At 40.9% G+C, this 242,093-nt stretch overlaps 5 protein-coding genes across 9 annotated transcripts; 2 read left to right on the top strand and 3 right to left on the bottom strand.

Annotated features, from left to right (window-relative positions):
• Window positions 1-26,210: 26,210 nt before the first annotated feature.
• On the bottom strand, window positions 26,211-147,969 carry hivep2a (HIVEP zinc finger 2a). Of its 4 annotated transcripts, XM_085381190.1 has the most exons (19): window positions 147,489-147,969; window positions 136,223-136,273; window positions 116,841-116,960; window positions 115,477-115,631; window positions 87,845-87,914; window positions 49,320-49,392; window positions 47,903-49,209; window positions 45,718-47,597; window positions 45,341-45,601; window positions 44,748-44,913; window positions 44,451-44,544; window positions 42,289-43,999; window positions 41,993-42,150; window positions 36,071-36,246; window positions 35,087-35,188; window positions 32,043-32,928; window positions 31,688-31,796; window positions 30,155-30,262; window positions 26,211-29,313 (listed from the first exon to the last, which is right to left on the bottom strand). In XM_085381190.1, exons 7-19 carry the CDS (start codon window positions 48,858-48,860, stop codon window positions 28,603-28,605), a joined length of 7,320 nt encoding a protein of 2,439 aa, XP_085237316.1. In that variant the 5' UTR covers window positions 48,861-49,209; window positions 49,320-49,392; window positions 87,845-87,914; window positions 115,477-115,631; window positions 116,841-116,960; window positions 136,223-136,273; window positions 147,489-147,969; the 3' UTR covers window positions 26,211-28,602. The 4 variants fall into 4 exon arrangements, with proteins under 4 accessions (XP_085237316.1, XP_085237315.1, XP_085237317.1 ...); XM_085381189.1 differs by lacking the exon at window positions 115,477-115,631; XM_085381191.1 differs by lacking the exons at window positions 115,477-115,631; window positions 116,841-116,960.
• Window positions 147,970-152,906: 4,937 nt separating this feature from the next.
• LOC146652736 (sterile alpha motif domain-containing protein 3-like) lies at window positions 152,907-156,945 on the bottom strand. The gene is made up of 5 exons (XM_085383029.1): window positions 156,870-156,945; window positions 155,859-156,065; window positions 155,423-155,594; window positions 155,210-155,289; window positions 152,907-155,105 (listed from the first exon to the last, which is right to left on the bottom strand). The coding sequence occupies exons 1-5, from the start codon at window positions 156,909-156,911 to the stop codon at window positions 154,809-154,811; spliced, it is 798 nt and encodes a 265-aa protein (XP_085239155.1). The 5' UTR covers window positions 156,912-156,945; the 3' UTR covers window positions 152,907-154,808.
• A 23,331-nt stretch (window positions 156,946-180,276) lies between these two features.
• Window positions 180,277-209,068, top strand: aig1 (androgen-induced 1 (H. sapiens)). Its single transcript, XM_085382283.1, has 6 exons — window positions 180,277-180,587; window positions 189,229-189,384; window positions 193,182-193,283; window positions 205,232-205,347; window positions 205,649-205,815; window positions 208,466-209,068. The coding sequence occupies exons 1-6, from the start codon at window positions 180,447-180,449 to the stop codon at window positions 208,483-208,485; spliced, it is 702 nt and encodes a 233-aa protein (XP_085238409.1). The 5' UTR covers window positions 180,277-180,446; the 3' UTR covers window positions 208,486-209,068.
• A 5,568-nt stretch (window positions 209,069-214,636) lies between these two features.
• adat2 (adenosine deaminase tRNA specific 2) lies at window positions 214,637-218,157 on the bottom strand. Of its 2 annotated transcripts, none has more exons than XM_085381967.1 (6): window positions 217,898-218,157; window positions 216,535-216,639; window positions 215,340-215,490; window positions 215,153-215,259; window positions 214,888-214,960; window positions 214,637-214,733 (listed from the first exon to the last, which is right to left on the bottom strand). In XM_085381967.1, exons 1-6 carry the CDS (start codon window positions 217,991-217,993, stop codon window positions 214,705-214,707), a joined length of 561 nt encoding a protein of 186 aa, XP_085238093.1. In that variant the 5' UTR covers window positions 217,994-218,157; the 3' UTR covers window positions 214,637-214,704. The 2 variants fall into 2 exon arrangements, with proteins under 2 accessions (XP_085238093.1, XP_085238094.1); XM_085381968.1 differs by having other exon boundaries at window positions 214,888-214,950.
• A 494-nt stretch (window positions 218,158-218,651) lies between these two features.
• On the top strand, window positions 218,652-227,337 carry pex3 (peroxisomal biogenesis factor 3). The gene is made up of 12 exons (XM_085382566.1): window positions 218,652-218,865; window positions 220,248-220,379; window positions 220,472-220,553; window positions 220,776-220,819; window positions 220,978-221,099; window positions 222,013-222,079; window positions 222,181-222,235; window positions 222,428-222,566; window positions 222,654-222,724; window positions 222,818-222,940; window positions 223,898-223,994; window positions 224,625-227,337. The coding sequence occupies exons 1-12, from the start codon at window positions 218,793-218,795 to the stop codon at window positions 224,706-224,708; spliced, it is 1,089 nt and encodes a 362-aa protein (XP_085238692.1). The 5' UTR covers window positions 218,652-218,792; the 3' UTR covers window positions 224,709-227,337.
• The last annotated feature ends 14,756 nt before the right edge of the window (window positions 227,338-242,093 follow it).

Genomic DNA, 242,093 nt, shown 5'->3' with positions numbered 1-242,093 from the left:
GTTATGATTTTGAATACCCTGAAAACTCGGCTTCAAATATGGACAGTTGCTCTGGAGTTAATGATACCAGCTCGTTTCTTTTTTTACAACCATCTGATCCCTTTACAACACCACCACCCAGTGGACAGACGTCATCACTGCATCATGATCAACAAAACCGTTCCGAGGTCAAATGTAAGCATGTAATAGCTTTTTATTTCATTTATTTTACCTGTATAAGATAAGATCCAGCATAAACTATTCGTTACGTAGGTATCATGTACATTGTATTATTTGCTTGTAATTATTAATAAACATGTAAATATTAATTAATGAAGACCAGAGTTCAGCAAAACTGTTGCAGCTGGAGATGGTTTGAATCACTTATAGACTGTCGGGTAGCTTCATCTATACAAATATAGAAGAAACACGTCTATTTTCTCAGTTTAGAATCACGAATTAACCCCACACGTCTTTGGACTGGACTGTGGGAGGAATGTGGAGGACAGGGAGAACATACAGGCACAGAACACAGGACCTTTTTACTGTAAGGCTGTGTGCTAACCACTGCACCACCATGCCACTGTGCTAACAAAGCCTAGCCTCTGTGACCCTGAATTGTTATGATCAGTGGTCCCCAAAAAAAAGTTAAGTTAAATTAGGATACAGCATTTTAGGAGCTTAGTGTAGACTAAAGATCCTACAGTTTTACAAGTTGCTGAAAGACCTTATTATATGACTAATGGGCTGAAGCCCTAAAACATCAGAGTATCAAGACTATTTTGTTTTTGGACTTTCAGCACTGACAGACTTTGTTCTGGGATCTTTCCAGTAAATCTTCTTTACTAACCAAACAGAAAGCACTCAGTGAATGGGTTAAAATAACACTATCAAGCATTGGACAATAACCAACAAAAATATTTTTCTCCCAATTATTATTATTTTTAGTCATTAAATATCCCCAGACTATATAAAAATGTACTTGTAGCAGTTACAGTGTCTTCTTTCTGTATTTGTGTTGGTGACACTGGGAGTTCCTGCAGCCATGCTTCCAAGCATCAGAGGACGCACTGAAAACATGTTGAGACACACTTGGCTCTGGGATTTCTGGCACTCAGTTCAGGGAAAATAGCCAATCTGCATGTAACATGGAGAGAGGTGGTTTCCTATTGGTTTTGGCATGACCAGTTTAACCTTTATGAGAGTTTGTTCTAGGACAAGGGAGGAGAGATGATATAACCAATGTTTTTTTTACACTAGTAACTTTTAAATGACTTTTTTCCTACTGTGCTGTTTTCCCCCTTTTTGAATGTAGTGTTATTATGTTATGTTGTGAATGTGTGAATAAGACTTTAGACTTGGCACAGAAGTTTGCTTGTTTAGTGCAAAAAAACCCAACAACAGCAAAATTATGACAAGCAAATGATAATAATGATGAGGAATAATGATAAATGAAAAGGGAATTAATTGGTTTCTATTCATTTGAAGTATTCAAATTCTCGTAAAAGATGCAAACAAATAGGAGTTTACATGAATACTGAAAATAATTTTGTGCCACTAAAAACTCTGAAAAGAGGTTATGACAGAAAACAATAAAAGGAATGCCAATCAAACTTAAATTGGTTAAAATATAATGTCTATGTATAAGATAGTGCAGCAGTCTCTGAGTATTGGATTCTATATAAAAATAAAAAAATTCTCTTTGGATTATCGTGTGTTAAATTGTAAAATAACTGGGTTTGTAGATAAAATAGGACCTGATGCTGCTGTTATCCCCCGTCAACCAAAACACTTCACTTGTACTTAACCCTTTAAGTATTTTTATTCATCTTTAGGCATTAAAATAATAAAAATACTAAATAAAAATTCTGATTGAGGTTGTCATAATTCATGCATGACAGGGTTAAATAACAATGATTACAATGAAGCACGTCATACAACTATAATAACATTAAATGACCAGTGGGTGGCAGGGTATGGAGTGACACATTAGTGTCCAATGTAGTGGTTTATGTGCAAGTATAGCATCAACACTGACACGTATACAAGAAAACAGCCTTTGAATAGCTGCCCATTGTAGTGACCACTATGTCTGAAAGGGTTAAACAAACAAAAACCATTAAACTCAATTTAACAGTTCAACATCTTAACATATGGTTTGAACAATCCTGGACGAGCCCCCAAACATAGCAAACAGGCTCAAGGTAAATAATATGTTGATATGCAAGAGTCCACACATGAGATCTACTAAGTAAACACAAAAGCAACAATGTTGTGTGCAAGTCAGTATAGAAATCATAAAGAAGGGGAGGTAAAACAGTTAACTGGGCTATATTTGTGTCACTGTATAGGTCTTTGACTATGCAGAGTGAAACATTAAGTGTATGCAACCAGTGTACATGTGCTTACATGCAAAAAACAATGGTGTTTAACAGGAATGCTTGGAAGCCATGCATGAATAGAAATTAATGGAAGTGACACTACAAAAGACAAATGAGACAAAAACATCATAACAATTGTATGAAAATGATAAAATTGCACGATTGTCCAAGTACTCACTGCAACTCTGTGGTGAGTTAGATCTCAGAGGATAGATGGGACAAGGGACTACAGCAAGCAAAACCCATTTGAGTGTTTCCCTGGGCACCTAGCTAAGGTTTCAAAGTCAGAGATTTGAAAGTCGGTAAGTTTGATGTTAAACAGAATAAAGCTAAGAGTGTCACGGCTGTGGCAGCAGCTGTGTGGTGTAGAGAAGAAGGACCCAAAATGCAGGCACCTGCTGTGATGCAAGGGAGCTTTATTGTAGAAGGTGAAAATAACAAAAGCAAGGACAGAACGAAACATATAACCCAAACTGGGGAAACTAATAACAAACAAAACCCGAAACCATAACTCACGGAATAACACTCAGGGAAAAACATATGGAGGTGACACAGGGGATGAAGAGCGGAGAATGGAGAGCAGAGAGACGCGGATATTCACCAAGTTACATAGCAGAGGCAGACACACAATATAAATACACACCAGGTAATCAGGAAATGATACACAGGGAAGGACACAGCTGAAACTAATGGGCATGACGAGACACAGACCTTCAAAGTAAAACAGGAAATTCACAGACTGTTTAACAACACAAACTCAGGGACATGAACAGAGCACAAGGGGAGAGCACAGGGAGGAATAGTAAAACACTAAACACAAGAACCAAAACCCTAGGAACTAAGAAAACAAAAATTAACCCGAAACATAAGATGCCACCAATATTAAACACAAAACGCTGCGTGTAACAACCCAGAACCATGACAAAGAGGTGATGGGAATATGAGAAACATATTTAAATATCTCAGGAGACTGCATGTTAAAAAAGTCATATCTAACCATATGGTTTTAGATTGTTATCTTAATTACCCCAACAGATTTGTATTGGTGGAAATATCAGGTTTGCAGAACAACACTTTTATTCACAAATTCAATTAGTTGTCTTCCACACACATATGGACAAACAAACAGTTTTCTATCTTTATAAGGAACCTCAGTGACACACGGACCTCACAAAGATAGGCTGACACATACACACTGGCTCAGCTCGGTGTGTATTTGGGTGAGAGCCATGACGCTTGCTGCTGGTTGACATGTTGCATCGCAGCGTGACTTTCTGAAGCAGCAGTGGGTTGTTCAGAGCTGATGACGCCAATCAGGACTATGAATAACACACACATGCACACACAGACACACACAAAGACAGAGGGAAAGGAGTACACCTTGTGCGTCACTCGGATTATAAATGCCACCAGCTTTCCTCCCAAACATTTGTCTTTCCTTTTTTCCAGTTCGGTTAGTGCTGCAAAATCATCATATTTTCCCATTTTGTAAAAAGATAATTATAAAAAAAACACACAAAATAAAACTACCAACCGGTTTCATTTTTAACTTTTGAAATGCCATCATCTTTAAGCTTAGATAACGTCCCAATCATCCCTCAAATTACTGTATGTGGAATAAAACATTTTATATTCATGTTTTTTTATGCTCAAGCCACAGTTTATTAAGTTCATGGTTTATTTTTTGTTCTCGAAACCCAACTCTGTGCGTGTGTTTGCTATGTTTTCCATTTTCCAAACACTACAAGCAGACAGCAAATAATTTGCCTGCTTCAAACGTCACTCTGTTTTCTCAATCCTTTTATTGGCGTAAGCTCTGAAACCAATTTCAGTAAAATGACAAATATATACCAGAGTGAAGAAGATCATGTAAAAACAACAGCATAAAATTCCCCAAAACAAACCCAAAAAATGTCACATATTATTAAATAACAGCGATGAACATTATTTTGCATAAAGATCTCATGGTGCAAACGATTGTTGGAATTTTAGAGAAGTTTATTTTCAATAAAACCATTTCTTAGCTACAATAACGCCTTCAGATTTTCTCAGTTACGGAACCGGCAAATATGTGAGCCAAATGTGGTCTTACAGTAAGAATGGTCTCTGCACACCTGACATCTGGGCCGTCTAAGTCATCAATGTAGTCAAGGCCAAATATGGCTCACAGAAAACTGCAGGGGTGGGCCACATATGGCCCAAATATTCATTCCAGTGTCAGTGCAATCATTAAAGCAAAACAATTCATTCTTTGATATCCGTGGGCTTCATCTCAAACGGACATATTTTCATTCAACATTGTTGTATTTTGTAGTAATAAACTTTTTGACTTCGCTGTCTGTTGACAATAAATCCAAAATGTAAATCACATGATCCAATTTTTCTGTCCTCACTAAGGAAACACACCGGAAAAACTCACGGGACTCGTAGGAGACTCAAATGTACAACAAGAGGAAGAAAAAAATGACTGAAAAACAATTCACACACAAACAAGGAGCCAGGAAGAAAATGAAGGAAAAACAGGGCTGCACAACAAAGGAGCACAATTAAAGACCAAGGGGAACACAGGAGTACAAACACTGTGGACTGATTGGGGATAAGACACCAGTGCACACAGGAGAAGATAATCAGACAGGGAGGAAGCAAAAAGTAAAAGAAGAAGCATGAGAGAACCAACAATCAGAAAAGACACCAGAAAACTGAACATGATGCAGAGAAAAGGGAAAACTTAGAAATGAAAAAAAAAACATCCCAAAAATCCAACACACACACACACACACACACACACACACACACACACACACACACACACACACACACACACACACACACACACACACACACACACACACACACACACACACACAGAATCGGGTCTTGGCAGAGTTATCACTCCTGTCACAGTCTCTCTGGGAGCCTTGGCTCTCGGTATAACAGCGGACAGTTTCAAGGTAAAAACGTGCAGGTAAGTGTGTAGATGCAGGATGTTCCCGTACGTGTGTTGTTTTGTGCTCCATACTTGTGTGCGTGTGAATTTATTGGCTTTGTTCCTTCGTAATATTGATGAGTGCAATAACTCTTCTGCAGGGCACGCACACACAAACACACAAACACACAGAGGAGAACTATCAATTCAGCTGATGTCTCTAAGAAGGAAAAGGGTTTGTTGAATCATAAACAGGCTATTTTTATCACTTATGCGTACATGTGTAATTGAAATTGATGCCATCTTTCCCCTGAATCTCCGATAATAAATTTTTCAGATCTACCGCCCCACACACACAGACACACATACATGCACACACACAAACAGCTGTATTACAGCAGTTGAGGCTCTACCCACAAGTCAGCTGGAGCTGACACAGCCTGCAGTGTGGGTAATGTCACCTGAAGGTGCAGTCTGCACATGCTCTGCCTGTCTGGAACAGAGGAGGATCAGAGGGCTGTAGTTATAGTCGGGATAATAAATCACAGACATACATCCACTCTGGAAAACACATTCGGCTGAATTAAATATTCAGTTTTTGCTTTAAATTCCCTTTTCCTTATTGCACAATGCGTGACAGCAACTTATTTAAAGCCTAAAATGTAATCACAATTGATGATGCTGTTCTTACAGTAGCCATGACTGTAAGTTGTAAATAACTCTAACTTTATCAAGAATTGATAGATTAGTCCTACCTAAGGTTGATCAGCGGCGAACACATTTGTGCTACAGATGCAATTAGACATTTAATAAAGTTTGTCTATTAGGGCCAGGGGCTCTGTTAAAACGAAAAAGAAGAGCTGGGAGACAGTTGGGAGACCAAAACAATCCAACTTTGCAGGGGCTAATTTTACATCAGAAAGAGGAAGTTGACTGACAAGCAGAATGTTTCACTTGTAATTTGTTTGAGGAACTTGTTTGATCACGATATGCTCGGTAAACGTCTGAAAATCCCTTTGCCTGAAAGTCTGAATCAGAGTGGTGCTCCTGGTGTTTTCTTAATCTCTCAAGCTGAAAACAGGACAGCGTGCAAGATCTAAGACCCCCTTTCAAGAATCTGTTCTTATTTTTTTCACTCAACTTTTCCATCATCTTTTCTGTCCAAATATGTGGTGGACCTGAGAGGTCAAACTCAATGCAACTTAAGCAAACAAAAAAATGATGCAAAAGTAGAACCCGCCCTCAAATCTGTCCTGAGATGTCTCAGGGTCAACGCACAATAAAGTGGAGTGAAGCCTGTGTGAAAGTAAGCCCAGCCTCTCCTCATTCCCAGAGTGCTAATCACTGCCACTTTATGAAAGCCGGGGTGTTTGTGAGATCCTGCACATGCAAGGTGTACTAACTGTTGGTGTCTTATTTAAACTGGCTAACCATGAATGTAGTTTTTTACATGCAGAGTTATGAAAAAGTGCATCTTTAAACCCCAAATCATTTTTTTTACTAAGTATATCCAAGTAGTTTTCATATGTAAATGTAACAAATCAGCAAGTGACACAATAACACTGTAACCTTATATGTTATGTATACATAAATACAAGCTATTTTATGAAAAGAGACATTTATAAGACTATGCAGTAACAAAATGGAGTGATATGTCTGTATTTTCACTGCCGATGAAGAAAGAAAAAGCACAGGCAAAAATAGGAATGTCTGTTATATGATGATTAGATCAGAAGCCATATGCTACTTACAGCTTTAAATAAAGTAGGACCTTTGAGAGGATGAAGGGTGCATTTGGAAGAGACTTGGGACTGGAACCATCTACATCGGCTGTGAAGAACAGCCTGGATGTCTGAAAGCTGCCAACATGGGCACTTGGAGGACACCCAGATGGAGAGGATCCCAAGAGACTCACTGGATCAGAAAACAGACTTCGTCATTTGTCCCGTAAACAAAAAACTCAGATCCAGGTAATGTGTGTGACTGCTGTGCAGAGATATTTTGGTTCAATCACTTCAATGACTTCGAAGAGGTTTAAACCATTTCACGTGAAATCAACAAAACAATTTAAACTCACAAAGAATAAAAAAAAACAAGGTTAAAAAAAATCTGAACATAAAGGGTGGAAAAACTCTAGAAAAGGAAGTCAATAGAAAATCATAATCACAATGAAACTGTTAATATATTTGTGAAAGTTCAAAATTCAGTGGCTGTAAAGAAAGCCGTTTATTTTAAATCCTATAAATAAACTGTTATCCTTATATTTTATTCCTGAGTGCTGAAACCTTTTTAGTGGCACCAAAAAAAGCTGAATTTCAACATCTGACATTTACAGTTTGGCTGCAAAGTAGTGCTAAATTTACAAGCTGCACTTTCAGCCAGTTTTACTCTGACTTTCTTTCTTCTTTCTTTTTCTTTTTCTATTTTAAAATGTTCATTTCTACAGGTCGTCACATTCAGTGCACCGGTGAGCCAAGTTGTCAAAATGATTTCACAGTATTAATTAACTTGATTATTTTATTCATTTTTTCACTTTGCCTGCTAAATATGAATTGAGGAGCTGAAGACATACTACTTTTTACCTAATCATGTTGTAGTATCGTTTCAACAATCAAATTATTACATTGCTTAAGTTTTTAGATTCCACTTACTGAAACTCACAACACAGACAGCTGGACCTTTATCTGGAATTTCACTTTGACTTTTTTGTGGTAACTACAAAAATCCCTAAAAGCAAACATTCAAGCGTTCCTGCACCATCTGCACAAACCTACACAAACCCCCGAGGTCTACATGATGAAGACTAATGAGACGTGCAGGTCTGCTGGTACCGTCTGTCAACCCTCCATCTTCAGGTCTCCTTCTCTGCCTTGGTTGACTTCAGCTCCTGATCCGTCCTGTTGCTGATGGAGATAAGATTTGTTTTTAAAATCTGTTTTGTGTATTTTCATTAATGTTGCAGATTAGACTAGAACACCTCACAGGTGAGATATTTCAGGTACATCTTACTGGGAGGAGGCCCAGGAGCAGACTCAGGGCATGCTGAGAGATTATGCCTCTCAGCTGGCCTGAGAAAACCTCGGTGTCCCTCCCTCGGGTTGAGCTGCAGGAGTTGATCTAGGTGCAGGAGGTCCGGGCATCTCTCCTTAGACTGTGATCTAAACCCAGATAAGCAACAATAAATGGATGGATGCTACTCAAGCTTAATGCTCTAAATTCTGGTATATATTTGTGGTTTTATGGTGGTCAAAATTGAAATAAAATTAAAAAAAAAACAACAACAAAAAAAACAACCCAGACAAACAAGAAAAGTAAAGTTAAGGTAGTTTTTGTTTGACTAGATTTCCACTTTGATTAGCGATCTCGTCTTCCACGAAGATCACCAAATGTAGAGTGTAGGTTAACTGTTAAGACTATGTAAGCTGGACCCTGAGGTTTATTATAAACTGAGTTGCAGAGTTGCTTTCTACAAGGGGAATTTGTACAGTAGCTGGTGAGGAATGGAGGCTGGAGCTGGCACATGGCTCTGATGGTTGGGCTTTGGAGGGTTTAACAAGGTTGTGGGCACACTGATGAGGAGATGACTGCATGGTGGAGAACGGAGAGAAGAGTTGTGGTTTAAACGCTCCAAGCTTAGTGTGAAGATGAGCTTCAAGTGTGCCAGGTGATTTAGCATGATCTGCTATGCCCAGTGTAAACACCTACACCAGAGAGAGGGCTAAACAAACAGGAGACACGAGGAAGGAGAAAACCGAGGGAAACGAAGAGAAGAGGAAAAAAGGAAAGCGTTTTATTTCAAAGGCAATAATATGTCCGCATTTTTGTTCTTATTTATTTTCCTGGCAAAATTCTGAATTTCCTTTGCATTTATTTCGATTTTTTTTTACACCGTTTTACTTTCCAAGTGCAGCACTGAGCGTCAGTTTGTCATCGACTGCAACCTTATTTTGAGAATGGCCTGCAGTAATGTGGTATTGCCCTTCACGCTCCAGTGTGCAGTAACTATATCTTGCAGAATAGTTCAAAGCTGACAAGGTCCTTCGGTCAGAAAATTAAACCACATGCATAACTGCTGTTTAACCAAAGCGCTTTGGTCTCGTAAAAAGCAGTTTTTAATCAAAGAGACGCAGATAAGTAACAGGCATAATGTCCACAGAGGGGGTCGCTCTGCGGCTCTGCTCCGGCCTCTAACTTGCACCACAAACGAGAAGATGGTTCCAGTAAACAGCCAACAAACAACTTATCTGCATCCATATCTGGCACTGGTTAGATACTCACCCACAAATGGAACAGATTCACCGATTACAGATACGCTGATTCACTAACGGCACCTGTTTTTTATGTAATTCAACTCAGAGCTGGGAGGGAAAAACAAGACAGTCAGCAGTTTTTCAGGCAGGCAGATGCCAGCTGCTACCTGGAAGTCCTTGGCTCGGTTTGAAAGTGAGCAAGATTTGGTCCTTTTGATGGAATAATGTTACTCTCTCTCTCCCCCTTTTTTTTCATTAAATAAATCCCAGTATCCCTGTGACTCAGGGTGTTTTATGAGGTCTAGGTTTCTTGATTGACTTCCAGGAAACAGAAGAAAAACAACATTTGTCATTTCTTCCAAATGGCTAAATCTGTGCATGCAGTACCTCAGTGAGCCAAAAGGGGTCAGTGTGTAACTGTGGTTCTGCAAGCAACTCTTAATTTCCCTCCTTTCTTTCTCTTCTTGTCGCTTGTTTTTCTGTCCTGTTTTTGTTTTGTTTTATCTTTTTTTCTTTTCTCTGCTTGCCTTCTCAGATATGAAGATGTTCCATCCTTCCTATCTCATATCGTCTTTCCTCTTTTCCGCCTCTTCTCCTCTTTATAGGAAATTTACTCCTCTGTCCCCTCATCTAAATCTTCCTTTGGCCCCCTCATGCATTTCTCTCTCTTCTTCTTTTGTTTTTTTTTTTCATCCATCTCAAACTCTCCCATCTGTTTAAATGTCTAGTTTTTCCCATCATCTTCTGGCATAGTTATCATTTCCTTCCCTCCCTTTTACTGCTTGTTCAGAATAACACTCTCCTCTCCCCTCTCGATCATCCTTTTGCAAATTTCCCAACTCCATTAGTGTCGACTCTCCTCCCTTTTATAACTTCAGTTATTAAAGTTTCAGTTGTATCATTTCTGCACATTTTATCTCTCACGTTTGTTTTCTTGTTGAAAGAGGGAGGATTTTCCACACCTTTCCTATCCTTCTTCTTCTCTCTGTGCCATTCTCCTCTTTCGTGTCTCCTTATGTATGTCTCCTCTACATTTTTGTCCTCTCTCCCGTCTCTGTTTCTCTCACCACATTAAAATCTTCCATTAACCTTTGTCTCGCTTCCCTTCTTCTTGCTATTTCTCCTTCTACTTCAGCTCGTCTAATCTTCTCATCTCTATATATTTTATCTTTTTTTAATTGCTTTTGGAGATCATGGGAGAAAGCTTTTTGTTGGGTTGCCCATTTTATCTCATCATTTTTCTCCTCTCATCTGACCATGTTTGCTATTTTCTTCTTCTTCTATTTTTTTTAAACAAATGTTTGTTTATAAGAGCAGTTGCCCTAATAAGTAAATTTGCATCTGTTTTTGTCCTCCTATCCACTCTCTCGTCTCCTTTGTCCAGTTTATTCAGGAAGCACAGCGAGGCTCCTCTCCCGTATTTCTCTGGGTTAATTTCACCTCCTCTTCTCTCCACTTAAAAGACAAAGGAATTAATTTTAGAATTCTTCATGCTGGCATCTCCCTTAGAGAAAAAAAGAGCTATCACTTCTTTCCATTTGGACACACACACACACACACACACACACACACACACACACACACACACACACACACACACACACACACACACACACACACACACACACACACATAGTTGGGAAGGATTTTTTGCTAATTCCCTCTCTTTTTCCTGGCAGCTAAATATGGAAAGTTGTTTATTCCAATGAACAGATGCCTCTATGACACACAAACACACACACAGACCATCAAAGACACACATACACATATGCACACAGACCTGTAAAGTAGACATATCACATTCAAACACAGAGACCACCCGTGGCTCCGGGTGTGTGTGTGTGTGTGCGCGCGCGTGTGAGACACACACTGAGTTGTGTGTTTCCCACTAAACGAGGCAGTGATCAGCTGAAACATCACACTTTGCCGTTTGATGTGATGCTTCCTCCTCCCGCAGGGAATAAAACTCCAAATATTCTCATTCCTTCTTCTCCTGCGCAGAAGGAAAAATGTGATCTGAGCAGATTTTTTAGGCGGGTATGTTGGATCGCTCAGGCGAGGACAGGCTAAAACCACACTCGGGCCAGATTTACCCTTTGTCAAGTCTCGCCTCTCCTCCGCGCTCCTTGGTTACGGTTGCTCGGTAGAACAAACAATAACCAAAGAGAGTCTGTTTCCATTGAAAACACCTGTTGATTTAATTGACCCGTATTTCTATTCAGCCTCATTCAGCCAGTGTGGTTTCTATCAGAGTAGCAGACGATGAAATGACTGTTCATTATGAATAGCTATAAAACCCAATAAAATTCATTATCAGCGCCATCTAGGGTGCTGATAATGTTCAGAATTAGTTCACAAACATACAACCATAAGTAACCAAATTTCACTGTCATAGGTGGAGTTGTCCTGCAGGACATGATATTTTAGAGCAGTTTAGAACAGCAGGGTCAGCACTGCAAGTCTCCAAGTCTTTGCATAGTCCAAAAACATGCGCATTGGATGAACTGGTGATTGTAAATTGGGTGAGGTGTCAATGTATGTTCGTCTCCATGTGTTTGACCTGCAGCTTGGTGACCTTTTGCCCTATGACAGTTGATGGAGGAAGATGAATGGATAACATATGTCTATATTAAAATATCCAATTTAATGACATTAAAAAGCATGTCTGCAGTTTGTGACTCTATGGATAATTTCCATCAATTTGACTCCGATGCTTGATGGCAGCTGTTGTCAATCACTGTCCACCAATTAGAGTCACTGAACTTTACTTTTTTCAACTGTGTTTGTGTGGTTGGTGCCTCTCAGAGGATTTTTAATGAATTACCTGACCAGTAATACCTACTAGTATGTCTTGATGTGTGTTACAGACAATCCAAGAAGTTTGTGCTTTTGTTTAGGTGAGCGAAATTATTTTATTAATCTTTTACTCAGCAGTAATTTGCAGGTACATTACAGCCACATCTGTATCTGAAGCCACAAAACATCGTAATATAAACTTGTTTAGAAATTATTACCTCAGGATGGACTTGGTTGCAAAATAACCACTTTTTACACATATTTATATTGTATTTATAATTATGATAATAACTCTTTGGGTCAAACATAACACATGTTCATCCAAATGCCACACAGCAATCACAACAGTTGTCGGCACCTTCACACTCTTTATTCACTGTCAGCTTGGCCTTGTGTGGCTGCAGCTTCAGTGCCACTTCTCAGTCACTTGTCAATAAAGACAAATTAAACTTCCAATTCCATTTCCTCTCAGCACAAACACATTACAAAAAGAAAATGCCCGTCCCTCAGAGACTCTTGTCATATTACATCAGCGATGGCGAAGGCCAACCCGAGGATAAAGTCTGCTTAAAAGCTCAAACACCCAGAAGTACGACCTGTTAAAACTCAGAGATGAATTCATAAATCATTCACGTTGTGATTGGTATTATGCAGGAATAAACAGTGTAAATGTGAGTAATAGCAGATGTACGAGTCAGTAATCTGCTGACTTTATACTCAACAAAATCAAAATCGACCCTCACATGATGAAGTGTCAGTGTGATTTATTTAAATTGGAATTACTTGATAATCTCTCAGAGTCTGACGGTGAAAAAGCCAGGGGATTAAAAGGGGTATTATCACTCTTTAAAACTTTATAAGGGCAGGTTTTCACATGTGAAGTTGACCTGTAAGATCATATCAAGGTCTAAAACTATTTCCACCACCTTGGGAGCTGGATCATGTGGAGTTGTTTGTACTTAACAGGGACCATGAATGGTCCATAGTGATTTTTTTTAATGGTGATAAATAAGAGGGAGGATATGCGACGGTCAAAGCTAAGTTTTAACTCTGGGAAAAAATCTGTGTCCACTTCTTTGTGCATATACAAATAGGAATGTATTTACAATGCAGGAGCAGACACTAAAGGTTCATTCCAGGACACGTCACTCTGTTAACCTGAATTATTGTTACTAGTGTGACCTTATGGGTCATGCTAACTTTGTACATCTTGATGCATTCTCAATCATTCAGGAAAGTTAGTCTCCAAAAGTTGATTCTGTTCATCTGGACGTAGCATTTTTGTGGGAGAAACGTTTCGTCACTCATCCAAGTGACTTCTTCAGTCTCAGCTGACTGTTTCTCCAATCTTATAAACAGTACATTTGCATAATGACTGAAACCAGCCCACTGAAGGAACAATGGGCTGGGAGGTCAGTTCCTTAATCATAATTATGCAAATTCTCATGACCATTGATCAGCAACCACTGACCAAAACCCACTGACCAAAACCCACTGACCAAAACCCACTGATCAAAGACCACTGATCAATGGCCATGAGTACCATTCACAGAGAATTGGGGAATGGCTGCAATCACAGCATTGTAAGATGGCGAAAGATGTACCCTTTGGCCCGCTGGTGGGCAGCTCTGAACACCACATCCAGAACACCCTGGATTTTGTTGAGAAGGTGAGAGATGTCATTATGGAGGCAGATGAAACCATGGTCTTGTACGACGTTACATCTCTCTTCACTTGCATCCCGGTCACGGTAGCGTTGGAGGTAGTCCGTAAGAGATTACAGGATGACACCAACCTCAGCAACAGGACCACTCTCAGCATCGACCAAGTGTGTTTGCTTTTGGAACTGTGTCTTCATTCCACCTACTTCACATACAAGGGTCAGTTCTACAGGCAGAAACACGGGTGTGCCGTGGGCTCCGCAGTTTCACCCATCGTGGCCAATTTATACATGGAAGAAGTGGAAAAGAGGGCTTTGCTATCCTACCCTGGAACACCACCAAGCCATTGGTTCAGATATGTCGATGACACCTGGGTGAAAATCAAATCTGAGGATGTACTACACTTCATGGATCATATTAACTCGGTGGACCGACACATCAAATTCACCAGGGAGGTTATGAAAAGGGGCAGGTTAGCCTTCTTAGACTGTGAGATTTCCATCAGTAATGGGGGACATCTAAAAGCTGACGTGTACCGTAAACCTACACATATGGATCAGTATCTAAGGTTTGACTCTCATCATCCACTGGAGCACAAACTGGGTGTCATCAGGACGCTACAACACAGAGCGAACACCATCCCCACAGACACAGCGGCCAGGAAAGCTGAAGAACAGCACATCAAGAAGGCCCTGAGTAAATGTGGTTATCCCAGCTGGACTTCTGTCAAAGCAGGAAAGGCACCTAAAGAAAGCTCCAGCCGATCCAGGAGAGAAGGATGACCGGTGCCCAGGCGAAAACCTATAATGATCCCATATGTGTCAGGAGTGTCAGAGCAGTTGAGACGGATTTTTTCTAAACACCAGGTCTCTGTGGCTTTTTAACCCCAGAACACGGTGCGCCAAAAATTGGTCCATCCCAAGGATCGGGTCCCCCGACACAAACACAGTAACATAGTGTACGCTGTTAAGTGCCAGGAGGATTGCCAGGATTTATACATCGGGGAAACCAAACAACCTCTGGCGAAGCGGACGGCACAACACAGAAGAGCTACCTCGTCAGGCCAGGACTCTGCGGTCTATTTACACCTACAGGCCAGTGGACACTCTTTGAAGGATGAGGATGTACACATCCTGGACAGGGAGGAACGCTGGTTTGAGCGCGGAGTCAAGGAGGCCATTTACGTGAAAAGGGAAAGACCATCTCTGAATCAAGGAGGGGGCCTAAGGGTACATCTTTCGCCATCTTACAATGCAGTGATTGCAGCCATTCCCCAACTCTCTGTGAATGGTACTCATGGCCATTAATCAGTGGTCTTTGATCAGTGGGTTTTGGTCAGTGGTTATTGATCAACGGTCATGAGAATTTGTACAATTATGATTAAGGAACTGACCTCCCAGCCCATTGTTCCTTCAGTGGGCTGGTTTCAGTCATTATGCAAATGTACTGTTTATAAGATTGGGGAAACAGTCAGCTGAGACTGAAGAAGTCACTTCGATGAGTGACGAAACGTTTCTCCCACAAAAACGCTACGTCCAGATGAACAGAATCAACTTTTGGAGACTAACTTTGTACACTTTAACGGTTTTGTTGAGCTTCGGGGGAAAGTCACACAAAGTCACTGGTTTATCTGCACGATAGCACAAGATCTCTACACTCAGGTAGGTGATACAAAGATTATACACAGCTGTGGCACAAAAATGGGTGGGAAACAGAATAGAGGCAGGAAGTAGAATAACTTGGTTATGTCAAAAGTGTTTTCCAAATTAAACATGAAGTGACAAAACTGAAACCAAGCATACCTTACATAATAAAAGATACTTTATATCATTTTGTGTTAGTTTAAACTTCTTAGCTTTTTTCAGCTTAGGTACAAAAAAGATCTTTTGCTTACTAGAGTTACAGGTTCATGATTCCCTATAAACAAACACTTGGTGATGGTGGGGAGGAACAACTTTTTTTCTCAGGTCTCAGATGAGGGCACTCATTTCCTGCATCTGGTTTAGGGGGTGAGAAGAAAGTCAAGGTGGAAAACAAGAGTACTGAGTGACCATTAAAAACAAACAGGACAAAATGTGACTACGGGAAAGGGAAAGGTAATGGTGAGGGGAGAAGAAATTCTTAGTGCATCATGGAAAGTCCCCCAGCAGCCTGAGCCTACAGAGGCATAAGTAAATGATGGTTCAGGGTCACCTGATTCAGTCTTATCTATGAGATTTATGAAAAACGAAAGTTTGAAGGCTAACTGGGTTTGGGTTTTGAAATGTTTGCTCTCTGTTGGGGTAATATGATGCTACAAGGTCTTTAAGGTACGATTAGGCCTGATTGACTCGTTGAAATCTAACTGTATGGGGGAAGACGGATTTAAATTCAGTTCTGAATTCAACAAGCAGCTAATTAATAGAAGTCAGGTATGATCTCGCTCTTTGTTTAATGTCACTGGGGAATTCTGGTCACGGTCAATTGTTTTGTTTGTTTGTTTGTTTGCTTGTTAGCATTGACAGCAGAAATCAGGAGCATGGTTATCTGGGCCACAAATTCATGCTTCAAGCACTGGTCATTGTTTACAGTCAGATTATAAGTATATTTTTAAAAGATACAAAAAGACAAATAACTGATAATAGGTGATGGGCTGCAAACAGAAACCAGAAGGCTTCCGGCAACCTAATTACTCACGTAGTTTTGTTAGATGCTGAACAATTACAATAATCACCGCCCGGTGATTGACTGTAAGACTGGGACTGTAAGATGCCCAACTCAAACAACAGTTAAATATGGCTGGGCTGTGAAAACGGTGTTGATAAAAATAGCCACATATTCAGTTTTAAATACTATATGTGTTGCTTTATCCGTAAGCTGACATTTTCAGCATGAGCCAGAGAAATCTCCTAAAATTTGGCAGCGGGAGAAAACCCTACTTTATCTTTAGAGTTAATTACAGCTAGGAAAAATGCTGCAGCTAAACGTGGTATTCCCTTTCACAGACACACACACACACGCGGGCGTCCCACCACAGGCTGTCTGCTGCTAACCATTAAGGCATGTAAACAAGGCGATTTGGGTGACATACAACCAGAAATGAGAGCTTTCCCAGGGTGCGCTCACAGATCTATCCTGTGTTCGTTGGCTTGCGGCTCTGACAGAGCGGCGTCGATAGCGTGACTTTGCAAAATAACTCCCAGTTGGGAAATGACATGCTCAGCAACTTGTTTGGTGTAATTGACTCTTAAGTACTTTCTGACAAATCATAATAGTCAGTGTTTGTGACAAGAAATGTGACTGCAGAGCCAGCAGAGGAGATATTTTTAAGATCGGGTGATCCCCTGAGCAGGAAAATGTTGGTTTTTCATTTTTATTTTTATTTTCTTCCTTGCTGCCAACAACAAGGAAGAAAAAAAATGTGAAACTGCAGCTTTGCTTTCATTATTTTAGATACACTGAATTATGACTGCACTTTGTTTAATGTTAATATGTTTGTCCACAAACATGACTGCAACTTTGGAGATGGGCGACCACCGTTTGGCCAGCCTTCAGGCCTGTCACAAGTGACTCTCTGAACTGGTGCCGGTTATCAGAGACAACCAAACATCCACAGGAATATGGTATCATTACTTCTAGGCAGGATTCGGACTTAGAGGTATTCAGAAATAATCCCATAGATGGTAGCTTAGCACCAATGGCTCCTCATGGAGTTCTGCGTACTGAGCAGAATTCCTATTGCAACAACAGATCATCAGCAGGGTAAAACTAACCTCTCTTATGGAGGTCTAAATCCAGCTCACTTCCTGTGAGAGGAAGAGCGACAGAGAAGCAACGCTGCTATGACTGCTTGTTCGCCACAAGTCAGTTATTCCTCTGGTAACTTTTCTGATATCTCCTGCCTAAAACACCGAAAGCCAGAAAAGTCATGAGACCTCACTTTTGGGTGTTGGTTAGCACTTTTGTTGTATTTAGTCCTCTTCTAGACAAAATAATGACAGCTTCGTGTCAGGGTTGAGCCAACTAATTGGAGTGATGTTGCATGTTGCATGCGGCACCACAGTCAGTCTGGAATTTTATAATATTGTTGTCCATGAGCATGCTTGCAAAGAGCTGAGAATCATTCACTCTTTTAGTGTCCACTTCATTTACATTCTCTGTCACTACTTTGATACACAGAGATGTTTTTTCTCATTCTGCCTCCTTGTGTACAAGTTTCTTTTTCCTATGTTCTGAGCATGCTTTACATTTAGCTGTGAAGCAATTGTTTCTGCCACATTTTTTGCATTTCTCACCATACACTGGACATCTGAGTTTGGTTTTTTCATGTGATTTCCCACAGTACCTGCAGTCCACTGTGCTGCTTTGTCTCTGGCTAGCTGTTCCTTGGATAGCAATGAACCTGTCCTGAGATGGCTTTGTTGATCTCCTGGGAGAACTCTGCTGCCCTGCAAAGCTGTATGCATGTGTCAAGTATCAAGCTTTTCTCCCGCAGTAGTCTCTCCGTCATGTTGGCATTATGAATCCCACATGTTGAGTGAGTCTCTCAATGTCCAGAAATTGCAAAATTTGTCAGCAACAGCTCAGTGACATAGGTGTTGGTAGGTGTCAATCATTAAAACAGATTATTATTGATTTTTAAAATCTTTTTTGAGTTTCAATAGTGGGAAATTAACAAGGCATATAATCCTCTCTTTTTGCCATGTTTTTCAAATAACCTGTATTTGACAACAGCATAATGAAACTAGTTTTGGTGTTGCGTCTTGACCGTCTCCAGTTAGTCCAGAATGCTGCTGCAAGGCTTTTAACTAAGACATGGAAAAGAGCGCACATTACACCAGTGTTACGTTCTGTCACTGGCTTCCAGTACATTTTAGAATTCATTTTAAAATCTTGGTACTGACTTTTAAAGCTTTTAATTGTGATGCCCCTGCCTACATTTCTGATCTTTTAGAACGCAGCCTGAGATCATCTAATCAAAGGCTGTTGGTAGTCCCACGAACTCGTTTTAAGACCAGAGGAGATAGATCTTTTAGAGCAGTGGAATGCTCACCCTCCATCATTACGTTGCCTTGATTGTATTTATTCTTTCAAAAAGCAGCTTAAGACTCATTTATTTAGATTGGCTTTTAATTAGATTTGTGCTGTGTTTGATTATTGATGTATTTTATGTATTTCTGTTTCTATATTACTGTGAAGAACTTTGTGGTTTTTATCCTGTAAAATGTGCTATATAAATAAATTGATTTGGTTTGATCCCTCTACATAGATTTTAACAAAGTCCACAACCGCTGCCACCATCTTGTTGACATTTTTTCACATAGAGGTGACAGATTCAAGTGCAGCACGATTCAAATATCAGTCTCCAAGCAAGACAATTATTGTCCCATTTTCAGATTCTGTGCGATCTTATATGACTCTGAACTCATACTGTACAAGCAACAAAGCCTACTGTCTGTCTGTGGTTTGTTAATTTACAGTTTCCATCTTAAGTTTGTTTATTTTGTGCCTTCATCCCTTCGTTGAGTCTTGGCCTGTCTCTTCCATCGTCAAACGCGAACACCAACACAACATATTCGTCTATATATATTTCCACAGAAGCAGAAGTGGACTGACACTTATAATGCACTGGTATTACTGACCACTTAAAGCACTTTAGACTACAAGCCACATTCACCCATGCATTCATGTCTTTGGACTGTGGGAGGAAACCCACACAGAAAGGCGCCGGCCTCCAAAGCCAAAGGCTTCATGCTGTGAGGCAACACCAGGGGGGCACGGAGCAAATGGCGTGGGGTGGATTTAAACTCGGGCCACCGCAGTAAGGATTTAATCGCACAGTACATGTGGAGCATGCTCAACCAGGAGAGCTGCTCCAGTGCTGCACCTTTGAAAGTCAAATGGTTCATTTTGGAGACCAATAACAAGAAATGCATCGTATCACGTGCCCACTCAGCAATTCACTGAAAGGTAACCACATCGGGTCAACAGTATCCACCCCCATTACATCACTTAAATGTAAGTGACTGCATATTCATCCTCCAGTGGGCAGAAACAGATTTTAGGATTTAATCAGAAAGCAGTGGAAACCAGTGAGATAAAAGTGTTTATCCAAAAGCAGTCTTGTTAAACATAAGGCCCAGGGGCCAGAATCGGCCTGGCAAAGACGCCACTCTGGCCCACTGGACGGCTTTGGAAAATGTAATGCAGAGTGTAAATTTTAGTGCAGGTTTTACAGCTTTATTGTCCCCCTGATCCATTCATACTTTGCCAAAGTAATTAAGCAGTGGCTAAATACTTAAATGACAGGAAGGTTCCTGCTTTTTCACTGTCTACAATAGAAATTTCAATTTTTAATAAGAGGATCAACAGTGGAAAAAAATTCTGCAATTAAAAAAAACTTTTTGTAATTTTGTTTTGCAATTACAAGTGAGTCTGGGCATTGAGCTACCAGAATGTATGTTTTCTGTAATTTTACACTTTGATTTCTTATAATTTAGGCCCAAAGAGTCTGACAGATTTCTTTCATTTACTATGACAGCATTTCTTTATCTTGTAGAAAAACTGAGATGTAGTGTAGAAACTATGCTTCTTTTTTTCTTCTATTAAGATATCCAAGGGATTAAGTATGTAGTTAAACTTCTTTACAATGGCAGAGAGGTGAGTTTAACTACTCCAGCCACTTCAAAGATCAAAGTGGGCTGTGATATGAAACGAGTTTGACATCCTTGTCCTAAAGCCTCAACTACAGCTGGGTAACTGCTGACTCAGTCATTGGCTAATTGGACTTAGCTTGCTCAAAATGTAAAGAAGTCTTCATGCTTTAACATTGTTATTCACACGCATGCAAACAACAAAACACATTCTTACAAACAGAGAAACAAAAGCAGTCACACACACACACAGATGCTATAAAGCAACGACGCGCTGAAGTCTCAGGGGAGATTTCCATATGCTCGCAGCGCTGAACCATGAAAACTACACTCGCGCTCACACCCTACAAACTAGTGATGAAAGTGATTCCTCCAAACGCTAATCATGACTAAAATAACTCGCTTGATCATCCTCTATCAAAGGCCACGGGACTCACCGACATGTGGACAGACTGACAGAATAAATGTAAATTGACACCAACCCAGTTGTGTCAACAAAAAAGAAAAAAAAAACATACAAAAAAAGAGATGTAGACAGGTAGACATATGTGGGACATGGCTAACAACAGGGACTGTATTAAAATTAGAAAAATGAGTGAGACAGAAAAGAGGGTGAAGGCAGAATAAAGACATTAATACTGTTGGAGTCGCATGTGCCAAAGACTTATTAGCTGACCTTGTTCAAAGACTGTTTTCCAATAGTGTTCATGTTAGACAGTTTGAATTAGTGCTCCTGCTTCTGGTGACATTAAAATCGGACCTATTATTATTATTTATTCTTTGTCAGTACTGCTTTTGGCATTACTACAAGTATAATCTATTAATAAGCACTGGGGGAATGAATCCCTTCCACAGTGCTTAATAATCACCATCTTGTGTTCTTTTGTTTGCAACACATGGACAAGACGTTGAACGGGGTACTTCCTAGAAAGTGTCCCTTATTTATTTATTTTTTTGCATTCTTCAAATGTAATGGAAATGAGATGGAAATAAAGCACCGCTGGCTAAAACCGTCTTCAACAATAGTTTGTTTTCGAGGCTGAAAGACATCATCCTGACAACAGCTGGGCATGCTCTTTTGGTCTCTTATTTTTTTGCAGCACCAACACAACACAAGCATCCATCAAAAATTTAAACATTCATTGTTCTTGCATTCAAGTTTTTATTTGCTGCTGTTGGGCTCAAAAACAATTGAAACATGTCAGAAATAAATTTTCAGCTTCTAAGCTTTTGAGGGAAAAAGGCATTGGACGTGTTTGATTGACGGCTGAGTCAGAGGAGGCACAAAACTGAATGTGAACAAATTTTCAAAGACATGCCAAGCAGCCAAGCGTCAGCTCTGAAGTGTGAAAATGCACAAGACACTGTGGACAATGTGTGTCTTTTACTGTGTATTTTGCTGTGGGTTGTTTTTTGTTGTTTTTTAAATGTTTCTAGTTTTAGGATGACCACACGAGCACAGTGCAGTTCAATTTTATTTTTAAATCTTCATATTGTAAGGTAGGTGTTAGGTATTTTAGTACCATGGTAGCATTTACTGGATATTGTTTTATAGTGACATTATGCAGGAAAACTCTGTCATTCAATAAGGCCCCTTTGTTTTAGTTATTTTTCTCTTTGACCCAAGAATTGATGTGTGAGAATCACAGGCTGGTACAAGGTTGAAATACCACAGAGATCACTCCCTCAGCTACATTAGTTTCTTAATCTTTTAGACGCCTGTTGAAGGCCAAATGGTTTGTTTCAGATTTCACTAATGTAAGAACTCTTTGTTTTGTGCCTTGAAAATATGTCGCTGAGATAATCACAATTGTAGCTGAACTGATACACTACACAAAGGATGCTTCTTCACCCAAGGGCAGGAAGACGCTCCCTTATCTTGGTCTGTACTGGTTTAAACTGATAAATCTGCTGTCTCATGAATTTTACCCTCTATATAAACTGTTGTACTTGTGAATAAAGTTGAGTCACTTTGGGAGGACAATCTAAAGCAGTCTCTGTTTTCTTGTTCTCCCAAGCTGCTCCCGAGCTGCTCGTACTAACACGCTGAATGGCATGCTTGAATATTACTTGAGAATATATTTGACTGTGTTACAGACTAAGGGACATTCTCTGCTGATAGGTGAAGGTACATTCTCTGCTGATAGACGTCCACGCCTCGGAGGAAGCCGATCCACGGAGTAGGCCCTGGAAACAGTTTCCTTCAGTAGGGACTCTAAAATAGCAGAGAGAAAACCCCAACAATCAGACAAGCCCCAATGATCAAGCACTTTGTGACAGTAGGAAAGAAAAACTTCCTTTCAACAGGAAGAAACATCCAGCCGAACCAGGCTCAGGGAGGGCCGGCCATCTGCCGCGACTGGTTGGGCGTGAAGAGAGGGAAACAAGACAAAAGACACACTGTGAGGATGATCGTTACTCCTCACCACGAGGCAACAGGAAAGAGGACCATACAGTTAGAAGTCCAACATATATGTGATGATGAAGGTTTAGGTAGAGGTTACAGGATAGCAAGAATATTCTAAATATGAATGATGAACCACATTTGTTGAATGAACGGGGAGAAAAAAAGGCCTGGTACATATATTGAGGAATACTGAGAGAATGGGAAGTAGGTTTGGTAAATCCAGACATCACTGCAGGGAAGGAAAGTGGGAAACTGGATGGGAAAGAAAGTCAGCAGGCATGTGGTAGATGGATGGAAAATGGCAGGGAGGAGTTAATGCGACTGACAGCTGACTCCCAGTCGGCATTGATGTGGGGAGGCTCTGACACATGTGGATTTACAAGCTGCTTCTCCCCACCTGCCGCTGAGGGGATTGTCAGCATGTTCATGCATTTCCCACACATCCACCCTTCGTGCTCTGCTGTCAGCCATTAGGAATCACCAGGGCAGCGACAAAGACATGATCCCTCACAGGCTCCCCACCTGCCAACACTGCCAACTGTGTTCGAGAGAGCGCAGAGCCAAGACAGAAGCACCACTGTTGGGAATTACATATGGGTCTCAGCAGTTGTGGGTAAGTGGTTTTCTCAAACAGTATGGCGCCCCTTGCTGGGTGCCTGAAAAGAACATGATGATTTTTCCATATGGCAGCTTGGTGAGCTTAGTGACAGATGTCCATATTTGTGTTTCATAATACTTCACCAAAGACATAAATATGTCAACAACTAAATGATAAGGAATCCTAATACAATCATAAACCAAAACTAGCTCAAATACAAAGTCAACAATCTCTTAAATGGTTGACAACAGATTATGTGATGTTATTATGTTGTAGGTTAAAAGCACGATGACACATGCCTGCGAGAAGGTCATTTTTCACATGTGCAGGTATTCACTGTTACACCAAATGACAACACTCTGGGCCTAAATTCAACTACTTCCCTCGTCAATCTACCTAGCACACAAAGCAGCAACCAGGCAGCTCACGCTCGTGCTGGAGGGGATTTACATTCTTGCAGGAAAATCTACTCAAGAGGCTGGATTCTCCTATCCGGTCGTTAAGTGATGACGTGATGAATCCTACTTCCGGGCCTAAAGTAGTCTGCGTTTAATATGGCTTTTGTGTTGTTAACATGTTTAATGTTATGTATTTTCTTCTATTTAATCTCAAAAAGCTCCTAAAATAGTCAGTGATCACTGTTGACCTCCCTCGGCTTTTATTACCGCTAATCATTTATTTAAGATCAGTTTTTAAAACCTTAGGATGTAACTACAGCCCAGCCCATGCAGCAGTATATGAATGACTAACCTCGTATTGTGGATGGATTATCTCAGTTGTTCTCCTGGCTGAAGTTTGGTTCTTTTACAGCATCCTGCCATGCGATTACATTTGTTCCTGACCACCGAGAACACTCACGTTAACTTTTATCGCTAGCGGTCACGTAGCAAATCATTATATACCAGCTAGCCAAACTTCAGTAACCCTACAAACGTCACTGCTGTTTAGTTTTCTGTCTTCATTTATGTTGGAAGTGATAACAGAGCTGTGCGTTTTAATTTGTTTCCAAAACCCCGCAGTCAGGACATGCTATCCGGTTGTTCAGTCTGACGTCACTAGCCGTGTCTGGGTCTAAACTCCGCTGCAGGTCCATATATCAAACGATCACTATGGCATTACTGAGAGTTGAAAAACTGTCTAAAGTCTTTCATCTTTAATAAAATGATCAGCGTTCTGCTCTACCAGGTGTAACAATTGAGTTTAACATCCAGGCATCCATGAAAACGGAATTTATGACATTTAACGGAGTTAGAAGTTAGCAGGGAGTTAGCTCGCTAGCTTCTATCTAAATACAATATAGCATGTCCTGACTGCAGGGTTTTGGAAACAAATTAAAACGTACAGCTCTGCTATCACTTCCAGCATAAATGAAGACAGAAAACTAAACAGCAGTGACGTTTGTAGGGTTACTGAAATTGGGCTAGCTGGTATATAATGATTTGCTACGTGACCGCTAGCGACACAGCTATGTTAGCATAATCTAAACAAGCTAACTTTTTTTCCACTCGATAAAAGTTAACGTGAGTGTTCTCGGTGGTCAGGAACAAATGTAATCACATAGCAGGATGCTGTAAAAGGACCAAACTTCAGCCAGGAGAACAACGGAGATAATCCATCCACAATACGAGGTTAGTCATTCATATACTGCTGCATGGGCTGGGCTGTAGTTACATCCTAAGGTTTTAAAAACTGAGCTTAAATAAATGATTAGCGGTAATAAAAGCCGAGGGAGGTCAACAGTGATCACTGACTGTTTTAGGAGCTTTTTGAGATCAAATAGAAGAAAATACATAACATTAAACATGTTAACAACACAAAAGCCATATTAAACGCAGACTACTTTAGACCCGGAAGTAGGATTCGTCGCGTCATCACTGAACAACCGGATATTGTGTTTCGATAGAAACTAGCGAGCTAACCTCCTGCTAACTTCTAACTCCGTTAAATGTCATAAATTCCGTTTTCATGGATGCCTGGATGTTAAACTTAATTGTTACACCTGGTAGAGCAAAACGCTGATCATTTTATTAAAGATGAAAGACTTTAGACAGTTTTTCAACTCTCAGTAATGCCATAGTGATCGTTTGATATATGGACCTGCAGCGGAGTTTAGACCCAGACACGGCTAGTGACGTCAGACTGAACAACATTTACAGTCGTTATCAGATAGCAACTTGGGGTGAAGGATCCAACTACCACCCTTCCGATTAGTGGGTGACCTGCTCTACCTCTTGAAATGACAGTTTCAAGACAACATGTTGTAAACTATTGTGGGTTGCAGCTTTACAACCCACTCTCATTAGCTTGTGTGCATATCTGATATCTGCTTTCTTTGGAGTTTTAGCTGCTCCTCTGCCTGCCCTTGGTTTTTCCATGTGTGCATATGGAAAGGCAAGTGGGTCCCAAACGAGCAAGTGAAAAAAACAGGCAAGAGAGGCAAAAGATGCCAAGAGGTCCAGCAATAATTACCTCCTATATTTTTCTATAAGCAACACTTCGCAAAGTAGACACATTTATAAATATTTTATTAAAATTTCTTGTTAAAGACAAACTGAACGCACACAAAAAAAATTATACTATTCATATTTATTTGAAAACAACAATCCATTTCTTCCACTTCTACTGCGATTCCTTGTTGCAACTGGGGTCATACATGATATTTGTATTAATTCCACAGAACACCATCACAAAAGTTACCCTTTTATATGTATGTTTACCTCTTTTTTTTGTCCTTTTTATGTATTGTTGTCATTTCTATACAATGACTTGTGCTTTGATATCTTCGAAAGAGAGAAAGAGTTTTTAAAGACATCATTGTCATCAGGATAAGTGTACATAACAGAGGATCGAAATAGAAAAAACATTGTAAGAAGAGGATATACTGGTCGAATACACACTGGTACAGAATACAGAGATACACACTCACATTGCAGCCTGCCCGACTCGGCCCGAAACTGTCAACAAGAGTAAAGAGTTGTTGTCCCAACCGCTCCCTTCTTCTCCTGATTTTAGGATTTTTAAGTATGCTGTTGTTGCCTTGCAACAAATACAATCCCTGCTGGTGAGCAGAGTTTTGGCTAAATATTGCTTAGCTACAAAAGGGATATCCAGGAGATGAAGAGGGACCACAGGCGGGCCAAAAAAGCAGTGCAGAAAGCCTTAAAATCACAACTGTTGTATGTATTCTTAATATTCTCAGACAGTTTAGGGTTAAGAGCGCAGAGCAGTTCTCCCCCTAACCACTTCTTTCAAAGTTCGCTGCAAAAGAAAAGGAAAGAAAAACCGATGAATCCCGGGACGTCCACAGAAGAAATATAAGGTGCATTTGTCAGAAAGTTTGATGCATGTGTTTGCATGTGTGTCCCCCTCGAAATAAATCCATTCAGTAAGAATTTCAGTGGGTTGATTGCCATTGCCCAAAAAATGTGCATCCATAACAAAAAATGTGTGTATGTGTGAGTTTAGGGGGAGATGACTGGGTATTTACATGGACTGGAATGTTTTTCCCGTTTACATATCTGGTATTCATTCAAGAATGTGGAGCTACCTTTGCCTCTGCCTGATGTTAATCTTGGTTGCAGATGGATGCATCGGTTGGGCGGGAGGAGTGCGGTGGTGTTTGGAGAGAGGCGGGGCAGAGTTAAAACCAACATTTAAGCACAAAAAAAGAAGAAGAAAAAAAAAGCCAAGGTGCAAGAAGGCATTCACTTAATGCTGAGCGCAAATCTGTGCCTTCTAAAAATCAAAAGAAAAACAAGACATAATACCACAAAAGTTAAGATAAAAAAGAGGAAACATCACAAGCAGGGGGCAGGCAAAGAGCAGCAGAGAAAATGTACAAGCAAACTACCATAACCTTAATGTGAATGTCATTCTACATGTTAAGTGCAGATAGATAGATAGATAGATAGATGATAGATAGATGATAGATAGATAGATAGATAGACAGACAGGTTGATAGATTCTATACACTGTATGTATTAATATGCTGGGTAAATATTCTGGTAAATCTTCTATGTGTATATACCTCCAAGTAGAGGGGGCTCACTTAGACGTATATAAATAGGTCTAACATAAAAAGCCATATTACAGTGTGCATATCCTCGCCCTAATGTAAGCGATAGCAAAAAACCCATGCTTTACATAGAAAAAGGCATCCACGACATTTAAGAAAAAATGTACAATTTATGAAACATGGTAACAATAATAATAAATAGTATTATAGGATTGCTGCTGTACACAAAAAAGCAATTTTTTTAAATTTCACTCATATAAAAATATGTTTTAGTGCAACCGTACGTAATAGTCATATCCATAACTTCACATCGTTTGTCGAGACTTTTAAGTTTAAGGTGTCCAAAAAAAAGAGAGAGAGAGAAAGAAAAAACAGGGATGAAAGGGGGAGGAGGATGAGGGAGGGGGCTGCATTTATTACAAAGCTGATACGTGATAGTATTGTACTTTATTTACATTTACTTTCCTGCTTTGTTTGCTTATAAGAACATAAGCAAAACAAAAAGAGAGAGAGATAGAAAGATTAAAGAAAAGGCACACACGTAGCTGTCCGATGGTTTTTTGTTTTTCTTCGTCGTACCGTTTAACTAGAGTCCTTTGTTTTGTTTTGTTTTTAGCAGATTTTGGTCGGGCTCACGTTGGTGGGAGTTACCGTACATGTGTATGCTCTTTAAAGTCTTTAAATAAGAAAGTCTCTGAGAGCAGGCCCCGTTTAAAACAGGCATGCTGTACACGAACATTAAGAGGTCCGTTTGAGTCTTTCATTTTTCTTTGTATGCATTGTTTTTATGTGTGTAAGAGAGAGAAAATGGGAGAAGAAATTGTGTGTAAAGTGTGCAAAAGTCAGTTTTTCTCTCTCCTGTTGCACTTCATCCCTTCCTATTATCCGAAAACAAACAAACAAAAAAAAGGAGACATCCATCGTTTCTCCTCCTCCCCTTGGTCCTCCTCTGCAGCACTACGACACGTCTTTGCTTCTCTTTGTGCTTTCTGCCTCTCTGTCTCTCTCCAGCTTGAGAAGTTTGGATGCCATTGGAGGCTGCAGGCTGTCAGATCCGGGGCTTGGAGGGTAAGGGGATGAGGAGGAAGAGGGCGAGTGAGGAGAGGCTGGGACTGATGAGTGGGGAGGCCTGAGTTCCAGGCTGCTAAAGTGCTGAATACCAGGACCTTGAGGAGGAGATGGTGATGGGTGGGGAGATGGCGAATGGTGTTGATGGGAGTCTGGGGACAAAGCTGAAGGAGAGGAAGAGGAGGAAGGCGCTCTGCTTCCGTCTTTCCCGTCATCCACTCTGCCTCCACCTCCTCCTCTCTCAGCAAACTCCTTGGAGTCAATGTAGAGGGAGGCGATGGCCTTTGTGCACGTCTGGATTCCCTCTTCCTGCTCCTGCTCCTGCCTCACGCCTCCTTCTCCTTCCTTCTCCTGTGAGGAGCGGAGAGGTGATACTGAATCCCTCACTGTTTCTCCCACTACTGCTCCATGCCCGCCCCTCTCTGAAAAGGAGGTGAAATGTGCCTCGCTGGTGATGGAGTCCTCCGATATGCTCTTCTGCAATGACATCCGAGCAGCTTGCAAAGCCCCCTGCTGGGCCAGAGGGGTGTTAACGGACGCAGGAACAGAGTGTACAATCTGGATTCCACCGATGGGGATCATTGGGTAAGGTGAGCGCACCTGAAAGAGAAACGTTTAATTCACTCACGTGTTAAATGTCTGATCCCATTTATACTGAACTAAATACTCCACTGGAGCACTTATGCCACTGAAAACAGTCCTTGTTTACTCTGAAGTGAGTAACATTTATGCTCTTTTGCAGTTTTGGAGAAAAAAATCTTTAAAAGAAGAAGAAAAGTTGTTTGTAAATGACAAAAACCTGTTTTCTTAGATAAGATCGATTGTTATCATCTTCTTTAACCTTTATTTATCACATAACAAAACTCTACTTAATTAGCAGAAGTAGCATTATTACATACACACTTTTTGTATAAAATGGCTTTATAATTATGGGAATAATAATTTAACAATAGAGCACTTTTACAACATATGCTTTTTTTTCTCAAATTAAGTCAAGTAATAAATGAAATATATAAAATATTACTTAACTAAGGACATGCAAAACATGAAAATGTCTTAAACTTTCATTCTTTCAAATCTCCAGCAGGGGGCGATTATTCTGGTTGCAAACAAGAAAAAATTACCATACATCTCACCGCAGGAAATACTTTCCTGGTGAGTTTATAGCCTCAGTAGCTAGTTTCATGTCTTTAATAGAACATGATGTTCATTTTGTAAGCGATCAAATGAACAATAAAGCATAGTACGATTAATGCGTGGCTACTTTGCTATCCACCTCTTGCTCGTGACAGCTGGCTTTGGAAAACCAAAAAATGCTAAAGGTTCAAGCTGAAGCTTTAAAACAGGACGGTGACATCATGGTGGTTAGGTCCATCTTTTACATACAGTTTTTGTGAAACAATCAAAATCTGTATTATAAGAAAAAAAATAGAAAAGATACCTGTAGTTGAGAATGTAGGGGAAGGTGACTGAAGAGGACTTGGTGGGGTGGACTAGACTGGTTACCACGGCTACCCTGATCCACTGATGACGGTGAACCTGGATGCTCCTGGAAGAGAAGATGAAGATGAAAACATGCTGCTGGATATAATCACAAACTGCTGAGTTTACTTGAAAATTTCTTCTACATTTTGACAGGCAGCAAATGCCCTCAACATAAACACACATGATTATTGGACAATTCTTCTTACAATAAACACACACAGGAGGTTTTTCAATGGAAATCCAAATCTTATGTAACAAAATAAACAAATGAACCCTGATGAAATGTGCGACGGTGCTGGACAACAGGTGTTGGTACGAGAACAAAGAAATCCAAAGAATGAAGGCTCGCTCAGATTTCTTGTGTATGAAAAATGGTTGTTAAAGCATTAATCAGTTATTTGAAGAGCAGTCAGTTATCCAAGCAGAGTCGCTCTCTGCTTCACGCTTTGTTTAAGTGGGACCAGCAGCAGGAGCTGGAGTTTGAAGTAGAGCTCTTAAGAAGAAAAACAGCCGCGCTATTAACCACACCAGCCAGCCAAGATCCCATTACCACCAAAACCCAGCAGCCCTATCTTCAATCATCCGTCTCTCCAACCCTCTCAGTCTATCTGACTCGCTCTTTATTCCCTCATCCTCTCTGAATGTTTCTTCTGTCTGCCAGACGGCTTCGTCTCTGTCAGGTTCTTTCTTTCTTGGCTCCCTCTTTCTGTCCTTTTCTTCTATATTCCTAAGTTGCGCTTCGGGTTTTTCACATCGAAACCACAGTCCGCATACTCAAAAGCTCTACCTCAACGGTAGACTTTAGAGAGGCAAATGTTTTTAACAAAACCACAAGCATGCATTTACTGAAAGTGAGGAGAAGTCCATTTCTGTGAACAAAACTGATCAAAATTTTCCTCCCAGACTAATAATTTTCATAAGCAAACTTACAGAGAAATCTGAGCCAAAGAACCTGTGAAACAAGCTAACCTTCTAGTTATGAACATTTATTGTTAAAAAGAGAGAGAAGATATCTTCTGACATGAGCAGCAACAAGAACAGTAGAGAACTACTGTTGACAACTGAGAGGAAAAGGAGGTGGATTTGGGTTGCAAATTGGCTTGCAGCAACATTTCAGAATTTCACATCTCACATCAATGTTCATAACCTAGAGGTAATTTTTCATCAAAACTTACAGTATTACTCTCGAGATCTCGTTTGTTGTAATATAAATAAGTTAAATAAAGGATCCAGAATTTCAAAATATGTGCTAGAGATGCTCGTTCATGAATTCATCTGATATAATTGTTAACCCTGCTTCCAAAATATGCATTAGGTTCAAGCTCACAGTCTAACTATCAGACTGCTTATGTCCCTTTCCTGGCCAATTTCCCTCATGTGTCCATGTTATTCTTTAAAGTTAAACCATTGTCTGTCCCATGCACCAATCAGCGTCAGTGTGGAACTAAAATATTTAAACATTGAAGCATAATCATGAACAAAATCTTACCGTCTCCATTTCTGTGCTGGCTGTGTGACGTCCCAGAGCGCTGAACTCTCCCTGACCCAGCGCACCAGTCTGATGACTCAGCCTCAGGCCCCGCGCCCCGCTCTGCTGGCTGGTGGTCACAAATACGGACAAATATCACATTATACCTTAATCAAGTGTAAAATGTGCATCTGTTTATCTGTTAATGATACTGAGTAGTTTTAAGTTGAACTGAGGTTTGCTGTTAAGCTATTTAAGTGAATCAGTTAGGGGTACTGGATTAAATGGAAAAGGTTCTTCTTCGGACCTGGAACTTGCTAAAACCATTAACCATTAAGTAACAAAGTGGCTGAAATCATTCAGAATTTGAGCTTACCTTTGGTGGTGAAGGTGTTGGTGAAGTCCTCTGCGAGGAGACACAGGCCGGATCATCCCCCTGTGGCGGCCTCGTGGTGAAAGGTCTCGCTTGTAATCTCTTCCCGATGGTGACGTGGGCCGAGACAAGGGAGAAAGCAGTGACAGGTGTCCCCTTCTTGGTGAAAGGTCTCGCCTGTATCCCCCTGCTGCTCCCAGGTCTCTCTTAGGGGAGATGTGACGCAGAGGAGAAATGTCCCGCCGGGGTGAGAGGTGTCCTGCGCGGGGTGAGAGGTCACGACGTGGGGAGAGGTAACGGCGGGCTGAGGGTGAGGAGGATGGGGAAATGGGGGATGGGCAGCCAGAGTTGTCCAAACCGGGTGAGGAAAGTCGTGATGAGGGGGAGGAGAGATCTGGGGAGGGGACGGGAAGGTCTTCATCCATGGAGGAGGAGGAGGAGGGTGGAACCAGCAACCTGCTACCCTGCGACCGCTGCTGGCCTCTCTGGTACTCTGACTGACTGTGCTCCCGCCTGGCCAGGTCGGTATGCGGAGCCTGCGGTGTGATCTGGATACTCGGCACGGTGGTGAAATAGCCAAACAGAGGCGGCCTGCTGGTGTTTCCCAGGAGGTCGGACGCTGAATGGTAAGAGAAGTGAGGAACAGGTTGGGAGGCGGCCACAGCTGTGACAGAAAGGGAGGGCAGGCCATAAGGCTGCGGGCTGGTCGAGCGAGAGCGAGTCTTTGGGGTGGAGTCACCATCATAGTCTTCTTCGTCGTCGTCTTCATCATCCACCTCATCACCATCTTCTTCACCACCCTCTGAGTCATCAGCATCTGAAAACTGGTGATCTGCCATCTCGCCTCTGGAATTCTTCTCTGAAGACCTCTGGCCTTCATCTCCGACATCTTGAAGAAGAGGAGAAAGCAGCAAGAGAGAGAAGGAAAAAGAGGAAGTGGAAGAAGATGTGAAAAAATATTATAAGCAGGAGATGAAGAGTGAAAAACAGGTATGAAAAAGAGATAAGGAAAAATAATTGAAGGTGAAGTAGTAAGGCAAGAAGAAGAAGAATGGAAGGAAAGATAAGAGACAGAATACAGACACAGGGATAAGGACGAAAGGACAGGAAGAGGAAGAAAAAAGGGGAAAATGGACGAGAAACAACAACGATAATGTATAAAGGAGATGAGGGAGAAAAAGCAGAAACAAAAAGAGTGGGAAGAAACATACAGAGGAGGCAGAGGAAGAAGAAAAGAAAGCAGAAGGAGTAGAAAGAAGGAAGGAGAGAAACAGGAAGAAGACAAAGAAAGGATAAAGTAAAAGGAACAGGAGGGGGAAACAATAAGGTAGAAGGAGACGAAAAGGACAATGAAGAACAGAAGAATGAGTGGAGAGAGAAATGGTTTGTATTAATAGGTGACAGAGTTTAGGTGTAAAACAAAACACCAAATAAAATCTCATTCCCACCAGCTCAAAACAATAAAACACAATAAAAAGAAAGTTATTTAAACCCTCAACACTTTGGTTTTTCCCACAGGATGGACTACAGCCAAATGTTGGCAGGGTCTTATTGTATAGTAGCAGCAAAGTTACTGCTGGCAGGTAACCAACGCTTTAAAATGCAGCCAGACGATTGGCTGAAAAACGTTAATTCTGGGAATTAAAAAGTTTGTTTGCTTTTTGTGACTTTCAAAAGAGTCCAAGTTGAAACAGAGGCATGTTTTTGTTGTTCAGAGCTTCTTATCTGTCCAGAGAGAGATCGAAAAATATGAAATTGATCTAAAAAAAAAAAAAGAAAAAGAAAAAGAAAGAAATTCCATCAGCATTTTATTTTCCCCCCATATGCAGCACAAGGAAGAAGTAGTTAATAAATCGTATTTAAGCAACTATTTCAGCGGAAATCAGTTGCACTAACATTGGACTACTTTTCCAGTTAGTCTTATATACAACAGTTTCTCACAAACCACCAGTGTTTATGTCTCAGTGACTCACTCACTGGATTTCTGTAGTGCTCCCTTTCCCCAAAAACCCCCTGTGTATATGTGGGATCATATCCCAATTAAATGGCATGCCAAAACATAGTTACATTTAATTTGGTGGTCTACATGGTGGGGCGTTACCACCAGCTACCAGTCCCATTCTGGTTAAATATGATGGTAAGGGCTCAGTTCATCCGCTTTTACAAAAATTATGCAAAGAAAACCTACACTTTTTATTCGTAAAACATTTTTTCATATAAATCTGAAGTGATTGGTTGAGAGATGCTCTCGCTGGTATGTCAGTCAGATATGACAATAAATGCTTTATACTTGATTTTTTATTTGTTGTTTATTTGGTTGCTTAAATAATTAGTTAACGGCTATAGAGAGGTATAGAGAATCAGTGGATCCATTACAAGAGCAAACTAGATACCAAGATGCTGTCCATTCAGATGTTTAAAGAACAAAGTGTAGCAAAGATCAGCTGAAAGTAATAACTGCGAATGGTGAAAACTCCATAGATTATAAAAATAATCCCACTAATTTCCAGCTTCATTATCAAGTCATCAGGAGATTAACGGGAAATCGAGACCACAGCCCCGAGAGACAGCTGATGAATATTTCATGGAAAATCATATTCATTCGTCAATATCAGCCCACGACAAGTTCGCCAGTAATAATTTTCAGATTATTTCCACATCAGCAGATTAATAGCACGGCGTATTCCTTGGCGTATCCTCATGAACCTCGTCACCGAGGTTGACTGGCTAATATTTGTTTCTTTTTCTAAGCTGTAGCTTTAAATTGTTCCTGGAGTATTTTAAGGCCATAAGAGGTGTTTTTAAAATATTTTTTTTAGTCAGCTTGTGTGTCAGGTGTGGTTGTTTGACATGGATGCTGGCTGTCAGGATAAGCTCTGCTTTCCATTACACTAATTGTCTCTGCACAGCTACACCGAGCCAAGAGCTCTGCAGGCTGCACTCAATAAGACAGCAGGATGTAGTCCAGCTCAAGAAGTGTGTGTGTGTGTATGTGTGTGTGTGTTTGTGTGTGTATGTGTAAATGCATGAGTGTGTTTGTCTCCTACCTCCTTCGTCTGCCTCAGTGTCCTCAACGGAAGACATGGAGACTCCCAACTCCAGACACTTTTTCATATGAGCCTTAGACTTCATGTGCTTCGTCAGGTTTCCTGCAAAATGCGCACACACAAGCACAAACACCATTTAATGACCCTTCGACTAGTCTTACTGGAAACCACAGCTTGTTGGGCTGCATCAACACAAGACTGTAAAAGAAAGGATGAAATGGAAATAGAAGCGGATGAAAGAGTGAGACCGCAAGATTGCAATTTATAAATAATATATAATTTATAACAAATTTAATTTAATAACAAAATTACTCAACCTGTCTGGACTCTGCTTCAGTTGGCAGAATGTATAGAATCCAAAGATACGCATACTTTACATATGAATTTGAAAATCTATCCCGTGGATAATGGCTTTTTATTAAAGATCACATATCGGGTAGTCAGCATCTTTAACCTCTGATATGATGGAGGTTCCTGCTGACCACAGCTACAGAAAAACAGCCTTTCTGCATGTTTTATTCATTCATTTAACCACTTAGTGCTGCCCCTTAAGAGTTTTCCTACTAAAAGTCTGCCGTAAAAAGCTGCTAACACCTGGAAAAATGTTTACAAGGTTTACTGTGATGGTCAAGGAGAAAGTTTAGAAGATATTTATGGAGGTCTACAATATCCAGTGGTTACTGCAGTTATAAAATAAATCAAACCCCGGCCTTAATAAGTCACTGCATTACTTGCATACAGAGATAAACATAGTTCAGTCAGTAGCGCTGTAGTCAAAATAAGATTCATTTCCTCTCCACTAACTTATATTCGACACTCTAAATGCAAAAGAAGCAAAACCCGATCAGAGCAGACATCAGCGACAACAGATACGAAAAAGCACCTAGGGCGGAGGCGGGTTGCAAGGACGGTTGCAGTTGCACAGTGACTGTAGCCAGGCTTGCTCATAGCATGCTGCAAAACACAATATAAAAGAAGCCCTACCTTTCGTCTTGAATGCAAAGTTGCAGAACTTGCAGACGTAGGGTCGGATGTCGGTGTGCGTTCGGATGTGTTTCTTCAGCATGCTGGGCTTCTTGCAGCGGATGCCACACTCTTCGCAGATGTATTTCCCTCGTCCACGACCACGGACGTAGACGTAGTCCTCATTGGATTTATAGCTGGAGGAAAGAAACAGTGCAGCGATTAGGTTTTTTACATTTTTGCAAAACAGGCACTTTGTTAACACAATAGCAGAAACAATTGTTAACAATGAAGCCATGAAAGTGAGTTTTACTTGTAATATCATAATTTTGTCCTGCCACAGTTGTTATTTATGCTTATGTATACAGTATAAAGATAAATAATGTACTGCTATAATATAACTGCCAGACAGCCCTCTACGGTTGGCTGTGATTCAGTTCACTTCATCACAATTTATTTTTCCCAGCGGGACAATTAAAGGCTGGTGAAACAGTAAACGGATACACACATACAGCACAATGCTAACACACACACAGAGGAAGACACCAATCCAGTTTTATATTAAAAAATATATGAAACATGTATTCCAATCTTCATTGGACACTCTATTCATGGTTATTGAAGATCTTTGTCCTTCACCACAAAGAGGTCAGAGGTCAAAGTCAGAGACACAGATGCTTGCTGACACAGAGGTTCTGGTTAAATAAGACTGAAATGAGGTTTCCTCTGCTCAGATGAATCATAGGGATCAGAGGCTGCAGTAACCATTCATTCATGTTTAAATCCCATCACCCCTGCTGGGATGGTTCATATAGTGCTATATTTTACACCTTGTCATATGTCACTCCGCGGAATTTTTAATTTCCATTTGCAGTCATTTCCAATTGCTTGCCTCAAAGCTGAGGTTAGTCCCATTCATTACCCAACCACTGCATGCCACCAATAACCCCTGGTGACACGATGGACACCAGAAGGACAATACACCCACACCCCTCAAAAAAATGCTCAGGAATGACTCAAGGCACTGATTTGGCCTGTACACTACCACAATCCCACAAGCTGAGCATTCGCTCGAATGATTCCAGTGAAAAACACAATCCACAGAGGTCCCAGTGACGTCTAACAGATCTGATGGGTCAGAGGTGTTCTGGCAGCTTAGGGGCACCAACATATTGTCAGGCATTATCAGTTTTACTCTGAGGAATACACCTGTACACATGTTCATCTGTCTTTTGCACAATCCCAAATCACACATTTGGCATAAACAAAGTCTTTTATTTTGAAAATAAATATCATTGCCACGCCTGTCTCTGCTCATCAGCTCTGCACATCTTGACGCAGCTTCTGTCAAAAATGGAGAGCGGAGAGCCGCTTCTGGGATGCTTTCGAAGCACGCTGTGAAGCAGCTGGTGGCGTATTCCACGGGGGTTATTGCCACAGCTGATCATCGTGTGTTTGTAGTAAGCTGCAACAGATTACTTTGTGTCTCACAATGATTACCATGATTAATGTAAGCAGAAAACAAGCCTGCTGTCTTTTATTATCCCTGTGAATTCTGTTGACCTGGTCGTAACCTCCATACAGATGCAACCTTTCTTTGTTTTAAGCTAAAACGGGAACCACTGGAGCGTTCCACTTCTGGCTTTGTTGTTCATCATCTTTTCTAAAAAAAAGATAACCACATTCCTTCAGCCAGTCCCACTTATTCTTTTACAAGATTTCTTTTTTTTAAGCATCGCTGTCAGTCGTGATTTTCTATCCCACATGAGTGAAAGAGTGGACACTTGGCAGTGGGATCAGTGCATGTCTGCCTGAGTCTGTCAGTCATGGAGGGAAGTTACCACCAACCACCAGTCAAATTCTGGTAAATTCTGTCTGTTTTTGCTCTGCCGCAGAAGCATCGCATTTAGTTCAGTTTTTTTGTACTAAAGAAAAAAACGAATAAATCCTTGTGGAGGAGTAGCAAAAGCTGCTGGAGGATTGTATAGTTTCCTGTTGTGTCTGCAGTGGCTGGAGAAGTGGATAATGTGTAGTTCAGGGCCTCATGTGTTAAAGGAGGTCAAATATCAGGTACATCAAACAATCCATCTGCAGCAGCGAGGGGAAATTTGTCTTTCAACTGCACCGCGGACTGGGAAATACCTCTGAGTGCTCGTCTGAGCCGAGACGTTTGCACAGCTGTGTCCAGTTACCAAAAATGAATTATGATGATTATTTCGTTTTATTCTATTTTATTCAGGGCACACGGTAAGATCATAAAAGCAGATTCACTTTCAAAACTTCTGAAACGTTCGACTGACGGCGAAACGTAAAGCCAGTAAAAGATCTGGTTCTTCGGCCAAAATTTGCACTTAATGGATTTCTGTCATAGAGAAAGATTTCACCTCAGGTTTCTTTCTTTTTTTTAAGGTATAGTCTGTTTGTGTGCCTGTTTGTGTGAGTGTATGTGTGCATATGTTTGTCTTTCCTGTGCACTCTGTTTGTGTGCTTTCATCCACTTATTCCTCTTAAGTGTCCTTTGGGGACACCAGAGAATTACTTCACTGTCTGCTGCATTTAATAACTCCCCTCCCTGTATATATGTGTGTGTGTGTGTGTGTGTGTGTGTGTGTGTGTGTGTGTGTGTGTGTGTGTGTGTGTGTGAAAGCGAGAGAGAGAAGGGGTATATTTGAATGTTGTGTGTGTCTGCACCGTCTGTTCCATTCGGTAACCTTGGTCTTACTGGCTCTACTGTAGGCTATAAAACATTATGACACTGTGGGAATGTCTCTCTCTACAGGGGTTAGCTTTAACTCCCTCATACAGGCTTTATTTGACCATTGAATGTACACTTGAAAAAAAATCCCTTAGTTTTCTATGTGGAAAATAAGCCAGATGTGAGTTTAATGACAACACAATAATAAACAAAACATTTTCTCTGCTTCGTCGCTAGATTTGAGTAACTTTCAGGAATATAAATAGAACATATAAACTTTGACTGCTCAGCAAAAGATGCCAGCCTTCTCAAATAGACGCAGACATGCAAGCCAATTTATGATATAAAGCCAGAGTAGATTAAAGATTTCATGTTTCTTTGCATACTTTGTGCTATAGATACATTTTCTTTAACCAAAAAAGTTTCATGTGGCCATATTAACCTATTTAGGAGCCTCAAGGTGCTGTGGGCCCCTTTTCATCCTCTGTAAATATATTCTACCTCCATACCAGGTTCCTGTAAATAGTGAGAATATATCTGCTGTACTGAAACATTCTTAATATGTCTCTTTACTCAGCTTTATCGTGAATCTATCTGAAAATATTCCGCCAACATGAGAACAATATAAAATAAAACAATTAAAAACTTTATGCACCCGACAAGATGCAGTCCTCTCACAGTATCAGATGCTGGAGGTGTCTCACATACATGCACACACGCAAGCTAAGAATCCTTAATTGTTGGTGCAGCCATGGTGGTACTGGATGCTAAATGTCCATTTTTTATTCTTTTCCCCTTGGACGCCTGCTCAGGTTAACTCGTTCTTCCTTTCTGAACTGAGCGTTTACTCTTGTATTTCACGTCTGCTTCCTGCACCAAATGACAAGGTGTGCATCAGAAGTTAGTGAGGGTTAGCTTACCAGGGCTACCCTTGGAAAACCCCAGAGCCTATTATAATTCTTGTCAAATCGCGTGTTTATTGATATGTAGTGAGGTGTCAAAACATGTCATTAAGAGCACAGGGAGGGTCATCAGATGTCGTTCTGGGGGAAACAGCCCAAAGTTCTTACTAGAATAAAAGGAGCATGACAGTCTTGAGCCAGAACACACACTCCCTTAAATGCGGTTCATCACGGCACAATTGCCAACGAGTATGTGTATCTTTGAGCCGCCACTTTGACTGAACAACAGTATCTGACACTCTGAGACTAAGAAGGAGACATATTTTATTCAATTTTTTAAAACACATTAGTTTGACATGGTTAGATTACCCCAGGCATAAACTTTAGTTAGTTTAGCTGGTGATAAATTTTGCACCTGCAACATCTGTTGTGCTGAAACAATACCTCATACGCTCATTTTTTGGGGAACTGATACATTTATTTGGGAAAATACTGAACACAAGGATGAAAAAGCTAAAGTACGGTTTTAACAACAGTTAAATATTTATGTTAAAAGGAGGGGCAACGTTTGCTGTAACAATGTGATTAAGCAGTTCATCTGCTTTGAGTCAAAACCAGAAGATAATTCTTAATGTTATGACTTCTGCCAAAGATTTTCTGCTTCTTTCTTTTTTGGCTTCTGCTTTTATTCATCAGCTGACTCGTGTTCACAAAGATGGATGCAAAGTCGCTTAAAAGAGCTTTCTTATCTCATGCAGAAAAAAAAAACTTTCTAAAGCTCTGGTCAATCTGAACTTTCATTTCCAACGTGTCCTGCGTTTTGTCATCGCTGTATGGTGGAAATCTTTTCAGTTGTGTGGGAGTAAACGAACTTTATGCAGTTCTAAAATGCTGGAAATGTTCTCTAAAAACAGAAATTGGCAAAAAAAAATGCACCGCTTTCAAAAAGGTGCTGCACATTGCAGTAATTTATTAGAACTGCAATCGCACATGAAGTCACAGACAAACAATAAACTTTGAAAAAAAATCTATAAATAATTTGGAATAAAGGCAAAAAACTCGTAAAAATTTTAAAACTAAAATAAAACATTGCGCCGAATACATGAAGTAATCTAATAGGATTTTTAAAAAAGCATTTCTCCTCTCAGCAACTAACAAAAGAAATAAATACTGAAGTTGTTGGTGTCAGAAAAACTGCGTGAAAAAGGCTTTAAAACACAACTAACGAGGGACAAATCCCACTTCACACCAGTCTATAAAACTCAGAGCAAGAATTATGAAAGTTGATGTCCAATTACAGCAATGCAGCCTGAGTCATTAGCCCGTGATGGGTTTACCAGGCTCAGGCTCTTGGCCCGACTCTCGCAGGCACAAATTAAGCCCAAAGAATAGGCTGTAAAGGGATAAGTCTTCTTTTTTTAATACCTAAGAAGATTTTTCTGACTAATCATGATGAGGCAGATGTCTTTACAGTCCATACAGAGGTCACCAGTGCTCATTTTTATTGAATACTCAGCTGTTAGGATTAAGAAAAAGACAAAAGGCAGCTCAGTATTTTGAATCACGTACTTGTAACAAATCACTTTTCTGTATGCAAGTTTTATACCTTATTCCTGAGTTTCTAAGGGAAAAGCATTAATACAAATAATATCATAAAAGTGGTTATTAGTTAGTATATGTTTACATTTTAAGTAAAGCCTGACCTTTTCCTTTGACGATTTAATTTTGCATATCTTTAGGGTTTTATCTTTATCTGCTCTTTTCATTCACAGAAAAATAAACTGATTTTGACCATACAAGTTTTATCCCTGTAGTCTCTGAGGAAGTGCGAAACACGCTACAGAATGATCTCTTTATGTGATCTATGATGCCACAGCAGAAACAGCATTTAAATGCTTTTAAAGGAGCAGCTGATCCCAACATCAAATATTTAAATGTTTGCTACCCTGTACATGATTTCTGTTCATGTTGAAGTGAGAAGGTTCACCAAGGAATTATTTTATTTCTGTACCTCTAGCAACTACCACCAGACAAACATATTGCTGTGATAATGAGAGGCTCCTCCTAGTGTGACAGGATGTAAACATTCGAGCATCTTCCTGAGCTGAGCTCTAAACGTTAGTTAGCCGCATGCTTTTATCTGTTAGAAAGAGGACACTTCCTACATGAAGATTTGTCCTTTTCTAGTCCACAATTTCTCCCAACAAGCTGATGCTGCGTGAATGACATCAACTGGCATGGCTTCAAGTACACAAAAGAAAGAGAGAGTAGTTTTCTGGAGGTTTGACAAGTCATGTTTAGAGGCTGTCCCTGTCCCTTTTAATTGTGTATTTTTATTAGACATACCCGCCTTCGAAGATCTTGATGCGTGTCGGTTCAGCAGCAGGCTGTTTGACTGAGACCTCCTTCTCCACCTGCTCCTCCTTTGAACGATCCCATGAAACCACTCCTTTCATCTTCCTCCCAAAATGACTGACATCTACTGGCATCAGCTCTGGCTTCAGCTAAAGAAAAAAAAAAAGGTAACATAAAGGGCAGATTAAGATTCTTGCGGTTGTGTTTCTCTGTAGTTGTGTCCATGCGTGCATAATTCAATATTTCTCTTGGCAATCTTTTATCCTTCTGATGACTGCAGCACATACCTGATCAAACCGCAGCTTCCAGGCTACAGAAGAGACCAGTTTTCCGGAGCTGGGTGGAGACATGGCTGCCGTTGTGTACATCAAATCAGTGTTCCTCTTCTGTTTGGACCGCAGCAGAGCCAGTGAAGCCTTGGTACTCAGGTTCAGAGGATTGGGATTGTATGAGCTGACACACCATGAACTGTAGACGGAGCTACGCAAAGCTGCCTGGGTGCTGTTGGGTTTGGTGTAGTTCAGGAAACACCAGCTGACTCTGCTCATCGTGCGTAAGCTAGGGAACTGGAAAAGCTGCTGGACATCTGCCACATCTGTGAGCAGCAGAGTCTGACCCGCTGCTCCAGGTAATCCTGGGCTTTGGTTGGCATCGAGCTGAACCAGCATGCTGACAGGCATTTTATTTGAAGTAGGTTGCTTCGTGCTGTCAGCGTCTTCTGCGTCGTTAGAGGAAACCATGGACTCTGGGCTGGAGCTCGGCTCTTGGGCTGAATCGTCCACGTCAAGCTCCTCTGGGGAGTCGCAGCCACCTGAAGCTGGAGAACGGTCTGTGACAATCTGGAGCGGAGGGGTGAAGCTCTGAGGCCGAGGGACGTCAGAGAGATGGGGGGCAGAGGAACGGACAGGAATGGCAATCTTGGTAGCAACTGGGAAGTCACTTAATGGAGGAGAAGAGGACATCCTTTCAGAATCATCCATGGAGCCTTCGCTCTTCAGACCTCTTCCTTGTCCCTTGTCAGGCTTGCTGCCACCTTCAGTTCCACTTAGCTCCACAGCACTCATCTCCTTGACAATCTGTCCATACATCCTCTCCTCCTTTACTCTTTTCTGTTGCTTAGTCTCGATGAAGAGCTCAAGTGAGCTGGTAGGAGAGAGCATGCGCTTGCCCCCTCCGATAGCAGACCCTGATGCATCTGTGGTGGATATGGTGCCTGATGTTAGTGATAGGGGGATCCCTGTGTTTAGACGTTGCTCTGGTAGTGAATCTGGACCCTTCCAGAGTGGGTGCCGCAGCACTGCACCATCCGTCTGCCCTAGGAAATGTGCTAAGTTGAAACCTCCTCCAACTCCTCCATGTGGCTTTGTGACACTCACAACACCAACCGGGGGAGACATGTTGCTGTTGTCAGTACTGCCTGGCCTGGCTGAACCCAAACCTTGTGCTCCACTACCATGAGAAGCTATCAGCTGGCTAACACTGGTGTACATAACACTACCAAACGATGGCACATGGGTTTGGATCCGTACAGGAACCAGCAAACCAGGCAAAGAGGCCTGTGAGCCCAGGTTCTGGGTAGCAAATATGGGTTGGATCTGTTGCAGAAGCATGGAGGAGGTGGTGGACAGCGAGGCTGACAGAGGAGAGCTGCGATTTGAAAAAGAAGCAGAGTAAATCTGAGAGGTTGGATTTTCTGATTTTCCATCATATGGCTGTTGATCGTGGACTTGTTGCAGGGAGTGGAGTGGCTGCTGTTTGTGAAGTGGGAGACCGGGTGACCTGATGTGGAGTTTTTGGAGTTGCAGTTGGGCCTGCTGGGTCTGCTGCTGTCTTGGTGTCTGTTCAGGCTCCTGATTCCAGAAGAGGCCTGGTTGTGGGAAAGAAAGGAAAGGAGGGCCACTCTGGTACTGCTGCATCATATCTTTACTCATGACCTCATGACCTGGATGCTCTCCCTCTGATGACGAGCTTTGGGCCTGCAAGCGATGCTGCTGGGACCTATAGAGGACAAAAACATTATCAATTTTGTTGAAGGCTACAGCAATTTCTGACATAGTACTTGCAGTAATAAATGTGACCCTAAATACAACCATAAAAATGTAATGCAATGATTTTCAAATAATGTAAAGCCTCTTGAGAGAAGTTACAACCAAAATAATAACATTTCAAATATTTATTTTACAGAAATGTGAGAAAAAACATTTTGTGGTCTAAACAATCAAAATCTTAAATCTCTTTTAAGAATTCTTTGGTGTTCTGTATTCAGGCTTTCTTATCACCACAAATTTAAAGGCCAGCATCCATGATACTACTTTCAACTTTAAATTCTATGCAATTCACTACATTCTGTTCTCATTGCGTTATTTTACACAGTTTCCCAGATGTTTTTGAAGCAGGGCTGTACTATTATTATTTTAGGTTATTTCTCTGTAAGTATATTTTGTCTGACCTGCTATAGAGAGGTTCCTCTGGAAGGCTGTCTTCGCTGACACTCTGTTGGAGAATATGCTGGTGGTGCTGTTGATGTTGGTGAGGTCCTATATCTGTGCATAAAATGCATACATTTGAAAAGAATACTCATTTTACAAAAGTAAGCTATAATAGCAGAATGCAATCCATGCACGGAAGGATGTGGGTAGTTTATTGAGTCGAGAAATTTTTCAATAAAAGTTTGGGAAAGTATGATGGATAAAGTATAAGACAAAAAAATGTATAGATAACATACTAAGATGAATGTAAAGCTTACCAGCACCAGTCCCAGTTCTCTTGGTTCTGCTGACTGCTTCGCTGCTGCTGTGAGGGGATCCTGCTGGACCAGGCCATCCACCATGCTCCAAACTCTCCTGTTTGATTGACGTTTCTGCGCCCCCTGGCTCCTGGGTAACTGCCTCTGGATAAACACTCAGTGAAGCCTGCCAAATGCAGAGAAGTGTGGAGGGAAAGTGGTTTAGCTTTAATAAAATTATATTTGGTTAGCTTGACTAAGGATACCATATAAACCTTAATATAGTGCATGATAACATTGTGATTGCATTGTATTGAGATGATAATGTCGGTATAGCATGGCATCATTAGGATGTCTTTGAATGAAGCTGATGGGGGTGCTAAAATACTAAATTATTTTGTAGTGCCTTCATCCTTAATAAGCTCCTAGTCCTCTTCTTCCATCTAGCTCAGAGTTTTTAAATGTTCAGTTGAAGAAGTTGCAAGGTTGTTTACTTTACTCCAGCTCTTTTATTCCATGCATTGTCACTGACAACTTCTGTGTTCTCTTTCTGAGGAATACAAATGGCACACGGCCAAATTAATCTAAATATAAGTTAATCGTTTATACACTACCTGTCTAACAAGATATCCACGCCGACGTTCCTTCATTGCAGAAGCACTGGAGTACAGTTCTCCCTGTCTTGAGGTTGACAAGCTTCCATAGTCAAAGGATTTACTGCGCATTTCAGGCAACTCCATAGGCAGCGTGCATGGTGCCTGTTCTGATGAAGACCTCCTCATTTCCCTCTGCTGGTGGTGGCTAGAATAACCACTACCTGGCACAGTCAGGAACTCTGATTGCTTTGGCCCACCACCAGATACTGAAGAATCATCCTTTACAGAAACAAAGAGACAAAGTTTCCACTTTGTTCAGGATGCAAACCCCTCAGTGAAGACCTTACTATAAAAGAGACGTAAATGCACTTGAAATTACTAAAAAAATGGGGTACCTGTTTTGTTGGTGAGACAGACTTGAGACCTTCATCTCTGTCAAATGACATGGAAAGGGAAGAGGAGTGGGACAAGTTACTCTCTTGACTGGGGCTACGAGAAAGGCTGGTGCAGGTCGATTCAAAGCTTGATTCTCCAGATGAGTGTTCCATGTCTGCTAGGCGGAGCCTCTTCTTCTTGGGTGGGAGCTTTTCTGATGGCATTTGGGATAGTGTGTCGCTTCTCTGTGGCAATTGAAACTCCTCGACATGCTGCTGCTTCTCCAGCTCCTTGGTCATTGGAGCTTCTGTGTCCTTATCAGGCTTGTCTGGCTCCTCTGTCACCCTGATTTCAGGAACCTGGATGTTTGGTTGTCTGACTAGTTTGGGTGGGATATGATAAGGCTGTCCAGGTGAGGCTGCAGCTGATGATGATGAAAGGGAGGCCAAGTCACTGTCACTTTGTGGCTGCTGCTCCATGCTCTCTGTCCTCAGAAGGGTGGATTCAGGACCTAGAGCATCTTCAAAGATCTCTGTGTCAGACTGCTCAGAGTACTGAGTACATGGAGCTTTATCTGAAGGCTGATATGCTGGCTGTTCAAAAGACTCTGACTTGTCGAAGGAATTTGGACGGCTGAGAGAGTTGGTGTGCTGGATAACTGATATGACATTCCCAGCTGTTTTTCTGCCCTCAGAGTCAGTAAATAGTGCAATGTCCTCGGAGCACATGCTGGCACAGGTGTCAAAGCTGTCAGACTGACTGTGTGCACTATGAAGGGAACCTTTACCTGTTGGGGTGGCTCTGGACCCATCAAAACTACCTTGTTTAAAGTCATAGTCCCCTATCATTTCCACTGAACCACTACAGCTACTGTCGCAGTGTCCAGGGCTGTCCTCATCATCCCCAACACTCTTTTCTTTCCTCCTTTTTCTTGTGGCTATTTCTGACATACTAACTTTAGTACCATAACTAAAGGCAACATGTTCTGGAACTCCTGGGCCGCGTTCACCAATCTTCATACCCAGAGACGAAGTTAAATTCTTAGGTAAGTGTCCAAAGCCCTCGGCCTCTCCTACGTGGGCTTCATTGGTTGAATTTTCAAATGCACTCTGTCTTGTGAGCCTACGATGGCCTGGCGGGTAAAACACATCATCTGTCACAACATTGTCAAAGGATTGGCTACCCCGTATCCCTTGGGGAACACTGAGGTTAGGAGGGGTGGAAGTTGGCATGGAGTTACTCCTAATAAGATGCCCAGAATCTGATGGAGGCTCTAGAAGTCCTGTACTGCTTTGACATGGCCCAGTTGGATACTGCTTTGGATCTTCTGAGATTCCTACATCTTCTCTAAAAGAGATGTGATCCTCAGCTATCTTCCCTATTTCCAGAATTGCACCAGGTTGCTTCAAGGTAGTCAAGCTAGTGGGGTCTGCCCCTGCCATGCCTACTGTTATAGAGTGTCTTGACCTGGAGCTTGGTCGGTAGTACCAAGTTCGACCGAACATAATCTCCTCGTACGTCTTGACGTTGGTATTTGGAGGGCTGATCTGCTGCTCTGCGCTCTCAGAGCGTGAAAAGTAGCCAGAGTCTGTGCTGCCTTTGCTGTGAGGACTGAGGAGGTTAAGTGACTGGGACATGGCAAGGTCAGTGTCCTGTCCTTTTTTGTCACTTAGCCTCAGGGCCAAACGTTGCTTGATTGTTGGGGAGTCATCCAGGGAACGTGCTCTTCCACCAGCCTTTGATGCTAACATGTGGTGTGATACTTTTATGTCATGAAAGGGGGGGCACTCCATCCCTGTGGAGGGGACTCCCCCAGGCTTGGGAACGATAAGAATAGGCACTTTCATAGATCCAATGGGTAGCTCTTCAGGTGAATCTGCATATGCTGGTTCGGCACCACCTTTATAGTGGGAAAAATGAAGATGATACAGATTACAACCATTCACAGTAAACAAAATACATGCAGAGTTTATATCACTGTAGCTGAACTGTGTAACAGCATTAATGTAAACCAATACGTTTTTATTTTGGATCATTGTAAACATACCCATAACAAATAGTATTTTAAGCATCAAAAGATGTTCATAGATATAAAGAACTAGCTATGTGTTAAGAAGGGGTTTCTATGAACCAAAACTGTTTTGACTCTTTGGGAAAATTCTACTTAAAAATTTTTTTTTAAAGTGTCTTATAGAAGAAAATAACCTGTATTCTTGTCAGCTTCAAAGGAGATCTGCAGGGTTGGACTGTCTTTGTCTGTTAGCATGGTGGTGGGCTCCACGCCTTCCTCATCCGTATCGGTACTCTGCTCTCCATCTGAATGGACCTCAGCCTCACCCACTGGTGATGCCTGGTCCATGTCCCCACTACGGGCCACAGCTAGCTCTGAAAATGGTACGAGTCCAGCTTTGATGGCATGAGCATGGGACTTGCGATGCTTGTAAAGGTTGCTCTTGGTTTTGAAAGAAAAGCCACAGGGTACACAAGGGTATGGCCTCTCTCCAGTATGTGAGCGGATGTGCTTCTTCAAGACGCTGGGCTTGGCGCACGCTCGACCACAGTAGTGGCAGATGTACTTGCCAGGCTTTTTTGGCTTTTGCTCTTTTTTGCCATAGGCCTCCTCTCCGGGCTCCGGGCCTGACTGAGAATACTGTCCAAAGGAGCTGGGTAAACTAGGAGATTTGTGCCGAGGGAACCTTCCTGCACCAGCCCCATGTGGGTGAGTGTGTCCTGGGTGTCCTGGGAATAGGTCATCCGAGGGCAACTGGCCAGCAAATGGCCAGGCATGAGGCTCTAGGCCTGGCTGTGGTTTGGCTCCTGAGAGAAACCGTTCAGATTGAGGATGTTGAGGGTATGGCTGGCCAAGTTGGTAAGGATATCCCCTGTGGAACCCCTGAGCAAAGTGGCCTTGTGGGTCTTGAGATGGCGGGCCTCCTATGGCCCCAACTGCAGATGGTCCAGATAGCAGCTTTCCAGAATTCCCTGTGATTGGGTACTTCTGCTGGGGTGCTGATCCTCCAGGAGCCTCCAGGTCAGCAAAAGTGCTTCGTTTGGTGTTTGCAGAAGGCTCTGACGCCCATTTTCTTTGTAGAGGTACCTTCTCCCTTGCTAGTTCCTTGTTTGGACATTTCTGCCCTGTCGCAGGTGATTCACGAGCCTCCATTTTCTTGAAGCTCTCCGTGGTTTAGAAGAGGGAGAGAAGAGGGGATGCAGGGAATTTGGGAGGGTAGGTCTTTGAGGGTTACAAGGTCCCAAAACTACCAGGCATGATAGCGGAACCTTTGCTGGCTGCCAACAAGTTCACAGAAACATAAAATATCCATCCATTTCTCAGAAAGACTGATTATAGAGTCAAGCTGGAAACAGGAATTATCAAGTGGAGCAGAAAGGGGAGCTTCAGTGGATAACATCAGAGAGGTTTCTCTCCTTCTGCCATTTTGTAAAAACACGAACGCTGCTCTCTGTTGTTCTTCTGTCCAGTTCATCTAAGAGCAGAAGAAACCTTGAGTGACCTGCAGAGGGACAGAAAAAGAAAAGAAGAAGCACATGGAGAACATTTTAGGCAAATACTGTAGTCAACAATTGTAATAAACTGTGTTTAACAACATACTCAATTACTAACTTTTCTTGAGGGAAGGGTGCTTGTAGATCCTTTTTCTGTAGCTTCAAGTCCTTCAGTTTTCTCACCAAAAGACCTAAAGCAAAGCAAACGAGAGAAAAGGCTAATTAGTGTTGTGTACAAAAATCATCCAACAATACAGTAATCAGATACACAGATGGTAAATAACCTTTAGTCTGACATCACCCTTATAACATAAGTCGGACTGGTGTTGATGTGACATTTTTTACTGCTAAATTCAGCACGCTACCACATACTTTGTTGTGCAGAGACGACTCACTAAGTTGTCAAGTACATGCCTGATGTGCGAATATAAATGTCATTGATTGCTCAGTTAGTTTCTTCACACTGGATTCCATCTGTGCTTGTTGCCTTTTTTCACTCCTTTCTCCTCCCTCCCGCCCTCCCTCCTCCTTCCACTCAGTGAGTCACCGATGAAAAGCAAACCCACACTGTTCCTAAAGAGACACAAAGGCTTATAAATAGCGCTGTGGAAGTGACGTCGGAGTGTCATAATATGTGTAGGCGTCCAAAAAGGCCAAGTCGAAGAGCAGCAATCAGCACTAGCACTTTTTCTTCCTCTCTGGGTTACATCTAACTTGGTATGCAAAAGCGATCATGAGAATGCTCACAGATACGCAGAAACAAAAGAAGACACACACAGATGTAGACAGAGTGCTTGCAGGCACTGTAACTGCACTGCAAAACTGCAGTAGACAGTGTATATGTGTGTGTTTCCGTTGTTTAACGTTTCTTAACCACACCAACACCTGACAGCAGAAGGGGCACAGAGCCACAGAGCACATATAAACATGCATGCTGAAGTTGCATTTTTGCTTTGTATTTCCTCATCTCAGAGTTTAAACAACCTCCCTCACACTCTGATTGCGACAGAAACACACACACACACCCACACTGTGGCCTCAGTGCTGGTAAGCAGGGCTCAGTGACGTTTGTGTCTGGGGGCCTAACGTGAGACCTATAAATAGCACCGGAGGAAAACATGTTTTATTCTTAGCAGCAAGAAAGTTAAATTTAAGCTAACTTGTGTTTTTCACATGTACTCCCCAAACCCCTACGCCCACTCAGAAAGACAGACAAACAAATACCAGAAACATTATCTCAACCTTGGGTCATATCTTTGTGTTTTCCATGGTGTTAAGAGTGAAAGAATGTGGAAGAAAACTCCAGTTGGGCAACAATGGGGATTCAATTGAGTTTAGCTAGCATTATAATCCGGTGATGCTGATTGGTTAGCATTATGGTCAGCTGACACAAATGCAGCCAAAGGCAGACAATCTTGGTGATTACTACAGGGGAAGTATGGTACTAATAATAGTCAAGGCAAGGCACAGCTTTTTTTAAGACCTTTCACAGTGTGAATCCAGTAATGTGAATGGCATAATTCCCTTATGTTGAAACACTCCAGTATCAATGAGTCATGGCTCATGTGTCCTTTGACGCCTGTAGCACACATCGGATGTGCCAGTGTGCACAGCAGCAGAGGATGTGCCAAAGAGGAAAGTGGATTAACGTCAGTTCTGGGTTAAACACGAGTCCAGAGTGAGTTGAGATTAAAAGTTTGATTTAGCTGTCAAAACAGCTTGGTCACTGAACATACAGAATATAACTCTACACATGAGGATAATGGTCCGAGATCCTGTTCAAAGTAACCAGAAAACCTTTGATTACTTAAACATTCATAAAAGCTGACATGACAAGAAATTCCCGGACCAGCTTTTATTATTATATAGTTTGTAGGAGCTGGATTGGCTTGAGACTTCCTGTTCCATCCTGCGGTCATGTTTTATAAATGCACATACATTTTCAAGAGCAATACGAGGTAATTTCACCCTCAGACCATATCTGGTGATTTTGAGACAGCTTTTCAACAACTGTGATCTCTCTGTTTCTGGACCCATCCACACGTCTTTCCTTTTTGGTTAATCAATAGGACTTTAACTGAAAGCAGGACACTTTGCTTAACAAAAAAGTTGCCCTTGTCTACAGATTGTTTAATATTTATATGCAAATATGTGGTTTGTAATTATCAGAGGTGTTTCCTGCCTTAGGCTTTCCACGTATGAGCAAGGAAGGGCACGGAGGTCACAGAACAGAGCTGCACCATCATTAAATATTGGAGATAGACCATTTTTGACTGAAGGGATTCTGTGTTCCCTCTTAAGCCCATTGGGAACCATATGTCCTTTATTATTCTTTTGACCTAGCAATATACCTTTACACAATTTCTACTACTTGGTGTGGCTTTTTGAAGAGATCTTTTAAAAGCACCCATGATGACTTCGACTCAGTAAATGTTTCACAATCCTATCCTAAAAAGCCGCATATGGCTTCCTTAAAAATCATCTCTAATAAAAAAAAGACAAAAAAATCACTTGACTTCTACTGTACCTCTTGTTGCCATTTGGAGGTCTCATATGGATGAACCTGCCAGTTGCAGCTGTAGTAGCTGCTATCACGCACACGTCAACATCCATCAGAATTCAACTCACACCCCACAAATAAACCAGCGGTGAAACTGACCTTTCAGCTTACATGGTTAACTTGGCTTAACTTCCCTTCAACCTTATGCAAGGTGACTGGTTTTGTAATGAAAGTTTTGAATGGTCACAATCTGCTGTGTGAGTGGGAGCCTGTAGTGAATGGCTTACATAAAGCTTTATTCATACATTCACCGACACAACCTGCCCCAGTTCCTGTGCGTAGGAGAGACATAGCTACTGGCGCTGTTTGTGTGTGTATGAGCGTGGGAAGTATACGTGCCAGTTGTGCGTGCGTGTGTGTGTGTGTGTGTGTGTGTGTGTGTGTGTGTGTGGGCTGGCAAAGGGCATGACGAGACACCCAAGTTGTAGGTAGGTCAAAACTAAGTACATTCAGAGGCTACACTCAGAGGTAAAAATAGTAGAAGTGATACACACTCAAACACTTGTAAAAAGTGATCTATCAAAATGCCCCAAATAAACACAGTTACTTAACATAAAGGAGCAGAGATCAGCTCTGCTTTCATAGACATGGAAATAGATCTAGGCAGTGTTTTATACCCACGGCATGCTTTACTTGGAACAACACACTCGATCTAAGTTTTTACGTTTGTGTGTAGGCAAACTGAATGGTCCTCTTTTCAGTAAGCATGATAATGTGCCCTCAATCCTCCAACCAAAACACATGTCACACAACATTAAACACAACATTTAAAGACAGTTTTAAGCACACTACATGTGCTGTTTGTATGAATGCAGAAACCTCCACGAATTTACTGAAAACGTGTTCAGGTGTTTTCTCAATAATAAAGAATTTGGAGCTTTAAAATATCTATATGAAGGTTAACACATGTATTGATGAAACCTGTTATATTTTGCTTGTGTTATATAAGATCTATACAACCCACCTGCTGTTCAAATCTTTTGTTTGTGAAATGCAGCCAATCAGAAGCTATAGTAAAAGGAGAGGAGCTAACATGATAGTGGATGAGCTGAAGGGCTGCACCCGAGGCCGGTCGGTATAAGGAATAAACAAGGATTAAGTGAACTGCGTCAAATGGCATAACGCTGTACAATGCCATGAATAAGTGCATCCAGCTAAAACAACATAGTCAGATCCTCAGAGACATTTTCAAAGAGCAACATGGAAACATGAAGGGGGAAGGTCATTATTAGGAGGTATGAGGGGGTGTTGTTGGCTAGAGTCAATTTCAGATCATGGTCCGTGTTCAGTTTGTCCTTGTCTCACTTTGCTTCTTACTTTTGCTCTTCTTGATTTAAGGTACCTGGTTAGCTTGTGGTTCTGGAATTAGATTAGTCTCCTTTCTCAGTGTCAGCTATACGTCCTGAAGAATTAGACTTAAAGGTACTCAGTGTGTTTAAAAGTGATGACAAGCAGTCTATAGAGTGTATGAGGAGCTGAAAGTGAAACTCCTCTCACCGTTGCCTTCACCCAGACCTTGTTTGAACTGGCAGTTTTACCTTGGACATGAAACTTGGCACCTTTTCAGCAGTTTGTTGAATCCATCCTCTAGCTTTGTCCTGCTGGGATCTTTCCAACACACCTGTCCTTTAAAACTGAGGAATTCAAAAGGATATTGCAACTACTTCTCAATATCCCAGTTTCCTTGTACGGGAATGCCCTCAGACCTCTTGACAGACTGCTTTACAAAATAGAAGTTTGATGGAAACTAATTAAATAAACATGTTGATATAAATTAAGCAACAAGAGATTCAAGAGAATTCATGTGCTTGCAGGTATGTACAAGTAGACTCATACGCACATATGCCCAAACCCTGGAGGTATGAACACTGTGTGGGCATTAACCATGCAGTAAGAACAAAAGGCTGTGTGTGTGTGTGTGTGTGTGCTGCTCTGTGAAGTGTGTGGGAGGCTGTTCAATCCTGAGGGCTGAAGGCACTCTCTCTCTCTCCCTTTCTCTTTCACTCGATTTCATCCGACTTATTGGGAAGACAGTTGGGAATAATGTTGCCAAAACGACAAGATAATAGATCAACATTTGTACAAATCCCTTCCCTCCTTGAATCATTATGAGAGTATGCATGCATCACTAACACACCCACATGCACGCTCACCAGTAATCCCTCTCCTACAGTGTCTTGTTCAGATATGCAGTAGATAAGCCTCTCATTTACTTTCAGTGAAAGAAACAGTTGAGGACAGAGCTCTGTGCGTGTGTGTCTGTGTGTTTGCGCGCGTGTACGTGTGGCTAGTTATTCTTAAATTGGCCCGCTAGGGTGCTGCATACCAACTCAAATGGTTGGAATTCCTGTGACAAAAAAACAGAGAGAAAGCATATTTGCAAGTGTTTGTCTTGCCCTGTCTGTCACTCATTGCATAATGTATTTGTAAAAAAGACACAAGCAGAATACAAATTAGATCCCCGTTCCATATTTGATACTCTATGATTAAGACTAAAAGGATAAAGAGGGAGAACACATGACAAAGATGCAGGGAGGGTGCAAGGAAACAGAAAGGGAACAATCATACAGGACACAAATGAGGAAACAGGTATGGATTATAGGATAAAGAAGGAACAAAGCCACTGATGAGGACTCAGATAAGGGAACAATAATACATAAGGAAATAAGAAAGTAGGGATCCAGTTGGAGAAGGGATACTTATGGGTATTAACTTACAGGAGAGAGAACAGGAACACAAAAGATGGAACAATTAATGCTCGTTAAGAAAAGAAAGGGGAATTTATAAAGAAAAAAAAAGATAAAGACGTGAACAATCATAAGGGATCCAAGGTAGAGGTAGAGAGAGAAGGAACAAGGATGTAAAAGGCAGGTGGAGGATTTTGGGAAGAATACACAATGAACAGAAAGAGGACAAAGAAAAGGGAACACGCACCCAAGAATACAGATGGACGGAAAAAGCACATAATGTAGAGAGTAAACGAGGGAGAAAAACTGTTTGAGAAGAGGAAAAAAGACCAAAAGAGCAGGAGAAAGGGCACAAATTACAGGAAGGTTACACAAAGAGCGAGGACAAAGCTCAAGGACATCAAGGAGGGGGGAAAGCACTTGTCAAGAAAACCGAGACCTTGCTGAGATGTGGAAACCAAGAAAGGAGAAAAAGAACAAGGATGCAATGGGAACGGGACAAAGTGGAAAGACTAAGGACTCGCTTGCGGGAATAAAGATGAAGGAGAGGTAAGGAAACAAAAACGACAAGCACTCAGGTGAAGTTAAATACTAAGAGTGAAGAAGACTAAATGAGGAGTCTAAAGTAGAACAAAGGTGAGGAAACAAATCTAAAGAAAGGAGACAAGGCAAAACATCAGTAAAAGAGCACACAATGACAAGCCAAAAAAGGAGGATAGAGAAGGTATTTAAGGTTAAGGTTTAAATTGAAAGATTTAGGAGTTTGAGAATAAGTACTCACAAGAGTAATCAAGGAGAGTGCAACAGGACAGAGGTGAGGAAATAAACACTACAGAAAGGTAACAAGCATAGAAACTGGGGAACTAGGCCACAGCAGAGACAATTCAGGTGAGGTAATGGTATGTTTACAAATGGAACGTAGCTGGTGAGGAAGAGGGTCATGCAAGCTGGTGTCAGATGCCTTTACTCTACTAACACACACACACACACACACACACACACACACACACACACACACACACACACACACACACACACACACACACACACACAGTTATATGTATACCAAATAGATGCATGCATGGACTGATCACACACAAAGCTTGGGTTCGAGTTTCTGAGCAGCAGCCGAAGTGTTCTGGTGCTTTGGGTGGTCAGAGGCTAAGTAAATTATTTAAACATGTTACTAATGGTTTCCATTCAGTGATTAACAACTTTATACAGCCAAAGAGAGAGAGAGGGGGGTGGGGTGGGGGTGGAGGGAGAAGGGCCGGTTGAGGGCAGCTGGCAGTGTGTTTGTTTTTTGGCTCTGCTCTGTTTGGCCCCAACTGGACTGAAACCACACACACCTCCAGTAAAACTCTACCTTTGTTTTACCTGGAGGGACACAGAAGTTACTGGAACAATAAGTTGGACTGCTGAGAGAGTGTGTGTACACCCATGCCTGTGTGTGTGTGTGTGCTGTTAGAGTGCACCAGGAGCTGGTTCATTTACTGGCATAATAACTAGGTGTTTCATCTGCCCTTCAACCATCTGTAGATGTAAATTGTGCCAATAAGGGCTGAAATATCCACAACATCTACTACTACTTAAATCCATTCTAAAGTAAGCTGAATGAATATGATTTGTGCAGTGTGCCTATCTAATCCTGGCCCAGTATCCTAAGACTGTCATTCTCATTGGAAGAAGAAAAAAGACACACTTCAAGCATGAATGACAACACAGGGCTCTACCCTCTCCAAGCCCAGTGAGCTGTAATATACCTCTCTTGGAATTAGATTCAGAGATAATGTGGTTGGATTCAGTCATCACTGTCATTGTGTTATAGTCATCAAGTAATAATTGAACCAGGCAGGAACAGGAAACGAACGCCTGCTGACCCATCCATCCACCCCAGTGACCACAGTGCCCAGGTCAGATTGGTGTAATCACCCACAACTCTCACCTGTCACCCGATTCCAATTCTCTCTTTTGGACTTTTAGGGTTTTTAGTTCCCTAAATGTATATCACCCTAAAAAAATGCCCCCCCAATATTTCCTTTTGCAAAGACATTTCCAAGAAAGCACAGTTTGATGCTAATTATGAGTCAAAAAAATGTGAAATTAAATTTGAAATCAATTTTTTATCAATTGAAGACAGCAGTGCAGTCCATAAAGATTAGTATAATCTGGACAAAATGTGAAGAAAGGGAGTTATGTCTGAGAGAAAACATCCTTTTATATTTCTGGGTGAAAACAAAAGTGGCGTATGTGTGAACCACAGCAGCACGCTGACTGCAGGTTGCTGCAAAGTTAAATTTAAAGCACTTTAAGACTTCTCTGTGCCAGGCCAAATAAAATCTGTGGCCAATTTCACCCCCTGCCAAAAGTTTTCTAAATAAAAAATTCACTTTCTCAGCAGTTATATTACAATACCTGCTTTCTTAAATTAGGCCAGGTAAAAGTTTTACACAACTCCGTGTCGAAAATTAAAAAGCCATGTGTGAATTATGATGGTTGCACAAGGCTTACGTCTTAATGGAAATTAGAAACATCACCTTCCTTCTACACACTTACTGTGCCCTTGAGCAGGGCTTTTGAGCTCAAGCTGGTCCAGTGAAGGCCAACAGCAGGAGTCTGTGGTTTCACCAGGATGTTCCCAGCATGAAATAAGTGAAATGAAGTTTAGCAGAACAGGAACACATGCAGCTCTACCTACTGACAGAAAAATCCAGGTCTTAGGAAGGGAACTGTAACACTTTCTCCATCCCAACTACCCTTCAAAATGTCTCCTTGACTTCTATTTCTGTTTTTCACTTTCTACATTTCCCAAAGAGCTTTGACAGCCTCAAAAGAGAGTGCCTGAGCTGGTGCTGTCACCTCTGGGTTATACGTGTAGGTGGTCAGAGAGCTTTTCCAGGTAAAATACACTCAGACTTTTTCATAACCCGTCCTGTCTTTTACTGCAGCTGCACCGAATTCTGGTCTATTTTCTGCTCTTGAGGGTGCAAAATTCAACCTTCCTGCCTCTTTAACAAAAATTTCTTCTTTTGAGAACGTTGAGTGGCACCACAAGAAGGTAACTCGAAAAAGAAGCCCTCGCTGTTCGATTCAGAGGGACTGACGCCAAAATGTGGGCAATAAGCTGCCAAAAGCAGGTCCTCATTCTCTAAAAGAAGGCAGATGGAATAATAAAAGAAGCAATAAAAAACAAGCATTTACATCGTCGCAAATAAAAATGTACAAGCGCATTGAGCGCGAAAAAAGTTATAAACAGCAATGAGATTCAGTTTATAAGATCAACCGCAGATATATAAACTGTATACGAAAGATATACACCACATAAACCTGCAATTCTTCTAATGGACAGCATTTGTTTGAAAAGTCAGACACTATAAAGGCCTATGAGAAAATGCCCATGACCCCAGTCCCTGGTTTCATGATGTTCATTTAAATTATAGTTACATTTTGAGTGAAATAAATTAGGTTGTGGCTATATTGTGATTTACAGATCACTATGGTAGTGACAATCACAAGGAAGCCGTACTCGAGAGAGCTGAAAGGTCATTTTCCAAAAGACTTCTGCATAGTAAGTCTTTGTGGCGCGGGTGTGGTCTCTGGCCCACTGCAGAGGAGGGGTGGCACGGTGAGCTCCTGGGGCGGCGCAGAGGCGTGGCTGAACAGGTGTTTGTTGTGACTCTTCTTATGTTTCAGTGACAGTCGAGGAAGGGAGGGGAGTGACTACTGAGCGGGAGTGTCTGTGTCCCGTGCGCTGAAGCCGAAACCACGGCTATAATAAAATAAGTGAGTGTCACTGTACCCACGGTGTGTGTGCGTGTGTTGGGGTCCGACGTCACAGTCTTCTTTTTGAAACCTTAGCCGTCACCCCCTGCTGGTCATTGAAGATTTAAGAGCATGTCTTTTGTCCTGTCTTCCTTCTCTACCCCCAACCAGTCAAGGGAGATGGCCGCCCCTCCCTGAGCTTGGTTTTGCCGGAAGTTTCTTCCTGTTAAAAGGGTTTTTTTACTTCCCACTGTTGCCAAAGTGCTTGCTCATAAGGGGTCATATGATTGTTGGGTTTTTCTCTGTATGCATTATTGTAGGGTCTACAATAATATAAAGTGCCTTGAGGCGACTGTTGTAGTAATTTGGCGCTGCATAAATAAATTGAATTAAGGCGCTTCTGCACTGACCTTACTTTTCAGTATGGACTGGCTGTGTTTAAATACCAAAAACTTGGCAGATACTTAATTTTTCGTAAAATCATTCAAGTTGCTTCATCCATACAGCAAATTACAACAGATACAACACATTTGGGAGCTTTGACAGGTGAAAAAATGCTGCAATTTTATCTAAATAAAGAATTGGCATGATAAACTCTTGTTCATGTTCACTGTTGTCCTATCATGTCACCTCATCAACGAACACAGTCACTGTACCAACAAGGTTTCTGTGTAATTTCATGTAAAGTGATACAAAACATAATTTCCTTTGTCATTTCCTGGTCTGAATTCGCACTTCCACCGAGATTTAGCATTACAAAGTAGATTTTTAGGGTTAAGACTGACTTGAAATGACTAAGAATGGGGTATTATGATTGGCCGCAGAGGCAAATGAAGACATAGATTCATTTTGGACACAAAAATAATAGCACCGAAAACTGATTATTTTATCTCCAGAGTGCAAAACTATCATCATTGTTTTGTCAGTCAAGCACTCATGTTGCCCACCGTTCATGTTGAGGCAGCCGTGTTTGGTTTTAATTTAGTGCTGTCAATCATCAGGTCGGCAGATGCACTGCTGGATTTGAAAGAGAAAAACAAAGAGAAGAGGCTCTCCAGAAATGACTGAAATTAAATCTAAAAGAGTGTGAGAGAGATGAATCAAATGAACTCAATTTGAACTGTGATGCACAACAAACACGCACGCATGCACATGCACACACACACACTTGAGCAGGCGGCTTGTAGACACTGATTTACAGCAGGTAGGAAGTCATTATGCTACTGAATATTTCTTTCAGAAAAAAAAATCTGAAAATATGTGTGTGTCTGTGTGTACAAGTGTGTGTGTGGGCCCAGAATAGAGTAAATGTGTGGGAGGTGGCAGCACAGGCAGGTTTGCAGAGACAGGATGAGGGTGTATGTGTGTGTGTGTGCGTGTGCGTGTGTGTGTGTGTGTGTGTGGGAGGAGGAAGTTTTTGGTGTGCCAAGGTTATAGTTTTGCTGCTGCTGAATTACAGTTATAAAAGCTTCAGTTACACAACGGAAAATACTCCAAACTTATCACTACTCTGTGACGGAGAAGAAATCTAACTTTATCTTTTAATGCTAGATATAGATATAGATATAGATATAGATATAGATATAGATATAGATATAGATATATAAGGACTGGAATGAACAAAATGATGCATAATTCTTTCTGTACCCACATGATCTCTAAGAACATTACAGAAAGTACAAAGGATTTTTCTCATCATTATTATTATTTATGTCAGAAATTAGGACAAATCCTCTGACAACTTGAATTCTCATTAAGTGAGAAAAACATCAACCTGTAACATCGGTAAAACGCTGCTGACATAATTGATGCATCATTACAGCCTTGATGCACATAATGATGCATCAAGGCTGAATCTGCGTGCTTTACTCTTTAGTCTTGATACCAGTAAGACTGAAGAATGCAAGACATTTACTCATAATGCAGTATTTTCTTACTTTGCTTTATGCTTCTTTAAGTAACAAGTCTACAGTACCAGCAGTGTAGAAATGCTGAATGACTCATGAATCTAAACTCAACCAACAAATGAGTTTAAAAAACAGACACGAGAAACACAAAATTTGGGCGACATGATAGGCGGAGCGGTTGGGGTCCCCTGAGCATCTGATCCCTGCTTCCAGGTGGCCGGACAGTATGCTGAATGTCATCGTCCTTTTCTCTAGCCTGCTTAACTGTCTTCATCGAATTGTTAAGGAACAGCTAAAAAGCCAGTGCAGTATAGAAATGCTGTTTAATTTACAAATTTAAGAAAATACAGAAAAATTAAATGATGAAGAAGGAAATATGTTTTTTTAAAGAAAATATTTCTGGCGCTCAAATGAAAAGAAAGCACCGCAAGCTCATAAAGTCCAAGGGGAAAACAATATGAGGGTATTTGTATGTTTTCCTACACACGGATTCTTCTTCCAGGCTTGCTGGTGGAGTAAATACATGTGAAAACTGTGTGTGAGCCTGCCAGTGTGAAACATGTGAATCAATGATTGCTTTATGGTGTTGTATATGTACACACGAAATTATATGTTTTCAGTCTGAAAGTCCTGAGCGGTGAGGTCACTCTCTGGTCTGCTGCAGCGCTGTCCAATGTCCACATGTGTGTATGTGGTTTCAGCTTTGAAAGACCACGACCATATTAGTCCTGGAAAAGAACCTTCAGTGTCAAATCAAATGACATCAAGTTTGGCTTTTCTCTCACAAATTACATTTTTTTACTACTGTATAACCAAAGGCCGATCTACTTGACTTCTCAAATTGTTTTCTAATTTAGTCCCATTTGTTTACCTCTGTTTGCTCTTAACATCAACCATCTGTTTCAAATTAAAATGTTTCTGGCTGCTTACTGGGGATACTCCCCACCCTTTGCTGGGAAGCTTTAATTGTGAAACCCTTAAGGAAGTGTTGGGTTTTATTAAGAAAGCATGCTCAAAAGCATGGCGAACACTAACAGAAAGACAGGAGGTGGAGCTGGAGGTGGCAGAGCTGAAGATGTTAAGATTTTAATTGGGAGTGACGAGGACCGACAAAATTAGAAATGAGTACATCAGAGGGACAGCTCAGATTGAGCAGTGTGTGACAAAGGTAGCGAGGCGAGGCTGAAATGATTTGGACATGTGGATAGGAGGAATTGTGGACAAAAGGTGTTGAATACAGAGCTACAACGCAGAAGGAAAAGAGGAAGACCACAGAGAAGATTAGTGGATGCGGTGAAGAAGAACATAAAGGGAATAATGCAAGGAATAGAGTGAGATGGAGGCAGATGATTTGCTTTGGTGACCACTAAAGGGAGAAGAAGCCTGAAAGCATCACCGATCAGACTTTATTAAAGTGCATTAATAAAGATGTGAGGACAGGCTTCTTGTTTAGAATTAAACACTGATTTGCAAGATGACTGTTTACACAGTGGGAGCTATGAAAATGTGTGTCATTGCGAAAACTGGGGTTTGGTAATTGGCAATTTTGGTTTTCCATATTTTTCCCCCAAAAGCTGAACCCATCTGTTAAAATCATAAATTTTAGTCGAAACAGACTGTATATAAAAGATGTTCCAAAAAATACCAGCACCACCACAAATACTGACTGATCCAGTTCTGTGACTTGAACTAGCAGAGTTGACCGATATGAGCTTGTGTCAGTCAAATCAGTTAATTCTGCCAAACTTTGAGCCCTAATGAAATTTAAAAAGGGGCCTTACATGCAGTTTAGCATGTTCAGTTATAACTGAAGGGGGAAATTAGCTATTGGGACCAAAACTGCATATCTGGATGCCAGGGTGTAAACTGTTAATTGCTGCCGTAAAGCAGAACATTTTAACATCGGGGTCTATGGGGACTGACTTGCTTTTGGAGCCAACCTCAAGAAACTTCTTTCTTGAATTGGCTTCATTTTTCAGGCCTGGAGGCTTTTTCTTGGGCGGAACTTTCTCTGTTAAATAATGTTCATTTCGAATTTGGAAACAGTGGGAGCCAAAACCACATGGCCCATTTAGTAACTGTCCTGGAGGTATCAGATGTATTAAGTTCGTTAGCGGATCAAGAATCTGCAGAGCTACATGAGAAGTACTCATGACAACTTGGCAAACTTCGTCTGTTAGGCTAGATTGTGTGATAAAATCAAAAGATCCCGAACAGCTACTAAGCAATGATTAAATTTTGTCAGCTCTTCAGTTTAGTATTTTTCTTTATTTATTCTGTTCTCATGCTGCTCAATATATTGCAGTGTACAATTACTGAGCCACAGTGATTCTGAAGAGGTAACAAGAGTTTACACACACACACACACACACACACACACACACACACACACACACACACACACACACACACACACACACACCCTGGGAAAGATAATGTGACACAGCACCAATTCAGGCTGTTAAAGAATTCCGTGTTCCATGTTCAGGCTCCTGGCTCACGCTCAAACATACAGTATATGCACTGTACCTACAGAGTTTTCTTTTCCGACACAGCGGTTCTTCCACAGCTGTGGCTGTTTGACCAACATGTTTCCATTTAACAGAGAAAGCAAAAAAGAGAGATGGTGAAAAAGATGGAGGAGAGAGAGGAGGGGGGGGGGGGGGGGGGGCAAAAGAGACAGAGGGGAGGGGGGTGAAGAGGTGAGGAGGGGAAAAACAGGCGTCCTGTTGGTGTAAATTGCCAGTGGAAAAGAGAAGGCAGTCATATTTTCCACAGGGCTGCTGGGCCAGCCTTGAAACTATTACTGAGTTAGCCGCATGCATGTGTGTATGTGCGTGCACGTGTGCATGCATGTGTGTAGCTTCATTACATTTTCCACAACAGTTTGCAAAACGCACTAGGAAGCGAGATGGACAGAGGAAGAGGTAGTTAAGATTTTTTTCAGGGATGGACATCTTCTCATGGTCTGTTAAAGGTTCTTCTGTAACCCGGCAACAGCCAATAAGGAGCGTAAAGTTACACAGAGAAATTATACCGTGTTGGAGGTTGGTGGAAGCACTGCCATATTTCTTGAACATGACGGAAATCCAGGGTTGTCATCTGGCCCCTGAGTTACCGTCAGATGGGCAATGCTACCCGGTTTGTCTGAACCACTTTAAATCTCCTCCTGGAGAAATGCTTTAAGTGCACAGTCCACAGTCAAAAAGTTGTTGAGGATGACGGCACGTCTCTTCTTGCTCAACCACAAGTTCAGAAAGTGAGATTTTGGTGAGTCCAAGCTTGGCCAAAGCAGCATTAAAAATAGGTATGTCACATTAGCTTGATACTTGATTCTATTGTTTTGATGTTTAAATACAGCAAATCCTGTTTTCTCCTTTTGAACCAACGCCTCTGCTTGAAAGACAAAATTGCATGGTCATCAAGTGACAAAAGTCTGACTCAGTCAGGAGGCTCCATCTGGGGCTGAAAAATGAACCCAATGTGGAAGTGCCCCAAACTGCAGTTCCTCAAGTAGCTGACACTGGCCACAGAAACACTCCTGTGTTAAAATGCGTATCAAACATGTTAAGAAAAAAAAGTTCTGTTCTTGTTACAGCTTAAGGCTAGAGATGTGGCCACTTTGACTGACTAGCTGTGGCCGCTCGCTGTCTGCTATGCTAAAACCCTGTGAACTGGAGCTCTTGACAGTGACTGTGGTGTTGGTGCCATTTGGGGCAATGGAGGAAATTATTTGATGAATATCATTATTATAATAAGTAATACATCTATGCAGTTATTTATACTAACAGCCCATTCAGCGGGACGTTGCTCCACTTTTGGGGAATTTGGTTTAATTTAATACTTTATACTTATTCTATACTTTACTTTCTATATAAAAGGACACCATACCCAATTAAATGGGAGCACTGAGGCAATGCTTAACCCTGCTGTTGCAGCAGTACAAAAAAAACAAAAAACATAAGACTTCTGCACAGTCGCTATCGGTCTGAATCATGTGTGAGTTTGTGGCATGTTTCGAGGTTTAAGAGTCGCAGAATGCACAAAGAAGACACAAACTACAAACCACCAAAGCTACTGCAGGAGATGCAGGAAATGAAAATGTAACCCAAGTAACCAAAGAGCAAGAGCACTAGTGTATCTGAAGAAATGCAACCAGAGTTGAAATTAATGACTAATTGTTTAAAGTCTAAACAGTTCAAATGTTTAATGAGATGGATCATTCAAACAATTAGCTATGCTAAAGCCTGTTTTAACCAAAAGCTTGGCCTAAGTTCTTCTCCATGAGATGTAGTTTAATAGGATTTTTAAAACTATTTTCCAGTTTAACCAAATTTACTTTTGGCTCACTTCGGTAACGTAGGTACAAGTAGGGATGGGTTCAATTCACGGTTTTGAGTTCAAATTCCAGTTTCAGATTTGGGTCAGTGTTTTTGTTTACAGGTTTCAGTTTCACACCCTTGTAGACCTCTATTGGAGACCAGGGCAGCGTGTCAGAGTAGCTAACACTCTGATCTCCTTGATCTGGAATTTCATTTATACTTGAATCATCTCCGAGCTGACCTGAAGCCATACCAAAACAATCGCTCCTCTTTCCTGGTTGATGTATATTTAGCCGTGATGCCTGCAGCTGCGGCCGCAGAGACGTTGGTGACGCAAACTGCAGAACCTCCGCACACTAGCAGCTATTGTAGGAGCCCTTCTTCATGCATTCATGTTGAATTAGCAGCGTGCACAGTGGCAGCCGTTGTAGAAGTCGGTGTGTTTTATGTAACTTGCCTTTAGAGATCCGTGAGTCTTTGAATGAAAAGATGCATCGATGCTCTGCTGCTTCCAGAGTGGGAGCTTCCAGCCCACAACAACTCTGTAAATGTTTGACTCAAGACTATTCCTGGTGTGTGTTTGCGCATATGGGCATGATGCTCACACTTATGTAAGTGTCTTTCATCTGCATCCCTCTTCCCCACTCCACTCTCCTCCCCTTGTTGTTTTCAGTCCCCTCTTCTCTCCCAACTCAACGCTTCCTTCGATTTTCTGCTGCCTTGTTTACGCATCTCTCTCCTCTTTCAGCCTTCTTTTCCTTTCCATTCACCCCCCTCCTCTGCTCTCCTCTCGTTAAAAAAAGCCTGCAGGCAGGTTTTAGCAGCACCTATAATGCTGAGTTAGTTTTACTCTCAGGAACCAAGTGTCATCCTGGAGGCCATTTTTCACTGTGTTACGTCAGAATCTGCAATCCAAAGCTTGCAACATCACCAATAATAGAACTCCTACTATGTAGGGCAGATAATTACCAAAACTTTCAGTCACACACTTCAGAAACCAAGCGAGATGCACTCGGGGCTTTTGTTACCCTCATTTATGTCAGGAAGGCAGACAAAGAGTATTCCAGCGCAACTACTTTTCTGGCTCCAGGCATTGGGAGTTGCCCATTGTGGTGGGCAATAAAATATGTATATTATGGAAACAACACCTTGTACTTGAATGAAGGAACATGCAGTCCTGTAAGAACTGTTGTACTCTACAAAAAGAAGACTAGTATTACTCAGAATTGCAGCCTAGACTTAGAGTAAGTGCTTTTTGATAATCACAGTCTTTTTCTCGGGCATTCACTGTAAATCTTAACCTTTTATGCATTCATCTCAGTGCCTCTGCGGCATCAAAAGCATCTTTGGACTATCTACTGGAGAATGTAATTTTTAAAAGAATGGGGTTAATTTCCTAAACTTGCGAGTTGCCAGTGATTTAGCAACAGATTATTTTAACAACCTCCAATTACAGGAGGTTCATCTTGTAGCTACAAAACAAGCACATTTTAACCTTTTACCACCCATCAGGGTCAACAGTGAACCACTTTGGGCTAAGGTTTGAGTTAGGCTGAATTTTTGATGAATGCTATAACAGACATACTTTCAGAAAGTTGAGGATGTCACCTTTCAAATTTGGACACAAAAGATCTTCTGTAGCTACTAAGATTCCTTTATGGGTATCCCAAAAACATGAAAATTCCATATGCTCCAGGCACAGATTTGAAGGTAACACTAACCTACCCGCTCTAATTGCAATACAGTAATGATAATAATATATCAATATTAGCTTGGGGACACATCTCTAGGCTTGAGCAACACATTGGATGAGAGTGTCCAATGATAATGGCTGAAACTCAGAAAACTGATCTAATCTGCTAAACATCAAAGATACCAGTTGTTTCAACATTTCAGTATAAGCACATTTACACCATTTAACTTGCAATACAAACTTAAATACACTCCCTTGTTCTTCAAATGGCTTTTCCACTTTGCTTTGTGGTGATCTGAATGGTTAATCCTCAATCCTAACCACTTGGTTTTCTAACCCTAACTTCCTCTGCCATGCACTGCTTTTTGCATTTACACTTCAGCCTTCTGTCTACCATAACCCTAACCTCTCATCACCTCTGTGCCTAAGCATAATCTTGTGGATGTAGCTCATCTGCCTGATGTAGATCTTTAATCGAGTTATAGGTTTTGCTAAACATGACAAATACTCATCCACCTCAGAGGCCTTTGCTTGTGCAGCTACGGCACATTACTTCTGTCAAAAAAATGTTGGGTATGGAGCAAAACCCGCATCTTCAGTCCAACATTATATATTTACACGGTTCAGGTGTTTGTCACAAGGATCTCTGTATCCTCCAAAAACACTCAGGCGAAGTGAACCGTGAACACATCGAGCTGTGTTTGTTTGACTGCCAGAGCTGCTCAGCATCATCTGAATCATAGCTGGTGTTTCTGATACGAGCTTCCAGCACTTTCAGTAATGTGTCACAATGACATCATGGCATAAAATAAATCTTTTACACAGCTGCAGTATCAACATGAGAAATTCTCTCCGCTCCCAACGCTTTCTTTTCACCTTAAAGGTGAGAGAATCATCATGGCTTCGGGGCTCGATGTGAGTTTTTCGTTTCTTGTTGTGTTTCCATATGAAACTACTTTTAAACTACTGTTAAAAGGAAACCTATTAAAAGGCAGAGTTGGGGTACAAATCTGCAGCTTAAATCTGTAATTCCACTGTATGAACATGTCGGGATGGATCTGTGAAGACGTAAGTGCGACGAAAAGGGAGTAAAAGCTGCTTCTAACATGATAGGTATTCCAAGAAAGCAGCAGCCATCACTGTCGCTCAAGTGGCCAATTCCCCCCTCTGCCAGTAACTTGATGTTTACAGAAGAATACAACTCCAGAAGGACCAAATGATGGTTGGTTAGCTGCAAAATTGGCCGACAGAGTAGAAAAACCCAGACTCTGCCAGAATGTATCCCAACATTTGGATAGCTGCCGGCAATTTCTGAGTCTGTTTGTAGCATCTTATCCTGTCCTGGCTGGTTATTTATAAGCAGCAAAATGTATGTGCTGTGCATGCTGTAGGTGTGTGTGAGTGCACTGCAGTTTATTCTTGACACAATGGGGGCGGGTGGTTGAATGACTACTGTCCCCAACACCCGTTACTTGCACGCACGCACGCGCGCGCGCACGTACACACACACACACACACACACACACACACACACACACACACACACACACACACACACACACACACACACTCTCTAGTGCTGACTGTCCACCCACGCACTAATCTCTGTCCCTTCACATCCGCAGAGCAGCAGGTAGGTAGGAGGTGTGTGGTCTGAGTGTGTGTGTGTGTGTGTGTGTGTGTGTCTGTTCACCAGTATGACTAACATCTTACAGAATTAAAAACCCTCAGTAGCACAGATGGCTCGGTGAGCAAACTAGACGGACAAGAGTTGGCTAATTTCAACTGATTAATGCATGAAATTCTTCCTAGATGTTACCGCATTTTCAGGCCAGAAGCAGACACATCCGTTTGTTTGCGTGCACGCCACACCTGCATGTAAAACTCTTCCTGTTACATTTGCTGCTGCAGTTTTTGCTGCTGATTTGCATCTCTCTTCCTTCTTGCCCTCACACTTTTCAGCATGTAAGACAGAGAATGGCCAGAACTATGCGGACACCTAAACATGACATTGTAATTCCCAAGAAGGTCAACACTGACATTACAGCATGACCTTTTCTGTATTCTCGCTCTTCTCTTTTTAAGTCTGCCTGATATTTTTCACATGGTGGTTGTTTAAGGGTTCCCTACATGTGATGAATTATCTTATTCTCTACATTGTGGACACAAAATGGTAATAAATTGTACTCCTATTGTGTTCATTCACCTCAACAATGGTCAAAAATTGAAATAATAAAATTGTTCAGAGTTTTAACATTTGCAGACTGAATGCTCTTGTAAGTAGGAAGTAGGTGATGCTGTGCCAGAACCCTATACATGTTGCTCTCTGACGCACCAGAAGGAAAATGTGTTGTAAGAGAACTTCCAGTTTAGAGTCAACATTGTTTTTGCACAATAGGATGAAAACATGTCTCTCACTTTAGGTGTCACTTTGTTCCATAAAAGACACCTTAACTTGTCGCTATAGTATGATAGTATGATGTCTTGAGCCAACCCCATTTCTTTATATTTTTCTGAAAAATGTTAAATAGGTGCAGTGATGTATTGAGACATCTGACAATATAAAATATACACATAAAAGGCAAAAAAAAGATTCTGTAAAAGTATGTGTGAGTGTTTGCATTTGGTATGACCACTCTTTGAAGGACATTTAAAACTTTTCTTTGGCTGCCTTTTCTCACACTGCCACAGTGATATTGAGGTCCAAGTTCTGGGGAGGCCAATCCATGATTAATAGTTAATAATACTATAATAATAGTAGTCTATTCAGGCATGCTATTACTGCACTGGCAGTGTGTCTGGCATCAGTGTCAGGCTAAAAAATGGTGTTGCCAATCAAATACTTTCCATATCCCAACACCACTGCCAGAAATGCAACCATGTTTTCCAGACAACTGTAGAAACCCACTGTTGAACCTCTCTCTTGACCCCCTCCATACATATTGACAAATATTTTAACCAAAAATATCTAAATTGCATTCATCACATCATCAGACCTGTTACAACTGATTGTCAGTCCAGTTCTTCTGTAGTTTGGCGTACCTCACCCTTTTCATCCTGCTTCCTTTCCTTATGAATGGCTTCCTGACAACCATCTACTGAGACTTCCTGATGAAGCTTCAGTGAACAGTAGGTGGATCAACAGGAGAGCCAAATGCATGGCTCAGGTCCTGTGTCCGGATACTGTTAAAAAATATTGTTTTATGCCTGTCAAACTGTGTTATCATTAAGATTTTTCATTGATTTTTCTTTTAACATTCAGTTCAGTGTTTTTGCAACAGACGGCTAGTAACAAAGTGTGAACATACAATTTAAAGTTGTCTGCTATGTGTAAACACAACACTGGATCAACCCTCGAGGTAGGTGTCTTTTCTATGGTTGAATGATTCATAGGTCAGTGGCTTAACAAACAAACAAAAAAACATTCCTTTGAAATGGTAAGGTACAAGGACTGGACTGAAAACGAGTGAAAAAGCAGGACTGGAGAACTGTTGCTCAACAAAACAAAGTCTGGCTCCTTGGAAGCAAAATACAAAGAAATAAGGAGCAGCTCAACAAATATGCAGGAGAAATATTGAGATGTTGGCATTTGGATTAATATTTTAATCCAATCATAAATTTTACCATTGTGACCCTATCACATGACTCCTACCATATGATTGATGATGGTGTTTTTTAATACGTGATTGTCTGCTGAGGAAGAGTAGTGCTCTAAACATCACTCTGTTTGAGATATTTCAGTACTGGCTTTTTAGGGTGTAGCAGCTGCCTGCTTTAGCGTGGATGTGCCTCTCTTCCTTTTAGTGTTGTATATACTTAATCATTACTTTCTACCTGCGCTTGAAACTCCATTGCTGGGATTTTCCTTTCATCGAGACACAACAAGACAGAACTTTGACATGCAGTCTGCTATGCTGACCGGGTCGTCTACATACCTTTGGTCACATCATATAAATCGACATCAAAGCATCAGTGAGATACTTATCAGATTTTCTAGATCTACACGGCTGCATTAAACATGCCTGGGTGAGTATACTGTATGTGTACAGTGCTGGACTGTAGACAAATCCCCAAGTGTTGTAAAAATATCCCGCATGAAGGGCGCTGACATCCCGTCTCTGTGGAAACCAGATGGATGTTTACAGTCCAAACAGCACACCTGATAGAAGCACACTGGACCTTTCAGCTGTGGCTTTTTTGTTTTTTTTCCAGCAAGTGAATGAGAAAAAGAGACATCCAGAGGGACAGAAAGAGAAGCAGAGGGTTAAGTTAATTGGATGGAGGACAAGAAGCAGGGAGAGGAAATGTAGGAGAGAGATCGCATAAAGCCGGAACAAAAGGCTTTACAGCAGATGAAAAAGACACAGAGAGAGAATCATGTGCAGAGGTCAGGTGAATTTCAGCTTCCAGGAAACAGAAACTTCAGACTGATTAAAGATTCCTGCTTCCTGCTACTGTTCCTGCCTGCAAAGATAGAGGTTTCCATTCACTCAGAGTCCTTAGAGGCAGAGCTCAACACAGAGTAGCCATCTTGGTCACACCTCCACTCCAGTATGTCAGTGCAGGCTAACTAAACTAGTCCTGACCATCATGAAAAGTGCTGGTAAATTTTCTAAAGTGTTCCCAAAATATCCTTTTAAATCAGTTTCCTTCCCCACAGGACGATACAACCACCATGGTGGCGGTGCATTATTTTTCTGTAAATTTCTATTCAGATTTGTCTTTAATTTAACACCTCCAACTCATATAGTACACAGTATAAATATACTCTGATTTACAATTCACATTAAAAAATATTTTCTAAAAAATGAAATACAAAATGTGAAGAAGAAAATGTGTGCTACTGGAACAAACAGAAGTAGTAGTTCACTTTTAAATTAGCACAAACCTGCAGCGACTGATCGGTAAACATGGCTTCGTTTAACTAGGACTTAAACCCTTCCCTAAATTTAACCAAGTAGCTTCTGTGCCTAGACTCTACCACATCTTAACCACAGTGCTGAAGGATCATGAGACACGCATATGCTCATTTTTGGAACAATCACATGGATGAGTTTTGAGATGCTGATAAACAAGTAAGTGTGGGGAATTTAAAACAGATGCAGAGACAGACTCTGTCTCTTTACATGGTATTGATTATTAGTATTCGTGCTTAACTCTTAGCGAAATGTGCAATTCTTAGCTTTTTCCTGGGCTTTATCAGCAAAAAATATTACAAAAGTATCTGGTGAAGGCTCACTCACCTCAATAAAAACCAAATTAAGAATTAATTAAGGAGAAAAATGTAACAAATAAATCAGATGACTGTCACTAAGAAAGACTAGTGTAAGCACTTTATGTCCAAGGAAGTTCTACCTAATCAAATATTTCCAGAAGTCCATCCATCCATTTTCAGCAGCCCAAGCAGAGAAGCCCAGACCACCCTCTCCCCAGCCACCTCCTCCAGCTTATCCAGGGGAACATCAAGGCGTTCCCAGGCCAGCCGAGAGATATAATCTCTCCAGCATGTCCTGGGTCTGCTCCGGGGCCTCCTTCCAGTGGGACATGCCTGGAAAACCTCACCCAGGAGGCGCCCAGGAGGCATCCTTGTCAGATGCCTGAACCACCTCAACTGGCTCCTTTCGATGTGGAGGAGCAGCGGCTCTACTCTGAGCCCCTCCCGAATGGCCGAACTTCTCACTCTAAGGGAGAGGCCAGCCACCCTTCGGAGGAAGCACATTTCCGCCGCTTGTATTCATGATCTCGTTCTTTCGGTCACTACCCACAGCTCGTGACCATAGGTGAGGGTAGGGGCGTAGATCGACCGGTAAATTAGGAGCTTCGTTTTTAAGCTCAGCTCTCTCTTCACCACAACAGACCGGTACAGCGTCCGCATCACTGCAGCCGCTGCACCAATCCGTCCCTTCTCCCATCACTCGTGAACAAGACCCCGAGATACTTAAACTCCTCCACTTGGCACTCCACCCTTTTCTGGCTGAAAAGGGTGGAGTGCCTCTCATTTCCAGAAGTGAGAAACTATTTGGATTTTCTTTTGGCTTTTACCCTCACACTGAGGAGCTTATAAGGTCATTGTAGGCCACGCTGTGGGATATGGATCTCATAAACATTGACTGCACACTGAATTGGCAGCAACTTTTTATTTTGCATGTTTTACTTCTGTCTTTTCCTTTTTTTCTTTAAACAGTGACTGTGTCAACGATCCACTTTTTTTTTCCCATGTAAGACCATTACCCCATCTGACATCACGACTCACATTATCACTACGACTCTTTTATTTGAGTCTCCTGGGATTTTGGTTACCTCGAATAGCGTCATTGGTAAATGCCCATTTTATGCTACGTAAACACATGAAGGCAAAACCACATGCGTGATCAATACCAGCCACACATGGGCTTGACACAGTTCTTGTTTTCTCCTGCAGTCTTTACTACTGTCTTGTTTCACACATGCACACACAGAAGGTGAGGAAACCAAAGGAACAGATGAAGCTGCTGTCAGCAGCACCTGCTCCTCCTCCACAGCTCACAGTCCTCCCCTGATCCCTCTTGTTTCTCCCCCCTTTTTTCCTTCATATCTTTATCGCTGTTCTCCCTTCTCTGTTTTCGTTTGTAGTCTCCACTCAACTCTCTTTCCAACTTCCTCCTCACTTCACCCAAGCACCTCCCTCAACAGTCTTATTTCTTTACCGCCGCAGCCTCTTTAACCTCAACGCGGGGTTACAAAACATTAACAAAATCACACGAGGTGAACCATATAATTTGCTGGAAAAAAAGATTGGGAAAAAAAGCTGTTTTCATTCTACAACTACTTTTGCTTTTCCTTGCAATAACTTTTATGTTCTCTTACAATACTTTTGGTTTACCTCGCAATAAACTTTGCACTGCCTTGCATAAAACTTTGCATTTCTTCCCTAAGCCATATGAACAGCTGATATGTCACTTTAGTCCAGTTCAACACACCACCAGTTCAGGGAATGGCATGACCGATGATGTGACGCGCTACATAAAGCATTTGCTGCTCATTACTCTGTTAAACATGTGGATCCCTGACGCTACGCAGCCACTGGCTGTGAGGACAGCTGCGCTGCTCAGCCTTATTTGCACTGCAGCCACAGCTTTGCATGGGGATGGATGGTTATACTGCTCACACTGCAAATGCGCTTGAATTATTATATTAATTAGACCATGGCAGCAAAGGATTTGAATCAGCAGTGCTTCAATTCACCAAAAACACTACAGTACTACAACCACACATACAACTCCTTTATGTAACTGGTGCCGATTCCATAAATTAATGTTTCGCAACCCTGCCATTACTTTATAACGCAGTATAGGAAACACATTAACATTTGACCTGTACACTTAGAGAGAGGGGTCAAGAGGCAACTGAAAATTATGTGAATTAACTACTAGAACATTTGCAGCCACCACACATCAGACTACTTGAACACCTCAGAAGATTTTAAATGCATTAGTACACTATTAGTGTACGCAACTCAGACTATGATTGGATGGGCTACTCAGGTGTATAAATAACAACTGAAATATTTTTTGATATACATTTCAAGATTTTCATCCACGTTATTTTGTGGTTCTTGATATGAACACCTGTCTCAATAAACACTGTGGAACAAACTCCAGCTCTACTATCTTGGATGGCAGATATTGAAAGAATTGCTCAGGTTGAGTCTTTTGGAGGCAAAGTTAGGGAGGCAAGAGTGAGATGGTTTGGACATGTGCAGAGGAAGGACAGTGGATATGTTGGATAAAGGAAGCTGAATATGGAGCAGCCAAGCAGGAGGAAAATAAGACGAAGGTGACAGAGGTATAGCGTGAGATGGAAGCACGCGATTTACTGTAAGCGGTGTAGCCCGAAGAATAAGGAGACTTGGAGAAGCAATGCCAAGAAGTACTGAAGCTGTTTAGTGTCCCATCACATTTCCCATGACAGGTGCTTCATGTTCTTTTGGCTCATTGGATTTGGCACTGATCTGAAGCTCTGTTCTTTATACATCTATTTGCACTGGCACAGACTTTCTGCTAAAGAGTGACACAGAAGAATGTTAAAAAAATAATACAATAATACAGTTTAGAGGAAGGATGGTGGAGATGGCTTGAATCAACTGGCCAACTGAGGTCTTTCTGTGTGGAGCGTGCATGTTCTTCCAATGCTAGGATGAAAAAAATCGATAGATATGATACGGTTTATTTTTCCTCCATGTGTGGAACTTAACTTAAAAAGAATTAAAACCACAAACAAATTAAGTTGAGTTGTTAGTCAATTTCTTGGTCATGAGGAATAAGAACAGGAAAACACAAAATAATCAGAGCGTTATTTTGAAAGGAGAAAGAAGTATTTCTTTCTTCTCTTCCAGCGTGCTAAACATTTTGATCCCTTAGCTCTCGAGGTCAAATTGTTCGACCTCAGATGTCCAGCGAGGGGAGCCGTCACACGACTCGTACTCGACTCGGCCAAACACAAAGAGGAGAGATTCAGGAATCTGCATTTGTGCGATTGTGTGTATTTATGAAAGAGAGAGAGAGGGAGTGAGAGCGTGAGAGGCTGTTGTATTAAGCCTTTGTTTTTCTCTCCACAGTCTTTCTTTGTTTTAATGTCTTGATGTCTTTTGACCTCCGCCACCCTCCCTCTTTCTCTCTTTTTCAACGACTTTCAGTCATTTCTGGTTGACAAAAGCAGGAACAGTTTCCATCTTTCCCTTTTGCGTCTCTCTCTCTATCTTTAAGTTGGAGAGAACCATGGGGAGAGACTTTCTCTCAGCTTTTCATCCTTCTCAATCCTTCACTTTCTCACTCCTCTGCTCTCTTTTAATCTTTCTTCATTTTTCCATTTTCACATCTTTCCTTTTCCCACTCTTTCAATTTCTTCCTCATACTCTATATCACTGTTTCATACTTCACTCCCTCCCTCTCCTCCATCATCTATCTCCTGTTTCTATTCATTCCTCTTCTTTTCCCCCTCCTTCCGTTGGTAGTAATCATCCCTCACCTTTTTCCCCATTTAAAGTTACACTTTCTGTCGTCTGTAGTTTTAATTAATCACACGACTCGTTAGCAAACTCTCCCCCTCGACTGTTAATTAATCAGGTTTCTGGCTTAATGAACAGTCTAAACTCGTTAAACCTGTTTCGCTCTTAATTAGACCGTTAGCTCGGGGGTCTAACACTCCGACAAGACTATTATCCACTACTACGCCTTAATGGCAGCCGCCGTGAGTGTGTGCGTGAGCGTGTGTGTTAAGATTACCTCACTCTCTAATGGGGCTACTCAAATATTTATAGGGCAGGAAGCTGAATGGGAAGAATGATAGCGCTCAGGGAGACAGCAGACACTGAGGGAGTACATGAGAAGACTGATGCTGCCTTCAAGTGCTCCACGTAAGTTCCAACTTCCGGCCTCGGAAGTTGTAAAGATATGAAAAGCCTGAAGGGTCACAACACACCTCTCCTCCTTCAAATGTAATGTGGACATCAGGTTGGATTGGTGAATGTTTCTAAATTAACGATGGCGGTTATTAGGACCAACATCACCCCACTGTTGGCTCACAGAAATATATTTGCATGGCCGTTATTTGCCCACATATATCAATAAAACATAGCAAACATGCGTGGCACAATTCTGCTACAGCAATAAAAAAAATCAACAAGGGTAATGCTTTACTCTGTTGGACTGATACTCGTGTTTACGAAGTTATCTGCTGACCACAAAGGTGTTAACATAGCTGTGTACTGTGTGAACAGAGTGTCCAGTTAGTTGTCCCATGATGTCTAATAGAAACTTATAAAGGCCTTTTGTATGTTATACCAAAGGGTAATCTGATAAATTAAGGTAGCAGGCAGTACTTACCTGCAAGGGAGATTACAATTAAGGAATTATCTTAATTATCTGAGGTTGCTGGAGCAGTTTATATGAGAAAGTGTATGGAAAAGATGGATAATGCGACACCACTCAGTAGTTTGTGAAGTCCCATCTTGAAGCCTCAAGCACACTCCCTTTAATTTTACACACACAAACTAAAATAAAGTATCAAAAAACATAAAACCCCATTTTGAAACCTCACGCGATGACAGAGCTGGAAGTTACCCCAAAGTCCATGAGAGAGTGGTGCGCTAGGTTAGCAGCTAATGCCAAATGTTAAACGCTGGCCTAGTTAGTAAGCTTCACTGACCAAAACTGGAACGCCGACTTATTTAATGGGCTTTTAGTCCAATTAAACATGCAGCAAGCCATATTATTGGTCAGATAATTGCATTGAAAATGCTCCAAAAGGTAGAAATAACCACAAGCAGTCACACTCCTAATAATACACAACTTTAAGTCTTAGTAATTGAGAACATGGTTTAAACTATAAGCCATAAAAAATACACCCCAGTAAACTCCCGAAGAGACTGAAAAACGTTTTTCATGCAAGCCTGTTAACATGTTTATCTCTGCTATAAATTTCAGCACTTTAACATCAGAGTCTGCGAGGGCTGACTCACTTTTGAAGCCAGCATCACATGCAATTAATAAGAACGCCCTAACACCCTCCGTCTATTTTAATAAAACCATTACCTGAAAACGCTTTAAATATAATAGTTTTCACCAGACTAGCATGCTTTAACTAGCAAGCTTGCCAAGGAGAGGATGTCATCCATGAGTTTTCTACTGGCGATGTTTGGATAGCAGATTCAGTCTCAGTCTGAGAACTAGTCTTAATTCTAAAAGTCTTTGTTTCAAGTTTACAATGGGAAAAATTGTTTTCAGGAGTCTGAGTGTAACAGAAGCATTTTGCTAACACACCTATCAGGACATTGTGTGCATGTAGCCTTAAGGTCTGAGCTGCTGAAAGGTCTCACATTCCCTCTGTAATTTTAGACAAACACAGTAATATAAAGTGTCAAAACTTGTAAAAGACAACAGAGTATGCTAAAGTATCACAGCAATAAGCACTGGAACAATCTGCTGAGGACCATTGGATGTTTTTCCGCTTGTTTGGCAGGGGAAAGGTTGGGAAATTTACAAAAACACAAATCTCAGTGATTTAGAGCTGCAATTTAGATCAGATCTGAGTCCTGAATGGTTGCTTCGTCCTTCGGGCGAATCAAAACAGCTCTGCCAAGGGAATGAGGTAATTCCACTTGTTTCCAATTCAGTTCACTTGTTTCAAGAATTTTCTGGCAGCAAGTGTAAGGATCTTAATAGAAGAGGAAAACAAAGGCAGATTGCTACATGTAATTAAAGAGCCGAAATGTGTGTAAACTGGCACGTGATTGAAAGTAGGTCATGACACAAGTGGCACAACATTGGAGTGACCTCACCCTCATTCAGAGATTTCCCCCTTCGTGTAGAACAAATGGGACTTTAAGACCCTTAATTATGTTAAATGACTGGTTGACGGTTATCTTTAGCGACACAGGAGGCAGAATGACAGGCAGCAAATGAGAGAGATGGGAGATGACGGCATCTCTGTGGTATCTGGCTGGGGAAAGTTGGAGCGATGACATCACACTGTCAAACACACACACACACAACACAAATCCACAACGGAGAAAAAGCATGAGGTCAAGGTGTTGTGTTACACTGATGAAGAGCAAGGGAAGACGAGGATAGGAAATGAGAGTTAGGGGAGAGAGAGAAATAACGTGAGGGATAGCCGGCGAGAGAGAGAGAGAGAGGAGGGAGAGAGAGAGAGAGAGAGAGAGAGAGAGGAGGGAGAGAGGAGGGAGAGATGTGCTCTGGCTGCTAAAGAAAGAACAAAACAATAAAACATGAGAAAGAAGAAAGATGAGGGAAAATAGGTCAGCATTAAGTCAGTGTTGAGGGACTGGGTGGAACCAGATGGGAAACACATGCTGTGAAGCACACACAGAATGAGTGTGGGTGGAGCCTAATGATGATGACCTATTGACACCAGATACATGAATGACACCCTTCCTCTTTACTTCCTCTCCTCCTGTCATTCGCTCTTGAAAAAATATCTATCTGAACTTTATCACTATCAAGCCTGTGGAATTCTGGGTATCTGAGTCCCTCAAGAATTTTGCAGCAAGCCCCTTTAATCAGTGCTGTAACTTCACAAGAATGCTGCATTCAAGTCACATGGGAGAGGGGGTAAATAAGAGCTACCTGTAAGAAAACAGTGATTGCCTAACTTTCAACCTGAGAATAAGATAAGGAAAGACTTCCCAGCCTATTTTCAAATTCTAAATTGCAATACTATTAAAATAATACCATAAAAACACATATTCCAACCAGAAATACTACTCAAATACATCTATATAACTGCTCTGAACTATAAATTGTAAAGAAAACACATAGTTTTAAGTCACGTGACTGGAGCTGAGGCCTGTCTGGAAGAAGTCACTGTTCAGAGCTGCTGGACACTTGTTACAAAGTGACAGTGTCAAAGTGCTTAGGTATTGAAAACAAAGCACTTGTATGAATGTGTGTGTGACTGAGTTGTAGTGAATAACAGTTACGTTCAATTTTTGTTTTTGTTTCAAGCTACGAATGTTTAAAACATAAACCAAAGGTAAAAATAAAATCAAACTGCACGTTGTGGTCACTGAATGGCACATGCTGCAGCAATTTCAATTACTAACATCAGCAAAATTCCTGCCAAAGCTTAATTTTAGCAATGTTGGAAAACCCTTTCCTTTGTTACTGCTGTCTAGATGATCACATACGAAAATAAAGAGCGTAATATATTTCAATCTGGAGTTGTAGATTGTTTTACTGTTTGGGGTTTGCAGGGTAAAAGGGCCAGGGGCTGCTGTGAAGAAGGACAAATCGGTATGATTTAGTGCTGATGTTTGCACTGCAGGTTAAAAGAAACGTTTTCACGTGCAGGGCTCTCTTTGTAACAGGTGTGAACTAAGTAAATGGCTACTTACTGCACCTGGTTGAAAAATTATTCAGCACTAGAAAAATAAACCCATGAGTAGAGGAAAGCTCATCCTTTCCTGAGCTTTCCTGTAATGATGTGATGTCACCTAAAACTCTACCTATCATGTCATTCCATGTTATGTTACTGGATAACAGAAACATTACATGACTTAGGACTCAGATCTTAATTTATTTCTATTATTAATTTAGACTGTTTATGTCAGTGTTGAATACCCAAAGGTAAAGAGATAACACTTCTATTTCCCCAGTTTATTACCGTCATATCAATAAACTACACAGTTAAAATTTTCAGCCTACTGGCTACAATAACTAGTATTAATTGTCAGTAATAGTTCATATGGCTGAAACCTGCTTATTTTTCAGTTCATTAAACATTGAAATGACACGATTTGGTTTACCATTATTAAAAATGTTTTATGAATTGAAACTTGAGAAACTCGGAGCTGCTGTTCTGGTCTCAGAGGTGAACTAACAAAGAAGAGGCCACAATAATAAACACTCTATTACAGTTAGAGAAATCTAAATGGCTATGTAGGCTGGTGTGGTCTAGCTTAAAGCCACATTAAAAATAAATTAAAAATGTCAATGCATTTACCAAATATCTGGAAAACTGTTTACATGACCTTAACATATAACCCTATTTCGTAAAGAGGGTACTCTGTGGAGATCGGATCAGGTCATTTCTGGATGTGCCAAAGACAAAACATCTGTAGAAAAGTTTTGCACGTCACAGTCAAAAGAAATTAACTCACACCTGCTATTGAATGAACACCTTGTGGTATTCAGGTGTCCTGTCAGTGTTGTTGCTCACACATGGGAATGTGTGCGTGGTTTGTCTTTGTGGAGCGCTACTGGGCGTATACATCTTTGCATGTTTGTTTTCTTAATCTTTGCATGTTGTTACCAGTGTGTGTAAGTGTTTCTGGGTGAGGATGAAACAGCATGACACCTACGTTTTATTGTCTTTCAGAGCCGCTGAAGCGTGAATACCTGATTGTCTCCATCGTGCAGAGAAGCCAGCCCTCGACAACTGTGGCCGTCACACTGCGGTGACGGTGCCAACGTGTGTGTACGCGCATTAAACAATACACACTCTCACACACCCACATAGGTAGTATGTAAAGATGGGCACACATCGCAATTAAGGTACAGTTCATTCACAGCCTGTGCAGTTAGTACTTTTTATAATAATATAATGTATTAGCATAAAATACCCAACCTTTGCAAGGGACTGCTGGGTTTACATGTCAAAGCCCGCAGCTTTTCACATTGATGACATATTGGTGCAAGATCCAAGAAATGAAACATATTACAGTACAAACTCCTGACCAACACTGAAACCAGTCTCACTAACAGTATGCACCAACTGTTCTTCATCCAGGTGGTGTTAACAGTAAAATAGGCAAAGAGTAAATTTATCGCTGCTCCTTGATTATTTTAAACTGCCTGCATCTTTTCTAGCCTAGCTGACCATTCAAAGTATTACCACAAGCAGATTAACAGAAGCATTAGTTTCAGTTAGTTTTCATTTTAGCTTACGTTAAGGTTCACATGGACATTAATTACAACTTAACCTGAAATATACACTTTACCCTGCATGACTTGGCAGGGTGACGTTTTGTCGTAGCTCACATAGCAGTGAAGAAAACAACAATAGCCCTACTGATTTATGCTCACATGGCAATGACAGGGCTGACACTACTAATGTATAAATACATTTACTCCTTTTTAGCAAGAAAGCAAAGTAAATCGATCTTACTGACAGCTCAGTTTGTACAGAGACACCTGATTTCCGTCAAAGACAGAAAGAGCACCGTTCTACTTGAAAAACCCTTCTCCTCACATATAAAGGCTTGAACAACCAGCCTTATCTTAAAGACCTCACAGTGCTGCATCACTCCATTAGAGCTCTTTGCTTTCAGACTGCAGGATTACTTGTGGTTTCTAGAGTATTTGTTGGAGGCAGAGCCTTCAGCTTTCAGGCCCCTCTTCTGTGGAACCAGCTTCGAGTTTGGATTTTCTACTTTTAATTAGGCATAAAACTTTCTTTTTGATGAAGCTTATAGTCAGGGATGGATCCTGAACCGTCTTTTAGTTACACTGTAAAAGACCTAGGTTTTGTTTATACACCACTCTACATTTAATCATTTGTTGTTATTAATCTCTCGCTTGCCTTTTGTCTTGACCTGGTGCTCTGACCTGAGCCTGGATCTCCCGGATGTTTTTTTGTACTTTATATACAAAAAATTGAATTGAAATAGAAGAAAGTACCAAATGAAGCAAAAATTAAAAATTAAACAAGCTTAAGTGTCCTCAGGTGATAGACAGTGATTTTTAAACTGCATTTTGAGCCTGCTCGAATACAAATCATATAAATATCACATCCTAATTTCGTAGTTTATCATATTTTCTTTCATGTGTAATGAAGTAGATTAGGATTCAGAAGTGGAAAACTGTACTTGTGTAAAACTTGAGTAATTGTGATTTTTGTGATGCAAACATCAGATTTCCAACCAGCTTTCCCATTTTTTCCTGTCACCACACATCACAGCGAGCTATCGCCTGCTACATCACAAATCTGGATCCTTGTAGACATGTTTCCTACAGCTTAAACGTGTTATCAGGTACCATAAAATAACACATTAATTCAAGTTCCGTCTGATTCTGCCGAATCACAAACTCATTAAAGTGCTTCAAGCGCTCTCTGCCACTGCTGTGATCCCTGCATCATCACATGTGAAGCTTTCCGTGTGGTATTTGCATGGGAATAATTTGGGATTTTCCACACGTGCCACTGATGTGGTCCCTCTGTAAACACACTGAAAGAACTAAGCAACAACCACTAATCATATCTGGTCGGAGAGACGTTGCCAGCTGCTTCCCTTGTCAGGTGTCGTCAAGGCCATTTGTACGTCATCACATGTATGCTCACCCCAGAGAACCTCTTTTAAATCTTCCACAAACATTTTGCATGTGGCAGGATTTTTTATTAAAATGAACTGCACAAAACAAAAAAAAAAAACTGCTAAAAAAACCAGCCGGTCCAGTTCTGCAGGATCCAAATACCTCCACAGGTGTGACCAGTCGTGATCATACCAAACATCATGCACATTTAGACAGAATAACAGACGTCTCCTCTGTAAGCTTTAAGTCAAACAGCTGACTCGAGGTTTACTTCAAATGAGTCAGTGGTGGATTCTGGGAAAGGGTTTGGTAAGGATGACCATGACTGATGGGAAATACATGTACACACACCCAACACACATACACACACACAGTCCCAGATTGTTATGTATTTTATTGCTTTGGCAACATAGTAGTGACAGCCGTGCCAATGATGGATGTTTGAATTTAACTGAACAGAGGGGGAGGAGAGGGGGAGAGACACACACACAGAAAGATTAAACAAAAAGTGAAACACAAACAGAATTATATTCAAAAAAATAACCAAAGGTACTGAATACTCAGAGACCTGTTTTTTTTTTTTTATAGTTTCCCATTTCAAAATACAACCACACGAACTGGGCAACAGTGGAGAAGAGGAAACAGATGCAGCTTTCTTTTCAGACCCTGTCACATGTGTTCTTCTATACCCACGAGGACTCTCAGTGACATGCCCAAGCTTCACCGTCTGACCTCTAACCCTTAACCTTAAAACCAAATCAGGGTTTTAAATGAAGATGAAAGAAGTGCAAGAGCACATGCTCACATTGTTGCATGCAAACGAGAATAAATATCTTCTAGATTTACAAAATTATCCATTACCTCATGGAAAAAATGAAACACTTAAAAACTTAATTTTCTGCTGATGTGCAAACCCAAAGCTTAAGTGATTTTAGTGGCACTAAGCTATTATCATTACACGTTAACACAGAAACCAAACCAGCCTCTAGGCCCGCACCCAGTGCTGTGTTTCTGGGTCAGCTGCAAAATTATCAATTCCCTCTAAACCCTGGACCAGTCCCCAGTTGGTCAAAAGAAAACTCAAAGATGTATTTCTAACACGTGTAGTTATTAGCAGCTTTTTCTGATCTTGAAGTTCTGATCGTTTTTAGAAAGTTCTGACCTGCAATGATAATCGCTCCTCGTGGAAACCACTTCAGTGTCGCCAGCATCCAGTTACATATCCAGCAACTTCTTCTTATCACAAATTTCTGGATTTCAGAAAACTCCCTCATCACCGCAGAATAAGGAAGTGGCTCAATGACATCATTTCTGATTGACCAATAACTGAAATGGTGCGATGTCATGTCTACTTTGCTGTAAACCAGCTGATTTTCATGAAATGTGGCTGTGCTGCTTGACTAGTTACACATTTTTATTCACCACATATGTGCCACCACCATTACTGTACCTTTCTGTTGTATGCTGATACAGTTTAATAGCGTACAACAAGGCTGCTGTACAGTACTGACCCTCGCCCATTATTCATCCTGTGCTACTGCGCGCTCAGCAAAATGCTGAAGGTTACAGCTGACTCAAGAAGGTGCTATAGTGGGAAATAGTCAAATTAAAGCATCCCACAGTTGTCTGCAGTGCACTCCGAGACTCAGTCTCTTGAGTCTCACTCAAAAAGGCACAAATATTTTATTTTTATTTTGTGCAATATAACAAATACGTGTGAAACAAAAGATTACCAAGTAATTACCCTGTTCAAATTCAAATTTTATCTGTGTACGTGACAAATAAAATTTGAATTTGAATTTACTGGTAACTGTAGCAGTGTACAATATTACAAGTACAATATTTTTCTTTGTATTAGAAGATGGTAGATATTAAAGTACATGGATTTTGTAAGCTAGCATGCCTGGAAAGTCTTGCATGGAAACAGAAAAATGGGCTGGAGCTTTAAAAATAATTCTCAGATAAGACTGGACTGTCCTTTAAAGCCCACAACAGGCTAACCAGTCAAATCAAGGAACAACGAGCCATAGCCAGCCGAAAAGGGTGAGAAAGGTGCAGTCTGAAAAGCTTTAAAACAGACAATTAGTGGCATCTTTGAAAGGAAAACGTTCCCTTCTTCCCAGAGACACATATGTAGATGGAAATATAGACACAATGTTATACAACCACAGCCAATCAGAGCAAAGTGAAATAAAACAACGTGTTTAGGACAGATAAAAATTGATTAATCAGATCTCGAGATAATGCAAAACTACTTTTGTAAATTTGTCCAACAATAAAAATATTCATCCCAGGACCACTTTAAATACTTTCCACCGCTGGTATCTGTGATAGGTGTTTGGAGATGTGCCGACAGTGATCATGACAAAGAGGATGACTCAGGTCTCCGAGGCCTAGGTCCTCATCAATAGTAGGAAGTAACCCGAACCCTATGGCCTCAAAAATCTTTCCAAGTAACACATGAGACACTATTTATATTTTTCCAAAGAAGTCGTTTTAATTTTTCTCACAAATATATGGACAGGAGTTTGGTTTAGAATTACTCTTCATGAGACCTCAAAGGAATAATCAGTCAATCAATCATCATTTTAATATACTGCCCTGCACGTTTTTTCCCCCTCGTCATTCTGGCTTGGCCAGAGTACATTTATAACCCTGCAGGGTTCCCAAGCAGGATCTAATTATCTAATTACGTCCGTTTTGACCTCGAGAGTGGCACGCATCTCCTCTGTCCTTGAAGTCACCGTGCCCGGTCTCTCAATTTGGCATTTAACCAGCTGATATTTACATCCCTTAAAAAGGCCTGGACCTTTCAAGGAAACAGGACGCATTGCTTGTTTTCCTTGCTCTCTGTAAACTCCTCTTTAGGGCTACTCAGCATGTTCGGCTGAGTAGCCTTAAACATTGTTGTCATCACTGTCAAGTTTGCTCAGATCTTAATTGACAGCAGATGCTCGCTTGTTCTAAATCTACAACAATCTGCTGCTTTTTACGAGTTAATATTTTCAATACTCACAGCTAGTTTAAAGTCACTATCCCAGATGTCTGCCACCTGTTTGCTTCGCGTGCATTTCCCCTCTCTGTCCGCATGCAAACATATATTTCCATTTAGGTCGTTGCTGTGCATGGGGGCTGCGAAAACAAACTGGATTTATTCTGAAGTTGATATCAGCGCAGCGGGATGCCTGACTTGCCGTCTCTGGAGGTTGTCGGGGCAACTGCATCCTCACTCCCTGTCAATAAACCGAGCGTGGGTGAATTTACCCCTGAATTATTCTGCTGTTTAGTTCTATCTAAATACTGCGGTGACCCGTAATTTGAGCCAGTTCAAATTGTTTGTCATTGCCGTTTATTTTGCACTCTGGACCTCAAATTTGCAACAAAACTGCACCAAACAAACTCTCGCCTCACATTTTGCTGGTGAATCACTGTCTGTTGCGTCATTTGATCTCTTGTTTCTGTATGTTTGGATTATTGTGAGCGAGTACTGTGTTGATGAAAGCCATATTTCCCACTGGGGAGAGTAAAAAAAAAAATCCTCGAAGCCTCGACCCCGAACACCTCTTTTTGCTTTTGTTACAGTGCAAGCATTACCCAACTGGGGCAAAACAGCTGCAACAATATCAGAGCAGAGACAGAAAAGCGGGGAGGGAGTAAGGAGATAGAGGGACGGAGAGGGAGAGAAAGAGGAGGTCAGCGAGGTTCTATTTTTATCTTTCCAGAGTTGGGTCTCAGCTTGAATGGACGTAAAGAAGAATTGTGTTGAAAGGCATGTGCATGCAAATTGTTTCATAACCTTGGCACGCAGCAGGCTGCTGAAAGCCTCTGAGTTTGTGTGTGTTTGTGTTTGAATTATCAGAAAACACTTCATCACATCTTCGCTGTGACATAACTATGGCACATCTTCTCATTGCAACATTTTCTGTGGTGCAACCAGGTCAGGAGGGTACAAAACCTGAGAAAGCTAACGCTACATTATGATCCATAAAGACATTCAAAGGTTATCAATAAGATAAGAGAAATAATGTGTAATCAGAAAGAAAATAAAGTGTAACAATCAGAAATAAAGTTTGAAAAGAAGACAAAAAATACTATAAATACCATAGAAACCAGTGTAACCAGAGCAACAAGAGCACAGAAACTCGAATAACTCGTTTTGCAATATTAACTGTAAAAACATGCTAATATTTTCACAGAGATCCATCAACAAGTTCAGCACCACCCTGCATTGCTGTTTAACTGAAGAATCACGGATCCCAAACTAATCGGCGCATCGGCATCGTGTCCACACAAGACGCAGGACGCTGGATCGTGAAGCAGTCAGACAGGATGTAACCACCTCCGCTGCACTCTGAAACACAGTATTTCCAGTGGCTTGCAATGAGCGGTGGTAGTCTGCTGCTGCGTCAAACACAGCCTGCAGCTTCAGAGATCTCATGTAAATTCTATTGAAAGTTGAAAGTTGATCGCTCTGTGACGAATGTTCGCTTGGCCAATAGAAACAAGGCAACTAGCCATCAACAGGCAGAGAAGGCAAACAGGAAGCTGATCTGAACTGACTGAATACAATTCTGCATTTTCACTGAGACCACAGGAAAGCAGAACTGTATCTATTAGTGTGTCGCAGCTTGGAAACCCAGGGTTGTAATCACAACATTTTAAGGCTTGCGGTTAGTTCTCACTGGCCAACTTATAGATTTGCATGTACTCCATGCTCAAGCCAGAGATGAGCCAGTCAGTATGAGATTCACAACAGTGTTGAGCTTCTACACTTGTGGTTGGATTTTTCAACACAGCAGTAAAACAATGATATTAACTCTTCCCCCCCTAAAGATGACATTTAACGACCTCACCAGTACCCTCAGTGACGAGATCTGACACCTCAGCATATATAGGTTGTGCAATTTTCCAAGAGTAGCGTTAGTAAAATGTATAGGCAGAGATCAACCTCTCTAACAATTCTGAAATATGAAAGAAACTGCTGAGTTCAGAAAAGAGAAACAAGGGTTAGCCCAAGTAGGCCTCCAAAGGGAAAGGGTTACATTTACAGATGAGGCATCCAAAGAGGAGGCTGATTGCCCACACAGCTTCTACTTAAGTTAGCTCCACGTGAAGGTCAAACCTCTGCATAAGCTGTAACAACAACTCAAAGCTCCGATATTCAGTCCCTTTCAGTCTTCTGGAGAATGACATGTGATTGGAAATGTTCTCAAAATAAGATCCTAAGTTTGAATTGTATGTATTTCTCTTCTAATTCGGGGAGATTTGAGGCTGAATGCAAACCTGAAAGTTCATCAGTTGTTCAGAAACTATTAATATTTTTTTTTCCCTGTACAATTCAGTGTCACGTTGCTCCAAAACATATGGTCATGGTTGGGTGAGGAATAGTTATCACCAACAATTACCTAGACCTCAGAGGGTTAAGCAGTCATCGTCACTTCAAATGCCAAAATAACAAAATAATGTTTTACAATGGAAAGTCTTTGCAATGTCCCTCCAGTCTGACTGTATACAGGTGTTTACAGTGAAACTGAAAATTCTTTCCTCAAAGAAATTTCCTTTAAAGCGGATTTATGTTCTTTCTAAATGCAGCATTAAATGTTAAACATGCTGCGTGGAAAATCCAAAGGTTAGAGACACAAACCTGAATTACCCTGACTATTCAAATGTGTTTGCGTACGAACGGTTTGATAAGTGGATGGAAACAAAGCCTTTAAGGAACATTTTTGGCCCAAACACACTGCTCTGATTCACACCGGTGTTTATTAAAAGAAAAACTCATCATCGCATCTACAAAGCCCACATTATGCAACACAAACCGCACAGTCCACTGTCCAGAAAAAAAACCTTGGAACGTCTAAAAGGCCGTCATGAAATCAGGATGAGATGCCGGCACGGCTTACCTTTCGGTCTGCGCTCTGTCAGACTGGTTTCAATGGGAGTCCCGACAGAAAGTGTCCTTATGTGGCCATCCTGTGAGAAAACACACATGACAGCGATCATTAGTGTGAGATCATTCATAAAACAAACAAACAAAAATAGCTGTGACAAGATAACAATATTTTTCCATGATGCATAGAACATGTTAGCCATGAAAATGTGTAATAAGTTTCAGTTATCAAATGCTGTACAAACATCCTGTAGCATCAGCAAAGGGCCCAAAAGGTCTGTCTGCCTTTTTTGCATTTCCAGGTGTGAAATCAAGGCTCTTTATACTGCTCATGGCTGCTGTGCCGTTTTTAAGTTTGTCTTTTTATAGAGTTTATTCTTGTAGATTCAATTAGAGGCTGCTGTGTGTGTGTGTGTGTGGGGGGGGTCCTGTGTATTTTTCTGAGAGAGTCCAGTCACAGGAGTAACAGGAAATAAACAGGATGCGGTCGAGGAAGTGGTCACAGGAGGTGCGAAGAAAAGAAATCCTAACCCTTTTTAGTGTTGTAAACCCAGACAACAGGAAGACACACTAGAAAATAGAAGAGAGGAAGAAAAAATAGTGTTGGATGGACAGAGAGAGAAAGAGAGCCATGAAAGTCGGGGTGAGAGAGAGATTAAAAGTAAGAAGGTGACAAGATAAGATGGGGAGAGAGGAAGAAAAAAATGGAGAAAGGCAGAGGAGCTGGAGAACAAAGGAGGAGGAGAGGAGACAGGCGGGGAGAAACCTTAGAAAAAGAGGAAGAGTAGAGAGAAAGACAATAGTGAAAAAAAGAAATGTGGAGTGGGATAAGAAGGTGAAACAAAAGGAAGGAAAGACGTCGAGGTTGAGAAGATGAGGGGGAGAACAAGATTGAAAGAAAAGTACCAAAAATAATAAGAAGAGTAAGTACAACAACGACAGAGATGGATGGGCGGGGTTAGGCAAACAGAGTGAAAGAAAGCTGCACAGAGAGAGAGCACGAGAAAGGAGGAGAGGAAGAGCTGAAGAAGGAGAACGGGAGGAGGTGAAAGAGGTTGCTGCACAAACATGGAGGAGACAGGTGGCAAAGGGAGGGCCAGACAGAGGAAGCAAGAGAGAATACTGAGGGGAGACGGGAGGATGGTGTAAAGACAGAGGCGGCAGTGGGGGAGAAAGAAAAAGAGGGAGAAAGAGAAGAAAGAGGAGGGGACAGGCAGAGGAAAATAGAGATGTGTAAACAAGAAAGAAACAAGGGTGTAGAGGAAAGAAAAGAAGGGAGACGAGAGAAAGAATGAGACATGGTAAGAGGGGTAGTGGGGAGCAGGAAGTAGCGAACAGAAAGAGGAGGAAGGAGTGAGTAATAAGGGGGAAGAGAGGAGAGAAAGAAACCTCTCAGACAGGAAAGTTCCTTCTATTCATCTGATTTGTCGTCTCGGTGCCACATGGTTTCAAATATGGCTGAGAACGGAAACACACGCGCGCGCACGCAAACACACACCACATATACTATTTACACACAAACAAGAGCGGAAAAGACCAAAAGAAATCCAAACACATACCAACAACGTAATAGATGGAAAACAACAAAACACATACACTGAGAGAAAAGTGTACAGTCATATGTGTCACTCACACACACACACACACACACACACACACACACACACACACACACACACACACACACACACACACACACACACACACACACACACACACACTGTGTTTGGAGATCAGATTTTTCCAAGTCGTCCTCTTGCTCCAGTCTGCCAGGAGCGAGGCAGGGAAAAAATTACGACGACGTTTTTTCTGTTTCATGTCTGTCAAAACACACGTGCAAACACACACCGCACACACATGGCGAGGCTGACTCGTGTGTTTCCATCCGTGTGCATGCATCGAGGAAAACAAAGTCAACCAGCTGCGCCGGATCGAGTCTCTTTTATTGGACAATTCCTAACAAGATGATCACACTTAATCTACAACGCAGCCTCTCTGCATGTTTTAGCCATAATCCTGTTAGGCTGAGTCCAGTGAATGATTCCATGAGAGCCTAACATGAAACCGATCAGCTCCACTTATTGATTGTAAAACCATGCCTACTGCTACACCTGATGAGGAAATTCATTATGCTTCCAGACTCACAAAAATGCCAGAAAATAATATTTAAACCAGCTGCATCACTTCTAGAAATAATCATTTTGTGCCATTTTGCCCCCCAAAAATATTATTACAACTGGTTAATCTGCATTTAATGATCTTGCCTGATCAGTCGTATTCTGTTTAATTTCTCAAATCATAGCAATTGATAACTTAGATTTTATCCTCAATAAATGACAAACTAACATTCAAATAAGTGTCAATTAGTTTATCATTAATCAGCTATAAATGGGTTAAAAATAGATAAAGTTAAGCAGATTTTAAGCACCTTATCACATAAACACAGATGTATAAACAGGGTGAAGGAGGGGTGATATAAATTCCGTAGTCTTAATCAGGTTAACCTCATTAGTATGACTATAAACACACTTACGGGAGGCAAATGAAGCTGATGCAAGTTGTGTGACACTATAGGCTTTAAAGGGAAAGCCCATGAATTATTTCTCTAGAGTCAGCAAGAAAAATATAGTTCAAGTAGCATGCAAGATTTAATTTTTAAGTGATACAAAAACACAATGAAGCAAGCAAGGATTTGAAATGCGTTTGCCATATTTCTCAAATTTTTACAAAGATATGTATTTCTGAGACCTTACAAACCCAACAAATGTTCTTCAACAAACAAAGAGCCTCTTTTCTTAAGTGTGAAAGGTGGTCAGTGGGCATAGCGTTTAACACACATTAGCCATACAAAGGAGAACATTGGATTTGTTGAGGGGTTGCGTTTAGTTGTGGACTGACACCCAACTGGTTTCATGAACTTGATTGGAATGGCCATTGGATCAAAACAGTGACGCCAGTGCAGAAATGCCTTGCACACTCCATGTTCTCTAACAGCCAGCAGGGGGCGAGTTATTAGAAAAGCAAGTCAAAATAGTTTCACTCTACTTCTCACTCAATATACGAACTCGGTAAACACCTTCCTGGGGTGTTTATGGCCTTGGTTGCTAGCTTTAAGTGTTGTTTTCTACAACCCGATGGTCATTTTGTACATTTTGGTCCCATTCAGCTTAAAACTGATGATAAACTGGGTATGCTTACCACTCTGTCATCTGTGGTGTAATCTGTCTCTCAGTCAGAACCTCTTGTCTTGTTTCAAAACTAAGAGGTCAATGGTTGAATTGCTCGACTAAGGGATCAAAAAAGTACTTCACATACCAGCGAGTGATGTTAACTATCTTTTTTGGATAGAGTGCATGGATGCGCTGGTTCACATTTGAGGCAGTGGGATGTGGAAATCATAATACAAACATTGTGTGTGTGTGTGTTTACATTGTAATTAAGGATTGTGTCACCCCGCACAACACTGTGACTCATTTCCTATTCATCAACTAACTTACAACGTGAAATTCTTCAAAAAAACAATCATATTTTTAAAGGGACGGTCCAAAATGATTATTGTTCTAAGGAAAGCCCGAAATACATGTTTCTTTAAAAATGTAATTAGTCATAGCCTTTAATAAGAACTCACGGAGAGAAATGCCAACACCAAAGCTGCTTTGGGACAGGTGTCTATTTCAAGGTCATCTCAATAAGAGTTACCTGGAAAGAAGCTCTTCCCTCACTACTGGTAGGTTTTTCCAGGAATACAAGGAGTGTGAACTAAAAACAATGCAGTTTAAGGTGAACAAACTTCTCTTTTTCGGTCATCCAAATACATTTTTTGTATTCCACAAACGAGATCATACTCAAATTGTTTCAATATTTTACTTACAGTACTGCTCGTTGAGTGTGGAAAGAATGAGGAAAGACTGGGAAAGGAAAAAATTCAGGAGAGAGCGCGAGAGAGGGGATGACATGAAACAAGGTCACAAGTTGGATTTAAATCCACAACATCTGGAATACATGACTGGAGGGTGGGAAACTACCACCAGCCACCAGCCAAACTCTGGCAACTTGTGCCTGTGTCTGGTAGGCTTGGCTTCTGAACCAGCCAGTTTTGGCAGGTAACCAACTCTCATCTGGAGTTTGATTCTGCTCTAAGTAGCACATTCAGCTGCCAAAATGAGGAAAGAAGCAAGTGAATTTTGGAATCTTTTAACCGCCCTAGGCTGGCAGATAAAGATCTTCAGCTTTCTTCCCATCATTCCCGATAGTCTGCTCAGTATGCTGCCCAATAAAACCAAGTTGATGTAAAAAACAATCCTTAAAGCCATGTGACTTTGTGAAAGCAAGAGATTAAATCCAGCTAATCACATCCTTCTCATTCAGCTTCTTTTCCTACCTTCCTTCCAAACTGGAAGATGGAAAGATCAAGGTGGAGAGGGCAAGGAGAAAAAAAGAGATGTGGAATATTCCTTTGTTGATTTTCCACTGAGTGCAGAATGGGAAGTTATAGGCCTGTGGGCTAGGAACAGTTTGGATTCTATTCTCATCTCTTCCCCATTCTCTTTATTCCTCTTCTCTGATATTATTCTAGTCTTTCCAGACGTGTCCTACTTTTATTATATTAATGTGACAAAACACCCATAAAAAACACCCACTAATCAATCCATCTCCCACAAATAAGGAATCTGAAACAGCCTGGCAGCAATAAGAAATTCATTAAGTTTGCTTCAAAACAAGTGTCCAGTCAGCTGGCTAAATGCCTTCTACATATCATTCAGTTTTTCGTATAATAATTAGAAGCTGTTAGAAACAACAACGAAAAGTTTGAATTTTTGTTTTTCCAGCCTATCAACCAATTAGCTCTTGGCCTCTCGTGTCTGCTTAAGCTGTCCCGTCTGACTATTTCACCAGATATTTTTATTTTCTGTTTTGTTTTTTTAAATTGTGCAAGTCGGCCACAGCTTCTCTCACTCGGTCAGAGTATTAATTAGCAGTAACATAAGATTATCTTAAAGTTGCTACATTGTTGGTAGTTGTATCCACTTTTCATATCAATGACACCACAAGTGATTTTGAAGTTAGATTTTTGGCACCAAGTAAACCAAACCACTGAACAGGTAACCAGGCCTCTGGTTTGATTTTCCCCATTAGTGACGTTATGGGACTTGAAGCACTCATTTTGCTGACTTTAGAATTCCAGGTGGATAAATGTGGAAACAATCATGTTATGCATACACGTGATGCTAATAGTGGTAGATACGCATTGGTATTCTACTTAGACTGATCCAATAACATTGATGATATTTTTTTACATTAAATTGGAAATAATATTTTATTTTATAGAGATTTTTTCCGCACTCAGTTTTTTTCTATTCTGCTCCTATAGGGGCAGCACAGTGTTTTGGTAGTTAGCCTTACTGCAACTAGTCCTTGGTTTGAATTTGAGCCAGAGCCCTTCTGTGTTGAGTTTGCATGTGTCTCCTGGCAACTACTGTCACTGTGCCCTTGACCCGGGCATGAGCTTACAGGTGCAGACGCTGCATGATAGCTGCCCACTGCTCCCAACCTTTAGGATAGGTTAAATGCAATAAATCTCCTTACAGTGATCCCTTAAGCGATCACTGTAAGGAGATTTATTCCATAAACTTAAATATTCACATTCAATTTGATCTTTTAGAAGGTGTTACGTGTCTATCATAGCTTGTATTAACCTAGAGAACACATGTATTTTATGTACACTCAGACAAAGAGCCACTAATAAGATAAATACCTACTTGCCCAGCCAAAAACAGTCTAATCCTTCCAATTTAAACCGACTGAGCAGAAAATCAAAGTTTCCGAAAAATGTCTAAACATCTTAGCAAAGCAACAATTTTTTGGTTTCTAATTCCCACCAGATTAAGAACATGAAGTTTTGACCATCAAATTTTCCAATCAAGTATCCACAAATTCTGTACGAGCCCCTTTGAACCTGAATACTGATGTACTGTATGGCGCTGTATTTTAGGATTTTATGGTGGTCCTGCAGTACACAGAGAAGTATAGAGAGAAGCAAAATAACACTCTTTATTCCACTCTTAAGCTGCTCATTATAAAGGCAGACACTGCACACACACACACACACACACACACACACTGATACACACATACAGTAACCTCCAATCTGACAAAAACACATAAACACACATATGCAACATGCAGCTCTGCTCCTTGAGATTTAACGCACACACACACACACACACACACACACACACACACACACACACACACACACACACACACACACACACACACACACACACACACACACACACACACAGACCACAGAGGAATTTCCTAGTTTCATATAAAACTGATAATGGGATGTGTCCCAGCGGGAGTGGAAAATCAGAGGTGACTTACGAGCCTCCACATTCCAGCCGCACACACATACACAGCTCTTTTCCTTCATCACACACTCACACACAAACACACTTACTTTAACACCTTGGAAGAAAAGCAGAAAGAAAGAGGGAGAGGTAGAGAGGGGAAGTTTGGCAGGGAGAAAACAGTTAAGTTTCCACGTCCTCGCTGGGCCTCTTTATCGTTTTTCTTTCGTTTTGACGGAGAAGGAAGGGGAGGCAGAAACATAAGGCCATTCCTTGGAAGTCAGGAGGGCCTTTTCGAACATGTTGCTGCAATGTGCAGCACAGTTAGTGTAAAGAGGTGACAATGCAGAGTCCTGAAGAGATGCAATCTAGGCATGGGAAAGAAAAGGAACCGACAAAGGAAAGAGGGGGACAAAGCAAAAAATAAATGGAATGTAGATGAGGGAGAAACAAGAGAAGGAAGATCCAAAAGGAGAGAAAGATAAAGGAAAGAACATGAGTTCAAAGGAGAGATTAAGTAAGAAGAAAAGAGCAGGGGGAGGTGACAAGAACAGAGAGAAAACAAAAGGAGTATGGAGGAGTTGAGAATCAGAATCAGAATCAGAATCAGAATACTTTATTGATCCCTGGGGGAAATTATTTTTGAACATTGAAACGATAAGTTAGGCAACAGAAAACATTTGATGACAAAGCATCTCCATCATCAACCATTAGCTTTCGTTCTTTCAGTTATCATTTCTTCACTTAAGTGGACTTTTAACCCCCATCCTTCATTTCTCTGCCCTCTGCTCCACATCACTCTTTTCATCATGTTTCCTTTTCACTCCATCAACACCTTCTCCCACCTGCGTCTTATCCTCTGTCAGTTCTTCTTTAATACTACTTCATCTTCTCTTTCATCTCTCCTTTCCCCCATTAATCAATCACTCTTTCCATCATCTGCTAACTCTTCATCACCTTTTTTTTTTACCTCTGTTACACACTCCTCCACCTCATTCATTCCTCCATTCTGCTTCTATTCTTCCCTCATCTCTCTTTCAATGTTTCCATCTCTCCCTCCATCAAGCTGGAATCCCTCAGTAGTTATTTTCCTTCTTTTGTCACTCCACCAACATCCCTCCACCCCTCCCAGCCTCCATGTATTATTTCTGTTTCATCTGTCCTTCGCTCTAACCCTTTTTCCTCCCTCCATCTGTGCAACCATCTTTCCTGTCATCCCTCCATCATGACGCTCTGTTCGCCAGGCAACCAGAGGCTATGATATGCTGCCACTACCTGCTGCGGGTGCGTGTGTGTGTGTGTGTGTGTGTGTGTGTGTGTGTGTGTGTGTGTGTGTGTGTGTGTGTGTGTGTGTGTGTGTGTGTGTGCATATGTGTGTGGTCCTGGCAGTGTTTGGAGCACAGAAGGTATAAGGGGCTTATACCTGCAGAGAGAGAGCAAGAGAGAGAGAGATGACTGTAGAGTGAGGTGTAAAACTGGACGTCAAGGTGATACAGCCACCTGTCCTGCTATGTGTGTGTGTGTGAGAGAGTGAGTGTTAAGGATAATAGAAGGAAACATGAGTTTTGCAGTTGATTTGGGGTTGAAGGGGAAAGCACAGTTACAGGTCTGAGCAATGTGCTAACCTATTAAAAGTAGGGCCCCAATATTTATTAAAAGGCAGAATAATAAATGTAGTAACTCTTAATTAATCATGTGAAGCATTAACCATCAGATTTAGTAGCAAAGTTCATTATTATTTATCTCTGAAAGGCTTAATGCTTTTTGTCTTTATAGTCATTTAACTTATTTTGATAGCAAGTTTTCCTGAAATATAAATTATATATTTAACTTCACTGTACATATGAAGCTGAGATTATTCAAGCAAACCAATGACTGGCAAAGTAGGTCAGACCTCACGGGGTTAATTTGGTCTTATTGGCTGGAAATGCAGTTCCTTTAAACAAAACATTTAGTTACTCTGTTACATTTAGTTACTCTCAATGTTACTCTGAAAGAAAAATAAGATGTCAACTTTTCTTTTCTTGGGTTTTGAAATAAAACTATAATAAAAAATGAATGAATTTAAAAAATGCCACAAAGAGATGCTTTTTAACCACCTGAGCTCTCGTTTGGGATAAATTTTTAATTTCTCCAAGCTTAGTTGGACCTGATAATAATATATAAAAATGAAGGTACCTCTTCTAACATTTCATTGCATATGTTACATAAAAAAAAGTATGTCCTTGTGACGACAGTGGGTTTATTTCACGACATAACGCCACAAAGTTAATGCAGCTTAACAAAGTATAAAACACTGTTGAGCAGAATGGATTACAAAGTGCTATATGAAGACTCAAGGTCTCAGGACGATAAAACCAGGCACTGAGGGCCGACTATGAAACTTAACACAATGACATAGTGACTTAGCAGTCATGCCCTACATCAGGATGTCAAACTTGTCTTATATCTTGAGCCACATAAATGATATATTTTTGTTAATTCATAGAAAATGTTCTTTTTCTTCTGTGGACTCACAAAAAACCCCCAAAACAGACAGAAAATTTGTGAATTTTCTGTCATTTAATTTTTTTTATGTATTACTTAATTACTTTGGTTTAGTATGAATGGCAAATGAAGAGCATGTTAGATTTACTTGATTCAATAGTGGACATTGATTGCACACAGATGTTTTGCTTTGGCAGAAACTTAACTATGTTAAATCAACACAACTTATTCATATTAAATAAACTGGTGCATTTTGTGTTGATAAAACATGATTGAAACATGTTTAGATGAAGTAAGTTGAGCCCTTGGAATATTTTAATCCTTCACAATTTTGTCATTTTATTCCAACACTATTCAATAACCTTTAGCTCAATACTACTTGGTGACTTAAATACTACATGTTGTCTTTATATTAACATATTGTTCAACAAAGGAATGGATTTACAACAACTTCCTCCCTTTATCTGGGTTGCAGGGGCATAACCCCAAAGTGATAGGTTAAGAGGCAGGGTACACCCCAGACAGCTCACCAGTGTATCACATAGAGACAAACAACCATTTCCACCAATTAACCTTACTCTAATAACTGCATGGCTTTTCACTGTGGGAGAGAACACAGTGCAAACTAACCAGCTTGTGGCTTTGAACCCAGGAGCTTCTTGCTGTGGGGCAACAGCACTAACGACCACGCCACCAATCCAGGGTTAACATGGCTTATCAAGGCTTGATGCACAATTTTTACGTTTTTGTCCTTGACAGGTTCAACCACAAAAAATGGCGACAGCATACGCGTGGTGTGTGTAGTTGTCTGCCTCTTATAACTCCAGTGATTTCCCTACAGTTTGAAATCTCGTGTGATCTTGTGAATTTCAACTAACCACTCTTACTAGATTGTATCATGTCATCTCAATGAGATCAAATTAAGTTGTTGAATTTCATACATATACTACATGATTTAATTACGTTCACCATAGAAACATGAAATTATTTTGTTCAAATTACAAGTTAGACTTTTGTAAATGTAACAACCACCCATTTTCCTTTTTTTCGGTATTCTGAAAAAAAGTAGAGGCGGCTGCTCAACTTGAATGAGATGGATGCCTTCCTCAAACCATGATCCAAAGTGCGCGAGCCAAAATCACAAGCAGTGTCGCAGGATTTAACATTGCTATATTATTGACTTACTTCACTGAACATGACATGAACAGTTTAATATACCCTCTCTGCATATCATGTAGTTTCTACACTATATAGTTACACTTAACTTTAAAGCATGAGGCAATTGTGTTAAATACACACAAGATGCTTACATAACTCCAAGAAATGGGCAATCCCTTTTTTTCAGTGTGCAGGGCCTGGGAGTGCTCTATCAATAGGAAAGGCTGTAAATCTTATGAAAATATAGTATAAATAAAATTGAAATTTGAAATCTATTAACTTTGTCGCATTTTCCAAAGCCGTCCAGTAGGCTGGACTGCCTATGTTTAACACCACTGCCTTATATCATCCACATCAACTGCCTGACCTTCTGTATTACTGCAACTAGAAGTATTAGTTACCCAAAAAAAAGTGCTGTATGAAAAAAGACTCGAAATTAGGTATTCATCAGGAAAGTATTTACTGCGGTCACAGATCCAGTGAGTAGTACTGTAATCATCTCATAGACATCAGTATGAGTCGCCCCCGCTGGTCATTGGAAGATTGCAGCTTTACCCCCCCCCCCCTTTACACACACACACTTGCCTATACGTAAAGATCTGCTACCCCAATATTTAATCAAAAGTGTTTCAGAGTTGCTCACTAGCAGTTACTCTTCAGCTTTGTGCCACAATCAACAGCTGTAATGGTCAACAGTAGGAAGAGTGAACTCAAACTGTAATAAAATAAAAATATATTTTAGTTGTTGAGTATGAATGTTGTTTCTTGACCCTGGAAATTTGATTTATTTTACATTTTTTTCAGCTATTTGCCATTTCTTTAATTACCATTTCATAAGTTACTAAGGACATCTGTGTTGCAAACTGCTGTTTCCTAACTTTGCATGCTACCGATTCCATCACCGGCACTGTATGTGCATTCAAACTAGTCAAAGCCTAATTTCCTGTAGAGAAGAGAATCTTTTTCAGAATCTTTTTCAGAGAAGCAGTTCCGGTCCCAGACAGACTTTACCAAGCAACAGCCACACAACACGGCCAAAAATAAAAGCACACAGTGTGTGAGGCTCGATATTCGCTCTGTGGACGAGCTGTTTCTGCGGGATGATTTTCATACCGTACGCAAATGAGTAGAGGCCTACCTGGAAGGAGAGCAAAAACATTCAGAATTTTTAAACACTGCACTATTCTCTGGGCAAATGTCAGCTCCAATATGAATTTGTGTTTTTAGTGGGAAATGAGTTTAAACAAATATGACTTTCCTCACTAACAGGCATTCATCATCAGTAATACGATGACTAAAAGTTTATAACCCCAGTGAGCTCTTCATGTGGGGAACAATGTGGTTAAAGTGAATAAACTGAGTTGTATAATGGCACATTTCTGGGAAGCAAGGTCTTAGAAAATTCTCCTCTTCAGAGTCACAACTCGCAACAAAATGCATTTAAATGAACAGTGTTATCAGTGCTGAAGAAAAGCAATTGAATGTGGCCTTCACCCACTCACCCGCCTCCGGAGCATCACACCGCTCATGCACGTAAACACACGCACACGTGAACTGCAAACACACACGTGCACATACCAGGGCAGAAGCAGCACACTTCACTGTCTGAGAATTTGTGAATGGAAAAATGGTTTAACACACTTGGCAGCAGAGCGGCAAGACTTCCTACGCTTTAGGACCGGAGGGACTGATCATCTCTTGGTCTGCCTGCCTGCTCTGTCTGTCACTCTGTCCATCAGTCAGTCCGACTGTCTGTCAAATACATATTTGTATAGGAGCCTTATCGCTTGTGCTAAACGGCTGTCTCAGAATTTGCCTGCACGTCTGAGTGTCTGGCTGTTTTTGGCTGAGTTAGCAAGACAGTTCTTTTTCAACCTCTTCTGCCAGGCGTTCTGTCTGTGTGTCCTCGTGTACATTTGTTTACCTGTCTGTCTGTCCGTCTGTCTTTTTCAATGTGTTTACTTGTCCGTCTGACTGCCAGCTCGTCTGACTGCCTCTGTTTTCGAGTGACTTCCTATCTGTCTTTCTTAGTTCCCAATCTCTGTCTGTCTGACAGCCCGTCTCATGTTTATGTCTGTCTGTCACTTTATTTGTCTTTTCAGCTACAGTATTTACCGGGCTGTCTTTCTAGAAAAAAAAAACAAAAAAGTTAGACACACAACTGCATCCTTTTAACTGTCTTTGTCTGTCACTAAATTCAGACTGTGTAGGATGTAAATGGTGTAATAGAAACCTATTTTTTAAAGCATAAATGGGAGCTGTTATGCTTATTTTCTTGTCTCTATACTTTACGTGACTCACACTTCAAAATAATCCGTATGTATCTGCAAGTCCTCGGTTCCACTGTCTTAAACAAAGGTGTTTTAGCATCTCTTCCTTTAAGCCTAAGTCTTCTTCTGACGGGCTGTCCCTCATAAATAGAACATAGAAATGACCATATTAGGGACCCCCCCCCCCCCCTCCCTCTCTCTATGATGTCATACACAGCGAAGAACAGAAAAAAACTATTTGAAACTGAGCATTGAGAGCAGTTTGAATACTGAGCTTTTGCCTCCCAGGGATTACTTGTGCACGTACTGACCTCATTTTTCAAAACTTTAACTTGGGCAGCCACCCTTTTAACACACCTATACACAAATATGGAAAAGAGGCATGCTAAATTGGACTAGGCATACTTTAATATATTTTCCAAAGTACAAAAATCAGATGATGAGAAGAAAGACAGGGCGACGATGTGAACCAGAGAAGAAGAAGGTCAAATAACATGTATGAAAATAAAACTCATTCTAAGGTTATACTGTGATGCCACTTGTAGTAGCAAAAGGGAAGAAGCAAAATAATAAGTAATGAGACAGTGAACACTGTCAAGAAGTATTAGTGGAAGAAAGAGGAAAATAAAAGAAAAAAAAATGGCATTAATAGAAAAGAACCAGAAGGAGAAAAAAAGCTCCAACAGGGGAGAGCAAGGTCACTGTAATCGCACCTCTTTGCTCTGACAGACAAATGGCAGTGTGTGTATACAAGTGTGTGTTTGTGCTGTGTGTACTAGAGTAACTTGTTATGCAAGGGACGTCCCAGCGGCAGCGAGGGAGACATGAAACATAAATACAAACACACACAGGCGCGCGCACGCACGCACGCACACACACACACACACACACACACACACACACACACACACACACACACACACACACACACACACACACACAGAGTTCAGCCTGTTTTCTTGTAAATCACTGTGCTCAAGGCTCAAGAGGACAAGCACACTAGGTGTGTGTACGTGTGTGTTGTGGTGGCACCCCTCGGTTAATGGAGGGAACTGACACCGCTGTGTGAGACAGTCAGCTGTCTAGTTTATATGTGTGTGTGTCCATTAACAGCATCCTGGGAGGGAGAGGACGAGAGAGAGAGAGAGGGGGGGGGGGGCAGATAGATAGATAGATATTTATGATGAACTACTTTATGTCATAGTCACCCTTCTTGCACACATATTACAACACACTGTCATTCACAGCCGCGGACGAGGACATCCCCCCTGCTTGGTTGCTACACACAAACACAATCTCACACAAACACACACACACTCACAGGAAAGCACCCACTTGACTGAAAAAGAAAGCAAGGCAAAGCAGACGAGAGCAGGGAAAGGAAGAAGAAGCCTGGATATGGACAGACAGACTTTGAACCAACCTGGCCGGCTCTCCTTTTCTATCACCGAAAGCATTCCTCTGTTTTCGCTCTCCCTCCTTCCATCGCCACGGAAACAGACACACCGACCAACCGGCCGACCGTCTCCTTCTCTCTCTCACGCATACACACACTTTCTCTCACATGCACACACAAGTTCAAACCCCCAATATGAAGTCCAGTTTGTCAGCAGCCACCCATTCATCCATGCCTCCATCCGCTGCTCTGTCCGTCTGCCACTGTGTGTGTTTACATCTGAGTGCGCTCACTCGTTCACCAGGCAGGCATGTGAGCGTGTCTCAGTCGGGAGGTGTATGTGTATGTGAGTCTCTCTCTCTCTCTCTCTCTCTCTCTCTCTCTCTCTCTCTCGCTCGCTCGCTCGTTTTCTGTGTGTGTGTGTATATGTGTGTGTGTACAGCAGAGTGGGAGCCCTAGAGAAACACTCCTCTTGCCACAGGAGTAAAGCCCAGGCATGACGCAGAGCCAGAAATAGATGGAGGGCCCCAGCAGGGGGGGAGGAGGCGCCAGGCCAACGCATATGGCACTTTTGCAAGGACATGAAGAGTGTGTTGTAATATGTAATACACAGTATATGAAGGCAACTTAAATGCACGCTTATATTTAGACTTGAAAGGGGTGGCCAGCATATGCACTTTTAACAATGACAGCATTAGTGCGGAAAATCAATTTTATAGCAGTAGAATAACGTTTCTGAGCAAAGGAACTACAAAAAGTGCAACTGGCTGTAGTGCACGCAGAAGACCAGATGCATCAAATCTGACACCAAACAGCTCATCCAACTTCCTGTCCCTACATATAGAAGACTTATTTTGAGGATGCAAAATAAGGCACAAATGACCACTTTCTCATCATTGCCACATTTTAATTTCCAAAAAGCCAGACTTCGCAAAATCTCAGCGCAGACTGCGCTGTAAGCACAATGTATAAACGCAAAAATGTGAAACTGATCAGAAGAAAGAAAAAACTACCACTGCCGTCATTATAACTGCTTTACAAAAGTAACTCGTGCACTCTGTAGCATCATCGATCACACCTGACCTTAGTGTCAAGAACTGTTATTCCACCCAACTATTCCCACTCAGGATTATGAGAGTACCAGAATCCAAAGTGATGTGCACCTCTGTGGTTTTTTAATCCAACCAACAGCCACTGAGTATTCCGTTGAAGCATGCATTTTCTTTTTCACCAAAACCAAGATGTTTAGACATTTACTCACACACTGTATCATGATATAACACACAATAAGACACACACAAACTTTTACAGCTTCCTTACTGAGCATTTCCTTATTTTCTGTTACACACATACAGTTACAACTTTAGATGTTCACATTAAACAAAGTTTCAAATAATGTGGGCTATGTACAAGTGATCCCTGTAAAGCATTAATGCACAGTTTCAAACTCTGTTTTCCTACTTTTGGCTCTGAATAAATCCACAAAGAGGTGATATTACAAATTTCAAGCACTGAGATCTGTGCTGTTCAAACCATCTGTTTATGAGAGGCAGCCAATCAGAAGAAAGACAGCTTTAAGGGATAAGAAAAAAGAGGCTTGTTTTAGTCAGAAAATAAACTACTTTGCTTTAAACAGTCAGCTTACAATGTTTTTTTTTTTATTTCAGCATGGTTGATGTCAGCTAGAGGGAATTTCCTTATATGATCATCTCCAGTGCTGCCCGTGTTGCAGCTCAGAACACCGCAAACCAGTCAGTCTAACTCAGAAAGCAGCCATGGATGCTTCCTTTCAATGGAAAATACATTATTACACTTTTTAGTGTGTATAAAGGCTGTTTTTGAAACCTCCACAAAGGCAAGAGAAGGAAGCCCACAAGCATTGAGTTTGGTTTGTGGAAGAGACGTGAGGGGCAACCAATCAGAAAAAAAATGTGACTTTTAAGGAGAGAGAGGCTTTAAAAAGACAGGAGCTAAAACGGCAAAGATTCAGACAAAGAATTAACAGAGGGCCTGCATAAAAAACACAGTATAAAAGGTACTCCAGAGGAGTCCAAGAACAAAAATAGGGAGCTAGAAATTAGCACAAGTGGAGGTGTGAGAATATAAAGACGGGAAGCATAATAATCCACATAAAAGCAAAAGAACACATTACAAGTGAAAAGAGATTTTGAAAAACCCCACACAAACACATATGCAAATACTGGATACAAACACACAGGAACTGAAGAATCTACATGCACAAACGGGTAAATAGACAGAAAACATCTGACTGTACTCTATATGTGTGTCTCACTGGAACCACAATCCATGCTGGTGTGCACTGGGAATACTAAACTTCAATGCATTTGGTATTATTCAAGCACAATGGGCTAGCCTCCGCTCGCTGTATGTGTGTATGTGCCTCACGCAGTGCAGTATATTTGTAAATCCCAGCACTTTGCAGCCTGCGCCTGGTTTAACACTGATGTATACACTATGTATTATGTATTGCTACACACACATATATGCACACATAAAGATTTATGAATTATGCACATGTGCAGCCTGGCCTGCTCTCTATAAATAGTCCTTGTTCGGTTTAACTCAGCACAAGTCGCTGAGTGTTTTTCTTTTAATTAATACAGTTACATAGTCTGCTGGATTAGCAGTTACATTTCAATTAAGCGGCAAACAATTAGTGTTTTTTTTTTTATATTTAAGGAACAGAAAGCGCAAAAATATGGCCACGCACACATACACACACACTTCCTCTAACGAGGCCAGATAGATGTCTGTTCTCTCCTAAGCATTAACTGCACATTTATAATTCAGTGCTTTATTGTTGACTATCAGCTATCACACCACACAGACTTGTTAACGTGCACACACATGCATACAGTAACACACAGAGACACACACACAGTGAGTAGCGACTGCTGGTTATGAAACAGCTGTTGAGTCGAGAGAGCTCTGTATGTATTTGAGCAGTGAGAGTGCAGCTTACATAAATACTTGATCATATCTGGATTGCTCTCAGTCTGAAAATGTATAATCCGCCTTGTTAGGATCACTCGCCAAGAAGATAGAGCAAGAGAAAAGGAGCAGAAAGGCAGGGGAAGAGTAGGAAAACAAAAAAGAAGCATCAACTGTCAGAGCGGGGTGGATACACAGCTCAAAGCGCATCACTTGAACATGTCATTCATCAAAAAACACCTTTTGCATTCAACAACTACAGTTCCCAGCAGGCTTTGACACCCCTCATTTTCCAGCATTGTCATGCCACATCATGTTCGCACTGTGGGAGTTTGGAACATTCATGCATTATTCCAGTATATAATCCCCCAAGAGCCACACCGCAGAAGTGCTGTCTAAGTTGTCCGTGTTTGTCTTGAAGTATATTTGGAGCAGCCCCGTAACAAGTTAAAACAAAAAGAATTAAAGTGGAGAGGTGAATCGTTTTAAATTAGATTCAACAGTCAAATTAGTGATAACATCAGATTTGGGCACATTTTTCATTTTCATGTGCCAACATTAAACTATTATCATTAAAATCACATGCACAATGTTTCATTTTCAGTATGCAGGGTTACTGTCATTAAAGGATGCAAAACACAAGCCACCCAAGCATATGTGGCCATTTGTTTTTATTTTTTCCAGACAGTAACTCGGATCATTTACTACCGGACAATCCCCTCAGTCTTATTTTATTCTGCTAACCAGCTAGGTCTGGTCCTTACTGTGTTTTCCTAGAGGTAGGGTGGTCAGGTGGGCAGCACTGTGGTGCAACAGTTTGCCCTTCTGCCTCACAGCAAGAAACTCACCAATTCAAACTTTCTGCTCAGCTGGGTCTTTCTTTGTGGAGTTTGGATGCTTTCCCTGCGCTCCTGTACCTGTGTGGGTTTCCTCTGGGTGCTTTGGTTTCCTCCCAGTCCAAAGACATGTTTGTTAGGTGATTCCAAGTTGGCTGTAGGTGTGGATGCTAGAGTGTTTGGTGGTCTGTCTCCCTGTGTTAGCCCTGTTAGGGACTGGTGACCAGTCCAGAATGTACTCCGCCTTTCGACTAGTGACAGCTAGGCTGAGCTGACATAGATCTCCTACAAGTCTTAGTTAAGATGTTAAGAAAATGAATGGATGGATGGATCTAATAGGGATTACCATCACCAGCTAAAATCTGTCTTCTGGAGAGCTAGTTGATTTATGCCTCTATACTAGTGAGGTGGCTGTGGCTTAAGAGGTAGAGTACTGGAAAGTCAGTAGTTCAATTCTCCCACGTCTTTGTGTCAAAATGGCATTAAAAGATAACAAATTAGCAAGTAAAAAAAGTGTAAAACACAAATCTCCCACATGAGTCATGAAAGAAACTCAGGATTTATGACAGGACTACCTCTGGGCACTTAGTTTTCCTGCATCAAGACACCAACATATATCTCTGTGACTCTGCTTCAGAATGCTTGTACTCCATGCTCTGGCATGGGAACCAGTTACTCATTCTTGACGTCACCCAAAAAGCACTGATTTATATTCTGTTTACTCAGTAGGTAGAAGCAGTCATCAAAGCGACACAGCCACACCTTTTTCTCTCATCAAAGATGTGAATGGTGATTCAGAGGTATGGAAACACGTTAAAAACGGCTGATACTGAAAACTAGACAGTCCGGTTAAAATGAAACACATGAAACAACAAAAACTTGCCCGGTGACAATACAGTACGCCCGTTCCTTTTTCTAACTTTCAGTAGCCGGCAGCTGAAGTGGACCATTTTCTACCCATTGGATACGTTTGACTTTACTGCCTAAGCCGTCCATCATCTTGAACTGTCACTGAAATCAGCGTCATTATCATTTGAACTGGTGTTTTTTAGAGTGAACTAAGGAAGAGAAACTGGGTCAGTAAGACAGTTAGATACCAGTAAGACCAGTACGTACGCAAACTTAAATTTAAGACCGTCCAGTCCACGTTTGACCGGCAGGTGGATCTTGGGAAGTTTGTTATGGAAACACGGCTACAATGTGCACTTAGCAGCAAGGGAAAAAACACTTTGAGGAAGTAATAGATTATTCATTTAAACAGCATAAAATAAAGAGTGAAGGGGAAGTGAGCATGATAAATGTGAGGTGGAACAGATGAGTGTTCAGATTATCATATAGGATGTAGACCGTGACCTGATTTGGATCCCATAATCAGGGAAAGTAAGAACAGAACGTAAACCTCTGGACAGAGGCCGTTTGTCTTTCGTGGCCATTACAAGCCGCTGCTCACTCTTCTTCTTTGTTAATGGGGAATATTAATTTCCTGTATTCCATCTTTACTGCATTAATATTTGATGATTAAATATGGCCGGGAGCGTCTCAGGCTCATTGCCAGCAAGGCTCTGTCTCAGTCTTGGTTTGCATTCAGTTTCCCAAAAAGTATTTAATTTGTCTGTTTTATTGTAGCATTTGTCTTTTGCTTTGTGTCTTCCTCTGTGTGTTTTCTTTGGTCAGTTAATCAAGATAAACCCTTGAAATGTCTTCTGTTCCAATCTCTCACTTGCTCCCTTGGAATTATTCTCTATCATGGGTTTCTTCCTCTCGGCTCCATCCGTCGGTCTTAAGCCTGTTTCAGGCTGACTGTTGCCAACAGGATCCCAGGGCTTTACTTCCTTTTCTTCCCATGAGTGACGAGGCATGATGTGGATCCAGCCAAAAACTCTAAAACTGGGAGTTGTCAACCCAGCAACAGTTGTTCAAACAAGTGATATCCCACAGCCAGTTGTGGGTGGATTTAGCCAAAGAGAGCTCAGCTCTGAAGTGGAATTATTCGTGTATGTTGCTATTCGTCTGTCCACAATAGTCACCATTTCCAAACAAGTTATTACTTTCTTTGATTTATAATGCTATCTTAGACCACATTTACAAACATATGTTGAATCCATACGCTATTAACACATATATTTTACATTCAATCACATATTTGTGTCTTTGTTTGTCTTTTCGCAAATTCGTGTTGGTTTTTCAGGTGCAGGAAAACCGGAAGCTGTATGGTAACTGTCAAAGACACCACAATGAAAAAGAGCAAAGCATGAGTGCAGACAGGCCACGAGGTCAAGCTAAGCCACAATCCTGCCAGATTAGTTCATCTCAGTGTCAGCCCTCATGCGCTGCTAGCTTAGCTCATGCCCTTCTATGTATCTGATTGGCTCACACAGAGTACTGCCTTCAGTTGTTGTGCCCCTGCAAGCCACTTTTCAACCCACCTCCTCTTACTGCTTTTCATTTCCTCCGTGTCTGACTAAGTCCCTGTCATGCCCGTTGTCCCTGATGCCTCCTCTGGAATGTGTGGGGGGCACGCTGCTGCTTTCTCTGCCCATCGTTCCATGTTTGAACACGACAAGGTGAGCAGGCCCGAAAACAGGGCCGTACTACTACAACTACTATTATGCAGACTACTTTAACAGTTTCACTACAAATATAATGTATTTGCTAGCTCACATTTATGAATTCCAATATTCCAATAAAGTTGCGCTCAGGGCGCTCTCTCGCTCGTATAGATTACTGCTGTTTCATGTCGTTTTCACACTTCCAATGAAGAATCAATGGCTACACGTCTTTTTCAGTGAAGCAGCTTGTCGATGAATGACGGGCATGACGCACTACAAATGGAATGTGAGCAGACCAATGATGCATTAAGTGACTTGTAGCTAGCATTGTAGCTTCTGATGTTTTTTTCCAACTTTGTGGCTCGTACGTGGATTACTCCATCCATCCATCATCCTCTGCTTATCCAATTCAATTTACTGGGTGAACTGAGAGGTGGGATAAACCCTGGACAGGCCACCTATTTGTCACAGGGCTAGAGAGACAAATAGGTTCATAGAGATGAACAACCAATCACTCACATTCACACTTATGACCAATGTAACACACTTGGCTTTGGATTGTGGAAGCAAGGAGAGAACCCAGGGTTGGTAGATTTGGATCTTAACAGTTACAGAGATTACTGCTGCATCGTTTCGGTAATTTTGTACTGGACATTGTGTGTGTTTGTGCCTTCTGGCTTTTGGAAGAATTAAAGGTGTCTTTTGGGTAATGTCTAAAAAGGTCAGGGCTGCAGTGCAAACAGCTCATAATATGTGTACGCAGCACAAATTACTCACTTGGATCATTTACCACACCATCAGCTGTCTACTGTACGCACGCCCTCACCTCCTTCTCCACTTTCCACAGCTTTAAACATCGACCAAAACGAAAGATATCCTGAAGCAGCATTTAACACACATTAATGTGCACAGACACCCACACACACAAATACCGGCATGCAAACAATTAAGACTGCCTGCAAGTGCCCACATGCGGAGTACACACACACACATACATACGTGTATAGACAACAAAGAGCAGCCAGCATCTTAGGAAGTAGAGCAGAGAAAATGCAGGGCTGTTCTTTCCACAGCAGAGCTTCCCCACAGCAAAGCACCATGGGAAATATGGCATGGTCACAACAACAGGGTGCTTCCCTTCCCGACACTTGGAAGACCCGCATGAGCGAGCGTCTTCTCCATACTTTCTACCTTTAATTTGGATTCTTAAATGTTGCATTTGACATGTTCTTTCCACAAAGATTTTCCATATTTGAGAAATTATCAATATTGTTTTTCACTTTGATTTTGTTAATAATATTTTCTTTTATAAAAATGCCACACAGATAAAACCTCTCTTAGCTCAACACAGAGAAAGAGGGAGCGAGAGAGGCACCACTTTAGCCTCTAAGCCATGGGGGACCCAGTAGAGTGTTATGCAACTCAGCCATGCCAACACACACACACACACACACACACACACACACACACACACACACACACACACACACACACACACACACACACACACACACACACACACACACACACATGCCAGCTGTCCCTGATTCCAGCAGTGAAAACTATCTCTATGTCTATTTGTCTATCTCTGCTTCCCTGTCTTTCCATCCCTTCCTCTCACTATCTTTCCATCCATCTCTCTCGGTCAATTTGTCAATCCCTTCTCTAATACACTGCCAAAAGTACGTGGACACCCCTTTCAAGCTTGGATCAAGTCTCTTAGTTTAGTAAACCTCAATGCCACGGCATACAGAGGTATTTTAGACTACTTGATTTGGTTGGTTGGATGTTTTTTCTCCTGCCCTGCCATAACATCAAAATTCCTGCAGCCAGGATTAAAAGGTGACGTCACAGTTCCTATGTCCATCTGTCATATACAGTCTATTTTCTTGACTGGAAAGCACTTTAGGTTAATTCCCATTGTGATTTAACTTGATATAGGATTAACATTTGTGTGTGTCCGCATACTTTTGGCTCTGACTCCCTTTGTCTAACCTTTCCATCTCCCTTCAGTACTTCTCTCATCTCTTTAGTCCCATTTCTTCCATCACTTCACACTGTCTCTCTTTCTCTCTCTCACCATGTCGGTCTGCAGAGTTTCATGTTGCCTGTGGCACCTGTCGCCCCGTGGGGGTGACACAATGTGCGCACACTCACACACACACACACACACACACACACACACACACACACACACACACACACACACACACACACACACGGGGTTCGACTTACTCGAAAAGGTGGTATTCATTATTAGAAGTCTTGCAGTGTGTATAGGGGGCTTCCCAAGCATAACACACACACACACACGGACACACACAAGTACCCATTGCCAGCAACCTTCCCAGCAGGGCAAATGAAGACTAAGCACAACCCTTCGAGTTCACCCTCATTAAAGAGACTGTTGCCTGCGTCTCAAACACCCACACACACAGCAGTGGCCGGCTGCACAGGTACAGCAGACAAAAGCGACTGACGTCAGCTCTTAAAGGTTACCATAAACCTCCCTTGGTGAAAAACACAGCAGATCCAGCCCGATTCCAAAAAAACACAGTGTTTACCCCAAACTTCTGTTCATTAAAGCCAAACCTCAAAACACAAAGGTTATCCCTGACTTTAATTACAGAAAATCAACACAAAACTCAAATCACCCCACATACCCGCATTTCAGAGGTCACACCTGTGACGCAGTGCCTTGATGGAAACAGTATGACAGATATAAAGATGAAAAGGAAGACTTCATCACTACGCAAGCAAATTTGTCCTTACAATGCAGTCAACAACCGGTTGTTGGAGAATAGTAAATTTGGTAAAACTACTTGATTTTCAGATAAAAGACCAGACCTTTCTTTAGCTCGTCCATTAGTTTCTGTAGCTCTAAAAAAATACCTGTCTTCTTAGAAAGAACATGGTTTCCTGTTCCCATCTAACAATAAATGTGATAGCTGAAATTCTTAACAGTTCTGCTGGCATTTAACATAATTTCCAACAAGCCCTCACCACTGCTATGTTTTAAGAGTCTCGTGGGAGCTGTACCTGGTTTATACAGTTATTCTTTAGGTAACAATTCAGGTTCTTGAAAAAATGTCTAATTGTATTCATTATTGTGAGAGTAATCGCTCAGTTATCTGCATTACTATGTAGAATAGAGAGGTAAGCAATACGATTTTAATAAGGAAAACTGGTCCCAGTGGTGAGCAAAGGAGGGACAGCATTCACAGAAATGCAATTTGGAAACCAGCAGCCATCATGTGATAGAGATTTATCTTCAGATTGAACAGAAAATCTTGCTCTGGCTACAAAAAAATAGCCATTGCTCCAACTCACTGAAAGGTCCCCAAATTGTAATAATAATGACATGTAAATCTGGACCATAAATCTGGTAACTGTAATAATCCAGGATTGGATAAAGTCTGCCCAGAATTATGTGTGAAGGTGCCAGTATAGTGTGCAGTATAGCATAGTATATGAAGGGATCACTGATATGCTGAAAGGCTACTGCGATGGCCTGGGTTTAAGTTTCCCCCGGGCCAGTTCCTGCTAGTAACCTTTGTGTATTTTTGACATATTTTGATAATGTGAATTGTAATTACACAAAAAAAAATCTACAATATGATTTAAGATTTTACATCTTAACGTCTGGGAACTTTAGTTCAATGAGCCAGAGTTTGCCCACTTGCAGAATAGCTTCCTGAATTGCAAATATGGTTTCTCACAAATGACCCCGAGTTAGCCTAAATGCTACTGGTATGAATCCCCTAACACACAGACAACCTGGCTTTCAACCAGTCAAAGGAGGCTAACATCTGAAACCTCTTTTTAAAATGCACCCAGAATATTCTGCACAATTTTGGCTGAACCTTAGTGACAGCCATCTGTCTGTCTGTTTGTATTTCTGTCTGTTCAGCTATTTGTCTCTCTGCATCATCCGGCCCAGGCTTGCCCCACGATGCTAAAATTATTCGGGCTGTCCCCGTGGACGCTCCAGATATGTGCTTGTTTCACAGAAGCCTCTTTGAGACATCAGGGGTATCCAGTTTAGTGTTACACAAGTAAACCATGCCAAAGCACACACATGCACAGTCACATAAAAAGTCTGTGATAAATAGCAGCATGACAGGACCAGGAGGGCAGAGCTGTCCATCACGGCTGACTGAGTCAGAATAACTGACAGGCTTCAATACGCAGGTCACTTTCACATGTAAAGACAAAAAAAAATCAGACCGCATGTGCCCTCGGATGTGGGGTCTTAAGAGGAATGTAATCAAGGTTTTAAATAAGGAGTCTTTCCAAGACAAGATGAATTTTAAAATGAGTTCCCCAATTCTTAGTTAATTTCAGTCCAATTTGAGTAAAGTCTTTTTCTGCATCGTGCCAATTCCCCGATGCCTTTTATAGCAATTATAAAACAGCTCTTGTCCTTTTCCAGATGGGTTTCATCTGTGTGTGTTTACCCATGAGTTTCATTGTGTACCTGTGAGTTGTCATGGAAATGTGGGGGGAACATTTTGTAATAAGATCCTGTGAGGTGGGACACACTTATCAGCAACAGTCCAAGCTAAAGAAGTGACATGTTCAGCTTGTTTATTTAGAGCCACACCACCTTCCTGACTTCCTGCATCACAAAACCAAAAAAAAAAAGCATAGTAATCAAAAACAACCAAAGGTAATGCTACCATGAAAGCATTAAGCTTGAATAAGGTATATTTCCAGCTCAGTTACTGGCATAGGAAGTGCTTTTCAGACTTAAATGACCCAATTTGGCTGCATTTTGGATCAATCGTTGTTAAATAATGAAACAGTATATGTGCTTTAATTCATTTAAGGTTATATTTAACAGATCTGCTAAGGACCAAATTATCTTTATTATGTCCTGATATGTAAAACCTTTGATTTTAAAGAGGGTGTACTTTCTTTTTACTATGATTGAACAATTAACATAATTAATATTATGTTTTTAATGTGTCTGCAGTATAAAGAATTGTGTTGTGGTCACTGTGATAAAGACACGTAACAGTGGACTAAAAAAAACTTCCATTAAAAACAAGTATTGAAAAGTCTTATGTGTGTATTATAAGTTAAGTGGAGACGATTCAGTTTGATATCTTCTAAAACATGAAAGTTATGGCACTTTCAGCTTTGAGGGTATTTAAATTTTTTACACTTCTACAGATTCAAATCTACTGAGAAGTAGTTTGTTAAGAGACTCTTACCTTCTCTTCCCCTGTGCTGACAAGAGGAGAAGCTGCCAGGCTGACTCTGTGTGTGCTTGTGTCACTCAGTCAGCCAGTGGTTCGTTAACTAATTAGTAAGCTCGTTTATCTCATTAGGCTCTGATTGATCTGCCAGCTGATGGACTGGCAACTGAGCGCCCCTGTGTGTGTCTGTTGTACGTCAGACGGAGCGTGCTAATCGATATTAACAACACTGAGAAGAGTTTAATTGTTACGCAACCTCATTATCTGGCAGCGACTGCACAGAGGGGAAGGATTCCTGTGTTACACCAATGTCAGCAGAAGGGCAGACTTCCTGTTACTGGCAGGAAATTAGGTCAGGTAGCACGACTAGCTGGCTGCCGGATGATATCTGAATGCCAGGATGCACACCAACACACATTTACATGGGCAGTTGGTATTAGTGTGTTCCACTGGAAGAGTGGCAATGTGTAGGACTTTTGCTTAGTATTAATCATTTAAAGAACAAGCTAGTCACCATGAAACTTTATCAAACAAAAACTGAACATCCTTTGAATCTCACTCCTCAAAAGTGGGTCCTTACCGTACAATATAGAGCACCCACAGGTGACTGTTGTTGCTTTTTGGTGCTATATATTAAAAATAATAATAATTAAACTCAAATTAATGCAATTGAATTATTGATGAATAATCCCAGTCCCTTGAAAATGACAATAAAAAAGTAAATAGTTTCTCATGTACTTCAGTATCCCCGATTGCCAAAACCTGCGAGAACAAGGGCATCAAAGGTTAACTTTCATATTGTTGTTAAATTCGTAGCTAAAACAATACGTCTCGCGTCATTTTCACTTTACTATTACTCCTTTTTTTCTACCTTTTACACTTTCAAATGTGCGCACAACAACACAGCAATTTTCTTTTCTGCCTTTGTGACTTCCTTTGTACCTTTTCCGTCATGTATGTCGATTCTCCCAACACAACATTTCTGTCTCAGTTTTTTCTGAATTTATTTTTGGCTTTTGCCTTTTTTAAATAGCAACAATTATAGAGAAGACAGGAAGGTGGGGGGAGAGAGAGTGGGAGGCTGACATACAGGAAAGGGTTCAGCCTACAGGTCCTGCGCTACACCAAGTGAGCTATGTGGCACCTGGTTGTCTCAGAATTTGATAGATTTTCTTTGTGTAGAGATTAGATGTTATGAACGAGTTTGTTTTTCCATTTTAGCTGCTTCTGTTTGCCAGACTCACTATGACTTACTTCCTCCCAGAAGTGAAAGAATGGAAAGAAACAAATAAATGTGCAGCATAGCCAGCTGACGAGTCACCGGCTACTTCCCGACAAATACAAATTTAAGACAAGTTGTTTACCACCAAAGTACAGATTCTGGCAACCCAGAAAACTTAAAGCATGTCAGGAAAGCTTAATTAAGGTGGCGTGGAATGTTTTTATTTTGTTGTTTTTCCTATAAGAGGGAATGCCACACATTCCCACCTGGCAGCTGCCAGTATAACCACAGCTTTGCTCAACTGGGAGCTCTAGCGGGGCAGGCTTTTGACCTTAGAGTGTAAAGCTTGACTGGCTGCTGCTGCTGATCTTTACAGAACTGAAAATAGAGTCAAATGAAATAGCTAAGTGGCCTGATCTGTGGTATGTTAGCAGCAGTGCTGGGATCTTAATGGGAAAACATTGCTCTTTCTTAATAAATCAGTCTGCACCACATTTCCTGTTTAATGCCATTTCTTAACTCTGTACATGTCAACCACACGCGTTCACTACTTCCAAGAAAAATAAACCTACAACATTGGTTTTACGCTGATGCAATGTAGAGGAAAAGCAGTCATACTTTCATGCATTTGTCAACCTGACAGTTATTACAATGCTGCAGTCACAGAAAAAAAGCAGAGCTCTACATGAATATTACAGGCAAAAAAGGGAAATCAAAAGCCCTGAAAGTGAACTTACACCCATCCACCGAATCAACAATTATTAGTGACTTTCTTTCTTTTGCATTCTGTTTATTTTGTAGCCTTTTTTTAACTTGCTCGTGTGAACTCTGCTCCAAAGCATTAAAATTCCCACAAGACTTGAAGGCAGCATGAGGCAAGTGAGTTCATGCTTTTGAGGAAACAAATAAAAATGTGGTGAAAGGGGCAGTTTTAACATCAGATTCCATTTAATTGTCACAGACAGTAAACCTCAGTTCTGAACTGCATTATGGGAAATGTAGGACATTTCAGGACAAAATAAAAGGCCAGATATCTCAGACCCTTCTAGATTAAATTATGGCAGTTCCTTTCTTGATCTGTCCCTCATGAGTCAGTCAAGTTTTAGTTCTCAAGTTTCCCTTTCATGAGGATAATCTGAACAATAATCTTGAGCAACCGTTCAAGACAAATCTTTGGTAGTAAAGCACCTGAAGCAGTACAAGTCAGCAAAAAAAGCTGACCTTGTTTGACAGCGACATCTAATGAAATGTCTGCAGTCCTTCCCTCCGTTATTTTCTGTATCCTGAGTGTGCAGCCAGCAGGGGCATTCCTGATGAAGTGCATCGATGAGGTGAACCCAGGTAGAAAGCCATTAACCTTCATTGATCCTCTTAGTCTACTTAGATCAATAGCAGAGGAGGAAATGGAGAAGAGAGAGAAGTACAGGAGTCACAGGACCAGCTTTCAAACTCTACTCTGGTAAGATGACACTGATAAAAAAAAAAAAAAACATATAAGCAGCTCAGTATCAAAACAGTCCTTTCATACTGAGCTGTAATATACTTTGGAGATTCACACACACACAGACTGACACACACACTCTTTTAGTTGTGACTGCCCGTTCACCTTTAGCTTTCCCTGTGACGTAACAACTCAGGGAGGGCAAGGGCAGGCCACATTGCACAAATCTGGCTTACCTTATGTACACACCCACTCACACATACACAGACACACAAAGACACACGCTCACACCTTTCTGCATTGCCATTGCACCATTCAGCATCAAATATGCATCAAATTATATAAGAGAGCCTCTTATGTAACAGACTCTATCCCCTTCTCTACCCCAGCATGTGTGTGTGTCTGTGTGTGTGTGTTTTCACGCTGAGGTCTATGGCTAATGAAGCCATCTTTGCAGGGGCAAAACACAGAAACGGAGGGCAGAAAGGAGGAGGAGGAGGAGGAGGAGAGCAGAGCTAAATATAACTCTTCTGGCCCTGAGCAGCATCTGAGAAACAGGAAGAAAGGAGCAGAGGGAAGATGTAGAGACGAAAAATGATCGCAGTGGAGATAAGAGGCGAGAAAAGACAAATTCTACATAAAGTTGAAGATTTAAAGATACAGAACAAAATAACTGTTTTCCAGCAATCTTTCAATATTGTTTTGTATACGTGCACCTGACTGCTTTCCAGTAATTCCCCAACCTACTGCTCTAGACCCAACCTGCTTCTCTAAACAAAACTCTCTCCAAACAAAGTCTATTCTTTCGTTGTGACCACATGTCATCAGAGGGGGTTATTTTGTACGTTTCCACTTTCCCTCAAGTGCAGGTCAGGACAAACCTTGAGACTCACTCAAAGTGGACAAACTACACGTAAACACTTGGTTGTTTTTGACTATCGGGCAAGAACAGGAACCGTGGAGTCATTAGACCAAAAATAACTTGTTGATATGTGTTGATATGCCCAAAGTCAACAGGGCAGGTGGGAAACCTTCAGTTTCTCTAGAATTCTTCAGCTCAGATCATCGAGCAGCCTTCCTTTCATCGCATACTCACACCGCCTAAGAAAAGCATCACCACACACACACAGACAGAAACACTTACAGCATCGCAGTCTCCCGCCACATACTGTAGCAGCCTCTCTGCCCGCCGCTGGAATCCACAGCTCTGACATTTCTGCCCGCCACAAGCTCAACTGGAAACCTTTAACAGCCTGAGGTCAGCCTGAGAGAGAGATGGAGATAAATTACAGTGTTTGGTTTGGTGAGGAGGCCAGAAACAGTGACTGGGTTCATGAGCAGCAACTTCGTCCCTGTATGTGCCTTTATATGTACATGTTCATGTGCAAATGCATGTCAGGGTGTATGCATGTATTTATGATGTGCTGATTTTATGTAATGTGCATGTTTTTTTCAGTTATTTCCCTAAATCCTCCACAAATAAAGCAGCCAAATAAAGACACACTCACAGGCAACTATGTTAGGTACATAGACTCCCCCATTTGTTAACGTAAATGTCTAACCTGCAATAAAATGGCAGCAGCTCAATACCTTTGGGCATGTAGACACGGTCAAGTTGAACTGCAGAAGTCCAAACTGAGCATCGGAATGAGGAAGAAACGGTGATTTAAGTGACTTTGGAAGTGGAATGGCTGTTGGTGGCAAACCTGCTGGTCTGTATTTCACAAACTGCTGAACTACTCAATTTCCCTGCACAACCTTCTCTAGTGTTCACAGAGAACGGCCCGAAAGAGTGAAAATAATCAGTGAGCTGCTTCGTGCTGACAGGAAGGCAAATCAATTTCTGCCACAATATTCGGATGGTAGGGTCAGAATTTGGTGTAAACAACATGAAAGCATCGATCCATCCTGTATTGTATCAACAAATCAGAGTGGTGGTGGTGGTGGTGGTGTAATGATGTGGAGAATATTTGGTTTGAATATAGTTGGGCGTCCTTTAAATGCCACAGCCTGAGTATTGTTCCCGACCATATCTGTCCATTTATAGCCACATCGTACCCGTCTTCTGATGCCACAAGGCTCAAATCATCTCAAACTGGTTTTTGAACATGAGAATGAGCTCGCTAGACTCAAACAGCCTCCGCAGTAACTAGATCTCAATCCAATAGAGCAACTTTGGGATGAGAACGAACGGGAAATCTGTGATGATATCACTTTGGACCAAATCCTTATTATTAAGTCATAAAGCATTAAGGTGGATCTGACGGCAAAAGGGGGTTCAACCAGGTGAGTATAGTAGTCCAGTATGTGAATTTACATTATGGCACCTTCCCACATTAATACATGACATCGGTTCCTTGTCTTGTGCTGCTAATTAACATGTTCTAAGTGAGCACCAGCCACACAAAAATGTACTGTGTATTGTGAATGTGGGCCTCCATTTAAATTAGATTCACTATTCTAGGATTTCAGATTATATTATTAGTCTTAGTTAATTATTCATGGCTTTGTGTGGTTTTTCCTCAACAGACTACCTCACTGTTGTTTGTCCAGCATACTGTTTAAGGCTCTAGAGTTACAGGATCAGCAGGATGTGCTGGTATCCATGACTTAAATGTTCACTCTTTGGTGAGGTTTATTCACATTTACTGCATTCTTTCATTTTTGATTTTAAGTGTGTCGCATTTTCTTGTTCTTACTTACATTTTTAACTAAGCTAACCAGGAGAAGTATTAAGATATCAAACTGACTTAATGGTCCTAAATGCAGATAAATCACCTCTCCGTCTTCACTGAATTAAAAATTGACACAGCTTAGCTTATACGCCTATATTCACGAATGTGAAACACCTGAAAATATCCCCTAACTCTAATACTTCCCCATAATGTGCTTTACGTTCATGCCAACAATCACACTTTCTGTAGGAACGTCACTATATTTACATTTTTTTTGAAAAACAGGACTTATCTGAACATATTTGCATAGATATTTCTGGCCCTCAGTTGAATGTCTCTGTGTTTAATATCCAGTGGGAATTAGAGAGATGAAGGACAAATTTTACTGATGACACTAAGGTAGTCCAACGCGAAATCGCACGCATGCACACACAAGATGCCTGACAGCTGCTTCTGATCATCCTATGTAGTTTAAGTTCAGAGAGAGGTCTAATATCACCCAGCTGTCAGACAAATCCTGTCACTGACACCGTTTGTGCGTCTGAGTGTGGAAAACACATTAGACACAGATACGTTCAAAACTAACAGTGGAGATATCTGAGCGTCTTTTAATTTCGCCTCGTGCCTCGTCACTTAAAAGCCTGAAACTGAAAAGAGAGCCTGGAGAGAGACCTTACCACTGACAGCCGAAAAGAAAAAGGAGGATCTGTTTTGGATTTTTGGGTTTCTGTTGGTGCATTAGGATGAAAGAGGAGCTGAGGGGAAAGAGGAAAAGAAAGGACAAGGGAGGAAAAGTTAGTCAGAGAATGAGGGAAAACAAGAGGAGAAGCGAGGGGAAAGAGAGCAGATTAAAGGGAAAGGAGCTGGAAGCAAGAAGTTGAAAAGAGAGAAGGGGGAAAACAGGAGATGGGGGAGAAAAGGAGAAAAAATAGAGGAGGAGGAAAGGAGGAAGAAAAGAGAGAGGAGCACATCACAGGGGAGACAAACAGGAGACCAACGAGTTGAGACAGGACAAGAACAGAGGAGAGGAGATGAGAAGAGAGTGGGGAGGAGAGGAGAGGGAGGAGAGGAAAGGGTGATGAAAGGGAGGAGAGGACTGCATCCAGAGACAGATAGACAGAGCTTTGAAGAGGCGGAGGAGGAGGTGGCAGAGGAGGAGGGGGGATAGACTGGGATCAGAGTGAGTGATGGATGAAACAGAAGGCAAAAGGACTGAGTGGCTGAAAGAAGGGAGACGCCTGGATGGAGGGATGGACGGGTTGTGGAAAAAACAGTGAGCGAACCACTCAGAGTGATGAAAGGAGAAAAGGAGCTGGACAACAAGAGGGGAGAAGCTGAAATGTGAAGGGAGAGAGAAAAGAAGTAGTTCTGTTTTTTCGAGAAGTCTGACACGTTTTAGTTACATTTTCTGTAAAAATGTACACAAAACTTTAGTCGGAAAAGGGAAATTTGCAGTATAGTTTATAAAAGCAGGCGGACAAAAACACAGTCTGGGAGTTTGTGGTAAAGTGGAGGGCTCTGTACAGCATTGGCGGTAATAGGATGTGACAATTTTGCATAAACATATGCAAAATATTCCGACTTCTTTTAGAACTTAAACCTTAGTGAGGAAAAGTTAGACACAGACCATGTGGATTTATCGTCAAACAGTAATGAGTAGCGTGCACACAAGAGGGAACATTTAAATTTAGCTGTCGTGCCATGTCCATCTATCCATCCATTCCCATAACCGCTTATCTAACTTAAGGCGACCGACAGGGTGGATTTCTCCCAGCTGGACAGGTCACAAGTGCAACACTGGGCTCAGAAAAATGCCCGGTTACAACACAGCGTCTGCTTTGACATGATAAAAAAAATGTCGCACTTTGCTCTGAAATGAAACACAGCTGTTGTCAGAAATGCGTCTGAGAAAGTCATCGCCATACATGTGAGAAAGAGTTAATCAGTTATCCCTGAACATCATGGCAACAAACTCCACCTGTTTACTGACAACATTTTACTCTAATGCTGATGCTGTGGTGTGTTCAGGGTAAAGAGAGAGTGAGGGTGGAGAGTGATGGGAGAGCAGCTGACATGGAGGTGAGTGACACATAAGAGCAAATATTGATAGTTAAAGGGGAAAAAACAGCAATATATTACAAAACACTATTAGAGATTATTGTCTTACACAGTATTTTGGAATTGGATTTCATATTTTGACTTATTACTGCACTCAGACCCAACGCAGTCTGATTAGTAAGATGTGTGTAAGTCACTAAATTCCATCTTGTATTATCTCAATAATCTACTGATTGTCTAAAACATAGCAACACACAGGAAGTGTTAGCTAGACTTGAGAAAATCTCCACATGGCAGTGTTAACTGTGACATTATGTTATAAATACTAATACTAATCTCAAAATGTATATATCTATTAAAACATGATCTAGAATCTATTAACATGTGTGGCTATTCTTCATGCACTCTATGCATGTGAATATAATCTGAATAAAGACCAATTCACACTTTTGCCTCCACAGTATTGTTTTAAACTCAACAGTAACTCATGAATTACTAATCAGTCAAGACCTCACATTATGTCAAACACTGATTGCTGGAATATTTCATCTTTAGTGGGGATAGTGTTGCCAATACGGATTATCATTTTACACATGTAAAGACATATAGATATCCACATATAGCTTTCATTTGTACGTGGAAATGATAAATAAATCCACCAGGATTAAGCTGTTTTCTTAACTCAGCAGTTTCTGTCATATTTCAGGCCTGTTTATAGAACAAAATGATTAGCTTTGGGTCTGATTTTAATGAGGGTGGTCTCTCCCTATGCAGCTACTCTCAAAAAAGCCAGAAATGGTTTTGAAGGTTGTCAAACTACATCTTTATTGATATATACCTAGTTCGTCATTAAGGGTAGAGGGGAGGTCGTCAGATGTTGTTTTCATGGGGGTAGATAAAGAAGGTAGTCAGAAATGCACAAAAGAAATGAACAGTATTAAACAGGCCAATATCAATAGTAGGTTCAATGTGTTACATTTCTAGGGAAGCAGACGCCAGGTTTCAGTGTATGATTTCAGAGAGGTTTGTGGTTATGACTTAGCTACGGCGTAACGTTCCTGCTGAATCATAAATCCCCTGTAAGCAGGCCATGTGTGGTAGCTCTGCTACTATTAGTGTGAATGTGCATGCAAATGCATTTTTGTTAACATTATATCTAGCCTGTTTAGTCTTTGCAAATAAATAGCCATGCTACATTTAAACTTGGTACCAGGAATATTGATAATATTCTATGGCACTGCAGGAAACCACAGTAACTGTTGCTATAAACTGCTGCTCAGCTTTAGTCTTGTATGAGTGACTTGTGTTGTTGTTGTTGGATAGTCTTTATATAACATCCAGAGAAAGTTTGAGTTTTTAAAATGCCTGGAGACTAATGTTCTTTATTTTAGTTTCACAATGATGGACGTTTATCCCATGAAGGTTTGAAAGGGTGTTAAGAGATAAAATAAAAAATAAAAAAAGGGGGTAGTTTTTTTGTGAACCTGAAGAGGAACATTTAATCTGTTTACTGGAATTAAATTGTGAAGAAAGAACTTATTTGAGCCTCTTCTTGGTTTGTTTTTTCTCTTTGTTATTACTTCAAGTGGTGCCTTGCTGATAGGCATTTTAAGATGTGAAAAGGGGACACTTGTTTTACCAAGACTTAACCAGTAATTATACATAGAAACATACATACCTCCATAGTTAAACACTTATGTCTGCTTTGAAGACATCAAAAACATTCAGCTGGAGCATATTTTCAGGTCGTGCCAGATTTACTTCGTCTTTGAAGCACTAATTCTTAGCCTGCCAGAGAGCTAACCATCGTTAGCATGTGCTAATCCCCCATCACTTGACATGCGAGAGGTGCGAGAGGTGCTAGCCAGCTGTGCTAGCTTTTAAGCTTTAATACTCTGAGAGTGAGTGAGTGAGCTAGCGTTGAGCTAATCGGTCTTAATGCCATGCATATGGAGATGGCTAGCTACTATAGCAGCAGCTAATCCTAGTGGCTACAGGAACAACCTCAATCCCTTCACTTTTAAAGAATATGTCAATTTTAGCAACTACGGCATAAGATTAAGATTAAAGCAGGGGAATAAAAATAGTGCAAAGGAAAGACAAGAGATGGTAGGAGAGAAGATTGGGCATGTTATTTTGAAAGCATGCACTTGCTCATGTTCATTTCTAAGGTTTATTTATAATAATTATGTCTGAACAAAAGTGCAGAGATAAATATTATTTTATACAAAGGAAGCTTAAAGACAAAAGATGGAGATGCAAAAGAAATAAGGACTCAAAAGGAAAACAAATGAGGAAGTGAGAGAGACGACCTATTCTAAGCTAATCTTTCTGGGTTAAAGAGCAGCTAAATTACCAGTTTGAGACAAACACCAGAGGGTCTTTAGTGTGCCGAGTTACAGTGTGAGGACAGGAAATGATGTCATGCTGGTGTGGGCACAGAAGTATCTCAGTAGCTCTTATCTTTAAGTGCATGTGTGCGCCTCTACAAGTGCTTCACACTGAAGCACCTGCTGCTCGCTTTCTCTCCCTCAGTCTCTGAAATCACAGCCTTCAGACGGACCCCTCCTCCTCCTCTTCCATTTCCTCCCGCTCCTCCTCCTTCCGTCCGTCACATGTTATAAGCCGGAGAGGCAGTGCACTGACATGGGCCACAATCTCTCTATTGCTCTCTGTGTTTCAGGCAGGAAGCCACCAAGTGGCACAGCAGAGGCGAGCCACCTGTTCCTCCCTGGCAGAGGAGATCATGGAGGGATGAAAAGATGAAGGAGGGGGTAGAGAAGCAAAAAGGAAGAGCGGAGGGATGGAGGAAAGGGGTGCAAGAGCAGAGGAAGATGGAAGGGAGGAGTAACAAATTACAGATCATTATAAACAATTTAGAATAAAGGAACAAAAAAGGAAAAAAGAAACCAGGCAGAGAGGTAAAGAAAGGCAAAGGTAGAGAAAATGTTAAGAAGATAGAAGGGCAGCATAGTGAGGAACTGAAGGAGAAGGGGCGAAAGGGGAAACTGAGGACAGAGCAAGGGAAAGATGGAGCCATCAGGATAAGAGAAACTGGATGGATAGTAGGAGAAAAAAGAAACTGGCTGAAGGTAAGAAAGCAGAGAGATTGATGGTAAGGCAAAGGGATGAAAGGAGTTAAAAGGGAAAATGAAAGATTACAAAAAATCAACTGGAAGCAGAGACGGAGCGAAAGGATGTTGGAAGTGACAGGAGGCGACTCGAGGTGGAGAAAGCAGGGGACGCCTAATTACAATCCCTCCTCCCTCTCTCTTGACCTTGTCCTCTCTCCATTCATCACTCCAGCTCTTCCTCCCACAAACATCCTGTTATTTTTTCTGAACACCTCTTGAGCGGAGCAGTCGCCACGTCACTCTGCAGGCCACGAGTGATGCTTCGACTCGATGGCAAAAGAAAAGGAATCGTCCCTGACAGGGTTTAAACTGCACTCTGAAGGTCACCTTTGTGAATGAACAAATGACTTGTGTTGTGTTTACAGGAAGTTTAAAGATGCTTTCAGATTATAAACATGGCCAGTGACTGTACATATGTATTAGCACATATTCATAACACGATTTGATTGGTTAGTGGCAGCACGGGTGCAATAAAGCAGAACTTTTTTCAATTCTTTAACGCATACAAAGTGGAGCAGCAGGCATCATCCCATTCAAAGGATGAGTGGCAAGAAGGCGAAAGCCTGAAACCAGCATCTCTGAATGAATATGAAGAAAAATGCAAAACCTGTGCAGTGCTGGCAACCGCCTGTCCAAACTGGCAACGGAGATGAAGTGAAGACTGAAAGAAGGTGAAATAGTGTAAAACCACATGGATAGATTAATATATGCAGATATGCATGAGCTAAATTTGATGGGTATAGTTTCTCTTTCTCTGACTCACACACGCACGCACGCACGCACGCACGCACGCACGCGCACGCACGCACGCACACACACACACACACACACACACACACACACACACACACACACACACACACACACATATATAGAGCATGTACAGGAAATGTGCAGGCTGCAAGCGCAACAAAGCTGTCATTTGCATGAGGAACGATGCGGAAGCGAAACTGAGACTCTTTATTGTACCGCACTTTACTCAGACACACCACTATTACTCTCCCTGTCTCTATTTTTCTCTCTCTCTCTCCCCCCCACACACACACACACACACACACACACACACACACACACACACACACACACACACACACACACACTGCTTTCCATGCCATTTGAATGCACAAACAAAGAAGCCAGTGGACTTCTGGTTACATGGAGGAAATGGGAACCAAACTAACTGCTGTTGTCTCGGCAATATTCATATCCCACTAATGCTATTCAAATTCATCACTCTGTTATCTCACTCATGCCCTGCACATACACACACATACACACACGCACATGGATGAATGCACACACACGGACATCAGGAGGGCAACCACTCACTCTGACATAGTACACACGATCGTCAGTCTGCCCTCGACAAGTGTGTGTGTGTATCAGACTCACTCTCCAATGTGATGCTGTCAAGGGCACAGCTTGCATCCGCTGTACCAAGCTGTGGTCACCATGGTTACAGAACATACACTTCTTCCTCTTCACCTCCTTTTTTTTTACAGTCTTTATGAGAGCACAGTATTTTGTCATAGTGGACGGGTGTGTTTCTCTCACTTCCTTGTCTGCTTTAACCAATGACTCAACAGATGTGAAGCTTTCACTGGTTTGCTGTTCATTACTGGTTTATCTGCTTACTTCCCAACTCACCGTTTAGCATGGTGTCCATTTGGTTCTCTTTTTTTTAAATTAAAATTTTCCTTTTATTATTTCACCTCACTTTTGTGGACTTTTTCTAACTTGTTTATGTGGTCTTGTCAGACTAGGTAAAAAAGTGTGGCTAATATTAGCAGCACTGGTATCGGCGACCTTCATTTTTCGCATTTTACCGTCCTCACATCTGTGCAGAAGTTCATTGATTCATTGTACAACATAAAATCTTTACTTTCTGAATGGCTTGTCTGCCACTTTCCACCACAGAGAAATGGAGCAGGTTGCAGCCTTCTGTCAGGCCTGGATTCCAGGCTAGTGTGGTAAGTAGTATCATGAAATGTCAGGAACAAAAGTTTATTTGTGTTGTAGATTAATAAAGCTAGCAGGGAATCAACAGCGGTTTAATTTGAAAACTGCTGCTCCAGTTTTGAGTACATTACCATCAACTTGTGCCAAGCAAACAATGACCCACTTTTAGTAATACGTGCATAGAAATGTTCTCAACCTGCGCAAAACATGAATGTGTCATGATCCTGGGTCCTTTTGACCCAGCGTTTTGCGTTTTCTCTTCGCGATTTTGGTTCTGTTCTTCCTCTGGTTAGTGTTTACTCTGTTCTGCCCGTGTGTTCCTGTATCTAGTCCGCGTTTCTTAGTTTGTGTCCTTTCATGTGTAAGTTCCTGTTTTATTGTGAAGGTCTGTGTCTTATGTGAGTGTTTTCAGTTTGCCTCCCTAGTCTCGTCATGTTAATTACTCCCAGCTGTGTCCCCACCTGTATGTAATCCCCCTGTGTTCTCTGAGTGTATTTAAGTTGTGTCTTCTGTCATAGTAGTTGCTGGTTCGTCTGTGTTGTTTCCCCTCGGTCTCCCTGCGTCTCTTGCGTATTTCCCCGGACCTCCCAGTTTCTTGTTTTTCCACCAGTGCTGTTTTGTGCCCACCGTTGTAAATAAATATTCACCTGCACCAGAGCTGCCGCCTTTTGGGTCCTTTTCTACAACTCCACACGGCTTGCCCCGCAAACCGTGACAGAACGAACCAGCCACCATGGACCCAGCAGCAGTCAATCCGTCCGAGGAGCTCCAGGATGACATCGGCTACAATGTGGAGATCCTCCTCGGGCTGTGGCTGGAGAATCCTCCGTACGAGCTTCGCCGCGCCGTGGAAGGTCGGCTACAACGGCTCTTTTCCGGCCTGCCATGGCTACTAAATTCACTTCCTCCGACCATACAGGCTTTTCTCCGGCACACACCCCACCTTCTCTCAGCCACTCCTGCCTCGCTGCCCGACTCGCCGGATGCGATCTTGCCCGGCCCGTCGGAGCCGTCTGCGGGGAGGAAACGCCGATCGCGCCGCAAGCGCGCCACCCCACAGCTGGACGTTCGGACTTCTAATTCGCCGGCTGTGGTGAGTGAGGACTGTTTTCCATTTGCGGACTGTATGACTGTTCATTCAGGGGCGGTGTTCTGTGCGGCAGATGACTTTGTGAACAGCATATCACCTCCCCCGCAGCCACTCTCAGCTCAGTTAGCTCCCCCGCAGCCACTCTCAGCCCAGTTAGCTCCCGCGCAGCCACTCTCAGCCCAGTTAGCTCCCCCGCAGCCAGTGCCACCCTCAGCTCCGTCTCCAGTGCCACCCTCAGCTCCGTCTCCAGTGCCACCCTCAGCTCCGTCTCCAGTGCCACCCTCAGCTCCGTCTCCAGTGCCACCCTCAGCTCCGTCTCCAGTGCCACCCTCAGCTCAGTCTCCAGTGCCACCCTCAGCTCAGTCTCCAGTGCCGCCTGTAGCGCAGGCCCCAGTGGCTCCAGTGCCGCCTGTAACGCAGGCCCCAGTGGCTCCAGTGCCGCCTGTAACGCAGGCCCCAGTGGCTCCAGTGCCGCCTGTAACGCAGGCCCCAGTGGCTCCAGTGCCGCCTGTAGCGCAGGCCCCAGTGGCTGCAGGCCCCAGTGGCTCCAGTGCCGCCTGTAGCGCAGGCCCCAGTGGCTCCAGTGCCGCCTGTAGCGCAGGCCCCAGTGGCTCCAGTGCCGCCTGTAGCGCAGGCCCCAGTGGCTCCAGTGCCGCCTGTAGCGCAGGCCCCAGTGGCTCCAGTGCCGCCTGTAGCGCAGGCCCCAGTAGCTCTGGCTCCAGCATTACCGGTTCCACTCGTTCACTCCGTGCAGGGAGAAAGCCTAAGTCCTACTCAAGGTGCTTTTCATGGTTCAGCCGCCATTGGCACTGTTTGCCGCTCCAGGGCTTCCCCAGAGGCTAGGTCCCAGTCCTCAGCTGATTCTGGACCCCTGGAGTTTAAGCAGCCACCTGGGAAGTGCCCCGTGTCAGTGCTGTCTGAGCAGGGCCAGTGCTCAGCACAGCACCCATTTCCTTCATGTCTGCCAGTGGACTCCATGCCTGCTGGCTTTGTGATGGCTTCTGCTGGAGGGTCCAAGGGGCCCGTCCAGCCTTCGTCTCGTATCTCCGCTGGAGGGTCCGAGGGACTGCTCCGGCCTTCGTCTCGTGTCTCCGCTGGAGGGTCCGACGGACCGCTCCGGCCTTTGTTTCCTGTTTCAGCTGGGGGGCCCGAGGAGCCCGTCCAGCAGCCTTCCTCGTCAGCTGGTGGTTCCGGAGAACCACACCAGCCTCACGCCGCGTCAGCTGGAGGGCCCGAGGAGCCTGTCCAGCCGCCACCTGCGGCCGCCTCGTCGTCGCCTGGTCCAGCTTCATCCGAGTCTTCGTCGTCGCCTGGTCCGGCTTCATTCGAGTCTTCGTCCTCGCCTGGTCCAGCTTCAGCCTGTGCTTCGCCTGGTCCGGCCTCATCAGAGTCTTCATCCTCGTCTGGTCCGGCCTCATCAGAGTCTTCATCCTCGTCTGGTCCGGCCTCATCAGAGTCTTCTGCTACGCCTGGTCCTGCGGCCTCTGCTTCTGCTACGCCTGGTCCTGCGGCCTCTGCTTCTGCTACGCCTGGTCCTGCGGCCTCTGCTTCTGCCACGCCTGGTCCTGCGGCTGTTATGCCGCCGCCCAAGCCTCGTTCTGCACCTCGATATCGCCGGCCATTTTCCGGGCCACCTGCTGGACGTCACCGCCGTCGGGGTCGGCCCCCTGAACTGCTCCGTGGTCTCCTTCGTCGCCGCCGTTGCCTTCCGCACGGCCGGCCCCCGGACCGCCATCGCCTGAGTGGCCGCCGTTGCCTTCCGCACGGCCGGCCCCCGGACCGCCATCGCCTGAGTGGCCGCCGTTGCCGTCCGCACGGCCGGCCTCCCGAACTGTATCCACGTCGCCGCCGTTGCCGTCCGCACGGTCGGCCCCCCGAACTGTTTTGGACTCCTGTGCTGTCGGCCCCCTGGCCGGCCCCCCGAACTGTTTTGGACTCCTGTGCTGTCGGCCCCCTGGCCGGCCCCCTGAACTGTTTTGGACTCCTGTGCTGTCGGCCCCCTGAACTCTTCTGTTTTGGACTCTGTTTTTTCCTGTGTTCTGGTGTGCTTCGTTTCTTTTGGTTTTGGGCTCGTTTTTTGTTTTTGTCTTTTGGCCTTCTGGTGCTCCGGTTTTGTTTTGCTTCGAGCCCTCCTTCCTGGGCCCCCGCCGCCCGCCCTGGTCGGGTTGTTTTCTGTTTTTTCTGGCTGTTTTGTTTCTTGTTGGGCTGTCTGGAGCCAGCCTTTGAGGGGGGGGTACTGTCATGATCCTGGGTCCTTTTGACCCAGCGTTTTGTGTTTTCTCTTCGCGATTTTGGTTCTGTTCTTCCTCTGGTTAGTGTTTACTCTGTTCTGCCCGTGTGTTCCTGTATCTAGTCCGCGTTTCTTAGTTTGTGTCCTTTCATGTGTAAGTTCCTGTTTTATTGTGAAGGTCTGTGTCTTATGTGAGTGTTTTCAGTTTGCCTCCCTAGTCTCGCCATGTTAATTACTCCCAGCTGTGTCCCCACCTGTATGTAATCCCCCTGTGTTCTCTGAGTGTATTTAAGTTGTGTCTTCTGTCATAGTAGTTGCTGGTTCGTCTGTGTTGTTTCCCCTCGGTCTCCCTGCGTCTCTTGCGTATTTCCCCGGACCTCCCTGCATCCTCGTTTCTGGTTTGTGTTATTAGCTTACCCAGTTTAGGTTTCCGGTTTCTTGTTTTTCCACCAGTGCTGTTTTGTGCCCACCGTTGTAAATAAATATTCACCTGCACCAGAGCTGCCGCCTTTTGGGTCCTTTTCTACAACTCCACACGGCTTGCCCCGCAAACCGTGACAGAATGAGCACATAAAATCACCACCAGATTTATGACGTATACATACCAGCCGGTTTTGCTCTTGCCACTGTGTTTATGTTGATATATCGGAGTCATCCTAAATCAACGGGCTTGTGCTCACTGTCTGCAATCTGCAGGATAAACTCCAGCTGAAGAAAATTAAATAATAATGTCTGAGGTGCAAGGGGGAAAGGGGGCAGCTGTCCAAAGTGTTTCCATGGAAGTGATGACCTTTAAAAAACTAAAAACTGATTTCCTCATTCATTTGTTTTTCTTGTTTTTATCACCAAAAACGTGTATTTGTAAATGCTGGACATTAAAATAGGAAGAAAAAACAAAGAAGGTAGAGACAACATAGATCCCACAGCCTAACATACAAAAAAGGCCATGTGTAAAAGCCATATAGCTACAAAATCGACACAATTTTAGGTTTGTGTAAACATTCACAGAAATGAAAAGCTAGCTTTATGCCAAATGAAGCTACTGCACAATGTGGAAGAAATCTAAAAAGAGAGAACTGCCCTCCAGTTCTCACAGTACCATCCCCCTTTTTCACCTCTTTATATCAACTAAGTCGCCAGTGACTCATAGAGGTGGGGAGAATTTTAGGGTTAAGCTACTGTCTCTTTTTTATGGAATTTTTACCTGTTTAGAAAACCTACACATAAAAGCTTTTAAAACTAAATCTGCCAAGCTAACATCATTCTACATTTTTCTTCTTCAACAAAACCCAACCCCTGACCTTAAACCGAGGAGAACCTTAGCTCAGGTGGCCTGGTGGATATTAAGAGGTTAAGTTGTTAATTGCATCAACATTACCCCTCCAAAATCTAAGAAATACTTTTTTGTGCTTTGTGCCACTTGCATTCAGTTTCTTTCACAGAAATTCGCGCACACAAGAAAACGGACATGCACGAAGACGCTGTCAGAACAGCTTGTAACTGTCTAGTGCAGCCGTTGACATTTGTCACCTTCGATATCCTCAAAAACCACCTGACACGCACAAGCACACGCAGACATCATATGCATTTTTGAGTGCACCCTGTGCAAGCACTGACGCACATCCTGTGCATGTCTTCTGCTCTGTGTTTGTTTGCATGAGTGTGTAACCTGGTGTGTGCAGAAATGACACAGTGTGAAGTTTAAAGGCCCACACGTTTATGCTTTGAGGTGCAGATAGTAATCTCTGCTTTACATGATCTATTTCTGTGCACGGTCCGCCTCAACCACACACACACACAGAAACAAAGACTCGTGGGTGACAACACATACAGTTATAGAAGAAAGCATGATGTGAGAGCCAGCGGGAGATAGAAAAGAGAAAGACGGAGGATTTTTGGATTACATAGTTCATCTCATCCTTGATACCAAGCCGCCTGTTTCACAGGAAGAGGAAGTGACACCGCTGACTCTCTCTCTCTCACACACACACACACACACACACACACACACACACACACACACACACACACACACACACACAGTTTCTTCTGCTATCCATCATATTTGCAACCAACACACATTTGAAAAGCAAAGAACGCAAAAGCCCAGTCCCTAATCTTCAGCCACACACTTCTTCCATCCATCATTTTTAGTGTAATCTTCACCGCAGCAGTCACTTCACGAGTCCTCCTTCATGAATTATCCTCCATCTGTTTATAGTCACTGCTGCATCAGTATTTTTCTTCCAGCACAAGCACTATTCTTGCACAGCTCCTTTACTCTACTACTCCGCTGCTTTGAACTCAAATGCAAAACATTTGTCCTTGGTGATCATTGTCAGGGGATGCTAGTGCTTATGACTGTTTTCTGTGTCTTGACCATTAACCTTCCCATTATTACTGGAAAAGGGGCTTATATCAACTACATTAAAACATTAATGGCCCACAAAAAAAATCTTTTTCGACCTGACTTGCATATTAATTTTAATACAAAGCAGCAGTACAAGGTCGGGAATAAGATCTGCATTCAGTCTTTTGATGCTACAAAGCACATCATCTTTTTTTTTTCACACAGTAGTAGTGCGTTGAGGGAATGAACGCATTGTTCATCTGTGTTTTTCTAGTTTCTTGCACTATATGAGGCCGTGGAGGATGTTATTTAGAGGGTAAGCCAAGAATATCGCATAAAAAATTATGTCAAGATTTCTATTTGATTAAGAGAAAATCATAAGATTACACACTCGCTTTAAGATTTTTAAAAACTCAGCATCATGTTTCTTTGTGATCGTGGCATCAACTAGCAGAAAACTAATGTGTCATGTTCAGCATTGGGAAGTTATGTGTAGTACTTGTACTTTCCCTTCTTTAAAAAACCCCAACATGCTAAGTTTATGCTTCCTACGTCAGCGTCTTACAAGACAGATTAAGAATCTCTTTTGTTAGCATGTTCTGGTTTGACTTCCTGATAAAATAAAAGATCATTGGCAAGGACCACAACCTCAAACGGGTTATACAATGCTTACTGATAGGGAATGGTAGATGGATTTTAGGCCTCAGTTAAAGCCTTACACTGAGGTTTGGGGAAGGCGTCGCAGAGGATCAGTGGTGCTTCCCAAGCCAGGCAGATCCCTGTGGTACCAATGACGACAATAAACAGGCACACGAAGCGGGAAGGCATTTATAGACATACAACTGGAAGAGGGGTTTATGAGATCTTGCTCCTGAATTTTGGATAAATTATCCCCAATTGAAAAGAAATGAGTAACGTGAACGAACGATCTGACAGCTTCCAATAACACTGAATTACCGGAGACATTAGCATGACAGTTGTTGTCCCACTGCTTCACCTAAACAGCCAGTCATCTGCTTTAGCTGCTTCAGGAAATATATTGCCAGGGGAGCATAATTACTCTTTATCATAGTAAACTTATAGAGCACCTCATTTTCCTCTTATTTGGTGTTCACAACACCATCTATTCAGCACATTGGTGGGATGAACCAGAAACATTGACCACGTCAATAAAACCTGAAAATTTAACGACTGTGCTCTTAATCTAGCTGGGCCTTTAACTAGTTTCCAGGATGGTTGCTGAGTGGGCAAGACTGCTATTATTATTATTATTATCTTAACAACACGTGTGCTGACTTATTTTTTTTCTTTACTTTGAATTTAGGAGACTTAAAGTGATAATTACTGTCAGCTGAAAACTATTGAAAAATTGTGTAATATTGAGAATTGTTTGGCTTTGCAAATATGACATTTTCAAAATTAAACAAGAAGGATAAAATTAATGCCAAAGTTTTTTTTTCTTGCATTCAAAATTTGTGATTATATTTATTGAGTAGTAATGATTTGTTTAATTCTGTACAACAATTAATTCTCAAGATCCTTGCAAAACGTTTCGGTATTAAACTGTATAAGAAGCCATGCAAAAGACATTTGTTATTTTCTTGTGTTTAGTCTTAGAAAAAGTATATTTGTCCTCAACAACTGGCATGAACAATTTTCTGGTACACACACACACACACACACACACACACACACATATATATATAAAAAAAACACCCAGCACGCCCCTGCGGGCGGTTTATCCTTCAAGCTCGGGTCCTCTACCAGAGGCCTGGGAGCTTGAGGGTCCTGCGCAGTATCTTAGCTGTTCCCAGGACTGCGCTCTTCTGGACAGAGATCTCCGATGTTGTTCCCGGGATCTGCTGGAGCCACTCGCCTAGCTTGGGAGTCACCGCACCTAGTGCTCCGATTACCACGGGGACCACCGTTACCTTCACCCTCCACATCCTCTCGAGCTCTTCTCTGAGCCCTTGGTATTTCTCCAGCTTCTCGTGTTCCTTCTTCCTGATATTGCTGTCATTCGGAACCGCTACATCGATCACTACGGCCGTCTTCTTCTGTTTGTCTACCACCACTATGTCCGGTTGGTTAGCCACCACCATTTTGTCCGTCTGTATCTGGAAGTCCCACAGGATCTTAGCTCGGTCATTCTCCACCACCCTTGGGGGCATCTCCCATTTTGACCTCGGGACTTCCAGGTTATACTCGGCACAGATGTTCCTGTACACTATGCCGGCCACTTGGTTATGGCGTTCCATGTATGCCTTGCCTGCTAGCATCTTGCACCCTGCTGTTATGTGCTGGATTGTTTCTGGGGCATCTTTACACAGCCTGCACCTGGGGTCTTGCCTGGTGTGATAGACCCCAGCCTCTATGGATCTTGTACTCAGAGCTTGTTCTTGTGCTGCCATGATTAATGCAGCACTACGGGCAATATATATATATATATATATATATATATATATATATATATATATATATATATATATATATATATATATATATACATATATATATATATATATGATGTAAGTTTGTTTGTTTTTTTCTTTTTTTTTACATAAGCCTCATTTGTTTTTTTGGATTTTTTTTTGTATATCAACAGAAAAAGCCACGCCTTCTGTCAGTTGATGTCTGTTAATGACAGTTCCAGTAAAATGCGATGAGGTGATGTCATCATGAACTCAGAAGCTCAAACAGAGACATGAAGATAAGCTGTAACTTGACTTGTTTGGTAAAGGTATAAAACCTCAGGGCAGTAATTCCAGTTTGAGATGACAAAATCTGAGAATCAGTGACATGCATATGATGTCTGGCAATTCTGCACTTCTTGCTATGATACAAACCACTGCTGCCAGCCTGGGGTATATGTTTGCTTTTATTACACCAAATATTATTTTATTTCATTTTTCAGGCAGATTGGCCATCATTGTGAAAGCAGAGTTAGAAGAGATGGGTATACATTTCCGTTGGATTTCCGTTGGATTTGGATCCTAACACAGCGTCTGCTTCTGCCTTTACTCACCATAATCAGCTCAGCTCGCAAAACTTTGGTCTTGGCAAACAAAAGCTCGACCTGATTATTGTGCGTGCGAGGAGGAAAATTAGATCATTTACCAAACAGTACAAAGCATGTTAATGAAAGAGAGTCACAGAAATGTGACTGCAGGCAGCGGGAACGTTAAAGTGAGCTCTATCATTTGCACTCCCAGCTGAGGTCGCACCTCCAATAACGAAGCTGGCCAGTTTCCCCGGCAACCAGCCGGGAGGAAACAGTTGAGAGTAATTCTGGTTAAATGAAAACAGCTCAAATGGCTCCTTGTCTTACCGTCTGTTTTTTCTTTATGAGCCTCCCTCTCTCGCTCATCACAGAAGAATCAGCCATTTTAAAAGACGGTTATTATTGCAGAGAAGCACGACTTCTTAAATGAAAACTCTACTCTTGCACAGATAGTTGAAATATTTTCAACTATTTTCAACATTTTTTCTACACAAACTGCATTTTTAAACAGTTTTCTTGACTTTTTTTTTTTTAATTAAAGTGACCTACTGTACTTTTCCTTATTATCTGCCATATAGAGTCTGTTAAAGTTGTGGATGCTCATATTAAACATGGCCAAAGTTTCAAATAATGAGGTCAGTGTAAGTTCAAATAATCCATGTGGCAGAAGTTTTGGCTTCAGACTGGTCGAAATGCTCCTTTTATGCTGAGTGATTTGACGACAAAGAGAGGATGTCCTTATATGGACATCTCTGACTATCTTCTTATTGGGGAGTTTTTCCTTTCCGCTGTTGCCACGTCTTTGCTCATAAGAGGTTGTGTAATTGTTGGGTTTTCTCTGTATTATTATAGGGTTCTTGCCGTAGAATATAAAGCATGCTGTGGTGACTGCTACTACTTTTGATATTGCAATAGGCAACCAGTCACTAGAAGCTGGCTTAAAGGGCAAAATGTCACCTGAGCTATAAATTTATTTATATTACTGAGTTTTAAATATCTTCATAGATAATCACTGACTTGTCAAAATTGACCTCTATTCATTGTACCCGAAATGTTTTACCTAAACTAGCTCATAAATTACTCTATTTTGTGCGCAATGACTGGATGTCATATATTATTTTACACTATCCGGTCGTTAAGTGATGACGTGACGAATCCTACTTCCGGGCCTAAAGTAGTCTGCGTTTAATATGGCTTTTGTGTTGTTAACATGTTTAATGTTTTGTATTTTCTTCTATTTAATCTCAAAAAGCTCCTAAAACAGTCAGTGATCACCGTTGACCTCCCTCGGCTTTTATTACCGCTAATCATTTATTTAAGCTCAGTTTTTAAAACCTTAGGATGTAACTACAGCCCAGCGCATGCAGCAGTATATGAATGACTAACCTCGTATTTTGGATGGATTATCTCAGTTGTTCTCCTGGCTGAAGTTTGGTCCTTTTACAGCATGCTGCCATGCGATTACATTTGTTCCTGACCACCGAGAACACTCACTTTAACTTTTATCGAGTGGAAAAAGGTTAGCTTGTTTATATTATGCTAACATAGCTGTGTCGCTAGCGGTCACGTAGCACATCATTATATACCAGCTAGCCAAACTCCAGTAACCCTACAAACGTCACTGCTGTTTAGTTTCCTGTCTTCATTTATGTTGGAAGTGAGAACAGAGCTGTGCGTTTTAATTTGTTTCCAAAACCCCGCAGTCAGGACATGCTATATTGTATTTCGATAGAAGCTAGCGAGCTAACTCCCTGCTAACTTCTAACTCCGTTAAATGTCATAAATTCCGTTTTCATGGATGCCTGGATGTTAAACTCAGTTGTTACACCTGGTAGAGCAGACACTGATCATTTTATTAAAGATGAAAGACTTTAGACAGTTTTTCAACTCTCAGTAATGCCATAGTGATCGTTTGATATATGGACCTGCAGCGGAGTTTAGGCCCAGACACGGCTAGTGACGTCAGACTTTGCGACCGGGTAGTCGCGATATACAAGTACACAGTGGTTATTAGGTTTGTGGATCCTACCTGGTGCAACCGTTTGCTTTCTGGTCCGTTTATCAAGTCCACAAATTGCCCCTAGAGGAGAAAGACAGATGACAGAATTAGAGCATGATGGCACTCTTATGCAAAACTGCCAGTTTTAAACACACTCTGTGTGCTACATGCATACAAATGGCTGCCTCCTGCACTGGAGTCATGCTGATTTCTGACATATTGCCAAATGCCCATGCAGTGTGTATCGCAGTACGGTTGTGAAAAAAGCCCCCCACTGGACCAACAATATGAACATGGCTGGGGGATGTTTAACCCACCCACTGCCCAAAGCCACATTATCACCAAGATGTGACCCGCAGTATTTGCATAGTTTTGGCTTAGTGCTGCTTGTCCTGTAGTTCAAAACAGGAGAATCTTCAAAAAGCATGCAAATTTCCTTTTTGGCAGAGAGTTAAACATGACAATCAATATTTTTGTTCATCTTTGTCGATTAGGCTACACCCAGCAAAACCAGACATGTTATAAATAATCAAAATCTATGGGGGGCCTTAGAAATACTAAAAACGGCATTTGTATCACACTTGTCCTAAAAGGCCGGTCATCTGCGTTTGAGCAGTTAAAGCAATATTACTCTCTTTTTTTTTCATTAGATTTGGCAATTTTATATATGCAGCTTTTCCTTTCTGAACGGCTTCTTGGTCCACAAAAAACTGCCCTGGGGTTTTTTCAAAGATGACTGCCAAGTGGTGAGAAAAAAAGAGTAGAAATAATAATATTTCCCTTACAGCTCACTAATCTACAGCTCACCAATTAAAGCAGTTACACTGAGTCTATTTCATGCCTTTTAAACTGATGTGTAAAAATGATAAATTACTGTTTTAATTGGAGTATTGCTGAAGAGTACTTGGTAACCTTCAGTTGGTCGCCTAACAAACATCCAATGAAAATTATTTCCCTACAGCAAATAAGATTTTTAGTTTAGATAGATTAACTTTGTGGCAACAGTTTGGGGAAGGCCCTTTTCTGTTTCAGCATTACAATGGCTCCAGACATGAAGCCAGGTTCAAGAGGAAATGGTTTTCAAGTTTGGTGTGAAAACACTTGGCTGACATCAAGGCCATAAAACACTTTTGGGATGAACTGGAATGCGTGTTGTCAACCAGGTCTTTCATCCAGCAGCAGCGTTGTACTGAACCAGATTAAATCCCCGACTGAGGTGGGGAGAAGTTTATCCCAGGAGACCGACACCACACCTACCGCCAATTTAGAAACACCAGTTAACCTAACAAGCATGTCTTTGGACTGTAACAGGAAACTGGAGCACCCAGAGGAAACCCAGGCAGGCACATGCAAACTCAAAACAGAAATTTCTCAGCCATCTAGAAGGACAATTAATCTTCAGAAACAGTGGCCCCACATGAATCACAAGCCCCACTCTCCTTGATGAAAGTTCAGTGTTGCAGGGAATTATTACTTTCTGGCCGTCTCACCCTCAAAACACTCGGCAGCCTTGCTTTGGTATAGGATCATAACCAAAATACAACTAGTTGGCAACCAACTGAGTCAAGTGTCCAATTCCAAAGAGAGCCATCACAGACCAGACTCATCGGCACAGACTGACTCAGTCTGACTCCAGCGTGTTAACAGTTCTTCTGCATTTAGAAACTAGACAGCAGTTATTTTCAAAAACTCTTGCCCACAAGACTGACTGCAGTCCATCTGAGTTACACAAGGCACCCTGTGCAACTGCCTTGCGATCTATATGCAATCCAAAGATTTAAGGGAATCGGCAATGACTGATTTTTTCCTAGTTCTAAGGAGGTTTCTGTCCTATATTTCTTAATATCACTGAGCAAAGAGAGCAAAGGGTCTGCGCACTTATAAATTAATAAAAATGAGAAATAAGTCATTAAATATACTAAGGTGTCGTTTACCATAATTGGCAAGCCTGCCAGGTGAGTGCGTGGGAAACAAAAGTGCATTTGTGTTATTTCAGCAGTTACTGACAATTGAAAACTGTTCAGGTTTGAGGACGTCTCACATTTTCAGTCGTTTTTGAAGGTGAGAAAGTTATAAGACACTCTCGGCGCATGAATATCAGCGTAGAATTGAAATGGGTGTCAGCTAAAAACACACAGCAGCAATGCTTCTGTAATATCTTCAGAACAGCAGAGGTGACATGCTGATCCTGTGGTTTGTAATCATAAATTCCTAAAAACACGTCTTCAGTAGCTGAAGTCTCTGCTGCCATCTTAGAGGATTGGGAACATTTGACACTGCCATATCAAACCCCACAATGAATCCAGCAATAAGCAAATAAAAACACACGACATTCTGTCTTAGAGCTTCAGATCACTCATGTCATCTGTTTGTCATCTTGATTTTCACTTTTCTTTTGTCACTTTTTTCTTTGGATGTGATGTTTTTCCATTGTTTTATTTTTTTTAAGCCCACTGGGGTTTCTGTTTAGTCTCACCTGCTGAGATTGGATTTTTTTTTCATCCCCAGATATTTTCTGAAGTGTTTTTATCTTTTGTATGGATATGCAAATCACTCACCCTAAACCTACAGTAGCAGCTGTCTCTGTGTTTTCACTGTGATAATATCAGACTGGGCAAACAAAGCCTGGGAACGGCACACCGATACCAGCTAGAGTGTTTAACGAAGTTTGTTCTTACAGATTTGCATTAACTTTTGATGAAAAACACAGGTTAGATTAAGCTGTAAAAGTAAATATCAATGCATAGTTCAATTATTATGATTTTTAAAAACCCAGACATTTGTGGTAGATCTTTTGTAATGAGCTTTAAGGGGGAAAAACCCTCATATGGATTACACATAATCAGTTTGCAATGTTTTTCTCATTCGAGTAATCGTTTTTTAATCATTTTCATCATAATTTACCATTTAAAGTTTATCTGCTTGCCCTAAATCTGTCCAACCTTCGTCACTTGGATTGACTACATTTCCCAAAATGCCTCTGGACACCCCCCAGAGAAAATGCCAGGGTTCAGCAGGGTTTTACCTACACTTGGACTCATCAGTGAAGTATGAAAGTGAGAGTTTCCCAGTGAGAGAAAGTGAGAAGTTTTTAATTGTGCAAACACTCATTGCAATGTATTCTGGTTCGGGTTTCGTTTCTGTGGGTGCAGATATTTAAATACTCCCGGTATGACTGCAGAGCGTCGGCACAAAATAGCGGCAGTAAATTCTGAGTGACTAACATCAGAAAGGGATGTATGTTGGTGTTTGAGATCACAGATTTTTAATCATTTTAAATCATATTATCATACTTAGACATCTAAGATTAAAAAAAAAATCAATACAAGCGAGCGTCTGGGTGTTAATGAAAGCAGGAGTTTGACTGTGTCATCTTACTTGTGAAGTAAGAAATAATTCCTACTACACTCATGATATGAAAGACTTGTATTTACTATTTACTGTTCACTGACCACTTTATTAGGTACACGTTGCTAGTACTGGATTACACACCCCTCTTGCCCCCTCGTGCTTTTCCCTTTTTTGGTGAGCTGGTGTGAACTGTAACCTCAATTTCCTGTTCTTAGCTAACAAGAGTGGCAGACAGTGTGGTCTTCTGCTGCTGTAGCCCATCTACAGTACTTCAAGCTTCAATTTGTAATGCATTCAGAGATGCTCTTGGTTATAACAAGTGGTTATTGTGGCCTTCTTGTCTGACCTCTGACATCTACGAGGCATTTACGACTGCTGTTCACTGGAGATAGTTGTGTGGGAAAATCCCTGTAAATCTGCAGTTTGATAGTAACAAAAAGTCACTTAAATCACCTTTCTTCCTTATTCTGATGCTTAGATTGAACTTCAGCTTGCAGGTTGTCTGGACCATGTCTACATGCCTAAGTACATTGAAAAGGGAGATGGCCTCAGAAAGGAGCTGAAACTGGTTGGGATGAAGTACAGGGCTGCAGCAAGACTCGGTATAAACAGTCCAAGAATAAGAAGAAAGAGCAGCATATAGATCACCTTTAAATCTTTCCAAATGTCTCCAAAAACTGAGAAAATATGCCAGTAAAACTGCATATAAGTGTAAGGTGATCAAATTCTGTCTGATCACAAGTCCAAAGGCATCCAGTGTACAGTTATAGAAGACATGTTGGCAGAGAAGGTGTTGTATTTGATTTCAGGCCCTTATAGCATACAGTGTCATGACAGAAAACAGCAGCTTTTACAATGATATTCAAAATTATTCAACTATAGTTTAAGTTGTCAAATTGGCAGTGTAGAGTACAGTAAAGGAGAACAGGATGACGGTGGTGTCATCTGGGATTTCCTGATTACAAAACACTGATTTAGCTCCACTGTCTGATGCATAAATGCATGAAGTGAGACTAATTACAAGCTGCTGAGAAAGTAGGCCAGTTTGAGTAAAGGTCTCTCTTTCTCCTTCTCTCCATTTATTTCTGTAGCATCGCTATGTCCATTTGAAAAGCCGCAAACACACACACAAAAACACGCACAGCCCACAGCATGTTCAGCGCCTGACTTTGCGTAAAAAGAGATTAGATTTCAATATCAGCCTCTTTTCCCCCTCCCTCTACCTTTTTGTTTAAAAACCTGCAATATAACTGGCTGATATGGACCAATGGACAATAAAGAGTTCATCGCTGATTGGCTGAGGGACAACTAATGTCCCAGCACATGACATGCTCGCACACTGTTCTCCTTTTTCCCTTCTTTCTTCACCTCCTCCAGTCCTCCACTCCTCCACGTGTATAACGGTATGAAACTAAACCACTGTGGAACGATTTATCTGGTACACCCAGTCAACCACCTCATTAGGCTTTGTGTGTGCATATGTGTGGATGTGTCTTAATAATTCACCCGTCGCTGTCAGGACCTCGGTCACCAGAGCGCTCACAGGTTCCTTTACAGCTCTCAGGTGATCGCACACACTCACACACACACAGGGAAAAATTGTGCAATTGCATTCAAAAGCAGCACAATGCAATGAGATAAACTTTATACGAGTTCAGTGTGCCGTTCGCTGAGCGCAGTGTTAGCGTGCTGTGGGTGCATTATGTTGCAAAGCAAATTGTGCACTTCTTTGTTAGTAATAATCCACTCTGAGGTGTCTCATACAATGGTAGTACAACAACAGAGTGAGTGAGGCAAAGGACAACAATATACAGAGTGGAACAAAGTTCCTATTGTCAAATCTTTTCTCATGGAGTGAAATCCAGCAAGGTTAAATGATATAATCTGAATATCAGCGGCTATTTTTTCACTGAACTATGACATGTGGAATGTATTTTTTGGCAGTAAAATATGAAATATGAGAACGAACTACTAGATGTAACCCTATTTGGTTCTCTTTCAACTTTTCAAACTGTTTATCAGTCAAAAATACAATATTTACTCTTTATATTAGGGTCTATAGGTTCATGTGCACGTGCATGCTTTTACCAGCGAATCAGTTCCGAATGAACACCCTGCACACCAGTGAGTCCCAGCTACAATGAAAGCTGTGTGCATCTGTATGTGTGAAGGGGTTATGTCTTCACACCATGCCATACATCTGCAGTCATTTCAAATTCTCCAGCTATGATGTGTGCACTGTGATAATTGACAGCAAATGCTAACCTAACACGTCTGCAGCGAACCGGCTGCAGCACAGTCAGCGGTGAGACAGACGAAGAGACAGGAGGAGAGGCAGAGCGCTGCAATAAGAAGTATGTGAAAAGAAAAATGGAGGTTGTCAAACAGACATTTGGAATTTAATTCTCTGAATTCTTGTGTTGAATTCCAACTATTCAAAGTAATTTAAGCCTTGCTATTGTTTTTTGAGCCAAACCGGACACCGTGAGTCCAAAGTTCCTGCTGCATGCATAAGACTTTCTGGACAGTGGCATCTTGCAGATAAATGTAATGTAATCAGATGAGGATTCTGGTCACAGCATGAATATATGTGTGGCCACATGACAGATAAGAAATATTTATTACATCTATGGCAAATCCAACAAGGAGACATGTTTGAAAGCCTTGAAGAAAACTGGACATTGAGTTTTTCAATTTGAATTTTGAAATAATGGTTAAGAGATCCTTTATTATTTGGCATAATTCTCCCACTATTTAAATTTAAAGCTGTAAAGAAGCTGTTGTGTAAGATTAACAGTCTAAACGCTGTATTTTTAAACTCAGTATAAGCCCAAACTTTTGAGGTGTGGAGGTTTTTCAGAGGACTGTGACTTCTGTCTGCTAAACATTTGGTTTTCAGACTTTTTTGTTCTCCAGGCAGAACAAGAGAAAAGCCTATGTGAATAATAAAGTAGCCCCTCGCTTATCTGATCTGGTCTTCTTTGATTGTATTGTCATTCGCAGCCACTTTTGACAGCCCTTCAGTGGAATCTGGACCTATATCTTCTTATCAGACACTTCCACACATTGTTCTTCTGGTTCATATCCAGTGCTCTTTTGAAGCAGTTGAAGGGATGTTTAGTTTCACAAGTGCCTTTTGAGCTATATGCCATATGTTATCATTCAAGAGCCTCCACAATAGCTTTTGCAATACTGTCTATGGGTAATTTCTCCTTTAGGTGGTGGGTCACACTTGTGGTTAGTTGTAATTTGCCCCACAAAAGAAACAAGCTGTTTACCGTGTTTGCAAAGGCCTTTGATGAGCCATGCCATCACCTGGAAACTGCACAAGCAGCCTGGGTTTTTTCTGTGACAGAGGCTTTTTAGGGGAAATGAGTTAAAACAAAGGAGAGAAACAGTGAATTTGCAAGTCATTCATAATGTTTTTCGCAGTTATACTTCAACAATAATGTATGGATTTCACAAAATCCCACAACACCTCACAGAACACCAGTCATCCAGGAACCACGGCATGACGAAAAGTAGCACAATCAACTGCTTCACTGAGTCTGACTCAAATTCCCACATCAGGCACTGGTGACAACAGCCGAGCGGTTGAGCCCGTTCGGTGCAGCTCTACTCCGAGCTGCTTTCACAGCTCTTAACTCTTCTGTTCATTATCCAGTGAAAGTGTCGAGCGTGCACGATGCTGATTGTCAGCGTGTGAGGATGGCATGGGTAAATCTCCAGAGAATTCACAGTGAGCGCGTGTCATTTGTCCAACCTCCCGGACCTTCTAACCAGGCACCCCACTGCTGTAGTGAAAGAGTGTCTGAAGTGGACTACTTCCTGCTGTGTGCTGCACGTGAGAAACGGCATCTTTGATAGTAGTCCTGTGCTGATTCTAACAACAAACGGTCAGCAGTTTAAAGGCACTTCCCAGTCACACAGCAACAAGTTCCATTTGTGTCTTTTTGCTAGTTTGTGACTTAATTGTGATTTAACATCAAACAAGCAACAAGTGAAGAACGGTATCCACGGCGCTGTCTGCAACCTTTCCTCTCTCTTTCATTACTTGGTGGGAACATTTGATGGCACTTACACTACTGTTATCTTCACTTTACTTTCACTTGTCTGCTAAAATTAAAGGAGTGAAGAATAAATACATTACACAGTTTAAGTTTTCTTATCTTGTTTCTGTTACGTGTTATTTCATTAATAAATGTATTGATTTCTTCGTTACAATTCCTTCTCTGTTTTAGTCAAACTTTATGTTAAACAAGAAAAATATATATTTCCGTCCCTTTTTCTTGAAGTTAGAGTCAAAGAAGACTCAATATCAGTATCAGGCCTGAGAAGGTCAGAACAGTACATCACCAGACGTAATTTTAATGTCCTTGAATTTATACAGTGCTTTCCTAGTCTTACTGACCACTCAAAGCACTTTAAACAATTACATTTTTAGCCGTACATTCATACAGCACTTTATTCTACACACTTAAAGCACTTGATCTTATTCATCATCATCTTTGACCAACATCCGGGTCGCTTGTAACAACCTTGTTACAACTAAAGAAAGTTGCACTGAATTTTTTCGTTTTTGGTGACTGATTGTGAATCGCTCACGATCATAACAAACTGGTCGACCTGAAGTTGAACAAGCAACAACCTCAAACTCAAGTTGGGAGGCAACTTTCAATCTGAAGGCAATCGCGCAGGTCGCCTGGTGGAAAGCAACTTGTCGCCAAACATTCGCGGTCTGATTCAGACAGACTGTGATCACTCTTAGGCAGCTGGTTGTCACCACCATCCTGCAGCATTTGCATCACTATTTATGATATGATATGTTTTATAATCTCCTTTGGGAAATTCGCTGCGGACTTAACTGCTTCCCAGGAAACATCTTAGCAAAGAGTCAATAAACATTAAAATAAAATAAAAATAAATGAATCGACAAATAAAGGAAAGTAGTCTATTTATAATCACAAACACAAACCACTCAACTTAAAGGCAACGAACACATATTGCACAGATAACTTCAAAAACTGTTATTTAAAATCTTTATTGAAGCTAAATGATTTTTTTAAATTCTTGGGCTGTAATTCCAGGACTCTATTTTGGGATTTATGGAGGAATTTCATAGTTTCATTTTCTAATCTTTGAGATCCTGGAAGTAGTTATCGTCAATTTCTGTTCAATGTGTATTTCTGTGTATGTCAACACCAACAGTGAATTGCTGTATCAACACAACCAGACTGCATGTAATTGACAACTTGACCCCAGTCAATTGCAAACTGATAGCAGATGAACTCTGTCTTATTTCCATGTTAACACATTAAAATTGCGTTGAAGAAGGCAACTGACTACAAGTGGTCACATGCCCAGTCCCGTTCTTCAGAGCAACCGTTTCAAAGGCAATGAGATTACACGTTCATTGCACACAGTTGCCATAATTTTTGTTAGTGTCACCAACCACTGGTTGCCCTAGGGTGACTATAGCATAATGTACATCTCTTCAGGAAGGAACCAGAGTACCCAGAGGGAGCCCATGCAGTCACAGGGAGAATAACACTCTGAAGGCCCCACCCAGATGGGGTTCGAACTAGCAACTTTCTTGGAGTGAGGTGACTGTGCTACCCGCTGTTATTGTAGGTTGTTACATATGTAGCTTGTTGTTACATAAGCTCACACTGCTTCACCGACATAAATGACTTTCCAGACAGCTGCTGCTTAAATCTGGCATACTGATCCATGCAGGCAGCTGCCCTTGAGCCAACACCGCTGTTACGGCCAAGCCACCGGGCTATCCATAGGCTTAAGAATGGTGTGTCCCAAATGCTAACACAGCAACTTCTAAATTAAAATGCTCCTGAAACTGTGCCAGCCCTGGCACAAGCATGATATATGTCAAAAAAAATCTCCAAGACATTAAGCCAAGGACTGTTAGCACTTTATGAACCTTTTCAACTCCGCTGCGTGCTGCTTGTACAAGGGTAGCTTGCTGTATGTTGGGAAGACATAAGAGTTCCCACAAGGCCTAAGTAATAAATTAATTGAATGTTTAGTGCTGAAAGTCTTCTCACACCTCATGCATGTTCTCCATACGCCTGTCCTCCCTGGTAACAGTGTACTTGTGTGTGTGCGTGCCTGGATGCTTGCTCCTACGCAGTAGCTACACCGCGATGGCCATCTGAGGTGGCAGTAGGACAGATGGTACGTAGGTCGGCCTTCCCCCGTGCACGCTCTCAAACATCCATCCATCACTGACACGTGCACGCACAGAGTCAGCAGCATGTTCCCTGACAGCAGAATACATACTGTAATCATCTCTTCAGCTGCAGGCTACAAATGCCACCAACACCATGAGCACATTCAGGACTCACTTCTGTGGCTGCTTTTTCCTTCTGCAGCTTTGACTGGCGGAAAAGAGGCATTCATCTGCAGTTATTCTTGCCATATTTCTCATTATTTCACAGTCTCCAAAGCTTTTTACTGTTTCTATAAATAGCATGCGCATGGTGTCCATTGTAGTCTAAAATTAGCCACCATCCCTGAACAAAAAGATAATAAAAACACACAAATGCATTATTTATATAAAATTGTTATTGATTCCACTTTTGCAATTTGACTTTTACTTTTCATTAATTATGAATCTATAATTTCTTTCACTTTTGTTTTATACTTTTTTTTTAATCTTTCTTACAATTTATCATAAAATGTTACTTATTTGATAACTGCATGCTTTTGTAGAGAAGCTCTTTGTTTGAACTTTCTGTCACACATTAAACATCAAACAAATGCTCTGAGATCCACAAAGTCATATTGGCTGCAGCTTGGCTGCATGCTGCCCTTCAGCTGTTTCAAACCTGCACTTCAGACCTCACCCTGCCAATCATGTGCACTGCTGTGAGTGTCCTTGAGCAGGATCTTACCACCTGTTGCATGCAGTTGCGTTTGACCCTGATCTTTGACCTCTGACCTAATGGAACCCAGCCTGCAGAGATGACCACTACGAGATGATAATGTAAATCTTCTTTGGAAATGGAGACAGGCTAACATATTTTCCAGGAGAGTACAGAGGGAGAGGGAGAGAGGGAGTGAGAGCAGGAAGAGCGGCAGGGCCGAGCCGTTAGTCGCAGTCTCCCCGGCTGGGGCCCCTCTCTATACGGCAACACGTCATGGAACATTCCCGGAACCAGCCAGCGCACCACCCACCATCTCTCTCTCCCTCTCATACACAGACACATACACAGAGGAAACAAACGATGAGCATATGAGATAAAGTCACCCCCATCCGAAAAAGAAATGGCCAGTGTTCCCCTATTCGTTTTCGGCAAGCACAGTGTAAACCAACGCTTAGGTACTGTAGCAACAAGAGTCGTTTGTGACTCTCTGAGGAGTGTCACACTGATCATACTGTAGCAGCAACAAGGAAATACCAAAGAGTGCGCGGAGGTCACTGCTTCAACTCACTTTTGAACATTCCACGCGCGCTATAGAGTGATTAAAGAAGTCTCACATGAACGTCAGAGAGAACTGCAGGTGAAGGTCTATTAATCAAACCAACCTGCCGTGGGTTTGTGCTAAAAACAAATCAACCTTCGGACGCAAAAATCACACCAATCACACACCATCCGAACTTCCACTTTCATCGCTTCCTATCCACCAACACGTACCCTCCCTCTCTTCCTCACTGTCTATCTCTTCCCCGGCCTTGCAACCAGCCTGGCCGGGCAGGCTACTGCAAATTCCTCAGGATATTACGCAACCTGGGTAATCTGCATGCAATGCAATGCGTGCCCGGGGTATTCCCCCAGCATAGCCTTGCCTTTATAAACTAAGCAAAAGCTCAAGTGCCTTGAAAAGATGCCATAAATGTCCACCATGGCGCATAAAATCCCACTGTCACTGTGATGTGTGTGAGAATATGATCCGTAAGCTTTCGTTTTCCCCTCTCCGCTCTTACCTTCTGTCTGCGCTCCGGCTGCGCGTCTCCGTGCGAAAATGACAACAAGCAGCCCGGTGACAGCAGATCCGATTCCGGGCGAGCTTCGCTCGTCGCTCCGCTACAAACAGCCAGGGGGTGGTTGTTAGAAATCCACAACAATCGAGGGGGGAGCGCTGGAAACGCCGCAGAGAAGAAGCCGGCGAGGAAAAGTTGCGCGTAAAATTGGAAGGAATCCTCTGCGAGCGGATTTCTGCTGCCAGAGCTCCACTCCTGCAGTCAGACAGACAGTAAATGTGTGCGTCTGACTGTGTTGTGAGTGTGTATGTGTGCGTGTGTCAGGGTGAAATCAGGAGACACATACACACGCACACACACACTCATACGCACACGGGGGTTATTCCAAGCGCCACTTCCCAGAATAGCAGCATAGAGGAGAGTGAGAGTGAGAGAGACGGAGCGGCAGAGAGCGAGGAGATAGGGCGTGTGTGTGTGTGTGTGAGTGTGTGTGTGTGTCCGCTTGCAGGCGCGCGTCCGTGCAAATGTGTGTGCCGCTGTGACGTCGTCGGATCCCCCAACGCGCAACCAGGGCAGAGGGAGGGGAGGGGAGGAGGAGCAGTGGCCGAGGAGGAGGCTCTGTCTGCCGGCAGAGAGAGAGCAGGATTCCCCGGTCACCTCTGGAGCGACCTGTCTGTCTGACTGCCTGCCTGTCTCCGTGCCTTCTTTTTGCTTGCACATCCATAGATATATAGTAAAACGGAACACATTCAAAAGCATTATTTGCAAATTGTACTTCAAAATCTAGCACATGTCGTCGTATTAAAAAAAATCAAATATTTCTATTGTTTACAGATGGCACGACCTTATTGAATTATAGATGTCCACAGATATTATTAATATTATATATGTGTTTGTTTTATTTCATCTTCTTACCTTTTCTTATGGGTTTACTACACAGCTGGATGCAGGGAACATGTCTTAATTCCCCATGGCAGAAAATTAACCCGTTCACCTCATTTCCCTCTTTCTCTAATACAGTGTGTGCATGCAGTCACTGCTGGAATGTTTAGGCTCCCGCATGTGCAGTGTATTGATTTGATTAAACGGATTAATTGAGAATTATCGCTGGTAGCAGACACATATGGGCCTACCATGGGCTGTTTTTGACGCAGGGCATGGGATTAGCATGGACCAGATGTGGCCCAAATGTCTCACCTGACTTGACACTTGGCTGGACCCAGAACCAAGAGTATGAATGAGGGGCTGCATGTTTTGCCACTCCTCTACTTTCATTATTATGCATGTACCTTCTGGTTGAGGAACAGGATTGAAACCCTTAGTTTGAAGTTTTCACCTGCAGAACATGAAGCTTGTTTTCTCATTCAATCTCTTTTCCCACTACAGAAACATTTGGAGCTGCTAGATGCTGGCTCCACCACTAAATAGAGCATTGGAGAGATAAACAGAACATCTCATTATTGCTCAGCCTTGTTTGCTTTTGGTAGCATGAGCACAAAGCCTGAAAAATTATTTTCTTTCTGCTTAATGGCACAGATGCTACTGTTTTTTGTTATTTTAGCTGTTACTGGTTAGCATGGTTTATAAAGTGCATTCTTCTTCTTCTACAAGACCTACATCATGAGTAATTGATCCCTAAATCACACACTTTGACTGAGTATTGCCTTCACCACGTCTGCGAAATTAGAATGTTTGATTTTAAGACAGGGGACTTAAAATCTTAGTCTTTCAGAGAAAATAGTTTTTATCCAAGCAAAATAATGGTTACAATTGTAAAAAGCAATTGTAAAAGCAAGCTTCCACACAGGCTTCAGTATGAAAGCTAAAGGCAGACCGGGGCATGTGATTAAACAAAATATATGCTAATGTCAAAGTAATGATATTTTTTAAACATTTCTTGATGCACACATTTCTACAGGTCTCACAAAGCCTGTTCTAAAGCCACTGGTCAAGGCTATGTGAGACGTGTTAAAAAAATAACAGGAGAAACTCTTTGGTTGTGTGGTTTACATGAAGAAAAGTAGCCGTCTGCCATGGCATTGACTGCACAGAAAATAAACTTTATATCTGACTGGTCCATTTCCTGTGCTGCTGTGCTCCATCATTTTGAGATTTAGCTGGCAGGAACATATTTGGGTGTGGTCACGTGCTTCTTTCAGTAATTTTCTGTGGTCTCTGTTTGCTGTCGATGTCTCTTGTATCATCTTGAAGACAGATGGATGCACAGCCAACTCTTGGTAAAGAGGCTCTCAGTCCTGCACTCTTTTCACATCGTTTTCCTTCAGCATCGGCTTTCTCATCTGGGCATTTGGTGTTACCTTCATACTGACCATTAAGCTCTTAAACATTTGACTCAGGCATGCATCAGTGCTGACTATACAGCAAAAAACTAGGTGGGCCAGGAGTTATGCAGACTCTAAATTGCAACATGGGTTGAATTACAACGGAGTCTGTTTTGACCTACATGACCTATTTTATGTACGCAGTGTTCTCTCTATCACTTTATACTCTAGCTTTAATTGTTCGTGAATGAGTGTTGTGTTTTTTTCATTCTTATGTGAGTTTGTATTGTTTTACTGTGCTTGTATTTGATTGAGGAAGCAGAGGGTGCGTGACCTTCCCACCTGTGTGGAAAAGAAAATCTTCATCAGAATTGTTCATGACTTTTAATTATGCTGCATCCGTTTTACCAAAATTATGTGCTCAGCGTATACATGTTAGCAGCAGTCCTTTCTGCTTCACAGTAGTCTCTACAGCAGGGCGTGGCAGTAAAAGAGTTAAGGAAGGAAAAATCTGAAGCTGCACCAGTCAAACTGGTAGCGCTAAAAAGTTAAGACTTCGGAGGGAAATCCACATTGGAAATCTGATGTAAGTGGAAACCCATTTTAAACCTATAGCATAACTAAGTTATTACATTTCTGGTGAGGTGCATGTGGAAGATTAAAAGGGGTTTCTGGTTCGATTTCCCACAGACGTCACAGAAGGCACAAGTCTAAACGTGACTGGCAGGAAGAAAACTTATTGTCTAAACAATAAAAATAAAAGATTTTTCCTCACTGTCATTTTTGACTACACTCTAACTCACTCTCTAGTGCCAGATCAGTATCTGGCACTATAAAATGCTTGTCTTATGGTGATAGTTCTGTCCGTTTGTGTAGGTTTGCTTACAGAGAGACTGCAGAAAGGAGTTTCAGCCGTAGCAGTAGGTTGAATCCTGATTGGTTGATGAGCTGACCAGAGCAGGGAAGGAAGTGACAGCAGAATTCACTGGGAATGGGAGAAGTGCAAAAAACGTTAGTTTAAGTTAAAAAAAAAAATACAGTGTGAGAAGTGGAGGCAGTGGCTGCAGTGGGCACTTTTCATTGTTTTAAATGCTCGGTTTCGATTCAGCTCTTTGTGTTTATAATGTCACTCTTCTCCACAGCTGACTGATGGACCAACAACAGTAGAAGCAAGAGTAACCCGTACTTACTTAGAGCTAGTGTCCTCAGTCGAGGCCAAATGTGGCCCACAAGAGAGCTGCATTCATTCCTATCTGGGATGTGCCATAATACAGTGAAATCTGTGTCTACACTATGGACAGGTCACAGGAGACAGTAGACAATAGCAGCAGCAAGTTTCCCAGCCACTTTAGCCTAGTGTAGCATGACAAAGGCATGGTTTAGGCTCATCTGATTCACTGCAGACTACATAAGGAAAAGGAAAAATTGAATTCTAACCTTAAAGATCAAGAGCGTGTGTCTCCTTAAGCCACACAAGGAGCTTGATGCTTCCACAGGAAAGGGACCAGAAGGCTGAAGACTCTGCCTCCCATTCTTCTTTTGGAAACTGCAGGAACCACAAGCAAGCCTGCAGTCTGAGAGCAAAGTGCTCTGATAGAATAATATGTCACTATGACGTGTTTAGGATTTTTGTGTGTGAACAGCAAAAGTGTTGGTTGTTTGACTTTATGTACTTCAGGACTGAGGGAAGCCAGCCAATCCTGCTGCACAATACTTATGCTCAGCTAAGCTGACTGGATCTTGGCTAAAGCGCCATATGAAGTGACATTAATCTTCACGTATTCCTAATAATGTTGAACTGTTTTAGGGTTTGACTATGTCAGTTGCTTTTGAAGTTCAGAGTTACATATTGCCAAGAGCCAACATCACATGAAACTAAAACTGTAGCTACTATATTCTAGTTTTAGTTCAGAACACTCTGCCGGTGTTGAACAGTTTGAAAAATAACCATAATGATGCCAGAAGATGACCGTGTGCTAATGGTTATAATCATGTTTCTTACCACTGAAAATCCAAGAAAGTGAGTGCAACAATTGTGCATCAATCTGGTGGGTTGCACTATATTTTTAGGTGGGCCCTTAGTATTCACACAATACCTACTCTGGCTCCTTTCATGTGTAAAACACATTTGGAAATACAGCAGAGCTCATTTAGGCAGCCCTCCTGCTAATGAATTAGGCTTGTTAAAGCCTCTTTTTTTGAATGTGGCTATCTCTTTGTGCTATTAAGTTACATTAGGCTGTGCAAGTGCCTTTCAGTACACACTCAGAAATTAAAGTACAGAAATGTACCTATAGGGGTACAATGGCTTGTCACTGGGGTGGTACCCTCTAAGGTACCGTTCTGTACCCTAAACTGTGGGTACTGATTTGTACCCTTGTAATTTGTACCTTTTACACGTCAAACCTGTACTTTAAAGGGCAAAGTTGTACCCTTAGTATAAAGTACAAAAAAGAACCCTTAAAAGGAGTACAAAAATGTATTTCTAAAGGTTCAGTATCTACACACAGATTTCCTATATTTTTCTTCTCAAGATTTGAAAAATTGAAGATACAAAGTCAAAAATACTTGTCACATTTATTACCTTCTTAAATACATTGCTTAACTGTTACATACAAACTGTTATCAACAGAGTATGTGTCATAAGCTGCAACATCAATTTCCTGTCCAGGTTTTAGCAACGTCCATTCACTATCAACTCTAACACTGTATGAATGAAAATGGTTGTCATATAACAGAGGAATGAGAATTTTTCCACAAAAGACCCACATTGTGTCAATATTAAATATGTACTTAATTTGCCAGAACAGAGGAATCTTCTCTGAATGCAGTACATCAATGACAAACACATCTCTTACACAGTATTTGACACTGTTCACAATTACTTCTGACACACGCTGGAAAGCTTTCTTAGCACTATCAACTTCAGAAAAGCCACAATAGACTGTCAGTGCTTGTTGCAGTTCCAGTGGTAATGACAAAAATGATGTAGTCACACTTTTTCCAAAAACATTTTCAAATTCACCAAGTAAACTTTTGTTAGAAAACTCCCAGCACTGTCTGAACTGATGTCTGTTGCTCAAAGTTGTAGCAATGTTCATAAAATTTCTACAATTGCGGGACAACGTTTTGAAATACTGGTGCTTACTTTCAAATCTCATACACCATAACAAACGTAGAGGGCCGAACATTTCAATCAGTCTTGCATAGTGGATTAAATAATGACACTTTGGTGTAATTACATCCCCAAATACACTTTTCAGTTTTGTGAGAAACTCATGGACAAGCAACTTCAACAATAAAATATTCTCTTTTCGCACTTTTTTAGCCATTACAATCTCTGTTATTTCACGACATAGAAGAAAAACATGCCAATATTTACAATTAGGTGGCACACGGTCTGCCATCAGAAATGGCAGCAATCTGAACAGGCACCACTTTTGAGATGCTGATCCAACAATACCAACACTCTGAAGTCTCTCTGATAACTGTACTGGTTTGTTTGTTTTGTCATTCTGACCAATGGACATTTTTTGCAATTCTTCATTGATCTCTCTAATTGTAATATGCTTCTCAGTGTGGGCTTTACAAATCACTAGTTTCATAACTAGAGGAACTACACCTTCCAACAGATCATGCATCACATCAGGTGGTAAAGCTTGCGTAACACTGAAATAACTCAGTCTGTCAAAAGGACATGAACTATTTACACCATATATTGTTTTATCATCCGGAAATTCTTGGATTCGTGCAAGATGATACTGGTGAACCTCTGATGTTCTTAAAACAAAGCTTTCTTCCTCAAAGGATTGTTTCATATCTTCATAAGAAGCCATGCAATACCGACAAATTCTACCAGTGTTAAATGACATAGAAAAACCACCAATCATGTGAGCTGATAAATTATCACAAGATAAAGTTGCAAGAGCAGCATGAATAGTGTGTTCAGTTTTATCAATGGTAAAAGTAAAGCCATCAGTGGAAAGTTTTTCCAAATCATCAAGCAAAGGTTTAAGGATAACATGCCAACCACACCGCTTAACAAAAGAATAGCGTACCAATAACGCTAGATGAATGTGTCTCTGCTGAGAAGTGTACCTTTTGTCCAAATTGCCTACCTAATAAAATGCACTAAGTTTGTGTTTGGATCGTTTAGATCCTAGGGGATTAAGTACTTCAAATTCATCCTCATAAAAATGGAGTCGCAGTGCATTTGGGTTATCCTTGAAGAATTGATGATGTCTGAAGATTTCTCCATCAGAGTAATCTGTTAGAAATTCATCAGTTTCCGAATTGCCACTTGAAAAAATGTGATCTTGTATGTCTTCATGAGAAAGATAATTTTTTAGCACCTTATCAACAGGCACATATGAATACGAGCCAACTGTATGACCCACAGAGTCTCTTAATTTGCAATGAACAGGCTCTGTCATGTTGAGCTTTGATTTGCAATGTTCTTTGACCAAATAAGGAGATCGAATAGCTGTTGAAGCCTTCTCAAAAAATTCATTTGAATGCAGGACATTTTTAAGCTCTGGACACAAAGACACGTCAAGACCCATTTTCTCTAAATGATATGCTATAAAAGCATCGTAGTTCTCCTTGAAAAAACACATCAGAAAATTCACGTCTTCCATAATTTCTTCCTGAACAGAGGCTGGTAAAGAATTTTTCTCTCTGCACTTAAGAATGAACTTGAAAAGATTGTCTCTGAAATTTATCAAAAATTCATCCCAGGATGGAGGGGTTTCAATATTTTCAGTTATGTCATTTGCAAATTCATTTGGATGTGGACTGACTACCTCCTGCTCATTTTCATCTAAGTCTTTATGGGGACACAACACCTGTTCTCTGTGTTTCCTATACACATGTCGTCTGAAAGATTCATATTTTTTGAAGGAAGAACAGCAGTCACTGAGTCCACAGGTTATATCAAAATCGGCATCATGGGAATGAATAAGTCCTATGTGCTGAATAAGCTTTGTCAAACTAAAGGTTCTTCTGCCACATTTGGAGCACTGATATGGCTGAGGCATGGTGGTCAATACAGAAGATTTATTTGTCTGGTGACTGTGATTGGCAGAGGCCGGTCCTCACCCTCATCTATTTTCACAATGTACTTTTGGAGAAAAATCAGGGTGTTCTTCAGATGTTTTGGATAAGCAAGGTTGAAGACAAAATACAAGCAGAAAGAAGAGATGATTCCTTCAAAAATACACGAGCTTCTGCACACTTCACTGCCATCCAACTTCACAATGTTTGGAGCGCTTCTGGAGAACACTGGTTTCCAGTCTTCATGAAGTAGCTGAACAGTTGGATAGGGGTTTTTAGGATGAACCTTTGAAGTCAAAAGAGAAGGTAGAGGAAAGCAATATCTTAGTCTCTTAACAAAAGATACATTTGTTTTCCTTTTATATAGACTAAATATTTTAATACACACACCTCTCCAAGTATGACAAAGAGATCCAGTTTCTCCTTGAAGACGTATGGCAGGAATAAAAGTGCAGCCCTTGTGTCAAGATCTGCCAAAAAAACAAAAACAAAAAAAAAAAAAAACACAAGATCACCCATGCATTTTATCTGGCATTTCCAGTTACCTATAAAAATTATATAAAATGGAAGCCTTGAAGTTAAAAAAAAAAAAAAAGCAAATACCTGGTAGGTCATCAGTGAGAGCCTCCTTTCTTGCATCAAGGTAGAGCTGGTAGAGTGGGGTTTTCCCTCGTGTAAGGCCAATCACCTTTGCTGCAACACATGAGAGCCCTTCACGAAATCGCTGGCTTACATTACCCGTTGTTGGTTGGATCCACCCGAGTTCGTTGCACAGCTACAAGTAAAAAATTCATTTTCAGTACAAAATAACAGTGTATGAAAATGAAATAATCTAAAGTTGATATTAATTATGTATGGTGCTGCATAATTTTTTTTTTTATAGAATTTAACAACAATACTGTAAGAAGTTACATGAACATACAAAAAAAGGAAAGAGGGACAGATGAAGAAAGCAAGGTCAAGGGCAAATAAAATTTACTACTATAAACATGTTAAATGTGACAGCTATTTCCAAGTTCAATTCAGCTTTCTGACTTACACCAGTAGGCATCCCTAAGAAGGGGTACTTCTTCAACACATCTTCCACAGGCATACCATCTGCAATTTCTTTTTGCCGCCAAGCAAACGTTTGCTGCATACGGTTATGAACCACCATGGTATCTGGTTGCATCTTCTGATATTGGCACTGTAAGACCTTTAAGTGGGCGTCTATGGATAATAAATCCTCTCCTTGGACACATGGTCCCTTGAAAGAAAGCAAGAGTGAGAAGAGAAAGTCAAAACAGATTAGAAACCCAACATAAGACTAAATATACAATTAGAGCTGACACGATCTGTGCATCACAAAGAACTCGTATCGTTTAAAGTTAACCGATACCATGAACCAATATTTAAAATATGGAAACTCTGAAATAATTTCACATAAAATCTTAATTGTTAACTTGAAATTTTAGTTTTGGAGTCATATTTAAAATGTTTTTTTAAATCTAGTTCACCCTCTTTTAGCGCCTTCCAATTAATAATTTTTTGTGAGGTAGAAGTATTAGCACTGGTACTTTGTATTAGCAAGTGCTCTAATCCAAGTATTGGTATTGTTTCGGTTTGAAAAAAGGGGTACAGTTGCATCCCTAATCCTTAGTTTTAGATGTAATAACAGAGGCAAGAACATTTTATAGCTCAAGATGTCCCTCACACCAACCTGACAAACATTTCTCTGACTTGTTCGTTGACATTTATTAGGCTGCCCTCTCCTCGTAGAACCAAACTTCTCCTTACAACGCCTCACTGCCTCACTGTCGACTAGTGGTGCCCGCTCTGATTTGAATTTACGTCTCAAAGACATATGCCATGTGTGCTTGTTGAACAGAAACATAAGTTACTGTAAAAACAATCTACACAAAATACACCCAACAAAGAATCAGTAAACATACTTCATACAAACCTACTGAGAGGCTACAGATTGTCTTACTAACAAAACAAGATCGAAAAAAGCTTCACTTTTACTTTGTAATCTTGAAGGAACCTTATGCAAATTTAAAATTTAACTTACATAACCATTTCCCTCACGATCCTTGAGGAAAGGATACTTCATTACCAGCGTCTTCACAGCTTGCACATATTCAGAATTTGTGGGATACCTGTAATATAAGAAGAAACATAAGTGTTAGAGCAACTGCTGACAAACAAACTTTATCAAGTGTGAGTTTATTTTCAATCAGAATCAGAATCAGAATACTTTATTGATCCCTGGGGGAAATTATTTTTTGTTACAGTGCTCCATTTTAAACCAACATTAAGACAAGACAGACAATACGCTAACTAAGAATAGTACAATATATACATATATATACATACATACATACATAAGTCACTTATAAATAAATAGTTGGAAAAGAAACATGTGTAGCTGTAGCAGCAAACAGTGTGTTAAGTGGATGCGTTGTACAGGGAGATGGCCACAGGCAGGAATGATTTCCTGTGTCGTTCAGTGGTGCTTTTCGGTAATCTCAGTCTCTCACTGAACGAGCTCCTGTGGCTGACCAACATGTCATGGAGTGGGTGGGAGGTGTTATCCAACATTGTCTTTATCTTGGACAGCATCCGCCTCTCCGACACCACCTTGAGGGAGTCCAGCTCCATCCCCACAACATTGCTGGCCTTATGGATCAGTTTATTAAGTCTGTTGGCATCTGCGACCCTCAGCCTGCTCCCCCAGCACGCAACAGCATAGAGGATCGCACTGGCCACAACAGACTCGTAGAAAATCCTCAGCATTTTCTGGCAGATGTTGAAGGACCTCAGTCGCCTCAAAAAATAGAGACGACTCTGGCCCTTCCTGTAAAGTGCTGTGGTGTTTTTAGCCCAGTCCAGTTTATTGTCAATGTGAACTCCAAGGTATTTATAGTCCTCCACAATGTCAACACTGACCCCCTGGATTGAAACAGGGGTCAAGTGTTTCCTGGTCTTCCTGAAGTCCACGATCAGTTCCTTGGTCTTTGCCACGTTGAGCTGCAGATGATTCTGCTCACACCACGTGACAAAGGAGTCGACCACAGCCCGGTACTCTGTCTCATCATCCCTGCTGATGCATCCAACCACCGCAGAGTCATCAGAAAACTTCTGAAGATGGCAGGTCTCTGTGCAGTGGCTGAAGTCTGTGGTGTAGAGGGTGAAGAGGAAGGGGGAGAGGACAGTCCCCTGTGGTGCCCCTGTGTTGCTAATCACCTTGTCAGACACACACTGTGGGAGACGTACATATTGTGGTCTTCCTGTCAGGTAATCAACAATCCAGGACACCAGAGAAGCATCCACCTGCATCGCTGCTAACTTATCACCCAGGAGGGTCGGCCTGATGGTGTTGAAAGCACTGGAAAAGTCAAAAAACATGACCCTCACAGTGCTCGCTGGCTGGTCCAGATGGGTGTAGACACGATTGAGCAGGTAGATGATGGCGTCCTCTGTTCCGAGACGAGGCTGATAAGCGAACTGAAGGGGATCCAGATGTGGTCTTACTATGGGTCGCAGCTGGTCCAGGATGAGCCTTTCCAGGGTCTTCATGATGTGGGAGGTCAGTGCCACGGGCCTGTAATCCTGGGGGCCACTGGGACGAGGCGTCTTTGGTACAGGGACGAGGCATGATGTCTTCCACATCACCGGGACCCTCTGCAGACTCAGACTCAGCATAAACAGTTTATGAAAGACTCCACACAGCTGGGGGGCACAGGTCTTGAGGACAAGGGGACTCACTCCGTCTGGTCCAGCAGACTTGCCTGAGTGAAGTCTCCTCATTTGCATCTCAACCTGGTATTGAGTGAAGGTGATGGGTGGGGGAGGGGTGTCAGGAATCTCACAGGAGGCAACATGTGAAGAGAGAGGCTGGCACAGTGGTGTGGCTCTGGATTCCAGGCTGACTGCAGGTGAGGTTGTGGGGGTGGGAGCAGACACTGTGGTGTCGAATCTATTGAAAAACAGGTTCAACTCGTTGGCTCTATTCTCACCTCCCTCAGCTCCCCTGCTGTTGGTTGGCCTGAATCCAGTGATGGTCTTCATGCCCCTCCACACCTCTCTCATGCTGTTCTGCTGGAGTTTCCACTCCAGCTTCCTCCTGTAATTGTCCTTAGCCTCTCTGATCTTGTCCTTTAGTAACACCTGGATCTTCCTCACCTCCTCTTTGTTGCCCCCTCTGAAAGCCCTCTTCTTGTTGTTGAGGAGGGCTTTGATGTCCTTAGTCACCCACGGCTTGTTATTTGGGTAACAATGAACAGTCTGAGCTGGAACAATGGAGTCGGTGCAGAAAGTTATGTAGCCTGTGATACACTCAGTAAGCCCATTGATGTCCTCGGCGTGAGGCTCACAGAGTGTTTCACAGTCGGTCACCTCGAAACAGCCCTGTAGTTCCGCTATTGCCTCCTCTGACCACCTCCTAACAGTCCTGGTGGTCACAGGTTCCCTCCTCACAATTGGCACATAGCGGGGGGTGAGGTGAATCAGGTTATGATCTGACCTACCAAGTGGGGGGAGGGAGGAGGAGCTGTATGCATCCTTGACGTTAGCATACAGTAAGTCTAAAGTTTTCTCTCCCCTGGTGGGACAGTCCACATATTGTTTGAATGTTGGTAGTGTATTGTCCAGTGATACATGGTTGAAGTCACCCGAGATCACAATAAAGGCACTCGGGTGCTGAGTCTGTAGCCGAGCTATGGCAGAGTGGATAGTGTCACATGCAGCTGTGGGGTTAGCAGAGGGGGGAACATAAACAGCCACCAAGATGACGTGAGAGAATTCCCTGGGTAAATAATACGGCCTGAGTCCAACAGCACACAGTTCAGTGTCCGGGCAACAAATCCTTTCTTTGATTGTTATGTTGGCAGGGTTACACCACCGGTTGTTAACTAAAACAGCAAGCCCACCTCCTTTACGCTTACCGCTAGCGATGCTGTCCCTGTCCGCCCGAACAGTGTGGAAGCCTTCCACGGAAGCATTCTCATCGGGAATGTCCTGGTGCAGCCATGATTCGGTGAAACACATCAGGCTACACTCTCGGTATTCCCTCTGACTCCGTACCAGTGCTGAGAGCTCGTCGATTTTAATTGCCAACGATCGCACATTTCCCATCACGATAGACGGCAGACACGGTTTAAACCTCCTCCTCGCTTCGAGCCTCCGCTGTCTCACCGTCACCTTTTTTCTTCTCTTCTGTCCTTGACCTCTGCATCCCCGATGTGTTTTCCTCCAAATTTCAGCTGGTACTTCTGCGGGCCTGGCCAGCGAGCCGGCCGGCATCAGGGCGATCAGCTGATCTCTGGAGTAAACAGTCCGTGCGTGTAGGAGATGTGCCGCGGTCCCATTCCATGATAAAAGTAACAGTTCCACGGCCACCAGAAGAACAAAAACTCTCTCAATCCACATGATTGAGTAAGAGATAGAAAACGGAGGAAAATACAAGTCAGGAAAAAAAAGAATACGTAGAAAAAAAAAGCTAAACTAAGAGAAAAGCAGGAGCGACTGTAACAGGCTGCACGCTGGTTGGCGCATGCGCACAAAATATGACAGATTCAGCTTTTTCTTGTTGCTTTTTCTAAAGCAACAAGCTAACATTACCCTGATTAACTTTCATAGTATACTGTGCCACAGCTTCATATAGAACTCTGATTATTGTGTGTCTGTCCCTTGGATTTTTATGGCACGGTTCTTTGTTGTCCAGTTTTAGTTGCAGATTTTTGGAAAATCTTGGAATTTCAAAAGAGGCTGGCAGTCTCAAAGTATTTTCATTGCTGTGAAAACAGTTAAGTGTTTGTTTTTATTGTATGAATTGAAGTATAAAACACTACAGTAACAATACATATGGTAGAAACAATGATCATATTAACTAAATCCTAAAAGTGCATAACGGCCAACATGTATGCTTCAGACATACTAACTTCATTATAAATAAGAAAATACCTTATTGAAGTTGATGAAGTAGATGGTTGCCAGTCTTCTGGAGAGACAGTCTGTAGAGTCAGCGTCACTGAAGATTCCTTCATCCTTGACACAAATTGGTTGAATTTAACCTGCTTTTTGAAGGATCCTTGGAAAAGGTATGCAACCATAGTCTCAGTAAGACCGCAGTCAACTGTGTCACCATCAACCTCATTGTCTGCAAGATAAATGGTAGTACAAACTTTAAATTCAATGTAAGGATATTTATCACCACATTTTTACATGGGTAAAAACCGTATATCACACACATTAAAACCTTTTGTACAACTTCTTTCAGTTCAAAGAAATATTCATTAAAAAAATCAGTAAATTAAATAAAATAAACCAAATTTTTAGAGTGAATCCTCTCGATATGCAAAGTTTTCATTTTTAAATTTAGATGTTTGTTTGGGACTACTGGACACAGGAGAGCAGAGTCTGAGCATGCTTTTGTGCCCTTTCAAGTTTGGAAGAAAAAAAAAAAGACTAGAATGCTGTAATGTGTTAATATTCACTACTAAGGTGACTCCTTTCTCCAGATTTCCGACAGTTTTTGCCGTCTGTTCTTTCAGACCGATTACTTATAGCGATAACAACCGCAGGACCGTATTACAAGCTCAGATTACATGCTGAAAAAGTTCCCACATTGCTTAAAACACGACTATCAAACCCCAGCTGCAACACCCTTGTTATATTTTAAACAAGTGCGGCGTCAAGATATTTCCTTTAAACGTTATATTCAGCCGCCCATGTGTGTTGATGGCCTTGGAATGGATGTAAAAACGTGATTTTATTAAACCATTAATACACTAACGGTAAACTGCATTCAGCTACCAGGGAATCAAATTTCGCGCCGTTCCGCTGCGCAGGGGTTACCGAACCCATAGACTGTGGCCGAACCACATATATAAGTTCAAACTTATACAAATACTATGTGTACACATTTTTCATTTTTCAGAACTGTGACCTCAACTTTACACATGAAACGTTTGTAAAAACGTTTGTAAAAAGACATAATTTGAGCTAAGAGAGTGCCGAAACTAGCTAAATTGCTAATATACGTTAAGCTAGGCTAAACCAATAATTAGTAATTACGCTACATTTTTCTTTAAATAAAACTTACCTCTGAAACGCTGAGCTTCAGCTTCGGTGACATCTAAGCCCCACTCTTGTATTTTTGTTAAGAGTTCCTCGGTTGAAAGTGAACAGAGCACACCAGGACTTGCAAGTTCGTCATCCATCTCCGTCCGTTGATAAAACAAAATGGCACCTGCTGCATTTACAGAAAATTCTAGAATCCACCAGCTATTCGTTGAGTTTCTTCTTCTACTTTTTGTTTGATGTTGTGAGGATGGGCTCAACTCGCACTTCGAGTTCAATAAGGGTGCTTTTTTGCAATTCATCCAAATAATTATACTTTAAAAAAAACACTCTCTTAAAAAAATGTTTAAATGCATTTTTACTTTTTTTTCTTTCAAATAAATTCATCGTTCTTAAAGCAGCTTAAAAATAAGGGGGGTTCAGGGAATACAAAAACAACAACAGCAATGAAAATAATAAAAAATAAAATAAAAACACTAAAATATATGCTTAAATCAATACAGTTGCAAATAAATTACTGTCAAAAAGAATAAAAAAAAACTGTAATCAAAAAGAGCTTAATCAACCTGTACTTTATCTTTTGAAAGAATGGGTACAAATAAGTACTTTTCACAATTAAGGAACATGTATGTACCTTTCAGATGCTAAAAAAGGTACAGATAGTTCCCCCGAGGTCCAATATTTGTCCTTAGACTGTATTAATGTCATTTTTGTACCTTGGGGCACAGTAATGTACCCCTTCCGTACCCCTATTTCTGACTGTGTAGCAGGTGGCAGATTTTATAAATGACTGGACCTTGTACCTGCAGCTTCACAGGTTTGATGCCTCTGACAGGTACAGCATTAGCCAAAGACACGGGCTCTGACGTAACCATTCACTCTGACAATAAACAGGTCAGGCCTTTTGCACAGCCCTCAGACATCTTCAAATGGCTCCCATTTTACCCGGGAACACATAATGACACATAATGGTCTGATAATTGTCTCGATGGCATCCGTCCTTTTAGAGAAGTTACCCAAGGTGAGAGTGAAAGAGAAAGAGGAAAAGATCTTGTTCGGCAAAGATGGAGCCATCAGTGAAGGGACTAGAAACACTGTGGGGGTTTTTTGTTTTTTTTCTGGTCAAGGCTTCGCTGGTGCCCACAGCCGATAACACCGTGAAAGTTTTATCTCAAAGGGTTGTATTTGTGGCATTATTATTTCAAGGCCTACAGTAAAGAAACCAACATATGACTGTCCTGAGTCACATTTCAAGCACTTTTCCTGTGGTAATAGAGCCACCAGAAGAAGTAAGTGATTTATTTCTAATTTGTTTTCCAGTGTTCCAGGACATAGTGTTTGTCTGGAGTGGTGTGAATTTTGCAGAGTGTGAATCCCACCTTCCGCTCACAGTTGTGATGCCAGTTGCTCCCCTGCAATTCCAGCTATTCAAAGAACACTTGAGTTCTAAACAAACAATCGGCAGTCTGAGATGCCGAGAAGTCATCAGAGACTGATTTGGTACTGACTAAAAAATCAGTTACTCAAATTTGGCTTGCTTTATCATCCACTTTGACGCTTATGGGGAATATAACGTAATACTGCATTCAGTAAGACTTGATATAAACACCTGAGACCTCATAAGGAATGTGTTTACAAAGGTCAGAAGTAAAAAGAGACAAGGATTGTTTTCTCATAGACTTTGCAAAGAAATCCTTTTGAAACTGGAAGAACTGGTTTGAGGAACTCCTGAATTGTCTTTGCTTTTTAGGCCCAGTAGCTATGATCATCTTTTATATAAAGTTAATAATATGACTGATCATTTATAAGCTAAAACTAGCAAAACGGTTTAGTAAATTGAACCCAAAGATGATTTAAAGGGAACATATTCCATTTATCTGCATCAGACTGGTGAGAAGTCCATGGTGTACCCCGCCTTTCTCCCTATGGCAGCTGGGATAGGCTCCTGGATGAATAGATATCCACAAATTTTTTAACTTCATATATTTTTTTCATGCGCTCTACTAAAACAGCTTTGCTTAATTCACTTCTGCTCCCTTTAAGGCCGCCTTCCTTTTAAGCTAACTCCCTTCTGATTGGCAGCCCCTCACAAGCAAAACATTTTGAGTAATGGGTGGGGCTTCTGTGCTCACCAGTAGAGCTGTGTTTCTATGACGACCATATGACAGAGCAATGAAACACCTGAGCTTTTAGTTTACATACGCTGACCTCATTTTAAAACTTGTTTAATGTCATCATTGACCTTTCCAACATATATTTAAAACAGAAAATAAGAAAAAGTATAGCAGAAGGTTCTGCTATCATGAATTATTCAATTTTTCATTTGATTTGTTTCATCATTTTTTTAGTCATGCTACTGGTGTAGAGACCTGGAAGGGGGAAAAACATTGCTACATAGGACAGTCGGTGGAGCTACTTCAAAAGCTGGTCGATTTTCCATCTGTATAAAACTATAAACATTTATGACACCTCTTCACAAAAGGAAAATATAAATAAATCAGATCTGAAAAAGCTTCAAGGTTTGGGCAGTTGCAAGCAATCGTGAAAAATCTGTTCTCTGATGAGGCTGCAAAAAACCCCAAAAAAAACAAACTACATTGATAAATATATAAATACTCGGGGTGCAACAATACTTTATCGATATTGAACCATTTGATACAGTGCTTTCGGTTCGGTACGCACATGTATCGAACAATGCAAAATTTTTCAACTTTTCTTCTGACGATGCTGTCTGTGTTGACAGCTCAGTGGATCTGCGTTCGACTACTCCGCTTAGGCTGTACTGTCGAGCGCAGATCCACTGAGCGCAGCGCAAGCTAGCAAGACAGAAGCTAAGTTCGTTGCAACATGGCAAATTGAACCTCCCCTACCCGCCTTCAGATCTGGCCTTTGGAACTATTTTGGTCTTCATGTGAAGTATGACCCTGAAGGTAAGCGCGTCATGGACAAAAGTAAAACAGTATGTTGGATGTGACACGCAATGCTCAATTACATGGGTGGGAACTACTGCGTTAGCGCAGTTTGCTCGTTAACGTGTTGACGCTGTCCAGCCCCACACACGGGGCGATCCGCGGTAGCTCGTTAACGGAGATTTGTCGTGTTTTAAAGCAAAGGTGAGCGCTTCAGTGTTTTGATTGTTAGTTTCAGTGGGTCCTGTGGTCAGTGCTCTAAGGCAGTATAGTGACAAGGCAGTAATATCATGGTTAGGTGTCATGACATGCAGTGATGTGTAAATGTCCAGGCCTTTCTCGTCATTTTTTAGTGATTTGGAGGGCTAGTTCTCCAGGTTTTCTGATGGTATGATGAAGTTTTTCTTTGAACATTTTTCATCTATTTTCACTGACATTTCAATCATTCAAGCATTATAAAGGAGCCTAACACAGTATGTTTATCCTAACAAAGTACCAAAGAGCTATTAGCTGAAAACATATATATCTTGCAAAAGCTCTCGCATTGCGCCTGGAAAGAGTTATCCATGTTTTGGTCAATGCAGACCAGACAGGATTTATCCGAGGGCGGCTTGCATCTGATAACATAAGACGGCTGTTGCACATCATAGATGCCGCTAACAGCTATCAAAATCCATGTGCAGTATTTTCACTTGATGCAGAAAAAGCCTTTGATAGGCTAGAGTGGGACTATATGTGGATGGTATTAAAACACTTTGGGTTTAAGCAGAAATTTGTTGCTATGATTCAAACACTATATCACTCACCTCTTGCTAGTGTCTTAACAGGGGACCTGGTCTCTCCCCCTTTCACGCTGCAGCGTGGAACGAGGCAGGGTTGCCCTCTCTCTCCTCTCCTGTTCTGCCTCTCTCTAGAGCCCTTAGCACAAGCCATTAGACAGTCCACGATTTCTCCCATAAGAATTGGTGGTCATAATCATATCATATCTCTATATGCGGATGATATTATTCTGTTTTTGGACAACTATGAGACGTCCATCCATCCATTGATTAAAAACTTTGACCATTTCAGCTCTCTATCTGGCTACAAAATAAACTGGTCGAAATCTGCTTTGATGCCTTTGAACGATAAAGCTACGAAAGTTTCCTTACCCGGTTGTGTTCAGATCAAAAGCACTTTTACTTATCTGGGCATTTCAATTCATAATAGTATTCCAAAGATAATCAAGGAGAATTTTACTACTATGCTAAATAAGATCAAATCCGACTTTCAAAGGTGGGACAATTTAAAAACTTCGCTTCAGGGTAGAATCAACACAGTAAAGATGAACATACTGCCACGGCTTAATTTCCTTTTTTTTATGTTGCCACTCTCTCCTCCTCTAACTTATTTTAAAGACATACACTCTGCGGTGTCTAAATTTATTTGGAATGGCAAAAGGCCTAGGATACGTTTGTCAACATTGCAGCGGCCCAAATTGTTTGGTGGCCTGGCAGTACCAAACTTTGAGTTTTATTACTGGTCATTCCAAATCAGGGCGCTTAGTACGTGGGTCAACCCAGAGACTACTACTGCGTGGAAAATGATCGAATCCGCCAAGGCAGCACCGCATAGACTACAAGATCTTCTGTTTGCTAATGTTCCCGCCAATACGCTCTACAACAACAACGAATTTGGACCTATTATTGCCAACTCTATACAGGTATGGAGGAAGATAGAACGGCGGCTGGGTGCTCCAGTTAAATTTTGTAAAAGCTCACCACTCTGGCATAATTTAAAGTTACTATGTGGCAGCCGACCATTTGTTCAACCCTCTTGGTTCTCACTCGGGATAAACCTTTTTGATGATCTATTCAACGCCCAAGGCCTTTGCTCATTTCAGGACTTAAGGACACGTTTTTCTCTTCCTGCATCTTCTTACTTTGTATATCTGCAGCTCAGATCCGCTTTAAAAGCATACGGTGTCCCCTGGGACTCTCCTCTTCCCTCTCATCCCATGTTGGACTGGATCCTGCCTAAATCTGGCAGACCCTCTGTTTCCAAAATCTACAACAAATTAGCTGAACATGGTATGAAGTCCCTGCCCATTGAATCTATTTGGGTCAGGGAACTGGGAGAACTACAGGTTAATATAGACTGGGATACAGTGTGGTCTAATCTGAGTTTGACTTCTAAGAACCTGGCGCATCAATTAATTCATTTCAAAACCATACACAGAACATACATTACGCCCTATAGGAGGTTCCAGATGAAACTACAGGCTACATATTACTGTCACATCTGCAATGATTCATCACCTGGCACGTTTTTGCACATGTTTTGGGACTGTCCTGTGGTATCCGATTTTTGGGTCTTTGTGAACTCTGTGTTATCTGAGGTACTGGAAGTTTTTTATGTTCCCAATCCTGGTCTTTGTCTCCTTAATGATACCTCTGAAATCTCCTTAAAACAAATGCAATGCAAAATGTTGTTCGCTGGATTTACATCCGCAAAGAAGACTATTACAAAGCAATGGTTCTGTCCTGACATTTGTATGGAATCATTCTGGAGACGATGTCTTATCCGTGTTATTGGTTTTGAACATACCACAGCAAAATTAAATAAAGCTCGACCCACGACTGTTGACGCTTGGAAAATCTTCTCATCCAGAGTTATCTCCTGGAAGAGGCAATAATTGGTTTTAACTTTGTGTTTTTGTGTCTTTTCTTTGCTGTCCCTATGCCTTGTTTGCTAATGTTTGCTTTGCTACTGCAGTTTACAGTTGTGCTGTATATGTCTGTACCCCCCCCCCCCCCCCCCCCCAACCCCGTTTTAAATCAATAAAATGTTGATCACAAAAAAAAAAACATATATATCTCAGCATGGTGTGCAGTGTGGTCTTAAAGATTTTGAGAAAACTGGACAAGTGGAAGAGAAAAGTTGTAGGCCTACATATCCACAGCAGAGGAACAGTATCTGAAAGTCATACCATTATGAAACTGGGGGGAAAAAATCCACGAGCTGGACATGAGAGATGCATTTGGCTCTTCAGCTGATTCATCTAATGCTTCATCAAAAATGGTCTCAGTGAAAGGATGTCTGTCAAAAAGCCATTCTAATTGAAGGGGGGAAGGAAGAAGTGGCTGAGGTATGCTAAATTACTGGAAGGAAAATCAGCCCAGTTCTTGTAACTTGAAAATCAGGTCCAGTGGAGAGAATTAAACATTTTTGGTTCAAATTGTTGTCAGTATAGAGGACATCAGGAGAGACATACAAAAGTAAATGTCTACATCCATGTGTAAAACATGGTGGAGGCTCTGTCATGGTTTGGGACTGCATTTTACCCAGTGTTGTTGGACATTTTGTCAAAATTGATTACATTTGAACACATACAAAAGCACCATCAGAATAGCTTCACTTTTCAGCATGACAATGATCCCAAAAACACTCCCAATGCAGTAAAAACATACCCAGATTGAAGAAAACTGAAATTCAATTCATGGACTGGCCTCCCCACAGCCTAGAGTCTAACTTCATTGTAGCAGAGTGGGATCATCAAAAGGCAGAAACAGCCCAAAACAGCTTTGAATGTCCTTCAACAATCCTGGAGAACCGTTCCTGAAGACTACGTCAAGAAATTACAAGAAAGCTGCTAAAAGAGTTCTGGCTGTATTGAAGAAGGTGGTCAGACCGAATATTGTTGTTATTGCTTTATATACTAAATTTCCATATCTGTTTACACATGTTTCAAAAATTGCCGCATGTACTTCCCATTTTCCAAGCAACAATGTAAAGAAGCGATGGGTGGCTAAGCACTTTCACACAGTACCTCATCTGATCTGATCAACACTGACTTCCAATGTTAGATTCAATGACCCAGCATTGAAAAACCTGAGTAAAAGAAGGGATTTGGGCCGGGAGAAGTATGTTCATACGTGCTACACATGCTCTAAGCTACACTTCGCAAGGGTTACTCGTTATTGCGTCTGATTTAAGAACTATCCAGCATTTGGCTGAACATCATGTACCCTGTCATAATAGCTGGCTTGCCTCGTCTTGTTCTCCATGTGGGCGTTCCTAACGTGATAATGATGTGATGTCACAGGGGAACAATGAATTGTTTACTGCCACACTAGACAGACAGACAGACAGACAGACAGATTTCTCTCTTGGCCTGTATACATGCTTATTGTTGCTTTGTGTTCCTGTTCATGTGTATTTGTATCTGTGGGTGTGTTTGTGCCGGTTACAGATAAGTGGATTAATGTCTGCCATCTCCCATAAGAGGCTCATCGGGATATGACCTCATCACCACTGGCCCCGGAGTCCCCATGGCGACACCGTGGTAACACAGCACCATGGCGACAGGGAGCTGGAGCATTTTCTGATGTGACAATTTGCATCTGCTTTTCATACGAAGCCCAGCGGGAAGGTGAATGCAGTCTTGGAGACCATGCAGTGTTTTTCAATGTATACTGTACAAATATTGTATACGTACAGAAATGTTTGCAGGATTTCAGGCCCCAGTGCCATACATGAACAAAAACACGTGGAAAACACTTGAATGCCATTAGTCGATCTCTAGCAAATGCCTTCGTATGACTCACAGCTTTAATAATTTGTTTTTCTTTCAAGCCAGCTGCCGTTTTCATGTGGTGGATATGTCATTCTACTTTAATGAAACACATCAACATCTTTTGATTATACACTGTTCTTCTGCCATGCAGTACGCCTCTGCTTTGAAAGATAATTTAAAAATAAGAGGGGAAAAAACAGGCATCACCTGCGATATAAAAAGGAATAACATTTACCAACCCTAGAGCTTTTTAGATGTGGATTTTAGTATTATTATTATTATTAATTTATTTATTTTTTTGCTCTTTCAAAAATGTAAATTTAGGGTAATCGAATGGATTAAAATTGGAATGTCTCCATATACAATAATACAAAAGCATTTATCACACATGGCTCATACTTTTTTCTTAAATTATGTGAGATGTTAAAGAAAAAACTGCTTTTCATGTATGTTATTGGTGGAGCAGTCTGGGTCAGTATTATTTTTAATTATCATCATCATCATTTTAGCTTCAACTTGCTTCCACATCCTGCTGAATATAAAAATACTTACCAAAGAGTTAGAGTAACACAGAGTGAAATGTCTGTAGTACACAGTAGACGCTTCTTTTCTATCATGAAAATCATTTAAGTGTTTTATTAAAAAGTAACAAAAATCTTTCCACTAACATTTCACAGCAAACTGACACAGCTGACGTTTTATTATGAGATTCTGAGTACAGTCAACGGAGAAGTTCCAGTTTTACTTTATCTTTGTTTTGGTTTCCATCAGTTCCTGAGAAAAATATCATGTTTTTGTATTACCAGTTTTGCATTAGTGTACATTTGCGTAATCTAATTTCTGTTTCAAAACCAAAACAAAGACTGTAGCCCTCAAAGATTTGAGGAGAGGAAATAGAGCTGCGACTCATTCATCAGACAGAACGTTTTGTGATCCCGGTGACTAAACAAGTCTCAGAGGATTCTAGCAAAAGTCTTTCACAACAGCTACACATTATTTTAAATGACCTTCTGATGATTACAGGTTAACTTTTAGAGACTATTTAGTGTCAAGCATGACATCAGTTCAGGTACAAAAGCACAAAGTCAATTTCAGCCCACTGTTACTGTAAAGAAGTTGTGTTTGCTTGGCTCTGCAAGCCACTTTACAACCCACCTCATTTTTGGCTCCACCTTTCCATGGTGTATCTGACTTAATCTAAATGATATCTGTGGTCACTGAGAAGCTCAGAAGCTCTCCTCCAGCTCATCAAGGGGAACATGGAGTTGCCCCCAAGCCAGCAAAGATATACAATCTCTCAAGTATCTTCTGGGTTTCTGCCAGGGCTTCCTTCCAATAGGAAATGATAATTGGACTGATTCTTAAACAGCGCTTTATACAACATGACTCATTCACCCATTTACACCCATTCACACAAGCACTTATCACTATGATTTGTCCCACTGAAGTGCCTTCTATCTAACATTCACACACATTCACATTCCAATGGATGCGTCAGAGAGCAACGTGGGGTTAGTCTCATACCCAAAGACATTTGGCATGCAGGCTGGAGCAGCCAGAGATCAAACCACTTTGGATTAGGAGATGACCGGCTCTAGCTCCTGAGCTACAGACACCACAAAGCACCTTACCTACGAGGCATTTAGGAGGTGTCCTGGTCAGATGTCAACTACTTTGCTTTCATGCTCAGCTCTCTCTTCACCACAATAGATCGACACTTGTCTGCCTGTCTATCTCCAGCTCCCCCCAATCTATCTTCCCCAATCACGAACAAGAATCTGAGATACTTGGGGCAGCAAGTCTTTCTAGACATGAACTGATCATTCCTCCTTTTTCCAAATGAGAACCAGTGCTTTGGAGGTGACAATTCTTATGCAGCTTCACACTCAGCCGCAAACCACCCCAGACCCAGGTGGAGACCACAGCCTGATGAAGCCCGAAGAACCAAATCATGCACAAAAAGACAATTTTACTCACTAAAACTCATGCACACACTTTTTGACAGCCTGTCTCACACAGTAAGCCATCTTCTTTGTCAGATAATTACATCAATATGCTGCAAAACACACCGAACGTCCAAACGTGTGTTGGCACTTACACACTGACTTTATTTTTCGGCCCCTGAAGTTGCTGCTTGGTCATAATTCTCTGTGGATTTCAAGATTCGCCTCACACACAGGTTATTTGGTTCTTCTGATTAAAGCTGATATAAGAAGTACTGAGTGGCAATTCATGAAAAATGAGATCATGGCACATGACTCAAATTAAATCAGCCATTTACAACTACTTAGCATTAGTATTCACAGAACCTTCTATGACACAGAGATGGTTTTGGTGCCAATTCTCTCATCACATTGAGTATCGGCTAAAATAATAAGCATGGCCACAATCCCATCAAGCGAGTCATTTATCAAGCTTTAATGTACTGGTTGTAGTCCCAGACTGGAACTCTTAATCCTCTCTATTCATGGTCTGTATGCTCTGCTCAGTGTAAAGAAAAACAACCGTGAACAAGGAACCTGCTGAGTATTTATGGGAAGTTGTGAATAATCCATTACATAAGAGAAGTGAATACACACACACACACACACACACACACACACACACACACACACACACACACACACACACACACACACACACACACACACACACATGCAGACAGTCAAGTAGTTGCCTTCAGCTTTGTGCTTGAGTTGAACTGTAACGCTTTGCAAGACAAAGCACTTCTATGACAGCTGAGTGATTACTAATGCTTACTCATACAAGGATACGCATATTCAACACACACACACACACACACACAGAGCAAGACCGCTCCCCCTGTTCCTTGCTGGTGGACACAGACACTTGCACATGCTCACATTTTACTAAGGCGTGGCCTAAGGGTTACGTAAAAGCTTGGGAGGGCAAAGGTCAAACCACATGAAAATATCGTTCAAAGGGGCATCTTCATAGGTGGTGTGATACTTCCAACAGTAATAGCACCATACCAGAGATTTTAGGGCTAAACAGTGCCCCTTGCTGGTCTGTGATACACAGACACACTCAACCAGTGTCTTCATTGTGAACTTGGAAAAACAAGGAGTTAAAAATCAGTGTGATTATTAATAATTATGTTCATGATGTGGATAATGTTCTCAACTAGCATTCTGTTGACATCTATTTATATTCTTTACTGTTGCTGTCATTATAACATGACATTGTTCACCTATTGCTTCCACTTTTTAAGCCAATCAGAAAATGTCTAATCGTTCCCCACTTTATTTTTTTTCTATCCCAGAATTTTGTTTTCATTTACTCTCTTGTGGTGGATCATAACTACTATTTCAAAATAAAAGAAAGCAAGACAGAGAGTATCTGCGAAATCACCTGGACCTGTGTTTATTCTTCTGCAGATAGACCTTGTTTGGTCAAAATGCTATATACTTTGACTTGATTAATTGAATAATAATGTATTATTTAATTTACAAAATATTTGGAATTAAATAACTTTATTTTCTTTTTAATAACTCATCACACCTACTGGCTTCATCGAGCTTTAAAGATAACATAAAGTAAACAAACCTACATAAAATGACATTTTTAGGAAATAGCTAGGTGCTGCTGATCAAATGCACTTCCATAACTGATCACCAGTAAGTGTGAGCACCTATATATAAAAAAAGGAGATTTTGTGCTGGTCCAGATGAACAAAATGTCAGAGGAAAGATATCAACTGTAAGCTTAGAGAAATTGCCTATCAAGATGGGAAGAGTTATAAGAGTTATTACAATTTCAAGTTCATCCTTCTACAATGAAAAGGTACAAGTGGAAACAGTCAAGACATTCACATATCTTCACATGAGTGGATGTCTCAGTTACTACTTCACCACAGACTGTGCAATTCTGAGAGAAACTTTAAAAAAAAAAACCCCAGGAGATACATCTCAGACCCTACAGGAATCAGGCGTCAGCATGTTAAAAGTTAAAGTTCATGGCTGTATAACCATAAAAAGACTTAACAAGTATGACTTATTTGAATGCATGACTTCTTAACAACAACAAAAACAACCTTCTGTAAGAATGTCCTTTGGACAGACAAAACCACAGCAGTGTGTCTGTGTTTGGTGAAAACCCAACACAGCATATCAGAACAAACACCTCATGCCAACTGTCAGCACGGTGATGTAGGGGTGATTATGTAGGCTTGTTCTGCAGCCACGGGACCTGGGCACCCTGCAGTCGATGAGTTGACCGTGAACTCCTCTGTATACCAAAGTATTCTGGAGTCAAATGTGAGGTCACCTGTGTGACATCTAAAGCTTAGCTCAGATTGGTTCATTCAAAAGGATAATAATGCCTAGCACACGAGCAAATAGAAAGAAGACAGCAGTCAAGGTGTTGCAATGGACCAACCAAAGTCCAGACCTGAACCTAACTGAAGTGCTGTAGCAGGACCTTAAGAGAGATGTGGGTAAATGAATCCCCTCAAACCTCAATGAACATAGAGAGGACCAATATTCCTCCACAACAATTTAAGTAAAGTAATCTTTTATATGTATAGCACCTTTCTAGATAGACATCACAAAGAGCCTCAGAGCAAAACACCAAAACAAATGCGAGCTGGATAAAGTCATTCAGATCTTACTGCTGTTCTACAAGTTATTTCAGGAAGTGTGGTTAGTTTTTAAACTCTGGAATATGTTGACTTGTTCTTACTTTCTCCCTCTTATTCCCCAACAGTCACAATAATGTTTCCACACTGGAATATTTTGGAGAGGAAAAGAGGAAGACAACAAGAACGAGAAAAGGGGAAAGAGGAAGCAAGTTTCTGCCAGCTCTATGCAGACCCTCCATAGAATTAAAAGTGTGTCTCCACAAGGCTGGAAACTGGCATCCTGGTACAACTGACTTATTTCCACAATGGGAAACTCACATGCCCCTAACACACTGACAGAAACAGAGCTATCTTTGTGAGGTCATATACTAACATAGTTTCCTAGAATCTTACTTTACCTTAATCAGTGCAACTAAATGCCACAGTCTACCCAAGCAGCTACCCCATTAATCTGACCTAAACTCAAACCTGAACCCTTCAACAGTGGGACCTATTATTCCAAAATGTTATACTTTTTTAGCTTTTTATGATTTGCTATTCAAAATAATCCTTACTTACCTTTTACTGGGCACAGATACAGCCCAGCAGTTCATTCACAAGCCTTATACACACAGCCACACACTGACACACATCCACACACACTCTCTCACACACTCAGAAGCACCAGCTTTTTCCAGGATTCTCAGGGATCTGTGAGGGTCAAAGTATTCCATCCAATCATTCTGGCATTTTCCACAAAACTCTTCCAAACCCCAAAACAAGCGGTATTAAGAGCTTTCTCCCATGGCAGCCATGGTTACTGCTTTGAGTTGCCAGTCGGAATAAGACACTGTTTTCAGTCACTCAGCAACGACGACTGAGGTGCCCTTTAGCAAGACACTCAATCTTTAAATATCTCGAGTGGAGTTGTTCTGTTAGCTCTGTTGTTGGGAATCTTTTGTGTTTACAAAAGATACTAGGAAAGCAACAATGGCAGTTGACAACAGATTTGTTCACACTTTGTTACTGAATCTCAAAGTTGCATTCACACATATTACTTGCATTTTAAATGGAACTGACTACTTGGATTTGGACACGTCTATCACTATGTTATGGTAATTTAACAGCGGAAATCCCAAATCTTCCCAAATCTGGATCATCACCAAAACATATTCAGTATTCCTTGTTCCAAGCCTTGGAGGCAGGCAGCTGGATGAAGTCATAATGTCTCTGGCACGACTAAATAAATGACTCAGTATTTTAAGAGGGGGCTTTACCAGTTTGACTTCAAGCTCAGACCCCTCCAATTTATAACAAGAAGCTTGCAACGTAAACTGGGGGTGCAGAGATCGACAGTTTTACCAAGTGTGAATGGTTTTACAGTATAAACTACTGTGTTGAGTCATACTTTTTTATGGAAAAGGAACTAATTGCTTTGGGCTCGACCTATAAGTATGGATGTATTGATTTTGACCTGTTTCTTATGAGTTCCCAAACTTGATAGATACACAAAATTAAATCACTCGTCACTACTCTTATAAACAAAGATGTCACAAATCAATTCATTACTCTTGCTGGTTCCACAGAAAGTATCTAGCAGCTAAAAGGGACTGGATTTTACAAAACCGTCAGTGCAGGCAGACAGTCCAAACAAGGTAAGAGGGGAAAGCTAACCATCATCTCAATGTCTATTCTGAACAAGGAGGAATGCTGAATGTTCTGGAACAGGAAGTGGACTTAGATCCACTTCCTGAGTTTTGGTGTTCCTTCATGGAAAACACAACCTCGTGGGTGGCTGTAGCTCTGGAGGTAGAGCAGATCATTTGCTAACTGGAAGGTTCATAGTTTAAACCCTGGCTGCTGCAGTCTGCCTGCCAAATATCCTTAGGCAAAAAACTAACCCCAAATTGCTCTCAGATCCACCCATCGAAGTTTAGATGTGTGTGAATGTTAACTAGAAAGCACTTAAGCATAGAATGAAGTGCTTGCATGAATGGGTGAATGAGGTAAAGTTGTACAAAGCGAGTTCTTTGAGTACTAAGGTAGAGTAGAAAAGTGCTTTACTGTATAAGAACCAGTCATTGACAGGTATTATTTCCATGTATAGCATCTACCCCTGTTTTTTTCCCCTCCTAACCACACTGTGGTGGAGAAGTACGTATTTCTGAAAAGGTGAAAACATTTGGTGACAAAATTGGGTTTCAGCTGAAGTTTTTATTAGGTGGACCAAACTGAGAACAAACCCCCATAACCTGTTTTTTTGTTTTTGGTCTTTTTCCTCATGCATTGGTACAGCTCCAGCTCCCAGCCAATCACGGCTGATGACCATCCTTCTATGAGCCTGTTTCTGAAAGGGAATTGGGGGAGTTCTTCCTTCCTACCATCACCAAGTGTTATTTAGATCACATGATCACTGAGGCTCTCGCTGTATTCTCTCTAGATCTTTACTCTTGAAGGTACTTTGTCACAAGTGCTGTTGTGAACTGGGGCTTTGCAAATAAAACTAAATAGAAAGTAACTCTAGGTCTATGACATGTAGCTTAGCCACTTAACCACCACAACCACTGGCTGTGTGGTGTAACCAGTAGGGGTGGGTTTTTATAATCGATTCATCGATTAAAATCGATTCTGGCTTGGATAACGTAAAATCGATTCATTAAAATCCTGAATCGATTTTTTAATATAAATTTATTTTGTCCGAAATGCCAGAATCTCTGGTGACATCTCACAAAATTTCAAGAACCACCAAACAGTAAATGAGAGCAGGTACAGGGATTCTTCACATAGACTTAAACACAGGGCGTGACCCGCGGATCAGAATCAGTTAGATGTCGCCTTTCTCACAGTCGGGGCTGAAAGTGAAAGCCGACAGCTCGCTGATCCGGGTCCGCGCTTTGTGTTCACGCCCTTTATGCGCTGATTCTAAAGCTGTTAGTTTGATCTCTCTCCAAACAATATTGACCGAACCAGCAGCAAAAGAAGATCCAAACGCTTCACATAAACATCGTCATGAATTCTTTTACTGTTTTGCTTCCATTGCGATGCGCAGCTCTCTCTCTCTCCCTCTCCCTCTCCCTTTCTCTCTCTCTCTCTCGAACAGTTTTGCTTTCTTCATTATTCGCTTGCTTGTTACGCACAAGTCTACTGTTGTTTACAGGCTGTCGGCCGCTGTTTTTTCCCCTTTTACATTCTTCCGAAAAGAAAACCTCATTTCTGCTGTTCAATACTGAACAAATTTAAACTTTTTAAAATTATTCAAAATGCAAAATGCTTAGCCGTGTCTCTAATAAAACCGCTGTAACGTCAGAGGTAATGTTCATTAATTAATGGTTTTCTTTCGTTTTTGATGTACTGCAGAATATTTTTTATAAAATCCCAGGCCAGGAAAATCACCTTCATGTTTTTCTGTGTTTTATCTTCAGCTACTTTGACACAAAGGCATCTGCTGTGATGCTCACAGCTTGGATAAAGTCTTGCGTGTGTCAGCTTCCTTTTTATAGATACAAAAATATGTAAATGTACTGATCTGAATTATATTTCTGACTGTCAAAATTTCCCAGATTTAAATTGAATCGAATCGAATCGAATTAAATCGAATCGTGGATCGAATCGATTCGGGACCTTGTGAATCGGAATTGAATCGATTCTAGAAATCAGTGACGATACCCAGCCCTAGTAACCAGATGGGCAGCTATGGTGGGATAGATGTACAGTCACCTCTTGTGGTCACCCCTTGGCTAGTCAGGCTGACTGAAGTTTCCTATTCCATCATTAATTTATCTTCTTGCTGTGAGGTGTCAGTAATAACCTCTGTACTGTGCCTACTTATGTTATCCAAATGAATAGAAATTTTCAATATATGAAATATATGAGCTAAAATACTAGAATGGAGCTGCACATCCTGTTGACAAATCTCTGTAGGTTCATCATTAGCACTGAGTTCTTCACATTGTAATTAGACATGAAAAGTGGATCTTCATCCAAAGCATGTTATTTTTACTCAAAAGGATGACTATTAACACTAAAATTATAAAATGATGGACCCTTTGCAGATGTGTCACCAAGCCACTAAGTTCCTTTACAATTCAGTTTGGTAGTTTTTGTGTTGTCTTGCTGGCAGACAAAAAAATGAACAGATAAACAGATGGCTCTGTAAACAGAGCTTCACCACAACATTTGGCCTGGCAAAGGAACCCAAAAAGGGAGCCTTTTTAGGCACAAGTGTGTGGTCTTTACAGTATTTTGGCAGGTGGAACAGGCTGCTCAGTCACAGGCGTGACTTATGTTGCACTAAACACACTGAAACACATTACATGACAATCACAAGAGACTTGTGTAAGGTCTATCTGTTCGTGTGCCCATCCATCCATAAAGCTGTAAGTGCAGAGATGGCACAGCACTTCTGCCTGAGTAGCTGCTCAGCGTCACCATAGCAACAACATCACCTCTCTGCTCGCCTGCAGAGCTTCCTTAGATACTCTACATAGCTTAAATCAGTCGATTTTTATTTCAGCAACTGATTTATTAAAAACACACAGGTTTACCCTCCATCATAAAATTAGGTGACACACATTTACATTCATTATTTTCATTAAAGCTTAAGTATAGTTTAGAAGAAAAAAAACAATATTTGAAGTGCATGACAAACAAATGAACCAAGTCCACCATCAGGCTGGTGGAGACTCTTGAAAACCAGAAGGAGCTGTTACAGTGTAACTGGTAATGACTCTTTCACATCACTGTTGAAGATATTTGGTCCAATCTTAAGATTTGTATCACTGCCAAATTTAACTGCTGGCTTGACGTTCTTTGTATAAATAATTTTATGCCAGACGTAACAGGGACTCAAACCTTCTAAAAGGTCTCTCGTCAGTCCACAGAATATTTTCCCAAATGTCTTGAGAATCCTCAAAATGTTTTTTTTGGCAATTGTGAGACGAGCCTTTGTGTTCTTTTTGGTCAGCAGTGGTTTTCACCTGGGAACTCTCCCAAGGATGTCATTTTTGCCCAGTCGCTTTTATATTGTTGAATCGTGAACTCTGACATTAACTGAGAGAAGTGAGGCCTGTAGGTCTGTAGATGTTTTTCTGGTTTCTTTTGCGACCACCTGGATGAGTCACTGATGTGCTCTTGGAGTAATTTTTGGTAGGCTAGCCACTCCTGGGAAGGCACACCACTGTTCCAAGTTTTCTCTATTTATGGGTGGCGATTATGGATGGACATGGTGGTTTCACTGGAATCCAAAATCCTTAGAAATGGCTTTATAACCCTTTCCAGACTAACAGATGCTTCTCAGATGTTGTTGCTTCTTTAGATGATGTCAATGAAAAAGAATAATTCTAAATCAAACAGAAAATACTGTCTGACCATGAAGCCAGAAAAGGCCACACCTTTCAAAACTATTTCCTTGGCAGTGACAAAGTGCAAGGCGAAATTATGGGGATGCTGAACATAATTTCACCAGAGACACTTGGTATGGCTCAGGTTTTAAAAAAGAAAAAAGTATGTTAAACAATGCCATGCTTTTGTTAGCTGGCCCTTATAAAACCTAAAACCCCAGTCTAAGATAACGGCCATCACTACAGCAGCTATCAGCTTTTCACTTCAGCCTCTGTGTGATTTTTGTTTCACGTGTCGTATGATTTTTCATATGTGCATATAGAATCGATGGGTGCTGCCTGTTTCAATCAGCTGTTATTAGATGATAAAATTGCGATTAAAAAAACTATTAAAAAAAGCCCAAAATGTAACACCAACATACAATACTGTTGCAAATAAGAGACTAATGCTGCAGAAAGCCATAAATCTGATGATTTATTACACACAGTGGTGAAACAAACATTTTAATTTGTTTTTTATTAGTTATTTTATGAGTGCGCTCTCACTGCTGACACTTATTTTTAATATGTTGGCTGGTTGCACATTACAGCTCTGACACATCATAGGGCTACCATGACATAGTCCTGTGAAGGAGATGATGTGTCAGTTTGTTGGTATATCAAAGTGAAATTATTCATTCACTTATTGATTAAACAGGTATTCTTGGTATGCGTTTACTGTTCTACTGGCTTTATTCCCACTAGTTTCATCAACATTTTCTGCACCACCAGCTGAATGAATGCACAGTACCCGAACCTTTGGGTCATTTGTATCTCTAAGTGCAGATTGATTTTTATTTAATTACAATTTTATTTTGGATTTAAACTAAACTAAGCTTTGATGTGTTTTTTTATTGTCCTAGTGTGCTTTATTCTAATATTCTTCAAGCTACGTGTTCCTTAAGAAAACAGCAACATACTGTAAGTCCCGCTATAACTGCACGGACTGTGGAGATTACACTCCTCCCCCTTTCATCATCACCATAACACGGAAGCAGTACACAGACAGTAGGGGGGCAGGAAAAGCACGGACAGGCAGGCAGGTTAAACCAAGTAAAAATACGGACACATAGAGACATTAGGGAGGTGAAAAAAAGCGCAGGCAGGTAGACGGACAAACAGATACAGGTGCAAAGCGAGCATCATGGCGCTGATCCCCTCGCAGGTTCTCCGGGTCGCCATCCTGCTGTCTTATTTCTCCATCCTGTGCCACTACAAAGCCTTAGACATGCCGGCACACCAGACCTACGGAGGCAGCTGGAAGTTTCTCACCTTCATCGACCTGGTGAGATTTCACGTCTAATCTGATCTCAACCCTAAACACCCCGGTGAAGTTACCGCGCAGCTCGAGGCGATGCACGCGCTGGAGAGAGTGCGCGCGTGGCGCTGCGATCACATTTAAATTCCGCCTCCTTGCGCTCTTTGTTTGACTCGATGATTCGTCGGCAGTGGCAGAGGGAGGGGTAAATTACACGGAGTTTCACTTGTCTGCAGTCGCGTTTGAAGCTCGCAACGTGGTTAGGTGCTGAGGTGCGTTGTGGGGCAGAAAGCTCTCCCGTCATAAAGGCTTCCCCTTTCGGGAGCGCGCCGCGGGTGCACCGAACCTTGTGAAAGCTTGCAGTTGGGAAGTGTCAGAAAAATGATGACGAAGGACTGAGAGGCTCAGAAATGACAGGGATGTGGGATTTTTAGTGCTCGCTGATTGTTGGACAAGAAAAAAAAAATCGGTAATAAACTGTCAATCAATTTCTCAGTTATTTCTTATGTGTTTTAAAGAAGTTTGAAACAAGCTGCAGCCCAGAACATATCTGTACTAAGAAAGTGGGATTTACACTCAAGTCCATTTTAGACCATAGACTATATATATAAAAGATGGACATAGCCACTGGGATGCTTGCACTGTTGGGCTAGATCAGACTCTAATCACCTTCTCAAGAACACGTTCTGGAAAATTCTCTTTTCTGACTTGCAGAATGAAATGATTTCTATAAAATAGACTTGATGTTTTATTCAGTGAAACTTGAAGCTATCTGCCAAAGTGCTTACCGAGGTCATGGAGCAAGGACACCGAGGGATGCTTTCGCATAGACTTCCCATAATCTCGGAGTTGTTTCGCACAGCACTAGGGTCAACTCCTGGTGGCCTTTATAAAGTGCCGGTTAAGGCATTTCGGGTTGATGATGTTGATCATCGTGCACACTCACGCTAATAGCAAAAGGGAATAAAAATATGATGGTGAAAATATGCATAAGTTATCTGTAGGTCCTGCTTGTGAACAAATTTTGCTTGTTTTAACTTATAAATTAGTTCTCCACTTTACAGACATCATACAAGACAGATGTAGTTTGGAGAAAGTGGCTTAAACCAGCAGAAGGTGTCTGTTGTTGTTGCACAAAGTCTTCTGGTTGCATAGAAGGCTACAGGAAAACATTTAGATTTCTGTGTGACCCCAGTAAACAGTAATGATATAACCTGGATTTAGGTAGTAATCGTTGTGACCGGACTCAAAAGCCACAACATAAAGACTGATACCTTTATCCACCCCTCATCAGGTGTAGATCATCACACAGGATCAGGCCCAGACAAAACACAAAAACTCCTGTACAGTGTCTGAATAGAAGATAAGTGCCTGCAATCACCTGCAAAGCTCAATGCACAGAATTTTTTCAGTGCTCAGTGTCCCTGTTTTCTCAGTGGCCAATCAAAATCAAGAAGAAGCTTGACCCAATGATATAAATTCTGTGTTAACAGCAAAGGAAATATGTTTAAGTGCTTAAGAGTGACCTCTCAGGGGCTAAAGACACATAATGTTAAAACTAGAGATGGTACGATACCACTTTTTTATGTCCGATACCGATATCATAAATTTGGATATCTGCCGATACCGATATGAATCCGATATAGTGTTTTTAATCACTAAAAATGTTTTTTAATATCTTGCTGCTTTTTGTATAAGTTCATACTCAAGTTACAAAAAACAAACAAATACTAAAGCCATTCTGTTGTACCTGTATGCAAAAAATATACTGCACCCAAAATATTTCATAGTTCAGCAATACTGATCAATCTAATAAAGTTAAACTTACTCCATCCTTCCTATTCTGGTATTTTAAAGAGTAAACAACCTAACCAATAGGGTTCTAAAACTCCCAGCAAAAAAAAATAAAAATAGGGGAACCCCCCCACCCCCCACCTCATGATGCTTAATCGACGTAATCAACTTTAATTTGATGCAGTGTGGAAACAAAATGCACAGAAATCAATTATTTTTCAAGAATAATTAAATAGATTCAACATCTTTCTTCAACAGAATTGCAGAATTCACAGATGGTACCTTCCCAAAGGAAAAAATACTATAGCTTACTAGGGTATATTAGACTTAACAGTTACTATATACAGTAATGGACTTCTATACATTTTTCATCAGATTAAAACTTTGGGTGTAAGATTCAGATAATTATTTATTAAAAGCTAGACATTTTAAATGAGAATAAGAAAGAAAAGTATGTCTTTGTGCCCCCTTTTCCCTGTTAATGCCTTATTGGCCCCCCTGGCTAAACTTTGCTAGATCCGCCCCTGCACAGTTACCAGCCATCAGCTGCGTAGGAAAAGATCCTGGTGTACAAAGTAATATTAAATAAATTCTAAAAACAGCTTATCAAGCTTAAACGTGCTGCTGTTGTTCAACCGCTGGTTTCCTCTTTCTGGTGCAAAGTGGGCCAAAAACAAACAAGAGAGACGGACTCGCTACAGAAAAGCCGATCAGCTGATCATTGATCAGTTTCATGATTGAAGTAGCAGCCCGTGTAGATTTTATTCTTGTACACTTACATGGTGTATCATAACGTCTCACTGTCCATTCAGTGCATGTGCTCTTTTTGCATCCATTTGTGCAGTTGTTGTCTTGTCACATTGCTAAACATATTTGTATTTTATTTGCTAAAAATGTGCAGAACACACATTAACAAACACAGAGATATAAACAAAAAAAGTAAGATCTAATTAAAACGTTTTTTTAGATGGTGCAATAATGTCATTGAAGTGAATTCTGTGGTTTATTCTTGCATTGAAAGCCTGATGTAATAACAGCCCTAATTCTTTTTTTTTTTTTTGCATTAAAATCTTTTGTTTTCTTCTCACTCACTTTAGTTTCCAAGTTTTTGTGATTCATCAACAAGGAAGCGCTCATGCTTCTTTTTGCTGCCTTTATGCTTTCTAAACGGGGCTGTACTGCGTTGCACATATACGATATGATATTTACCTGTGATTACCTTGTGCCTAAATATCTAGAAAGATATCTGATTAGTTTTATGATACAAAGCGCAGCATTGCGTTGGTAGCCAGACGTCATGAGAGTTGCCAGAGGTTAATCATCAGCCATTATTTACTTACAGTAGTGACTCTAATAAAATCAGTTCTCCTATAGAGATCAGTAAATCGTGTCAGCTGAGTTTTCATTTGTGTGGTGACTGCTGACAGAGCGATATTGTGTTTGTTTTCTTGTGCTTTAAAATTGTCTTTGTCTCTGTTAGATGAGTTTATTGTTATCAAACTTCTTATTCTGAATATATTGTTAATTACTGATAACATACTTTATATAGTTTATACTTTATATAGTTTATTATAGTTGCTGCCAGTCGAACAAAGCAATTGATTACTAAAACCTGAGGGCTGCAATGACGGAAGCTGAAGTTTTTGCACTGGTAATATTTACTTTGTGCTGCAACGCAAAATGAAGTGCTTGGGCTAAAGTACACCGCGTATTTCCTTCAATAGTTGCAGCACATGTGTCGCTGTGAGGCCATAAAATGTGCACAACGGGCATTTTGTCTCGGCGCTCTTTACTGTACTTGTAAAAGCTGCTTAACATATCAGCTGAGAGGCAGCAACAGGCCAAACATTAGTGTTCACAATCAGTTTTCTTGATTCTCAAGTGTTATTAAATTAAGGAAATTATGCTGCAACGAGAGGCACAAAACTGCAGACACACACAGCTCCCATTCATCCCGAACAATGCGCTCACACATGCACTCACAAAGAGGGACTTCTGTTAGAGGCCGGTTCTGTTAGGCAGTCATTCACAAGCACGCTTTAAAGTTGGTGTGAAGTCGCTATAAAAAGCTAACCAATTTTAGAGAAATATCCAGCCAGTGGTTGTCTTCTTTCTGCAATGTTTGTGTTTGTAGAGGAAGCTAGCTGACATTTCTTGTTTTGCGTGCACCGTTTGAGTTCTTGCTGTCGTTATCTAAATGCGGCTGGGATGTCGATGCGTTTGTTCATTCACTGGTTGACATCCATTGTTAAAGAAAAGTAAAACAACAACACATATCATATATAAAAATGCTCATGTTCCACTGATTGTGCTTCACAGTTTTTACAAATGTAATCGATTTTGGCCACTAGCCATATTCTTATCCCTGGCTGCGATGGCTCATTAATGTACAAGGTGAGGTGAAAAAAAGAAGCAAAGTGCAAAAGACAAAGGTGTGTCCTGGGTGATAACTCGGGGGGGGAAAAATGTCACCTCCACCCCTCCAACCTACTAATGCAGACTTTGGACGTTTCTAAAATAGGCACATTATCTCTCGAAAGCCAATATAAGGACACCTTGCAGGCTCTACAACATGTCAGGATTAGAATACATTAGACTTTACAATAATTGTTTTATATAAAACTTCTCTTTAAATAATCATTATAAAAAACATGTTGCAGTTATCAGCAGGTTAGGGGACCTTTTGTCGTTCTCATTCAAGGAAGTTTCCTAACAGAATATTCAACATTTCTTTAAATTAAATAATAGCTACAGTATATCCAAGTTGATGTGACATGTTAGACATGTTACGTGCCTACAGTGCTCTGCAGTTTAGCCTCTAAAATACTAGTCGGTGGTAAGGTTTCTGTAATGCATGGCGTCTCTTTCTGTACTTCAAATACAGGCACATGTTGGGGGGGGAGTTCAGAAGTGTACCTTCAAATTGCTGCAACACAATTTGCCCGAACCATCTGAGTGTACACGTGGATCAGCAGAGCTATAAAAACAAAAACAGCAGATGGCTGCGCTCGCTGATTACCAGTTAGTGCATTAGCATTACGAAGATGCCAGATGTAATCATGACCCGTTACATATCACATGTTGTTCCTCTGAAGAAATATCTTTGCACAAATCAGCACGCCACGTTTCTATAGCTACGTTTTTTGATAAGGTGCGCGTCAGGCAGCAGCACATGCTAATTAAATTTGCTCAGAACTGAATATGTCTGTGACTGATTGGCCTGTCACCAGTTATAGCCGCTCAGCTGAAACAGGTTTGTCTGGCCTATCGGTAAGTGGATTTCTAATTTTCTACTTGTAGTAGTAATAATAACAATAATAATAATCCTTATTTATACACATACCTACATATTTATAAATCTGTGGGATTGATCAATTTGGCATGAATAAACTTTAGTTTAGGCCCTTTTAAAGGCAAAATAATCTCTGAAGAGCATACCTGTGTCTTTGTGAGCATGGGAAATAGCTGTGTCATATTTTCCACATTAGCCCTCTTCCCCCAGTTAACTGTACCATTAAAGACCTGTACACACCAGCAGCCAGGAAACACACTGCACTGCAACATCTGGCTCCAGCGTTTGTGTGTATCAGTTTCTCACAAGGAACACAAAAGCCTCAAAATTGATGCAGTATTGATACGGAAACGAGGGCTTGAGTTTTAGGTCCATTTCAGAATTTCTTGTGTGCGTGCCTGTGAGTGTGCTGTTGCTGCTCATAGTTCTCATGGAAACCTATTATTTATGTAGCAGGCATGCTGCTTTAGACATGCTAGCTGTCTAAGATTTATATTTGCTGTCCACACATATTTCAGTGAGTAGACACACACATTTATTTAAGCTGCCCGCTGTAAAATGCCAGTATTCACCAGCAGAATCGTGTATATACCGAAGCACCCATAACTACGTTTTAAAGCCAAAATGCCTCTAATGACCAGCCATCATCACACCGGGCGATACCTAATAGTCTCAGAGGGAGGTTTGAGGAGAGGAGAGGTAGTCTGTGCCTCCTCTCCATCTTCCTCTGGAAGCGAAGGTCACATCCATCATTGCGAACATGTTGAAAGTGTTTCCTTACGCAAAGATGGGTAAAATATACAGAGCTGGTTTTCTCCTTCACCACAGCCCACTTAATGGAGATTCTATTGAAATCGAGCATTTGAAGTGTGAAGTATTTTTGGTGCATGTTGAAAGAAGCCACGTGTGGTTTTATTGAAATATTGTGCATCTCGTGAGGAATCGTTTTTGCACGCAGGTCACAGTGTTTCCTGCTGTTGGATGATTCTTTCATGTTGGACAAACACTCCAGAAGTCAGTTTGAGAGCTGTTAAGCTCAATTTTGCTCTCAGGGATTCATGCAGCAGTGCCCTTAGAGATTGTTCCAACTGTTTTCTATATGTTTTAGGTAATCAGCGACAATAATAGCCAGTTATAGCTGCTAGTTTCTTCACTGTACCTGCTTAAAGGAAAGCTCTTCGGGGTCTTTGCATCTTATTACGGCATGGCCTATTGTCATGTATATTTACCATTTTCTTTGCTCGATATACAGTAACTACACTATAATGCCTTTTAAGTAAGGTTCTGTTTAACACAGGAACTGTGCAGGATGTCTTTGGCATTTAAGTGTTTCAAGCCTGAGAGCACTGTTGCTAAGTGATGGGCATGAATTGGAAATATCCCTCCTCCCTTTTGCAGGCAGCAAATTATTTTTGTTCACTGGATTTCTGAATTAAGTTTAGAAAGAAAAGAGCAAAACCCACTGAAACTTTAAGTTATTTAAAGTGGACCTATAATGTTGGATTCCAGCTCCATGTTTTTATTCTTGGACACAAGAGTAGGTTTGATTAAAAATGACCCTTAGTTGTCCTAGCTGTTTTAGCTCCTCCCCCTTTGCCTGTTTCTCTGCAAACACTCTTGTGATAGGCTGTCCCTCACAAGTAGAAGGTTTGAGCAGCAGGTGGATGGAGCTTCCGTGCTCACAGCCAGAGCTGTGAACCTATGATAGAGACTGACCAATGTAGGCTTTTAAAAAACAACAATGATATTTAGTAATTAAAGTACTAATAAAAACCAATATCTTTCCTGACATTTTTTTTCTCAGACTCATATCGAAACATATTTTTTAACAGTTTTTTTTAATGTACTTCTATATCAGTCCTTGTTAGGATGATATCACAGTGCAGTTTTTTAAAAAGACTTCATTAATCTTAATAATCTTCACTTTCACAGCAAATCGCGGATTCTTCATTTGCGCTCAGCCCAACTCTATCAGCTGCTTGTTGTGTTTGTGGTTTTCCAAACACGAGTAACGCCAACAGTGAAGTTCCAGAGTGCCCTCTGAAGTTGTACTATGAAGCAAAATGAATGGCTTTGCGAGCATTGTTGAGCTTTAAGGCAGAGTTTCGTGTGTGTTTTTAACTGTGTAAATCACCATGGCGACCTCTGCTGAACAAACTGGTTAGGCTTGTTCTGAGTTTCACTTTAAAATCGTTCAGTTTTTAAGTACATTACAGTACGTTACAGATTCTGTGCTTTACACTTACAAGCTGTTAAACTGTGCCACACTGACTAAATGAAGCGCAAACTGTGTGTCACGTTGGTAGGGGAATGTGCATGTGTTCATTTAGCGATGCAGAAAATGTATATAAGGTATAACTAATTTTAATCAGCTGCTAAGTTGCTTTTACGCTGCTGGAAATGCAGCTACTAGAACACAGAATGTCTGTTCAGTCAATAAAATTTATTTCACTTTTTGATCTGCCAACAAACTCAAGGGATTTCCACATTTTTGGCAGATAAATGCTGCCCACTGTGGTGACCCCTTTTAAAGGAACTTCATACAAAGTTTTTCAACACGGTGCCAGTTTCTTTGAACTAGCTAATACCAACAGCTGCTCTTTACTAAACCCAATCCTAACTGCTAAGAGAATATTTGTGGGCTTTTGTTGGTTGCTGGAAGCAAACTTAAGCCAGAACTACTAAAATGATAGAGATATAGCACTCAAATAACTCTTAATAGAAGTCTATGGGAGAAACTGTTACACTTAACATGGTAGCTGTCGTAGCCCTTTTAGCTGAAGAGCTAATCGGCAGCTGAACTGGTAAACAAGCATTATGTGTTTATACGCCTCTCTGCATTTAATCATTCGTTATTATTCATCTCTGGCTCTCTTCCACAGCGTGTCTTTATCCTGTCTTCTTCCCCTAATCCACAATCAGTTGTGGCAGATGGCCAACCTTTCCTGAGCCTGGTTCTGGTGGAGGTTTCTTCCTGTTAAAAGGGAGTTTTTCTTTCCCACTGTTACCAAGTGCTTGCTCATAGGGGGTGATCTGATCTGTTGGAGTGTTCTCTGTATTATTGCAGGGTCTTTACCTTATAATGGAAAGTGCCTTGAAGCAACTGTTGTTGTGATTTGTATAAATAAAGTTGAATTAATTTGAAACATAAATGATAAGGACAAAAACACTGGCCCGCCCGCAGATTACCCCTACAGGCATAGAAACCAATGCCAAGAAGCTCCCAGCATACAGCGTTTGTACTGATGTTAATGCCAGAGGAGGTTTGAAACTCTGTAGTTATAGCAGATAACGATTGTGTTGTTGCTCTGGTTCATGACAGTTTCAGGTGAGTGGTTTGTAACTATGTGCCTGGGCACAGCCTGTTTTTTTTCTTTCAACCACTTTTATTGAATTTGACTGGAGAAGTGAGCAGTGAAAGAGTTAACGATTGTCTGCAGTCTGTTCTCTTTGGCTCTTCTTCTTTCTTCTAAAAAATCTACCGTCTAAGCTCTTTTTCTCCTCCTCTCTTCATCTCTTTGTTGTGAGAAAGTGTTTGTGCTGCCAAAGAGCTCGCTGAACTCCCCCTGTTCCTCTCTGCAGGTGATCCAGGCGGTGTTTTTCGGATTGTGTGTCCTGATCGATGTGTCCAGTCTGCTGACTAAGGGAGGCGACAGCAGGGAGCAGGAGCGGCAGCTGAGAAAGCTGATTGGCCTGCGAGACTGGATGATGGCCGTCCTGGCCTTCCCTGTCGGAGCGGTGAGAGGATTAATGCACATAGGCAAGCACGTACACAGGCAAACACACAATAGCTCGGGAATGGATGGGCTTGCCTTGCAGGAACTGAAGGCCGGAGTAATCCATTTTTAGTATAATCAACTCTCCGCCATGCTCCCCTTTTCTTAACGCCTCTCTTGCCCTTATTTTTCTTCCACTCCTGAGGGTGGTGGCAGTGTCCTACCAACCTGTAATCATGGAAATTGTTAATGTCAACCGCATAAAAATTGTCTGACATTTTCAGTCTCACCTCATGGGGTGATTAATGTCTGGGAATGATGCTTTAAATTGAGCTTTTTTTCTGATTTGGCGCATGGTTGGGTTAGCCCGAGAGCCTTTGACCTTGATAGTTCACATAACAACAACAATAAACTATTTAAAAACATCAGAACTATAAAATCTCATTACACCAGGTATCTGCAAACGATCACACTGCAAAGCACAAAGGTCTACAGTTTACAATGTGATATCTAAACACTGTCTGGTGCCAACAATTATTGTTTTTAACTTTTTTTATTTAATTTGTTTATTTGTAACAGGGACAATGTTCATTATTAAACATTGCTGTAAATGCCGTAGGCTAATTTTTCATCCATAATCCCTGGCTAGACCTTAAAAGCAACCTAAAAACAAAACAAAATATATAATATCGACATTCTAAAAAGAAATAAAAGGTAAAAAGAGAAAAAAAAGGCAAACGAGAATAAGCCATACTAAAAGGAAACAACTAGGAAATAGGAGAATAAAACCAATTTCCCCCTGAGTGATTTCTTAGTATTTTTAATATTTGTTTTTCATGTTTCAAATCATTAAAAAAATAAATACAAAATGCATTTTTTAAATGATGATTTTATTTATTAAGGGAAAAAAGCTGTGCAAACACACCTGATCCTGTGTAGAAAAAGTAATTACACCTGGGATAAAACTAACGCCGTATTTCACAGAAAAAATATCGTACTGATAGTCGGTGATTATAGTGTTGTGGTCTGAGGCTGCTTTGCTACCAGAAAAATCCTGAAGGAGAATGTCCAGCCATCAGTTCATGCCTGAGGCTCGAGCTCAGTTGGGTTGTGCAGCACAACAATGACCTGAAAAAACACCAGCACGTCCACTTGTGAATGGTTCGATAAAAGAAGGTTTTGGAGTGGCCTAGTTAAAGTATTAATTTAAGTTATCTTAAATGGCATGATTGAAAACCCCCCAATGTGGCTGAATTAAAAGAATTCTGCAAAGAACAGGGGGCTGATATCAGTCCACAGCAATGCGAAAGACTCATTTTCAGTTATCACAAATGCTTGATTGCGGTTCTTGCTACCAAAGCTGGCACGATCACTTATTAGGTTTAGATGGGAATTATTTTTTCACTCAGAGTCAGGCAGGTTTAGATGGCTTTTTTCTATTAATAAATAAAATCATCTCTTAAAAAGCTAATTTTTGCTCTGCCGCAACTATGGATGGTCAGCGTGTTAGTAGGGAAACATGAGATGAAAAGGGTCCCGGCTGGTTAGCAGCAACTTAAAAGTAAAAGTGAAAGAAGATCAACAGCTGCGATTGCTCACTCAGTTAGATGGAAAAAAATGCTGAAAAGAGTCACCAGATATACTTTGGCTACATTCACATACCTGGGTGAACTCCTTTTGTGAGAGTTTGTGTAAAGAGAAAGAACATAGATTAACTGGATGTGAAAATTTACTGAGGTTAAAAAAATGGGTGTAATGGTATGATGTGCTTCATCTTTTTCAATCCTGCTGTGAATGAACAGAACAGAGAAAGCACTGACGAATCATCCAGACAGCCAGACTTTGACCTCTGTCTAATCCATTTTTTTTGCAAGGCTGGCAGTCTTTTGCTTAACACACACACTTTTATTCAAGATTTTACTAGGCAACGTGCCCCACAGCTGGCATACTGGAGAATTTGTGTGGCTACCTGACTATTACTGTGTCCTGGCTGTTAGATCACTGGCACAAGATCATAAATATTCATGCTATAGACTACCAGACACTAGTGTCAAACACAGTTGATCTCTAAACCTAAATAACCCAATAGTTCCTGGCTCTATTGGCACACACACACACACACACACACACACACACACACACACACACACACACACACACACACACACACACACACACACACACACCTGTAGAAGCTGTTAACTGGTGCGTGTGAATTGGTCTCACAGTTTAGGTTACATACAGCACAACAGGTGCAGCTACTACATTACCACAGGTAATGTCTCAAACTTTGCCCGTCTGGTAAAGGAAGTGTGTGCATTCCTGCATATGTTGCTATAGCTCTATTTGTGCATTGCATATATGCGTGAGTGTGGAGTGTGCATATATTGCAGGCATTTGCACGCGGTATGGTGTGGTGGAAAATTGTGGGTGCCCCACAGGGGACAAAGTGCACGCATTGTTTCCCGCCACCACTGGCCTGTTGAAACAGAGAACATGCCAGTCACGGTATAAAAAGAGGTTGGTTGGTTCAGATGCCTCGAACTGGAACGCAGATGCCTGTCAGGTAATTCCACCCTCGTCTTACAGAACCTGGACTGGCCTTGATCCAAACCGTGAAGATACATTAGACTGGAAGCTGGTCAGCTTATGGTGGGTTCAGGTCATGTGGGAAATCTGATTGCTGCAATAGCTGCATGTATCATTGGGAAGTTTTTGGTTTACAGAAGGCATGCAGAAGGTATCACAGATGACCCTCATGTGTCTCCCTCCAATGTCCTTCTTTACCCAATGGATAAATGAGGACAGTGTATATGTATCTCTAACAGTAGGTAAAAAGTAGAGTGTAGCCTAATGCATGTGCCAGGGGCCAGGTTTTCACTGCCTAAGAACTAAAAGATGTAAGTAGTCAACATGCATGCACATGTTAAATTATTACATCCACATGTTAAATTAAAAATTAGATAAACAACATACATATCTTAAGCATATTGTATTTTAACAGACTGTATCCAAAAGATGGATGCTGTCACCTATTGGTTCCCAGACTCAGTTCCAGACTCCCAGACTGCTGCCATTTTAGTTTTTGAAGCCAGAAAAGATCAAATTGGGTTGAGAGGGTTACAAGCTGAATCATAAACTGTTCAGGTGCAGTACACATATCTGCTAGTTAGTGCTAGCAAGTACTAAATTTTCACTCACCAAAAATACAGCACACAATCCTTCGATAGTCTGTACCTCACAACAAGCAATAATATTTGTTAAAATAATTTAATTAAAAAAAAAAACAACTGAAAAACTGTTATTTGAACCAAGAGGTTCATGGTCATTGACTTGCTGTTGCCTCAAGTGGCCATTAGAGGAACTGCATTTGCACATTGATTTCATTTGTTAGTGCTGGAGTTTGCCTCCTGAACGATTCTCTATTGTCTGTTTTTATTAAATTATACTGAGATTTCACTTTCTGCTGACTTTTTTACTCGTGTAGCATGTCACAAACATTGAATTGGCTGTCTCTGTAACGCTTAACTGCATTTTCCAAGGTAAATAGTCCCAGTGGGGTACCGTCAACATATTAAATAACCACTGATAGAGTGTAATGAAATGTAAGTGGTGGATATGAGGAATGTTTCTCATCACTGACCTGACAACAGAGCAGACGTTGTGTAGGCAGGACTAGTTCAGAAACGTTGTGCTGCATGCTAAAAGTCACTGTTTTTGTCCACTTATCTGGCACTGATGTCTTTTCCATAAAGTGTGTTGCACTTTAGTTGCTAACTTTTTGGGGTTTTTTCTGTGTGCGTGTCTCTCTCTCTCCAGTTTGTGGTGTTTACTTTCTGGAGCCTCTACCTGTATGACAGAGAACTGGTCTACCCCAAATTACTGGACAACTTCATTCCTCAGTGGCTCAACCACGGCATGGTGAGTTGGATTTTCTCTACAGATGTTGTGGTTCAACTGATCATACGACTTACTGAGATTACAACACATAAGGCAGAGCTGTAGAGGTAGATGGTGAAGGAAAGTGATGAGATGCAGTAAATGTATTTAAATTCATTGGATTAATATAAAGCAATCATCAAGGTCTGAAAGAAATGGAAAGAAGGAAATTTTCCTCTTCTTCTCAACTTTAGATAAATAATAATGAACACTGAATGATTAAAGAAACAAAGAATTGCTCAAATTAATAATTAAAAAAAGTCACTGAAGGCAGCTTTTAAATTCTGCTGCTATCTGCTGATATAAGTTAGTTTCACCAGTGTAATACAAGAAGCCATTCCTTTCATCCACACATGAATTAAAGGTAACGTATTTCCATATTTTTCCATGATAAGAATCATTCTCCTGGCCTGGAGTAGTCCAAATTAGAGTTGAGTGCTTCAAATTAACTGTAAAATTATTTGGACACATACCCATAGAAACACATTTTTTTTTCTTCGTAGCTTCTTCTGTATGAAGGGTATTTACTCAGTCTTGAGCACATCAACATGCAGTTAGCCAGAGCAGCTTTTCCTCACAAACTTTTTCAACATGAGTCTGGGATGTTGGGACCAATTATTCAGCTTTTCTGGGATTCAACCATTTGTATTGTAACGGCTTTATCTAACCTCATAATACATCAAAGAAGAACGCGAGGAACATGTAAGTTTAATCTTTCCTTTTTAGGCTTTCAGGTGTAGGATTTTCAGATGATAGTGGGAGTTTAGAGTTGGATGAAATAAAAGACCTCAAAATGTGCATTTTAGGAATGTGATTTATTTTGACACGGCGCACCGAGTGAAAGATAATTACCATTCAAAAAAAGGTTTCCTGTCTTCTTTACACTTTTGTCAGCACATATTTTGAAACCACCATCTGCCCGCCCTGCTCTGAAATAGGTGTTTTCCCTTGTGAGGGAGAAGTGAGAAATGAGAAGGGTATCCCCAATATGCTGATAGGCTTTATATAACTTTAATGGAAGGTTTGGTACTGATGCATACTCAGTATTCACCCAAGCTGGTGATACATCTGTTGAGCAGAAAAGATTGTGGAACATATCTGAGCAGACCAGTAAAACCATTTCATGTTTGGGAACTAGAGTCCTCCCCTTTTCTAGAGCTGAAATAATAGCCTAAAGCTTAGCCATTAGCATCCTGGAGCCAGAATTAACCATGAGCATCAGCGAGTGGTAGAAGCCTGATCAGCAAGCTGTGTGTATAAACTGTATGGATGCACTGTGTAGACTAACCGCAAACTGCACATCAAAGTTATAACTTCATTAAGGGGTCCAGTTGAGTTATTAGAAGTAGCTGATGCAGCTGGTGAACCACGTCGCTAATAATCCAAACGTTTTAAATGAGTGAGTTGGTGCAACATCTGACCAATCTCTAAAGACCAAAACCGTTAAACATGTTTATTTCTGCAGTTACATTAGCTTTTTTAACATGAGTGTCTGTGGGGATTGACATACATTTTTGAGCCAGCCTCTAGTGGTCATTAGAGGAACTGCAGCTTTTGGGACTTAATTTGAACCATTAAGATTTCTTTCAGTCTATGTCAGGGGTGCCCAATCTCGGTCCTCGAGAGCTACCGTCCTGCAGCTTTTAGATGCATCCTTGTTCCCACACACCCGAATCAAATGAATGGCTTGTTATCAGGCCTTTGCCAAACACGATGGCATGCTGAAGAGGTAATCAAACCATGTGATTCAGCTGTGTTGGAGTAGGGATGCATCTAAAAGCTGCAGGATAGTAGCTCTCGAGGACCGGGATTGGGCAGCCCTGGTCTATGTTGTTCATAGGGGTCACTGAAGCCTATGGCAGCTCTCATAGAGTGAAAGGTGGGGTGTACACGTGGTTTGGTGGTCACAGGGCTAACACAGAGAGACAGCTACATGCTTACATCCACACATGTGGCTGATTTACATTCACAAATTAACCTAACAAGCTTGTCTTGGGACTGTGGAAGCCTGAGAACCCACACAGACTTCAGGAAAGTGTGAAAACTCCACACCGACAGGCTGTGTCTCTGTCTAGTATTGTGCACTTTTACAAAAAGACATTACAAGTTCTAGACTCATCTGATTTGAAGCTGAGAGGGAGAATTTGTCCCCAAGTTAAGAAAATAAAATGGTTAAAAATGTGATCCCATTTGTCTCAAGTCAGGGCTAAAGAACTTTTAACTAAATTGAGGACCTCTGTGTAGAATAATAGATGTTCAAAGACGTAAAATGTAAAGCAGAGACAGGCAATGTCTAAAAGTTTTTATATTTTTTGCACAGTATCAGGCACTTTGGGTGAGCACATCAAGTGCAGGACTCATACATCTTTCCCCTGGCATGCATTTGCCTCAGGACTGTCATGGGAACCTGGAGGATGTTTGAGAAACCCTCTCCTCAGCCTGCTGTGGAAGAAGTGGCACTAAACAGTTGTATTGATTGATGAATCGCCATATTAGGTTTCTGTATGGCAGGACATGTAAAGCTGGTCCTCCTTGGGTTATTAGTCATGTCAGTGGATCATAACTCCATAAACCTTGATAAATCTTATCAGTGGAGAACACTGGTGCTGGTGAACCTCTAAATTTGAATAGAGCGAGCGGCGGGTCGCTTTGATTTGTCATCTAGAGGAAGCAGGTTTAATCTCATGTTTAGACAACGACCAGCACACCACACCTCCTGGCTGATAGTGCTGTCAGCTGTGTGTGTTGTGAGTGATAATCGGAAAATTTTCCAGAACTCTGTCTGTGATATGCAAAACCTCATGAAACTTCCTGCAGCCAGAAAGTGATCCACAGAGGCGTGTGAGGTGATCGTTCCCGTTAACGCCTGCTGAAATGAAAAAGACAAAGATGGTGTGTGTGTGTGTGTGTGTGTGTGTGTAGTTTGATGTATCATACTCCAGGAGTTGATGTAATAGAATTGTTGCTATGGTGCCATCGCCAAAGACCAAAACAACCAGAGCACTACCAAAGCCTTCGTGCATGCGTGTCCCTTAGACACAGAAAACGTGAGGAGTCTTTTGTATGTGTGTGTGTGTGAGTCCAAGTGTGGTTGTAAATATTTTGCGGTATTCCATGGTATCACTGTTGTTTGTTTATCTGGGCTACCACGGCAACCATATGGCCGTTCCCATTGGAGGAGGGAAGGGTTGAGTGATGTTGACCGAGGGAGAAAGAGGAGACATGATATTGTAATAATGTGTCTGACTCTCACAGCTAGAAGCTAATTGGAAGTTAACAAAAAGAAGATTGCCTGCAGGCTCGTAACTGAACTGTCGTGATTTATCCGCTGTTTGCTAATGCTCATTATGCAATGAGTTTATACACACAGATTGCAGATTGCTTTCTTTTGTCATTTGCAGGCTTGGGTTTGGGATTAAAGTTAAGTATGTTTCCCCTCAGTTGACTGCACAAGGGGGATGGGTGGGGTACAGAAATGAGTAAGAGACTTATTTTGCCCTGTTGTTTGATTCAGATTAACCGTGCTTGGGATGCTTTTGCTAAACTTGCAGTAATAGAATAACTAATGTTCTCTGCTATTTTAGCAGTGCTGTGCAAAGTGGGGTGGATAATTGGTGGCAGTATCAGGGACAGGTTTATCAGCCAGGAGACCACGGTTCATTTCCTGTTTCGAATGTGGTGCTCTTTGTTTCTTTAACTCGTAGATTCATTTTCTTTTCATCTTAGTTTTACTTGGTTCTCATCCCGTGACGGGGCCCTGAGACTGTGGTACGCCACCCTTTTGGACTTTGGTGTTTTGCAGCTTGTCCTCCTTTTTACTGTTGATTTCACTCGTTAATTTAGTTAAGGCGCAGTTTTTGCAACTTAAATTTTATTTTAATGTCAATCTTGACCCATTTATAAGTGCAGCTCAAACTCTCATTTTTCCATTTTTAAGATGCAAGAAAATAAAAGCAACTGCATGAGAGGAAATCAAAAAAGAAAGAAAAAAAAAAGCCCTCTTGCTTTTAAAAAAAGATTTATCAGCTGACTGATATTATCGCCTGATATTAGCTGTTTGTTGATCTGTCTGTTGATTTCTGTATTTTACACCCTTCGGCCATGCTTAGAGTGTTGACATTGCAACGTTGTATGAAAGTAAAAAAATATCACCCGATATATCAGAATCACTGAATATTAGCATCAGTATCAGTCTTAAGTATGCTACATTAGGTGGGCTCTAATAAATCAGTCCTTTTACTAAAGGGATGTTCATGTATTTTATGTAAAACCAGCATCTTAGATACATTTTTTAAGCCCTGGATGTGGACTGGCTTGGTTCTGCATTATGTGTAAGAGGAGGTAAGAATTAACTTCATATACCAGAGAAGCTGATGAACCATTAACTGCAAGAAAATTAATTTGTTTTATTGTTAATATTCAGTTTAATAAAAGAAAAATTCCTTCTTACTCACCATTTAAAAGAGAGGTTTGTTTCTTTATAATGTTGATAAAGTGAGAGGTATTATTAAAATTGCCTTTTTTTTCTCAAGACATTTCAGACATTTCTTTACACTGAAAGTAACAATTCAGAGGTCTTTTTTATAGGTTTTACAGCCTGCTTGACTGTGTCTAGTGTTTTTATTATTGTCTTACTGTGCATTTCTTAACAACAGAAGACAAAGTGAAACAAGCAAAACAACTTTGGAAACTAAATGAAAATAAAATAAGATAAAGATAATTAAGAACTCTTAAAAGATATAAAACTCTAATAAGAAGCGCACACTGTGAGACATGGTAGTCAAGAGTGAGAGAAAGGCTTCCAAAGAGCATGGCTGTAAATGACAGCGGCACACAGCAGAGGCTCGCACACCGAAGCTGAAAGAAATTCAGGAAATGTGGAGAATATAAGTACAAGGATGGGATCCTGTTCCATCATTGTGCTTAGTGTTGGTGTCTAGGAAAACTACACAAATAACAACAAAAACACTGACCATCATTTATTTATATTTATATCCTTGTATACTTAAAACAGAAGTGTCCCAGCCCCACAGAGGGTCAGGCTTCTCCATGGTGGCCAAAGCAGTGTGTTCATAAGTGTAGCAAAACCAGCAGATTGATAGTGTGTGTGTTTTCTTTTTCTGTTAATCTTGCAGTTTATAAAGGCAAACACACACACACACACCACAAGGTTTCTCCTAGCAACAGGGGATTATAGCCTCACACTGGGTCTGACACCATTGACTTATGGCACGTACACACGCACGCACACACACACACACACACACACACAGTCATTGCTTTGTTATTAAAGCTCTTCTGGTTCTGGCTGTGGAGTTTCAGTACACACACACACAAACACACACATGCACAGAAGCCTCATTCAGCATCCACACTTAACCTTCATCTCTTGTCTGCTCAGCCTGCATCGTTATCACTCCGTGTGTGCTCGTCAGACTCATTCGCTGTGCCAATGTGAAAACCTATTTTTACCTTTTACATATCATGTGGAGCTGCAGTGATGTCAAATGAGAGGAAATTATCAGAAATTGCTTCTCCACAGTGAGAAGGTGAGCTGCTGCTGTTTTATTATCCAAGACTGACTAATTTCGGAGGCAAGAATTGTGGGTTGATTAAAACAAGCAAACTGAAAGCATCGTTTTTGATTTGGGGAAATTGAAAATGCTACTTAGGCTGCAGGTTTTTGCCAATTTTACTATTACAGTTATTTAAGGTGCAGTACTGTGCAAATGTCTTGAGATACTGTAATTTTTTAGGGCTTTCACTTCTTTTGTCTTACTTACCTTTAGTTGATGCAATAAAGCAAAGAGTTAAGTTTATCAAAACATTTTGGGCATTTGGCTTCATTAAAGATCAGTACTCTGGAGTAGGCTTCAGAAGTAGAAGATAGCTAAAAGAAACTTTAATATTGGTGTTAAATATGCAACTTATTCCAAGAAAAACATCATGCTAAATACTGGCAGTGTTGCCGCAGGATCATTCAAGTTCACACACGTTTTCAATGAGTGATAGAAAGTGTAACTGGATTGTCCCTCTGTGACATGATAAGCTCCTTTAGTTGGAAAGCTGAGAAAAATGTCAACAGGAGACTTATCTTTTGATTTTCAGAGTTCAGCTTGAGTTCAGTTAAAAACCTTTATCAGTGCAGGGTTAAAAGACTAAGCAATGAGCTCTGCATCAGCTGCTTCCCTCTGACTGCTTAAACTCTAAAGCTGTAACTATAGGGAGGGAAATATTTCCCCCCAAACCCACTGAAGTTTATTTTGAATTCTCTTCAGGTTACAAAAGTTTGCAAAGATATGAAAAGTGTCAGTTTAACTTAATAAAAGAGTCAATTTGATGTTATTGTGGAGAGTTAAGAAGTTGTGTTGGTCTAGAATGGCACTCACTCAATATTTTATACACCAATCATATATTTCTCATACATTTAAATAAACACATGGGAAAATTAAACTGATTAAAGTGGACACGGCTAGTAAAACGAGCTGTAACCAGTTAATACTTTCATCATCAGTTACTCTGAAAGAATAATACCCACCACAGTATCCCTGGATACAATGAATGCAATCATGAATTTTATTTTTTCAAGGTTACCCAAACATATTCATTTCAGAATTCATCCGGCTCCTTCTGTCAGCAGTCACATCATCAATAAACCCTTAGTGGGTTTATCCTAAGATTTTTTTCTCTGTACTTTGCAGGCTCTTTAAGTGTTTTCTGGCAAAGTCTAATCTGACCTTGTTGTTTTGGGTGTAGCCAGTGGTTTGCACCTTGTTGTAAAACCTCTGTATTTCCATCCATGAAGGCATGTCTTGATTGTAGACTTGGAGAATGAAACCTCCAGTGAGGTAGGTGCACCATATTCTTGGATTGTTCAGCTGTTGGGAAGCGGGTTTTCCTTAACCATGGACAGAATTCTGCAATCATCCACATTTTCTAGGCATTTGCTGTTGCTTAGCTGACGTTCCTTCTTTGGATCTAATATTTCCAGTTCCTGTGAAATGCTTCCAAGTGCAAGTTTACCTCAAGATCTCTTGTCTGCTTAATTTGTCTTGGAATAACAAGGAAAAAGGCCTCAACTGGTCATGATACTGGTTGTCAATCAATTGTTCAGTTACCTTTGAGCTTCTGAAAACAGAGGACTGCTCTGACTAAAAAAAAGGCTGTAATTTGTAATCAGTCAATGTAATACTTTTTTAAGTCTTTGAATTAAAACTGAAAGTCTGCACTTCAGTCACATCTTGATTGTTTAATTTAAAACCCACTGATGATTGCAGTGATGCAAAAATTACCAAAGTTGCCTACTTGTTATACTAACTACCACTTGAGTGTCATAATTTCAGCCGTAGCACCTTTCTCAAGAGCCAATCAATAGCATGGTTAGTGTTTCTCGAATAAAATGTTTTCTTTTGATTTTGGTGAATTTCGAACTTGCGAGTCAGATGGTTTCCTTTTAAATCCTTTCCCACAGTAAAGCTTTTTTTTCTGATGCGTCAGTTTCAGCGGTTCGTTGCCGCTGGAAGATGTTTGACCTCGCGAAGCTGCCCTCAGTCATGTGACCCCACCCGGCCCCCAGCTGTGTATTTCTGTGTGAGATGGTTTGTCCCATTTTTAGCCCCAGACCACAGGATCGCACCACTGCTGTTTGCCGGCGAGGGGGGATTTTCCACGGAGGCCGAAAGCTGGCTGCTGGAGTGTAACCGCAAACCTCCTGGGGGGAGATGGACATAGAGAGGGTGAGAGAGAGAACAACAAAGGAAGAGACACAGGAGCAAAAATAGAGAGCGAGAGGGACAGAGGGAATAAAGGGAGTATTATTTACGCGTCCTCTCAGCAGATACTAAACTTATACTTGACCGGGAGACTGGAATTCCTCTGAGGCGCACGGGGGAAAAATGCAGCGTCAGGACATTTGCTTGTGTGTCTGTGTGTACAGTACAATGAAGGAGGAGAAACCTAAAATTTAAGACCCTAGGAGACAGAGCTATATTGTTACTCAGTTTGTGCATTCTTGGCATCTCCACGCTGACCTTTCCGAGTGCTTCAAGGGAAGCCTGAAAAGGAGTCAAGGTCAGGCTTTGACACCGCGGTCAGTGTACAGATCAGTGCTGCGTTCACAAATAGACACTCAGAAATTTTTAATTTGCTGTGAAAACCACTTAGAATGTTTGAGAATTGCTAAACTGTAACTGAACGTCAAAACCTTCCGATTCCCTACAGACACAGAAACTAAAGCCATTTTAAGACATGCACAGCAGCCTTGAACTTTTCTGACCCTCTTTGAAGAAGGTGCATGTGTGATATTTGTGGATATATACAGTAGATAGATTGGGAATAATCTGTTGTTTTTGCCTGCTAATTCTCAAGCGCAAAGACTTTGTGATGTCCAACTGCACACATAAGAGAATGGTGCGGTCATTGTCCGGTGAATTCACAGCCAGTGAGTGGGCCTCATGCGTCCTGCTTAAATTCACTTTTAAACACGATATTTAGTAAATGAAAGAATCTGTCACATGGATTAAAATTTTAAATATTTTAATTTAATGGTAAGCTTGTGAAAACACGCAATGACATACTTAGGAGTTATTTTTCAATTTTCTTTTTATTATTTGCAAGCTTCCCTCGTTTCGCTCCACTTAATTTGCGACTTTGATTAGAAATGAATCCGGTTTCATTGTTCGTGCACCACATGTTAGCTAGCAAGAGACCTTGAAACTGCTTAATAGCACTGTGGCCAGACTGGACAATTTTCTCCAGTTTCATTCAGAAGCATTGACTGAGATAAACAAAGTCTACATGTTTGTATTGCACCGTAGTGTACATATATAATCATCGTGATCAGCTCATTAGTCCAAATGCACTTTGTGGTTCTTCAGAAGGCTGTAAGCTGCAGCGAGTATGGGTATGTCACTTGTTTGTAGCCTGTGTAGCTTTCAGGGACTTTAGAAATTATGCATATTGGCTGCATTATTATATAATCATTTGGTGTTATGCAAGCATCTGATTAAAGCCTGGCAAGCCACAAAAGTCATGCTACCGTTGATGATTGAAGGAAAGATTACCACTTACTGATTTCCTTGCTGTTTTTTTCTTTTTAGATTCATTCGTTTATTTGTAAGGTGGTTGTTTTGAAATGTATTTATGAACTGTAAAAAAAATCCAGCACCAGCCATCACTTAGCTCTGTCTGCTCTTCAGTCTGGCTGTAAAGCCACAAGATCAGCTAATCAGGCTGGGAAAAACGAAAGTGATGCTAATCAGTGTGGGCCACTCCACTTATTGATCTGATAAAGATTGTTTTCTGTAAATGATGCAGTGTTGTTACTTACTGGCATGTATGCTACATACACATCCTGTCTCTCAGACAATGAGAAGTTTAATACTGAACACTTAACACTGAAATTCTGCTGTAATCTGAAGGTCACTTATTGTTTTCCTGTGTCGAAATGTATATACTGATTTATTTGAGACATTTACAGCTCACAAGGTAGAGCAGAGGGCTAAACTACAAAAAACTCAGCCGATCATTCTGTCTTAGCTGAAGCAACTTAAGCAACTTAAAGAAGTCCAGACGCTTTTCTTTGCAAGCTCCTTTGACTACGATGACCTGGATGACTGAGAACCTTCACAGACATGTCTGAAACCCATCTGAGATAATGGCAGAAGTTATCAACTTCCTCTGTTAAACCAATCTTTCCGCTTCAGGTTCTCACATAAAAATGGCATTTCATATGATTGTTTCTGCACAAAATGATCCCACCTACAAAGCCAAAGATGTTGTCGAATGTTGATGATAAAACGGTGAACGTGGTGCGCATTAGCATTCGTACCTTCTGGCCCTTGCGGCATGTGAATATAAAGAGGAAACCATAAATGGCAGAAATTATTTACATTTTAAGGCTACTTATTTTTAACCATATGGATCCTTCATAATTTACTGCTTACCTGAACTTTATGCATGAGTAACTAAGGTGGCACTTGAAAGCGTTCAGTTTCTGTCACTGCAGCGACTTTTCTCACACACCAGCAGAGATCATCTCCTACAGTGAACCTGCTGAGATACGCTGAGTCACTCGCACAGGAGCCGCTAATCTGTTACTTTGTTGAGTGAAGCGTGGATACTGTTGCATAATTGTGTAGCTAATTGATTGAATTACAGTTACAGTACTCCATTTTTAGCTGTTCACATTGATGCAGGCATTTATTGTTTATGAATTTCCTTATAAAGAATTCTTATAGGAGAAATGCACCAGCGTGTACATCCACTGTAGCCCACAGCATCGTACAAACAGCATCACTCCCAGCTGTCCGTCTGGGAACATCATCCCATTGTAACATAACAAATCCGACAAGCTCAACTGCTGGAGACTAAAAGGCTCAACTGTTTGACACTTCTCAGGTTAGGCACGCACACACACACACACAAACACACACACACACCGATCGACAGCTGTGCTCCTCTGAGAGCAAGTGAAGTAAGAGGTTTAAACTCTACTGAGACAATTATGCTTGATTTTTGGTTTGTAGGCATGTGTGTGAGTGCCCCCTGCTGGATAGTAGTGCACACTAGTGGACTTTAATAGTGGGATGAAATGATTGAATTAGTGATGTTTGGTGGATTATGAATAAGACAGATGTTACAAGCATGCAGGAAGTGTGTGTTTGTGCGTGTGCAAACAGCTGTGAGTGTGTCACATTAATGACAATTCTCATGTGTTTTTGTGAGAAATGGCTTCAGAGAAAATAGCACCACATGTCGTGACCTCCATTAAATGGCACTTTTGTGTTTAGATGGATAACTCTGGTGCCTGAACACACACACACACACACACACACACACACACACACACACACACACACACACACACACACACACACACACACACACACACACACACACTCTGTATTTAGAGATGAATGAATAATTAAAAACAGACCAAACCAGTGACAATTGGGGTTACATGTAATGTAAAAAGAGTACAGGGATCTTATTTTATTTATTTTATTCCAGTTTTTCTGGACTTCTGGGACTGCAGAAATGAATCAATTAAAGAAAATTAAACGCTGGTGGATAGTGTGTTATTTCCTTGTTTGTTTTGCTGGTTGGATAAAGGAATACAGAGCAGAATAGAGTCATGGCTCTGTCTTCATAATCGAGATTTTTCCAATAATGGTGATGACAATAATAATAAAGTGTTAGCTGTTTATAGCTTGGCTGCTTTCATGTGCAGTACCACAAATGGCCATTAGGTGGTTGTTTCTAAATAAAGGAACTTAAGCTTCAATCAAAAAGCGTTTTAAAATCCTTTCGTTTTTTCTTATCCACGTCATTATGACTTCAACCTTATCAAGCTGGTAAAAAAATTAAATCACAGTACGAACAAAAAAAATATAATGAAGTCGTTTTCAATTAAATTAACTTGAAAATGAAACTTTTAGGATATCATCTCAGTCTTAAAAATCTTCAGTCTCTACTCCAGCCATGTTAATTATCATGCTAGTGTTTCCGTGGCCTTCAGCACCTCAAGGTTAAAACTAAGCCGTAACCTTCTTGTCCTGTAAGGATTGTAAGATTTGTGAACTTTTTTTCCCGATGTTTTGTGTAACTGTGACTTTTTGAAACTGGAAGCCTTTGGTTTAGTAATATAAAATAATCTTTGAAAAGGAAAGCACTTCTTTTTCAAAGATTTAACTAGCTTCAGCAGTCACTTTACCATCTTTCGATTTAAGTCTGCACTGAGCCTTGTCCATGATGTAGCTGCGATGAATATTGGGTACAATATGCCAAAAATGGCAATTAGTTCCCTAATTCCCATTTTTGCTTTTGTCGGTTTTGGGTAGTTCAAGAGAAACCTCTCAATGAATGCCAGAAAGATGTTTACTGTTTTGAAGCTATCCTTACCTTCATCTGTTCCCCTCTCTTTCGCTCAGCACACCACTGTCCTTCCCTTCATCATCATCGAGATGCGGACCACCCACCATCGGTATCCCAGCAGGTTGTGGGGTCTGGCGGCGGTGTGCTGCTTCGGTGTGGGATATATCCTCTGGTAATGAATGTTTACTCTTCTCAGCAGTCAATAAATGCCGCGTACACCACACGTCCTAAATAAGTAACAAGTGAAGTGCCTTGACATTTAGCAGTATGGGAGAATTAAAGGTGCAGTATGTAATCAAACAACAATTCCGTATGTTTAGCTTTGCGGTGAAATCTACTGGTTTTATTATGCCACAGAATACATTAATAGTCAGTGTAGCATCCAGTCTACCTCTAGTTCAACTTAAGCCAAAGGACTACAGTATAGTAACTGATGTGTAAAATAAAGCCCATCAATATTTCTGCTTGCTCAGGACATGTTGGGTGCACCAGGTGACGGGCGTGTGGGTGTACCCGGTGCTGGAGCGCATCGCACCTGTAGCTCGAGTCGCCTTCTTCAGTGCAATGGTGGCAGTAATTGGTGTCTTCTATGTCCTCGGAGAAATCCTCAACAGCTACATCTGGGAGAAACCACACACAGGTATACACAGGCACACACACACACACACTGGGCATTTATATCTTGTGGGGACATCTGATTGACATAATGCTTTCCATAGCCACTTACCCTAACCCTAAGCATCAAAAATGAATGCCTAATGCTGACCCTAAACCTACCATAACCATAACCCAATTGTAACCCTGACACTAAAACCACATTTTGAGTCTCAAAAATCCCTTCAGCTGTCACACATCGAGGGCTAAATTCGTAAAACATCCTTTTGAAGTAATAAGAAATAATAAGAAATTATTTTGTTATTTTCAAGTTGAATAAAATGTGATTCAGAACCAATCGAACGTTGTAAAATAACGGTCACTAGATACAAGCTTCTCAGAGACGACAGAGTCAAAATCAGGCTCCAAGCAGAGATCTGAAAACACACAAGGACAGACGCTTAAGAGCGGAAACCTTTTTATTGTTGCCGTAAGACAGAACCTGCGACTCTGTAGCTGCACGCTGCTCTTTAGCAATAAAACAAGTGTCATTTTCACTCATCATTGCTGTAAGTGATTCTTTCCATTCTCTACAGTGCATCTGTAAGGATTCATCGCACTTCACTTGGTCCACATTTGACTGTGTTACAGCCCTAATCCAAAATGAGTTAAATTCATTTTTTACCTCAAAGTTCTACACACAGTACCCCATAATGACAAAATGTAAAGAGTTACCTTGAAATTCTTGCAAATTAATTTAAACACAAACAAAACTAGGCACCACTTATCACCTGGTGAAGCATGGTAGAGGCTCCATGATGCTGTGGGGAAGTTTGTCATCATGAAGAACTGGGAGGCTAGTTGGGGTCGAGGGACATGTGAGTAGAGCAAAAAGAAAGACATCCTTGATGGTAACCTGCTCCTGAGCACTCTGGACTTTGGACTGGGGCGAAAATTCATCTTCCAACAACAACTCTAAGCACACGACCAAAATAAGGACTTGAATCTACACACCCCATCCAACCTGGTGGAGCTTGTGAGGTTCTGCAAGGAAGTATGAGAGAAACATCCCATAAATATGTGTTCCAAGCTTTTAGCTTCGTACTTAAAAAGAGCATGCTTCAACAAAGTATTAAGCAAAGACTCTGAATACTTATGTGTATGTTACGTTTTTGTTTTTAATACATTTGCAAAAACTTCAAGCTACCTTTTTTCACTTTCAAATGATGGGGTGTTATGTGCATAATTTTAAAGTTGAATATAAAGGCTGTAACATAACAAAATATGGAACAAGTGAAGTGCTGTGAATACTTTCCAGATGCACTGAAAGTGCAAAAACTATGCAACAAATACACAGAATTTTACAAAAAAGTTCATGTTTTGACAACTAAAATGCGAGTCACAGTCTGTGTCTATGACCTGGTTCATTATCCTCTTAGTTTATCTGAAGCTCAGTTGTGGTGTTTAGTATTTAAAAGGTTAGTTTTGAGTCCCCCTAGCTTTGGACTCTAAATCCAAACAACAGTGGACAGATTTCTTGCTTTCACCACCAACACTGCTGGCTTAGCGGCATGCCTGGTCTGTGGGTGGACCTGAGTCAAAATTATATTGAAAGTGTCCTGATAACTGACCCGAAGCAATTTCCTAGAAACCTGTGCAATTTTTTCTGTCAACGTCTCTGTTTCAATCAGTATATCAAAAGTCTTGTCCGGCCTCACTGTGCGCAGATTACAAATGCAAAGGTCAAACCAGTTCTTCCAAATAATGCAATCGAACATCTTATCCATATCCTCATTTCCTTCTGATTAGATTATTGCAACTCATTGTAAACATGCCTCAGTGATGCAGCAGTTTCCTGTCTACAGTTAGTAAAAAACACAGCAGAAATATCGCTCACAAGCACTCGACTCCAGCCCTCGCAGAATTACTCTGGCTTCCCATCCGCTACAGAATCCAATTTAAAATTTCACTGATTACTTTAAAATCACTACATGTCGACCCTGAGTCCCTCAGATCAGACAATCAATTCCTGTTATAGATTCCAGGTCTGGGCTGGAATCTGGCTGCTTTTTGCCGTTTTGGCCCAAACTGTGGAACAATTTTCCTCTTACGATCAGCACAATCAGTTCCCCTCAGTAAATAAACAAAACAAAATGTGGAGGCTGGCTTTTGTTTGATGTTTCATAATAATTTTGTTCAAGCCTCACGTTTACTCATTTTACGTACTTTGTAATGTTTTAACACTGCTATTTATTGTGGAGCACCTTGTGAGTGCTTTGCTATAGAAATGAAGCTTGTCACTGTTATTTTTGTAGTATTTTCAAAGCTATTCTATTTTATTTATTATTAAATTAGGTCACTTAGTTTGATTAATTTGCACAAAAACATGTATCTTTATAGTAACTGACTGTGTGTTCACAGCGTGCCTATACATGAGCATTTCTTCTTAAATGCAACAAAAACATAATATTATTTAAAATGCACAGTTAAAAGGACCAAATAATCATAAATGCGCTCTGAAGAGTAGCCGCACACCTGCTCATTAACCTGTGTCACCTACACTCTAAGGACCAAAGGTGGCTCTGTGCGGGCTCATGTTTTTGCTCAAAAAATGCTCAGATTTCTATTTTTTGTAACATAAAGGTCACCTGCCATCTTTTTCACTAAATCTGGCCCCTTTTGTCTCTGTCTCAAAGAAAAGGTCAAAGGTGAGTGATCTTCAGAATCGTTTCAGAGGACTGCTCCTGCCCCGCACTCACAGGACAGCACCAGAACACAAACAAGCGACATCTCTGGACGTGGAAAAGACACGTACTTTTTGAACTCTATCCATAACATTACGCAGTAAAAAGAAGAAGACAGATGCATCATCGATTAAATGTAAATAAGGAAGAAAAAAAGGTAATGAATGAGAGCTCATCTTTTTGTTTGCTTTCTTTCGTTTCCTCAGAAGCGAAAGCTAAGCATCCATCCTGCAGATCGAGGACAAAACATGGACGAAATATGCACATACATACATCTTCATAAAACATAGGACATCAACTCTGACATGCAGCAAACACGTGTATGTAACACATGTATGCAGGGAAAGGAAACACACATTAATGGGACTTGTTTTTGTGGAATGAGCACATTCAAGTGAACAAATTTCTTTATTAGCTTCTTCATAATGATTGAAAACCAGTGCTGTGTTGAAGATTATTATTATTATTATTAGTGCTATTCATCCTGCGCTCTCACTACATGTGTGAAAGAAACTAGAGGTCGGTAAATTATCAATAAAGTCTGATTTAAAAATACTTTCTTTCTTCATGTGAATCCAGAGTTGCACTCGATGCTGCAAAAAACCAAAGAAACTTACGAGAACAGGTTCGTCTTGGCTGCGAGTTACAACCGCAGCAGCTCTGTGCAGAGGCTGACTGTCGATTTAACAAACTGTTCAAAGTTCAAAACATATTAATAGCAAGTCACAAGACAGGAAATACAGCCACACTTTACATGATGACCTGCCTGATTGATGCTGTTGGAGGCCACTGATAATAATCAGGACAGCTGTAATATGGCGTTTACAGGTATGTCAAATGGTGACAAAGGGGGCAACAGAAAGTAGCTTTTTCCTGGCAGTTATATTGAAGTAGTGGATCTAACAGAGTAGTTAGTGCTCTCTGCTCAGCTGTGATGCTTGGACTCGTTTACCATACTCTGTCCTTTTTAGTGTGCCAATCAGATTTATGTCAGTACTACCGAATACTATAGACCAGAGTCCATCTGATTTGAAGAAATACAGCAAGACCATGTCACGGGAGACGAGGCTTCCTGCAACAACATCAGCAAAGCTGGCGACACATCTAATCAAAGAAACACCTGGAAAAAAAAAAGGTGTCTGAAAGCTGAATATTGTACTTGAGACTGAAAGACAGATTCATCAAAGGTCCTCCAATGTGTGTACTTCACTACATCTGTCGCCAACAGAGATGGGCAGTAATCCAATTACCTTTTTTAAGTAACGAGTAAAGTAAGGGATTACTATTGCAAAAAAGGTAATTATATTACTGTTACTTTCCCGTAAGCACGCTGCGTTACGAAACCGTGATTTCGTTTGCGAGAGTGTTTTATGACAATGACATAAACAAGTGCGACGTTCGTGACAACAACTGTGTGCAGATCAAAAATGGATGATATATCGAGTGCGGGAGAGAGGATGAGCGTGCAGCGTTTGAAGCGTGGAAGTACTGACCTTACTTTGAGATTGATTCTGTAAAAGTGACAAAAACATTAGCGTCCGCTGTTCACTGCGTGGGAAGAAAACGATTTTATTTTATGTGCTGGAATGTGCAGAAAATAGGTTTAAATGATAAACTAATTTCTTCCAGTCAGAGAATGTTGCATATAATTTAATGTTTGCTTCATGCATAAAGTTAAAAGATTAAAACTAATAAAACAAGTTTTAAAAAGAGACTTTTCCATTTGATTACATTTTATATGATGGATTATGCAGAAAAAGTAGAACTGGGCTGAAAGATCCATCGCTTTATCACTTATTCAGATTGTGTATCATGTTTTTAAAAAGTAACTAAGTAACTAATTACTTTTGAAAATAAGTAATCAGTAATTAGTTACTGATTACTTTTTTCAAGTAACTCGACCAACACTGATATAAGAAGTTGAACCCATGGATGATGGTGAGATTCATCGACATCTTCTTCAACAAATAAGGTAGTTTGATAGGAAATAAGGTTTATTTTGAATTTGATATCTGCAACATATCAGATTCATTGTCATTTAAGATTCAAGCCACACCCCCTTTTTCACTTTATGTGCCTTTTCTGCAAAAATGAATGATACATTTCTCCTACTGTGTCACTTAACACTTTTTTTTTGATTGAGTCACAAGGTTTTGGTCGAACTGACCTCCAATTGGTACAAAGTGTTCGTATAATCACTCACACACCAGGTAGAATTCAGTCATCCAATTAGAGAATAATAATCAGATAATCAGACTAATAAAAACATCGGTTTAGTCATAAAACCTTCATAAGGCCTCTAAAACCAAGAATAGAAATATAAATTCATCCCTAATTACACCCACACACATTACAAGATGCTAACAGTCTACACACTACTTTGATTTATAAAGTCTGTAAACAATAAGACACAATGTGAATGACACTCATGACACCCCGTTAGCTGTAAATTGCCAAGGCCTCTGCTGAATAAACCAGAACAAAATAAATCGAGATCTGTCGCCCAGATGTGCGAGGCTGAAAGCAAATATGTCAAGAATGAAAGAAGGAACCGAAGCAGTTGGACCCACAATGAAAGAGGAACTAATTAAATAAGGAGACGAAAATAAAACTGATGTGTGCAGAAAATTACCAAAGCAGAAAAAAATAATAAAGCGGGAACAAACAGAAAATAAGTAATGCGGTGGGTTTCTCAATGTTGGACAGATGTGACAAAGAAAACAGACACGCAGGAAGGATGAAAGAGAAGTTAGGACCATAAAGTAAATATATGCAGACTGATTGAAACATATTTGACTTAAAAGAATTTGCAAAACAAAGCAGAGGCAGAAGCTAAGATGCCTCCCCCTCTGTGCTGAGCAGAAAGGTGGAGCACGACCCTTTTAGTTCGATTTCTTTAGACTGCAAAGGTTAAAATTGTGAACCCACAAAAAACACATCAATGCAACACTTCCTGTCAGCAGCTAAGCTCCCCCCGCATCTGCTTCCTCCTTGAACACAAACACACCTCTTCTCTTGTGACAGTAATATAATAAAAACACCTTTACACAACGTGACATCTCGTATTACACAGCTTTTTCCTTTTTTTGGTGTTCTCCATTGTGTGTGTGTGTGTGTGTGTGTGTGTGTGTGTGTGTGTGTGTGTGTGTGTGTAGAAGTGTGGTTGTGTGAGACTCCTCTCGCTGTCGTTTTGGAAAGGAGAGTTTGACACAACACACTCTGTTCATTAGCGCCTCGCAGCCAACCCTGCACTGCTCTGTGTGTGTGTGTGCGCGCTGTCTCTTCATTAACACATCAACTCCTCCACTCTGAGGTGACACATTAAAACATTCTCGAATATTCTGCTCTGCATGTATTAGCATATATTTACATGCTAACGAGAAGAGAGGAGCTGGACTGAGGCACGTGTTTCACGTGAATACAAAGAACTGTGTATCTGATATATCTGATGTATCTGTGAGCTCACTGTCCTCAGGAAAACGGGTTCATGAGAAAACCTACGCGGCTTTAAATTCTCAGCTGCTTCTTGTGATGATTTTAGTAAACAAAAAATATTGTGGGAACGTGTGCATGTATTTTACAAGTTTGTAATAAAAGGAACGAAAAAGTGGAAGTGGGAAAAAAAAAAAAAAACCCTGTATGATAGAAGAGATAGTAAGGGGGAATGAAGGGGAAAGTGAACAAGGTCATAAAAGGAAGTGGAAAAACGCTGAAGTAAATTAACTGGTGAGGAACTGCTAACACAAGAAAGAAAAAGGAAGAAGGCAGTTTAAAACATCACACCATCTAAGATCACAGACTGTAAATGAAAGACAACACGTGAACGTGCCAGAAACCTGTACTCTTTCTAACGACCAGCAGGAGGCGACACCAACATTTGCACAAAATTAGATTCTATAGAACAGCCATTTGGAATTTAACAAACTTTAGTTGTGACTCTTGATGAAAACTTCATTCGCCATTAACTGCTTTAATTTTCAAGTTAAGTTCAATTCCAACTAATGACAAGCTCAGCAATAAAAACAGGTGAGAAGAGGAATGATAATGGCACATAAGTATTTTCAAATCCCACTGCCGTGTTTGATTAGTTCAATTTCCTTCTAAAAGTGTAATATTTAAGTCAATTTTAAGCTGAAATACAGAAAGTATTGGGATTAGTTCCCATATCAGTATCCCAACTGATATGGGAACTAATCCTAATGGATTTGATCCTGTAGAAGACTGAAAGCATTTTATTCACCCTATAAAAGGCATCTTATCACAGAAGTGTATCCTACAGGATTCATTTGTAGGTCAGCAGCAAAGCTTTCATAGGTGTAACTTTCATATAAATATATATAAATATAAATACAGTTTTTTTGTGCAGCGTAGCCTACCTGGATTATGTGTAGGAGGGAAAAATGAAGCCAATGTGGAAGTGTGGCGATAGCTGTGAATGCAAAAAATAAAAACAAAACAAAACTTCCAGGCCTGTAAGAGTCTGTGGAAAAACAGCTTTCTGACTTCACCCCCGTAAATACTTTCCTGCTGAGTTTATTGGCTCAGTCACTCATTTTTAGTCATATAGGCTAAAAAAGTTAAAGCTGTTTAGAAAATGATTCTTGTGTTTTAAAATGAAGGATTGGCGGTAGTATCAAAATGATATACTCATTGGCTAATGAGATGTCAGTAATTAGACAATTAGCGTCCAGTTTAACAATTAGGGCCTCCTTCGTCACGTCTAAGAAATCTTAAAGTTTCAAAACAGCACATCAGAAAGCCATGTGTAGTATATGGGGGAAAAACAAACTAACTAACATTATGGAATATTAGACTATTGATGTGCGATAGCCGTCTGCTAAGCATCACTGCTAAAGCTTATAACTCTTATTATCTAAAGAGAGTCGCTGATCTGAACGTCACATTTATGCTTTTGGTGCATTTTTAATGGAATTACTATGTAACAAATAACATGAACTGCTTTGAGCTTCAATAAGTTTGTGCTTCAGTTTTGGTGATTAAAATGTAGCACTTAGTCTATTACATAGTGCTAATTAGCAGGTGTATTATATGCAGCTTGATCGTGTTAGCACAATGTTATTCTGTTTCATCATTATTATTATTTTATTATGCAGTGACATAAAAGAACTTTCTACTTTAAGATAGCAAAAAATGAGAATGGCAAATTAAAAAAGTAAAAAGCAGAAAAAGGACGGAAAGCAGAAGAAAGTTAAGACAAAAAACTACTTTTACAAAATTATGGAAAAGAAGGGGAGTGGGAAATTAACAAATAAAAGGACGGAAATGGAGAAGGAAGGAAGGAAGTTATCAGCCACAAAAAGGAAGGAAGGAGACAGGAAGGAAGTGGTGACAACCTTGAAAAGACAAAGAGCAAAAGAAAGTGCAAAAAAGTTTAAATTCCATCAATCCCTTTTTTGAGCCAGGGGGAGGAATAAAAACAGGACACATGAAACAGACACACATACCCAGCAACGCACACACAGACACTGTCAATACAACCTAACTGCTAATGCTACCAACTGACACACCACAGAGTGTGTGTGTGTCTGAGAGGAAGTGAAACGAGCTGAATTGTGTCAGCATGTGTGTTTGTCTTATACGAGCAGCTGTGAAGGTCACTCCCGTTGAGAAGCGCTCTCAGGCACACTTCCTTAGTTTCTCACACTGCCTGACTCGTTCTCGGAAAAATATCACAGGAAGTGGTATGCATCACATTTAGAGCTGAAGCAGGCCAAGAGTGTGCTTCTGAACGATACAAATCAATACGCAAGACGGAGAAAAGAGCGTGTAAAGTTCACCCACACAACATCCAGTGAAGATTTGCCTCCTCTTTCCTAAAAATTATTTCTTATTGACATTCTTGAGCCTTTACTTTTGGAAAATATCATAAATTTCTTTTAAATATAGTATTTATTAGTCCAAAGACTATAGTTTTATTTCTTCTATGTGGAGGTTCAGTGACAGGAAGACCGCTGGTCTATAGCGCCCTCTGGTGGCAGTCTGCATGAACAGAAACACTAATGCTAAATTCTAACTGTAAATAAGATGTCCTTTATTAAGGTCATATTAATAGGTAAAGAAAAGGTTAGACAAATAGTAAAAAAAAAAAGCAATAGACAAAAATGTATGTAAAATATAATTTAATTAATAATATTATAAAAAAATCCTTGTAATAGGATGTTTCTTGGAGATCACTCCTTCCTTGTTTTGGGTTTGGGGGCTGAAACAGACAGAAAGTTTAACACTGTGAGAAAAGAAGAGAAGGAATAATAGTGTAAAAAAAAGCAACAGTAAAGTATGAAAATATAAAACATTTTGATAATGGAGCATGAGGAGGAGAAAAAAAAGACATGCAGAGTGGTTTTGTTTTTCACCATTTGGATTCTGCTGTTTGTAGAAAGTCTTCAGCATGTCTACGGCTTCCTCTGCTCTGTGACCTGAAATACACTGAACACACACACACATATAATACACACTGCACCACACAAGGACTTTACATTCATGTAACTCTTGAACATCCCATTCAGAAAAGGAGCTGATCTGCTTGCCTAAAGATTTCTGAACTCAGCTGCAGGAAGCACAAACTACTCCACAAACATGCAGGCGGAATCCAGAAAGACATCAGGAGCAAACACTGACCTTGAACTGGGTCCCAGTGTGAGGCAGGTCTGCAGAGGAGACATCCAGGACTGAGCCGCAGCCTCCGAAACGCTCGTTCCTGCAGCCATACACGATCACGGGGATGTCTGACAGCTGGTAAAGGAACAACAACTGAATCCCAACACACACACACACACACACTAGCAGAGAGGTGAGGCGAGGATACTGAGGAGGCGCAGCGCTGCAGCACACATTATGCATGGCTCCACGGTGACGTACAGCGTTATCCGCTCGCACACGCTCTTCACGTCCAAGCTGCTTTGCCAACACCAGTCCAGGACCTGATCCAGAGCGACCATCTCAGCGTGCCGAGTGGCCTGAAAAAAACCACCACGCACAAAGAAACGTATGCAAACCTCAGGTATCGTGTTGACGCTCAGGTATTTGTTCCTCTACTTCATTAAACAGCTGATTGAAACTCTGATATATCCCATCATACTGATGCTCAAAAGCCAATGGCGAGTGTGACCCTTAGAGTGGCTTTAAATTGATTTGGTTGCAGTTTTTAAACAGAGGTTCAGCCCTGAAACTTTCAAAACTTACAAAAGACTCTTTGTAATTTAATGAGATGGGCTGAAATCATTAAACAAAAAAGCACAGCTGATTCTGTGGAGGTCAGGTGGGAACTTTTTGCACTTCGGTCCAGATAAGGTGACGCTTTAACTCTGAATTTCTTCAGCAGTAAAAACACTTTTTGATACCATCTCTCTTTGCACTCAAATGTAAAGCTGAAAGGATTTCCTGTACCTGTATGGACTTTAAAAATAATGCTATTCAGACTTTAAGACAAAAGTGACCCAAGCAACCAAATAAAAGGAGCAAAGTGTTTTCCCTTTTGCTCATCTTTCATCAGACATGATGCAGGGACAGCGGGGACTTTTCCTTAGTTTGAGCCACATTTACTTGGAAGGAAAACTGTTCACACCATGAAAGGATTTTCTCAGTTATGGGCTCTCACTCCACACGCCGCAGAGGACTCACTATTGCAGAGTCACCGGCTTACTTAAGGACAAATATTGATCAGTGATTGATCTGACACTCGCAGATTACAGAAACTAATTAGGTCGGTCAAAGCAAACTACACAGTGGGGGATTACTGTACAGAGACCATCAACCCAGACCCTCTGGGACCTGTTTGTTCAATAGTTTGAACAGATAATTGTTCAAACTATTGAACTTGTTACATTTTAATATACCAATATATTATTTCTTCTTCTCCTCACCAATAGTTAATGTATCAGTTCTATAATTTATTCATTTTGCTTTGTCTTAGTTGTTGACTTATGAGTTTTGAAAGAAGACCACTCATACATACATCTCCATTTGCAGAGACAAATAACTGTGCTGTACACTTTGCCTACATTTTTAGTCTCATTGACTTCATTCCTTCCCTTCCCCACAACTTCGTCTTTGTAGACCATGAGACATCCGACAGGTACCTCTCCATTCTCCAGAGCTTCTTTCGCCTGCAGCAACACATTTAAAAAGGCAGTTAACAGGAAGCAACTAAAGATGGAAAATTGGTTAGTGTTAAGAAGAACTTCAGAAGAGAAAAATCCCCAATACACCTGTGCACAGATCTCTGGCTGCAGCTCACAGCTTTGAGAGCGTGGTGTCTTTAGGGTTCTCTAGATTAAACTTTTAGACATTTCTTAATATCATAAAGGAGGCACATGAAATTATTTTTAACATTATACACTAATTATTAAGGATTTAGGGATTATAATAGTGGATCATCTGCCTCCTGCCATCTCTATCATCCTCCTCTGCCATACTAACCCTTCTTTCACTACATCCATGAACCTCCTCTGTGGCCTTGCCTGGCAACTCTGCATTCAACACCCTTTATCCAGTAAATGTTCTGCACATGTCCAAACCAACTCAGCCTTGCCTCTTTATCTCCAAATACTTAAGCTTTCCCTCTGATTTCTAATCTTGTGCATCCTGCTCACTGCAACTGAAAATCTGAGCATCTTCAGCTCGGCCTCCTGTATTTTTCTCAGTGCCACATCTCCAAACCATCACAGCAGGTCTCACTACCATCACCTTCACTTTTACTCTTGCTGCTGACCTTCTGTCAACAATCACCCCTGACACTCGTCTCCACCTGCTCCATCCTGGCTGTACTCTCTTCTTCATCTCTCTTGTGCACTGTCTGTTGCTTGGGATGGTTGACCTCAGGTATTTATACTCGTCTACCTTGACTATTACACCTATCTCGTTCTCATTCACACACAGATTTTCTCTGATTTTCATTACACTCTCTTCCACCTGTTTACTACAGATCACAGTGCTATCTACAAACATCCACGAGGTTCACGGAGACACCTGTGTGACCACATCTGACAAATGTTTACATTATTTATTATTTACTATTATAAAGAAACTTTTTTCCAGCTGTATATAATATCACTACTTAATCCCTAAACATGATCAGAGCCTGGATAAACAGCAGAAAAAGGGCATCAGAGGGCTATAACAGAAAAACTGAAATACAAATAAAGACATCTAAGTAGCATTACTATATAAAATTATCTAGAAAAATAACCAATACCTCAATCAATACAATAAGGCAAATAAAAAAATAGAAACTTCGTAGTTCACATACCGAGTAGTTTAAATGAAAATTAAATAATTACTTTAAAACTGCAAATTTTACAAAACAAACAAAGTCGTCGTGACTCGGCTGAAGAGTTAACGGAGTGATTAAAAACACGAGCTCACCATGTCAAAAGCTCTGGCCATCCACCTCTCAATTTCCTCTTCACTCGGACAGAACAGCTCCACAGACTCTTCTTTACTACCCTCCTCTGTTCCCATTTCAACTGCTGTGACCAAAACTCAATATAAAAAAGCTGCATATAATACACCTGCTAATTTTTAATTCCTGTTTTACCCGTAGCCACGCCGATGTAACGAACTCACACCGGTGGGGGGAAGATAATATTGGACGGACCACTCGCTGCACCTGCGCTCCACGCTCGTTCTGGTCTAATGACGTCAAGTTGATGACTATTGTGGAGGGATCTAAACCGGATGTTATCGATTTTACCCCCAAAAATAAAAGAACAAAATTTTTTTAGTTTATACAGGGAGAAACTAAATTTTTAGGGCTCGATACGATTCGCTTATAAGATTAAAAAAAATCTATTGTGTTTTACTTCAGAGACCAGTCTGACGATGGTGACAAACTAGTGTCCCAAAACTATCTATATATTAGATATTCATTTTTTGTTTTCGTCAAATTTTGAAATATTTTATTTTAAAATTTGTGTATCAGTTTTGCAAAGCTTGTATGTGCATTGGTATATTGCATTGTATTGTATATTTTAAAAGCATTTAAAAATATTAAGTGTTTTTTCCTTGCCTAAATAAATAAGAATGTTTCCAGGAGCCTTGTTGCAGACACAAAGTCACTTTATGACTACTGTAGTTCGACTTGTGGTTTTATTTTGACATAAATAACCGGAAGTCATTACAATAGTTACCATGACCAAAGTACTTTGGCACTTTTGAGAGTTAGCAAGCTGCTATCCGAAACATGTCCGTAAAATAGTAAGAAAGAATTTAGAAATAGAGTTTTTGTTGTTTTAGTTGGTGGCCCTCTCTCTGTCCGAGGATGTTTTCGTCTGCGTGGAATTTTATAAAACGCCATAAAAAGAAATTTATTTTCACCGGAGCTCTAATTGGAGGTAAGTCATGTTCCTGTTAGCCGCCGTGCTAATGCAAGACTGCAGCAACACGCCAGACTCCGCAGAACAGCCTTTAGACTGGGCTTTTTATCCCCCTGTAAAATAAAGACGGAAGAAATGCACGCTAACCCATATTTCAAAAGCATAAAGAAAGAATGGTATTTGGTTTATTCGGAATTTGTTTTCTCCATCGTGCCGCAGAATATTTAGTGAAACTACCCTGTTTTTTTTTTTTTTAACAACCCACAAGGTGTGTTTGCATTGAAAAGACCTTTTTAGGAAACCAGTTAGTTTCACCGAAATTAACACTGCTTTATGTGGTAGTTGATTACTAAGTTAAATACTATTCATTGGAGTTCTTACTGTGTATTTTATTTGGGGCTCTTTAAATAGCCAACAAATGAATGAAGTTTGGTGTAGCTGTTCATTATTCGTGTTTAAAATTAAGTAAGTGTACGCTGACCTCCACATAACTGCTGGCCTTTTATCTCACGTGGCATTATGGAAAATTCAGTGTCACTTACCATATTAATTGATAAGCTATAGCATCTGCAGCAAGTCGTAACATATGCACACATTTGTAAGTGGGATCCGGTGGCTATTTGACTTTACTGGTTTAAAACTGAGTGGTAAATATGGGGGTGGGGGGGATCTTGGGCCCAACAACTTTTAACTTTGGAAAGAGGGTCAGCTAACTGATCTTGCAGTAAATGGTACATCTTAGAGGTAATACCTTTACCAAAGGGTGATCTTGAAAGCAGTGCTTCCACAGGGCTGCCTGCAGGACAACTCATGGGGCTTTCCAGCCATTTTGATAAAGAACTGCGCATTTGGACATATCTCCAGAATTGATTGCACTGCAAATTATATAGCTTAACAATCTGATCGAAGCTCAGGAAATGTTTGGTTCTGCGATCAAATAAATGTGATACATAGAGGATGCCTGCCTTACGCCACTGTAGCCAGTCAACCTGTGACCCACCAATTAAAATTCTTTCCCCATAAAGGTGCTAAAGGTGATTTAATGAAGTCCCAATGGCTCGTCCTATGTAATTTGCACCATAATGTTTTCACAGTTACAATTATTGGATGGTTAGGTTTAGGGAATATACTTTTGAAAAACAGTGTTTATCCTTGCACTGGAGAAACTTGGAGAATCCATTTCAAGTCTCATTTCAGCTGTTACATTTTACACAGTGATTCAACACCTTTAATTTGTCACAAGTCTGTAAATCTGCTACTTAAAGTACAGCCCTCTGGTATTATTCCATGTCATAAATATCTGCAGGGCAAATCCTGGTTAGCTTTTGCATCGTACCAAAGCCAAGGATAGTTTTCTGCATTTGATGTGACCTCATTGTGCTCTCTGCGTCCCTCCTCAGGCGTATACCTTCTAGGTAAATATGCCCAGAAGAAGTTCAGTGAGATCCAAGAGAGGGAGGCTACAGAGTACATTGCTCAGGCCAGAAGACAGTTCCACTTCGAGAGCAACCAGAGGACCTGCAACATGACTGGTAATTATTTTACACTTGACCTGGTTATGACTAACAGTTGACAGAAAAAGGTGAGGACCAACACTACAGTGAAAGTTTTAAATGTGTTGCAGTGCTGTCCATGCTCCCAGCGCTCAAAGAAGCCATCGTCACGCAACTCAACTCAGAAAGTCTCACAACACTACTCAAGTCCAAGTGAGGAAAAAGCTTCTTTAACTTGGTCAAACAGTAGTAGTACACAAGTTTATTGTTTAAGGCTACATTTTTCTTTTGTTTGTTATTTTATGCTGATTATTGCAGTTGTTGATTTTATTCTTGAGGAAAACATTAAATTTTGAAATTAGCACAAGTTCATGTAGTGAAATAAATGTGTACAGTGGCTGACAACCATTTCCCTCATTCACATCTACTTTACAGACCGGCTAATAAACTGGAGATCTGGGAAGATTTAAAGATCATCAGTAAGTGTTTTTCAGTTCAGATGTCCCTGAGTGTATCTGAGTAAAATCTAAATGCCTCTAAATAATCTAATAATAATAAATAATAATTGACTTATTGGATTTAAAAACAAACACAAGAAAACTTAAAATATGATAACAGAACTTGTCGTTCCGTTCAGGTTTTACACGCACAGTTGTGGCGGTGTACAGCACCTGTATGCTGGTGGTTTTACTGAGAGTCCAGCTGAACATCATTGGAGGATACCTGTACCTGGATAACTCAGTGGGAAAGAGCACAACGGTGAGGAGCACAGTGACTCCTAGAACTGATTGACTGTGTGTAAAATGATCAGCTGCAGCTCACTGTGTCAGGAGTTTTGGAAACTGTTTGGAAAGAGAGATACATATTAGACAGGTTAAATATCGGTCTGATAATATTTATCCATGATCATAAAAAATACACCTTTTAAACATTACCTGGTTTCCCCAAAAAAGCCCTGACCTGTTGTGAACCTCTCGGGCTGTCCTGCAGTTTCTGCCACACTGAGGTGATGAATTGTGGGGTGGTTTGTCTGTTGGAGAGTTTGGAGCCCAGGGCAAAGCCTTGGGTTCTTTGTCATGCTCCATACATGTCCACTGGCAGGGTGGACATTGTTTGGGTGGGTGGTACATGTCAGAAAATATTTCCCACATCTGTCAGTGATATGAGAATGTGAGAATGCCCATTTCTGACCTGCTAGTTCCCAGTTTGTGTCCAGTTATGCTGATTTGTGTCAGTCTGAGAGTAAGACGGGTAATATTTTGGTGTACCCACAGCTAGGAAATACTCATCCTGTGTACTGACTCCTGCACCAGAAACCTGTTTCCTGTTGTAAAATGAAAGATTATCTAAGGTTTGTGTGAAAATGTTTGAATCGATATCCACATATGCCAGGACCCAAGGTTTCCCTGACGAACATGTTAACAGGTTAATTTGATTCCCCAGTAAAACTGGTGAAGCTTTTCGGTGCAGTGTAACACATGGCTGTGATTAAAGAGAGCAGCACAGCAGTGCTTTTTGCCTGAACTGAATAACATAGAAGAGAATACGTTAAAGATTTAATTAATGACCTGTTGATTAAAATAAGCTTAGATTGGCTCAAAAAATCTCTGCCTGTTTAAAGCTGAGGTGAATATTATTCAGGAGTGTGTCTGTGTTGTGTGTCTGCTTGCAGACCCCTCTTGCCCCCCCAGACGTCCAGCAGCAGTACTTGTCAAGTATCCAGCACCTACTGGGAGACGGTATAGCACTGACACAAAAGCATAAACCTGTAAAATCCTTGTTTCCATCTGTCAGTGCAGGACTCTTGTAGTAACAGACTTCTGTCTCTGTCTCACACTAGGTTTGGCAGAGCTGATAACGGTAGTGAAGAAGGCGGTACAGAGCTCACTGGGAAGGTGATCTGCAACAATTATTCTCTTCATTATCCATCAGTGATCTATAAAGCAACAGAACAAGTTATTAACAACGTAGCTTAGGCTGGTAAAAACAATGTGGAACAAATTCTTTGTATTGATCTTTGTTGTGCATCTTTTAAATTAAAAAAATCAATCATCAAAACATCAACGTGGTTTATTTCTCATCTCCAGCGTGTCTCTGAAGGAGACCTGGTCTCTGCTGGAGCTGGAGCAGCAGCTGAACTGGATCAGAGCGGAGGTGGAGGCCAGCTCGAGGCGGTCTCTGTCCTGGTACCTGCTTGCAGATGACGAGAACGTGCTGGCCGATCAGGTGACTGCTCAAAGCAGATTTACACTGCCGTTCACGGGAAAACCCCATTACAGAGTCTTACAGATCTCTTTTCTTCTGCTCCTGTAGGCGTGCGGGCTCACAGAGAATGACATTATGACCATAAAGCTGCTTAACGAGACTAGAGACATGCTGGATAGGTAAATGACACACCTGTCTGTAGGTATGCTTTAACAAGATTGTGTTTGTGCTCCTGTGAAAGGTGAATTTCTGCTTTTTGTGTCTGACTTCAGTCCAGACTTCACCACTGTCCTCAAAGTCTGTCTGAACCGAGGTTTCTCCCGTCTCTGTGACAACCTGGCCGAGTTCTTCCGCCCGCCTCCAAGTGACTCTGCCCCCAGCTGTGCACCTGATAGGTAAGCCATAGACACCTGTTTTATTTATTTGTTTTACTGCTATCATTTGCATTTGAAACATGGAGAAATCTTATTAAATCCCTACATATGTGATAGCAGCTGGAGATATTATTATTCTGTCACTGGAGTTTGGTGACCTGAGGGTTACACTATGAACAAATTTCAATAACGCCGGGCTTTCTTTGGCTTCGTTGGCTTGACAACTGCTTCATTCTGCTCACATAAAACGGGGCACTTCATATTCTTCCACACAAAATAATCCCTATGTGTCCTGCATTCGAGCAGCTGCAGTTCCAGCAGTGTTAAACAGACCAAGCAGCAGATTACCATCAAATATTAAGACATTTATACAATTTCATTCCTGTGAATGTCCCTCCAGCAGAGAATCGATATTGCATTTAAAATGTGCTGCGAGTATAAGAATAAGAAAATGTGGGCCCTCCTGGCAATTTTAAACTAAACCTCTGAGCATAACCTGCTCCTCACCAGGGCATATATTAAGTATGGGTTGACGCAGTGATTTAGACAGGTAACCAGAGAGCCAGTTTCACAAGCTGAAACTGAAAATGCACAAATGATTTAGAAGATTTTAACATTCAAGTCAGGTCTCAGACGTGTACTTCGGTAGTTCTTTTTAAGCTTTTCCTTTTGGAATTCCAAAATGGACATTAATATAGTCCTACCTGTTCAGGAGGACTACATTAACATCTAATGTGCTTCGGTTGTTTGGGGTTGTTAGATATGATTCTGTTTAGGTCGTGATCACTCCTCGGTTTTGTCTGAACATAAATACCGGCCATGTGTAATGTAATGTAAAACACACTCCTTATACACATATTAAGTGTTATGAGGTGGGTGGGGTTTTTTTTTTTTTGTCCTTGTTATTTCCCAGCAAACATTAGCATGAAGTGGGCATTACCTTAACTTTGCTGTCTTTTTCTGTGTTTGTGTGTTCAGTCTGTCTGCAGTCAGTCTGCCGCTGGCAAAGATCATCCCCATCATCAACGGTCAGATCAACACCATCTGCAGTGAGACCCCCAGTCACTTTGTTCAGGTAACATCGAACACCAGACGGTGGAGTGAACTATCAGAGTGATGTGCAGTATGGCAAACAGCCAGATTCAGGGTGAAACAGTTGGAACAGGCAGCTGCTGTGGCTGTTAGTTATCTGTCAATCGGTCATTGTCCACACCGTTTGCTTTTTGATTTTCTTTACTGTTGGGAGCGTAATGTTCAAACATGTTCCAATCTGCTGACAGGTGCAGCTCTCATTTCAGAATACACATGTTAATGAGTTCTAGAGAATCACTGTCAGATTGGTTATGAAATCTTTAATCTTGCACGATCCGTTTCACTTTCTTTAATGTGTTTCAAACAGTCTTAGATTATTTTATTCTTATTCATCTGCACGTTTGGGCTCTTTATCAAACCTTTATTTTGATTGAAATTATTTAAGAGGATTGTCTGAGTGTATATATAAATTTTTTTTTATTTCCAAAAAAGTTAGGATTTGTGTAACATGTAAATAAAACCAAATCATTTATATCCTTTACTTAATAAAAAATTGTACAAAGACAACATATCGCATTGTTTAACTGAGAGATTTGTTTATTTTCACTTTTATTTTCTTACAAACTTGGTTGTATGTTAATCAAACATGTTTAAATCTGTGCGATCTCTGCAGGAGCTGCTGATGAACGACCAGGTGAAGGAGTTTGCAGCCAATGTCTACGAGACCTTCAGCACGCCGCAGGAGCTGCAGAAGTAATTGTCTGGATTGGACGAGATGAGGAGGAGAAGCAGAGGGAGGATTCGAGAGGAAGAAGAGTGGAGATTATTAAAGTCCTGGATTGTCAGCTCCTCCTGAGACACTTTTCCTCCTCAGCATCTCGCAAACTTCTCACTCCGTGATTTGTGGCCACGGCAGGACAGCAGGGGTGTTCAAGCTCAGCGCCGTGATGAATTACCAAACGGGAGGAGGAAGATGAGACCTCCACTGAGTCTTTAGTCAGAGCAGAGCCTGCAGTCAACTTTAGGACCATTGCTGCTTGGGAACTGGAGTCCCATTTAACCCAGTAAGGTGGCTTTTGTTTGCTCTGCACCTCAGCTGTGTGTTTGAAGATCAGAAGAGTTTACAGTGTGTTTCTCTTTTTCTGTTCAAACTTCTGTAGTGGCCTGTTTGTAAGATAGGTCAGGTGTGGACACATTTCTGTTATTAATCAGTATTTTTTATTGTGGGGTTGCTGAAGCAGATGGTGTTTTCAGAATATTTCAACTTAAACTTGGATGAAGAAGCTAATGAAAATGTCATGGATAGTTAAATCTGTATGTTTGTTTTCATTCTGGGAGTGTCACATGGTGATGGAATGAGAGTAAATGACCCATTTTTAGAGCTCTACAAACATTGGGAGGTTTGAAGGGTGCTAATGGCGTGAGGTCTCTGGTCACAGGTTGATCAGTCAGTGCACAGTGGTTTGTGTCACCTTTGGACCTTTTTTCACATGTTTTCACTCCTATTTACTGGTTGAGTTTGGGCACTAAAATTCATTCGGCTGGTCTTAGGAAAAGACGTGGTGGTTTGGGTTGAAATGGGGCGCTCCACAACAGGATATGTGTGAAGCATGACAGGCTGGGAGTGACAGTCGTATGTCACCAATGCTGTAATCCAGTGTATATAGCTACGGAAAGAGACAGTGTGCATAGCTGAGACATGCCAATGGCGTTGTCTTTCATCCTGGAAACACCCAGTGTAGTTAACTGTTTTTTTTATTTTTATTTTTTTTATATGGAGCTATAAATTACATAAAGACTTCATTGAATTTTAATCTGTTTTCATGCTACAGATCTGTTTTGGAGGCTCTTTTAACTCTAACTTCTGCAGTTCCTTTGTTGTCCAGAAGGTGTCACACTTCTTCAACTGTTTATATGCTTATTTCCAACCTTTAGCTTCACATGAAGTTGCTTCCCCTGTTTTGAAGTTATTGATATAATATTCTGGTCTTTGTGAAAATACAGCATCATTTTATTTAAATGGCACAGATATTTTTCTCATTAATTTCAAGTTAATGTTATTTTTGGTGCAAAATCTTTCTAATCTTTCCCATTTTTCTTATGCTCATGTATTTGACCACTTGGCTTTAGACTCATCTGTATAGACACAACAGGACTGTTATTCAAAGCCCAATCTTTCTCCTGTCGTCCTGCTGTGCTACATATTTTCACTCTCTGCCTACACATGCTACATCAGGCCCTTTTCTGAGACATGGGCGCATATCACTGCTTTATTTGTGCATACCTCTCACGGTGATGGAAAGAGCAGCAGTGTGTGCATTTGCAACAAGGGCAGACAAACCTTTGCACTCTTTGTGTGTTGTTTGCATTGTTTCTAGAAAAGTGTAACCCAACCTTTGAATGTTGGATGGTGTACCTACCCCTGGGCTGTCCTCTGAGAAAGAAACGTCTTTTGTATTTTTGAAACAGTAAAAATTCATCCGGTAAATCAGAAACTGAGTTTGTGAGATGAATTGTTTTATGAAATCGAACTCACAAGCAACTCACAAGGATGCACACTTGTATATGCCTTTCCGTTAGTATGGCAGCGTGTATGCAGTCTTGTTAAAATGAATACTAGTTAGGCGCTGGTATGATTGCAGTTTTACAAAGGAGCAGCCACTGTTTGCTTTTAGATGTGAAGCTGACACTGAGATGCCATCGGGTTGTGGGGAGGAAGAAGTGCATGTGCAAAAGAGTTTAAAAGAAATAGTCACACCTGATCAGCTGATCGCGTAGGTAGAACTGTGATAAATACTGCACTTTGAGCCCCTATGAGTCACTGAGAGGAATGAGATCGCAGAGAAGTCAGTGCCAGATTTCAGTTTTGAATTCTGTCTCCATCACAGTTTTCATATGATGTGTGATATGTTATGTCTCATCTGGCTTTGATTGCAAGAATTTACAACATCCAGCCAGGTGTATTCACTCTCATATCTGCTGCATAAAAATCTCTCCTCCTAAAAGTCTTAATTTAAGCAAAGTTGGGGATCACTTTTGATGACCTGAAATGCTCCTGCAGCTGTAATGGAGAAAAACTTAGTCGAGTCAGACTAAGTTTTCTAAGTCATCCCTTATAGTCGAGTCTGACTTTCCACTAATTGTTTGTCAAGGCAGATTTTTCACTTAGTTTCCTTCTCAGAAGATGAGGAAACATCAGGTGACAGTCCGACTAACTTAGTTCCTGGTTCCCGAGTTGCGTAATAAACGCAGCAGGGTGAGAATGTAAAACTCTGTATTTAATCACAGATGTTATGCCTTTTTGAAGCATAATGTCCTGAATGACAGCTGAAATGTATGTTTGTATCAATTTATTAAAGAGATAATACATATGACACGTGATTTCATATACTGTCTTTCTTTTGTGTATTTTTAAAGGTTCAAACTGGAAATTGTCATGGAGTTTTTGTGCCACTAGGGGGCACTCTACTGTGGGCTCTTATCATCCTCAGATAAGATCCCACATGTTGGAAAATGCTGGTATTGGAAAATGATCATTGTGGCTGTTAAAAATTGTGTCACTCTTGTGACGTATGAAAGGAATAAATAATCTTTTAATTACTTACTTTAGTGGAAAGATTTTCCTAAAATAGAAATAAAACATTTTGTAATCACAGTCACATTATTTTGTTTCCACTGTAGTCTTATGGATAGATTGAGACAGCCTCTTCGTGTGTGCTATTAAACGCCCAGCTCATTGCTTTCTTGCATTGCAAACCACGATAAGGCTGGCTGAACTTGCATTATGATGTGAAAAAAGTTGGTCACACTGAAAATTAAGACAAAAAGAGAAAGCAGATTAAATATTGTCATTATTATTATTCAGATGTAGTTTGTGGATTAACTTTTTCATCAGAGTTTAAATTTTTCTATTTGCCGACTTGATGTAATGTTGTCTGTATTTAGTTTGATAGAAGTGTAAGTTTACTCGCAGATCTGATGCAGTTTATTATGACCTGAAGGTTAAATCTGATCAGAGAAAGTTGAAGAGATTACAGCTCACATGCCCTCGAACATATCAAACCCATCATAAACGCTCCAGTTAAGCTTTAGAGTTTTGGAAAATCACAGTGTGGTTATAATGTGCAACTATTCCAACCAAAACGGAAAACACAAGACTAAAACCCTTTTCCACTAGTGCTCAATTTAGAACCAGTGCCATCGACTTCATCGACCACATTTTGTAGCACTGATTTGGTCTTACCGACCACTCAAAGTGACTTTATGGTTAGAATTCGATTTTTAATCTAGAGTCACACAGCATGTTATCTACTCCATAGTCAATTTAGAATAATTGGTTAACCTAACATGGACATGTTTGGCGTAAATCTATTCGGGTACAAGGGCAACATGCAAACTCCACATAGAAAGCAGAAAGGAACATCACTAACTAGTGTCTAATAAGAAGTGTTGCCACCTTGATCACCCAGTGATTTTTGCCGTTCCTCTAGCTGACCACTTTTTGTTCCCATATTGGAGTTTTGCACAGACAGCATAAAAGATTGACACAGCCAGGCCTATGCTCCAGCACTAGGGCTGCCACGATTAGTCGACTAGTCACGATTATGTCGACTATTAAAATCGTCGACGACTAATTTAATAGTCGACGCATCGTTTGAAGCTTTGTAAGATCACAAAGGACACAGGAATGAGTAGTAGGATTTAAGAGTGTAATAACGGACTGAAACAGAAGATGGCAGCACTGCATGTACAAGGATGCCAGCTGCCGTTAAACCCCGAAGAAGAAGAAGCTGTGTCCCAGAATTCATAGCGCAGCCCAGCGCAGTTGTCAACAATGGCGGCAGCTAGTTAGTTTTAACTTTACTCTTATTATTCTTTCTTGGTCACAAAATAAACGTTTAACATATTTTCAGGCGAGAATGTAGCTGTGTAAACCTCAAACATCTGCTCAGTTTATCAAGACACCACATATTTTCAAAAGCGCTCCGACGTTTTCGGAGACGTCTGTTACCCACTAGCTCGTTAGCTAGGCGGGGGCAAGGCTAACTAGAGCCGTGAGAACACCGGACTCCCGGCAAATCGTTTTCAAACCCACCGCCGTCTTTCGCTAGTCAGGTTAAACATATATATAAGTCACTTAGATAACTTAAAAATGTTATTGTTTGGCTTTCTTTAGTATTTTATTTGTTCCTGAGTAAATCGGTTTGGCTGAGATTAAAGTTATAGTTTTTGCACAGCTAAAACTGTCAAGCAGACAGCTGATTATCAGAAGTGTGAGACGCTGGAGAATATACTCCGGTGTCCTGTTATATTTTAGAAAGCAAGGAGTTTATTAAACTTCACCGAAACAATCTGCAAATTTCATTAAAAATTAATAAACTACCATCTTGTCTTTATTTTTAGTTAGCACAAACACTTCAAGCTGTAAGCTAATGATAGTTATATAAGACCAGATGCTGCTGGTGCAATAAGCTGTACGTCCAATGGATGATGATCTGATTAGTCGACTAATCGCAAAAATAATCGGTGACTAGTCGACTATCAAAATAATCGTTTGTGGCAGCCCTAGTTCACCTCATTATTTGAAACTTTTCCATGATCAGGAAGAGCATCCATCTTTTTAACAGTATGGCAGAAAATACAGAAAATGTCCCATTTTAGTGCCATTTTCAGCTTTTTCAGAAAACTTCATAGCCAGTCTATTTAGTCAGAATGCTGTTGTTGGACTGTCTCATTGAAAACGCCATAGTATTTGCAATGACACCAGTCATAGCACGATGACGATGATGCTTGTTTAAAGAGATTCATTTAAAGAAAGTGAAAGGTTAGCTCTCAAAATGTGGATTCACTTAGAAGCGTATACTAAAGGTTGTGAGGCAAGTTAATGTAATTACAGTACAAACATTATGTAGACATATTTCCCCGATACTCATTTCCGCTTATGCATCATGTTTTGAATTTAAATGTCAAACTACAGACAGAAAAGATTACTCTTAAACTAAGCCAGACACTAACAGAAAACTTCCTGCTAAGAAACTCAGTAACCTCTAGGCTGTCTCCTTTCTGGGTGGAGGAAGTGTTTCGATCTGTAGGTCAACCGAGGGACAGATCTTAACTGATTGACATGTTTCCCAAGTTTGAGCTTTTAAATTAAAGTTTCACATATCTAACCTCAGTCTCTGTTCCAGACTTGACAGACAACCGGAGAGAAAAGCTCCGGAGTCAGCTAAATTCGTAAATGTTTACCTGCCTCTGTGTCACCACAGTTCCAGATAACCCAAGGTCCAGGTGGGGGGGTTATTTTTGTATACAGTCTATCAAAATAATCGATGAATCAGCTGTTGCACAAGTGTTGAGCAGAAGCTGGTAGAAGATTTGAATAATGTTGTGAGCACTCTTCTTATCTAAATAAAAGTGCAAGAAGTGCAAACAGTGGAAAAAAAACAGACTAAACATCAGCAGCAGGGAAGACAAAAGAGGCACGGCTGCACACAAGTACAAGGGTCAGCTGTGAGGAAGCAGGAACAATCAAAACACCAATCAATCATCAACCTCACTCAGATTGATTTTTAATATTCCAGTGCCGTGGTGTCCTTTTGGGATTTTAATCGAAAATCTGTTTAAAGTCGTGTGTGTGTGTGTGTGTGTGTGTGTGTGTGTGTGTGTGTGTGTGTGTGTGTGTGTGTGTGTGTGTGTGTGTGTGTGTAACTGACACACATAATGACATTCATTTTCTTCCTGGTGGAGTGTGAGTCAACATGACTTCATCTTCTCTGACCTGAACATTTCCCTTATATGGAGGAGAGAATATGAGCCCTTTTTCTCCTTTGGGTGTGGGTGGATTAAATGGTTAAAATAATAAAATGATACATTACAACAAACCGAGCAACTCAGTTAATTTACAGTAAATGGAAACAAAGGAATTAGGCTAAGTAGGAGTAACCACTGGACCTCGTAACTGTACTCTTTTAGGGATCTAATGTATGAATAAATGCATAAAATTAGATTGAATTAATCTAAATATGAAAAAACTTTTACTGTTTCACTGATTGTTTAAGTTAAATTATTCAGAACATAGATTAGTACTGTTCCCCCACAGAGGGAGGTGAGGGAACAGTGTTTTTGTTCGGGGGTTTTACACATTGGGGTAACTGCTCACACTTTGGAGGCCACATTCAAAAACGAAAATATAAATAAATGAATGGGCACCCCAATTTTCAAAAGATGTACTTTGAAATATCAAATTAGGATAAAAAAAAAATGTCGGAAGAGTTTTTTTTGTAAGGTAGAGATAAAGACTTTTAGAGATAATTTTATCTAGCATTTGAAGTCAGACAACTGCACAGACTGAAGCAATTTCCTCTCTTCCTCGATTTAAGTGTGGCAGAATTTCCACATAACCTTGCAGCATGTATTTTCAGAGGAACTACCTGTTCCTCTGTTGCAATGAGGGTTGAGAGTTCAGGCGTGACTATCATCATGCAGAAACATGAACCGGGTCAGACTTTAACTCAACAACAAGGGGATTTCCATTTCTGTACCACAAACAGGACAAAGACAGTCACAGTGTGGAGCAGGAACAAACAGCGCCGCTGCAAGAGTTCAAACTGTTACAAACAGTCATGTGGTGAGCGGCCATATTGAGCTGAATCTGTTTTGCTGTGTTGAACGTGCCTCTGCCCAGCAGTGCTTTCATGGAAAAGTGCCTCACCACACACAGTTACTCAGCATATAAAGGCCTTTTATCATAAAACAAAGCCTTCATTCTCTTGCGCTGCATGATTCTGCTTGTTTATGTTGAGCTCGGTCATTATTTCAGCACGCAGCAAATTACGTCAGCGCAACTGGCCGACTGGCACAATTAATATGTCCATTCTTCAGAGGAGTGTTGCCAGTTTTGTATCTGTTGTCCAGAGTAGATCACAAGACATGACACTGTGTTGAAAGTCTGAAAACCACTGGGGGTCAAACTCATCCCTTATAGTCACAGTGTGTCAAAGCACATGGCATTTCTTCTCATGTGGCTGTTTCTTCACCATCAGCCCCACAAACTGTACACGTACAAGTGTGTGTGCAGAGAGAAAAACAGCATTTTGCTGATTGTTACACATTGTTGGGCAACTAATATTAACTCAAAGTTAAAATGCTATTTTCCCTCCTCAATAACTGGTGAAGGTGAGGAAAACAGTTTTTTCCCAAATGTGTTAAAGAGAGTAATATCTCTTGTTCAGCCACTAAATTTAGGACTTTGCAGAAGTTCCTTTGAATGTCATTGCAGGTTTATCTGTATAAAAACCTTCAAACTGGATGGGAAGTGTGCACAGATGTTCAGTGGACCAGGCACTGGCTGGTCAGAAACTTGTCCAGCATTGTTTTGGATATATAATTTGGTTCTCTGTCACTGTAAATCACACCTCTTACTCTGTAACAGGTTTTCTCTGAGGACCTTTGCATTTTCCCTTCACTGATGAGTCTTTCTATCTTTCTTGGGTATGGGCAACACTATAGCATTATAGTACCACTACCATGCTTCACTGCAGGATTTGTTTTAGCAAGTGTTGAGCACCATTTGGAGTTTGCTAAACATGGTGTTTAGCGATGTGCCAAGTGGCATCATTCTATATATAAAATCCTGATGGATGGCCGAGGTGGTCTGCGAGCTCTTAACCAAGAACTCGCAGAGGCTTAAAAGTCTTCATCATAGATGCAAGAATTATCCAAAGGACAAACATGCAAAGTCATGCAAAGTTGCAAATACAGACAAACCCAGTGTGATTAATAGTTCTTGTACTTCCCCAGTTTTTCCTATGTTAATGAATGCACAATGCATACTCAGAAAAAGGTACATGAACTCTTACATTGCAAAACTGGTAGAGGGTAGTAGTAACAACGTGCTCGAAACATTTCTTGTAGTTACTTTTGAGATTTGCGCAACAATGAGCGGGAACCTAAACCATTCCCCATACCAAACGGTTTTCGTTAGCTTAGCATTAGCCTGCTACTTTTTTTCACTTTTTTCAGGATTGGACATTCTCCAGTTGTTATGACTCTTCGTTGTGTCCAATTAATGTTTAGCCAGAGTGCAGTTCTCTATAATTGTGAGTTACATAACATTCATAGATACTTAGACAATGATTACTTTTCTGTATAGTGTTCTATTTTTTACACATAAACAAAAAAACACTGTCATGATAGCTGTTGTGTGCAGCCAGGAAAAGGACCCAAAATGCAGACTTCACGGAGGTGAAAAAATGAATTTGAAAAGCAGCTTTATTGCTGCCACAAGGGAAATGTTACAAAACTAAAATAAGACGAATAAGAAGAAAAAAGAATGAGGGAGATCACGACAATGAGCACAGGAAGACACGGACACTAAACACACGAGGGATAACAAGGGAAGTGAGGACACACGTGGAACACAGATGACACAAATTACCTAGACGCCACAGGGGAAGCACAACATGGAAGCACGACCTTCACAATAAAACAGGAAATGGGAATGTAGGAGTGGCAGACTAGAGGGAGAGAGAGTGCAAACGTGACGGACTGGGGAAACATAGATAAACATGACGGAGTGAAACACAAGGAGGGGAAACGAGGCACAAGAACACACCTAAGTACAAAACAGACACACCGAGGGAGACATAGAGGGCAAAGACATGAGGGGAAATCCAATAAACCAAAACTAAACATAACCTAGGGACAATACAATAAACTTTGGAAAAACGAGATGGACAGGGATAGCTCAGTAGGTAAAGTGGTCGCCCCATAATCGGAAGGTCGGGGTTTCGAATCACCTGAATGACTACTACCTCCACACTGCTCCCCGGGCGCTGGATTGGCTGCCTACTGCTTCACTGAGAGAATGGGTTAAATGCAGAGAGTAATTTCCCTGCATGGGATTAATAAAGTATACATTGTTACATTAAACGTGCTCAATAAATGTGTAGTGATTATTCACACAGTAATGAATGAATTCCTTGTTTTGCTTTCAAAATGCATAAAAGGTAATAATAAGTAAAAAAAAAACATGACTGGCTTTACAATCTGAAATCACCACTATTTTACTCAACTGTGAGTCTTTCAGAGCTCAGCGTCACTGAAACTGGGCCTTTATATGGAGCACAATAGCAATAGTATCTACAGTTTCTGTTTGACTCTTTCTGACAACAAACCTTTTTTTTTATCTCTACCTTCTCACATATTCAGCAACTCAGTGATGGGAAACTGTGCTTCAAGTGGGCGTTAAAATGCAACAAGCCAGACATTCTGAGAACAAGATGGCAAACAAAGAGTTTGGAAAGATTTGGCTTTGCACAAGGAGTGGTGGCTTTACAAGTCACATGGGCAGGCGAGAGGGGCATTCCCATGGTCTTAAATCAACTAAAGATTTGGCTTCAGCTTTTAAGCCGAAGCCAAGACCCAGTTTGAATGGTTTACTTGCATCTTTTTGAAAGAGTGAGTGTAAACACAAAGAATTGTTTTATTATTATATGCTGGAATATATGGCGAAAACAGGTTTAAATGTTAAACAAATTTCTTCAAGTCAAAAAATGTTGCATATAATTTAATTTTTGCTTGATGCAATGTGCATACAATTAAAAGAATAAAACTCATAAAACAAGTTTTAAAAAGAGAAATTTTAATTTGATTCAATTTAACATGATGGATTATGCAGAAAAAAGAGAATTGAAAAGTCTATTGTTTTATTACATATTCATGTTGTGTATCATGTTTTTGAAAAGTAGCTAAGTAATAAACTAATTACTTTTTAAAATAAGTAATCAGTAAAGTAATGGGATTGCTTTCTTGGAGAAGTCATCAGTAATTAGTAACTAATTCTTTTTTTTTAACTAACTTAACCAACACTGGTTATTATTCATCTTTGGCTCTCTTCCAGAGCATATCCTTTGTCCCGTCTGCCTCCCCTCACCTCCAGCTGGTCGTGGGAGATGGCCGCCCCTCCCTGAGCCTCATTCTGCTGGAAGTTTCTTCCTATTAAAAGGGATTTTTTTCTTCCCACTGCAAGTACTTGCTCATAGGTTGTCATCTGATTATTGGGTTTTTCCTCCCCATTAGTGTTGTTATCTTTTAGTATAAAAACAACTGGAGGTGATTTGAGGCTGTTTAAATACAACCTCATTAGATTGAACTAAATCACTTAATTATCAGTGTTCATTCTGAAACAATGGCTGTCTAAGTGCTGTATATTGATAATGTATCATGACCCAAAATATGAGCACATCAAATGTTGGCGTAAAGCTGTAAGTTACAGACTTACATCACACCTGATAGCAGTAAAAAACATCATTACGCAGGTGTGTCCCTGAAATGAGCAGAGCAACAAGCAAAGAACAAAATGTTCACACTTTACAAAGAGGTCATTCAGACCAGCTGTAGTGCTACGTGTGATTACAACATCAAAGCTGAAACAAAATGAACTTAGTGTGGTGTGTTGCACTGATAGTGTGTTACTGTCTAGTTGTTCATAGCAATATGTACAAGTACGCATTATGTATTTGTATTGTTGATATCACTTCACGTACATCCACATCATTCATGCTTAGCAGTATGTGAACAGCATTAAGTTAAGGGATTAGGTGCTCTCTCATTGGTAGGGACAAGAAAATGGAAAATAACTACACCCACTGGAATCCAACTGGAGATCTGGATCACTGTATCCTCAATGAGTCTTGATGTTGTGAAACTGTGTTTGTGGTAGAAATATATCATGTGGAGGACAAGCTCTTTAAAGCCTTTTTTAGGGGAAATATTTAGATTTAGTGATAAGTGTAGCTTTTATGACATAGTGACCACTGAATTTATTATTCTTTCCTATTGCTTTTAGAAATAACTACCCAGAGTCATTGGCTTGATCATTTTGCCTTGAATGGACAGAGCGTCTATCCAGAAGTTTTTCTATTTTCTATTCCAAACCACAACAAGACACTTCATATTCCTAAATGAACATCTTCATTTGGTAATGAAGATGCACATAGAGTATTTATTTCACTCCCAACTGGTCACGGCAGCCTGGTTCTGCCAGAGCTTTCTTCCTGCTAAAAGGGAGTTTTTCCTTCATGCTGTTGCTAAAGCACTTGCTCACAGGAGGTTTTCCTTACCTTACAACATAAAGTGCACTGCCTCAGTAAAATCCCAGACAGTTGCCTCAACTGTCTGGGATTTTACTCTATATAAGTGAAATTGGATTGAATTGAAATTAATTGAATTAAAAAAGGCAAAATGTTATGTGCACTAAAGTTGACATTACTTTGCATTTCTGTTAGTTATTTATTTTATTGGGTTACCTTGAACACTAAAATCATGATTACTTGATTTCATACCTGATTTCAGGATTACTGAGCACTATTAAGCCTTTAAGACATTGTGAGATAGAACTTATCTTGTTTTAACAATCTTTGGGTGGCAAAATGTTACCTGAAGCAAGAAACCAACACCTTACACCAGTACCAACTTTTATCTTCAAATCCATCCTAGAATCACATTACTTTTCATGGTCAAATCGACACTCCAATCTCTTCCAAGCAAATCATATCAAACACGTGTAGAGACATCTCCCTTATTTTGACTACAAATGCCAAATAATCACTTGCCAGTGCAGCTTTGGCTAAAAAAGGAGATTGTCAGTCATGCATTTGGAAAGTACAAGCTCAAACTATTTCCTTAGCAAAACGTCAAATAACCGTTCATGACAAACTGCCAGTATCAATCCTTATGACACTTGTCCCGTGACACAATAATTAATTTAATCATCTCTTCTGTTGTGTCACCTACAGAAGAAGTCAGTAATTTAAATCCCGCAGTCACTGGAACATTTCCTTTTGAGAGTTCAGGTTCACTGCCGATCATATCAGATGAGTGCGGGCGTTGTTCAGAAAAAAATTCCCATCATGTTTGGACTACGTGGGTTTAAATTCAAGTTTGTTCAAGTCCACGTTACAATTCATTTGAAGTTTGAAGCTCGTGCACAAATGAATTCAGCTTCACTCCAGCCAGGTTTAAGGGTACTTTCAGAAGTTATACTTCCCTCCTGAAGTATTAAAGTTTCTGCTACTCTTCCTGTTTCTGCTAAAGATTACCAGCTTTTATCAAACTGCTACTGCTTATTTTGTAACTCAGATGAAATACTGAGGTCTGTAATGTGGCCCAGAGGCTCAGGCTTTACACTGCTATAAATGCTCTTGTTCAGACCTTTTTTTCCTGTGCTTGGCCCTACTTTTTTTGGGTTTGTGTGGGAAAGTCAACAGTTTCACAGTATTCATTTAACTCCTATCTCCAAAATGTTCAGTCAAACAATTCAAATGGTGTTGCTGGCAGCATGCCTACTATCAGCAACCAACACTGGAATCATTAAACAACCAACCTGCCCTATGGTCTGTTGGACAGACGGCATATTCTTGGCTTCCTGTGGGGAATAAGCCTCCATTCCTTACCATAAGTGTGTGAAGAGGTGTTAAAACCTAGTGTATAGCACTATATCCTTCTTTTCAGTTGCTGATTGTCTTTTTTTAACTTTGTTTTGGCCATCTTTGCATTTAATATTTCATGGCAATTACTGTCCTTCAACACGATTGGCAAGATATCAGAATTACAGGTTTTATGAGATAAAAGTAAGATTTCTCATTCACTGTCAATTCTTTATGTACATTGAGGTGTTACATGAGATTTTGGGCTGGTGCCCAAACGTATCAAAACAAACAAACAAACAAACTGTCTTGAATTTATCTTTTGCCCATATTCTACATCTAGTTTTGGCTGTATAATTGCTGTATTATTACTGCAGTATTACTGCAACTATTTCTCTCTGCAAAAACTAAATCAAGTTCTGTTTAGTCTGATGGTTCTCCAAGTTAGGACATATCTGGTGAAGTATGTAGAAAATCGAGTAGGGGGAAAAAAGGAAAATACGACGCTGAAGGAATCAGTTTCCTCTGTGGAGCATCAGCAATGAGTGGCAGGTGAACAATAGCTGAGTATTAATCTCACTTAATCCCAATGGTTTTAAATTGCTGCTGCAGGGGTGACTCAGCTACTGCCAATGAATCATATGCAATAGACTGAGATCATCTTGTTGTCTTTGATTTCTCGCTCTGCTCTCACTTTTCTCCTCTTTACTTCTGTCTTTCCTCCCCTGTGCAAGTCAGTCTGTCCCTCCCTTTCTCTGTAGTACAGTATCTGCCCTCAGCATCGTCATTTAACGTAACACAGGCAGGCGCAGGGCAACTGTGTGTGAGTGAGTGTGTTTCTACATTATTGATTCCCTCTGAGTACCGGGCAGTAATCTCTGTATTCAACTCTGATTGGCTGTGTGCCGTCATGCCTCATTACCTGATAATCCAGACTACAGCTGATTGGATGCTGAAAGACCAGTCATTAGAAATTCATGATGATCTAAGCTGAAGTCACACTACTGATTGGAGGGGTGATGTCATCTCACCTGAGCTCTCTGATAGGCCCACAGTGACAGATAGATAGATAGATAGATAGATAGATAGATAGATAGATAGATAGATAGATAGATAGATAGATAGATAGATAGATAGATAGATAGATAGATAGATAGTGGATTTGTGGTCATTTCATGTCCTTCTAGACATTTTTCTCTCTTTGTTTTTTTTTTGTTTTGTTAATCTATCTTTATAATCAGTTTGTGTCTTGTTTTAGTCATTTCATGGCTTATAGTCTGTGATAGACTGGAGCCCTCCCCAAGGCATAATCAAAACCAGCTGAGGCTTTTGCCCCCATCTAAGGCCATCTTTGAGAAACTGGATGTATGTATGTATGTATGTATGGATGCATGAATGGATCAAAAGAGCACAGAGAAAAAAATCAAAAGGATTACTCTTAGGATACAGTCTCCACCACACATTTATACTTCTTTGTATTTTTTGAGTGAGATCATGCCTCAAAACTGAATGACATCACTCTAGTGTCATGACAGAACAAGGGTGGGACTGAACAGACACACTCAGCACACATGGGGGCTTTGAAATATTTAAAACTGTTGTCTGAGAGTTGGGAGGGAAGTGAGACTGGCTGGATTAATGTAGAGCTCCTTGAAAATGCACGTTAGTCGGAAACCAGAATCACTAAATACTCAGACTGATGAAGAGACTGGGAACAGAAGGTGGACCCAGAGGAACATTTCCCAACAACTCTACCTGCACAGAAAATAAAGCTGAAAAACCATTGAGAGAGAAAAGAAACTGGTCCCTAAGCCTACTGTGGACCGTGACATCTAGAGTCCAATAAACATTAGGCTTCCTTAAAACTGTCCTCAACCTTGCTAGTTTCCACTGATGCACTGACTGTCATAGCAATGACAGTTTGCCAAAGAAACTGAGAACTGAGAAAAGGTCTCAGTGGAAGGATAGCCGTTAAGAAGCCATCCTTAAGGAAGGGAAACATGAAAAAAGGCTGAGCTATGCCAATTAGACAAGAACTAGACTGAAAATAAGTGTCAACGGGTCATAGGGAGTGATGAATCCAAATGTTACATTTTTGGTTCAAATTATTGTCAATATGTACACAGGAGGTCAGCAGAGAGGTACAACAGTGAGCGTCAGCCATCTCTAAAACTCAGTGAAGGCTCTGTCATGATTTGGGCTGCATTTCAGTCATGGTGTTGGAGATCCTGTCAGAACTGGTGGAATTATGAATCAGGAAAGCGCAGCAAGATTTTGGCACATCTAGAAAACATCACACTGGCATTCGCTTCATTTTCGGTATGACAATGATCCCAAACACACTAACGATGCTGTAAAAACCTGGATACCTGGAAAGAAAAACACAATGGACAGAAAAAAGGCAGAAGAGCTTTAAATATCTTCAAGAAGCCTTGAAGATTATTCCTGAAGTCCACTGGGGGAGTAATTACAAGATAAGCTGCTTCAGATAGTTTGAGTTATATTGAAGAATAAAGGTGATCATACCAAATATTTACTTTGAAACTGGTTAGAACTGGACAGACTTTATTTTCACCTTGTATACTGTAATTCCTCCCTGAGCCTGGTCTTGCCAGAGCTTCTTCTCACTTCTGATTTTTGGGTTTTTCTCTGTGGTGCTATAGTGAAGAAAATACAACTGAGTTGTATTTTTTTCTCTGTGGTGCTATAGTGAAGAAAATACAACTGAGTTGAACTGAATGACTAATATCTCACTGCAGCAGCTCAGTTTGCCAAGCCAGATGTGATTATATGTGAAGGCTCACAGCCACTCGGTTCTGGATTTTAACCCCCTGACTGAATGAGATGCTTCTGCCTGTGCCTGTGTAAAGCTTCGGGACCGAAACTAATGAAAGGGATTCACTGTAAAAGGTGTCCACAGAGCTTGTCCGGTGTTTGACGAGCATGAGAAACTTTCTTCACCACGTCTCAGATGTGACACTGAAAGCTCACATACATGTCGGTCAGCTGTGTGGAAACGAAAGGAGCTTTGGTTTCACTTCAATGCTTATTGTGGCACTTCTTATGTGTAAAGTAGTATTACACAATGAATATCATCTAGAAATGTGTGCTGTGACCCCAATTTAAAATCATATTCTGTGTTATGATCTCTGTAAGGACTGACTTTTCTCTCTATGAGTAAATACTATAGCTCACTTACTTAGGTACATTTAATCTGCTCTTTGTTATCATTACATAACATATTTACTGTAGCTACTAAATACATCTTTCACAAACCCACAAGGCTTTTATTAATTATGATTCTGAAAAAAAACCCAAGAATAAATATTTGTATATACGACATATTATTACATGTGTATTGCATACACAATATGTGTGTACATACTCACCATGGGTTGTGTCTTTAACCCTTTAAAGACAGAGTCATAAAATAATTGCCATAATTTTTTTTTTACTTTTCAAGTGTTGAACCTTATAACACATTCGAGGTTTATTGTGTGATTTATTTAGTTCTTTCAGAAAAAAACCTAATAAAAACACACATATGATACACTTGGCATCAAAGCCTGAACTAAACTGAACTACTATTAAAAAAATGGACCCTCAAGTAATAATTCTTGCACTGACTAAGTGATCTTACATGAGGTTTCACAATGAGGCAGTAAATACAGGTGAAACATCATGACTTTTCAAAAACGAGCTGGGATTCAAAGAAATGACTCACGCTTACATGAGAGCCGATTATATGATGAAACCGAGTCAGACACGATGTAAACCAGGTCACATGCTACCTTGCTCTGCAGGCTGAGATCTGCTGTGTCATGCAGCCTGACAGAGAAGCAGGAAACTGGAAACTAAAAAAAAAAAAAGACTGATAGGGAAAAAATCCACAGAACAAACACACTGAGTCATGATCATTGGAGTGAAACAACTGCAACTCCTGTGTGTTTGTGTTTGGTGTGTGTGCGCATTGGAAGGATCTGGTAAAAGAGGAATCAGGAAGCAGTTTGACTTCAGTGGAGTTAAACTTTTACTTTAACGATGGAACAGCGGCGTCACACAAAAGAAAGGGGATTCCTATTTGAGTTTATTTTTAGAACCGCCTCCATTTCACATCCCTAGGGTATGTGAACTGACTACACGCTTTCAAGGCTAACAATCTAAATATCAACTTTATTATAACTACTATTCTTCTGTGATTCTGGATTAAAGGAAAACGTTTAAATATTAAAAATACAGATGGCACAAGTGCAGAAATGTCTTCAGAGCCCAGGAGTCACATAGCAATAGTAACATAGTAACATATCTCCGTCTTTAATACTGAAACAGTGACGTGATCTCTTTTTAAATCACCGCTTTACACTGTGTCGTGTGAGACAAATAAAGATCTGTAGTGTCTTGACGTCACTCTGGCTTAAATCGGGATGTGTCTGAGTATTGTATGTTTGTGAGTTGCAGCTGCCAAGGCCTTTTACACTTGATCTTAAAATAGCAACACTGAGCCATCGAGGAGGCGGTGTCACCACAAGCCGAAAGAGATGAAGGACGATGACTTGGGAATCCTGAGATACCCGTACCGTTCCAAAACAGTTTCCAAAACAGTGCTCGCCTCTGTGTGTCTTTGTTTGTGCTTTCTTTCTGGTCTTTGTAGGTCAGCAGTTTAATAAAAAGAAAGAAAGAAACTTCATTCACACCTGAAAAGAGTTATTTTTCAT

This window comes from Rhamphochromis longiceps, linkage group LG15, assembly GCF_057381845.1.
Source record: "Rhamphochromis longiceps isolate RC_006_pf linkage group LG15, R_longiceps_female_GT1.1, whole genome shotgun sequence".
NCBI lineage: Eukaryota > Metazoa > Chordata > Actinopteri > Cichliformes > Cichlidae > Rhamphochromis > Rhamphochromis longiceps.
Note: the sequence above shows the minus strand (reverse complement) of the source record. Positions and strands in the feature narration are given on the sequence as shown.

What these genes read in the sequence shown, in the direction of transcription:
- hivep2a (XM_085381190.1), bottom strand. Translation starts at nt 48,860, where the DNA reads ATGGAGGCTCGTGAATCACCTGCGACAGGGCAGAAATGTCCAAACAAG. An exon ending in TGAAGCTGACAAGAATACAG is followed by an intron (nt 47,598 to 47,902) that starts GTTATTTTCTTC and finishes CCCACTATAAAG; the next exon opens with GTGGTGCCGAACCAGCATAT. An exon ending in ATCAAGATCTTCGAAGGCGG is followed by an intron (nt 36,247 to 41,992) that starts GTATGTCTAATA and finishes TCTTTCCTCCAG; the next exon opens with CTATAAATCCAATGAGGACT.
- LOC146652736 (XM_085383029.1), bottom strand. Translation starts at nt 156,911, where the DNA reads ATGAAGTATCCTTTCCTCAAGGATCGTGAGGGAAATGGTTAT. An exon ending in ATCGTGAGGGAAATGGTTAT is followed by an intron (nt 156,066 to 156,869) that starts GTAAGTTAAATT and finishes CTTTCTTTCAAG; the next exon opens with GGACCATGTGTCCAAGGAGA. An exon ending in TCTTAGGGATGCCTACTGGT is followed by an intron (nt 155,595 to 155,858) that starts GTAAGTCAGAAA and finishes TTTTACTTGTAG; the next exon opens with CTGTGCAACGAACTCGGGTG.
- aig1 (XM_085382283.1), top strand. Translation starts at nt 180,447, where the DNA reads ATGGCGCTGATCCCCTCGCAGGTTCTCCGGGTCGCCATCCTGCTGTCT. An exon ending in TTCTCACCTTCATCGACCTG is followed by an intron (nt 180,588 to 189,228) that starts GTGAGATTTCAC and finishes TCCTCTCTGCAG; the next exon opens with GTGATCCAGGCGGTGTTTTT. An exon ending in TGGCCTTCCCTGTCGGAGCG is followed by an intron (nt 189,385 to 193,181) that starts GTGAGAGGATTA and finishes CTCTCTCTCCAG; the next exon opens with TTTGTGGTGTTTACTTTCTG.
- adat2 (XM_085381967.1), bottom strand. Translation starts at nt 217,993, where the DNA reads ATGGGAACAGAGGAGGGTAGTAAAGAAGAGTCTGTGGAGCTGTTCTGT. An exon ending in AAGTCAATGAGACTAAAAAT is followed by an intron (nt 215,491 to 216,534) that starts GTAGGCAAAGTG and finishes GGTTTTTTTCAG; the next exon opens with GCCACTCGGCACGCTGAGAT. An exon ending in CAAACAGCAGAATCCAAATG is followed by an intron (nt 214,734 to 214,887) that starts GTGAAAAACAAA and finishes TGTCTGTTTCAG; the next exon opens with CCCCCAAACCCAAAACAAGG.
- pex3 (XM_085382566.1), top strand. Translation starts at nt 218,793, where the DNA reads ATGTTTTCGTCTGCGTGGAATTTTATAAAACGCCATAAAAAGAAATTT. An exon ending in AGAACGTGCTGGCCGATCAG is followed by an intron (nt 222,567 to 222,653) that starts GTGACTGCTCAA and finishes CTGCTCCTGTAG; the next exon opens with GCGTGCGGGCTCACAGAGAA. An exon ending in CCCCCAGTCACTTTGTTCAG is followed by an intron (nt 223,995 to 224,624) that starts GTAACATCGAAC and finishes CGATCTCTGCAG; the next exon opens with GAGCTGCTGATGAACGACCA.